Source organism: Phaenicophaeus curvirostris, chromosome 3, assembly GCF_032191515.1.
Source record: "Phaenicophaeus curvirostris isolate KB17595 chromosome 3, BPBGC_Pcur_1.0, whole genome shotgun sequence".
In the NCBI taxonomy this organism is placed as follows: domain Eukaryota; kingdom Metazoa; phylum Chordata; class Aves; order Cuculiformes; family Cuculidae; genus Phaenicophaeus; species Phaenicophaeus curvirostris.
In genome coordinates, this window is record NC_091394.1 from 17,989,293 (window position 1) to 18,238,506 (window position 249,214).

A 249,214-nucleotide genomic window follows, 5' to 3' on the forward strand; every position below is an offset into this window, starting at 1 on the left:
TGAAAAAAAACCCCCAAAGATAAAATGCTTGGTTTCTAAGGATTAGAAAAACCCAAACACATAAGCCTGAATAAGGATGGGAAACTGAGGAAAAAGTAACAAGAATAATGCTTGATGCTAACAAAGGAAAAAGCAGATACAGAAAAGAGCAAAAGGTATTACTGAAATCTGAGCCTGCCTGAACTGATTTGGATATTGAAAACTTAGACAAGAGGGAGAAAAAGCTTAGGTGGTGGAGAAATAAAGGATGACTGAAAAGAAATGCAGTGATTTATTCCAGTAAAATTTATTTTTAAAAAGAGAATGTTTTTTAATACTATAATCCAGAAAACTATGCCTGTTATTTTATTAAAATGTCCCTTAATGGAAAATTCTAGGTGTAGGCTCAGAATGTTTTAATGGTTTCTGGGAGAATAAGATGTAGTTAGTAAAGCAAATTAATTACTGCACTGTTTCCAAAAAGGGGTAAGGTTTTGAGTGAATTTCAAATTGTGTTAATTGATTCCTTGTGTGAACTACTTGCCCATTTTCTAATTGCTCCATTCCTTTTCTTCCCTGAGTTTGGCTTTTTTTCAGTCACAGCAACATGATGAAGTGTCTGTTTGTCTAGCTGAGAAAAATGTTTCCCTGCTTTTCTGAGGAACTCTCTGAGGTGGAGCGATGCCTGATTCCAGAAGTGGGTATAGTCTTTGGCTGTAAAGTAGTCTTTAACAAACACACCAAAGGCACAGTTTACTTGAGATGTTGCTCAGCTCCATTGTTTATCAAGTACATACAGAGAAATTTTGACCGGCAGATAGGGAAACTGGTGATAGCCGTCAAGCTCATGCTTGAGGCTGTGGAGGCTGGCAATAATTTCTTACCTTAGCCATCAAATGGAAACTGTTCAGGTGATACATCTGGTTCCTCTCCCTTGTATCCAGAGCCTGTGCAGGGCATGGGCTGCTTGCTGGATGCAGATGCTGAGTTATGGTGACTTGCAGAGGTCAAGTGTGCAGACCATTAATTCTAGAGTTAGTGCATATGGGGCTATTTGGCAGTGCAGGCTGGCAGTAAAACTATAGGTGCCTGTGGGCTCTTTGAAAATTCTGTCACACAGGTAGCCTGCTTTAACATATGTGCTTCAGAAAGTTTCATAATTTTATTACAGAATATAAGCTATAATTTTTTGAATAATTTTAATTAAACTGCCATAATATCACTGAGGGAGAAATATAGCAAAGCCCCATATTCTTAGGTCTTACATAAACCTAAGCTGAAGTATTGTTATTCTATTGCCTCCACCGAGGCAGAATAAAGCTTTTAATAACTAAGGAAAAGGAGGGGAGAGAAAAATACTAAGTTACATGCAGTGTTGTCTGACTCAGAGTAAAAATCTCCTATAGGAAAATGAAAAAAATAATGCTGTTTTAGCTGGTTAGTTCAGAAGCATTTCTATACCCTAATGAAGGCAAATCCAGAGTTACTTGTCACTTATCTTGTGTGGAAGAGGCAATAAATATAAACATATCTCACTGGTTATGGGCAGCTATTGTCTGGCGTAGTCTTTGAGAAACAATTTGGTCTGTCACTGAATCTGACATTTGAAAGCAGGTTGACATATACAGAAGGGGATAGTCACAATACATATGCTTCATGGCTGCATAACATACTAAGATGTAAACCATACTAAGATTTAAACATACTGAGATATAAAACATAGAATCAAGAAACATTTAACAATGGAACATTACCACATGAAATCCAGGAAATATTGTAAGTAACATTGCTGTCACAAGCATTAGGTCATACTGGTTACATCAGTATTTAATTGCTATTAGAATGAATGCGATCTTTATTATCACTATAAACATTATTTTATTACAATTATAATTTTATATTTTAACTGTAATATAATTATTATGACTTTTACTATTATATTACAGCTCTAATGTTCTTATATTATAAAGGAAAGTGATAATATTATTAACACAGGCTTACTTGTATTATGTCAATAATATTTCATCCATTGTTACTCTTTCAAATGTTTTTATTAAAGGTCTGAAATGCCACGCTGGGAGGCTGGGATGACTAGAAACTGCCAGTGGCAGAACATGAACAGCCTGAGCCAGAGTGGCATTAAAACTGCTAGGAGCACTTTAAAAGAAAACAGAGCCAAATTATAAGGTACAGAATGTATCTGCCTACAGTTATTTTAAACATTCCAAGCAAAACGGCCACTGAAGAAAAATTAGTGAATGATTAGACAGTGAAGCAGTTGAGAAGTCCTCTGGAAATATAAAAGTTTGCGGAAGACATGGACAACTTACTGCAAACTTTTTTGTGCATTTTCTATAGAGATAGGAATATTTCAGAGTGAGATCCAGACTGTTAAAAGACTGATGTGAAATGTAGGCTGTTTTTGCAAGAAAGAAGGGGCGCGAGTATTGGAAAGACAGCAAAATATAAGAAAAGGGCAGTTTAAAATATGGAAATATTTTATCACATCTCAGCACAAGAGAAACAAAAGCTAGATATATTTCTCTCAGAGCAGTTGTTCGAGCATTTGAAATATATAACAGAAAAATCCAGTCAGTAATGACCTTGTATGCACTTCATCAGCTGCTGTTGTACATTTCACAAAGAAAATTTGTCTCCCATGGGAGATGTAAGTTTTAGGTTGTGAAAATACTAGCTGTTTTATTTGCTAGCACTCTGTTTATGCATCTTTAACAAGAGTTGGTTGGCTAAGGAGACCCTGCTGGAGATTTTCCTGAGCTGGGAGTGCACTGGTCTTCTCCAAAGGAATTCCAGAGATGCCAGAGCTGGGACAGAGGCAACAAGGAGTTGGGCATTTGTAACTGTCTATCTCTAGATGAGATAGAAAGCAATACAAGAACTGAAGCTTTCAGAAAGAGGGAACAACACAGCTCATATTATTTCCTCTTCTGCTTCGTACAGTTTGCTAACTGTGTAATAAGGCTCATTAAGAATTAGACAATATTGTGTATATACAGAAGGGTTTATATGATGATGCATGTGATGTTAAGTATTTTTTACTAGAAATAGCAGAAATGTAAAAAAAAAATGTATAATAGTATTTGAAAACTCAGCCATATAACTACATCCCTGATATATTGAGTAAACAAACCCAGAACACTTACTCAGTGCCCCTTCTACACAAGCTGTAGGCACTACCAGGTTTAACTCGTAACTGAATACTTAATGTGTCAAGATCAGTCATCGTGCTTATCATGCCTCAAAACATGGAACTTCACAGCTTGTGAACTTGTGGCAGACAATGCCCTTTTAGAAACCTTTAATGGAAAGGAAAATTGGTTTTGATTTGAAACTTACCCAGGACATCTACCCAACCTTTTTTTCAGTATTAGTAAATTTATCAGTGGCTGAAAAAAAACTGATGATTTCTAATTCGTGTAAAATTATCTCTCTTTTATGACAATATTAAAGAGAAAGAAGTGATGTGCCACAAAGCTAGGAGATTAGGAAAAATCTTGAAGCCTGATGAGGTTCTTCGAATAAGAGTCCATGATAGACCACCCCAGAGAATGTAACGCAGTGACAGAGCTGTGAATAGTAAGAACACAGGTCTTTAGTCTGCAGGTAGTAAGAACCTCTCATTTAAAGGTTTTTACTCTGTGTGTTCCTTAAGTATCTTTTCTGATGTTTGAGAAAAAGTGTAGAACAGCCCTGTATAGTAATTTAGTATTTAATATTTGTAGCATTTCTGCAACTTTTAATTGACTCCTGCTCATGCACTTGTTGCAACTCAGTACAACATTTTTAGGGGCATATATTTTCCCTATTTATTCTTTATTCCTAACTGAATAAAGCAATAGTTTGTCTAAAGACATGGAAAATACATGTTCCAAAGTATGCTATCTCTTCTGAGTTCAAATAATCTTCATCATTCACTGGCCTAAACAAAAATTAATTTCCAAATCCATTAAGACAAATCCTTCGTGCTGCTGCATATGTTTCAGTCATTTATTATGCTGTTCCTATTTGTTCAACAGTATCTCAGCTATTTGTCTAAGGGGTGTCAACTGTTTAACTGTAGCCACTTCACTGCATTGATTTCACCTCTTGAATGTAAAGGCTTAAGATAATTTCTTTTCATAGTGGAACAAGTCTTTGCTGCTTCCAATATTTGATGCTTATTTTATCTAAAGCAGATGCTTGGAGCCTGGGAGTAATACTTTCTTTTACTTGAATATATTTAATTTTACACCCTTTCACAGTTGTTTAACTCATCCCAGCTAGTTAATGAACTACCAGCATAGGTATATTTTTCCTCTAAAAATCAATGAAATTAATGCATTAAAAATGGTTTCACCAACCCTTGCTTGTAAAATTCTTCAATGGAATTTGACAATTACTTTGGGAATGAGCATATATTCAGAAAAAATATAAAAAAAGGCAGTACTTTACAGCAAAACCTAGCAGCCAGTAAAATCTGAAACAAAAGGAGCAGCCTATAGACTAGAGGAACCTCTAAAGAATAGACAAATATTTTTTTCTACTGCTAAGTCAATGTGTGATAGTCTTGCTTATGTTCTTTTTCAACAAAATTTTGTGATTTTTTATCCACAGATCTTATTAATTGAGCATTGATGTATGCCATATTTTTTCCAGTAATACAGCACAGCTCAAATAAAGACTGATTTTACTGAATAATGGGTTAAGCAAACAGCTATTTCTGGGAAATATGCAAGGATGGGGATCTCTGGGATTCAAAGGATGGATGTTTTCCTTCAGGAACATCGGTGACACCAGCTTCCCACCTGGCAAGTACAGCTTCTGCTGGAAAATTCTTGCTGAATTTCAGAAAGAAGGATTTCTCAGCATCCAGATCTGTACAAGCATTACACCCTTCTGTAAGGAATACCCTACTATTATGCAGCTAATATCATCCTTCAGCCAAAGTACAGGAAGACAAACAAAGAAACGTTATTCAGAACCTCCAGAGCACTCTGATATCTGCATCCAGCAAAACAAACACCATAGCTGGAAATGTCACACATAATCGGTGGAGGAAAGGGAGATGAAAACAAAAGGAAGCTACTTACAGTGAAATTAGATAGGAGATTTTTTTCTTATTCTGTGCAGTTAGCTAGCTATTGGCTTTACTACCTTTCACACCTCAGGTATTTCCTGTCTGTCCTGTGCTCTGCTAGGAAGGTATTTTTTCTAATAAGCAGAACCCGTTAGCTTTTTATTGCCAATATCTGTTCTTCTATAGTATCCAGACACATTTAGTCTTTAAATTAAACAACTTGTTCTTCCTTGTCCATGACTGATACCCAATTGATACTTGTGCCTGGCAGTACTGTGTCTCAGGTGCAGAATCTGGCATTTGGATTTGTGAAATTTCATTCCAATGGTCCATTCGATCCAGATCCTTCCTCAAGGTATCTTGTTCCTGGAGTGTCAACAGCACCTCCCAGTTTGCAGATTTGCTAATGGTGCATTCAACTCCTACATCCAGATCATTGATAAATATATTGAGTTGCACTGGCCCTAGAATTGAGCCCAGGAATACCACTGGTGACAGGTCACCAGCTGCATGTAGCCCCATTCATTACAACATTTTAGGCTTTGCCTTTCAGCCACTTCTTCACCCAGTGCACCATGAACCTCTTCATCCCACAGCTGGAAAACTTCTTGAAAAGGATACTGTGAAGGACAGTATCAAAAATCTTACTAAAAGTCAAAAAAAACGTGTATCTACAACCTTCCCTTCATCCACTAGGCAGGTGACCTTATCCTAGAAGGATATCAATTTAGTTAAACAGGTTTTTCCTTTTGTGAACCCATGTTGACTTTGCCTGATTGCTGTTGGCTGGCTCAGTACTCCTTTTCTAAGCATCCTATAACATACTCTTCGGATTTAATGATCTGCTGAGCCTAGACTTGTGCTGGGTAATGTAAAATTGTGCTGCAAGTTGTGATTTTTCTGAAACTGGCAGCAAGAGCAAGATTGTAAGTTATTCAATTTTTTTTTGACCTCTTCGTTCATAATATTAAACTGTGATCTTTAACATATGCCTACCTATGATTGTTTTTAAAAAGGATGGGTGCATATGGCTCCTGTCTGTGTCGGCTAATCAAAAGAACTACACAGCTGAAAGCCTGTAAACATAATGGAATGCAAAAGATGCCCACAAGGACAAATGTAATGTTATGCATGCACTGCACTTTTAAAAGCTCAAAGTTACACATCCCACTCTACATTATGTTGGACCCAAAATGCTGCTCATTAAAAGGGAAACATTAGCTTTCTTGGTAGACCTAACATAGGGAATATACATTGAAGGAATGTGACTGGTTCACAGACAAGACCTTCTTCCTTTCTTATGTTTCTTTATCACTTTTACCTTGGGTTTTAGGTCTATTACCTTCCTTTGCTTCCTAAGAGCACATGTAGAGCTGATTGCTGTCATTTGGGGGCCACATTGCATGTAAATAGGGTGTATATAAGAGCATTTCAAGAGAACATTATTGTAACTGTGTTTGTTTGCGTACACTATACTGTTTATATCTCTAAAGAAGTTTCGTATTTAAAGCACAATATTGTTAGGAGGTTGTTAAGCAAGGCAAAACAATATTTATTCGCTGGAGTTTTAATTCCTTCTTTTACTGGATTAACATTTTCTAATAAAAACAAATATTCTATTATTTCAAGATAACTGAGCTTTTTATTTGAATTGTGTTCCTATGTGGTACATTTAATAATAGTTGTAACATGCCAGCTGTTAATCTCCTGATGTTGTGTAATGATGTAGATATTTGGAGGATTTAGAAGTTTTGTAAGAAGTTTTAATATCTGTGTTTGTCACTCAAGTCAGAAATTCAAGGTATTTCTTATGTCTGCTTTATTGCATCTCTTGTTCCTCCCAAACCTCTTTTACTCAGTACAGTCCTCTGCTGCAAAGTCATTTTACCTATTAACGTTTCCTTGACCATGTCTAATATGTCCTTTATTGTGCACCATTGCTCTCCTGTTAGATCTCATTCTGACGGTTTTATTTTCTTGTTTTTAGGTTAATCTCTTTCATGCAAAATAACAGCTGATCTGAGACTAACTCTGTGAGGATGTCTGACCCTGCAGCCGTTTCATAAGCAGAACATCGGTGGGGCGGGAAAAGGGAAAGAGGAGCATGATTTTCTTTCAGTTATTGTTACTAGTACAGAACCCTCTTTGTTCAGTTCAGCTTAACAGTGCTCCCTGAGACTTGTCTCAGCAGATCACATGCATGGCAGCACTTTATTTGATTGGGAAGAGTGACTTCTTTCGGCAAAACTTAAAAACACTGTCGGCAACAGGAAAAAACAGCGTTCACACTTGTTTAGAGTTTAGCTTCAGAACGAAAATAAGTGTTATTGAGTTGTATACAAAACTGGTCCTATAAATTTATTCCTATTTGTAATGGACATGAAGCAACAATGTTACGCTGTGATTAGGAAAATACAGCCAGGATAGTTGCGCTGAGGTCTCCGGTAACCTGAGGAGAGACTAATTTCAAAACTGTTGGGTTAATTTTAGAAGCTTGCATCCCTCTGTGTGTAAAACTATTTCCAGTCCAGTTTTACAGTCTTGCAGTTAGCTTTTCTGTAGCAATGCTGCACATAATTCTTCTAGCTGATCTCAATCATATGTCTGGAAATTCATTATTTTTAATCATAAGGAAACTACGTTTAAATCGAAAATTTAAGATGTAAAACGTCCAATTTTGTACTTAATATTTCATATTTGATAATTGCAATTTACTTTACTTACAGTAGTTGCTAGAGAAAGCTGCACTTTTTAAAATAAACATGCTTCCCCAAAGCATTATGAATTTGCATCAAATTGGTCAATGGTATACACTGCTTGCTCCATAAGGGAAAGAATTTCTGTATATGCGAGGTCACAGGAAAAAGAAGCAAATAACGCAGTTTATTTCTGCATAGATATTTATAATAATTTCAGTATGATTTTAGCTATTGTTATATCATGACCAAACTAGCTAAAACATAATATTTCTTTTACTCTACTTTGCAATTGTACATCTCATATTGTATCAGGAAGTAGCCCTGGAATAGGACTCTTTTTGCTAAAATAAGAGGAGGACTGTGGGAGAAATGAGTGATTGTGAAACAGAGATTGACTTCTTGACGCCTTGGGGGATCTTTGCTTGCATTAGTTTTGCAATTTCAATTTTCAAAAGCATGTGGCTATTTTGCAGAAACCAGAGAATAATAATGAAATCCAGCACTTTAAGAATTATCAACTGTGGAAGACAGACTGCTCTACCCCTCCACCCAGCATGCTGAATCTTACTCATATCTTAATTGTTGCATGGTAGCTACCATGTGAGGTGTTAGATTTATTTTATTCTTGTTTCACAGAGAATATCACCATGAAAACTTAGAATTGTATCAATGGCAAACATTTGAACATCAATTCAATGATTTTAAATATCTAATTAAAATTAGTCAACATCATGTCTTGTGGAAAAAAATAAACTTTAACGAAAAATCCTTTTTCATGCCTTGCTCTTGTAGAAAAAAATACTTTGAAGCAATTCAAACAATAGCTTCTCTCTACATGCAAGCACATTTCTAAACTTCTAACGCCTCAGATTCCTTGGAAATCCTTATTAGTTGATTTTGAATTCCCCATGTAGCCAAATATGATTAAAATGTATCTTTTGTTCTTTAATCAAGACTCCTTTCTCTTGCTCTGTGGTAAAATCACTCTGTAGCCTCATGCAGATGAAAACAATTCTTGGTTTCCTGTGTGCAGAGAATTATTGGAAAGATGCTCATCTATTCCATTACCAGAATAAAGTACTTGTGTGCTTGTGCTTATGTCACTCCTGACAGATGCCTGTCGATCCTGATCTGAAAGACCTTTAGCGATGATGATTTCACACCCACTCTATCCCACTCTTCTGCTGTTCTTAGCATTTGAAATCTTTCCTGAATACCTAATCAGAATCTCCCCTGCAGAAGTCCACTTTTTGCTCTATTTGGACAGAGGAAAAGCTACAAATTTTGCTTACTTTGAGCTTTTGAAAGGAAAAATAATACCAAATTACCTCGAGAAACACATGAAAGAAATTAAACTCAGCTGAAGAAGGTGAAAAATAATCCTATGCAGGAATAAGAAACAGCATGAAGATTAGGTGGGTTCGATGGAAGTGTTTTCAGAAGTTGTGCATAAAACCATATAAAAGACTGTGAAGGATGATGAGATGGATGTGACCCAACACTGTCAGGACACTGTGAAAAGAGATAAATATCATCCTAGGAAACATAAATTGACTTACTAAATAACTTTGTTATGTAGTACAAAGTAAGGTAAGGTTGGAGTTCTGTGTCCTATTACAGGTACAAGGAGAAAAATATATAATCATTTGAAGAGTTTGCAGTTGTTCTTTTAGATTTTTTTCAAGCATATTTTGCATTGGGCTGTAATAATAAAAGGGTTTTCCAGGAGCTGGTCACATATTAGGAGTATCAGGGCAGAGTCTGACTTATCATCCTCTAAGTGTGCTTTGACCTGCTTTATCAGCATCCTCAGCAGGCAAGATTTTGGTGAGTCTATGTTCTCTTGGGTACCCACAAACTTGGTTCCCTTGTGCCCCTGGGCATTTTTTGTGATCTACTCTGAATTCTGAAACCAGGATTCTTAAACAACTTGTTATCAGTGGCATTGTGTGGTTGACTGGATCATACTGACATGAATATTCCATTATTTGTTGACTGCTTGTGTGCACAGTTTCTTGCTCTCAGAAGCTGTGATTCTGGTCTTGCTAGGCTGAACAGCTTTTAATAGCATTTAAGACTAAATAATGCCACTGGAGCAAAGCTTCATCAGTTTCAACACAGACAAGCAGAATATGTGTGCATTCTTACTCCATTACTATGAAAATCAGTGTCCAGAATACAGGCTGATCATTACATCACTAGAATTAACTCCAAGATATATAAAGATAAATTAAAATAAACTTGTTTGGAATTAATATTGATAATTTTTTTCTACAATGTGAAATTTTGATGAAATTTGTGTCACCTGCATTGCACGCTTTCAGTAAAAGGGCTTATAATTGAGACCTGAGATGTGATATTCTTTCATTCTTTGGCTGTGGATGGCATTTAGGAGAAAAAGGCATTTTATATCAGTTAAAAATATAATCTTTTACTTACTATATTTTAATTAGTTACTTTGACTTGTTCTGTATATTATTATACCATTTCTAGAGCAGCTGCAACGGAAATAAGGAAAAAAGTTCAATTTTCTAGAAGAAACACCACGAAGATCCATTAATGATTAAATTTCGTACTTAAGACTTAATGATGGCTTCCTAAAGGTTTTGAAAATTGAGGGTTTACATTGTAGTAACAAAATGTCCATGTTGGCCTTTATTCATTTTAAAGTAATGATATAATTCTCAAGAAGTAAGATTTGTCTCCTTTATGTACTTTCCAGATGAATGAGGTGCTGAATGATGATATAAAAAGGGTCAGAGAAAGAAACCTTGGAAAAGAGAACCAGAAGGGATCTAGAGAGATCATAGTGTTTATCCTCATATGCATGTTTAATATCTTTGTTCTGATTAATCCTGATGAAGAGGCATAGCTCACATGAGTAAATAAAAGGATACATATCTGCAGGTCTGAGAACAAAATTTTTAATTATTAAACTGTAAATGTCAGTCTTTCTTAAGTACATTAAGTTGTTCATTGACCATTTAAAATCAAAGTTTCCACATATTTACCAGAAAAAAAGAATACTAGAAAATGAAAAGGAAGTATTTCAAACACTATGGCTATGCATTTAAATAATGAGTATTAAGATAACAACATGTGTAATGTGGGAGCACTAGATGCTGGCACTGTTGGTTTTTTGTTCTTTCATATTACAATTTTATTTGGTTTGTATCAATTAATTCATACTAATTTTGTTTCTGAAAGGAGTAAATATTATTACTTCTGAAAGGGAAGTGCAACTGTTTTAAAAGCATTGTTTTAGGCATTAAGAAAGCAACAGTTGTTAAACAGAGCTTTTGTAAAATCAGCAGATGCTAGGTAATTTCCAACTTCAGAAGAAATACTGTCTCAAGCATGGAAATGATCTCTTCCTCTTTCAGAAAGTGTACTTGGGACAGATAAAGTAATCAACAGAACAAATTCCAATTACAGTGTCCCCTCCCCAGGAAAGCATCATGCCTGCCTTGAACCAATCTGAAAGTGGAACCGAGCAGTATGATGACACTCTGTAGGGATCCCTGGAAGCTACAGTCATAGCTTGGACTAAGAGAGATCGAATAAGAAGAAAAAGGCAGTTGTCACAGCTTGATACTTTACTGGCTTTCACAAGCAACATGGTAATAAAAGCAGTCCAACAAATTAAGATAGTGTGTGTTTTAAGGCAAAATTCATCTGCCTGGAAGTTTGCAAATATTTCCCAATTGCTCATCTGGATGATTATTCTCACATGTTCATTGTTGGATCTAGCTCTAGTGGCAAAGTCAGCTCTAAACCAAGTGAGAATTGCCACCCTGGATTCCTTTGAAGTTACGGTTTCATCTGACAGCTCCACATTTAAGCTATCATTAACACAAGTCTCTTTGTAAACAGCTATATATTTTTAGAATGCTTTCAGCTGTGGACACGACATTTGCCTTACTCAAATACTTGAAATAGAGTAGATAGTTCACTTCTACCACTTCTGTTCTATGGCACGTTTAATTTCAGGGCTAGATTGAAAATTCCTCACTTATTCTACTTAATAATAACCTACAAAAGCAAGTCTACTAGAAGCTTTAACAGTTTTTTTGAAACTTTCTTATGGGACTTATAAACTATGTGCCAATCTGTGCAAAGAAGTTGTGGTACTGAATCTGCAGCACTCTTTCCATTGCCTTAACATTTGTCAGAACATCTGACAAATAATGCTTAAAAAACCCCCACCCCAAACAATTAACACTTCTATACCTCTCAAATTCTACTTGTACAAATCTCTTATGCAACCTGGAACTAAAGCCTTCTAGATAATTTCTCTTTCTACAGCTCTTACAACTATAGCAAAGGCTAAAAGTAATTCTGCCTCGACAAACACCTTTGCACAAACCACAGATGCTTTCTCAAGACTACCACGTGCTCAGGTGGTAGGGTAAGACTTGGAAGGGTATGTGTAACAGCATCACCTGGTGAAATATTTTTAAAGTCTAAATGAAACAGTACTAGTTGACAGGTTAGTAGTCTGTGAAAATCAAGATGATCTTGAACCACACTTTTCCCAAAATAGTTTTTCTAATTTATTACATATTTCACAGTTGCTTTGAAGATTTCAAGTATTAAAACCAGTCATTTAATATGGAATTTGCAATTATATTAATTTCACAGTCACATCATTGCAGCTGTCATCATAGGAAAGGAAGAGAAGCCTCAAGAGGTCATTTCATCAATCCCATGGTCCAGAACAGGATTAGGATTATTTACCATTATGTACATCCTGCCAGCTCCTATCCAACTTGTTCCAGTGATGTAAGAAACTTTCTAGACAAAAAAACCACTACAGACTCACTAAAATCTTCCCTATTAAACCTACAATCCCTCCCTGTTTATCATATGAATTAATTATTCCCTTTTTTTTTCCAGAGGTTTTTCATTCCCCTAACTGCACTGCATGTTTTGCAGTCTTTTATTGACTCTCACTTTTTCCATTATAGATTATATTTACCCTGGTCTAGGTCCTCCTTGAACTGTAATGCTGGACACTGAATGTAGGGCTCTAGCTTCTGCCTTACCAGTGCCAAGTGGAGCAGCAGAACCACTCCGTACAAATTATAGGCTATGTTTCTGCTTATAAGCTCCAGCTGGACATGTAACTTTTTGAGGGAACACAGAATGATTATTGTTCTGCAACAAACTTTGGATCCCTTTTTGCAGTTCTATACTAGATCAGCTGGTTTTTTCTTTCTGTATGAAGTAGATTTCTCCTGCCTACAGGTAGCACCATATGTTTCCATCTCTGCAACTGAATCCTACTTTTTTATACTACAACCCCAGTTTCTCAAGTTTTGTTTTCACTTTCAATACACTTGAATCATCTTCCAACTTAACCTCACTTGAAGTTTTAATAAACGTGTTCTTTTATATCATCCCCCAAGCTATGCATGAAAATATGATACAGAACCAGACTGAGGACAGACTTGTACAGAATCTTCCTAGATCACTCCGTTCATTCAGACAATGAGTCAGAAATATCTTCTTTCTTGGTACAGATTTTCTGATATCTAGCAACTCTGCATCCACTCTATAATAATTTAATCTGTGAATTGTTTCCCTGATTTGCATATGAGAATACCACCTGAGATGGTATTAAAAACCTTACCTAACCATCTTCTTTCTGCGAAGTCTGTTACCCTGTCATGGACAGAAACCAGATATCATTAACCAATGCCTAGGATAAAGTTAAATCAGGCATAGCGGATTGGACAGCATCAGTGTTATCCAGTTATTCCTTCTACAGTAGAAGGTGAGGTTTTTTTCAGTTAATCATGTTTATTTTGATAGCAATCTGATTGCAACAGACTCTGAAAAAAAAATTATACCTAACCATTAGGCCTCTCCACTGAATATCCTCCTATATTCAAAAGGTCTTTGGTTTTGATTTTACAACTCAAGTCATTAAAAAAAATCATTGCTCACTACAGGTCTTACTGTCACATCTCTTATAGCTCATTTCATGCCATAGTCTTTTTTATCTTGTTCCATCATATTAATGTTTTTCTATTAATCGTTTTGATCTAGCCCAGTTTTTTCTTCTGTGCATTTTATTTCCTTTTAAGAGGAAGGTACATTCACTCAGAATTCATCAAAGTTGTTCAACAGGAAAAATATAAAAAACTATTATTAATATTAGACTTCCTGGTCACTTCTTCTATGATCTTAAACATTTATTTTCTAACATGGATAGTATAGCCAGAACAACAAAAACCCCAACAAAAAAAAAGCCCAGGAAACAAAAATTAGTCAAACAAGAAAAGGGAAATTGAACAGAAAACAAGGAAAGAAAGAACATAGAAGGAGTCTTATGATTAGCTTGTTTACCTGCTCTTAAACCCATGAAAGAAGTACTGGAAAAAAATGCAGCACTTTTGAGGATTTTATTTGGGGCTTCTTATGCATCAGATACAGAGACTGATGTGAAAAGATAGTGGATCTTCTGCAAGACAGGCACAGTATTCAAACAAAATTATGGAATAAACAGAATTATACTAACCCAAGAATGAGAAATCATGACCATCCTTCCCAGTTCAGGTGACTAGGACTGACATTTGGCAATCTACTAACACTCCTAAATGCCTGTTCATATACTAACATCTAGCCTTCCACAACTGATCTTGTTTGGTCTGTGTGTCTTCCAGACCATAAAGGTGTGCATTACTTTTCCTGTGAATGCTTAAACTTTATAAATCTATTGCTTTCTAAATTTTTCTTAGCAATAAAGCCGTCAGTATACAAGAGGTACTCCAATATTATATTAATCTCCACATTTTTAGGACAATTCTGGAAAGCTGGGAAATTACTTCCCTGAAATGATGCAATTTTAGAATTCTGTAGCAAATCCAGAACTGCACCACTTTGTCTTGGGCTCCAACTAAAGCTGTTAACCACAAACATTATGATTATTTTTCCAAAAAATGTTGTATATCTTTTGTTGATTCTTTTTTCCACCGAGAGAGTTCTACTGATTGCAGGAATACTCAAATTTGCTGCCCTTTCCTCTAAGCAGTAGATGTATCTACACCAGGTAGACAGAAATTTTGGATTATCTGTGACCTGTGTAATACGCTTCTCAACATTTGCGAACCTACATTTGAGCAACCTCAACTAGTCTGGTCTTGAATATCTCCAGGTATGGGGCATCCACAACTTCTCTGGGCAACCTGTGCCAGTGCCCCACCACCCTCATGGTAAAAAAATTTCTTCCTAATATCTAATCTAAACCCGGATCTAGTGGAAGGTGCTACTGCCCATGGCAGGGGTGTGGAAGATCTCTTCCAACCCAAACCATTCTATGAATCCATGATTCTATTCCTCCCCTACTATGCTAATCTCCAATTTTTCTTAAACATGACATGCTTCACATCAATCTATCAGGCAAAGACATTGAGTAAGAATGTATGCTCCATATATAGTCCTGTTATGCAAGATAAGATATTTCACATTGTTTTATAGCACGCTATAGTTTCTTGGGGATACAAGACTGGTGGTTAAAGATTTCAGCCTTTGCTCTGGCATTTTCAGCACTTGATTTTTCATCTTCATGATTGCATTAATGTTATTGTCTTACTTATAATAACAGTAACAATGTTATTATAATGATATCCCCTGTTAAGCAAAGTGAAGCAATATTTTCTGTAATAAAACAAAGTAAAACAGTTATTTATAGATGTGGGAAGAAGAAAAGTCTACCTCTGGCAAATATGGCAGTGGATATTTTATATTAGGAATGACAGTCTTATCAGGAGAATATGTTTACCCAAATGGGATTTCAGTCAGGATAAATATTTGTTCTGAGCTAAACTCTCTGGCTTCAATCCTGTCATATCCTGGAAAATCGAAAACAATTTTATTCTCAGGCTGAAGACTTCACATACTTTATTTTTAATTTGTGTACATACAAAACCAAGACTCAGTGTCAACATTCAAGAGGTCGGAAGATCTTCAGACTTGTGTTTCTTTCCTTCCCATGCCAGATTTTCTCACCTCAAGCTGTGCCAGGGGAGGTTCAGACTGGATATCAGGAAAAAAAAATCACAGAAAGGGTCATCAGGCACTGGAACAGGCTGCCCGGGGAGGTGATTGAGTTAACATCCTGGAGGTATTTAAAAGACAGGTGGATGAGGTGTTCAGGTACATGGTTTAGTGGCAGATAGGAATGGTTGGACTCAATGATCTAAGAGGTCTTTTCCAACCTTGTGATTCTATGGTTCTCTGACAATAAGGAGGCCCTCTGTATTACAGGAAGCCCTTTATTCTTTATCCACTGGAACCATATGGTTAGAGGGATGGGATGCTGGTATGGGCCCTCCACCTGTTGGCCCAGGTCATGCTCAGGATGCTGCAGCAGAGTTGAAGTCTTACAGGGATGAGCTGGGGGTTCCTGAGGTAGTAGATGCCAGCAAGGAAACTTCTGTAGAACACCCGGTGGGAAATAAGGGGTGTTCCACTAAGAAGGTGATGAAGCCAACAGCCCGGCTGAAGGGCCTCTATACAAATGCACGCAGCTTGGGCAACAAAGAGGAGGAGTTGGAAGCTACCGTGCTACTAGAAAGCTATAATCTGGTTGCCATCACTGAAACTTAGTGGGATGAATCCCATGACTGGAGTGTGGCAATCAATGCTACAGGCTGTTCAGAAGGGACAGACTGGGAAGGAGGAGTGGAGGCATTACCCTCTATATCAAGAAATGAATAGAATGTGAAAAGCTGTCTTTGAAGAGTTGCCACGAACAGATTGAAAGCTTGTGGGTCAGAATAAAAGACTGAGGCAGCAAAAATAACCTTGTGGTTGGCCACCTAATTGAGGAGAAACTACTGATAAAGCCCTCTTCCTCCAGCTACAGAAGGCTTCACACTCGCAAGTTCTCTTCCTACTGGAGGACTTCAACCACCCTGACATACGCTGGAAAAGTAGCATAGCAAGTTGTAGGCAATCCAGGAGACTCCTGGAGTGCATTGAAGATGATTTCTTAACCCAGAAAATAGAGACCCCCACCCAAAGGGGTACAATACTGAGACAGATGATCTTTCCCCCTAGAAATTTTGTGCATTTTAAACTAATTTATTTGAAGAATTTTGCCATAAACAAAAACATGTATTTACTTACCTCTTCCACTTTCTTATCTTTGTTCCTCTTATTAATATGGCATTTGCATCTCACATATGTTCCTTTTTTTGTGATTCTTTCCTGAGCTACCATTCCACCTGTTGAAAAATTGACTATGCCCTTGCCACTGAAAATTCCAGAATTTCACTCTGTACTGAATGACTGTGATCACCAAGAGCGTATTCTCAGATATTCACCAGAACAGTCTTCTGCATCATCTGCACATGTAAATGTTCCAAAATTATGCGGGAATTAGAAAGAGTGATACGGTTTGCCAAGGACTGCTTTAAGGGTTTACAAATTGAGTGATAATATAGAAGTGACTGAAGTTCATTGTGTGCTCACAGTCTAGAAGGCCAACCATGTCCTGGGCTGCATCAAAAGAAGCATGGCCAGCAGATCGAGGGAGGTGATTCAGCCTCTCTCTTCATCTCTTGTGAGACCTCAGCTGGAGTATTGTGTCCAGTTCTGGAATACGCAACATGAAAAGGGTGTAGAACTGTTGGAACGGGTCCAGTGGAGGGCTACAAAGATGATTAGAAGGCTGGAGCACCTCCCATATGAGGACAGGCTGAGAGAGTTGAGCTTGTTCAGCCTGGAGAAGTCTCCGAGGAGATCGTGTAGCGACATTCCAGTACCTGAAAGGGGCCTACAAGAAATCTAGGGAGGGACTGTTCACAAAGGCTTGTAGAGATAGGTCTAGGGGCAATGGGTATAAAGTGGAGAGGGGCAGATTTAGACTAGACATAAGGAAGAATTTCTTCATCATGAGAGTGGTGAGGCCCTGGCACAGGTTGCCCAGGGAAGTTGTGGCTGCCCCATCCCTGGAGGATTTAAAGGACAGGTTGGATGGGGCCTTGGGCAGCCTGGTCTAGTGGAATGTCCCTGCCCATGGCAGGGGGGTTGGAACTAGATGATCTTTAAGGTCCCTTCCAACTCAAACTATTCTATGATTCTATGAATCCATTTGCAGTGCTCAAACAGAAGGCTTTTTAGGTTTTTTTTGGAAATAGATATGGCTGAAAAAGAACAGAAATCCAAAGCAGAGTCACTTCTCTTTTGATCAGAGGAATTCTATAAATCATACCCCTAGGAATGCTAGGCATTCCTGCTTAAATAGTTTGTATCAAGGTGTTGATATTTAGCAGTTTTGAGGACTGATAGACTTATTTTAATGGGATTTATCAGTATTTAGACAGCCTCGGGAACTGATCCAACAATAATAAAAGAATGACTTTATTTTAAAATTATGGTTTCTAGCATTAATTATGTAATTAAATTGTTTTGCCTTTAACTACATTTTCACATTTACAAGTGGCTGGCATATTGCTAAGACTAATATTTTTTGTCCTTTTTTGTCATTGTTATGGGTATCTGCCTTTTTTTTAGAGAAGAAAGACCATTCCTGTTGTGTTGTAATTGTGCTTATGCCATTTCTATACAGGACTCAGAGGAGAGCAATACCTCACCTAAGGCTTTCTTGGACAATAGAGTCCCTTCTTCACTGGCCAGAAGTCATCTGCTCTGTTTTGAAGTCTGATCTTTTTCAGCTTCTGGAGGTATTCACACCAGGCTGGATTTTTTTGATTCACCAGTTAATTTCTTGGTAATTCTACAGGAAAAGTAAATGAGAGAAAATGAATGGTTTTGTAGCTCACTTTTGAATTATGTTTACATAGTATTATATTTAACTACTGTTTTAATACAGTTGGGATTTTGGAGCATTGTGGGTGAGAACTTAAATTGCATTCTTTGATTTGTTTGTTGAAAAGATACATTTTCTATTACCTGTCTTAATGACTGCCCTCCAAGATTTCTGAAACACTCCGGAAACTCAAATTTTAATAGCAGAAGCATTTACAATGTGTGCAAATTGCTGTTGACCAAGATGAGAAAGCTGAAATCATTCTAAGGGAATAATTTGGGCATTTCATTGAGATAATTCTCGCAAAGCGTCTTCTTAGTAAAGGTGCTATGGGGTGGGATCAGAGGTCCATCCACCCTGGGAACCTGTTTCCAACAGTGGCCAGTAGTAGATGTTTAACGTTACGCATAGAAGTTCATGATGAGTAACAGATACCGTACCTTGCGTGAAGATCCATGACTGAACTTCACTGAACTTTATTGCTAGTCTAATGCTGTAACAGTCTAGCCAAACATAACAATCACTTAGTTTTAGTCTGGTTACAACTATACTACCACTTAGAATCCAAATATCTTAATTCTATTAAAGGTCATTAGTAATGTAATAAAATCAACAGACTCTGCCCTGTAAGTGCTCATCCTTCCAGTGGACTGTTCCAGCAATTTCCTTTTGCAAAGAGGAATAAAATGCTTAAAATTTGCTCAGAGTTATTCTTTTCACATTTCCTGATTTCACCAGTGTTAATTATATTATGGTAATTTATGTTTGGTACATTCTATTGCCATGTCTCCTTTAGAAGCAGAAGAACTACACAGCTGAACAAAGTTACAAATAAAAAAAAAATAAAACAAGTTAGGTAACATCATCTATAAGTAAGCTTGAAAGTACAGGACAGGCAGAACACACCTGGAAGCTGAGGAATTTTACTGCCACAGCTGTGACAACCTGGACAATAGTCATTTCAACACAGAGCAAAAGAAACTTTTCACATATTGTTTTTTTCTGTATCTACACTTAAAACCAACTTAAAATATCAGATCATCTGGGCCATAAGGCAACAGGAGGAAGGTGTATAAAATTGGAAAAACGTGTAGTAGTGCTTCCTCTGACTCCCCTTTCAGCTTTCAGTAATTTGTAGCTGTAAAAACCAATTGTTCAGGGACTTTCTGAAATGAAGGTTGTTTCTGAGCCTAACTGCCACCAGCAGATTCCCCACACTGGTCCACAACCTTCTCTAGTTGCTATTTGAAAGCTTAGAAAGATCTAGCATTCACAGCATCCTACCGCAAAGTATTCCACGCCTTGCCTATGCAAAATACAAGGAAACATCTAGTATAAATCAAGAAAATTTCTCCAGTCTATATTTAATATAGTTTCTACAGCTTTTGATTCAGATCCTAAAGCTGACATAAATGAAACACATGTGCTGGAAAGGTTTTTTCAGTTCTTTCTGCTAAATTCCATTAATCTAGGAAAATAAATGAGGTTAAAATCAAATAAGGTCTGTGGAAGAATATTATGTTTAAGTCCTGATTTCTGTTATACCTTATCTTTTTTCTGTAGCACCAGAATTCATTAGCCTTATAAAAGAAAATCTGGTGCAAGTAAAAACTAATGTACTTCTGTTTAAAATGTAAAAGTACTGTGCAATAGTAAAGCAGGGTTTCATAGACTGTGAGCTACTTTTCTTTTTTTAAAAAATTCAGCAAGTTATAATTCTATGTTCCTTTGGATATTTTCTAATTTTCAGACCAACACAATCAGTTTATGAATTAGACAAGATTGCATTAGATTTTTTCCTCTTGCTTTAGTATTTCAGCATGACAATTATGAGCACTTTATGCTTTCCTCCTGGGAATTCTGATTGCCTTTTGAAATTTGTACTTGTATTTAAACTTACGCTTTAAAATGTTACTCTTTTCTAAATGTCTCAGCTGACTAGAAAATGGCCAGGCTTTGGTTTTGATCTGCTTCACCATGAAGGATCTCTTTAAAGTATTCTCTCAAATGTTTTATAATTGGATATTTTTGTAACCAGAGTATTTTATCCTAATTATATTCTTTATTCAATTACCTCCTAATTCTTATTCTTTTCTCTGTATCTTGATAACTCTCCAAAATACTCCTACAACCCTGGCACAGCTGTCTTCCAGTATTCTCTACTAAGTCACGTAAACATTGTCTTGTATTTCTTCATCAGTCTGTTGCCCTCTTTGGAATTTATCTCTCACCATAAGACTGATGCTGGACTTTGGACAAATGTTCCAGGTTTTCTATTGATTTTTAACTGTTTTCCTGTGCCTGTCATCAAGCTGTTGCTTGTTCTTTACTCTATTTCTCTATTCTCTGACTCTTTCTATTCTGTTTCTAAAAGTGAAAGTAGTGACTTGCTCTACCCACTTTCCAAAGACACAACTTTGGTTTTAATTAGTATTTGATATAGTCCTACCTATATTTTACATCCTTAAAATATTTCTTTTTTTTGTTTGTTTTGCTACCTTTAGCTGCATATGAATTTTCAATGTTAGTCTGTTTTGAATCAATAAGCATATGGCCCATCTGACTATACACTACCCCACTAATGGATGATCACACGCTTATGAATGCACATATAAGAAAACATACTGCTAGTGAAAAATCAGGTCAATAGCTAAATCACTGGCATCACAAAGAATTTACTTTGATGATCATAAGAAAAGCTATTTATATGAAGTCAGAAACCGACATGGAAATTTAATTTAATTCCATAAAGCAGGTTTGGTGTTAGAAGCTTAAAATGAAATAAGACTTGATATTAAAATACAGGAATTAAATAATTTAGATGAGAACTATCTCAATTAATTATGACTAATTCTTACCTGTTTCCTGCAAGAATAAAAAACATTAGATTGTCCTTACTGCCTTGCACAAGTTCCTGCATATTGGTAGTGAATATTAGAGAAAGCACATTAGAGTAGGACATGTATAGGATAATACTGCCTCTGCTCTAACTACTTAGTTTCCATGGATCAATGTGTTTCAGTTTTTCCTAGCAAGTTCTCCTACCCTGGTTATAATTTTTTAATAGCCTTGATTAATTAATTCCTTGATATTTTCCTAGTCCATTATTAATGAATTTATACTCAGTGTCTGTAAAAGTGGTAAGTAATGAAGGTCCCAATTTAATTATGTTGTGGGATTTTTTTTGTTCTAAAAAGAAGTGCTTCTTTGCTTTAAGTCCGTTGTATGACAGTTTTACCAGGTGTGTGTTAGTTTTTGAATTACCCAAATTAATGAATGGCCCTTCTCTATTGACTGCTCTTACAGCTTTCATACCTCACAAGCTTCAATCAAACTGAGAGGCTACATCCTTTTTTGAACAGTCCTGTTCCATTAAGTTTCTCTTCTAACTGGGATCATCATCCTTTTCCATACTTTTTCATGTTCAATACTTTTTTTTGAGATGCGAGCTGTGCACAGTAATCAAGATGTGGGCATTGATAGATGAACATACACATTAACATAATTGCTAGGGTTTTTTTCCCCCTCTGTGTATTATTTTGAATTACCTTATACATAAAAACCTATAATTTCTAGGTTCAAGAATCACTGATTGTGCCTTAAAAGTGAAAACGAGGTATTTTAGAAGTATTCTATCGTACTAGTGTAGTGACAGTTATTATATATAATTTACTGTAGAAAGCATTACGTAATTACAATAGTCTAATGTTCATAGCATGGCTTCATGAGCAGTTCACTAAGAGGTTGTTTCAGACTAGCATGGTTGATTTCCCAGTAACAATATCAATAACTCATATGTCTAATAAACATGCATTTGAGAAGCACAGGACTAACATCATTAGTATAAAGAGCAGGATCAAGGTTATTCTGTTTTTAACCTAAGAATCTTGTTTACTGGATGCTTTCTGATGGCTGTAGATTGAGCACTATATTTAAACATAACGTAAAAAACAGTTCAGTCACAGAAGTTCTACATGGTTGACTATTAAAACAAGAATCTTTGATCATTAGAACTGAGACCTATGTTGAATAAAAATAGACTCAATGCCAAAATCAGTAACTAATTGATCAGCACATGCATGTTTTAAAAGAACTATTTATTGCTAGTCAGATGAACCTTGTGTCATTTGTGTACTATGTATTGGCGAGGAACAGGAAAGTACTATATTATACTAGTTGTTGGCTGAAAAACACTGTGGGAAATGTTTCAACCCATTATAAGTAGGAAAGAATGTATTTTTGTGCTAATATTCTTTCCTAGAGATCACAGAGTAATTTAGAAACTTGGGAATTTTTTCATAGCTATTTCAGGTAAAACGTGAAATTTTGTAAACATACCTAATGAAGGCTCAGGAACTAATTAAAAAAAAAACAAAACAAAAAAGTTGGAAGTATGGAAATATTTCGATTAGCAAACCAATTCTTTTTAATCCTACCATAATACTGACAATAAATAAGGATACATATAAGGGTGCAACAGGATTTATGAACATGTAGGTCTTTAACTGATGTATGATACTATGAGAAACCTGGAAAGAAGATTGGTAGAAAAGCACCAGTAGGTCCTGGTGGACAAGTCGAACGTAAGACGTCAATGTGCCCTTGTGGCAAAACAGACCAACTGCCCACTAGGTTGCAATGAGAAAGAGCATTTCCATCAGGTTGAGGGAGATGATTCTTCCCTTCTTCTCAGTGAGACATATTTGAGTGCTAGGTCCATTTCTGGACTTCTCAGTACAATAGAGACATGGACATACTGGAGTGAGTTCAATGTAGGGTCGTGAACTCGATTAAGCAATTAGAGGAGTTGTCTTGTGAGGAAAGGTCGAGACTGTTTAGCTTGGGAAAAAGGAGGAGAGCAATCTTACCAGTATAAGTACCTGATAGGGGCAGGAAGCAGAGAAGATAGAGACAGATTCTTCTGAGTGCTGCTCAGTGAAAGGACAAGGTCCAACAAGCACAAAATGTAAGACAACAGATTCTGTTTAGAAAAAGTTTTTTTTTACTGTAAGGGTGATCAAATATTAGAGCAGATTGCCCAGAATGTGGGATCAGTATCCTTGGAAGTATCTAAAACTCAAGTGAACATGGTCCTGAGCAATCTGCTTTAGTTGCCGCTGCTTTGAGTGCAGGGATTGGACCAGACAATCTTCAGAGGTCTCTTCCAGGCTGAACTCTTCTGTGAATCTGTGAGTTTTCCTTCAGCCCTAAGGAGACAGAAAGTCCCTGTGAAGTGGATGGGTCTCTGATACTGTGGCTTTTGAGATCTTGATCTTAAAACCCAGAAGAATTTACATAAAGACTCTTAGCGATAAGATGATGCTCAAATATCTGAGACATTGCTGTAACAGCCATTTATAAGCTTCTGTTCCAAATACACGTCACTACTACTCAGTTGTACATCAGTCAGCTGGTTTTAAGACTTCTGAAGTTGGAATATTTTGTTGATTAACATCTATACTTTTTCTCCAAAACAACAGGACCAGGGAATCCTCACATTCTCAGTAGGAGCTTTCCCAATGTGAAATAAGCCTCACTAGCAAGCTATGTTTGCCAACGACATTTTGTCTGCAGTTTTCCATTCCTTAGTGGTAGTTGCAGTAGGGTTAAGCTGTGTTTTCAACCCACAGTTGTTGCATTTAAGTTGTGATGCCATGCCAGGACCTGACTCAGCCCACAACCCCAAAGCCTCCCTTCAGAATATCACTCACCCCAGCACCCTATCTATCACTCACTCAATTCCACTGAATTTCATAGTGAGAGTGACCTCTTGTTCTCAGTATCAGTTCAGTCCCTCCTGTCTTGCTCCAGAAATAACACTTTCTCCAAAATCTTGGGTTACATTAGTCTTGGTAGAACTCCCCAACTTTGGGTCCTGGACATCATAGATTCTTACAGCTTTCTACAGTCTGCTGCGTGCTCTAATCAAATATTCAACTGAAACCACTACTGCAAACTTAACACAATTCTGGAATCCATCTGTGGTTAACACACTTTTGCTAAGGTCACTAAGTAGATCAGCAGAGGTCTGTTTGAAAGCAAGCATTGCCAGTTCCATCTCTGAAGGGATCATATGGCATGTGTCTATCAGAACACGCTGAAACTGTGGGGAAGGAGAGAAAGAAATACAGGACCTCTGCAGGAATGGGAGAGACAGTATAGCTCTGGCAGGTGGGAAAATTATGGACAAATTTACCTGAGATCCAAATCTAGAGCTGAAATCCAAATCTAGAGCTATTTGGATCTACAGCTCTTCTGTAGTTTTGTGCTTAAGTCCAACCCTATTTAAATATTAACTTGTTGATGACATTTCCTAGAATATTCCTTTCTTGATCTACCTAAAATAGTAGCTGATGGCCAATGTGTAAATTAGAGCACAATAACTGCAAAAACATGAGCCCAGACTGACTTTCCTTGAGCCAAGAAGACTATAAAATTCACAACAGGAAATGTTTAATTTTGGACAAATACTGGCCATTCTGTATTGCAAAAACTTATTTCACTGATTAATTCAGAGTTTTCAAAAAGCCTCAAAGAAGTCCTGGAGGTAGCATGTATAGACTTTCATTTTCTTTTAAGTATTTCCATAAGTGGGATCATATCTTGAATTTTGCAGGACTGGCCCATTAACCTGTACTGTCATTTTCAGCCCCTGTTAGGAGGGAGCTACCTTGAAAATAACTATGACAGCTACTGAAGGAAAAAAATGAAACAATCACAGAGATTTTGCAAATATGTCTTTTTAGATACATATGAATATGATCTTCTTTGATATGCATGTAGCTACTCGTTTTTATTTATTTTAGCTGCTATTTTTATATGTAGATTTATAGATTTCTTTTCTGTTCTGTATCTTACCTTCTATGGGTTAACATGAGATTGCCCAGTGAATTTGGAATCTTATAAAACTGCTTGAGTAGTTTTAAATTTCTGGAGAGCTTTATTCCTTTACTCCCACCTTCCCTAGATCTGAAAGTGGGTTATCTGGAAGAGAAGATGGTTTCCTAAGTAATACCATTAAGTTTGCAGGAATGTGAACTGTCCCAGTATGAAAGATTATGGGGTGTATAATTTGAGGCTAACCTCTTGAAATTGGAAAAGTACATTTTGGAAACTAAATCAGATTATAACAGTGAGTAAAGAATAGCACAATCAAAATAAGAAAGGGCAAGGTACAAGTAGAGAGAAAACTAATGCACTTACAGATAATTTTCTCTTCATCTCATGCCTTTTGAAAGAAGGAGACTGTGGAAATAATTGACTCACTATTTAGCTAATAAGAGATAAAACCAAAACGTCTAAAATACTGATCTATGTATGATCTATGCTTCAGTCTTTAATAAAATGCTAGATGACCTATGCAGTTACCATCTGTGATGAAAATTGGGAACGAGGGAGATTATTGAGGTATTTTCAGATCATCTGGATCTTGAGTAACTCCTTCAGCATCCTCAGTACTTCTTAGTAATTACTCATATAAGTTTATGGAAGCTAAGTGGGGCCCAAAGTTAGATACTGGCTTCAAACAGGGGGAGGAAGAAAAGTAAAAGAACACAAGGAGTTATAGACCAGTCAGACTGTAATTTAGCACCTTAAATAATAATGTTGAACACCTCCAACAAGTCTGTATCTAAATAAAAAGTGGATTTCACCAGGTTCTAGGTGTGAGAAATCAATTTTATTTCTGTAGAAAATACTGTCATCATTTTTTTGAAGAGGAAGAGTAACACATAGCTGCAGTTATAAAGCTTGAGAGAGCAAGTCCTGATAACTGTACTTGATAAAATGAATCCAGAAAAAATCAGTATATATTAGCAGTCTTCACTTTTAAACAAAAATAAAAAGTTGTGTATCTCTTGTAGAGAAGTAAATGGTTTTAAGCAATCGCCCACATAGATTTGCTGTTTCTCAGTCTATGGGTTTCAAGGTAACAGGGAGTGCAAGGCCCCTTGCACAAAATTTAATCCCCTTTTCTACAATTACGGACAGATCAGATGCATTGGTGCATTGCTTTTATGGCAGGGATGGCTTGTGGGTTGGTGTCCCTCAAGAGTAGCACTAAATAGGGCTCGTTGACTAGTCTTTGGCTGTGCTGCCACAGCCAGGCTCTGGAAGCACAGTTCAGCCAGTGGCCATGCGTAATCTTTACTGTCAGGGCAAGTCGCCCTGCAATTGCAGTTCAATGCGAGGTAGCCTGGTGGATGCGAGCAGTGGCAGTACGGTGTCAAAACTGTAGTGATGCTTTTGTTCTGGGCAGTGTTTGTGGTCAGCTGCTGAAGAGGGGAATCCAGCCACTAGTGGAGTTTTGGGCAGTGTACTATGCTCAGCCCAATTGTTATGAGTCTTTTGAGTGCTTGCTAAATTGCAGGTTGTGGGGTTCAGCATCTCTTTCTTGCAATTTATTTCCAGTGGCTGGAGATGTTCTAGAGCTAAGTAGAGTAACTTAAGAGTGAAGGATCTGCCTCTTTTCCCTCTGCTGAAAGCTAGTCTGCATCTCTGACCAGAAAATCCATGGAAGAGAAGACAACAAGGAAGGGAAAAAGAAGAAAAGGGGTAACAGAGATTGATCAAGCCTGAGTGGCAAAGAGAGCAATGTAGGGAACAGGGGCTTCTTCTGTGTCTCCTGCGTCTATTTTGCTCCCTCCCTAGGACCTATCACAGGTCCCCCAACACTGTTAATAAGCTGTGAGCTCACAGAATCATGAAATTGTTGAGGTTGGAAGGGACATCTGGAGATTGTCCAGACAGAAGTTCTTTAGGTTAATCACTCTGCTTCGAGAAAATGCAATGCCGCTGGCACACGATTGCTTTGACAAGGGGCTGTGGTTGTCAACTTTTTGTTCGGTGTTGGTTTCTTTCTCCGGAGAGGTACAGCAGAGGCTCAGATACCAGCTGCTCAAGGAACAAATTCTTTGATGTCGTTGGAGTCCCAGAGGTACACAGTGGATAATTTCTGACAATCTTAAGTGCTACCTTTCCCCCTCCACCCCCCCAAACTTTTAGATAAATAAGGCAGAATACATGGAGAGCTTTGGGGTTTTTTTTCTGTGAAATTCATTTGCATTTCAGCTCCAGATTATAATATTCACTGTAACTTCCTTTCCCTTGAGGCAGAGCAAACTTTCAGGTTGAGCCAAGTAAGGATGTATATTTTAGGCTACCTAGGGAAATTGGTCGTTAAAGACATATGGCATTTCAACTTAAGCAATGATATAATTGTCATTTAACTGTAATAATGCTCATTTAATTAAATGCATCCTGGGGGAAAAAAAAGAGTGTTAGCATGTAAGTTAAGAAGTAGAGCATTCAAACTAGAATGTCAAATTTGTATTTAGTTTCTGTGCAGTTTTAATTACCTTGTCCACAGATAGAGTGGTGCAGTCATTAGTTACATGACAGTATGGTGGTTGGTTTGTTTTTTGTTTTGTTTTTTTTTCCACTGGTCCTCCTTCTCCTATAACTGTAGATCTGCTCTAAGGACTGACAGCAGTTCTAGACATTAAGGTGTGGGATGTTCCTAGCTGAAGTTTAAAGAATTATTCAAAATATGCAGGTTTCTAGTTTGGAGAGGAAAGATGGGCAAGAAAACACAAAGTTGAATGGAAATGTAACTTGGTAGTTCATCTTTCTCAGCTGTTTAATCACCTTACACCTGCTCTTTCAGAGGAAGCAGTTATGCTGAACTCATCATTCTTGAAAGGCACGAGATACCACTGGGCAACCTTTGGGATAACTAAAATTTTTCTGTGGAATTGCAATTTTATCTCCTGAGAAATTTCATGAGACTAATATAATGAAGAATTAATTGTTACAGGCATAAGATCTTACTGAAACAGCAAACAAACGATGTTATCAACAAAGTAAACTCTTTGGAATTACCTTTTCTGTTCAAGCTTGGAGAGGTGGAAAGTAACGGAAAACCATTAAAGCAGAAACAACTGGGTGAAGAAGGTCGATCAGTACCGTCATCTGTATTAATATAATGTGTAAGCTTGAAGCAATTTTTTGGGCATGGTTTTTGTATATGTGGAGCAGAGGACATACTTAATTTTTCCTGTTCTGATCTTTTACACATTTTTTAGTCTGTACAGATTTGTGCCATTATTCTTGTATTGTAAACAAGTCCATACATAATACTGATCTTCCCATGCGTGAAACATCAAAACTCAGATGCTCACATGCCTTCAAATCCCATGCATTGTCACCTGCTTTTAAAAGAAGTTTTATATTGTAATTCTGGTTTGTCTCTTGACTTTTTTAAAACTCCCCTTGCTTACTCCACCATATACGTGTGTATGACAGTGAGGGTGGCAAAATCCACAATTTTTGAAGCAACCACAAGTAAAGCCTTTTCATGTTGCAAAAATCCTCACACCCACCTCTACTAACTTCTTCCCAGCAATTAATTCTGCCAGAATGTTCCTCCCCACATAGATTTATGTTTGTCCTTCAATGTTATCACTGCTGCTGCTCAGAGTTTTTCACACTCTCTCTCTCAGAACAGTGGGCGCAGTTGTAACTTTCCACTTCTTCCTCATCTGTTCCTTCTGCCCCAGCAATCGCTTCAGAGGAAGGAGGAGTGAAAACCAAGGAGCTTTTCTTCATTCCAGCCAGCTGAGAGGAACAGGATGCAGAGAAGCTTGGATGTCATCCTTACTTCAAATCTGAGGAGTTTAAGAAGTGCAAGTGTACAGACAGGTCTTCTAACCTTTCTACAACTGGTTTCTTTGCTGTGTTACACTGATGGTTGATTCACCTCTTCTTCTGGGTGAAATCATGGGCAGTGGCAGAGAAAGAAGGCAGCATTAGGTGTTAAAGGGGAAGTTTGAGTGCACATCATTCTAGCCTTCCCTTCCACCTGGCTAACAGATCTCTGCTCCAAGTATCTCACTTATGACCACTCACAGTAGCCCAAGTTTTTCACCTTTTGGAGTATTCTAGTACTCTCAAGTACTTCTTACCAAGAGCCACATTTGGGACATTTATGCTCAGTAGCATCCGTGTCACTTTGCTCTCTTCCACTCCATGGAGAGCATGGGCAGCCCTGCATCCCCCTGAGAGATAAAGGATGTGACAAATCAACAGTAAAGGCTGGAGAGTGGGTCAGAAAGAGAGTTGTCTGGCGAGGAAGGGCATTCGGTGAGGCAGTGGGCTGAGGAATAAGAATTGCATGTACCTACTGGTAAATGCTGTGCATGATGGATGAGTAACTTTAGTGAGTTACGTGCCCAGTTGTTTCAAGTACCTGCTTTGTGAACAAAAGTGACAAATATTCCTGGTTTTATCTCCTGGAATAACTAAGTCCTTCAGAGCAAGGAAAGTTGTGGATATTGCATGTTATGCTGTTTCCTAACTTGAATCTCCTGCTTTGGCACAAATTGAGGTATGAGGAGATTCAGAAAATCGAGGAGATGCAGCCTCCCCGGGGAAAGGTACCCAGTGAAACAGACCCGCGGCGGTAATTTCCGAAGAGATTTACCAGCGCATCTCCCTCTTGCGCCGGGGGCTGCTGCCGCGCCTTCCCCTCGGGGTTCCCCGCTGCCGGGAGAGGCACCCGAGGGGTGACCGTCCCTCGGGTGCCTCCCGGGGCTGGGGGATGCGCGGCAGGGGCCGCTTTCCCGGTCCCGTCGAGGGATGCCCTCCCGCTCCCCTCCGAGGGATGCTCTCCCGGTCCCCTCCGAGGGATGCTCTCCCGGTCCCCTCCGAGGGATGCTCTCCCGGTCCCCTCCGAGAGATGCGCTCCCGCTCCCCTCCGAGGGATGCTCTCCCGCTCCCCTCCGAGGGATGCTCTCCCGGTCCCCTCCGAGGGATGCCCTCCCGGTCCCCTCGGAGAGATGCCCTCCCGCTCCCCGCCGAGGGATGCTCTCCCGGTCCCCGCCGAGGGATGCCCTCCCGGTCCCCTCGGAGAGATGCCCTCCCGCTCCCCTCCGAGGGATGCCCTCCCGCTCCCCGCCGAGGGATGCCCTCCCGCTCCCCGCCGAGGGATGCCCTCCCGGTCCCCTCCGAGGGATGCTCTCCCGGTCCCCGCCTAGGGATGCTCTCCCGGTCCCCTCCGAGGCGCCTCCCGCTCCTGCCGCCGCCCTCGGAAGCTCTCTCTCCGCTGCCCTCCCCGGCGAGGAGGAGCGAACCCCCGCCCCCCGCAGCCCCCGGGGGAGCCGGGGCAAGGCATGTGCGTGCGGGGAGGCGCTTCCCGGCGGCGCCCCGAGCCCCGGGCCGGCTGCGCGGCGGCGGGCGCACGATGCCGCTGCCTGCGCCGCGGCTCCTCCTCTCCGCCTCCCCGCTCCACTCCCCGGCCGCCGCCTCCCGCCGCGGCGCCGAGCGCCTGGCTCCCCTGCCCGATGTGGCAAGAAGCGATCATGATGAGGAGGAGACGCCGCTACCTGCTGGAGCGAGCGGAGCAGCCGGGCGGCGGCTGCGGGGCGAGCGGGGAGCAGTCCCGCTCCCGGGACTGGCTCTACGAGTCCTACTACTGCATGAGCCAGCAGCACCCGCTCATCGTTTTCCTGCTCCTCATCGTGATGGGCGCCTGCCTGGCCTTGCTTGCCGTCTTCTTCGCCTCTGGGCTGGTAAGAGACTCCTTCCCGCTGTGGGACCCGCGCCGCTCGGCATCCCCGCTGCCCGGCAGCCCTTCTCTTGCCGCCCTGCATCCCCTCTCCTGCCTCCCTGCATCCCCTCTCCTGCCTCCCTGCATCCCCTCTCCCGCCACTCGGCATCCCCGCTGCCCGGCATCCCCTCTCCCTTCAGTCCGGCATCCCCTCTCCTGCCGCCCGGCGTCCCCTCTCCTGTCCGGCATCCCCGCCGCCTGCATTCCCGCTGCCTGGCATCCCCTCTCCTAAAGTCTCTCATCCCCTCTCCCTCTGCCCCGCATCCCCTTTCCCTCTTCCCCGCATCCCCTCTCTCTCTCTTCCCCGCATCCCCTTTCCATCTGCCCCGCATCCCCTTTCCCTCTGCCCCGCATCCCCTCTCTCTCTCTGTCCCGCATCCCCTTTCCCTCTTCCCTGCATCCCCTCTCCCCTTTCCCCGCATCCCCTCTCCCTCTGCCCCGCATCCCGTTTCCCTCTGCCCCGCATCCCCTCTCCCCTTTCCCCGCATCCCCTCTCCCTCTGCCCTGCATCCCGTTTCCCTCTGCCCCGCATCCCCTTTCCATCTGCCCCGCATCCCCTCTCCCTTTTCCCCGCATCTCCGCCCCGGGACGGGACGGGGCAGCCGAGGGCCGATGCTGCTTCGGCTCCTGCGGAGTAGAGTTGGTGTCGGGAGGCAGCGGGGGGCGGCGGCGGCACCCGGGGATACATCCCCCCCGACCAAACTTTGCTGCCCGATGTTTTGAGGCGACGCTGGAACGGAGGCAGCGAGGCTGACGGGGCGAAAAACTGAGTCAAGGAGCGCATCGAGTTTAATTCACTTAATTCATTGGCTCTGCTCCTTTCCAACTGGCAGCTCAGCCGTACTGGCCTCTCCGGTGGCCGGCCATACCCAAGTAACGTTTTTGTGGGAAGCAAGCAGGGGCCATTCCCTCCTTCCCCCACCCCCATATATCATTTTCTATCTTTCGACCCATTTTCTCAAGAAAGCTTTTGGGGCAGCGGAGCCTGGTTGGTCCGATACCTTTTCTGCATGTCCAGTGTGAGGCTTCCAGCCTTTGGGAGGAAAAATATGTCACAGGGGCCACATGACATTCGGTATCAGTTAAGCTCACTCAGAAATCTGTGGCGTTTTGCCCTTGCGTTGAACACAAAGGAAAAGAAAGCTGCAGAGGGCAGTAAAATTCTTGCTCCTTACAGAGTATTCCTGCCGTTAATGATTAGAAGCAGGCTGTTGGCGTTACTGTATGCTTCCAAAGTAAAGAGTGGGGATTTGAGGGGTCTCTGACTTTTATATATTTTTTCTTCTAAAAAAAAGAACAACCAAAACCAAATCACTTCTAATGGGCTTCTGGAAAGCTTAATGTTTATTGAATAGAGCTACTGATCTCTAAGACCAAGAATGAGTAGGTTAGTAAAATCTAATTGATTCTCTTCTAGAGGCACTACATATAACAATATTTGCTTAAGCAGTCAGAGAATCCTGTTTGTTTGCTTGTTATGACCAAACTTTTGTTACAGAAAAACTGTAGGAACTGCTTGCACGATTAGCTAAACTTAGAGTTAATTGCTGTTTTATTTCCTTTTTACTGTTTGTATTAATAATTTTTTGAGGTTTTTGTTTAAAGTGTCATTCCTACTAAATACAAAACAGTTTTAAAAGAGCTAATGTGAGGCCAGTAATGATGATGCCTCATCATTCAGGTATTTACTGTCTAAATGTTCCAATTTTGAAGCTCTGCATACAAAGCTCAGGCTCAACATCTTCCCTCATTCTAGTGTGTTAACTTTGGTGCTTGGCCATCAGGCTGAAGAGACCAGTGATGGAAATGGAAGTACATCAAGTGTCGAGGCTGAGGCATGATTAGGTGTGGAGACGTACATGATACTCGTCTACACTCAAGGTGGCAGGTCTTGTGCTAGACAGTGTTTAGCACTAGATTCCATACTCTTCAGCCATGGTTTACAGCTTTTTTACAAGCTGCATGTGCTTATTTTTGTAATTCCATTTCTTGAGCTAAATCATGATGACAATGGTACCATAACATTGGGTGCAGATCGAAGGACTGCTGAGAGTTATGGAAACAAAATTATTAGCTAACTGAATCTCGCCAGGCACTACTGCTTAAGAAAGAGGGAATTTTATAGTTGTCTGCATTTGGAATTCCAAACATACCGGAAGAGGAAAAAAGCTGCTTTTAAAACTTTTTTCCTGAGCCTTTATCTTCCTGTAGCTAGCAACTGGATGAGTGAGTGGAGAGAAAGGTGGGGTTTATCCTTATAGTTTCCAGTCAACGGATGAAAGTAACTTCAGGCAGGGAGAAAACTTGCCTATTTGGACTTCCAGCCACAGGATGTTGGCCTAAATTCTTTGGAGCCTTGCCCAAAGTTTCACCTAAAAGCATTTTATTACAGTCTAGTTCTGGTTGCATTTGTGATTAAAATATTCCTGAAGGTTTAGATCTGTTTCTCTTGCACCTGAATAAAGGTGCGGATTTTATATAGCCTTGGAATCTTAGTCAGTTTCCTTTCTGCCTGATAATATAAAAGGAGCAAGCAGTTATGAGTGTATGAGCCACAAGAACCAATATTAGCATCCTTGTCATTATTTTGCACATCTAACATGGAAGTGATTGTTTTGACAAAAAGTATAATTTTGTAAAGGAGGTGCAGTGGAGGTGAATTGGGATAGGTTTGTGTAGGTCTGTGCTCTGTGTTTGAAGCTAAAGGAAATCTTTCTTAACAGTTGTTTCCTTTAGCTTTAGTACTAAGCAATTAAGATTTTACTCAAAATTACTTAAGGCCTTTGTGGAAACAAAACTCCAAAATGACTCACCATAACACTTGGTACGTATTTCTCAGTTGTACTTCAAAGAACAGCTTAGAACATAGAATGTGGGATTGGACTTTGTTCAGAAAAAAACAGATATTTATGAAGCGTGAACCATTTTTATGTCCCAGTCTTTCCTAAAAAAGCCCTGAAACCAATGCAAGTGAAAGGCTTTTATTTATTTTTTTATTTGATTATTAAAATATACCACTGTGATGTCCAAGTTGCCTTTTTGGTTTTTTTTTCGGCAAGGTATTCTTAATTGTTCCCAAACACAGCCAACCATACAGAGATGTATTCCACTTACTAAGCTATTTGAACCTTTCAGAATATGAGACTTCATGAAAAATGAAGATGAAAAATTCATAAAAGCTGTTGCAAAAATACAGTGAACAAGATTACTTACAAAGTGTGACTAGAAACCTGATTGCTTTTCTTTCAGACAATAGACTGCTATTGATACTGAGGTTACTTGGGAGTTTTTCCTTTTGTTTGTTTCAGAAAAATATTGTGATTTTGACCTCTGGAATTAAGCACTCTGTCTCCTCAAAATCTAGATAGGAGATTCCCAGGGTCTACTTGAAAGATTACCATTCACAGTTTGGAGTTTTAAATAATGTAGTGATAGTATCAACCTTTGAATTTCCTGTGTCAAAGTATCCTTTGTGTTTCTCTGTACCTAGTGCAAACTGAGAACTGGCAAAATGAGGTCAGTGTCCATGTTTAACTGCTACTTTAATTGATAGAGAGTAAATTATTTTCCCAAACCTGTGAAAACCTGGAAGGCTTAGTGTGTAGAAATGCCAGAGGTCAGGTTCACTTTCTGTGTGGTTATTGTCTTGTTCTTTCAATATAATATATAGACCAAACTCATTATTCAGCCCCCTCTTCCTTTTTAGTACTAAAAACTTATGACAATTTTTAGTGGTATCTACAACAGTTTTGTCTCTGGCTAAAGTGTCTCTATTATAACTGCAATTTGTAGGAGAAAAATAAAATGTTAGTTTAAAATTCATAGTTTCCCAAAACTCAAAGTCCATCAATCTGCTGCCAGATATACACGTGGTGTCTTTTAGGCTAGCCATGCCCATTGCTCAAAGAGTACAAACCTACTATGTGGTGTTTAACACTAGTCTGTGGCCCTTATGTATCTCCAGAATTCTTGCTGCTACATATAAAGCTCTTAAGATACGGTTGTCCATGTTTTGATATGGAGCTGCATGCTTCTTGATGGTATTATTGACTAAGTGGAGCATGTGCTGTGTGAAGAGTGCTTCTACAATGTGACATTCTGATGCCTTCCCTCTTCTAAAGCACCACGAGATAGTTTTGCTTTAGCTGCGTAATGATTGTCTGTGATGATACCCCCCAACTGCTTCTTCAAAATTTCTGAAAAGTTCATGATCATTTTGTTACGCTCAGTTATGATTCCTGTATCTTTTTACTGATTCAGAAATCCAAGAGACAGGTTGGCTGCATGCCTACATCACTGACCTGCCCAAATGCCTTCTATAGCAAAAGCAGGTATAGGAAACTACTCTTAAAAGGGGAGTACAATTAACTAGGGAGGTGTCCCTGGAGGTGTTTAAAAGACGGGCGGATGAGGTGCTGAGGGACATGGTTTAGTGGTTGTTAGGAATGATTGGACTCGATGATTCTGTGGGTCTTTTCCAACCTAGGGATTCTGTGATTCTGTGTGTACCTGCAGCATGGCAGATGTAAAAACTGCAGGAACGTGCTCCTGCAGGAACACATTCCTGAACCGTGCAGAAACTGGTTTTCTGGCATTAGACTGAATTTACTGTCAGCTAATCCTGCAACAGAAGCCAAGGTAGCTGCTTCATTCTGAAGGAGCACATTAAAACTCTTTAGCTGCCAACGCGGCTGTGAGGGAACTGTCACTGCGCAAAAAGAAGAGAATCAGGAGAAGCCTGCTGGAGCTTGAACTGGTGAACACCATTTCTTTGGGCCCTTGATCAGAATGACAGCAAAACCTCCGTCCCTCTAACTGATCTTTCTCTGTCTTGCTGCTTCCAGTAAAAAACAGGACATTAGCCTAATCCTTCCAGATTTCTGTGAGCAGAATCTCATCCTGAAATGGAGAGTGAAAAGTCTTCAAGTCCATGTAGAAAAAGTAGCTTTGGAAGGAGTGTTTTGTCATTCTCATTGTAGTGCCTTGAGTGACTAGGTGTCTGCAGAAGGGTATCTGCTGCATGCCTGTGGTATCTCATCAGCACCCTGGATCTGAAAAATTCATCTGCACTAAAAGGTCACCACACTGACATTGTGGTGATGTTACATCCCTGTTCGTGAGATGCTCTGTTATAACCTAATTGCACAGAATAATCCAGCCATATAGTAAGGTCACAGCTATACTGTAAGTTCATTTGTGCTCCCACTTTTAGGACATCTTTTGAGACCAGCACAGTGTAATTTAAATCCTTTTTTTGGTTCAAGAACACTTGTCTTCTCGAAGTCCAAGATTACCCAAGGTCTGAAAGCATTCCTTGGAGTCCTTGCAGACTGAAACTAAGCCAAAGTGTCTGCTATACTGTTTTCAAACTTCAGTATATTAATTCCCCACAAAAGGAAAGCTAAGTAATGAACCAAGCAGAGACAGGGTTGTTTGCATGCTTGATGCTGTGGTGCTTGTGCCCAGGAGGTATTTTACCTCTTCTTAAACTCATTCTGCCAGATTATTGCTACTACCAAGATGAGGAAGAATTTAAAACAAACATTAGTGTATTTATGTCTTTGCATGATTCCAACTATAACTGAGCATACAGTTCTCATTTCAAGCCCCCTGTTAAAATGTTCCACGTGGAAATCCTCTCTCTCATTTTTTTTCTTGTGTCTAGGCACCATAATAGTACAATATATTCTTCCAGCTACAGTTGCTGGCTGTTTGGCAGCTATAGTTGCTGACTATTTGACACAGTCTTAGAATATTGTCCTTGCCAAATGTTCTTTCCAGTAGTATCTTTAGTTGTCAGAGCATGACTTCTGTAGTCAGTATTACCTCTTTAGCCAGGCCCATAAAGATTGTCTGAAACAGGAATTGCCTAGCTTTGTGTCTGGTTTCATTCCTTGGTACTACATTAGTCTGGGCCCTTTCTTGTTTCATTTGCTAATGACACTCCAAGTACATCTGTGGTTGACTTTAATGCTGCTAAGAGCCTGTCTCATTTGCCAGTCCCTAACAAGCCTGGAAACACAGAGCCATCCAGATAATGAGGTGCTGGTGGCACTCTGCATAACTCTGTTTCATCCTTCATCTTGAATAACCCGAACACAGAATAAGAACTGGATAAAACCATAGGTATGGCTATGTTGGACAAATACTTAGCCTTGAAATGTAATGTTAATAAATTAAAGTTTTGTGCATACCATAGCACTGAAAAGCTTATTTAATGTCACAAATTGTGATTCAAAACAGTGGACTGACAACTCTTAATCATTATTGAAGCTGACAAAAATGACAAATTACATACCGACCAGAGCTGTTGTTTACTGAGATGCAATGGGAGTAAGACAGATGATGGATTGGGCTACTACTGTCTGCTGTCTTTATCAGCATCAAGCCAGGTATGTGGATTCACAAATCAGGTATTGGCGACTTCATAGTGGATCTACCATGAACCTGTGGATACCTGATGGCTTATCTTGCTTAAAATTTTTTAAATTGGTTTTAATTTCCTTGTTGTGGATAAAAAAAAAAAAAGAAAAAAAGTGACACTTTTTTTTTTAAAGTGACCTTAAAACTCCCATAAAAATGGTGAATAGGTTTCTCTGACTGAGCTTCCAATAGGTCTCCCATATTAAGGACATTAACCAGACGTCACAGTCCCTACGTTGAATAAGAAATTTAATATGAAAATATGGAATAGGAGTATTCATGAATAAGAAAACTTCTATGAATGAAACACTATGAATAAGAGAACTTCTCCTTATTATAGTGGTAGCAGTCACTGGAATTTTCCAGACTGCACTCTGTGTGATGCCAAGATGAAGGTGGCACAGACATTTTACACAGACAGAAGTGATCTGCAAATCTCTTGGGTGGTTGGGTGTGCAAACATCATGGGAACAAAGTGCAGCTGAGCACCCATCATCCTGTGCTTACATTCCCAGTCATAGCCAAGCTGTGATTCCAAACAAGCTAAGTGCTGCCATAGTGGCTTCTTTGTATTTCAGAAAGAACTGAATCACCTCAAGTCTTATAATGATGTGGTGATAAAACTTCTGGTTTGGGGAATCTTGTCTCCAAAATAAGAGAATTAGCACAATTCTGCCCCTTTTCCCTGCTTTCTCTTTTTTCCTTTGAGCATCACTCCTGATCCTTTTGAAAAAAAAAAACCAACCAAACAAAAAAAACCCAGCTCCACACATTTTCTTCTCCAAATCCTTTATTTTTATATCTTGAATAAGCAACCTACGGACACAAAACCTTATTCAGATGGTGTTGAAAATTCAAGGGACCATCTGTGCAGAAGAGCGTGAGTCTGTCTCTACACCTAGCCACCCAGTTGTCTGTTTTTCTAACCTATATAGAAACATTTTCTTTATCTCTTTTCTCTAAACAAAGCTCTAGTTCTTAGTGATGCCTACATGATATAAAAGTCCCTTAGTGTTCCCGATGAGATAAGGCTCCAGGCTTGTGTCTGGGAGAAGCAGACAAAGTGGGACTTGTCACCACTGGCCTCTCAGCTTTACCCTCAGGTCTGTTGTCTCAGCATCCACTTCTTTCATCATTCATGGTTATAATTTTGAAGTTTCTCTAACCTGGCAGATGTGTTCCAGAGTGCAGGACCAGTGGCTTCTGGTTGCATGCTCAGATTGTGCTCCAGAGGGCAGCTGGGATATGATGTGCTGTGGTCTGGATGTGTTTCCCTTATAGCTTCAGGTGCAACCAGTCTGGTGTTTGATCACTAGATAGTCCCACGAGATCCAGTGCAGATTGACGGCTTTTCAGAGCCACTTGCTTTGGTTTGCAACAGCAGTTAGAACTTGCTTTTTCCACTTGACGCCTGAGGCAGCTGAACTGTGTGCTATGGGACCTCTTAAAGACGGTGCCATGGTATGCACAGTGGACCTGCCCTCTGACTGGATAAGTGGGGTTGCTGTCTTTCCATTCCAGGTAGAATTTCCCTATGTATGTCTCAAATTTACCACTACTTTGGTCATCTCTGCAGGAAAATCCTGGGAAGTCTAGATTCCCCCAGCTCCTTTTCCAGCAAAACTGAATTCAGGCTGAAAATTCAGACGCTTTATTTCTCCTGAGAGATGTGTTAGGAAAAGAGATGCTCTTTCAATTTGTCTAAGCACCTGCTTGCTAGTGGTCCCATTCTAGAAGAATAATAGAAGCATTTTCAGGTTGAAAAAGACCTTGAAGATCATTGAGTCCAACTGTTATCTGCCAAGTCCCTAAATCTTATCTACCCTACCACTCTCCACCATGTCCCTAAATGCCACAACTGCATGTTTAAATACCTCCAGGGATGGTGACTCCACCACTTCCCTGGGCAGCCTGTTACAGTGCTTGATAATCCTTTTGGTGAAGAAGTTTTTCCCAATATTCCGACTAATCCTCCCATGGCGCAACTGGAGGCCATTTCCAGTAGTCTGAGTACAGTCTACTGGTCAAGACCCAGGAGGTGTTAGGTTGTCCAGGCCAGTAGCTGGTCCTGTAATCCCTACTGGTACTCAGCTAGCTTGTGCCAGAAAGTGGCCATAGGCAGTCACTTTGGTCTGTTTTCTGCCCCAGGGAGCTCAGAAAATTTCCAAACCTGACTGGTAGGTGGGTAGGTGGTGCGATTTTAGACACTTTTTCAAGCGATGTGACATTTGTTTAACAGTAAAAGCAATTCAACAGATTGGTTTTGGCTTCTTCGATTTTCAATACTTTCTTACTTGTGCCCTAATGAAATGGGATAACACTACTGGTTAAATAAGCCCTCGGCTAACACTAAATAGAAATACCTGGATTTGCAGGATCTCTTTTGCTGTGTCTCCTACAAATGTGTCTGAAATTTTGCTCCTTTATAGAGCTGCTCTTTGACACAGTTGTATTTCAAACATAAGTTAACATGTTGGTTACCTTTATTTGAAGTCACTATAGAATCATTTATTTGATCATTATAGAAGTAATACTCATTGCACAACATGAGTCTGATCCCAGAGTCAAAAATGAAGTAAAAAAATCTCTTTGGTTTGAAGTCAGTTGAACTGAGAGACCTATGAGAGTGTGGAAAGTTTCCTTAGGGGAGTAAACTTTAAGAACCATTTCTGCAATAATAATAACAACTGTGTTTAGTAAGTAATTTCATAACTGTAGGATAAAATTGAAAAGTAATTACAGGATGGTGGCAGTGACTTTTCAATATTAAAACTATTTTTCACGTTACCTCATTATGCCTATATGTTAAATCTATTAAATATTATTGCAAAATGCATTTTTGAAGGACCCAGTAGAGAAAGAATGCTAAACTTACCTTAGAAAGCCTAGGCTTACCTTTTTCTTCATTAAAAAGACCTCTAAAACAAGCATTGTCTCCTCATTTGGTGAAACTCATATGCTTCCTGGTTCGAATTTTGTGATCCTTACTCTTAAGCAAGTTCCATCTTGACATTTTTTCTTGATTACAGTCAGATTCTCAAGTTACTATGTCAGGATTAAAGTGGTGAGGGAAAGCTACCTTTTAGCTTTGATTTCAAAGTGACAGCAAAAATATTTAACCGTCAGTATTAAATAGTTCAAAGAATTGAATGAGTACTTTGGTATTTCTGGCTTCCACAGGTTTATATGGATATAAGGAAGGCCGTAATTTCACTTTTAATATGTGTTACAGTGCTATTAATCTCAAAAACATATCTTGGAGTCCTATGAACTAATGTATTATCGATGATGTTTAGCTGATGGAGCTCTTTCAATAACGACATATTTTGAATATATTTAACTGCAGTGCATACATTTTTCATAAATGTTTTACTCAATCCATCTTCATATACCCACATTTTGGGCTGTTGTATTTATTGGAGAGTTTCTTTAAGATTATTTTGATAGTAAGATGAGGAAGGATTTTGAGAACATCTGCAAACCAAGGTAAACTTATTTATTAAGCCACATTTGGAGAGGAATTGAGAATCAATACATGTAGAATAAAGCTTGCAAGAAGGTTAAGTTAATCACTACATTTACAATAAACTAAATTAAATGAGAAGGTGCTAATTAGCTCTATAGCAAGGAATAGTTCATTTCATCAAAGTACAAACCTTTGCTCACTTTGCGGCATATTGTCTCAGTCTTCTTCTGAAGGGGACACTTCAGGGAGCAGAATGTAATTAACTGTCATTGCTCTCTGGGACATGGTTTATCTTCTGTGGCTGCCAGCTACTGTCATTGGGTAGGACAATGCTGTAAGTGCACCAGCTGAGTGTTGCAGCCACTAGTTTGACCATCTTGATTTTCATTGGCTGTTAAAATGTCTTACAGTAGAGGTACTTTTGGTAATTGCCAGCCTGAGAGAAGACTGAGATGATGCTGGATAACCAGCAGGCATGACAGTCCTGCTCATGTTCCTTGACCCCCTGTAGGCCTCTAAAGCCCAGCTTATTAAATAAATGGTTGTACGCTCTGGTAGATTTTATATGACGTGGTTAACAAGATGAGAGAATACAAATCGATGGAAAACAAATCAAGAGAGAGAAAACTGCCAATGTGGCAAGTGAGGATGTATAAAGAAACAGGAAAAGCTGCTCAACATTCAGATTGGGTGCATGGGGTTTGCACGGGGCATGTTTATCTAAATAAAATACACAAGCACACCCATCCTGGTTGTGCTATTTATGTTTTTGGCAGGGATAGGTGTCTGTGTCTATCCCATGGAATACGATACTGTAGGAATGATCACAGGCTCATGGGGTTCCCTGCCTATGCATTTGCATCTTGGCAGATTAAGTGGAGGTTGTTTCCTGTTGGTCTGAGATGGACATGAGCTTTAAAAATGAAAAGAGCTGTATCAAAGGACAGTTGTGCTCACTCCATGCCGAGATGAGAAAACTTAGAAACAAACATTACTCCACCAGTATCTAGCCACTGGGTTTCTAGTCCTTTTGTATTCATTTGGAAGTGCTGGTGGTGGTAGGACTAGAATTGTTTACAGTGTTCATCGTGCATTGAGCTGGCCTCACGATGTTCTCTCGTGTTCTTTCTTTTCCTATGTTCTGCATTTTCGCTTGTTTCTTGACTGATAGTGACCACCATAGTGATTTTTCCATGGGCCTACCCAAATATCTCAATTTCTAAGAGTTAATAGTCAACCAAGAGCCTATTGTCACATCTATTGAATTAGATTTTTTTTTTTTGTCTGAGCTGTGTCACTTCTCCACTAAAATTCATGTGGCATTTTCTTACTCAGTAGCGATTGTCATGAGATACTTTTGTAATTCTTCATAATTGGCCCTCGTCTTTGTCAAAATGCTATTCTCTCCATTTCCCAAGTTGTTTATGGATATGCTGAACAACACGTACCCCAGGATTCTTGAGGAGTTTGTGGGAACTTCGGAACTTATGTTTTTAACAATTTTTCCCAGGACAGGTATTAGACTTAATCTTTGAGAGAGGGTCCAGGGGGGACTGGCATCACATCATATTCCTGTCTTCAGATACTGGGGCACTTTTGGGCGGAGGTTATGTGCACCTATAGTTTTAGCTCTTTCTTCTTTGAGTCCCATCGACCCTTTCTGGTGAACCCTATCTGCTTGTGGTGATTCTTTTCACATTTTGACTTCCTGCTTTTGTCTGTAATGTTTTATACTGCTACTTCAATTAAGCCAGACCTTCTGATGTGTTCCCTCGGTACAGAATATTCTGGAATGACAAGTACCCCATGCTGAACACAAATACAAAAAATAACCCAACTCTTTTTGCTACAGTTTGCTTTTCTTTAACTATTCTTTTTAGGAACCACATGATCCATTTGCTTCTAAGTTCTTGAGCAGGCTATCTCCTGATTAAGTTTAAAAAAGAATTTATTCCTTTTTTTATACTCTTAGAAGTGATTCCTCAAACTGTTTTCTTGGCTTGCATTATTGAGTCTTTATACTAATTCTGATAAATTCTGTAATCTTTTTATTATCCTTTCAGTTTTGGGGTTTTTTTAGATAGTTTTTAGAAGCTTCTCTGCTTGGCTGTTCAGGCATTCTAGTCATGGTTTGGTCTTTCTGAAATAATTTTTTGGGAACTGATTAGCTTTTGGATTGTGCCTTTGATTTTATATTGTCTTCTGGCCACCTACAAAGATTTTTATCTGTAAGCTTCTAGCTCCCCCTTTCAATTTTAGTGTTTGGGTTATGTTTTTCATTTGTTAGCTTAACAAGCTCTGTCATTGTTATAAACCACCTCCTCAACTATAAGATGTTATAAACCATGCTCTTTTCATTTCTTGAGATCAGATTGTTTTCTCTTTCTTTATATTGGTGTTAGTTGAGAGGTTTTGTGGGGTTTTTTTGTTTTTTTGTTCTTGTTTGTATGGCTGGTTGGTTTTCCAGCTGTGCAGCAGATACAGACAGTGGTCTTAGCTTCTGTCTAATGTTGCCATCCTTAGCCAGTCTGGCTGGGAGTCACTGAAGTATCCTTTGACCTGTTGAGTATTCTTCTTTGACAGTCTTTCTTATCTCAGTGTTTCATAGTCTCAAATAATTTCTGTCCTAGTTGGATGAACAGTCCTCTAGGTAATTTATTTTGATAACCCTTTGCTCTTCAGTCTAGTTTTTTGATGTGTATGGATTTTATGCTATTTGTTGATTCTTCTGTCTTGTTAATACAAACCTTTCTTCAATCCCTGAGTTTCTGTCCTTTCTGATTTTGCATTATTCTTCTGGTGGTCTTTTTCCCACCATGCTTTCACTAAGATTGTTGTGTAAATAATGTTTTAACATCAGGCATTTTAGTTCTTCTACCTAGCTTCTTAGGCTTTTACTGTTTATATAGAACACTGTGTGCTTTCACGTGGGTGTTTTATTTCTCTGCAAAATTTTTTAAAAAAGACAGTCTGTCTGTTCTGGCTTTCTGTTTGCCACTTTCTTCCTGCTTGACTTTAATCAGCTTCTGTCCTTGCTCTTAGATGAGAATTACAGATCTCCATGACATTACTGCTTCTCTTAAACCACGTACTATGTTGCTATAACCTCTTCAGTTCTAATGTTTTCCTATGACTTTTGCAGTGCCAGCAAAATCATTCTTTCTTGTTTTAGATAAAACTCAGCTACCTTCTCGAAGTTTCCTCCCTGTTCCCAGAGTTTCCTTGTTTCTTTTAATTCCCTTTTTAATACATTTTCTTAGCTGCTCATTGAATCTTTGCTTGTCAACTGGTTTTGTTTGGAAGTGGTTTTGGGAATGCTACAATAGTTCTCTCCTTCACTAGCAACCAATGCTTTGCCTCCGGAAGTTTTCTCTTAAACTTCCTTATGTTACAGTTATTTGCACAGCAGCTATGGCCTTTGACTCTTCCTCAGCACCTCCAAGAATATTTTCCAAAACCTTTGTGATGTCTGATATTTTGGAATTAAGCAGAGAAGTCTGTGATCTCTGGTGATCTGTGATCTCAAAGTTTGTGATTTCAGACTTTGTGTTCTTGATAATCATTGCTACTGAGGCAGGTGAGGTTCACTCATAGCTATCAGGCAAACTTGAAAAAAAAATCTGTATGTGATTGTTTTCTACTAAGTAAGTGACAAGATGAACAACATCTATATGTATTTTGACTCACTACAAAGAATCTGCTTGCTAAAAGTGCTTGGTGCTGCGGTCAAGCGCATAGGTAGTCAGGAGGGTGTTCACAATGCCTACGTGTTTGGTCTGTGCATTATCATTATTAGTGCTTGTGTACTAACTAGGACAGAGCCTGAAAAGTCAAAGAGCAGTTCCTCTTAATTTCTGCAGTATTATTATACTGTTGGAAAATGCCATGTTTCTCATGTGGGGTGAGTTTGCAATGCGCATTGTTCCTGACTTTCAAGTTTGAGGAAATGCTCCAGATGACCAGAATGTCATCAAAAGAATTTGAATGAAGTCTTGCTGCTCCAATGATGTTCCCATGTACTAATAAATATAAAATGGTCTAGAATATGTTCATGAGTGCAGAAATGCTTCTCGTTATATATGACATTGCACAGCAGCTTGGCAGTTGTAATGCCAGTCAGAATTACCTGATCCATGTGACAATGAAATTGCTGGACTGACTGCGGATTAGTGAGAAGTCAAATACCAGTGTGTGCTAACAGCAAATAAAGACTGCACATCAGACTCATTAACAGAAAAAACTGAATTTCTCAAGAGCACAGACATCATGAAACAAACAAATTTGAGCCTGATGGTGTTATCATTGATCTACTAAGCCAAACAGAGAATGTTACATCAGAAAGAAAAAAATCTCAGGCATGCAATTTCATAGAGTCTTAGTGAAAATGAAAAGCTTTATTGACATAGACTTCAGGACAGGTTTATTAAAAGGTACAGTTCAATTAATTTTCTGCAAGTGTCCTTGAACATGTTGCAAAAAGCTCAATAGAAGATTAAGAATAAAAAAAGGACACACAAGAAACCTTCTAACCAGGCAGCTAAGCAAGAAAAACAAGGAAAGCTTTATGTTATGAAAGATAAGTGGTGGGCATGAAAGGCAGAGGAGTTGTGGATCCAGAAAACATCATGTATTTTGGAAATAGCAACTGATCTTAAAGGCACTGTATAATCTCTGAAGTGAAGATGGACTAATAGGGATGGTATTAATGGAAAAGAAATCTGAGAATGCCAGCCAAAACTTTTCAGTCATTGTCCTAAATGATGAAGTCTTATATGAAGCTGTACAGCTACTTGGCCAGGAGCAGGGCACAGCACCTCCTAATAAAATGGAGATTTTCCAGCTGTCTAGCAGATGGCACACAGTGCAGCCAGCCGTAGCAAATTCACTAAATTCACTCTTAACCATGGGATAAGAGTCACAAGAAACTGGAAGACTTTTGCAACTTTTTGGCTTCATAGAAACCTGTTTCTTGAGGTGTTAGAAGATTGAAACACTGTCCACTTTTATAAAGAGAAGGGTGATGACACATCTATTAAAAATAGCTGTAGTTGTAATTCTTTGAAGTCCTGGAAAAGGCTTTACAGGAAAAATGGGCAATTCTTGCTGCAGAGGTAACTAAACAAATTCTTTCAGTTAGCCTGGTTAAAGGAAGTTGTTGTCCTCTTTTGGTAGAGAGGTCGCTGAGCTAGTAATCCTTGAACTCTGTCTTTTTTTTTTTAGCACTCAACATTTTAACACTGAACATTTTTAACACTCAGAAAGATGCATGAAATCATACATAGTTTTAAATTCTGAAGAGCATTTGTCACTCATTTTTAGATTTACATTTAGAAAGTGTTTCTCTGATCTCAGCAAAAAGTGATTTTAGTGGGAATTTAATGTAGTAAATGGTTCAAGTTATTTGAAAACATGCAGTATTTCAGATCCCAGCATGAGTCCTGTGTCTGCAGACTGCTGTTAAATTCCAGAAGCTAAAAAGAATATGGGAAAAAGTACTAAAAGAATGGGAGACCATGGTAAAAGATTTTGTGCTAAAAATGGTATTTTAAATGCTTGTTTGTTCATTTTTATAGAGCATTTCATCAAGCTGTATGGATTTATATAAAACAGTGAAAGGCTCTACAGCAGCTTTGCTGTTTAATTTTAAATGGAGGGCATAGCATTAGCTGGAAAAGGAAAGAACAGGATATAGAGTGAGAGAAAGTTGTGAGTTTTGGGAAGAGGAGTGAAAGTGATTCTTCAGGTTTTAGTGGTGATAACAGGATTATCACACCCTTCTGAAGAATCTAAGGGGATTGAAAAAAATTCTAGCAGTCAACTTTCTAATTTCTTCAGTAATTAAGAGGCAGCAAGGTAGAAAACACTCAGGAAGGTAGAGTTGTCAGGCCAGAGCCATATATTGCAGGCTTAGCCATTAGGTTCAGAAGTATCATGCTGATATTTTAATTCCATTACCTCTGGAGTATTTTAAATTCTGAGACCAGCAACAACTCCGAGTTACAATTTCGCTTTTCAATTTGCTCAGTTTTGCAAGCCTGGTGCTGGTGCATTATTGGAAAGTGATCTACAGTTTTCTCATTCTGCTTCAATTCATCAATTTAGTAAAAGAAGTATCATGCAGTTGTGTCCTTAATAGTTGTTTATAAAGTTAAAACTCCAAATAAACAGTTTCTTACAGGGAAAAAAATAGTATTTTGATTCATCTCACTTTTGATATTCAGCCATGTCTTTCTGAGATTGCTGTGTGTGATAAGTTTAGAGTATTTTCTTGCTGTCTGACTTTTAAGTACATTAGTTTTTAATTTCCTTTTCATTTTCCTCTGTTTCCAGGAAATTGAAGAACATGTGGCTTTTTTAATAACTGTTCCAACGGCCCTAGCAATTTTTTTGGCCATATTTATCCTTGTCTGCATAGAACCTGTATTTAAGAAGCTGCTTCGTGTGTTTTCTCTGGTGGTCTGGGTATGTCTCGTTGCCATGGGATATCTCTTTATGTGTTTTGGAGGAATCATCTGTCCCTGGGACCAGGTAAGACTGTCATTAAAATTAAGTTTACTTCATTGGATAGATTTGCAAGAATCATTCTGTGTAAAAGTATTGACATTAATTTTTGTGGGACATCTCATAAACTGGTTTTGTGACTGTCTGGATGCTGACACTCCCTGCATATATTTTATAAATACCAAAGAGATGTCCATACTTAAGATATTTGAGGGATTTTGCTTTTATATTTTTAAGCCTCTTTGCATAATAAACATTTGGTTCCAGTCACCAGCTTCTTTTTACAGTGAATATTTGATTCTAGTGACCAATTAACATGACAGAAATGTTAGTTTTGTTGAAGACCTTTAATGCTGTTTTCTACAGCTTAAAATGTTAAAGCTCAGTGTAGGCTTTCTGTGGTCTTCAAGATGTTCTCTAGCAACGTGTGAGAAAAAAGGACTGGGAGTTTCCTTACATTAATAGGGAAATAAATTAGTAGGAAAACAGTGAAGAACCCCTCAAAGCTTTTGATTTTTTTAATAATGACAAAGCAAAAAAATAATTGCATTTTAATAGCACTACTTTTGAAATGTCAATAAGTGATGTGCAATATTCAGTGCTGCTCCTGATCAGTTCTTTTGTGTTCTGCCATATCCTTTTCCTTTTCCTGAACCTCTCTACATGGGAATACTCTTGATATAATAATTGCAAAAACCTTCAAAGGATGGAAAAGAGCTTTAAAATATATAAATATATCTTCTGAAAGTTTCATGCTGATTCCATGAGCTTGTTATAACCTTTAAATGATACTGCTGTATCTGGGGTGCCTTCTAGGTCTTTGAGATAAACTTGAAACAAATTCTCTGACTAGTTCTTCAGATCTTGCGAAGACTTATGCAAATAGTGAACTTTAAGTATGCAAGTAGTTCCTTTAAAATCCGTAATTCAAATGATTTAAATTACTACTGTGTGATAGTAATATTGGTGTTTGAGCCCTTACCTTGGTGGGACTTTTGTATTCTCATTTTCTTGGAAGGTTTAGGGATTAATTATGAAGCCACCTTCCTGCTTCTTTTTTTTTTAAGTATTTGAACCTACCGAACTAGGCCAGCTTGCATGTAATAAAAGGCGAGTGAGAACATGGAATATTTTCTTCTAGATACGGATTTCACCATGGGAGTCCCTATATCTTTGTGATATCAAGTCTAGATAATTCACATGGTTTTACTTTATTGATTTATTTATTTTCGTTGCCTGTTGTAGGATATCATGCTAGAATACTTAAGGCTTTCAAGCTTAGATGCAGATATTTAATTAGGGATATTATTTGTTCATTGCAAATTCAACTGAGTTTAATTTTATTTGAAAGACATGGTAATGATTTTCAAAAGCATGTGGCTAAAAGATCTAAGAGGGATGTTGATGTCTTGGTCCCAGGGTTGTATTTAGCTTGTGAAGCTGGTTTGTCCTGCCTTGCTTTCCTCTTCGGATGATGTAGGTCTTCCCACAGCACGCGATGGACAGTGCTGGCCGTGTGAGCCCGGAAAGGCTCCAGGGAAAGGGATTGTCTTCACAAAGGTTGCCAAGACACAAGTCCTCTGATGTTTCAGTCTGCTCCTTACTTTGTATGCAAGTGTTGCTTGGAGAAGAGGATATTTGGGAGCGAGCTGCATTGATTGCTGTGTCCGTAGCAGCCAGCTCCCGGCAGCTGCCTTACCTGGCACTGAGCAAGCTGCAGCCCAGAGCAGGCAGGGCTTTTCCAGAAAACTGTGCAGGCATTTTCAGCACCCAGAGGGAGAGGGGCTATGCCAGGGTGGCCCCTGGCCACTGTTAGGAGTCAGAGGTCATACGGCTTCCTCCAGTGGGACACTTTGCTTTCCCAAAATGTCATTTAATTTTTGCTGTTGAATAGCAGCACTGTTTTGGTGATCACTTTTGTAGGAATACTTCTGCCTACTGTTAGTTAAGAGTAAACTATGGAAATATGGGAGTTTTTCTGGGAATTCGACACATTGCACAATAGACTAATTGCAGGTTTGGTGTTTTTGAACATTTGTAAAGCCATGAGCTGTAAAAAAACTGCCATGAATTCCTGTGATGCTGGTGTTTTGATTGTTCTGCTTCAAGAATATGTAGGTCAATAATTGGTGTTCTCTCCTATAATTATACATGAAAGTATATCTGAAAAAATCCTTCCTCAGTGATCACTGACATTTTCTTTTCTGAAGCTTTATGTTTTGTGAATTTTAAAAACATTTTGCTTGGCCTGTGGGGGTGTTTTTGGTGTTCCTTTATCCTTTTTATGAAAGAAAAGAAATTATGATGTAAAATTTAAATTAGTTCCGTTTCAAATATGTCTTTCTCAACATAGCTAATTAGAAAGTTCTTAAAACACAAATAAACAAAAGCCAGTTCATATGCAGTTATTTTTAAGCAAGTCCTTTATTTTAAAACAAGTGCTTTATTTTAATTTCCTTCAAATTACAGCCTAACTTTTGTTCTGGTCCAGTAGGGTTTAAAAATAATCTTTTCATCATATCTTTCATGCCTTCTGAATCCTAAGGCTGTTAAAAATATGGCATTTCTTAATTGTACTAGCAACTACTGAATGATAAGTTTTCTGCCTACCATAGTTTATAGAAAGAACGTGTTATTCTCTCATTTGTGTACAAGCCTTCTTGCTTTAAAAGACAACTGCGCATCCTTTACATTTTGGCTTAATGATTTTAATGTTCCTTTTGGCTCTTTGCAACTGCTAAATGCAGGTTTTTTTCTGTTATCTGAAGTAACATTAGGTGTGAGCTTTTGCAGCATTTGTTTAGAATAAAAATGCCACTTACGAGAGACTATTCTGGTTATGAACTCAATATATATTTAATGCAGAACAGTTCCTCCTGGGCCTGCAGGCGCATAGCTCAAATAACTTTCACGAACAGTAGAAGGCTGGGAATGAAGTGGCTGGTCAGGGTCATTGTTTTGCTGTTAGAAACCTGTGGGCTGATGTGAAATAAGTGCAAATTGTAATTGGTTTCAGCTACCTTTTTACCATCCCTGCGGACTGCTTTTATCTATCTGCATTTCCTTGTCTCTTGCTCGGCTGCAACTACAGCTTTGGCGAGCAAGCTATTATCAGGGAGGTGTCTGGCCACTGTTTGAAGGTGGAAGGCAGCAGTTCTAGATGGTTACTCCGTTCCTTGGGCTGGTCTTCAAGCCCCATGCTGGCTCTGTAATTGCCTGCTGAGCCTGATCCAAAGACTGTAATTGGCTGCGTGGGCATAATCACAAACAATTCTGCAAGAGGAGCCAGGATATTTGCACTATCAACTCTACCAAATAACTTACATCTTAGGTTTGTCCAAGCACCCTTATCCCTCTATGTGGAGGATGAAGAGAAGCAAGTACGGTGAGATGGAGGGCATGGCGAGCGCATTAGTGAGACAGTGGGTGGCTTTACATGAAAAAAGTTAAGACAGCGATGGCAGATGTGTTGGATGCCTGACAAGCTTCTTTTAAGAGATGTGGCAACTCTCTCTTATTGGTGTCAGCCCAAGTTTCTATCAGTGCCAAATTTGGCAGTGGAGGCCCTGGTTTTCTGTGGTGGCCCAGGGAGCTTGGATGCTTTTGATAGGACCTACATGTATGACACCATGTAACAGCCCAAGCAGGAGGCTTGTGTTGGCAGGCTCTGAGAGGGCAGTTGCTTGCTAGCAGTTCTTTCCAAATCTAAGGTGTGAGCAATAATGCATGGAGATGGTTTCAATGAGGAAAGACTCAAGAATGATGCTTAGAAAGGTCTGTGTGGAAATTTGTGGGTGGATAATGTGTTTGGTGGAAGGCCAGTAATGCAGGGCAGGCAGGCTGAGGAAGTAGTGCTGGTGGAAAAAGATGATTTATTGATTTTGTCGTGTTAGGAATTTTCCCTACTACAGAAAGGAGCACTTTTCCTTATAAACGGTAAATCCAGTACTTATCTGTAGAGTTACATGTCAGGGAATAAATTTAAATTAGTTTCCTCTTGTTTCGCTGACAGTGTAGTTATTGTACAATAGTCACCTTTCCATGTCATCCTCTGACATGTCTAATACTTCCTCAGCCTTCTGTACAGGGTGTATGTAAATATGTCATAGTGCATTGATATCAATGGGTAAAATGAGCTCTTAAAGCATACAGTGCATGATATAAAAAAGAGAGTAATTATCCAGCATTATACTAGTCTAATGAATTCTATCATTACTGGATTTTGGTATTCAATTCTACTTAATTATAAATACGTTTGCGCAGCCCAGGCACCAGATGTGTTCCTCCTTTTCTATATTCACTTACAGCATAAAAATTATTTCAAGCAGGATTTGACACTTCTGGTTTCTGAAAAAGATTATACACAGAGTGATGTGTTTAGAATATCTGTTTGGCTATTTGAGCCTAAATGCTACTTTTTGAGCTGAATATAAAGCAATTTTTTGTGGTTTATTTTAATATGTTAGTATGGAATGGTTCAATTTGGGCCTTGGAGCAGTTGTAGTTTATGAAATGTGGGCAACATTTTCTGTATTAGTATTTTTAATTCTCATTTTTTAAATACTGTCTTGGCACCTGAGGATATCAGTATATTGTGTGCTGAGGGGTGAGGACCTGCACAGAGTTTCTACAGTTATGGTAATTAGCTGCTGTGTTAGGCAGTGGGGTGAACCAATGGGTTTGCAGAAAGGAAAGAATTCTCTTTGTACAGAATTATATCGGGTCCCATTTACACACCTGGCTTGCGACCTGCCTTATATAAAGTCGTACCTGATGAAAATTATTAATAACATGTTGTGTGGTTAAGCAGTGCAGAATAAAAGGGAGTTAACCATTTGGGAAGGAGAGCAGGGCAGGTGTCAGTCAAGTCCCTGCAGCACAGGAAAGCTACAATGAGTTGCTGTCAGCTGTACCACTGGCTCAGGATCTGGAATGCGGGGGAGACTTGGCATTTTTTGAAATTCAGGATTAATAGACTACCAAGCGTGAGTTTCCTAAGCAAGGAACTAAATCTTGTAGGAGCATGGATCAGTAACTTATAGGTGAATATTCACTTGAAAAAGGACATAAGGAAAACCAGGAAGCTTATATGAAAGAGGAAGATACTGCCCAGCAGATGATATTGTGCTTTACGAGCGGGTATGATGGAAAAGGAAAAAATCCACAAGTGTAAGCTACATTTGAAGTTATATACAAGGAAGGAGAAGAACAGATGATTTTTATCTTAATATTATTTTTTTTGTAGATATAGGAAGTCACAGGCTTAATAGCAAGACATTTAACTGTGTTTATCAAGTCTGGTGTGGCTATATCTATATAGAAGATATGAGAAAGCTGAGCTATTAGAGATTTGCCAGTTAGTCATTAAAATCAGTAATATAGCAGGTTAATAGAGTAAAATAGTGTGTGGAGCCTTGGAACACCCTTTTAGCACTAATGTGCTATTGTTAACCTTTGGTATGTCATGGCAGTGCATTGTGACAGCTGTTAATGAAAAGAAACATTTTTTTTTTAAACGGAGAAAGCAGTTTTGTAAATAAAATATCTGTTTTAGTGCCAAGTGAAGACTAGAAGCACTGCTAGAGGATGTAAGCATTATTAAAGTAACTGTACATATAGGTGAGGGGATGCGGAAGCTGGTGTGACTTCAGAGAGCATCAGAAGGGAGGAAGATTGCTGGCTGAATTTGTCAGGAACCTCTCTGGGCAATGTTTGCCTTTATTAGTGTTTTTTACTAATGATGGGGTGACAGAATGTCACCACTATAATGAAACTTGTTGATGACCCAGTTAAAAGATTCCTAATACAGCAAAAGATGAGAATATTATGGGGAATAAAATCTGACCTTGAAGACTGCAGTAACAGCAACTAAATGAGGTTTAATAATGTGAGGTGCCTGCATTTGGAAACTAACAGCAGAAATTTCAGCTATAGGCCAAGAGTTCATCAGCAGAAAATCAACAAGGATAAGCAGAATAAAGACAAGAAGCATTAGTTGGTCACTAGGTGATTAGCATCTGCACCAGAAAAGACTCAGTTAGGATGGCAAAGTATCTAGCTAAGAATGAAACCTCACTTGGATCATTATGTACATTTCTAGTAACCTGCATTCAAAAAGATAAAGTGGAACTGGAACAAATGCAGAGAGCACTAAGCAAGATCACCAGGAGAAAGGAAGGTTTTTTGGCAGGAATTGGGAAGAGTTTGATTTGGATGTAGATTAGTGGAGAACACTGAAGAGTGATGTGACTGCCATCTACAGATAATCTGTGGTTGCGAACATCAGATTTAAGGAGAAACTACAGAGGATAAGGGATTATTGACACACAAACAACAACAACAACAACAAAAAAGAAAAAAGAAGAATCAGCCAGCCATTAATGAAATTTACACTGGAAAGTAGAATAAATCCCTTAACCGCTAGAGCACTGGGTTTATGGAGTGGCTAATATCCTCAGGATAATAAGGATCAAAATAGTGACTTGATTTTACAGTGGAACGCTGACCTCAATTGAGGGTCATTCAGTCTCTTTGATAGCAAGGACATGGACTTCACTGATCCAGGAGCATCCTTTTGGTTCTTTATTGTTACGTACTACCTACATCTGGGGACTACTGAGCTAGTTTAAATGACAATTTACTTTGACATGTGCCTGACTGAACAGATGAATTTTCTGAGTTATAAAAGTTCACTGCATTTTGCTATTGAAATCATAGAATCATAGAATGTTTTGAGTCAGAAGGGACCTTAAAGATCATGTAGGTCCACCCCCACTGCCATGATCAGGGACACCTTCCACTAGACCAGGCTGCTCAAAGCCTCATCCCACCTGGTCTTGAACACCTCCAGGGATGGGACATCCTGTCTTTTATCCTTCCAGTGTTCTGGAGTAGTAGTCTCAAAAATCACATCAGGGAATAATAATCTTGCTATATTTCTGATCTCTCAGGCATTTGTTACAAGGCTTATGAGAGAAGTTTAATGTAATGTAAAGTAGAAGAGACTAAATGTGTCCTTCATCTTTATCAGAAGAACCTGATGTAACCTTTGTTTCCCCTGCTAATTTATTTTTCTTTATTCCATTCCCTGTTGTGATTTTTCCATCTTGGAGCATACAATTAAGTACAAAGGCTGGGCTGATTGTAGATTCATCAAGATTATTGCATAGTTTTTGTGCAATGTGATATTTGATGTGCAAGTTGTAAATGAATTTTGCTAGAGGAAGCATTAAGGTAAGTTTTTTTTCTCTGATAGGAAATAACACTTGTCGATAAGTATATTAATTTTTCTGAGAGCACTGAACCTAAGCAATACTTACTTAAAATATCATCATATTGTTTGCATGTTAGTAAGGTAAAAAGACCAGATGATAAATAAATTCATGAGGTTTCTTATGTGCTTAATAACTGATTTTACATAAGTAAATAAACATTTAAAAAATTTCATAGCACATATTAGTTAACAATTAATTGCATGATGGAGCTACCAGAGAACCACTAAAGAAGCTATCCAGAATTTCTTGTTAGCAAGTATAATTTAGGGTAGCCATGCAAGTCGTTAACTGTCATTGGAATTGTTTTCCACAAGGAAATGTGATGGCTTGTCTGACTTCCAGGAGTGAAGGTTTTGGCTTGATACTGCATAAGTTTGGTCTAGGCTCTATGACTTTGCTTAACCACCTGATATGAAAAAGCTTTCACCTATACACGGTCATTGGATATGCTATTCTACATTTTTATTTCTGTGATTAGATAACGAAGCAATGTATCACCATAGATCCTGACCTTTGTTTTTTTATCACCATCTGTTTCAGATCTGTTTCTGTTTGCAGGTTTGTAGTGATGCAATAATTCAGTTAGTGAGCTGCTACACAAATTAAAAATAAAATAGATGCTGAAAATCTTTCCTATAAGCTGCATAAGAAGACTTCAGTTTACTTGCTTGAGGATGTTTGCTCTTTCTGTAGCTATTATGAAGTTGTAGGCACAACTGTGGTGCTAAATGAATGAATCTTAATATCTGTATTGTCAGGAGATCATTTTGCTTTTAGTCTAGGGAGCAGGTAACAGGATTTCCCCCATGTGCTTGCAGTTTCTGATATGCTGGCTTTGAAATACCTTTCAGTTTCTCTTGCCAGTATACAAATGTATAAGGCTATGCAGATATTAGGAAACATTGCTTACACTGAATTAATATTTGAAAGAAAACAATATGGTCAGCTCATTACAAATTTGTTGACAAGCCAGGTACTAAGCATACTTTCCATCCTGGTAGCTCCTTGAATAAGGATGAGCAGGTTCAGTAATGAAATGGAAATAAAATATATGAGAGAAGTGTTATCTCCTAAATTAATTAGTCACAAATATTTGTATTATAGTGTTCTAGCATATCTGATTGTTAAAATTAAAAAACTTGATCTTAGACCAGAATTTAAATCAATTTTGTGACGTTAGCCTGTTTGAATTCTGATAGATGTCAGAAAAAGGTTTTGTAGGACAGGAGACATCTTAAATTTTTTGGTAGCATTTACAACTGATTCATCAGTGTGGTTGAACCTGTACTTTTCAGGGCATTATCTTTGCCTAAGTTGGAAAACCTGAATATCTTCTTAAATGTTATGATTTCTGAAACATTTGCCTGATTTGCAAATATCTTTGTTTTGCAAATATCTTTGTTTTGCAAGAATCATATATGAGATGGCAAGTGGACTGGTGACTTGGCAGTAACTACAGTCTCCCTGTCTCATGTCTTCATGTGGCATTGTGAAGTAAATTGCATTTTGTAATCTGCAGAGTCTCTTTCTACATTAGTGGTTTATAGATTTCTTTCTGGTTGTAATATCTCAGTTTGAGATTGCTTTTGTAATATTTTTTATTTGAATATTTCTGCTTATTTGGGGAGTTCCACTGTTCCTTTTTTGGCTCTTCCTTTCATACATTTCCTCCTAAGTTTGCATCACCTTATCATATTTACTATGACAGCTGTCTTCTTTCCCAGTTTTTAATGAAGGTAGCCTTTCTTCAGTCTAATACATTGTTATTTTTCATCACTCTGTGTTTATTGTCTTACGGTCAGCTGTAATCTTCATATTAATATTTTTCGCCTCATCAATACAGACGAGTTTATGTAAATATAATTTTTTAGATGTCAAGTAACGATGATAGCATTGCAAGTTCTGTCATATTCCTCTTGACTACCCTTGTGGTTCTACCCTCCTAAAAAATGAAAAAAAAAGCTGTGTGACAAGTTGTTTTATTTTCTTGTTGTTGGTAATGTAAGAAAGCAAAAGATTATGCCTTTATCTTACAGATTCTGTAATATTTGGATTTCTTAATTTGGGGTAGAGCTGAGCCCAGGTAAATAGGATTATACTTCTTATGTGACAGTGTTATATACATTTTTCTTCACCATACTATTGTTGGACTTGATCATTAAATTTTGTCCCAAATAATTCACAAGCATGAACAAAATGGACTAAAGTCCTTTGTGTAAAGAAGATGAATATCTAAATAAATCATATTAAACAAATATGTGCCTGAAAACTTCTGCTTTCCATAAAGAACTAAAAAAAAAAATCTTATTGCAGTTAAATGAGGCAGAGATTTGTGTTAGCCTTTTTTCTCGTGTCATGCTCTGATTACCCTTTATGACTACATATGTTATCTAATGACAGTTCCTGTCAAGTGTGTACATAGTACTTACCTACCTATATAAACAAGTATAATATGGTGTTTTAAATGACTTTTACATAGACGAGATTACAGTCTTACTTAGACATACATGAATGCTTTTTATTTTCTTCTTGCGATAACCTGAATTTATTCAGCATTTAGACTCTTACTTGAGAATATAAAATGTGATTTTGAGTTTTTGTCAGGTCCCGTGTGGGTAGTGTGGATAAACTGCCAGGTCTACTGGATGACCCATGATATTGACTAGGGAAGGAAAGTATGTTGTCTGCATCACATTATTTGTATATTAAGTTCCACTAAAAGGTCAGGTTGGTGCACAGGAAAAATTGTAAAGATCGTGTTTCTCTAGTCAGATGCAGACTGCATAGCAAAATCCTGACTGATTAGAAAGCCCTGAGTGCAGACAAGTGCAATAAAGGCATATTATAATGTGTGAATCATAATTTATTTCTATACTACCACATAATTTGCTCTAGATGAACACAGGAGTTTCATATTCATTGGTGATGTAAGCGGATGGTTACAGGATATGGTTCCAGAGGGGCTAGCAAAAGATTCTGTACTTTAATGCCTCTTAATTACTTTTCTTCTCACGTCTCCATATTTACCTTTAACTACCTTTCAGTAAGCACTACTTTCCTCAAGCCACGTGAACATTCTGCACATGGCATTTTACAGTATTGCAGGGACATGTAGTGGCCACTGAAGTCAGCTACAAATGGAAATCTTTCAGAATCTGAAGAATTTGCATTGTTTCTGTGATTAATTATCTAGCTAGCAGTAGTGATCACAGATGGGTGATTTCACATAATGTAGAAATGGAGAAGAAACCAACTTTGCCTTTTGTGGTGCTGTAGAGTTTCTCGTCTCCTTTTTTTTTGCCATGCTGAGCAACCACATGTTGTAGGGATTTATAAATAAAATGGGATTTTTTAAATAAAATATCAGTTTTCAGTTGTGAATTGTGTTGTGAATTTCTATGAGTTTTTTGGGGATTTGTTTGGGTTTTGTTAAAACAGTTTTATCAAAACAGAGTGAGATTGCCAGGTCAGATGTATTCCTTTGCTGAGGATGGCTGCAGTCTTGGTGACTGAAGGACTAAAGTCAGGATGCAAACTCACCACAGCCATGTCTGGCTTCTGTCTCTTGCTGTTTCCATGATATGAGACCTGTACCCTCGGGCAGATGTCTGCCATTTGGTGTGCACAGGCTGATCACCAGATGCTGGAGAAATGTCATAGTCGCTGTGTAAGGCTGTTACAGAGGATGGAGGAATCGAATTAAACTGACCACAGCCCTTGGGACTGATTCTAGGTCCTGGGGTTTCCATACTTGGAAGAAGCTGCCTAGAAATGTGATTAAAGCTGTGCACCTCCACTCCTGTAGTGTGGAGATCTCGGCATAAAGGCAAAGCAACGGCATATGTCAAAGTGGTGCCTATTGATTTTTAGCAGACAACTTTCCCTGCTACTCTTGTGTTTTCCTTCTTTCAGGAAGCTAGGAAAGTTGTTCACACAGTGCTGGACAAAGGAATGTTCCTGGGCAGCAACGTGGAGGGAGAATGGCTGAAGGGAAACGTGAAGAAGTAAGAAGAGGAGTAGAGTTAAAACTGTAAAACATATATAATCATTACTTTGGGATAACTTGGTGTAACCTGATGGTAAATAAAATCCCTGGTTGAGTAGGCAAGGAGCAGCGTGCATTTTGTGTGTCCAGGAAATAGACTTTCAACTCTTGTTATTTGTGTACTCAGTGGCAACGGATAGAAATGGGATAGCAAACAATAGAAAAATACTACAGGAGTTATAAAAACTGGAACAGTTCTGCAGTGCAAAAGGTCAATGATATCATGTATTTCAGGCTGCTGTGTCTTATTGTCATGAAGCTACAGTAAGGTTTCTTGCTGTTAAGGAAATGGCTTCTTAAGTATGCCACATCATCAAGTACTTTTTCTTTTATATTTATAAATACAATTTAACACTTGGCACACTAATTTTTCTCTCTCATTAATTCCTCCTATTCCTGCCATTCTTCCTTTTTAAGTTCTCCTAGCCAGAAACTTCATAGTCCAATTTTCCTGGTGCACCCACGGTCTGTGTCTCTCTCTCTCTCTTATTTCTTAGGCTTCCTGTCCTCAGTGTTTGCCACAGTTTGTCTGCTCAAGCATCAGTGCTACTGTAGTTTCTCACTCCACTGTGGTGTGGTATTCCACTGCTTGCCAGCAGATCAGCAGTCTGACTTGTTCTTTAAAAATAGCTGTGCCTGATTTACCAGGTGGGTATTCAAAGAAGCATAGCCACAACTTCTGCTCTGGTTTAAATATCTCACATGGGTGTAATTTATCAAATCATTTTGAACAAGACTGTTAAGAGCAGAAAAAGCAGTGGGACACAGCAGGTCTATTCATGATGCTGTTGAACTTGTTTCTAATTTCTGAAACATTTCAAATTATTAATTCTAATTTTCAAATTCCCATCTCATTAATTTTCACTTAAACTTGTAGGATAGTGCATACCTGAAATATTTAGGCAACTTTCAGAATTTGCTAGTTTATGTCTCTCAGGTTTTGTTAAAAAGTGGAGGTTTTTGCTATCAGAGAAAAATAATATTAAAAAATTTGGGCAATTAAAAAACCCTCAGTGACTGATGTATGTATTTTCTGTGAATGCCTAAAAACATCTGTAACAGAGCAGATCAGAAGTCCTTATGCAGTATTAAGACATAATCCTCACTGATTTGGTGCTTCTTCCCCACCCAACTGCCTAGTAATTTTATGGTTGCCACTTCTACTTGATTCCAAAGATTTTGGACCATGTCAATACAGTAAATTAACATCATTATTTTATTGTGCTTTGCACCCTGATGGAGCTTCTAGTAGTTGAGTTAATTCAGGTATTTTTACAAGGCATCACATTTTGTAGTGTAGATGTGACATTATGCATCATTATAGCTGAAGCAACTGTCTGTTTCTATATAGCTCTAAGTGTGCAAGACCCCCAGAATGGGACAAGTGTGATGTGGGACAGTGATTATTTCCACTGACATATTCAGAATGGAATCTTCCCCAGAATAGCATCTCTGATCCAAACTGTGCATTCGTCCTCCTAGTGAATGACTTTGTTCTGTCTCCAGTCCAGAAAACTGGTTTAAAAGCTACAAAGAAGCCTCATGTAAGATTTTTCCTGAGTTCTTCATTACAGTTTAAACCCCTTGCAGTGAGAAAACAATGTTATAAAGGTTGTAATTAGATTACTATGGTTAGAAATTCCCAGATGATGCATTACCATTGTCCACTTCGACATTTACATAGATTTAATGTTGACAAACTACCATAGAAGAGCTCAGCGGAGAGTAAATATGTTGCGATCATTAATCCATTGTGCTTGGGCAAGCATTTTATCTTGATTATCAGAATATATTTGCATGAATACAGTCAAAGGTGACATATGATCTATCTCTTCACACTCAGGGGGTAATGGCTTTTCAGCTTACTTTTCTGAGAAGGGAGAACAGCTGAGGAACCAGCTGGAACAGTTCCAATGTTTGGCAGGGTCTGAAGCCGAGCAGGAGGTTTTGCCTGGAGCAGCATCCAGGAATGGCAATAGTTCAAAGCCATTCTGTGCAGCATCTCACAAATCTTTTTTGTCCTTTTTTTTTAATTTCCTGAATCTTGGTATGATATTTGTAGATGTAGTGCAATACCTGGTCTTGCATTACGTGTGTTTATTTTTATTTTAAATATCTGACTTTCCTTGAATCTTGGAGGGTGCATCATGTCCATATTTGTTCAATAGGTCATCATGAAAATAATACTGAACAGGGATCATTAAAGGGGATATTGTGACGAGTGGAGTTATTTTTAACCACAAGACTGAATAGCAGTTTCTTCTATCCTAGTCCCCCCCAAAAGACAAGAATGACTCATTTACATTTCAGATGAGATACAGATACCGTCTGTTACTAACTTCATTCAGATTTGTGATGAAGCCTTCAATAGATTGCTTTCAGATGAAATAAACAAACAAAAAACAGGGTAACAAGCATATCAACAGTAATGTTTGTTTGGCTCTGATTGCACTGGATTTCCAAGAGATAGTGTATTTGGCCAATTTACATGCCATAGTGCAATTATTTTTTAAAATGCCTTTTTTTTTTTCTTATTTCAGTCCTTTAAAAACAGCAGGTGACACAGAAAAGCCTTGGTCTCAGAAGCCAAGAACTGTTGAATTCTCTACTTACTGTATCAGCTTCCCATTTGAGGTGTTTTCATGTGAGAAAGAATCATTTTAGCACGTGCAGAATATGAAGTTTAATAAAATGTCTTCTTTCTCCCCTGGAATAGTGTCCTTTTTTTAAGCTAATGTGGAATAATGAATTACTTTATCTGCCATCTTTTGTATGTTTCTGTAAAAGAAGCAGAACTTATGGCTAAAAACTACTGGTTTGTCTGTATTGACAGTAAAAAGTGAAGGGTTTACCTGTGGGGGAATAAATTCAGCTACTTGTAACAACTGCTATAATTTTGATGGAAGTACTGAAAATTACTCATTGAATCGTATTTGTGGAGTAGCAGCTGTTGCAAGCATTTAGTTCTCAGATTTTCCAGGGAGCTCTTGTGAAGCAGAATTGATCGCATGTCGCAGTGATATTTCAGCAACGTCCTACTTTATTGCAGCTCAATAGCAGTGTAAAACCTCAATGGACCGCTTTGAGATGGATTGAGGTAACGCTGTTGAGAGAGAGTATCCCTGTCAAGAGTTGATTTGGGAGAGCAGGCAAGGTGGCAAGTCTAGACAAAAGCAGAGGTAGCAAAAAGAGTGCAAGGCTTGTGCGGAGCGGGCTGAGGAAGAATCATGCAGTGCTGCTGTAGCTTGGACAGGGCTGATGAACTGGTAGAGATGTCACGCGACCAGTGCTGCTGCCACCATCTGCCTGCCAGTCCACTAATCGGGAGCTGGCTTTGGCAGCTCTTCCAGTTGGATCAGTTGTGGCTGCGCCAGAGATGTGTTTGTGGTGTTGGCTGAAATTATTGAATAGCGTAGGAAAACAGTCAAGTAAGAAATCGGAGCATTCCCATTTGGATCAGGTCCTCAAAGATGTGATTGCTCACCTGCAACACAGTTTTGCCAGTAGCAAGACATGTAAACTGACAAACCAGTGAATACATGGCTGTGAAGCTGATTATTCAGAGAAAGCCTATAATCCATACAAATGTGAGAGAATCATAGAATCAACAGGTTGGAAGAGACCCACCGTTATCATTGAATCATTGAGCACCAGAACGGGCTGCCCAGGGAGGTGGTTGTGTCACCATTCCTGGAGGTTTTTAAGAAATGGGTGGATGAGGTGCTGAGGTGCATGGTTTAGTGGCAGGTAGGAATGGTTGGACTCGATGATCCTGGAGGTCTTTTCCAACCTAGTGATTCTGTGATTCTGTGAAATGATCTGAAGGTGGGTATTAACGTGTGTAGCAACCCACAAAAGGTAGCTCTACTTAATTTTGATTGAATTGAAGGTTTCTTTCACAGGATCTGGTCTGTGACAGTGACACCTAAAAAATTGACACAAATTCATACTTCCAGTATAGTCTTGGTGAGTCTAAGGATCATATCCAATCATTATGCTGCATGACAACACTGAATTTGTTTGTTTAACTGCCTTCATATGATACTGGATAGTGCTAATGAAAAGCACACACGTTACCACATACATAAAATAACACATACAGATTTGCAGCACAATCTTCACCCATCACTCCTGTCAGACGCATCACAGCCTTAATTTGGAGCCTCCTTTGGGAATATAATCTTCATGTAGATACACTTTCTGTTTTCAGCTGCAACAGAAGCCTAAATGGATATGCACATTATTTTGTGTTATGCGATCCCCTGATCTTGGACATAGATATGTGATGTATATATATATAGCTATCTGCACTTGATTGGAGCTTCAGAACGGTGAATAGTAGCTAGACACCTCTTTCCTCTCTAGGATAGAGAAAGTATTCAGATGGAAGGAAAAGAATGAATTTCCAGTGAACATACAGTTTTTCTGTCAGTGCCATAAAAATAATAATTGTTTTGCTAGAGGTGACTTTTTTTTGTTAAGTAGAAAAGATAGAGGAAATTAATATGTGTTTTACATTTATTGTCAAAGATATATGATTACAAGGAACAAATTAAAGTAACACAGAGAAAAATGTCTTCCTTAAATGTGGAAAAACTGATTATGTAAATGGTATTTGGGTAATGCAGTTTCTTCCCCCATATCAGCACTTCAAAGAGATACACCAGCACTGCAGGATAAATGGGATGAAGCAAGCATGTATTCAGATCTCCTTCCACCCACTGTTCCCCGCTTTAGTGTTTCTAAATGTTCGTTTGAGAACTTCTGAATTCTCATTTTCATCACTGAACAAATCTAAATCCAGTCCAGTAATTATCAGCAAAACAACATTCCAGAAATCAATCTGGAAAGATCCTAATAGTTATACCACTGTGAAATCAATGTAATGGAGACTAGAATAATATTTTGCACATCTTTCAGTTATGTTTGTCTAGTTAATTTACCCGTGTGAGAAAACTAATACTTGGCAGAAACTCTTGCTGTTTGTGCTGCTTTACATAACACTGGCTGAATTGCTGCAGAAGGAATAGTGCCTGATGCAGGAGAAAAGTAGGTAATATTCCAGATGCTAGTTAGAGTGTATCTTAATAGTTTGTAGAACAATGTTTCTAAAGCTCTAGATCAGAGTTTTGAAAGCATTCCCATTTGAATGCTTCATCTCACAACAGCAGCAGCTCTAGGAATCTGAGAGTGTTTATGTGCCATCCAGTGTTTGGGTGGCCTTGTGGCCAATCGGTCAGTAGTTTATCAGATAAAAAAAATTAAGATTGAACAGTCATATTTTGATTTCATAGTCATATTCTCATTAGGGGAATACACCTGGCCTTTTTTCTGTATGACTTAAAAAATAAAGTATATGGCAACTGTTAAAAAAAAAAAAAGTTTAAGTATTATCAGGAAAGGAAACCTATCTGAGCTTTCCGTAATTCTGAAATAACTTACCTGAAACATTAAGTAGTTGTATTCTGTGTGACACAGAATTTTCCACCGTGTGCTCTTAAGTCCTGAGTCATTTAAAGTGTAGGACATTGCTTTTCCATATTTCCTAGTTGTGATTGCTGCTCCCTCTGCCACTGCAAACATGATAGCATCAAACTCTCCCATCTCCTTATCCTAGTTCATTATAGCCTTTGTCAGGTGCACCTGCCTATTTTAAAATTCAAAATATCTAAATATCTAGATAGACATATAATATCTAGATTGCTTCTAGGTATATGAATCTGAAGACCTGTTCAAAAAGTATCCTCTATCTTAAGCCAGGCGTCTTTAAAATTCCCAGGCTTCTGTCTCTGCCTTGATGGGAAATTCCATTCTGCATTCTTCTCTTAAGAAGCAGGAAAAAATATCTGGTTCCCCTTATCATAGCCTCTGTTGTTTGAAATAATGTCTAACACTGAGGCTTTGCAATTACACTTTACCTGCTGGAGGCTATTGGGAAGCCTCTGATGACTGAGCCCTTTTTGTTCTACATTTTTTAACTAAAGGCTGCATCCTGACATCATAGAGTTGATCAGAATTCCTAAGACGTACATAACTTCGAAAGAAATGAGAAATGAGCCATTAGATGCTAGCAAATCAACACCAATATGTCTTTGTTTTAGGAAAGCAACAAACAAAACCAGGCAGAAAGTATGACATTGAATGATGATTAGGTATGCTAGGTTTCTTCTTGCTCTGTTTCTAGGTTTCTCCTCTGTGGCTGTGCACTTATATAGCCCAGTTACTTTTGTGCGAGCAGCTTATACCCTTTATTATAAACTACCATAGGTATGGCAACTTTTATCTGCTTATCCATTTAATTATTTTATCTATTGATGAAAGACTGTAAATCTAACCATTCAAAAAAAATTTCTTTACATTATGTGATGTATTTGATCTATTTTAGCAGGACAGGTGGAATTTTCTTGCAGATGACTGGTCAGTAATGTAAAACAGGACTGCCAAGAAATAATTTCTTCAAGAGACACATTTTATCTTAAAAAATACACAAAGATAGCAAGTAAAAACTGCCAAGAAGTCTGAAGGTTCAACAATTATTCTGTCTGAAATTTCTGACTGATTTCAAACAGCAGCTTTCAGAGGAAAACAGGACTGCAGACGTCCCATTGAAGCCTGTAGAATGCGACACTTAAAATAGAGTTGTTCCTGGGCACTTCTCTAAGGATTTTGTGCATTCAGAAACTTGAATTTTTTAAAGAAATCATATGGGTCATTGCATTGCCTGAATTTATGTACACTCTTTCATAAAAATGAGAGACTAAATCTCTCCTGAGATGGCAGCCTCCCACTCTCTTAACCCCCAAACCACTATGGGCTGAATTCCTCTGTAACAGAAGACCAGTGCAAAATATCACTGACTTTGAAGCAGATATGTTATCTTGTATTTAAATTCATGTTTTGTAAGCACTGAAGGCCAAACACTAAGTCTGTTAAGACCGATACTCTGATGTAGCTTTATTGAGTGAATACCATACTGAAAGACGCTGTACTGGAAATGAAAGTCATTAGTCATGAAAACAGGGTCAGCAAAAGAAGTTACACCAACAGGAAACATTTGTGAGAGACAGGCATCTTTTCATTCACCATAGGCAGCTGCAATCCAGACAGCAAAATAAACAGAGAGAACTGTGTTAGTGCTCAGTATGTTCCTGAATAAGACTGACTTGGTTGCTAGTATATATTGATTTAAATCTAAAGGATGTTGAGGGAGGAAAAAACCAACCAGGACTGATGAGAAAAACATTTAAGATTTCATTATGAATAATTTTATTTCTTCCTGAGTGACTGATAATTGCTCATTCTCCCCTAAAATTCTTATACTATCACTAAGCAGACATATTATGCATATGCTCTTCTTCTGGACAAATATTACCATTTCTTAGCTTCTTCAAGCTTATGGGGAATCAGCATGGATTTTAATCTCTGTATGAACAGTGGAAGATGATTTGTGCATAGGTCTTTTCAAAAATCAGAAGTGGGCTGAGCAGAATTTAAAATTTTTAAATATGATCTCAATGTTATATTTCCCATATGTAAACAGCTCCTGAAGTTGCAAGGCGAATTTTCACAGTTGGGAATTAATTTGGTCTCTGCAATTGCCAATAGGTGACTAATGGCTTCGTGAGATATACCATCCCTATAAATATGTTGCCTTGTACTGTAAAGATGTCTGGTAGACTTCTGCAAAGCACTAGATCTTCGTGTTCTCCTAGGAAAGCCTGTAGAAGAGGTTACTCATTTAAAAACAATTATTATCTTGCAAAAGCTGGCTTCTAAAGAGAATTTCCTTATCAAATTTGATATATAAATTAATAGCTTACTGATTCATTTGCAGGGTAGCATAAGGGATAAGAGAATATCTGTTTTTCCCTTCTATAGAGGAAATAATCTCAAGGTTATATGGTTTGCTTAACAAAAAGCAATCCTTTTTACCTGATTGTGTAAATGTAAATCAGGTAAAGAACTGAGGTTTTTTTGGGGTTTTTTTTGGTTTTGGTTTTTTTTTTTTTACTTAGAAGTAGTTTCATAGAGAAGTTTCATCAGTGTTGGAAAATAAGTGCTGCATGGCATCAGTCCTACTGAGAAATCATGTGGTCATGTCACTACAGTATTGATTTTATGGCAGTCATCGATTGAATCGTGTTTAAAGTAGAGCTTTTAATATTTTCAGTGGATACAGAGTGAATTTTTTGCCAGATTTGGGTGGAATAAATTGGTACTTTCAATGGACAGCTGTCTTTCATATGTGAGGGGAGGACTGTTTTAAAACTGGTGCTTTCGCTGCTGATGAGAACTTAAGTAGGAGGTTTCATATGATTAAACCTAGGCATGTATGGTCTGCAGGGTACTTAAAAATAATGTGCTGCATAACACTCCCTGTTTTTTATAACTCTAATTGCTAGGTAAAAAATCCCCATTGCTTAAATGTTCAGTACATTTTAGGTGTTTCTGTTTCTGAAGCTTATTCTGGTATGTTTGGTGGTGGTTAAGAGGATTTGTTCCCTGTTTTGTACATCCCTGTTAGCTGATGGCCTGAAGTTGTTCCTGGCTAGCTGATATGGGATATCACCTGCCTCGGAGACAAGCTATCATCTCTCTCCCTGTGTTTCCTCAAACCATTTCCCTCCTGGGTGGCCTCCTGGGCCCCCCTGTGTTTGAATCATTTCACAGACTCTGAAGTATTATCTTTGAGAAGTCAGATACTCATTTTAACAACACGTTGAATCTACCAACAGGTTATCAGTATTGTTTAGTTCAGATTGTTCCAAGCATTTTTGAGGCTACTCTCCCTGTTTCCATCAAAGGACTGGCCCTTGTGACATTGCCTAACAGTTTCTTAAATAGTCTTTGTTGTTCCTGTGCTTGAGTGGATGGAAGTGTCGATCTGCTGGACTGGGTGGAAGTGTCGATCTGCTGGAGGGTCGGGAGGCTCTGCAAAGGGATCTGAACAGGCTGGACCACTGGGCAGAGTCCAATGGCATGAGGTTTAACAAGGCCAAATGCCGGGTCCTGCACTTGGGGCACAACAACCCTGTGCAGTGCTACAGACTGGGAGAAGTCTATCTAGAAAGCTGCCTGGAGGAGAGGGACCTGGGGGTGTTGGTTGACAGTGACTGAACATGAGCCAGCAGTGTGCCCAGGTGGCCAAGAAGGCCAATGGCATCTTGGCTTGTATCAGAAACGGCATGACCAGCAGGTCCAGGGAGGTTATTCTCCCTCTGTACTCGGCACTGGTGAGACTGCTCTTCGAATCCTGTGTTCAGTTCTGAGACCCTCACCACAAGAAGGATGTTGAGGCTCTGGAGCGAGTCCAGAGAAGAGCAACAAAGCTGGTGAAAGGGCTGGAGAACAGGCCTTACGAGGAGCGGCTGAGAGAGCTGGTGTTGTTTAGCCTGGAGAAGAGGAGGCTGAGGGGTGACCTCATTGCTCTCTACAACTACCTGAAAGGAGGTTGTAGAGAGGAGGGTGCTGGCCTCTTCTCCCAAGTGACAGGGGACAGGACAAGAGGGAATGGCCTCAAGCTCCTCCAGGGGAGGTTTAGGCTGGACATTAGGAAAAAATTCTTCACAGAAAGGGTCCTTGGGCACTGGAACAGGCTGCCCAGGGAGGTGGTTGAGTCACCTTCCCTGGAGGTGTTTAAGGCACGGGTGGACGAGGTGCTAAGGGGCATGGTTTAGTGTTTGATAGGAATGGTTGGACTCTATCATCCGGTGGGTCTCTTCCAACCTGGTTATTCTATGATTCTATGATTCTATGAGTAAGAAGAGAAAGATAGAGAAAGAGAGAGAGATAGAGAAAGAGAAAGCAAGCCATCCTTTCTATCATATAAGCCTGAGAGAATATATCTGATTTACTCTATGGCACACCTTGTAGACCTGATATCCGTGGTTGAATTGGGGCCATACAACATGTTTCGATGAGACTATATTATTCTTTCCACATTGCCATTTCCTTTGGAGGGAAATACAGACACATGGGGAATGAAGGAGCTGCAGTGTGCTCTACAAGGAGCAATGTGTTTATCTTCCTAGGCAGGATAAGAAGGCTCTGAGTGCACATCTTTTGCACTCAGCAAGGCAACTTTCACATGAGTGTGCATTGTGCATGACCAGCAGCTTTTTTTCCTGTTATGGTGCTTGAGTTCTGTCTTTGGAATTCGTATTGTAAACTGAGAACTCACTTTCAGAAGCAGGAAATACTGCTTTACTTCAGTAGGAGAGAGCACTGGAAGTGGGGGGGAAGGTGAAAGACAAGCAGAAAAAAGGCATTTTTTTTAAATTTTTTTAAAGGTGAATAAATAAATAAAAGAAGTTGAAGGCATATTTATAAAGAAAAGAGAATGTAAGTATTTTTTAATTTTGTGTCTTATTATTCTCAGTAAATCAGCCACAGACTCTAGCATCAGACAAAACTAGCTTTTACCTAAGAATAATAAATTTCTGGCCTTAATGACTGCAGACGGAAGAGCTAGGGCAAAACAGGATATAATCTGCATATGAGTAAACCAGAAATCAGGGGAAAAGTAGACTTTTTCTGCCAGAAGCAAAGCCAATCTGACAATTATATTTGGTCTTTTGTGGGTTTTATTGGTGGTGGGTTTGTGTGGGGCTTTTTTTTTTTTGTTTGTTTGGTTTCAGATGGGTTGGGTTTGTTTGTTTATTTTGGGTTTTTTTAACTGCTTGATAAAGTTTTTTTTTTTTTTGGTTTGGCAGCAGAAAGATTTGTGTGAACAGTGTTAAGCCGGAAGGTGCAAGGATACATCAATAACATGCTTGGGAAAGGACAGTCAGGAAATAATCAAGATGTGCAAAAAATGCCTGGTCTTTTGATAAGAAGAAAACACCCAACAACACTACCCCCTGCCCCCAAACAGTCGGGACCATTTTCAATTCTAAATCGAGTTTCATCCTCTTCCAGAGGTCTTTTTTCAAAGGACAGGTTTACTAAGCATACTAGCACAACTGTTCTGCCAATAAGGAAGATTGTTAGTTCAATGGAAGAAAGGCTCCATTTAATTCTCTACCCTGCAACAAGCAGCCATACTATGCCATTGTGTTGTCCATTCTTTCTCACCTTTCATAAAATGGTACAAAATATAAAGCATTGCATCAAAAATAGAAGATGGTGTCCTGCAGCATGTTTAATCAATCTCCACAGTCATTAGTGATTTGTCTTTACCTCACAAGCCAATCATAGAATTATAGAATTGTCTGGGTTGGAATGGACCTTAAAGATCATACTGTTCCAACCCCGCTGCCATGGGCAGGGACACCTCCCACTAGATCAGGCTGCCCAAGGCCCCATCCAACCTGGCCTTGAGCACCTCCGGGGAGGGGGCAGCCACAGCTTCTCTGGGCAACCTGGGAATCAACACACAATTTTTCTTGATTGCCGTAAGCTGTAGGTAAGACATTGTCTCAGGGGTGGAGTAAAAGGGAAGTCTGCATCAGAATAAATTTGTTCTTGGCAGAGATGAATGGGAAGCTTGCTTGCAGAATGAGTGACTGTATGTGCTGCATCTTATTTCCTTATTCTCGGAAGACATCTGTGGAAGACAGCAATCTGTAAATGAAGAATCAATAGAATTTTGCATCATATTAGCACTTTATTTTGATGAAAATAACAGTAACATTTCAATAAAGTGTACATTGACTTAAAATTGATGGTAGAGAAGAACATTTTGTACTGGAATAGTAAATGGAAACATATTTTAGTATAGGGCTACTGCAAAACCTTGATTTATGTTGAGAAAGCATTTCACCAGTCTTGCACAACTTCATTCTTCTCACATATCAGTGGTAGCAGGCAGCTGCTCTAGCTTCAATAATGCAAGCATTCACTGAGTTAGTGTAAATAATGAAAAGAATCAGATCATCCAGAGAATCTTTTTCACTCCAGTCAGCGCTATATCTTCTTTCAATTATATGGAGGCATTGTAGTATTCTTACTGTCCCCAGAAGAGGATTTCCCTGAAATGACCTAGTGGCCATGTCTGTGGTGTCGGCTATTAGCTTTGCTTGCATACATTAGCATAGGGACATACTATGGAAGAAGACCGAGGGCTCAGGGAGGTGAGTTTTACACTGCCACTGCCAAAGTATAAATAGACCACTGAACTGGCAGCATTTGGGAAGCTGCTGCTCTGATTTCCCCTGAGGAATGAAGACGATCTCATTCAAGGAGGCAGAGTAGTGACCCTCAAGACCTTCTTGCTCCTCTCTTCCTGGCTCCATCTCTGTTCACTCATCAAGGCTCTTTTTCTCTCCAGGCATCTAGTCTCACACGTTGTACAGAGGGGGTCTTTCTTCTGCACAACTCTAATCACAGGTTTTAACAATGCTTCTGTATTATTTAGACTTGCTAGTTTTTTTAAAGAGGGAAGTATGCCAGAAAGAAGGCAAAACAGACTAGAAATGCGATAGCAATGTCTTCTTGTTACTGCTCCTGTTTTTGTCTGGGAACAACTGGTAAATGGGGTCCTAGAGAAAGACAAGAAAGAGAAAAATATATTTCAGTTTTTTTAAGCAGTAAACCCCAGAAAATTCAAGGCCAAATTTTTTGGCAGCTAGGACACTATACCACCTGTCTTAAATAAGCCTTTGAAGAAGTAAATTACCGTGAAATGATTTAAATGAGAACAGGAAAGAAACCATATTGTGTGCTACTAGTAACTCATTTTACTTTAATGTGACATTTCACTGGCAGTTGTGCCAAATAACCTGGCATTCAGTACCTTTGTTTATCCTTGCTTTGAAAATCTAAAAATAAAGAAAGAATAAAATGAGAAAAGCAATGAAAAAGGTGTAAGGGAGAGAATGTTGTATCACTGTTCCCATAGAATTTTAGCTGCCTTTCTCACATTACTTCCTTACGTTAATTCTTCAGAGAAGAAAGTAAATTTATCTTTAAGATTTGAAGGGTTGGAGTATCAAGAGAAAATTCACCAATTAAACTGCAAATCCTATGTGGTTTCAAAGTTCTTCTAAAAAAGTTATAATTCATAGAGGAAAATTAAAAGAAGAATCCTTTTAATAAAACCAGAATCTATGTCTGAGGCTTTTGTTTGACATATAGGCTAGTATTTCAAGAGGATATTATTATTGAGCGGAGATGTGTTCCAGATTTAATGTTCACAGTTTAGATCAGAAAGCTATTTACTGTCCCCATTAAAAAATAGTGACAATTGATTTACACATTTAATAAAAGGAAAATAACTATCCCATCAATTGGTAGCTAAGGAAACAACCTTAAATCTGAGACTGTTTTCTGGCAGTACATTAATTATTATTTTTTCCATAGCCTCCCCAGAGGATGAAATCAATGACACATCAGGAGGTGTGAAGTGTTATATTTCTAAGGTCAGTGGACCTACTTATTTGTCTAAGAGAAGTGTTTAAAGCAACAGATTTTAATTTCCCTAAGGGAAGCCTTTATAGGCTTCAAAGAAAATCAACAAAAAATCAACAAAATTTTAAATATTTTTCTTAGTTTATTATTCATGTAGTCATACAAACTTAGTTTTGTAAACAATGGAATTTTTATTTGGAGTTTCATTTCCTTATTTATTATGATCAAAAGGAAAATTTGAAAGTTGGTTTGACTTTTGCTCATTTTAGTGGCACGTTTCAGAGTTTCTGGATGAACATGGTCACCTTGAAAATTCAAATAGGTTTCTTTTAGGTTTCTTTCTGCTATGTTAGTGGGCACTTGTCTTCATTACTGAGGTAATTAATGAGTCCTGTGGCTTTGGCTCTGTGGAATATATAGTCAGCTATGATTTACTTTACTTAGTCTTTTCTTAACATTTATGTGCTATTCCTGCTGTGCAAAAACTGTAGTTTGGGGTTTACAATATGGAATTACTCACCCAGGAGCAAGACTAGCTCACACAATCTAGCAGGAGGAGCTTTTTGTTATGAATGAGAAATAAATACATCAGGAGCCCAGGAACCTCAGTGAGCTCAGTTTGGGTGCAGATTTCTACCTGCACAGTAGTCATCTATTTTTAAGTTTCCTGCAGTACAAATCATTGAAAAGAGGGGAAGTGGAATGCTCCAAAATACTGAGTTTTTGTAATTTTTATTTAATTAAGTATTGCTATGAATAGTTGTATGAAGTGATATTTATTACCTTTTTCTAGTCTTGTAATTAGATTATTTTCACTCTTTGTTTTCCATTTCTGACCTTAATGGAAGTCTTTGTGTCCTTTTTAAATTTCTGTTCCACTCTGGTAGTGCATGCAGAGGTATCTCTTGTTGCAGCATAATTAAGAGTAGGCATTTTTTGTGTGATAAACGGTTCTTCTTCCTAGTACTGACATCTGTGTAAGTTTGATAGGTTTGTGTGGGAAAGTGCTTGAGAACTTTAAGCCAGCTTACTTGGAAACAATTTCAAGCATTAGCAGAGCTACGGAGTCTTGTAAGTTTGTATTTGCACATTTAATTATTTATAAATGAGAACAAGTATATATAAATGATATCAGAAAACTCTTTTTTTTTTCTTTGTTACAAACAGCAAACTAATAGTAACCGAAACTCTGAAGATACACCATGTAACAGAGCAACTTGGGGAAGTGTATGGGGTGTACGTGGCACTGGTCGGTAGCAAGGGCTCCACAATGTCCTATGCCAGTCACAGCAGGGTCCAGACAGCGGTTTGGCACGCACAGCAGCACACACATCCAGTGCCTCTGGATTGGCAGCTGCTGCAGGAGTAAGAGGCAGCTAGGGACATGCTCTTGGAGAGACATAGGAAGGGAGAGGCTGACAGTGAGACAAGGAGCTGGAGGTTCCTCCTGGAAGGAGGCACTCCACCGAAAATGAGCATCCTGAAGAGATCACACACTGGGGCAGGGACACCTCTGGGAGACCTTGGCTACAGGTGGCCCATGCTGGGGCAGTGCTTTGTCTTCTTTTTTTCACCCCGATACGCAAATCAGTGATCAGAAGTTGGCATTAACTGGCAAAGTAAAAATCCCACAAAATAAAGACCATTTTGCATGTTACAAAAAGTTGAAAGGAAAATCTTATAAACTGAGGTAGCTTAGGTGCAGCATGCTGTCATTAAAAGCACGTATGTTTCTCTTTGCATTTCCTGTGTCATAATCTAGTAACATTAGAGCTATTTCCTAAGTTATCAGCTTCCTTCTTCCCTTTTTCGCAAATTATTACACCTACTTGACTTGGTTCTATAGGTTTTCCTTTTCTTTTTAAGGCACAGATAACCGTTCCTGGTATTCACCTTTGTGTTGCTGCCAGTCAATCAAAATGCCCAATTCTCCTCCCAAACCCAAGCCAACCAGTTAGAGGCAAAGACTTGATATCATCACGAAGAAAGAGCAGCACCTGGGAGGAGGGATGTCTGGCTGCTTTGGAGCTTGGGATCCTGTCTGTCTCTGTTGTTATATTTTATCACATTAGCATGCATTTAGGAATAGAGGCTAGTGCATTTGGGAATAGTTTTTTACAGTGAACATCGTATTACTTCGTATTCTTACACTGAAAACGCAGAGCCATTGTCTTTATCCATATATTAACATACCCAGGATAAAAATAGCTATTTAATACCCTTTAAAAATGAATATTCTTGGTTTTTTATAACCACCATTATTATTCTTGTACACCCCACTTCAGGTACTGGAAGGTCGCTAGAAGGTCTCCCTGGAGCCTTCTCTTCTCCAGGATGAACAACCCTAATTCTCTCAGCCTGTTCTCATAGCAGAGGGGCTCCTGTCCTCTGATCATCTTCACAGTACTCCACGTGGGGTCTCATGAGAGCAGAGTAGAGGGGGAAAATTACCTCCCTTGACCTGCTGGTCACACTACTTTTGATGCAGCCCAGGACATGTTTGGCCTTCTGGGCTGCAAGCACAGAATGCCAGCTCAATCTGAAATGTTACTGATGCTTCTCAGTTTCTTGGCAGATTTTTAAAGATTCTTTTGGTTAGGTAAAACTTGAATGTTTGGTTCAGTAAACGTTTCAAAACTGAAATGTGAAGAACTGTGAAGGGGGAAGGGAGAGAGGATAAAGCATACTGAAAATGATCAGGTTTGTAGAAAGCGATGTACTTCTTAATTTATTCCAGTGCCTAATCCTAAGTATATGAATAAGTCTGTGGGCCTAAGGTTAAAATATAGAAGGAAGATAAATGGATTTAAGAAAAAAATACTATATTATATTGCAAAAGAAAAGTATTGTTGATAAAATCACGCTCTACCTAATGCATGCTGTGATTTTTCATCCATTTTAGGCACATAATATGACTTTCTCCCAACTGATAACTTCTTAAGTTAAACGTTTTGACCTCTTCTTATTTGCATTCTGAAGTTTTAGGGAGTGTGCGTCTCCTAGCTTCATTTTCACCTTATTTATTGTTCTGCCAAGATTTTCTTTAGCTATTGCCCAGCTACCAAAATGAATCAAATGAGCATACTAAAATATGTAGATCCTAAGGTATAAAAAGTTTGGAAATTTGAATTTGGCTGCCTGAATCCAAATATGTTTCTAACTTATCCAACTTAACTTTGGTCTCATACTATTGTCTATCAAAAATAAGTCCTCTACTACCAACTTAGTATAGTCAGGTAAATGAGAACAGAATAAAGTCTACTTTTTCCCTCCCCAAGATGATTTTCTCTTCTGCTGTTTGCATAAAAGTAAATTGTGGAATAAAAAGCATTGTCATTTCATGAGCAGTGGCAAGTATAGTATGTAAAATGTCCGATTATCATGTTGAGATAAGTCAAGCTTGTAAAACAGCTTGACTATAAGGTTTCAAAGGGCATGAGAGATTTGGCTTTTCATGCGTGAGGATGGAAAGGGACTTTGAACTCCTAGCATTCTTAGCGTTTTCTAGTCCTATTGAATCCCACATGCATTAAATTGTACCTTTTTCCCCATTATGTAGTATGGAAACATCTGTCAGATTGTGGCAGCAACAGAAGAATGGTGCTTTTTTTTTTTTACTTTTCGTGGGATGTGTGCTGTGATAAGAGTCAAATTACTCTGATTTCTTAGCATTTAATAAAGATACACTCACTCTAAAGGGCATAGGTTTTGTATGTCTATGAAAAAAAAATCTCTTGTGTTGATACCACTTAAAAATCAGAAGGCAATTACTGAGAAAAGAAGTAGATTGTTTCTGTTATATAATTTCACATGACAACAAGGGGAAGATTACATATTCTAGTAATGTTGATAGGAGTGAAAGGAATCAGCAAATTTAATCCTTGAGGCCATGAATCTCCAGGATACAATCTGAGGGAAAATCCTTGCACATATCTGTAGTAATATCACTGGACATTGTACTGTTAGGTTTCGGTGCCAGGACCAGGAGTGTATTCCTTACTTTAAGAATTTCTTTGTTGGGGTATAGTAGAGAACATATTCTCTCATATGAAGATGTAAATGAAAATGCACTGATCTGGAAAAGAAGCATTTGCATGGCTTTTATATACAGTAAAAATGTCTCAGGAATAAAAATTATAATGTCTGTGGTAAAAAGAAAATTATAATTGGGATAATGATAATTTCACCCAGAAATAGATAAGAGTATACATAAATTATCTTTTTATTCAACTTCAATAGAGTGATGACAAATATTGCCTGACTTGCAAATGTAGTTAGCTGTCTCTTGTGAGACCTGTTTTTAAGAGAAGCAGTGATTGCAAAAGGTGCCACTAAAAGCCCCACTTTTTACAGTGGTCTGTTTTTAAGTTTTAATCCTGTCATCTTTAATTCATATTTCTTTCCATTTATAGCTAAAGCTTTCACTAAACGATTCCTTTAGGAACAGGCTGCTTGCAGAGGTGGACTGGATGCAGAATGATGCTGAGATTTGTCCATTAGTAACTCAAAGTGTAGAAAATTGCATTTCAGAGCTGTGGAGTTCTGTTTCAGATTTCTCCTGTCATACTCGAGAAATAATTACAGTGTCTCCAAGATGTGTATAATTAGATGTTTTAAGGGGAGTTCAGAAGTACTTTCACAAGCATTTAGAAGTACTAGTATGGGAACACTGAAGTCTTGTTATACCTTATTTTCTCTCTGGTTCTTGTAAGAGAAGTTTAGAATTAAGAATTAGCAAATAAGACCTTACCAACTGCTAAATAATGTTCCTGATATAGTTGTGTTGCACCTTAAAACAGTCATCTGTCAAATTTTGAAATATGTAAATATTGGAGGATGTGAATATCCAATGTATTGGAATTAGTTGTTCTGTGTTACCCACTTGACATTTTGATGCAGCTACATTGTTTCATGGATGCCCTTAGCATGAATGGAAAATTAACTAGATGTGAATTACAATTTCTGATGCAAGGGAACAGATTAAGTTAACTGAATTATCTTCATAGGTGCTCTAGTCTTGTTGGAAGTTTCTTGGAGGTAACGCTGTTGCTCATGTGTTTCTAAAGTCATCAGTTCATGCTTATAATCAGAAGACATCTCTTCCATACAAACTCTTGCTGGCCCAGTTTCCAAGAATTTTGTATAGCTTGACACTTTTTTTTCATTCTCTGGAGTTATACTGGACACTGTGAGAGGGTGATTCAGTATCTCATTTTTAAAGATTACCACTTTGTCAAGGATAGTATTTGCCAGTTACCTAACAATCAACTATCATGCAATACAGGTTAAAATAACTGTCAAATAAGTAATTTTATGGGAATAAGGGATGGCATGATTGAGAGCTGCCCCGTGGAGAGGGACTTGGAGGTGCTGATTGATGAGACGCTCGACATGAGCTGGCAATGTGCACTTAAAGACCGGAAGGCCAATCATATCCTGGGCTGCATCAATAGAAGCGTGGCCAGCAGGTCGAGGGAGGTGATTCTGCCCCTCTAATGCTCTCTTGTGAGAGCTTATGTGGAATACTGTGTCCAGTTCTGGAATCCTCAACATAAGAAGGATATGGAACTGTTGGAACGGGTCCAGAGGAGGGCTACAAGGATGATCAGAGGGCTGGAGCACCTCCCATATGAGGACAGGCTGAGAGAGTTTGGGTTGCTCAGCCTGGAGAAGTTTCTGAGGAGATCTTATAGTGACTTTTCAGTACCTGAGAGGAGCCTTCAAGAAAGCTGGGGAGGGACTATTCACAAAGGCTTGGGGTGACAGGATGAGGGGCAACAGGTATAATATGGAGAGGGGCAGATTTAGATTAGACACAAGGAAGAATTCCTTCACTTTGAGAGTGGTGAGGCACTGGCAGAGGTTCCCAGGGAAGCTGTGGCTGTCCCATCCCTGGAGGTGTTCAAGGCCAGGTTGGATGGGGCCTCGGGCAGCCTGATCTAGTGGGAGATGTCCTTGCCCATGGCAGGGGTGTTGGTTCTGCATGATCTTTAAGGTCCCTTCCAACCCAAACTGTTCTATAATTCTATGATTCTAATTTATTTACAAATTAGAAAAATAGAAAGCTGCACAGTTGCAAATGTTTTTGAGATGGAATACAAAAGCAAGGAAATATCACAATTAGGTTTAGTTATCCTTAGATCATCTCCAAAGCTTCTCTCATTCTGTCTGGTTGTTTGCAGCATCCATCTAGTCATGTGGCTGGGCATCATGTTTTTATGCACAGGAAACCTATCCTTATACAAAATCTGCATTTTGTATTCATGGAATAGAAATGTGATCTGGAATTGTATGTTTTCTTGAAACTCAATCTGGCCTATGGTTCTGTTCAGGTTCACGTCATCCTCCTTTTCTCCTTTCTTGCTGGGATAAAGCTGTTCCTATCTGCTGGCAGAGATAGTTATTAAGTCTCTTCTCACTGGATTATTGCAAGACCCAGTGCTGCATTACAAATTGCCAGCCTAATCTGAGGTGAAACACCTTCCTTCACTGGTCAGGGCAGTTTCCACACTTAGCGTATAGTCTTTTCAGTCTTTAAATCTTAACTTGTGTGTTGCAGTTGTAGCTTGCCAGTCTTACATTATACAGTCATTTAAAAGGAATTAATTCCTGTGGCTTACTGTTTTATATTAAACACAGTGATAACCAGTCACTTTAATATGGTTGACTTTTAATCTGCCACTGCAATAGTAGGGGATAGTTGGCATGCTAATCTGTAGAAGCAAAACCATATCACATTGCTCCCAAGTAGTTCCCTTTTTTTTCCATATGAAAAGACACAAACAAAAACAAAGGTAACATCTTCCCCATACCGAAAAAAACTCTGTTCCTCTGTACCCCTGATGAGGCATCTTAATATATTTAGGGGAAAGAATTAGGCATTTTAATTTTTATAAGAATGGTAGCATGTTAGTCCTTTGAATAGGCTGTCTGGGAAAGAAACACAGCATGCAGAACTTGAATTTATTTCTCTGACTTATTTAAATGCTCAGGCTTCTGAACTGACTGCAAAAATAGATTTTTATTTTGCTTCAGCTGTCATGGAGGTGATGTGAAGTCCGGCCACTTCTAAAGTACACAACATATTTTTTTTCATTTTATTTTGTCAGCATTATATCAGGTCAGTAGTGACATTAATTTTGACATAGAGCACTCATCTGTAGTTGAACAGTCTCCTCAGAAATATATTGAGAATATCATCTTATGACTGTATTCTTCTACAAGTCATATATGGTTTCCACTGATTTCTATAGGAAGATCCACAAACATTTATGAGTTAGCATTTAGCCATATCTGTTAAGCTGAATGCCTGTGTGTCTCCGTCTGTTTCTGTGCATATGCACAGAGAACAGGAAAAGAAAGATCACTACTGTATTGTTGTAATAACTGCAAGGAGAACATTTGTATTTCATGGTTCTGTTGGATTGTACGTCATTGCACTCCCAACAGTATCTGGAAATTATTACCTTTATTTTCCAGCTATTTTTTAATCGGCAAAGTTTTGTGGTTCCATCAAGTGAGATTGTGGTATAATTTAGGTGGAACAAGATCATTTATTTTTTTAACAGTTTGTGGCTTTTCTAATTTTGACTGTTCTAATATTTTATTTTCTTCCAGTTATATCTACTAATATCACGAACTTGTCTGGGTCTGAGGGTCTGGCTTCAATAGTGATTCAGGATTGTGTATGTCAAAAAGAGATGAAAAGTATTCTCATTTTGGGGGAATTGCCTTGTTCTGTTCACTTGCAAAACTGAACTTCATTATTGATAATTTAAATGTTATTTTCTACTATAAGAAAAAAGTTTAAAAAGCAGTTCAAGTTTTTATGTTATACAACTCCTTTTAAGGCTTTTTTTAAAAAAAAAATGACTTATCACTATATAAAAACATATACAGTTTTGGTAGGCAAAAATAAAATAGTTCAAGATTTGTGCCCATCATACAAAGTGATTTGAACTTTACCTATCTTTGAAATTAGCCAGAAGACCTCCAGAGGTTCCTTCCAACCTAAATTATTCTATGATTCCATTAAGTTGAGAAATGTACCAAACATTTAAATGTTTAATTAAGATAAACTTTCCTGTGATATGTGTGGTATACACTGCCTAGACACATTTCATTGTAAAAAGGTGCTCTTCTGATTCCTAGAAAGTTGTAACATATTTTCTGTGATGTTGAGTATGCTGTTATTTCTTTTGGGGATTTAAACTTATGTACAAATTGTTCAACTGAAAACTTTTGGGAAAAAAAAAAACATTTGTGGGGTGAAAGGTGTGAAAAGGAAAGTGTGAAACAAAATAACACACACTTTTCAGCAATCACTGCCTGAAACCTTCTGCAAAAAACACGTAAATTAGTGGTTGATTAATTTTAATATTTGCAGGACAGTGATACATGAAACTCCATGCTTGTTAAGACAGTCTGGAATAATTTTTTCTCTATATTCATCCTGCTGGGATTAATTTAGTGTACCACATTTAACTAATCCTACAGTCACATAATGACTCTCTTTGTAATTAGAAGGTAGCCACAATGAAGAGTTGCACATGAAATCAGATCACTATTTCATGAGTATCATCTGGGCCCACACTATTCATTAAATCAATAAAAGCTTTATAAAAATAATTATAATATTTAGAATGTGAAGGACTGATTAATATCAGGATTATTAAGAGTATTAAGATCACCCAACCTAAGGCTATGCTCCACTGCTGCTCGCTATTGCAAAATTGCTTTAAAATTTATATAATATTGTTTTAAATACAGATTTAACATTAAAATAATGCCAGTTTACAACTATTTACTTATAACCTGAAATGACTATGATTATATTTTTCATTTCTGTAACTAAGTATGTGTGTGGAATTCATCTGAGAATTTCTCAGTAACAAAGACATCATCTGTACTATTATTTTTTGATTGATTTCCTTATCACTATACTTGCAATTCCCCCCCAAATCTACAAAAATCTCTGGAGAATAAACCCCAGTTGCAATACAGCGGCAAGATTTGGGTTTAGGAAGAAAAGCAGTTCATTGTGAAAAAGCTGGGCTGGGAGAAGCATTTGACCTTGAACAGTATACAGGCAGGTAATGAGAGAAGTTTGGGATGGCCACACTTGAGGGGATTAAGGCACTGACTTCAATCTGATGGATCAAAGACACTTTACTGAGGTAGCTGTTTCTTTATATACCCTTTTGGGTTACATAACAGGCTGTCCACAAAGGCTATCTACAGTGTATTATTGGCTAAAGGTAGCTGTCTATAAGGCTATTATGAACATATCGTTGGCTAAACAACTGCTCATGCTAAAAAACCAAGTTACACTAAAATTAACTATGTTGATATTTTCCTATTTTTGTTTTTCTCTCAGTTGGCACTTGTTCCCACTGAACTAGCTCTAGTTTTTGTCTTGGCTCTCTGTTTCAAGGTCTTGTCAGAGTAGGTCCATATCAACAAAGCCTACAGCATCGAGTCCTTCTTCCCTGCAAAATGTCTCCACACACGCTAATGGTGAATCTGCTTGACTGTCAGGTTAAATCAATCCTTAATATAAGTTCTGTGTAACTTCCTCCTGGTTTAATCTTCTTCTTTGAGTTTTTATCTAAAACAGGCCAAACCTCAGACAGTCCTCCTTCCCAAGTGAAGGCCTGTCTATGTTATCAAAACAGGTCAAATTTCTGTGAATTACCATGAAATTATATTATCCACATCTTTCTCTTGAATTGCAATTGAAATTAAATCCCTAAAAGGGACTGAACAGCTTTGCTCTGTATCTGTGAATTTAGTAGGCCTTAGTGGTCCAAAAAAAGACTGTTTGAAATAAATAGTTGGAAATAAATGTATGAATGCCCTCTCCCTCTTTCTGCTTTGTACTGGGGAGCGTTACATGCAAATTTTTTTTTATATGAAATTTTTGCATGTCAAAACTGGAAAAGAGGTGGTGATTTTGATGATGATGACTAGTGGAAGGTTTGGCGCACATGCCCATTCCTACACTAACGTTCAAATTTTGCATCTCACACCTGTGCCTTTTGCCCTGCCAAAAGGTTTGTCTGGATTGAAAGGGGAAAGGAAACTTGGCTTGCCTCTTTCACAGCAGCAGTAATTTCTTCATAAGGAAGCATGATGCGAGTTGCTAGCACTGTTGCTCCCTAGGGTTCACATAAAGGTTGTAGTCTTAGTGGCTGCCAAAACCCGACAACTTTCTGAAGTTGGAAATAATTTTTTGGTTTTCAGAAGTTGAGGGGAAAGACAAAGGATGTCTGCAACAACCAAAGTTGTAATCTCACTCTGTATTAAAATCCTGGGGAATGTGCTAGCAGATGATTTGAAAACCTTCGGGAAAGGCAGGTGTAACAGGGAAATAACACAGATTTTTGAGGAAGTGTTACAGAACCTGTCTTAGACTCAAAACAATTAAATGCCATGAATTTTTCCTGGTTCCCCCCCCCTATATTTTCTTAATGTCATGTCTGTTTTGCCCAAAAATATATGGTTAAGGAAAAACGTTATTTACAAAAAAACCCCAGGCATTCGGTTTATCAAATTCCTGTAAGTGGAGTAATGCTACTCAGTCATTCAAATTTATCACATCTTTCCTCTGCAAGAGATTTTGTCTTGAGCAGTTAAAGGATGCTATTGTCTATGCACTATTGATATGTGCAAAGGAAATCCAGGTCTCCTTTGTTTAAGCTCCTCACCATTTTATTTTTTTTCTACTAGGTGTACCCCAACCATGATCCTTTATCACCCTTTTGGTTATTTTCCCCTTGTTCTGACACAGCAAATGTCAGCTCACCAGAGGTGTTGCCCTTGCTGACCCTTACATGCCTCAAGGAAAAGAGGCTTTGTTCCCTCTAGAAAAAATGACTGCTCTTCTCTGCATTATGATCTCCATGCTCCTGCTTGGTACCTTCCCTGGGAAATGACTGGGTTACTTGGTGCCATACCCTGTATACTTTTTGTTCTCTGAAACCTCTTGTGCACCTCAGCACACAGAGCTGCAGCTACTTTGCTGAGCTGCACTGCAGTTTTGCTTGTCACCATGACCTTTCCTTTTTACTTCTTCTCTTTCAAGCTCTAGTCTTAATAGGTTCTCTGATAACCATGAACACAGATGATTTCCAGGGCTTCTCAATGTGTTTTTAAGGCTACTTGATGGTTGCAAAGTTCCTGTGGGTCAGTATGTCAGAAGCATACATCTGTCAGGGCTTAGATGTCCTCAGGGTTTTGGATGGTACTTTGCTGGACTAGGTCATGAGAACATATCCTGGGCTATATTAGGAAAAGCCTTGCCAGCAGGTCAAGGGAGGTGACCCTTCCCCACTACCCAGTGCTGGTGTTGCTAAACCTGGAGTGCTGGGTCCATTCCTGGGCTACCCTGTGTAAGAGAAATATGGATTTTCTGCAGTGAGTCCAGTGAAAAGCCACAAAGATGACTGAGAGACTGGAATATCTGTAATTTGAGGAAAGGCTGATAGACCTGGGGCTGCTCTGCCTGGAGAAAAGAAGGCAAAGTGGGAATGCTATCAATATGGGTTGGTTTTGGATTTTTTTAACAGATGGGTAGAAAAGAATTTAATGAGGTGTTCAAGAAATTTGCACCATGGATTCATACGATGTCATCATGATGCCTCGCTCTCTGTTCTTTTCCTAATAATTGCTGCCTTTTTATTTACCTTTTCAACCAGTGCTACCATTCAGTTTTTGAAAGAGCTATTCGCAGTGACTCTCGTGTCTTTTTCTGAGGTTGTAGTAGCTAAGGTGAGGCCCGCTTCTGCAAATGAGACCTGCTATTTTGCATTTATCAAAGTCGGAATTCAGCTGGTATTTTATGACCCAGTCACAGTAGTGTGAGGCACTTCTGCAACTTGTTGCATGTCTTACTGCTTTTGAATACTGTGAATAATATTAAAAACTCATCAAACATCGTCACATCACTGTTCCACTCCTTTTTGCAAATCATTTAGGAAGATGTCAAATAAATCCTCTGATTTATTCACACAATCCCTTCGGTGTAGAAATTGACCATTTATTTGCTATTTTTCATTCCCTGCTTTTACCTTTTATTAGTCCCATTTGCCTCCAGTGCTCTGGAACTGTCCTGGTATTTGGGAGATACTGAAAATCAACATATATAATTCACAGCTCTTATAAGATGCTTGAGCACAGTTTATCGTATCTGTGGTTTTAAAATATCTCATCAGTGTCTGTGCTTTTATACACTGCCGAGCTAATATTTTGGAACAGAAAACTGTACCACAATTATTCTTTACTGTAATATATAATGTAGCTTTTCCTTTAATAGACAACAGACATTTTTATTTGATGTTTCTGTCTTACAATAGAAGATCAAATTCACTGTTAGAGGTCTTTTTTGACTGACATGCAGATAAACCTCCTTGAACTGCCTGAAATTTAGTGTATCCTGCTTCTGCCTTTGCTAGCTTATTATAATTCTTATTTAAATTAATTTTTGTCATTGTTGTATATTTTAACATGGACTTTCACATCCCTTCTTGTCATATTATGTTTTTTATGCAGTCCGTGCTTTTTTCCCAGTTGTGTGTTTCTTCACGTCTAATGCAACTTTGAAAATATTTTCAATATATATTCTCATCAGATTATTTTTAAATTTTAGGCACAAGTACTTAAGTGTTGTAAAGTTAGCTCCCTAGTAATCTAAGCGAAACATTATTTTATTGCTTTGGACTTCAGCCTGTTTACTGCATAATCATTTGGATATGTTTTGATTTTCCATTTTAAAAACATAAATTTAATGGCAGTTTAATGTAGAATTGTGTGCTGCTATGCACTATTATTCTGAAGAGGATGCAGCAAGGGATTAACTCAAGTTAAATAGGTTTGCATTTACTTTTACTGTGGTGTGGAAGACAAGGCTTTGGTTTTAACAACATGCTCTAATGCCTTTCTCACTGGCTGTAGATAAAAAAAACATTTTAAGAAAAATTATTACAGTAGCATTGAAGAGGGTGTCCCTTTTAGAGGAAATTCTATTTGCAATGATCAGGAATTGTTAATGCTCTTGTAGGTTTCTTATTGTAATATTTATGGGTGAAACACAGAAGGGAGGAATAACAAAGATGAAAGATGTATTCTCTATCTCTGATGCTTTTCAGTTGTTGCATCACTAAAAAACCATGAAGATAAAGCTTATGGTCAGTCTCTCCCCACCGCACCCCTGCCCTCTCCCTCCGCCTGAAATATGTTTTGACTCGGGATAGAAACACAAGAAACTTTCCACAGGTCAGACCATGGTCCATCTAGCCGACTGTTCTGTCTTCAAGAATGTCAAGAGGTTCACCTATATAAGGGCAGCAGAGAAGCTTGGTCACTTTTTGTGGTCTGTTCCCTTCATCCCCTGCCAGCCTCCACAGTTGTCTTAGCAATGTCAGAGGGTTCATCCCTGCCCTGTCTTTTTACTATTACTTCAGGGACAAGATGTCCGTGAATTTGTTTCATTTCTTTTTGAACCTGCTGATACATTATGAGCTCCCATGGCAGCAAGTTCAAGAAGGTCACTATCATCTAGGCAAAGATGTACTTTCTTTTCATGTTTTAAATCAATGTTCTTCTGCTTTCATTGAGCGCCCTTTTGTTCTAGTTTTGCAGTATCTGATGAGCAATAGTTCCACCTTCACCTTATCCAATACTGTCATAATTTAACCCTTTTTATAGATGACTCAGAACAGAAATCTATTTTAGCACTCAGTGGGGTTTTTTATGTTTGTTTGTTTGTTTTATGTGGATAACATATTTTGTTCTTTGAACATGGCCCAGCTTTTAGAAGTCTGCGTCTGAAGATCTGAGCTGTGGAATTTAGAAGTAGTGGAAAGACAAAGACCCTTCTGACACCTTAATATATACATTTTATTAAATCATGAATATAGTATTTGTAACTATTTTGTAAGATGAGTATGTCTTGCCAGTTATTTTACGAAACCCAGTTATTTATTTAGAAAAACTGGAGTATCTTCTTTTGTGCTATTATGTATATAAACAACATTTGAAAACAGTATCTGTAATCCAAGTGTCTTTCCAACGGAAAATTCTTTAATTACCTGGGGAATTTTTGCTCCATTTAGACAGCAAGGAAGATGGTCATCTTGAAAAACCTCTGAAAATTATCTTGTAGTGGGTTGACCCACTTGGTGTGAATATTTGCAGTGTTAAGAGTTTAATTAAGGGACCAGGGTCTTTTCTGACTACACAGTGAAAAGCTAGCACTAATTTCCCAAGCATTTTGCTGAAAGTTGTCCCAAAGACCTACAGATATTTTATTAGCTGTTGCCTCATTACTGCTGTCTGTGTCCAAAGCAGTGCTTTCCCCTAACTCATACCAAAACAGCACATCTAGATTTGCATACATGCTTCAGTGCCAAGTTGTCATACTTCTCAAGGGGAAATTCTGCTCAGAGTGAGACTATGTTGAGTGATTTTTGCATGTGCAAAGCCAGTTATGATAAACCATTTAACACAATTTTAAAAAGGTCATCTAGCTGGGAAACTGTGAGTAATTTTTGGAACATAATTCATATAAAATGAATGTTAGTATCTTTGTACAGTTGTTCTCAGTGTCAAAGGCAACATCCCCTGTGGTACCCTGTTTGCAATGAAAGACAATTTTAACGTGTGAAGTACGTTAAACTTTCTGCTCCATATATCCTTCAGAGTCAGGGCAATTCTACTCAGAGTAGAAACCAGGGAGACAAGGTTTCTGAGGACAAGTTGGATCCACAGGCTCTAGATCCTCTGCAATTGCTGCCATCACTGTCCAAACCAATGGCCTTTCCAACAGCAATGTCTGTGAACCACCAAGTATTTTCCACTTTGTACCAGTTCTTGTAGATCACAGTAACCAGTACAGATCAGAGGCTGAAGTGGCCAGCTTACATCTGGAGATTCTGGGACAAAAAAATGTCATAATTAAAAATATTTGGAACTACCTTGATTTAAATAATTTAAAGAAGGTCCTGTGCAGCCAAAATGTTTCCATTTTGCAGGATGCGTAATGATGATCACCTGTAATTTTGTGTTGTGTTCTCTGACAAGAATGAGTGGTCATGATCATCAGTGATATCTTGTGCCATGCTGTCGTTATACCATGTAGTGTCCAAGTCTCTGTAATGCCATCAATACAGCAATCTATCAGAACTCTCATTACAGCTGCGCAAAATCTGCAGAAAAATAGTCGGTTACATACCATATAGACAGCCACAGTACTGCAGCTCATCATCCTTTAAATTTCTGTGGAAAAGAACTGCTTATGTAGTCAATGAAAACTGTGGCACTTCTGATGTGTGGGAGAAGAATACCCGTAGCAGCAAACGCTCTCAGAGTTTGGTAAGCTCTGGCAGTCAGGAATGATGGGCAAGAGTCCTGGATACTCTTCCTCCAAGCAGGAAAGTCATATACTTCTCTTTAAGATGTTACAGCACTGTTAAGAAAATGCAAATGCTATGAGCTATGATGCATACCATCAATGCCCAAATACTCCCCATTTCCAAGGTATGGATAACATAAGCTCATCACAACAGTCTCTGAGAATTAAATTTCTAAAGCAATCTAAGTTCAGATCAGGGCAAAAGGTGTGTTACGACTAGGTAGTCATATTGATGACTCACATCAAAGATTGCTCCCAACTCAGTTTCAAAACAGTGACAGGCTTTGTGTTTATGGCACACTTTGGTAGAACAGGCTGCTTTTAATGGTGTCAAAAATAGTATGTTGTAAGTTAATACTGTATTTACTGACAGGTACGCACACTAAGTGCAGACATGCAGTGATGTGTGTTAGCTGCTATTGCAATGGGATAACGGGATCCTTCAGAGCTTGTCATCACTGCTTTTTAAAATTTTTAATATCAGTGATATTCTGCTAGTTCTTACAAAAAGATTATGAAAAGTGTCAAGGGCCACTGCCCATTCTGCTGGCTGTGACTTAGTCCAGAAAGCCTGTCTCCTCATTCTATGTGAAGAAACACCCTACTCAGAAGCCTTTGAGTATTGATTTCTACAATATCAAACTTAAATACAGCTACATTTTTAAAATATGTCGAAAGGTCCCAAGCTTTGTGTACTATGTATGTCTGCTATCAAGATGAAGGGTAGAAGCATCTTATTTCAGGCTTCCAGGGAGAATATTATTGAGCCACAGTGAAATCAAAAAAGAATGCCTGTAATAAATGGAGCTCTCAACTTCTTTGGTCATTGGACCATTACTGGAAAAAAGAGAAAAGGGCTGTGACCAAGAATGAAGAACCATTGACAGGAGCTATGTACATGTGCATTTTGGATGAGAATTTCTGTTTTAGCAATCCCAAAACTGTTATCTTCCATGCTTTCCAACAGCATTCTCAGACCCAAATTTCAAGACTGCACCAGCTGCCTTATGATGGCCATTAAGCATCTGACATTTATCTGACATTTATGTATGCAAATACAAGAACTGACAGGTCAGCTCGTTACAAAGTGTTCTTTAATGTAGCTCCACTCCAGATCAGCCTATATGATGTTGAGAAGCTGAGAATTTGAGGTCTGAATATGTAGCATCAAGAGGGGTGAAACTTCTAAAAACTCTATTTGTAACTGTGGAATGTTGAAATTCTCCATTTATTTTGATCAAGGAAGGAAGTGAGATAACTTAATGAAAGGATACCTGTTTCGAGCAGCATAACAAATTTGGAGCTGGTACAGCTGCATACTACTAGAAGCGTTACAAAATACCATACAAATTTTTTTTTATATGCTTAGTAATCTGTTTTATTCCAAAGTTGAAAAGCAACAGCATCATATTATATCCACTGATGAGTTCTACTAAACACCTAGCAGATACCTCAGAAGTGGGACGAATCCTTTAGACTGGCTGTAAAGTCAAACCAGATTCATGGACTGAAAAAATTGAAGTTCTGGAGAAAATACAATTTGGGAAGTATAGCTTTTTATTTTCTAATCATAAAATTCTCACAAATATGTAAATGATGTTTTCCTCCTTGTCAATTAAAAGCTAAACTTAGAAATAACAAAACTTTATTTTCATGTAAAGTTTTTGGGACTAGAGGCATTTGAAATCCTCTTTCCAGGACTAGGGTCCAGTATTATTCTTCAAACCACTTTTGTCTTAGGTCAGTAAGGTATTTCACCTCTGGCATCCATTCATCATAAGCCTGTATTAGAGGACCTTTCACACCCTTTGTTTCTGCCTAATTCATTATTCAGGTTTTCCCCTTACCCTGATTGTGGCAGAAGAAGATGAAATTGCTTTAAGATGATATATTCTCAGCAAAATCACATTGGCTGTTATTTATATTTTTCTCAAGTTTTAGAACTCTTGATTATGAATTGTTTTAGTATTTTATCTTGGAATTTAAGCTAAACTGTCCAGTTCTTGATTTCCTAGCCTTTCAAAGACACATGCTATGTTTCCCAGAACTTTCTACAACTTTCTCAAGTTTTGAGACTATCAGTTAGATTTCTCAGTATCACAGTTGAGTTTTACCCGGCCAGGACATTTTGAAAATGTCAGATTTACAAACCCCTTCTCTTATCTAGACCAAGCTTGTACCCCCTTTTCTCTTCTTTTGGTTTTGCTAACATCTGATCACAGCTAAAACTTTTAGGGAGGACTGACACAAAACAGATATTAAACACTTATGCTTCCTTGTGCTATAAGGTAGTACGTCTGAAGAAAAGAGAAGCAAAGGTTTTCCTTTGTTTTTTTTCTGTTACTTTATTTTCTTATTATCTTTTACTTCCTTTGCAGTTCAGGTTCGTTTCACACCATTTTGACATTTTACTTTTTGACTTTGTGAGCATAAGGGATGGTTGCACGGCATCAAAAAGAGTACGAGTGATCAGGAAGGAGTTGGTTTAAACTTAATGGAGGAATTGGAAAAAGATGAGTGGAGAATTGGACTTCCTTCTCCATCCAATTTTTTCTCTGTGACGGAGAAGCAAGCCTCCGCTCTTTGTAGGTACACATACTTTAGGATTAAGTTTTTACTATGGAATCATCACAGACAGATATGAAGTAAACAAACTGATAAGATGAGTGAACGCCAAATTGTTGGTGCTGATACCTGCTTGGGAGCCTTCTGTGTTAAATACTGTGTGTATACAACTATTACATGATGAGTAGTCTTGCAGTTTTCCTAAAACTGATGGAAAGGCTTAGGTAGGGATATAATTATATGCAAGTTGGCCCTTTTCAGAATTGCTTGCTTATTTATGTGTGCAAAATCTGTGTCCCAAATTTAGTTACGTTTTCTCAAATAGGTGATGAAGATCAGAACATCTGTATGCCATCAAACATAGAAACTTTTGTATGTGTAGCAGAGCAATCCGTTATGCTGTTAGTTTGTGCTGTGCATTTGGAGAATTTGTTACATAAAATGTTAGTAATGTTTTATAAGAAGCTAACAGTAAATTTTCCTTATGAGCTGTGGTTTTTTTTGTGTTGTTTTCCATGTCCAAATAAATATATTAGCTTAAAATGGAATGCTTTAGTGGAATTTGAAATACATTTTGTAAATGCACATGAAGCATAATCTTAAACCAAAACGTTTGGCTGAACTCAGGCTTTTTTGCATAATGACATGTTATATTAAATAGTGAACTTTAAATGCATCAAGATGAACAAAATCTCTCTGAACCGAAATTCTTTTGACTCTGTGGAGGGGTTTAGCAAATTGTTTTGTAAGGCAATTCACAATCAGAAGCCAGCAGTCCCAGAAGAATTACAGTGTAACTGTAAACAGTGTTAATGAAATTAAAATTTGAATTTTAACTTGAAAAGTTAAATAAAATGGGATAATATGTAGTTGTTGAACCTTGAAGTAGTACCTTAATTCAAATATAATGTAAATTTTCCAACACTTTCTTAAAGTGAATCCTTAAATCAATCTTCTACAGTAGTTAGCAGTAACTTTCTTGTAAAGAACTGATGTGTAACTTTATGCTGAAGACAGTTAAAAATCAAATGCTGCTTTTTGAATGTTATTCCAAAGTGAATTTGACATGCTTCTTTTTTGTCTTACTGTCTTGCACAGGTATCATTTTTCTTGTTCATTATTTTTGTGGTGTATACCATGCTGCCCTTCAACATGAGGGACGCTATAGTTGCCAGCGTCTTGACCTCTGCATCTCATACGATTGTGCTGAGCGTCTGTCTGTCAGGTACAGCTGATGTAAAGGAACACTTGGTTTGGCAGGTAGGTGCTTTGTGGAATTAATGATTAATTGCATACTGAATAGCCTGGTAAATGAGCCAGAAGTGCCGCAGTTGGTTCTTGGGAGTATAAACTTAATTCTCATTTGATTTCTGTATAGCTAAAGAAAGACTTAATTCACAAGTAGTCACTTTATAATAATGAAGGTGCCAGTAATGTTATGTCTTTCTGAATTGCATGCCTAATTGGTAGACTCTGCAACCACGTAGTGCTTACCAATGTAAAAACTAACATTGCTTGAAGAATTACGTGATGCAGCCATACTCTGTAGATGCATTATCAATCTGGTATGTAAAACGCATTGCTCCTCTCCTCGTGTCGTTAAAGCCTAACTTCCAAGACCAAGGACTTTTTCCAGGTATCAGGGTTGTCTTTGACTTAAAAAAAACCCCATTATCCCTTGAAGTAACCTAAGGTCTGCTGGGTTAAGGAATTATTGTGCAGACATTGCCCTCTCCAAATCTGCTGTAATATTTGTCCTTCTTTTGTAATTCTCAGACATTTATAGGAATTTTACAGCCTCCTCCTTTTTGTGCCCCCTGATTGAAGGGGACCTGCTGGCTCCAAACTCTGTGATGTTTAGGGAACTCATCTGTGTTTGCAGCTGGGTGTTGGCTTGTAACTCTACTATAATACTTCACTACATGAAGTACTGCTGGTTAATAATTAGCAAAAATCCAAATATTAGGACTTGTTTTTCCTTACTGTTCTGCAGAAGATCTTTTAAATCGTGAAACACTACAGTTTTTGTTGTAGTACTGTGATGATGCCAGTTGTCATTGATAGCAATACCTATTTTTAAGGAAAAAATCAGATTTAAGCAAATATGTGTATTTTTTTAAGTATAGCTTTATATTAATATAGTTTTATAGTAAAAACTAGTTTATGATAAAAACTAGTTTATAATTTTATAGTATAGTTTTATATTTTATGTCATAAATATGGTTTTATATAGTAATTTTAGGAAACAATTATATATTTTAACATTTGCCTCAAAATGCCACTGAAAATGTGTGACACATTTTTATAAACATAACAGTAGAATGAGAAAGATAGGCACCATGCCATTTATTGTGAATAGCATAAAGAGTGAAGCAAATAGTTTTTTCTGACCTTTTATGTTACTTAAGCTTTGCTAACATTCTGAAACATTTAAAACATTCTGTCTCAAAAGATAACTTGAATATTGAGGTGATTTCACAAAAATTATGCCTTGTAAGTTGTTGTTTGGGAAAAGACATTTTATTTTCAGACATGGCAGATCTGTATTATCTGCAATATTGGAGTGGAAGTCCCATAAACAAAGTGTGTTCTAGGATGTATTAAGATGTCATTCTCCATACAAATTTTAAATGGTGAGATAAATGGTTTTGCTTTTCTCTTGCTGATTTGGGTTAGCTGTGTGTTTTTTTGCAGAGGTTGCCAAGTTGTGATGAATCAAGGTAGTATTTTAATAATTCAGTAATACAGTTATTGATAATTGTAGTGGAATAAAACAGAATGTTCTTGATTTTATGTCATCCTATGGCTTTTATTCTTGGTATGTATATGCTGCTAAAATGGTATTAATGCTTGCTACTCCTTCCCCAAAACCATTTTGGATTAAAATTGCTGTTTGCAGAATTTATTTCTTTCTCCTGCCTATCTTTCTAGTCCATTAAAATTTTGGTACACCTAGAACAGTACTTTCAGAAGATGTTATCTTTTCAGACATGTCATGTCTGCAGAATCAGTAGAAATAAATCATGGGCTGTAATGTACAATTAGTGCCTTTCTTCTGTTCTGTAAATTCCTCTTTAATTCAGAAAGACTGAAAGTCTTTGAGCAGTTTGTAAATTTGTTAAGAGTATTTCATTTCCAGGGAGTTATTAGTTTTCTATTTTCTGTTTGTAAAATGTATTAAATGTTCTCAATAGTTTGGCAGTTACAGAAAGTACTGAGTGCACTGCTTTCTTAGAAATGTGTGGAACAGACCATGTGCGACTATCAAAGTTCATTTGCCCTCTGTACACTTTTAGATTACTATTGTTTATACTTTGGAGTGTAAGCAAGAAAATGTTTGTTTGGTGTTTTTTGCTTTTGAAGATTGAGACCTCAAGTAAAGGATTAGATCAGAGATACCGATTACACTAAAAAGAGATGGGGTATAGCTATTTAAAAGGGCCATGCTGTTGGATCTCTTCTCTTTTCTAAAAAAAATAAATTTATATATCGGTGATGCCTTGACTGAGGCTGCTTTTGCACAGTTTGATCATTAAAGCCCAGAGATGAGAAACTCATAGCAGACTGAAATTCTAAAGCTTAGAGAAACACATTCAGGGCTCAGCAGGGTAGATTTGGCTTGTGGAATTACACTTAACTTTGGCAAAAATCTATTATTTCGATTTGTCTGAACAAAACAGAAAAGAATACATGACACTTAATAAAGACTAATGTATTTCTCATCTGATATGGATTTTTTTTGTAGAAGACAGATAGGAAATCTATGTACTTCGAAAGCAGAAAGACAATGGTATAACATATCTACCTAAATGTAATCATCAGATATTATAGCATATATACCATGTATGTGTAGCATGTACCCTTCTGTAGAGAGTACCTGCATCTCCTTTAAAATGACTTCCCACATACTGGAAGACTCTGATTGAATCTTCTCTGAGCTTTCTGTTCTTTTGACTGAACAAATCACATTGTTTCATTGTGTCTCCTTATTTCTAGTTCTGTTTCCTTATAAGGCTTCTGCAAGCCCTCTACTGGACCTTCTCTGATTTTTCAGCATCTTCCAGTGACTGGCTGGAATCCCATAACATTTGGCACTTAATCATACTTTCAGTCTATTGGTAGAGAAAAACTGATGTTCAGAAGCATGTATTTATTTTGAGATTGGGCAGAAGCCTGTCATGCTGGTTTTGTCTTTCGTTTAGTTGCCCTCTATAAAGTTTCACAGAAGTGGCTTCAATAAAGCTGAAAAGCTTAGCATGCTTTTGATTATCCAGTGTTGGATGCAGTCAGATGCTAAGATAAAACATCCTTTTGGAATAAAGAATCCACTCTCTGCTGGTTACATGAACTAGTTTCTCTTTGACCTGTGCATGTCTTTTAGGGGGAGGGGAACCGTCTTGGCTTAAAAATTGGGAATAGTGATCTTCCTCAAACCTTCATATTTTCTCCATGTTTGTTGACTGTTAGTTAAAATTTTGTTTCTCTTTCCTAATAGGAATTTGTCTAGCCTTGTCATCCAGTTTCTGGATCTTGGTTTTGTTTTTTTTTTGGCTAGTAGACTGACAGACCCAATAGTATCACATTTCTGTTTCTCCCATGAAAGTACATCTAAACTCTCATGAATTTTCATCATAACCTTTCTGTCAGTAAAATAAAGGAGCTGCCTGCTTTTGCTCTAGCTAAGCCTTTCATCAGTTTCACAGTTCTTCTTTGAGTCTGTCCTTGTGCTTCAACCTTTCTTGTAGCGTCGACGTTAACCTTAGGGAATATGCCAGGAGCAGCTGCAGCAGTGCCAAATGCTAATAGGGGGCTAGGTTTACAAAAGGGTTAGTGTCCTGCAGGGCTCAGCATGGATACACAAACTCTACAGTAAAATACCCAGTTTGTCTCCCCTTGCAGAAGGTGGGGAATTTAATGCAGAGCTACGGGATCTGTGACAGGGAGGAGGAAAGAAAGAGAGTCCTGTGTTCAAGTCTCAGTTTATAAAAAAAAGTAACTATGTAAGGTTTTTTTTTTCTTCCCTGTTGAAAATTTTAATCCTAACCTTTACAAGGCACATGGCCTGGAATCCAGGACTCTGCTCCCTCTTTCCAGGTAAGCATTCTACTGCCAAGCAGAAGATGTTGTTCTGTCTGCTCCTGCGAGCCTGGTGGTTAGGACTGCTGCATGAGAACATGAGTCTCATTATGGCATTAAGGAAAGGACTTCTGTGACTTAACATCTTTCAGTTATTGCTGGAATGGAAAGTATTCCACTGCTCTCCCTTGCTATAAACACATAACTTGTTTCTCCCCAAACCAGAACAGATTCTAATCAAATACTTGTGTTTTTTCCTGCTCTGTTATCAACTGCTCAACCATTCTGATCTCATAATGGGTTGATACTATCGTTAGAGGTCATTTTGTTCCTGATTTGTTAAAAAATAGCTAACAAAATAATCAAACATCCTATAATGTTCCATTTTTCATTTTCCATAATTTTTTATATGAGGGATGTGGGTTTTTTTATTTTGGTCTTTTTTAAAAGTATTGTTATTTTACTTATATTTACAAGCAATTTACAATTACAAGCAATTTTTTGCTTTTCCAAATCTTGAGTAAATCACTACAAACTGTCATTCATGTTTTTTTTTTCTTTTAAACTAGTATTCCTTAACTTTTTAGTTGTTTTTTTTTCTTTTGGCTGCTTCTTGTAGCATGGTAAAAGTGATCCTTTTTAAATACACAAAATTGTAACTGGGCAGTATACATGTGTACAAAAATATTTTTTGTTTGCTTGTTCAATAATGCATATAGCAAAAAGAAATTGTAAGCAACTTTTATGTAAGTAGCATTTGGTCTTTGTTTGTGTGGTCAGTTTCGTTCTGTTAGCCTAGATAAAACCTAAGATAATGTTTTGTCCTGGTGGACAAAAAAACACTCTAAATGAAAATTTTGTTATTTTCAAGAATGTCTGAATTGGGAAATTCCAAGGCTACATCTGCAAGATGTTGTGCATTTGCCATCAGCTAGGCTATATCAGCTATTATAATATGAATTTTATCCTGTGTGCTATGGATAGCTAAAGATGAAGCTACTACTTTATTTTTATGTGATCTGCTGGTGTATGTGCACTTATTAGTGTACATCCTGATTATGATTTCTGCTTCACTTCTGATTCATGAGCTTTTAGTATAATTTTTTTCAAGTTCTGTAGTGACTAAGTTTTTTATAAAGCCATATTCCCCCTTTCTAATCCACTATTGGGGTTTTTTTTGTGCTTTTTTTACCTGAATAGGGTGTAGCCATTGATATTTAACTTAGCAGTGAGGCTAGTCTTCTTGGCCATTTGAATCTCTAACTTTCTTGCTACTAGAACCTCTTCTTTCCTATGTAGAGGAGTTGGTGGTCCGGACACCTCCTTTTAGGGCCTGATTCTGCAGACGGGAATGAGACCCCACCTGTTCTTTGAAAATATTGACAAATTAAATGCTACGGATGCTCGTCGAAGTAAGGTAGATAATTCTGATAGCACGTAGGTGGCCTTTCTCTTTTTGTCTGCTCACAAGCCTGCTATTGGGATCCTAGTGTTTGGATCATTAAATGTTTCAACCCTCAGAGCACTTTCAGCAGGCACCCTGTGATGAACAAAAATCCCTCTGGTACGTCTGTCTTTGTTGTACTGGTTCTTCAAGAATGTCCCAGCCCCCCACTAGCAACACAAGCCTTCTGGCTTGTATTTTATACCTTCTTGCACAGCTGGCAGTTACGCTCCTCCTTATATTTTTTTTGAGTAACAAGTGTTTTTTCTACCATGTGGGTTTCTTTTTTTTATGGAGTTAAATATAAGATTTGCTCTGTGTCTTCTGTGTCTTGTAAAGGGAAAACTGTTAGTTTGATACAATCTGTATTTGGCAAAACTGTGCTGCATTTGTACACACACACGCGCGCGCGCGCACACACACACACACACATATATATATACACACACAGAGCTGGCCAAACAGACAGGCGCACTCAGCACACATGGAAACATGAACAGCACCAAGAGCCTTATCCTGTGTCGCTCTCTTCCTGACCAGTCTGAATGTCAGTCAGTGGAATATCTACAATGTACATGTACCACGTGGATACCTCCAGCAGTTGGGCTCAGGCACGCAGTCTGCCCAGTGGCAGCAAAATACAAATAAGAAGGATCAGTATTCACTGGCTAACAAAAGAAGCAAGCGTACAGCTGAAGGACTCAGAAAGAGAAGTTGGTTCATGCTGTTATCATGCAAGAAAAAAATAATATTTGTTTAAAAAAAGAGCCTGGAAAGAATGTCTTTAAGTGCATTCATTAGTGTATAAACCCTGAGGCTGCACAGCTATACAGTGAAAGCTTAAAGCACACAGGAATTTGAGCAGGCTGAATGGCTTAAAGCTGTTGCTGTGGGCTGAATTTATCTTTTTTTCCCTTGAACACCTTTTTCTGAAGGAAATGGGGAACAGTTATTCATGAAGGTAACACAGCTTAAACAACTCTGTCACCTGCACAGTTACATGCAATGAGTTGCTGTTATCCCTACTGAAAGAGTGGAGGGCAGTGAATGCTCTAGAAAGAAGGAGGGAGACTGTATTTGTTGCACTAGCAGCTGTTGCTGTCCCATCCCTCGCCCCTTTTCCCTTTCCTCTCCCCATCCCAGCAGCAGTCTGGCTCACCACATTGTGTGGCAGCTGCAACCCAGAGAGGAGAGAGAGAATTGCTGTGTCATCGTATCACAATCCAGGAAGCATATTTTTTATTGCACATTTCTTTACTCTTGATTTTATGCTTAAATCTCAGCAGGTATTGAAACATCAGCTGCTATGTATTTTTTTTTAACTAAGTTTTACAATCTGCTGGTACACTGAGTCTCACTCATTCTTCAAGACAATCTGCACAGTTGGGATATGCTTATGAAGATCCTGCTTGCCTATAAGAGTATAGACATGTAGGAGAATGCGTAAGTGCATTTCACAGTATTCAAGAATTAACATGGAGAATGTGAACATCTTCCAGAAAGTCCCAAAGACTGCAAAAAAAAGACCTATAATACTTAATATGATAGAAAATGCAGCAAAGGCTGAGAATTGCAATGCTATGGTGAAATGAATTCATATGTGCAGGTGGACATGCAGTTTTTCTAAAGCAGCATTTACCTACAGCCCAAAATTGGCATCCAAGAAATGCATAGAAAATCATTCTAGTGAAATGTGTATAAAATCACAGAAGGTAAATAATAAATACCTCCTTTTTTAAAAATCATGGAAATACCTCCACTTAGTGTGGATTCTTAAAGCTTTACTGAAAGGGTCAAGTTGCCTTTTGTGTCCACTCCATTTAAGTTAATATTATTATTAGCTACAAATTTCACCTGTATATTTATTTATCTATCAGTCTTATACTACTTTAGCTTATATTTATCATTCTAAAAATGACGATTTCATTTTAGCAATTTTAATTTTCAAAAATATAAATGCATTTGGTGAACATGTGCACAGTCCTTTAGTGTACTATTTAAATATCTATGTTAGAATGCTCATTCCTAGGGCTGTTACATCTCTGAAAGTGTAAAATGGTTAAACAGGTAACTGGAAATTCCAGTATTTCTAAACTGGAACAGAGAACAGTGTGTTTTACCTACTATACTTTCCTCTCCAATAACATTGGTGAAGCAGCACCAGCAGAAATTCTTACCATACACAATGCCTTTCGCAAAGGAGTTGTAGTCTATATCCTTTTAAGGATGACATTAACATAAATAACTCACCAGTGAAAGCCTAAATTTTGTAATATTGTCCTTGTAGGTAGTTTTTATAGCTTTAATTCTTTCAGTTGAGTGAGAGTTACTTTTTCACAGACATTGCCTAGCTGTTTCAGTTATATAGTACCTTTACAGCTTGGTATTATTTGTCAAATTTATTTTGAATTACTTCTGTTCTTATTGCAGCTGAAGCATGAAATTCTGGGTGAGATACTCACTCTAGATGTGATGCTTTGTTATTTTATGTACTCTTAGAGTTATCATCTATCCCTATACATTACTTTCGAGAATTCAGTAGAAGACAAATGCCTTTCACTATTAAGATGTGGATACATTTCCCCGTCCTGTCAGCCACTTTAATATAAAATAAGAGAGGTCAGAAGCACAAACACCCTTTGTTGTGTAGTGAAGCATTTGGCGAGTCATAATCCAGCTGAGATGCCACCCTCCCAAAATTACTGACTTCCTTAAAGTTGCAAGGTTTCAAGGCTCTGTCTATTCAGAGACACCTGCAATAGAATCATAGACTCCTAGAATAGTTTGGGTTGGAAGGGACCTTAAAGATCACCTAGTTCCAATGCCCCTGTGATGGGCAGGGACACGTCCCACTAGATGTGGCTGCCCAATAAGATGTGATCATTTCAGTTGTTCTTTCAGACCCTCCCACCCTCTGATGCTGTGCTGCTGAGTGGGCAGGAAAAATCATTCCTTTTCCAGTCAGTTATCCAAAATACACTCCTGTGTATTCCTGCCAGTGTTTGCTTACATGAGTCCTTGGATGGCCCTAGTTTCCATCAGCCCACTTCTAGCTTATATTGCTCCTTAGCACATTTCAATAAAGTACTGGCTGCAGGGCTGCCTGGCTTTTAGTTATTAACTGCAGCCTCCAAGTGCCAATGTTGTAGGCACTGTGGAAGTGCGTGATGGTATCAGTTAATGCTTCCAAAAAGGCAAGCAGACGCCAGAAGCAGATGAGGCAACATGAACTTCTGCCACATACTTTTTTATTAGCAGCTACAGCTGCTAGAAGGGGAGCATTTCGCTGGCCATGAAAGTAGGTGGCACAGCACAGTCCATGTTTACCTGCCTAAACTCAACCCCTTCTGTTCCTAAACAGGGTGTCAGCTTTCTCCAAATAATTCCTGTCATGTTCTGTCCCCTAAGATGTGTCAAGCTTCTGGGAAAATATTGGTTGGCTTAGAGCCAAACAGTGCTAGTGAGCAAGACAACAGCTCTACAGCAGTGAAGATCATGGGGCTCAAAACTGCCTTCCAGTCTTGTGTGGTTTATCAGCAGAGGCAAAGCTGGAAGACATAATCTGCAAATCCTGAAGTAATTCTTAATTCTTCTCAGGGACTGTACCTTTAGTTATTACACAGCATATTGTTTCCTTTTCCAACGTACATTTGTTACTGTGCACCCAGTGAATGGATCAGTATTTCTTCTGTGTGGAACTGAGAAGGAATTATGTCTCTCCCATGCCTCTCAATTATTATGTATAATAATAAATCATGTTCATTTGCTGTCAGTGTAGATAGGTTCTGGGAATACTAAAGATTATACACTGCATATTTGCTGCAAACATCACTTGCGTGGACTCTGCTTGCTCTATAGATTTCTGAGTGGGACAGTATTAGTTACAGCTGATGTTTGACTCCTCCACTGTTACTAGTTTTGTTCTGTGTGCTTTAACTTTGATAGCAGCGGTCTGAAGACAGCATAGTTTGTGGTTTATCAGACATGACATTATGTTCATGAATCTATTTGCAGTTTTATTTTCTTTGTTCCTTTGAGGGTGTATTTTATCGTAGATACATAGCAGTCTATCAGCTTAGAAGCCACAAGAACACAGGCTTGGAGTAGGCAAGCTGGCTTTGCACTTAACTAGCTGAAATCCATGGACTGTGGGAGTTCAGGCTGCGTGAATGCACTTATGCTCCTCTTGAAACACAAACATATGCTGAGGTATGTCTGAACCTGAACCTTAGGACAGCTTCCATGTCTTTGGATATACAATAGCACAGTTAATCCACAGCCTTCTACACTGTTTTAAAAAGTAGTTTAGACTTTTCAGTGCTGAGAGAGTGTAGGTCTCCAGAACATGAAACTGCTCATAGATATACAGAACTAAGACTGATAGGGCCTCAGCAAGGCAAGAAGCAAACACCTGAGCAAAATCACCTCAAATGATCCTAGCAGATGTTTGTTCTCAGTGCTGAAGAAGGAAGCTGGTGCCCTCCATGCTCTTATCAAGGAAGAATTTTCTCCTTGACACCTATGCAAGAATAATTGATTCTGCTGATTCTAGATGTAGGAAGACTTCCATGTTGTTCAATATCCTAGCGTCTCTCCTTCCTACAGTTGTCAATATCTGCTGCTTCAGAAGAAGATGAAAAGAAGAACTTAAAAGTTCATCTGACCAGTTTTAAACTGGGACAATTTATTTCTGCTAGTTTCTATGCAAATGGTAACACAACCCTGAAGCATGAGATTTTGAGTTCCTCAGCACAGATGCTCCCTTGCCTTTTAGAAGCCAAAACTGCGTTTAGTTTTGCTCTAAATAGATAAATTGAGATTTGCTCTGGAGAGATTTTCTCTGTCTGTTTCTAAGATTTCTAAAGGCCACCTTTGAATAATCTTCTTTGTCTTGAATACTGTCTCACACTGTATGGTCTTAGTTCAGCAATGGCTCTGTCACACGAACATTTTTCAGGCTAACCACAGAAGGATTCTGCTATTCTATTAGCTAGTATCATTTGCTGCACTCTGTCCCAAGACCTGTGGAGATAAGATCTTGCCGAAAATTTTTGCAGCCGGGAAGCGACTGTGTCCTGATGAGGATTTGCTCACGTACGTACTTCTAGTGATACTGTTTGGATTATTTGAGGAAGCCTGCAGCAGCTTGCGTTAGAGAGCTTCACAGCCTGAATACAAATATGAGGTGTGCAATAATCCTCTTTCCTCTTGTATGTGGGTGGTAAGAGGGAGTTTCAGCTCCTGCTGAAACTGTCTGTTGGGGTTTTGCTGATGGTCTCTGAATTCTGACTTTTGCATAAACACACATGTGCACTCTCTCTCTTTCTGAGAGTTGCTTACACACTGCTTGGTGTGTGGAAAAAATCATTAAAATTTGGCCTGCGGAAAAAGCAGCACATACTGACAACAAGAAATGTTCCAGGTTGCCTGCCTACTCCAGTCAGCTCGCACAGGCCCATGGGCACGAATGGGGGGATGACATTGTGTGCTCTCTGTGTAACACCTGGAGAGGCTGTTGCTGTAATGATGATGTCCTCTGAGCCTAACTGGGCAGTGAAATGATGGCATTTCAACTCTAGTTCGTTTATGCAAACATGCTGTTTAGGTCCACTCATTTATCATGTTTAATTAATAGCATATCAAATCCACTCATATTGGTTAAGAACCTTAGGGCTTGTCTTGGATTCTGCACCTTGCCCCCTTCTTTTTAGTAAAATAAGTATAGGATTACACTTTGAATATCTTAAAAGAGTAGAAATAGTCATGATGGAAAAAAAAAACATGCAGGAAAAAGCAAAAAGGACAAGCTGAACAAGAAGAAACAGATGGAAATTATCTATGTAAAACTGGTGACAAAAGTATAAATGCCAATAAGTAAGAGAAGTGGAATGCTGAAAAATTAAAAGGTGGAAAATAAGGCACCTTTGTTAATGCTTTAGATTATTTGCTCTAAGTTTTTGCTTCATGTGTTTCTCAGTCATCAGTGATGATACCTTTTTTTTTTTATTCTGCTACCCAGCACTTTAGACAGTGCATGTTTTCCTTGGTTTTTTTTGGCTAAATTTCTCACCTCAGTACAGTTATTGATACTGCACTGATGACCTCTGAATGCAGAGATGATTCCTTTTCTGCTGTTATTGGTATTGACCATATCACTTCAGAGTCTCTTGTACAACCTTCCTGGACCTACCTGTGTCAATAGCCCTGGGCTTTTTTCCAGTAACTTTTGAGATCCTACTCAGAGCAGAGTGAAAATAAATACTCCACTTCGCGACAACTTTGTCCTCAGCAGAGTCAGTGTTAAACCTTGCTCTGCATTTGAAATGCCTGATGCAGAACTTGGACACACATCTGATACTGATGGGTCCTGAGTGGCAAAGCTCTGCTGCTTTCCCTCCCGTGATGAGGGGAGACCACGGTTAGGCAGCAGAAGGTGTGCTGGAAAGCCATGTTCAGCCCTGCTGGAGCAGCCCCAGCAGTGACTCCAACCCTCCTTACACTGCTACTGAGCGAAGAAGTCATGGCAGCTGCACCAAGGCAGTCCTTTCTAGAAAAAGTTTGCACCTACTTTCACTGGAGTTCTACATACCTTCCTTGTTATAGTCTTCTGCTGATATCCATGTCTGTATTTTCCAAACTCCACTAACTCTTCTCAGATTGGATCAGCTGGATAGGCTGGTAGGTCTATGTTAGTTAAAAGCTAATCTACAAACATACAAAGGGGCCGGGAAACAATAACTGAGGAACCCCAATAACCAGTCAGAGCAAGCAGGGCACCCTGGCTCAGCTTCTGACTGGACTGTCACAGGACACGCCATTAACCCCAGTGTCCAGGTGTGACAAACATCAGCCCAGTGGTATATTGTTCCACAGGAAGAACTGGTCTGTCCTGGCAGTTGTTTTGTCTGATGGCTGTACCCATTATCAGGGTGGACCCTGCAAACCCATCCTGTTCAGTGCTGCAGTCCATGTGGCGATGTCTGGGAGATGAGATCTTCAGGTTAAGTGTAATGTTGAAACAGACCAGTTCTTTCTGTGTTGTACTCCAATGGGTCACTGGGAGTGACTCCCCAGCTCTTCCTGCAGATGAAGCAGGTCACTACTGATGGGCTACAGGTCTCAGAAATGAAAGGACACATGTATTCTATATGCGTGTGTATGTATCTGTGCATGGAGACAGAGACTATAGGTTCCAGGGTTCCAGGTGTCTGTGGCAGAGCAACTGGAGAGACTGGAGGGTGTATGTACAGGGCAAGGGGACATGGGTCAGAGGAGCCTGAAAGCAGGGGCAGCTGGAGAGACTGTATTGTGTTATGTATTTTATGGATGTGTATCTCAGCATGTGTGATGACAGCTCAGGCCAGACTACCCGGTGCATGGGAGATAAGGTCATAAGCCTAGACTGTATACTGGAGAAGCTAAAGGATATGTGACTTGGCTACTGGAGGAAATGGGGAGTGCAAGCTGGACCAGAGAGAGACTTGTTTGTGTTGGTGGGTGATCCAGGAATGAACTACTGAACAGACTGAGTGTCTAAGGCCAGGTACTGGAGGGATACATGATGTATATATGTATATATTTTGTGCTAAATTACGTTCACCCTGATCAGTGAGAGAGGGGAGTAAGATCAAAACATTGATGCAACTTGTGTTTGCCCGAGTGCTGCATTTTCAGTCTGTGTTGGTCTGTGTGGCTGGCTATGGAAATATGTATATATGCATTGTATGTGTATGTGTGCCCATATGCCTCACAAGTGGATGGATGTGAGGAGCTGTAGCAACTTTGCCTCTGTCAGGCTGACAAATTCAACAGCTGCCAAAATCCACCAAAGCCATCTATTTACAACAGCATTCCGTATGTATTTAAACAGCATTATGGCTTTTGTGTAGGAAGTGGTTTTCTTGCTGATCTTAATGAAGAGATAATAATATCTTTACAAATTAATCTCTTTTGTTCACTCTTAAGAAAACTAGGTCACAGAATTATTTTCTGCCTAAATAAATGAGTATTAGCATATATACTATGTTAATAAAACCACATACTTCTTGAAAATTGCATATAATTGTTTCTTTTATTAGTGTGGTACTGGTCTTTTTACATCTGCAGAAATCTTTGGAGAAGGGAGTCTTTAGCACTACTTGAAGTGACATAGACTGCCATGACATGGGGGCAGTTCCTTCCCTGGGCATCGCTTCCCTCCTCCATATTCGCACGCAGGATACCCTAAGCCCTGAATCCATAAGCCATGCTCATTGTGAGAAACATTAAACTTTCATATCTCTTTTTAAGAGCTGTAGGCATATGTATTACTGTGTGATGAGGCAATTTATTTTTTACTATACATTTGCTGGTGGGTGTCAGAGTTCCCAGCAACCACAGTGGTACCAGAGTTAAGAAGAATGAGAACAAGTGTGAAAATGCTGTTCCATAATTACTGGACTGACACTATACTGACAACGACGGACTGGGTCAAGCAGTTCTTGTGGGGGTACAAGAGCAAGGACTGTGTATGTGAGGCAAAGGCTTTCCTTATGCAAACTGCCAGAGCAGATAATGCTGACCCTAAAGAGATGTTGATCATCCATTCAAATGGTCCTATACATTTTTTTTTCCTTAATGGATACTGAAAGAAATGTAAGGATAAAGAGCAGAGGTGAGCCCAGGTTGTTAGAATCAAGCCACAAAGGTATTTATAGTTTTCTTGAGGAACAGATTGAACTAATAAAGTTTCTGAAAAGGGGTCTACAGTAATGAATGTTTTTTCCCTCCCTAAAATGTCTGACATCATAGTTTCTTCCATTCTCATTAGAATTTGGTATTACCTGTTAATTTGTGAAAACAGCACCAGGGAAGTAGTGATGTCCAGATTCACATTAACGCTAGGCACAGTTTGGATGATTTGATGTGAGGCATCATGGGTTATCATAGGGAACTGAGGAGCTAAGAGCTAAAAAAAGAGTTGTAAAATCCATGTTTTTTTGCTTTTCCTCTCAAATGCTTCAGGGCAATGATCCTCTGTATCTGTGATCTCTTTCACAGTTGAAGTGCTTGCAGTTAAATTGGCTTCTTTTGCAGTATGGAAAAATAAATCCTCCTTTCTTAAAACTGTGACTGCCCTTCTTGTTGGTAGCTCTGAAAATGTCAACCTTTATAGTTCATGCTGGCTATAAACTAGCAAAAGTCAGAATTCTACCATTTTACTTTAGCTTTCTGAATTTGATTGTTTCCTTGTAAATTGCTGAAAGTTTTCTCCCATGATATATTCTTCCTACTTCCCTCAAGCTCTGTTTTTTAGTCTATTTCTTATAATTTATTATTTCTTTTGAAACTGTTTCTTATTTCTTTTTCTTATCTGGCAGGACCTATTTCTAAATTCTAATTTAGGGACATATTTATTTATCCATTTATTTATTTATCCTTCAGTATGTTGATTTTGCTTAACAGCCTCTTGTGACAAAGAGTTCAGCAGCTTAACTACATTGTAGGAAGAGCCATCTTTTGCTTGCTTCAAACTTGTCATGTTTTTCTTTCATCTGAGATCCCCAAATTCTTACACTGGAAAAGACTGAACAGTTGATCTTGGTTCATTCTCTCCAACCTATTTATGATTTTATAAACCTATGTCACACCTCCTGTATCATCTCTTTCCCAGGGTGAAGAACTAGAAATTATTTCTCTTTCCTTATTTAGAAGTTACTCAATACCTTTGATCTTTCTTGTTGCCTTTCTCTGATCTGAAAGGAATTTGCCCTTACACAATATGAAAGCACAGTCTGTAAGATGGAAAATCCATTAATACTTTATAGAGTGCTTGTTTAGTAAGGAAGTAGGTAATTTTGAATTCTGATGACCCTGAATAAAGAGAGAGAAAAAAAATGATGAGCCTGATCCTCAAGGTAATTGCAAATTAGCTGAAATGTTGCTAGTGAGAGAAATCGAAAAACTGTGACCCGGCCCATGCAGTTTTGAGGTGAAGACAGAATATTTTGCTTAACCAAATGCACATGATTCTGTCTTTTGTGAAGGAGGTTCAAAAGAATTGTTATGCATTTATTAGAAAGAAGTAAGATAAACAAATATCTTCACTTTTCATGTCAGAAGTTAAAATGTGGAAGTCTGCTTGTATTAAAAATAATTTTAAAGGTGAAAAGTGTGACTGTGATTATACTGCATTATGCTAAAACCTGAGCAGTTAGTATTTCCACAGGGCTATTGCTTATTGGCTGTTTATTATTATTATTGTTGTTGTTGTTATTGTTGTATCCACCAAAAAAGTATACAAATGGGCTTAAATCCAAAAAAAGAAAAAATACAGTGTATCTGAATGATAATGCAATTACTATCTCATTAACTGGATGCCAAAAGAAGGCAATGATAATAGAGTGGCTGCTGGTAAGAGAATTTTCAAAATGCATAACGGATATTGTACCTCACCCTGACAAATTTAGTTCCTAGAAAAATAAGCAGTGTCTAAAAGAGGTGTTGCATTTCAGATATTAGGGTCTCACCTTAATAAGCATCCAAGACATGGATCAAAGTAGAACTGTAGCATGTATGGCTTGAACCTCATACGTATTTCCTTGAACTCAGCCTTGCAGATCTGTTCATACTATGGATGCCAGATAGTTCACAGTGTTTTTCAGGTAAAACTAATGGTATGTTCTGTGGAATTCAACATTTTATCAGTGATGAAATGTTTCCCATTATATGAGGTCTTGACAGTATTAGTGTATGTATATGTGTACATATGGAATATGCAAAATCATATACATAAAAATATATACAATATAGGTAAATGTGTATTTTTTCCCTATTCCTACACATGTAACTTTAGTAGCAAATCAAAGGCTTTGGACTATACTGTTTCATTTCAGCTGTGGTTAGCAAAGTTTTTGCTTAGACTTTTGTGTAAGTACCTTCCATTTTAGTTCAGTGAGTCCGGCTGTAATTAACCACATCTGAATATCACAGGGCCTTTCTAGAAATCTGAACTCAAGTACAGAAGTCTTGTTTCCATGCATTGTGTTTGTTCACCTACTTCATGCACTTTGCCGTGAGGTAAGTGACAAACCATCAGATTTATTTACTTATAGCATAAAATATAGATCACATGAGGAATGCAATGTTGCCTCTGAGAATCAGACTATCTGCAGGGGCGGGATAGGCTTGGATGAGCAAGTAGTGTATATATTGATGTTCAACACTACCAGCAGGTAGTGGGGCTGAATGGGCCTTTTCTGAAGACTGGCACAAAAAAAAAGGCTATTTGGGTTCTGATTAAGGCTTACATCAACATGATTGATAACGAGGGGAAAAAAGAAGAAGAAATAATCTGAGGCAGCAGCCTGTGGCTGTTGCTCAGATCAATATTATGTTCCTCACCTGACAATTCCCATAAAGGTTTCTGGCTCCCTTCCCCATGCAGTAAGTGTTGGTGGTGATTGCTTTTGACAACCTTTGAAGCAGCACAAGAGAAAAAAGGAAAAGCAAAACCCGTTTCTGCTTTTTCTGTCATGGAGCTTCCGAAGAGCCTTTCTGTATACACTTTGACACCGCTATACCTGTGCCTTAAAATTCAGATAGATTTGTTTCTCTTAACATAGAGGAAACTTGGTTCTATTTTGTGAATGGATTTTCCTGTCACATTTAAGGCTTGGAGATGTTGCTGCAATCTAGGTCACGCTGACCTTCACTAAAGACCTAACCACCATGTGTCAGGTAATGTCATCCATTATTTTCACAGTCCCCTGCTGCAGCAGTTCCCTAAAAAAAATAACAGAGCACAGCATAGGCAAGCTAAAAGACATGCAATTAATTTGTTTCCAAAACATCTTTATTCAAATGTGATTTAAATTTCCTCAGTTATGGAAATATTTCCCATGATATGATAGAAGTTTCTGTAACTACCATAAACACTAGATTGGAGACAAGTCTGGAGTATGCTATTTGTTTGGTTGTGTTTTTAACAGCAATAACAGGCACGTCTCATCTAAAATGCAGCACATGAAACTTAGTCATTGGCCACCTACTCTCCTTTTTGTGTGTTTTTTTTTTTTTTTCCTTACAGTTCCTATATTGCATGCTATTTTGTGCAGCATGAAATTTCTTCCTTGCCTGAGGTCACCCTGTGGCATGGGATCTGGGCAGGCTGCCTGGCAATCACAGGCAGAGGGGAAGTCACTGTACTATTACAGCAAAGGAAAGTGCCCTTCTTAGGCACCACCTTCTTCAGCTACGATACACTGCAAGCCAGCAGGCACCTCTACGCCCCATCATGTGATGCAGAGCAACATGTTTGACAGCTCTGTAGTTTGTCAATTTTATTTTACTTTTCCTGTTGTGGATATAATGTCATTATTACAGGCCTTATAAGGAATGGCTGAGAGAGCTGGGGTTGTTTAGCCTGGAGAAGAGGAGGCTGAGGGGGGACCTCATTGCTGTCTATAACTACCTGAAAGGAGGTTGTAGAGAGGAGGGTGCTGGCCTCTTCTCCCAAGTGACAGGGGACAGGACAAGAGGGAATGGCCTCAAGCTCCACCAGGGGAGATTTAGGCTGGACATTAGGAAGAAATTTTTCACAGAAAGGGCCATTGGGCACTGGAACAGGCTGCCCAGGGAGGTGGTTGAGTCACCTTCCCTGGAGGTGTTTAAGGCACGGGTGGACAAGGTGCTAAGGGGCATGGTTTAGTGTTTGATAGGAATGGTTGGACCTGATGATCCGGTGGGTCTCTTCCAACCTGGTTATTCTATGATTCTATGATCTTTTACTGTGAGACCAATGAACATCAATTCCTGTGCACTCTATGCTCTACCTACCGAGGAATATGTTGACAATTCTATGATTCTGTGATTTCTCTTTGAACAGAAAGACGTTTCTTTTGGAGAAAGAGTTTGTTCGATGAGGGATAGGATACAATATTTTACATATTTTGAATATCAAGCTATTAAAACAAGCAGATGATACAAAATATGGACAACATAAAATTTATTATAGGTGCACCAAAGTATTATTTTTGGAAGGTGTTTAGAATCCAGGATTCATCTTACAGCTATCCCTATAATTGTAAGGCATTTTCTTGAACATGTATGTGATAGCCTTGGTGGTTTTACAACCATCTCAGTCAGCTCCATGTTTCAGTTTGAGCACTGTCTTTAAGGCAGTTGATTTGCTTTCAATATTTCCCTCAAGTATTAGTAATATAGAAGCTGATATAATGGATTAAATAATTTCTGTATTTTAAAATTTCTTACATTTTCTTCTATCATGAGATAATTTCTCAATAATTCTAACAAAAATTTTCACTGTCTTTGTTCTGTAGATTTAGTTGCACTAATCTTCATATCCCCTTTGTGCTTTAGTCCTTAATTAGCTACCTTGTATTGGTGTCTAGTTGTGGTAGGAGATTAATCTTTTCTTTCATCCGTAACAGAAATTTTCAATGCACTTCCGGCTAATCTGCTATAGTTTGTTTATTTTTAGAGGTGCTTTTAACCACATGAAAAGATAAAGTGTTGGATTGTGAGGCGGATTTATTTATTTTAATATTTGTTTGAATTGGCTACTGGTTGTTGTTTGAATTTATCCATTAATTATTTTCAAACTGTCTATAAGCATGTTGTTTGTGATGAGCTCTTTATTGAATATTAATGTTGAAAGACCGGTAGAGGGTCATTGAAGTATCAGATTAATATTGCCTACAATATAAAATAGCAGGCATACAAAGAATTTATGAAAGAATAGACTGCTGAATGAAAGTTCATTAAACCCAGCTAGATCTTTTTTGAGATGCTTTTAAAATCAATTATAATTTGCTTTAATGCATACTCGTGAAAAATATTATTGAACTATTCTAACTCAGTTTTTATTTCTTACTAGTTTAATTCCTGCTGAGCTCTTTGTTTGAGTCTTCTTGGATTATTATAGCATTTGCTTTAAAAGAACACATCTTATTGTAAGCTCCATTCATTTAATCATTAATTGAACACATTTAGCAATTGTTCATTACCACGAAATGTTGAAAAAAGTGCTAGTGAAACACAGTGCTTTAATAGCATGAAGGAAGTTACTTTGTCTTTTTCAGCTAAGTTTCACTATTGATTTTTAAAATTTGAATAGACCAGTATTTGGCCCACTCTTTTCTGATATTTAATAGAAATGTGCCCATCATGAACACAAGACAGTGTCATTTCCCTGTCTGTAATCTATGGCTAAAACTGCTCTTGGAAACCAGCTACTGTAGTAGCTCCCTTTAAAACATACCTGACATCCCTTATTTTTGCCGTTTGAATGCCTGGATTGTCTGTAAAGCAAGGAAATATAAAGGTACCTCATTTAGTAGCAGAACAGCTTCAATACTGTATGGAAACAACGAGAATTTTATTTGAGGGGTAAATTCCAAAGTCTTATAGTTGTTTTTGTAGGGCAGGAAGTTAACACAAAGTTGAAGTGACCTGCATGGGAACAGTGACTGCTTAGTGTCTACATATATTTCAAACGCAGTTTTGGTACTTCAGTCCTACCTCCATTTAGAAGACAACAATTAGTATCTTTTACCTTCAAAAAGATTCTGGAGATAATAACTTTAAAGATTATGATCTTTCAGATATTACAATGAAAACAAGACAAAAGTCATTTTGTAGCATTTTGTATTGCTCTATAAAAGATCCCTTTAAGCTTTAAATGCAGGAAATTCCAAGAAAAATCATTTAACTTTGTAGTATTTGAGTTTGGTACACTCCTAACATGCTGACACAGAAACACTGACAGGTATTTTATCAGATTGCTGCTTTTGGCAGGTAAGAGGAGTAAAAACATAGAGGCCAGTTATGAATTTATCTCATTGCTAAGCATGGTTTTGCTATCCAGCAATGAGAGAGCAGTGTGTGGCACAAACCTGAAAGAGTGCCATTTACCCAGCTGTACTTCTGTAGAAAGTGGCTGATACGTTGGATCTGTAAGTTTTCATTAGCCTGGCATGGTGCATTATTGCATCCTCACTGTTACTGTGCTTACAGTTGAGTGTGAGGCTATTCTGGGGTCTAAGGTGCTGCAGGGCACCAGCTGAGTGTGACACCCTGCATGCTCATTGTGGAACAGATCGCTCCAGCTGAACAGCAGCCTGCTCACTAGCCACACTGTCTGAGGGAAGATAAAGAACAGGGAAAACAGCCTTACTAAGCCTGAGCAAAGCTCTGTCTAACTATCCTGCCACCAGCACAGCAGAGGAATAGCTAGGGAAAAATAAATATAAAACAATAATGCAAGAATATTATAATTGTTTCCAAGCCTACTCCTCCAGCTCCCTCCAATTCCCCAGTGAGAGGTCATAGAATCATAGAATCACCAGGTTGGAAGAGACCCACCGGATCATCGAGTCCAACCATTCCCACCAATCTCTAAAACATGCCCCTGAGTACCTCATCCCTCCGCGCCTTAAACACCTCCAGGGAAGGCGAGTCAATCACCTCCCTGGGCAGACCGTTCCATTGCCCAATGACCCTTTCAGTGAAGAATTTTTTCCTTATGTCGAGCCTGAACCTCCCCTGGCGGAGCTTGAGGCCATTCCCTCTCGTCCTGTCCCCTGTCACTTGGGAGAAGAGCCCAGCTCCCTCCTCTCCACAACCTCCTTTCAGGTAGTTGTAGAAAGCAATGAGGTCTCCCCTCAGCCTCCTCTTCTCCAGGCTAAACAACCCCAGTTCCCTCAGTTGCTCCTTGTAAGACTTGTTCTCCAGCCCCTTCACCAGCTTTGTCACTCTTATCTGGACTCGCTCCAGAGCCTCAACATCCTTCTTGTGGTGAGGGGCCCAGAAATGAACACAGGATTTGAGGAGCGGTCTCACCAGTGCCGAGTACAGAGGGAGAATAACCTCCCTGGACCTGCTGGTCACGCCGTTTCTGATCTAAGCCAAGATGCCATTGGCCTTCTTGGCCACCTGGGCACACTGCTGGCTCATGTTCAGTCACTGTCAACCAACACCCCCAGGTCTCTCCTCCAGGCAGCTTTCCAGCCAGGCTTCTCCCAGTCTGGGGTTGTTGTGCCCCAAGTGCAGGACCCGGCATCTGGCCTTGTTAAACCTCATGCCATTGGACTCTGCCCAGCGGTCCAGCCTGTTCAGATCCCTTTGCAGAGCCTCCCTACCCTCCAGCAGATCAACACTTCCACCCAGCTTAGTGTCATTGGCAAACTTGCTAAGGGTGCACTCGATGCCTTCATCCAGGTCATTGATAAAGACATTGAACAGGGCTGGACCCAGCACCGAGCCCTGGGGAACCCCACTTGTCACTGGCCTCCAGCTGGAGTAAACTCCATTTACCACCACTCTCTGGGCCCAGCCATCCAACTAGTTTTCCACCCAGGAGAGTGTGCGCCTGTCCAGTCCAGAGGCTGACAGTTTCCGAAGCAGAATACTATGAAAAACTGTATCAAAGGCTTCACTAAAGTCCAAGAAGACTACATCCACAGCCTTTCCCTCATCCAAGAGTCTAGTCACTTGGTCATAGAAGGAGATCAGGTTAGTTTGGCAAGACCTGCCTTTTGTGAACCCATGTTGACTGGACCTCATCAGCCGGCTCTCTTGCACGTGCTTCATGATAGCACTCAAGATCACCTGCTCCATGACTTTCCCTGGTACTGAGGTCAGACTGACCGGCCTGTAGTTCCCCGGATCCTCCTTGTGCCCCTTCTTATAGATGGGCACGACATCAGCCAGCCTCCAGTCCAGTGGTACCTCCCCAGTAATCCAGGACCGCTGGAAGATGATGGAAAAGGGTTTGGCAAGCACATCTGCCAGTTCCCTCAAAACTCTTGGGTGGACTCCATCCGGTCCCGTAGACTTGTAGACGTCTAGCCGGGCAAGCAAGTCTCTAACCACCTCCTCTTGGATCGTGGGAACCTTGTTCTGCTCCTCCAACCCCTGGGGTTGTGCGCAGGGGGAACAACTTTCCTTACTATTAAAGACTGAAGCAAAGTAGGCATTGAGTACTTCAGCCTTGTCTTCATCCCCTGTTACTGGTGTTCCCTCTGCAGCTAGTAGGGACTGGAGATTCTCCCTAGTCCTCTTTTTACTGTTGATATATTTGTAGAAAGATTTTTTTATTGTCTTTCACAGACTTGGCCAATCTGATTTCTAGTTGGGCCTTAGCCCTCCTGATTTTTTCCCTGCACGTTCTCGCTTGCTCCCTATAGTCCACCCAGGATGCCTGCCCCTTCCTCCAAAGCTCCTCTTCTTATTGATGTCTCTCAGGACCTCCCTACTCAACCATGCTGGTTTCTTACCCCACCGGTTACTTTTCCGGAACATGGGGACGGCTTTCTCCTGAGCTGCTAGGAGTTCCTTTTTGAAGAGTGCCCAGCCCTCATGGACTCCCTTGCCCTTAAGGAGTGCCTCCCATGGGACTTTTCCAACCAGCCTTCTGAACAGTCCAAAGTCTGCTCTCTGAAAGTTGAGTGCGACTGTACTGCTAACCTCCTTCTTCATCTCACCCTGCACTGAGAACTCTATCATCTCATGATCGCTTTGCCCCAGGCATCCTCCGACCCTCACATCCCCCACAAGGCCTTCTCTGTTCACGAATAGGAGGGCGCCGTCCCTTGTCGGTTCGCTCACCAGCTGTGCAAGGAAGTTGTCTTCCACGCACTCCAGGAACCTCTGGGACTGATTCCTTTCTGCTGTATTATACTCACAGCCGATATCCGGGAAATTGAAGTCTCCCACAAGGACTAGAGGTAACGATCTTGAGACTACTCTCAGTTGTTCATAGAAGAGCTCATCAGCTGCTTCTTCTTGACTGGGTGGTCTATAGCAGACTCCCATCACAATATCTGCCTGCCCGTGGGCTCCTCTGATTTTTACCCACAGGCACTCAGTCACTTCCTGACCGTAATCCAGCTCAAGGGTATCAAAGTCCTCTCTCACATAGAGGGCTTCTTCTGCCCTTCCTGAAGAGTTTATACCCCACCATGGGTACACTCCAGTTATATGAGTCATCCCACCATGACTCCACAATGGCAACAACATCATAGTCTCCTTGCTCTACCATAGCTTCCAACTCCACCTTCTTATTTCCCATGCTGCATGCATTGGTATAAATGCACTTCAGCTGGGCTGGTGAACCTACAGCCCTCATAATAGGGTTTCTTCCCAACTGAGTGGTCCTTGGGTTAACTAAGGCCACCGTGCCAGTTTCCTGCTTACCATTCCCAGGTGCACTCGCCCCCTCATGCTTAGTGGTGATATATTGGCAGTCCTCACCAGCACACCACCCCTTTGACACTGAAGTCCCACCTCCAGGCTCACTCCCATCTGGCCTGGCCTCCATCACCTCCCCCCTCACATCTAGTTTAAAGCTCAATTTATGAGCTTAACTAGATTTTTAGAAAGGGCTTTAGTCCCCCTAGGAGACAGGCATGTCCCGTCCCTAGTAAGAAAGCCTGGGGGTGCGTGGGCCTCCCCATGATCAAAGAACCCGAAGCTCCTCTTTTCACGCCAGTCCCTGAGCCAGTCATTAATCAATTTCTTCCTCACTTCTTGCTCCTTATTCCTTAGTATTGGAATGGAGCTAACTACTACCTGTGCCCCAGAGCCCTCGATCATTCTCCCTAGAGCCCTGAAGTCCCTCTTAACAGCTTTAGGCTTCCTATGCTCCGTGTCCTCATTGCCAACTTGAAATGCTAAGAGCGGATAGTAATCTGTGTCCTTGACCAGGGACGGAAGTTTTCTAGTAATGTCCCTTACTGATGCTCCTGGCAAGCAGCAGACCTCCCTTTGGAGCGGGTCCGGTCTGCAGATGGGACCCTCCGTTCCTTTAAGAAGGGAATCCCCCAAGACAATCACCCTCCTCTTCTTTTTTTACAGAGGGTGTTTTTATGACTGTCTCAGGATGGCAAAGCTTTAGAAATGTTTCCAGGCTGTGGGTGCAGTCCTGTTCATCCATAGGGATGGGGTGCACCTGCAGCACCTCATATTTGTTCCCCAGGGGCATCTGGGGGTTAGTTGTCTGGGTGGGGGGAGCAGGTTTCCTTCTCTGGACAGGAACCTGCTGCCATTCCCAATCTCTCTCTCTCCCAGCCTTGCAGCTTACCGGTGGGTGGTGCACAGCCTCACTAGCTCTGGCAGCCTGTGAGAGGGCCCTGCTCCACTGATCTATCTCCCTCTCACATTCCCTGATGGTCCTCAGCCTTTCCACTTCTTTCCTCAGCTCTTCCACCATATGAAGGAGTTCCCCCACCCGCGCACAGCTGCCACAGGTGGAGCCAGTGCCAAAGGCGTGAGCCGCTGTGGGAGGGGGCACTGTCTGCAGCCCAGGGTCTGGGTAGCTGCATGTGCCCGCTGGGGCTCCGCCTGGGTGGCAGCTTCCATCATGCTTGGTGCAGCCTTAACCTTTCGACGGGTAGCCACCATTGTCCTCAGTCCCTTCAGGCCGCCCTTCAGGCCGCGCTCCAGCCCCTCTCTGCGCCCTCCCTGCTCGAACTGCCCTGTTTCACACACCCCGCTCCTCTTCCCCTGTGCTCCCTAAGGGCCATTTAAATCCCCCGCGGTAGCTTCCGGGGCCGCCCTCTCCCGTCAGGCCCCGCGCGGGGCCGGCCGCTGCCCAGGAGCCCGGAGCCGAACCCCCGCTCGAGTTTTTTAGGCTTTTCCCCGCTCAGGGAAGCGCCCCCCCTGCCTTTAATGGCCTCCCCCACCACAGAGTTCGCCGTCCTGTCGCTGGATGCAGCTGTATCTTTATATTTAATAAAAATTGGTCAGTTATACTTTGACAGATTTTTCAGTTGACTTAAGGTTAATATAAAATTCAGCTTCCTCGGCATCTCATGCCCAGGATTTGCACAGTTCATCTGTCCTATATGCCTTTTTCCTTGATGTCCTCTACATCTTGGCCTCAGGCTCCGCCAGGGGAGATTTAGGCTGGACATTAGGAAAAAAATCTCCAAGCAGATATCTGCTTGGAGACAAGTTTTGTGCAGAGTGATAAACTGTTCTGTCCTGGGCCCCTCACCACAAGAAGGATGTTGAGGCTCTGGAGAGAGTCCAGAAAAGAGCAACAAAGCTGGTGAAGAGGCTGGAGAACAAGTCTTACGAGGAGCAACTGAGAGAGCTGGGGTTGTTTAGCCTGGAGAAGAGGAGGCTGAGGGGAGACCTCATTGCTCTCTACAACTACCTGAAAGGACGTTGTAGAGAGGAGGGTGCTGGCCTCTTCTCCCAAGTGACAGGGGACAGGACAAGGGGGAATGGCCTCAAGCTCTGTCAGGGTAGGCTCAGGCTGGACATCAGGGAAAAAATTTTCACAGAAAGGGCCATTGGACACTGGAACAGGCTGCCCAGGAGGTGGTTGAATCACCTTCCCTGGAGGTGTTTAAGGTGTGGAGGGATGAGGTGCTGAGGAACATGGTTTAGGGGTTGATAGGAATGGTTGGACTCGGTGATCCAGTGGGTCCTTTCCAACTTGGTTATTCTATGATTCTATGAAAAGGAAGCTAAACCTGGCATTGTAGCTGGTGCTGAGAACTGCTTCCCTGAAATAGCACATCGCTTTTCAACAGCATGATGTTCTTGCACCCTTCTCTGATTGAGAAGGGGATGTGTGTGAGAGGTACTGCTCCAGATCTTTTTTAGTGTAATATTACCTTATATCTTCATGATGTATTGTCACATCTTTCTACTGGCATGCAGTACTTTTAAAAGTTAGGTGGCAAGGTGAAACGTGCTTTACTGTAAAAGATAACTTGCTTCAGCAACTGAAACCAGTAGGGTTTTTTCTTGAAGTATATTTATTTGTCTGCAGAATTATTTTTCTGATAGATAATAAAAAATGTGGGCATTCCATGTAGTAAAACCCCCAAATATCAAATGCACTTTCTGCATTGTTCATCATGCTGTATTAGAAGCAACTATGATGTGATTTTTCTTATTAGCTTAGAACATGCTAGGTTAAAAACAGACATCTCTTATTAACAGAGGGGGGAAATGAAAAACAAGAGAGAAGGGAAATGCTTAATTTTTTGTTGCTACATGTACATCCAATTTTCTAAAGATTATATTTTCATGTGACTATTTCTACTTTATCCATAGAATTCCAATGCTGTTTCAGTCAAATATGGGATTGAAGTGAGAAATTAATAAATATAGTAATGGTATGGCTGCAGTCATCTGGAAATTGGAATAGTCTTTACTTCACATTACTGGTAACTTCTCTTTGTATGTAGGAAAGCCTGTCAGTTTTTGCAAAGCAATGTGATGTATTTCAGTGACATAGTCAAAGCTTGTCTTTTCTGAAATACGTAGAAATGTAGTATACAAACTGTAAATCAATTTGTAATGAATGTATTAAGTGCAAAATCTGCTAATAAGGCAGAGCTGTAGGTAATTATAAACAAGGTTATTATGGAAATGACATTATTGCCAGTTTATTGGACTTCGTCTTCTGGTTCACAACTTTAAACCCATTTGATTATTAAAATGTATTGTTTGGAAGGGAAGACTTTGTCATGTTCACTGCCAGAATTTAGTATTCCCTCTATGCATTCACGACATAAAAGCTGCTTCTGGTATGGTGCACAGAATTTGTAGGTTCATTTCTGAAGCAAAATGTCTACAGAGTATTTTGAACCAAGGAAGAATAAAATAAGAGCGATGAAGATATTTCAAAATCTGTCACAAAATTATAATATTGGTTTTTATTTTTTTACTTTAAATCTTGCATAATCTTGCAAAACATTTTAAAATTGTAATTCAGTTAGAATAACATTTGCCTCAGATGCACAGTAGTCTAAGTATAAGAAAGCTTATGGAGCTGTCTCAATTCAGTTTGTGTCTTGTGCCTGTTGTAGCTGCAATTTTTACTGCTATAAAAAGTCATTCTGCTAATTAGCAGTGATCTGGCAAGCTTTATCAGCAATTTTAGAATCTCTTAGCTTCACTGAAGTTAATCAGCTAAAGTGAAAACATTTCATCGGTACAAATGTTTTTTAAAGTGTTGCAAAATGCCTTTGTATGCAGTTACACAAATCAGATAGGTTTTTTGAAGTACATACATCTAAAAATTTATAATTTATATTAGATACCAGCTAGATCCATGGCAGTGAACCAAGTCGATCTCCTCTTTCTTGAATACTCAATCCGTCTTTCAGCAGCTGAGTAGCAAAAGGACTTTTAGAGAATCTCTAAGTCCATTTGACATCCAGGGAGGACAAAGCCATTGCAGAGAAACAGCTTCTGTATCCCTGTTCAGTGAGAGGAAATTGAGGAAATTCCCACGTTAAAATACTCCTCAGAGGACTGGGGACAGAGGGCATATGTAGATTGGTCAGAAATAGACCTTGGTTTCTGAAGACCATAAGAGAGCAAATGTGAAAATAAATTTTTATAAACAGTTCTGTTATAGAAAGAGTCAGGGAAATTGCAGGTCTGTAAACTCAGTGTCTGCATGAATCAGAACCTGAAACTGTATGAATAGAGAAAGGGATAACTTATCCTATTTTGAGATGAATAAAGAGGGATCGTACCCTGACTGATGAGTGAAAATTGTGACCTCATAGCAACAGATGAGGAGGAAGCTGAGGTAGTCAACAACTTTTTTGCTTCAATATTCACTGACAACCACTCTCCTCACCCGCTGGGTCAATGAACAACAAGATGGAGGCCACGGGGGTAAAGTCTCTCCCACTGTAGGGGAAGATCAGGTTCGTGACCACCTAAGGAACCTGAACATGTATAAGTCTATGGGACCTGATGAGATGCATCCTGGAGTCTAGAGGGAATTGATTGATGTGATGGCCAAGTCAATCCCCATGACATTTGAAAAGTTGTGGCAGTCAGGAGAAGTCCCTGGTGACTGGAAGAAGGGCAACATTGTCCCCATTTTTAAAAAGGTAGAAAAGATGACCCACGATACTCCTGAGCTGTCAGTCTCTGTGCCTGGGAAGGTCATGGAACAGATTCTCCTAGAAGCTATGCTAAAGCACATAGAGGACAGGGAGGTGATTCAAGACAGCCAGTACAGCTTCTCCAGTGGCAAGCCCTGCCTGACCAACCTAGTGGCATACTGTGGTGAGGTGACCACATCAGTGCACACGGGAGAAGCAATGGGTGTAATATATCTGGATTTCTGTAAAGCCTTTGACACAGTCCCCCACAACATCCTTCTCACTGAACTGGAGAGAGATGTGTTTGATGGGTGGACTGTGTGGTGGATAAGAAATTGGTTGGATGGTTGTATTCAGAGAGTACTGGTCAATGGCTCAGCATCCAGGTGGAGATCTGTGACAGGTGATATCCCTCAGGGTTCTGTACTGGAATCAGTTTAATATCTGTTTAATATCAATTACATAGACAGAAAGATCAAGTGGGCCATCAGCAAGTTTGCAGATGACGCCAAGCTGAGTGGTGCTTTTGTCACACCGAAAGGATGGGCTGTCATCCAGAGGGACCTGGACAATCTGGAGAAGAGGGCCTGTGTGAACCTCATGAGGTTCAACAAGGCCAAGTACAAGGTCCTACACCTCAGTCAGGATATTCCATAGTTTCAGTACAGGATGGGGGACAATATGATTTAGAGCAGCCCTGTGGAGAAGGACTTGGGGATGCTGACTGATGAAAAGCTCAACATGAGCATCATGGCACACATCATGGCAGCCAAGAAGGCCAACTGTATCCTGGGTTGCATGAAAAGAAATGTGGCCTGCAGGTCAAGGTAGCGATTCTGGCCCTCTGCTCTGCTTTCACGAGACCCCACCTGGAGTATTGTGTCCAGTTCTGGAATCCTCAACATAAGCATATGGAACTGCTGGAAAGGGTCCAGAGGAGGGATATAAAGATGATCAGTGGACTGGAGCACCTCCTATATGAGGACAGGCTGAGAGAGTTGGGGTTGTTAAGCCTGGAGGAGAGAAGGCTCCAGGGAGACCTTATAGCGGCCATCCAGTACCTGAAGGGGCTGCAGGAAAGCTGGAGAGGGACTTTTTACAAAGGCTTGTGGTGATAGGACAAGGAGGAATGTCTTTAAATTGGAGAGCGGAAGAGTTAAGACTAGACATTAGGAAGAAATTCTTCACGCTGAGGGTGGTGAGATACTGGCACAGGTTTCCCAGGGAAGCTGTGGATGCCCCATCCCTGGAATTGTTCAAGACCAGGTTGGATGGGGCTTTGAGCAGCCTCTTCTAGTGGGAGGTGTCCCTGCCTATGGTAGGGGGTTGAAACTGGATGATCTTTAAGGTTCCTTCCAGCCCAAACCACTCTATGATTCTATGAAATCTTCCCCTAAAAATGCCCTGAAGTTGCCTGAAAGCATCAGCAAACATGTGGCTGAGGCCTATTTAATTGATAGCTCAACTTGTATTTCTGAAAGGCCTTTGACAGAATGGATAAATAGTTCTTTAAAAGACACGGAACAGCAGGTAGGAGTGAGTGGTAGGTTCTTATATTCAGACTTGAAGTATAGAACAAGTGTGGAAGCATAGATAGTGTTCTGTCATGGATAAAGAGGAGGCTGCAGTTCCATGTTCATAACAGATGGAGACACAAAGTATTTTATCTTAGTGAATGACACAACTGAGAAGGGCAGAAGGAAGAACCACTGAATGTGACCTTTGAGTGGATGTTAATTTTTTTTATTACCAGATACTTTAAATTGCTTTAAATAGATTATAAAACCAGTTTGTTACCACACCTTTTGCAAGACAAATATTATTGCCAATTTCAATGGTGTCGGATAATGAGTCATCAGTCACTGCCCTTTATATGACATAAAACTCAGATTCACAAGGGACACAATACAGTTGTTCAACCTTTCATACATGGAGTTCATCTTTCAAAAACTTGCAATATTGCTAATAGTTCTTCACGTAATTGACAGAGTTCTTCACGTAACATTCCTGGAAGTCATCATCATCTGTTTCAATATGTGTGTGTGGAGGATTTCCTTCTAAAAATGAAGGAATGATGGCCCAGTGAAAAACTACCCAAAGATAATTTTGAAAACAATCCCAGTTCATATATACTCCATAGATATTACATGGAGTATAGTAGGTAAATTTTCTGCTTTTGTTCTAGGGATTGTACTTTAATCCTTCATGGGTCTTTATTCTGACTACACACTACATATTTTATACATGTTAAACAATGGAATGTGAACAAAATCTGATATGTAAGGTTAAAGCCTTGTCTCAATTGTTCTCAGGGATCTACCATCAGTTACACAAATGCAGATATGGTACTAATCACAAGGATGCTAACAGTGCTAATCATGCTAATGATCAAGGTAGATGTCAATATGATAGAATGACAATATTTTGATTGTTCTTTTAAGGATCTGGAAAATTACACCTGAGATTTACGGAAAATGAAAGCTTCAAAGACAAGCATCAAACCAAGAAATTCTCAACATGTCAGGGCCCTGTGTACACAAATAGACCCTAATTACCCTGACCGGCCTCACTTGGAAAATCTGTGTACGTGTACTCTGCCTCACTATTCATTTAAGTTCAGACCTGAGCCTTGTTTGTTTGTTTGCCTAAACTATGCTGTAAATGTACTTGTCTCAGTCCCCTCTTTGGCCTTGTTTCCTGATGGTCCTAGAACACACTTTGCAGGTAGCTTGTCTCCAGCCTTGTCTCCTACATAGATCTTGTTCCTATGTAATAGCCTTGCCTCCACTTCTGTCCCAGCCTTGCCTACTGCTGCCCATGTGGCCACCCTTGTTTACCAGCTCAGACTCACTCATGGAACAAACCTGTCCCTGAAACAAAATCTGAGATTCTCTGTGCCAAGTATGATCACACACAGTTTTTCACAGTAGTTTTGCTTTATTTGGATCACTTCATAGAACTTCTCTGAAGATTTATCTGAATTTAAATGTACTTTCTCATGCAGTCTATTTTCTTCTCTTTTTCTTCTTTTGTCCTGATTGCTTTCCCAGACAACTCCAAACCTAATCTGCTTCCACACACTCTTGGTCTCTTCCAAGACCCATATTCCAATCTCTTGGTATTTATGGAATAGTTGAGATTGTAAGGGGACTATGAAGGTGTCTAGTTCAGCCTTTCTTATTCTTTGACCTTGCGCAGTCATGTTTTGAGTATCTCCAACAATGGAGATTCCATCAACCCTCTGGCCAATCAGACTTTTGATTAGCTTGCCAGTAAAAAAAAATAATCTGAGGCCTAAAAGGAATTTTCTGTTTTTAAATTCTGCTCATTGTACTTTTAACTGGATCGGTTGAGAAGAGTCTGGTTCCATCTTCTTTCGTCTCTCCCATCAGGTACTCATACACATTAAAAAGATAGCCTGAGCCTTTGTTTCTTAGATCTTGATCTTTCTTGAAGTACCTGAGATTGTGGTCTTATAGATATAAAAATAATAGTTCTTCCTCCTATCTTGTTGTGTAACAATTTTCTTTCATTCTAAAATTTCCAAGGAAAAAATGACCTACAAAACATCCCAAAATGTTCTGTTATAGCCCTAATGATTCAAACTTGAAAAAGACCAGTGAACACACACTGACAATGGGAACAAAGACATATGGCCACTGCTTGAATATCATCTTGATATTACCTACAGAAGATGAAAATTTACTTCCTTTAGTAAACAAACATTTGCAATAAGACCTTCCAGGCCGCAGGCCCCACGGCACAGTCACAGTTACTGTGACAGCACAGTGACCTGGTGTCACCAGCCACCTGCTTGGGATCTAGAAAAGCAGGCTTGTACTCCTGCAGCTGTCCCAGAGCTCACTGAGCTTTGAGGCCTTCGTATGCGAAACATGTCTGGAAGGAGGAGCAGCCAGGCAAGTGTCTGCTCCCCTTTGTGTGGGGCAGCAAAGAGACACTTCTTGCAGCCACCAGAGATGAAGGCACCTCCCAGGAGACTGAAGCAGGACCGCCGCCATGGAAGAGGAGCAGTGTCTCCTCTCATGCCGTGAGGGAGATTGACCTTCCTTTTCTGAGCGATGGTGTGTTGCACATGACTGTAGAGCCAGCAGGGAGCAGCCAGGCGAGTAGCCACTCACCTTTGAACCGGAAGGCATTGGCTTTAGGTTCAAAAGGGAAAAGCGTGGAGTCCAAGCCTGTGTCCATGCCAGGGAGCAGCCAGGCACGTGGCCGCTCGTCTTCGAAGTGCACAGCGTTAGCTACAAGTGCAGAAGGGAACGATGTGGATCCCAAGCATAATTCCCTGCCAAGGAACCGCCAGAGCAGCCAGATGAATAGTTGCTCCCCTTTGAAGTGGAAAGCATTGGCTTTAGGTCGAGAAGGGAAGAGCGTGGAGTCCAAGCATGTCTCTGTGCCAGGAAGCCGCCAGAGCAGCCAGGCAAGTGGCCGCTTCCCTTTGCATGGGACAGCACAGGGAGTCTTCCCGCAGCCACCAAAGATGAAGGCACCTCCCAGGAGCCTGAAGCAGGGCTGTTGGCCATGGAAGAGCGATGGTGTGCTGCACATGACTGTAGAGCCAGCAGAGAGGAGTGTGGAGCCCAGGCGTGTTTGTCTGCCAGGGAACAGCTGGGCACATGGCTGCACACCTTTGAAGCGGACAGCATTGGCTTTAGGTTGAGAAGGGAACAGTGTGGAGTCCTAGCTTGTGTTCATGCTGGGGAGCACCCAGGAGAGTGTCTGCTCGCCTTTAAAATGGAGAGCGTTAGCTAGAAGTGCAGAAGGGAACAACGTGGATCTCAAGCGTAGTTCCCTGCCAAGGAACAACCAGAGCAGTCAGGGGAGTGGCTGCTCACCTTTGCAGCAGAAAGCATTGGTGTTCAGTCCAGAAGAGAAGAGTGTGGAGTCCACCCCTGTCTCTGTGCCAGGGAGCAGCCAGGCAAGTTGCTGCTCACCTTTGAAGTGGACAACATTGGCTTTAGGTCCAGAAGGTAACAGCATGGATCCCCAGCCAGAGCAGCCAGGTGGATGGCTGCTCAACTTTGAAGCGGAAAGTATCCGCTTTAGGTGGAGAAGAGGAGAATGTGGAGTCGGGGTTTGTGTCCATGACAGGGAGCAGCCAGGAGAGCGGCTGCTCGCCTTTGAAACGGAGAGCCTTAGCTGGAAGTGCAGACAGGAAGAGCATGGATCCCAAGTGTAGTCCCATGCCAAAGAACAGCCAGAGCAGCCAGGGGAGTGGTTGCTCAGCCTTGAAGCGGAAAGCATCAGCTTTAGGTCGGGAAGAGAAGAGCGTGGAGTCCAACGGTGTGTCCGTGCCAGGGAGCAGCCAGGGGAGTGGCTGCTCAGCCTTGAAGCGGAAAGCGTCTGCTTTAGGTTGAGAAGGGAAGAGCGTGGAGTCCAAGCATATCTCCATGCTAAGGAACCACCAGAGAAGATGAGCAAGATGTGTTGCCCGTGCTCGTGCCTTTCTGTTGAGGCGTGGTGTGAGGCCCAGGCATGACCGCGCACCAAAGGACAACGTGGAGCCCATGGAGGTGGATCCACCTGACGACACCGTAGAACCAATGGAAGTGGACCCACTGGACAACAGTGAGGAGCCAATGGAAGTGGATCCACCTCAATAAGAATCATCCACAGCGTTGGGTCCACTGCCACAGCGATCACCCGGCAGTGCTCCAGCCGTGCAGACTCCTCTGCCTGCGATGATGCCCACAGTGGTGCAGGAGCAGATCCCTCCCAAGCACTCAGCCTTCGCAACCTTTGGTTCAGGCTTGAGGAGGGAGATTGTCCATCCCACCTGAACCATTATGTGATTCTGTGGAAGAAGGAAAGCTTCCTTTCTTCATTTTTTTTTGATAGAGCTACAGTCGTTCTGAACTGTATTGTGTTAGAAGATACTTGAAAAGGTGTTGCATACCAAAAATAAAACAGATTTGTTTGAAACCTATTAGGCGTCAAGAGCCTGGAAGGTTATGTCTTCGTTAGATTACAATGCAAAAGAAAATATGAACTGTTTACAAACTACATTTTTTAGAACACAATAGGCATCAAAAACGGGGAAATTTAGACAGAAAAACCAAAGAGCTAATAAGTGAGACATTAAATATAACCATAGTCTACCTCTTTCATCTTATGCCATAAAAGCATTGTGATATTTGTACAGTCCTGCTTTTCAGGGTTGCTTGTTTTGAGTCAGTACTTATGGGTGAATTGCCCATTTCCACCTTTTTTTCTGTGACTGTCTAGAAGAGCTCTGATCTGTAATATCTCAAGATTTCTCTCCATTATTTAAAATTCAATTCTTGATCTGCTATCTCTTTAATTAGAAGGTCTGCTCCTTTCTTGTGTCTCTTAGGTGTGACTTTAGCAACAGCTTGCCTGCTAGTTGTATTTTTGATCGTTTTTCTTCCAGTGATGAAGAGAGCACGCTTGGTCACTTCAGAAGGAGGCTTGCCATGTGGCAATTAAAACAAAAATACACTGGAAATCATGAGGACTTTGGCTGCATTTTGGAAGTCTGTATAATGTTGACCTTTTAAGCCCTACTTTTTAAGAATATAATTTAGAATTGTTTCCGATTTTAAACTTGTCCTATTTATATGAAGGAATTCAAACAAGAGGACTTGCTTTACTAAAGGTGCCACAGAGAGTTATTGGAATGTCGCTGAAAAGTTTGCAGTTAAAAGATTTATTTCTTATTATATTAGTTCAGTTAGCATTTCATTAATTAGCTAAAGACTGCATAAAGATGTAATTGTTGTTCAGTTAAAAATAAACCAGTGTTTTGTTTAAGAAATACCGTCCAAGAGGAATCTTCACATGAAGAGCATGTGAATTGAATAGGTTGATGCTCCTGATGCAGTGAAAAGAACTTAATTATTTATCTTAATTAAAATCCATCCTAATATTTGATTTATTTTTCTGTTGACGGGTATGTTAGATTTCAACTTGTAAATGGCTCTCTCCACTCTACTTGAGTATGCCCATGCTGTTTCAGGACCTTTTTGTAGCATGTCTTTTGATGAGAATCTTTATACCATAGATTGAATATGTTCCCTCATCTGCGTTTTACTGATTAAGACCAACTCCTGACTGGATCTGGAATAATTTTTAGTGTGGAGCGTTCTTGTCTCTGTGGGCAGAAGTAGCTGTGTTCAGTGTGGAACGCAAAATTGCATCTGTTCTCTAATAGATATTTTGCTAAGACTGTTCTGTACACCTAGATGGAAAGATAAAGGTTTCACGGTCTTGGTTTATTAAGATAATGAAGTGATTGCTGCTACATAAGTGCATCTTGGAAACAATGGATTCATTGGCTCTTCTGAGAGAAGTTGCGTCAGGTTTCAGGCCTTATGAAGAATGGCTGAGAGAGCTGGGGTTGTTCAGCCTGGAGAAGAGGAGGCTGAGGGGAGACCTCATTGCTCTCTACAGCTACCTAAAAGGAAGTTGTGGAGAGGAGGGTGATGGCCTCTTGTCTCAAGTGACAGGGGCCAGGACAAGAGGGAATGGCCTCAAGCTCTGCCAGGGGAGGTTCAGGCTGAACATTAGGAAAGAAATTTTCACAGAAAGGGTCATTGGACACTGGAACAGGCTGTCCAGAGAGGTGATTGAGTCACCTTCCCTGGAGGTGCTTAAAAGACGGGTGGATGAGGTGCTGAGGGACATAGTTTAGTGATTGGTAGGAATGGTTGGACTCGATGATCCAGTGGGTCCTTTCCAACTTAGTGATTCTGTGATTCTATGATTCTATAATCTCTTCCCTAGACAACTACCTCCACTTGTTAAATTATTGCTCTGCACTAGTTGAAGAATAGTAGGCTATCCTAATAACGTTATGTAGTATTTTAGGTGTCTATAATATATAATCACATTCTGCTATATAAAGGTTTTCACTAATACTAGTATGAATGTGAGGTACTGTACTGACTTCTGAGGAGTTAGTCAGAATATATCTGCACAAACCATGTGATTTAGAAAAAAATGGCTCAGCAAGTCAAAAGTGTTTCACTCTAAGGCTTTGGAATAGAAAGACTGACCTGACTAATGACATCCTGGCAGTTTTGAGGCATGAAGGAGAGAAAATAGCATATTTTGTGTAAAGATGGAATGAGTTGGCAGCAGCAGCATGAAAAGGTTTTAGTATTGACTTCATTCCTTTCTGAATGTAAACCAAATTACTACTTTCTTTGTCCCAGCTTGCTGACTCTTAATATCGTTTACCTGCAATCAGAAAATTGCACTTCAATGTTTCCTAAGTCTAAATTTTCCTGTTAGATATTTTCCCATTAAGAATTAACCCAAAAGCTGATTGGAGATCTCATTAAAGTTCAAAACATTATCAAAGGTCTTAAAAACTATTATAAACACCTATAAGAGTGTCATCATTAAAAAAATTTGGCTCTGAGGACATTCTGGAATTATTTTAATCCACTTATGTAGGTCATTGCTTTCCTTGGTTATACTCCACTATCATTATTCTCTCTTCCACTCCATATCATTCTTTGCAAAGTACATATCCAAAGATCACTGTTTCCTAGAGCAGCCTGCCAAATTATGAAAAATTATCTTAATAGAAGTTTGTTGTAGTCATCAGACAAGCAGAACAAATTCTTGAGGAATATTTTCTATTAAAAAGTTTATCCAGTCCATTATGAATACTGATAGAAAATATTACATTAAAAATCTCATATAAATCATAATTTCATTATGTTAGAGATCATAAACAATGTTACTTCAAAATGCCTAATTACTGTTGTCTATCAGTTTGATTAAAATGCAATAATTGCTAACAGTTTGCAATGCAATAGAAGAAGTATATTGAGTATATATTCTTATTGTAATTTATGCAATTATTTGTTTGTCTTGCCTTCTTGTGGAGGCTTTTGAACTTGTTGATTAATTTCCGTAAAACTTGGCAGAAGCACAGCTGTTTAGAGGTGTATAATGTATAAAGAAATTTCATGAAGGCTGGTAGATAATAATATGAAATAAAATTCATGAAGACTGGTAGATCATAAAGGAGGGTAATAATCTTGTTGAGGTAAAGGAAGGAGAAATCTACTGTTACACATTTAACTTGGCAGCATATTGCCAATCCTGCAAGTAAATATATTTCTAACACAATTTGTATTTGTAAATATATTTACTTGCAGAATCAGCAGTTAGTTTGCTGTTTTGTTTTGTTTAGTTTTGATTTTTTTTTTAAGTGTGAAGCAAATTAACTTCTTGGGAAAGGTGGAGTGTACCTCAAAAATTGGACAAAGGATTACTTCTGCAGCATATCAAAGATTCATGTTTAACCCCTCTGACTGTTTTTTTTAAGTAAACTTTTTAAATGTTACGGTATCAAATGCCCTTTTTTTTTTTTCTAAGTAAGGAAATAGTACTTATTCCTGGATAAGATCCAGGGTCTAAAAATTCATCTCAGTCTTTTTGGAGTAACGCTTTAATTTTTAAGAGGGTTGGGAGTTGCTTACAGATTGTGCTTCCAACATTCAAGCGATTTGAATTTTTGGTTTTTTATGGTTTTTTTTGTTTTTTTCTTTGTTTATTTCAATTAATTGTATATTCAAATATGTTTCAGCAGTTTCAGTAATGAAGAAATAAAATGATCCCAGAGGTACATGTAAACACTGAAAATCCTCTCTACAGGAAGAAAGGGGGGTGCAGTGGCTGGTTGGTGCCTTGTGGATGAAGAGAGTATGAGATCCCCGCTAGCAAAAAAATTGTTTTGGATTCAAACTACGAAAAATCATTAATTAGAGTCAATGATATTGTTTATGTGTATTACACGGAAGTGACCTAAAGGGACCATAACACATGATTTTTTTTTTTTCTGGTGTATTTTTCCTGGTTTGGATTAAAGAGCGTACAGTTTATGATTTGTTTTCATCTACACTGGCATATAGATAGGCTCTGTGTATACACAGAGCTGAATAAAATAAATCCAGTCATTCCACAAACAGCCTGGAGCTATGAAAAATGTCAATCTGAAAATAATGATAAAAAGAATCACATCAAATAACATAGATACTACAGAAAAGGAAAATCCTGCTGGTGCCCACAATGCTCTGTTTGCAAAAGCTACAAAGAGAATTGCACATACAAATTAGAAGACAGTGTCACAACTTCCTGGCTTTTAAAATGGCATCAATTCCCCTTCCACAAAGATTTTTTACCAAGTTTATTTTAGCTCTGAATATATGGAGCAGTTTGCTGATGTCTGGAATAATGAGTAATTAAATTCTTAAATTTTTGTTGATTCACAGTTGTTTTGAGAAGTCATACGTTGGTTTTCTTCTGATGTTTTCTTTTTTTGAATTGAGTTGTTTCTTGCAAAATTGCAATTTGTTTTTCTTTTTACCCTTCTGAAAAACATTTGAGATTCTCCCTGATATAGACAAAGGGTCTGAGGATAGCAGAGCTTCCTGTTTCTTCTGTTCATCTGTAATGAATAATTAATGATTTAAATACCTTTTTACCTTTCAGAGTATTACATGTAATGTTGCAGTCATTGAGGAACCTGATTTTTAGTCTTAAGTCCTGAGGAAGTAAGTCTGCAGTTGCCCATATTCTATCTGTCCTTCAACCTGTCATGTTCTGTACCCAAATAACTTTAATTCATGAACTTTTATCATCAGCTGTGAAACAGAACTAGAAATGCGAAAGATTACTACATTCCTTTACAAAAGACTGGAGCTCTCACAGAGACCCCAGCCTAGTGATCTCAGACAAATACAGGAAAGAGCCAGTTGGTTACACTGTGTAACAGCAGGTGGTGGTTCAGGCACCACTTGCTCACTGGTTTTAGGACAGCTATAAGAATCTCTGGCCTGTTTGAGGAGTTGAAAGTATTGTATAAGCAAGGGGATAAATGTCCAAATGAATACAAATCCATAGGAATCCAGATGTCATTAATTTTGCCACTTCCCTGTTTTCAATTCTGTCATCCTTCTTGTAAGCTGTCACACAGCTATAGATATTACTGACATTGAAATGCATTAAGATCTTGGAACTCCTGACTTTGGAACTCTGTAGATCTGGAAATGTGAAAGAAAATAAATGAACGTCATATGACTGACCAGAGGTCTGTGAGCAAGAGTTTTGCATGGAATAGCTGAAGAACCTCCTGAACACATGTAATTAAATATTGGTATTTGGCTTAGATCCTGGTGACTAGTTTACATGGTAGTTAAGCATTTACTTTTTAAATGCTGCTTTTCAGTTTCTAGACAGTGTTTTAATTTGTAGCTGAATCTTGTCTGAGTCTAAAACTGTATAGGTTCTAAAGAAGTATAGACTTATTCCCTAGCTTGGCTAGTCATACCACAAGCCATCAAATGAAAGCTCAGATAGGAGGAGAGACAATTCTTCTTTGCAGAGCTAAAGAATTTGTGCCTTGTCAGTGACACAAGAATTCTTTTTTCTCCCATTAATTTCCATGCAGACATAAATTATAGTCGTTCTTGCCCACCCCTCAACTTCCATTTCCTCAGCTTTCTTACCCAGAAGAAAAGTGGAATTAAAAAAGTTATTGTTTGAGTTGGTTTGGTTTTCTTTCTGGTAAAAATTCTGTTCATGTAAGAATTGCAGGAAGGATCTGTATAATATCCAAGAAGAAAGAATGCAACAAAATACCTCATAAACTGGAGGCTTTCCACATACGGAAACTCTGTAGAGAACTTGGATTTTTATATTCAGTATTGGAGCAAAAATAATTAAGATATTTAACAAATGATTTATACTTCAGTTCAGAATCAGCAGCCTATATTATAATTCTTTTATTTTTTATAGCACAGTACTTCCTTGTGTACATATCTTTCTAGGCAACTTTCATCATTTGAACTTCTGTAGAATGCACTACATTTTCATAAGCAGCTCAGTGAGCTTTAGTAGTCTCTTGAGAAATTAGTCATAGCTACTTAACGTCTTCATTTGCTTTTAAATACAGTCTATTTTGATAGTTAAGCTCTAGACATCAGATTACTTTATATTCACTGATACTGAAAAATACATGCTCTTGAATGTAAAAATACTATTTAGAAAATGCCCCATTGCCTGGAAATGCATATAGTTTTTTGTAGGTAAAAATAGATGGATCAGGCATGATAATGTTCTTTAAGTGATTAGAGGTACAAGCTAGTACTTTAGCTAACACCTAATGATACTTCCCAGTGGTATCCTGGTGTTCTGTGCACTAATTTTTGACTCATATTTAGATAACCTTCTGTAGACGTTGAAAATATTCATTGATTAAGGAGAAACTTGACCACAGTGTACACCCAACAGATACATCTAAAGGGGTGCAGACAGCCCAGGGGATGGACTTGCTTCTCGACTGACTACACAGAGAGATTAGAACTTTTGCTGTGTGACTAATGTTTCCATATGGTGAACTGAGTGGGAGCTTACTAGACTTTGCTTATATTGTGGATTTTTTTTTCCATACAATTTGTAAAGGTTCATGAAACAACGTCTTTGAGGCAACCCTCGTCTTTTTCTGCTGTTGGTTTGCTATTATTAGTTGTACCCTTTGCCACAGCTCAGGCTTTTCTTCCTTGACAGAAGCCCTAACCATATTCTGTAGTCTGTTCAAGGTGCCCTTTAATGCCCCTTTAAAGGTTCTTGGGTGCAGTTTTATCTGCACAGTTGATCAGAGCTCTTTGAGCAAGATGCAGAATTACTTATGAGAAGATCCACTACACCTTCTCTTATTATTTAACATTCTTCTAGCGAGGGAGGGATGCAGGGGATGAGGAAAGAAAGAAAATAAGGAAAAATGAAAGAGCCGCAGAGTCCTAGCCTAGAGAAATGATGAGATAGAAGTCTGATCTGACTTAAGATTTCATTCCAAGTGCTTTGGTCCAGATAGGACTCACAGCATGGGGTCTTCTCAGAGCAGGTGCCTGAACAGGAGGAGCTTTCTGGATGCTTGCGTACTGAGTAGAATGCTCACTTGGGAAGTGGGAAGATCATTTAATATTTTTGGATTGAGCGGAACAATGAACCTGTTCCTTCTGGGAAGACACCTATGAGACTTCAGAGCAAATCTGGGACGGAGCTCATCTCCAGCTCATGTGTTGAAACTGGACAGAAGTTCAGAAGACTTAGGAGAAGAGACATCCTCAGCAAGAAGTTTATAAGTTGTTTATTTTGTTTAGCAACTTTAATTGCATTTTCAATTGAACAGGCTATTAACAATATGCATTTCACGTACTAACTCCTCAGTCATAAATAAATAAATATTAACCTAAGACAGACTATATACCGACAGAAAATCTGTTGGTCTGACTTAGGAACCAATTCATCCATTTCCTGGAATTTTTTTCTAAGTAAATACCCTAGTGACATGTTTCTGAAGTAACTCCATGTTAGCCAAAGAATTAACAATGTTTTGAACAGTTTCTATTGACTTGTTCAGTTATGCACTTCTGTGTTACATCTCTACTATGGCAATGGCTGAGATATCCGAGTTGTCTTTGAACAGCCTAATTCAGGTAGTGGAAGCCAGCATAGAACTTCGTGTGGGCTGAACTACCCCACTGACAATCTGAAAATCCTGGTTAATTAGCTTCCTTGCTTGTCAGGCACTTAGTTTCATCTATAATATTTTCCCACTTTAGCTAGTTCAGTCATAAAACTGAAATCTGTTTTTCTATCACTGTGAAGTTGATGCTCATAATTTACACCTCCATCTACCCATAACCATATTTTTTAAATTTTAATTAGTTATAATTCTGAAATTTTGCTTTAAATAGTTTGTAAATTCATGAGCTGGACAACACAGTTGAGTTTGTGTGCAGCTTTTCAACAGTGATTCATATGTAGACATTATGACAGCACAAAGTTGATTTCAGTTCAGCCTAGTGTTCATTTTGTTACTAAACCTTCCTGCTGAATATCTGAGAATTTTCTATGCCCAGAAATCTTTATTTTCAGGCATTTGTTCTCATTTAATAATTTAATTTCGAAAATGAGTTGTGATTGCCAGCTGGAACACCATGCCCCTACACTGTAATCTGTCATACAAGATCTTTGTTCACTAGTCCATGTCCACTAAGAGCTACAGGATGTTGCTGACATCAAAGCAGAATCAAGCAGTTGTGATTTACAAAGAAATATAAAAGCATAATGATTTCACATATTTGACTGTGCACCATCATCTCTTATGTTTTTTGAAATTATTGACTGCGGTGAAATGTTTCATGTAAACCATCTCTTATCCCACTACTTCGTAAGAGTGATGCTTTGAAGAAAGTGAGACATGTAGATTCTTTTCTCCTTGGCTTTGGAATTATGTATTTTAGCAAATTTTAAGACTCAGATGTTTCTTCTAGAAACATTATACTGTCATGATGTTAAAGTTTTAGGGATCTAGAAGATCTTATGAAATTGATCCATTTTGTGGCAAAGGTGTATAGTTCCTGCTTTTATCTTTGTGGAACTGTGAGAGACGAGATGTCAGATGTGTCACAGATGGAAGAGCAGGTATTGCCTGTAATGACGTTATAATTTGTGAGGAAAATAAAAGCATTTATTTAAAACTTTAATTTTAAAGTGTGCATTTATAGAAGAAACATTAAAACTGCATGTATTTTTTGTGAATAAAATGTATTTCTCAAAGGGATGGATTTCTGTTAACAGGAAAATTTATCTCTTTTCTCTGAACCACTGTATAATGCTGTTGGACTATTTTTCTGACATCTCTGACTCTTTCACTGCTGGCAATTTATGAAAGATACCAAAACCAAGCAGTGAATGATCACTGGGGAAATCTGTCATAAACTTAATGATTAGATTAACTGTGGTGAATTAATGAAATTTCTGGCTCCTTTCTTTCTCCTTCCCATCCAGACCATGAGTACTATAACATTATGTAGTATGTACAATCCGGGCTATGTGACACACTAGGGCCTTACGAGAGAGACCCATTCTGACAAAATTGCAGCTGTATCTCAACTTCAATTCCCTTTTAATATTATCTTTTTAATTGAATTAAGAGTCGGTTTCAAGACTGTGTTTCTTCTGCTCTGAGTAAGCTAGGATGGGTAAATGAGTCTCGTCTTGCAGCGATAAGTTGGGAACAGTTGAAAGTGCCATGCAGTATTCTGTAATCTTTGAAGTTCAAGCACAGTAAAAGCCTGCCTATCTCCTCTTTCTTTCCTTTGGAAATGTTCCAGACAATAAATAAAAAGCATCCCTAAGTTTGACTATAATGTTATAGATTAAGTTTTGTCTTTTAAGTAAATGTGCAGGGTTTGGTAGTATATTCTACTAGAGAGGTGTCAGATCTCGCTACTTAGTCGTTGCTTGTCGTCACTAAGGTTAATATTTATAGCTGACTGACAGATAGTTGTGGGTCACACTGAGGTAAAATGCAGGTCAGGGTGTTTATCTAGGTGAAATTTTGACCCTTAATGCAGAAGAAAATATCTTGCCAAAAAAGCATGGCAACAACATGCTTTTCAATGTGGTTATTATGACTCATAGCTATCATTTTACATCAGTAAATCGTGATCCCACCTAATTAATACTTAGCAATGGATATAGAACATGAGCTGAATTTCCTTTTCAGAAAGTATATACCCCATTGAATAGGCAAACTTGTTGTTCATTATCATTCTTATTTAATACTAAATTAAAATGGTGTTATTCCTTAGGATTTTGCCACTGACTGTGAAGGCATTTTGAAAGGTGAACCTTTGCTAGAAATCAAACAAAATAAAAATATGTAACTGGAGCAATCTTCCATTGCAGGTTAGAATTATGTACTGTTAATTTATTTATATGGATTCCCTGACACTTTTTTTTTTTTTTTTAAACTCTAGATATTGGCAAATGTAATAATTTTTATCTGCGGAAACTTGGCAGGAGCGTACCACAAACACCTCATGGAACTTGCACTGCAGCAGACATATCAGGACACGTGTAACTGCATCAAATCTCGTATCAAGTTAGAGTTTGAGAAAAGGCAACAGGTAAAGTCTGGGGCAGTTTTGCTGTTTTCATACTATCACTCGATTTGTCATTATATAATCCAATTTGCTAATGCAAGAACACAATGAATCAGTTAAAGTTACTTAACGAAACATGCAAAGTCTTTTGAACAAGGTTGTGCACAATTTCCACCTGAATATAAGAAAGTATTGTAATTATTTTTTTCATATACATGTTTACTTTCATTTGTTCTATGACAATGTTTTGTCATCAAGAAAGTTGAAAATGCTATCTAAATTCTGTTTGCGCACCGTCTCTTTTGTTGTCCTCATTGAATGAGCTGTGTGATGTGAGCTTTGGGAATATTCAGTTCTTCATGGTCTAGACCAATACTGCAAAATCACCATAAGAAGACATTACTGCACTGTTTTTGAAAAATATTTGAAAATACAATCCTGAAGAATCATGTGATAGAGTTCTAGGGGTCAGGTGTGTTAAGAGGAGCTTGGGGAATTGCATAATGAAACTATCTGTCATTTATTATAGCAGCTGAATAAAAGACTTCTCTGATCGCTTTATACAGTTATTTTTCTCTTTGCAAGTTCTGTACAGTGCCTATCATCCTGACAGATAGGTGTTTCATTTAAAAGAATTTGAAATACAAATTAGTTCATCAAGTAATAGAGAAGATAGGCGTATTTTGCTTTGAAGGTCACCAGACTCAAACTTCTATAAACTGTTAAGGGTCAGAGAATAGAGACTTCACTGGCATATTTCTGTCATCACAAAAAGTGGAGATGTACACCTCATCCCGGTTGACCTTAATTCTCAAGTCTGTCTCACAAATACTGTAGCCATTTTAAATTAAGGTTTTCAAGATCCACCACCAATGCATTTTTTTACAGAAGAAGAAAATGCAGAGTTCATACCAGGATTTTAACAGGTGATGAGTTCTGAGAGTTAGCCTTATTCTCCTTGGCATTTGGGTTTCATACTGGCTGAAGAAGCTGCAAAACATTTAAAGTAGTCTTAAGTTCAACATTTTAAAGGAAATTCATAAGTTTCCACCTCTGCCTCTATCAGCTGGGTGCAGTGTATCAGTAGGCATTACAACTGATAAGACACACCACACATTTTACTAACTGTTGAGAATATATGGAGAGTATCTCCAAATTAGTTCTGGCGAGACAGCTTGTGAGTGCAGAGCAATCAGTGACAGGTATCTGGAAGGAATACTACTCCAGGCTGGGCAGTGTCCAGGCTGATAAAATGACTTCAAAGCTCATAGTGACCACTCTTCCCTGTGCTTAGGCCTCAGCTGCCAGAACCATGCAGAGCATAATCAAACAGCATAATTCATAGTGGGCATCAAAGTCTTCTTGTTCAGGAGACACGTGAGCTCTTAGCTTCCTGAAAACAGTTGTAAAGGCCCAGGTTTCTACTATTGGTTGGTTTTCCCTCCAGGAAATACATCGATGTACCTGCAGGAAGCAGGAGTTTCTTTTATCGGGCACTTAAAGAGGTAAGGATGCTGCTTGTAGAAGCCAGTGGTGTGAACAGACAAGTGGTTTCTGTAAATGTGTATTATTTGCTAAACCCTACTAATTTCTATGGAAAGATATAAATAAGTAGTTTTGGTTTCATAGAATCATAGAACCATAGAATGGTTTGGGTTGGAAGGAACCTTAAAGATCATCCAGTTCCACCCACCCTGCCATGGGCAGGGACACCTCCCACATGGAGGGCCAAGGTCCCATCCAACCTGGTCTTGAACACTTCCAGGGATGGGGCATCCACAGCTTCCTTGGGAAACCTGTGCCAGTAACTCACCACCTTCATCATGAAGAATTTCTTCCTAATATCTAGTCTAAATTTTCCCCTCTCCAATTTAACACCATTCCTCCTTGTCCTATCACTGCATGCCTTTGTAAAAAGTCCCTCTCCAGCTTTCCTGTAGCCCCTTCAGGTACTGGAAGCCCACTACTGGAAGGTCTCCCTGGAGCCTTCTCTCCTCCAGGCTGAACAACCCCAACTCCCTCAGCCTGTCCTCACAGCAGAGGTGCTCCAGTCCTCTGATCATCTTTGTAGTCCTCCTCTGGATCCATTCCAACAGCTCTATACCCTTATTGTGAGGATTCCAGAATGGGACACAGTACTTCAGGTGGCATCTTGCGAGAGTGGAGTAGAGAGCCAGAATCACCTCCCTCGATCTGCTGGCCATGCTTCTTTTGATGCAGCCCAGGATATAGTTGGTCTTCCCGGCTGCGAGCGTGCATTGCCAGCTGATTTTGAGCTTCTCATCAGTGAGAATGCCCAAGTCTTTCTCTGCACAGCTGTTCTCAATCACATCATTCCCCATCTTGTATTGAAACCACAGAATGCCCCTATGGTGGTGTAGGACCTTGCACTTGGCCTTGTTGAACCTCATGAGGTTCACACAGGCCCTCTTCTCCAGCTTGTCCATGTCCCTTTGGATGACATCCTGTCCTTCTGTGTTTCCTGGCACTTCTGAAGGTCTTGCAAAAATGGTTGAGAACTGGCAATGGGGAGAAGCCAGAATATCTTGAATTCTATGCCAGATGCTTCCTTTTTGTTTTCCTTCCTGTTGTGTTTCGAATATGCTTGTACCCAGCAAGATGAAAGGATAAACATCCATTTTTCATTGATAAATTGTGTTATAGTCACAGAACAACGAAGGGCATTGTATGCAATTTCTTATATATATAGAAGTATGTGTTGTTATATTTGTGTTTATATAGAAAAAATATATCAAATTACTTAAGACATCTACACAACTCTAAGTAGTGTATTGCAGGTCTGGATTAATAACAGATGGAATTACTAGATGGAAGTAAGTGAAATATTCTATGAATGTTAATGACCTCTTTGGCTGCTGTTGAACTATTAGTTCATCAGATCATCTTATATAGTTTTCTTTAGCCTTTAGCCTTTAGCCTTTATGTCTTTTATCTCACGTCACAGTTTTTCCAACAGAAAAGACAAGGATGTGCACATCGTTATTATCATCTTTAGGAATGCTAGATATTTAGATGTGAAAAGGTAAATGAGGATTAATTTTATCAGTTACATTGTTGGGTTTTTTTCCCCCAGAGTTAACATACTTCTTTGTTTGCAAACTATATTTCGGAAGTGGATGTACTTTATTCTACCTTTTAATACTACTTGTTTTGCCAAGAAGATACAGATCTGAATTTTTAATATTCAGGGAGCAAGTCAATGATATTGCTATTTTAAAAGGATTGGGAGACTTTGGAACAGTAGAAGCAGTTGCATTTAAAAAAAAAATCAGGTTTGATCAAAGCCTTTATTAGGCTGTGAAAGGTTGCAGCATGACCCTTGATTCTACATCTCTTTAACTGGAAAAAAATAATTTATTTGAATAAGAAGTAATACAAGCTGCTTTTATACAAGTACAGAGCGTAGGTTGTGCTTCTGAATGCTTAGGGCTCCAGATCAAAATTGCAGCTTTGTCGAGATCATGGACATCCTGTCTTTTATAACTGTTTTTGAAAGATGTACAGTTTATGTTCTAAATTATTCCCTGAATTTCCTCTTATTTTGTTTGGGTGTAGGCTCATACAAGTGTAACCAACTATTGTTTTTTGGTAGCAGGGATTTTGTATGTCTTTGAATAGCCTTTTTGAGCATACCATTTTGAATGTGTCAATAGATAAGCGTGTTGAATTACCACTCACTAATTATGGCAAAGAACTCAAGAGAAGCAGTAAATTCATTGTTTCAAGTGAGAGCATCTTACATTAGTATCTGATGAAATAGAGATGTGCATGTATATACTGAAGTACAAATTAGACTTATTGTACCCAGGCCAATGTGTATTTCTGTAAGGGCACAGCAAAGGCCGACTGCTGCCAAAGGGACGGGAATCCATGAGTGATAATACCTCCCAGCAGGACAGATGCCTCACCAACCACAGCCCTATCCCAAAGCACAAGGTGAACTGGCCAAGCCTGGTTGCTGGCAGCCAGGGTTGAGCAAGAGTCCACAGGTTTGTGGTGATGAGGCAGGTCTGAGGCCAAGCCCGAAGGTCAGTACCTTGGGGTCAAGCCCAGCAATTGCTAGGCAAGTCCAAGGTGAAGCAGGAAAGTCACACCAGTGGCCAGGAATCAACAGGGTCCATACAGCTCCTACAGCACAGCTCAGGCAGGAACTGAGCTGAAATGAGTTTCCTGGGCTATGGGCAGAGGCTAGAGATGGAGGCCCATGTGAAGTTCGCCAGGGCCAGTAAGACTAGTCAGTGTCCCAAGGGCCCTTACAATTCCATACAATTGGCTTGGGTTTGTACTATATAATCACAGAATCATAGAATAGTTTGAGTTGGAAAGGAACTTAAAGATCATCTGGTTCCAACCACCTTGCCATGGGCAGGGACACCTCCCACTACATCAGGCTGCTAAAGGCCCCATCCAACCTGGCCCTGAGCACCTCCAGGGATGGGGCATCCACAGCTTCTCTGGGCAACCTTTTCCAGTGCCTCGCCACTCTCATAGTGAAGAATTTCTTCCTTATGTCTAATCTAAATCTGCCCCTCTCCAGTTTATACCCATTGTCCCTTGACCTATCACTACAAGCCTTTGTAAACAGACCCTCCCCAGCTTTCTTGTAGGCCCCCTTCAGGTATTGGAAGATTGCTGTAAGATCTTCTTAGAACCTTCTCTTCTCCAGACTGAACAACCTTAACTCTCTCAGCCTCTCCTTGTCTGGGAGGTGCTCCAGCCCTCTGATCATCTTCGTAGCCCTCCTCTGGACCCGTTCCAACAGTTCCAAATCCCTCTTATGTCGAAGATTCCAGAACTGGACACAGTACTCCAGGTGGGGTCTCACAAGAGAAAAGGGGCAGAATCCCCCTCCTTGCCTTGCTGGCCAAGCTTCTTTTGATGCTGCCCAGGACACATTTGGCCTTCTGGGCTGCGAGCACACATTGCCGACTCTTGTTGAGCTTCTCATCAACTGGCACCCCTAAGTCCTTCTCCGCAGGGCTGCTCTCAATCACACTATCCCCCTTCCTGCATTGAAATCGGGGACTGCCCCGACCCAGGTGTAGGACCTTGCACCTCATGAGGTTCTCACAGCCCCACTTCTCCAGCCTGTCCAGGTCCCTCTGGGCTGATGTGTTGTCGCCTGGAGATGTGTAGATGTTTATGCATATTATGAATCACATCTTTATGAACAGTTTTGTAGGGCTGTGTTTGATAACACTGAACTCTCTGGATTTTATTTCTATTAGTTACTTTGCTGTGAGAATAAATTTAAAACTCCCGTAGTAAAAGGTAGTATTTTGAATGCCCACTTTGGATTTTCTTACACAGCTTTTCTATCTTTTCAGCGTATATAAAAAAGAAACATGAAACTATTCTGACCTCTATTAATTTGCAGCCTCATTTCAAGATACAAGTACATATTTAAAATAGTCTCTCATAACAGAATTTGTCTCACTGATACAGCCTGGCTGACAGTTTTTAGGGGTAATGACTCACTAATACTCAGTGCAAGATCTTAATACTGACAAGCAGTTAGCATAATTGCTCTTCTCCCTCTCTTCTGCTGCTTTGCATTATGAGACATAGGAATGTACACTGAGAAATTCTTACAACGTTGCAGGGAGGTGTTTGTAAGGTGTTGGTGTTCAATGATTTCTATAAAATGCTGTCTTTTAAAAGGAGGCTCTATAATGACAGTTTTAGAAACAACACTCCATGAGCAGATGAAAATGAATGAGGTTTCAAATCATTGAGTGGGATTTTAATTTTTTCACCAAAAAATGATGAAGCAATACCATTCATTAGAGGAACTGAAATGTTTCAGAATTCTTTTTAAATTAATCTGAAACAGAGAAACCTCGTACTTTTCTGAGACTTGAGACTGTTAGTAAAGAACAGAAACATTTTTTTTCCACATAGCTTCAATGCTAGTAAGCAGGAAAAACAGAAACTAGGTTTGGTCTTTTAAATTTTAGAGTCTGTTTCCTGCTGCAGACATGTTTATACAAATACGCATGGATGAACTGCCAATACTCTCTATTGACCTACATGTCATTACCAAAATTAAAGCCTGTTCTGTAGAAGATCTTAAGTGCCAAGTTCTGCATGGTAGACCATGTACAAGATGGATAGAGTATGCAAATAGCAACTTGAGGGAGTCCACTGAACAGCTACAGAGATATTTAGGGGACTGGAGTTCACTCGGGGACCTTGGGATATTTAGCCTGCAGAAGGCTTGAGGGTGACATCTAGAAGCTGCCTTCTGCCCAAAGGAACTTACAGAGTAAATGTGGTCAGATTTTTCTCAAAGGAACACAGTGAAAGGACCAGAGGTAATAAGCATGAATTGTGGCAGGGCAAATCCTGGCTGGAAGGAGGTAAACAAGGGAAGGGTTAAGTGCAGGGAAAGGCTGCCCAGAGATGTTGGTGGAATCTGCGTACAAGGAGATTTTCAAGACTAAATTGGACAAGTTGTTGCACTTCAACTCCTGTTGTGGGCAAAAGAGGACATGCTATAAAGACAAAGCTCAGGATCTAGTGTTAGTATAATTAAACTCTTAACAATCTAATGAAAATGCAAAAAGCAATTATTAGTAGTATTTCAATTGCAATAATAATAAGTTTTAGTCCACATTATCTCATTAACACAGGAAAGTGTCAATAGAGCTAAAACTGTCATGCATAAAATTTTCTAGTACCTCCCTTTTTCCCTGATATTATCCTCAGTCTTCTGAACCACATAGCCCCGCAATACGGTTCTGCCATTGCCACATGCTTTATACTGAGTTTGCAAGGTCTCAAGTTTGAGGTTATCTTATTCTTTTGACCTTGCTGGAGCTTTTTTTTTTTTTACTTGATTTAACTACAACACCAAATTTTCTATAGACAAGGTAGCAATTGCTAATTAATTTTACTTTTATTACATTAAGGTGCAACCATAGTTACTATATAGATAACAGTAATGAACAACTATTCTGTGAAGAATTAGATAGTTACAACTGTAACATAATATGGAAAAATACAGACCTGGCAACGTTGCAGATACCTTAAAAAGTGGAGACATAGAACACACTGCAGAGGAATACAGGCTCTCAATGATTTGAGATGGGGCAGAGGCTTGGCATTTGAGGTTCCCGGTCTATAGGTAGTTCTCCACTGGTCAGTTAAAGAAATGCAGCCCTGGGCCTGGACAAAATGTTTTATAGGGGGAACAAAGAACAAGTTCTAAAACTTTTAAAGCAACATATATATTAAATTTTGATATAGCATGCACATGCAGTCAAAAAAAAAGATGGAGCAAGGTATAAATGGGTGTTACCATATATATATAAAAATTATGCCAAGGAGATTCTTTATTAAGGAAGAAGTAACCATCAGCATCAACATCACCATCGTATTTGTCATAGAATCATAGAATAACCAGGTTGGAAGAGACCCACTGGATCATCGAAGGACTCCAAATGCTGGTGACTTGCAGAAAGTCATCTCTCGCCACCACTGCCAGGCTGAAGCCATCAACCTGTGGACCCACAGGAACAGTTAAAACATGAGCCTTTTACCAGGAAAAGGGTTAAAGATTAGGAAGTGTATGTATAACAATTTAAACTGTATTATATTATATTGGGATTTCACTTTTTGTAACATAGAAGTATTTCTTTATTTAGTTATCTCCTTTTTTTTCTTTTTCTCTAATGATTAGAACAGGAATAATCATTCGTAAATTAGACTATTAAGATTTCATTTATAATAACAATAAATTAACAATAAATTCCTGATTTTATATGTGTGTGTGTGTGTGTGTGATTGTGTGTGTTATCAGGTTTGTTTCCTTTCTTGTCCATAGACAAGATTTTAAGTGTTATACTTCTTATGTTCCTTTGGGTCGTAGGGTGGATGAGGCTGATATTACTTGAGCAGAAAACAAGGAGGTTACAGCAAGTTGTCAGTGTCACAATTTCTTCACCGGGAGGAGTTAAATAGTGGTTCTTTGGACCCCATTTCTCCTCAATTTTATTCCTCTTGGAGCTATATTGATAGGTTTTCCTGTCACAGCCTGCCTCTTTCTCCCTCCTTCTTAGGCAAAGTCCAGGAGTCACATGCTGTCCTCCCCAGTCCCATTACTGCAGAGGTGCTGTTTGTCCTGCAGTGATGGTGTAGGAGTGCAAGACCCTGTTCTGGGTTCTCTCAGAGCAAAGCCAGCCCAGAGAGGCTAGAGGTATGTGGCCAGCAGGCAGTTGCTGCCACAATTAAAAATCAAGCCAAGGCAAGCTCAGGGATGTCTGGAGATCCTGTGCTGAATACAGAGCTTATGGTGTTATGGTAAAAATCATATTTTCTGGGCTACAGAGGCCCTGAATGACTTCATTTCTTTTTTAATTTAGCCATGTTTGGAACAAGATATTGGACTATAGATCTCCTGAGATCTCTTCCAACCTGAATCTTTCAGTGAGTCTGTAGGGGTTTTTTTAATGTCTTTCCTATATGAGAGGGCTGTGAAATACAGGAATACTGTGATTTCAGATAGAGAGGAAAGAAAAGGTATCTGTCCCCTTGAATTATATACTATAATAGCAAATTAATGTTTTGTACACTAACAAAAAATCCAGTCAGGTACTACTGGAATTGTTCCAGATTTATAATACTTACTCTTTGTTAACAGAAATGTAGTCCAGGAATTAACTTAGCTATTTTTTATGCCTGCTTATTGATGACAATAATAATAACTTTGCAAGAGGAGTGTATGTTCATTCTCAAAAGTTGAGTGATTTGAAAATCCCATGGATATCCATTGTCACTTCATTATGTTCAGGTTGCCCAGTCATTGAAGAAGCTGAAATGGATTACATGAGCATGATGATATCAAAATAAGAAGAATATTTTCTGAGATCTGTTTAAAAGTCTGCAATTGATTTTCCCCCAAGATACAGTATGTCAATAAAAACCTGAAACTTTTATTTCAAGAAAGAGCTAAAAGGTTCCTTGTTCCTATCTGGAGGCTTGGAAGTACTTGTGTTGATTCTACCTTTAAGAATTGCTTCTTTATTATTTTCATGCTGAGTTATTTCACATAAGTGGTATTTTTAAATAGCAAATTGGTACATATTGGCAGATTTTAAATTGACAGTATTGTTCAAAAAACTTCTCAATATAGAAACATTTAGCGCAGACTGTTGAAAAAAAGTAAGTCACTTGTTAAGGGTCTAAAATGTGAATTTCAGAACCTGCTTTGAACACTGTTTCATAGTTCAGCTGTCTTAGTTTATGTTTTGAGCTATGTCGTGTTATACTGTGTATTTCACTGTTGAATTTCATATGGCTAATAATATAATTTTACATTGTATGTCATTCCTTGAATGGTAAAAATAGATTGTAATATTTATGATAACTTTCTGCTTTTTCAGTCTGTGTTATCCTTCTCATCATACAGTAGCTGTTTAGTACTGCTATTTCTATTTATTACTCTCTATAATATTTTTAATGAACTTTAGTGGTGATTATGGTGTAATGCTGTATTGGGCTTGTGTGGCAAGGTTTTGGTAGTGTGGCAGGCTACAGGAATGGCTTCTGTGAGAAGTTGCTAGAAGTTTCCCCTGTGTCTGGTAGAGCCAATGCCAGCCAGCTTCAAGACGATCCTGCCACTGGCAAATGCCAAGCCCATAAGTGATGGTGATAGCACCTCTGTGATAACATAGTTAAGAAACGGGAAAAAAAACTGAACAAGATCAATAGCAGCTGGGAGGAGTGAGGAATGACCCTGCAAACACTAAGGTCAGTGAAGAAGGAAGGGGAGGATGTGCTGCAGTTGCTGGAGCAGAGATTCCTCTGCAGCCTGTGGTGAAGACTATGGTGAGGGAGGCTGTCCCCTTGCAGCCCATGGAGGTTAACAGTGGAGCTGATATTCCCCTGCAGTCTGTGGACAAACCTATGCTGGAGCAAGTGGATGCTCCTGAAAAAGGCTGTGACCCTGTGCTTAGGAGCTTCTGCCCTGTAAAAGTGGAGTCTTGAAGAGGGATAGTTCATTACTCCTGTTTGTATGCAGCTTTTCAGTTTACCTCCTTGGAAAACTCCAGAGGTCCATCAAGTGTGGGATACTGCTCTTTAGGTGCTTTCTTGGGGATCTCAGAAGTTACCTTGAAATTTGTGGAGAAAGGCTGTTGACAGGAGACTACTTTTCTTGAGCTATTTTCTGATTTTCAGTCTGTTAAATTGTTTCTAGGAGCTATGAGAGATCCCTTTTGTAGGAATAAGGCTCAATATTTTGAAATGTTATAAACTGCCTTTCACCCCAGGCAATGTATATTTCTTTGCTAGGGAAAGACGTATCATTATTGGAAGTGTATTTATCTTCATGAAGACATTCATATTGTCCCCTGTTTTGAAATGAATGGCTTAGCAAATACCTTGTGCAAGTATCTGCTGCACAGGTCAATAGAGACACTGCGGTTGTCGCATGTAATGTTTTTTCCTGCCTCAGGACTTCATGGAGAGAAAAGGTCATTCACCATTTTTGCAGCAAAGTAGATGAGATCTCAGCTGCTTCACTGTGCGTCAATCTATGGCAATTTATTACATCAAATATCCTCAGATAAATTGATGGGTCATGCTGCTTTGTTGTAAGAATAAAATATTTAGTTTAAGCAGATATTAATTGCCATGTTTTCATAGATATCCTGATAGTTCTGATTAAATATACAGCCGGCAGGCAAATGTTAATTTTTGTCATGCCGTCTGCAATTTTGTCAGTCAATCACAAAAACTAATAGCTAAAATGTAGTTCTTTTTAGAAAGAGAATGTCTTTTGACAGTGAGTCTGAAATTTTCAATTGTTAATTATTCCTATAATAAATTACCTCATTTTTAAATGGCCATTTTATTCCATTTTAAAAATATTTAAGTGCAACTAGATCCCTTTGTCCTTACTATCCTTGCTTTGTCTTTTTCAGCTCTCTACATTGAAAATTATTCTCTATAAGTATGGACTAAAGGGTATTGTGCCTACAGAAAATACTCATAGGTTTTGATAACACGGGGCTCTTCCAATGATAGTGTTTTTTATATACAGCATTGCTCAGTCATGTCATAAACATCCTTATGATATTGTAAATAGCTTGAACATCTTTAGGGGTTCATCTGTCATGAAAATTTTGCAGACATCTAACCACTCTTGTGCCCTTTTACTGAACTAATTCATGATTTCTTATGTCATTTTTATAGCAATCATATCTAACACACTTTCATCAATAATAGTCTCAGTGAATACCCTATAAAGGGGTAAAAATCCATAAAGAAGTCTTTTTACGAGCCTTTTCACATTGGCCTGTTAGCAGCAGCACCATGCTGGGAGATCCTGCTCACTGGGTTAAATACCATGAACCTTATATTCTTCGCAGAATTACTGTTTTCCAACATACAGGCTTCCATAATGTAAATAGTAGGTTTGATTCTGAATTAATTTCCTTTGTGTATTTTAAATACATTCTGTATTGCAGCTTACAACTCATTCTGTATTTTTCTAGCATTCTTAGTAATCCTGTTATTCTTTATGTAATATCTAAATATTTTTGTTCTTTGAGTGACTGTCAGTACAAACATTCATATTGGCAGTGCACATGAAGCTGGTGATGTTTTAACCCTATGTGCCCCTGTATTCTTCCTTCTTGCTCTATTGCACGCATTTTATAAGAGGAGAGGTGTGCTCACTGTCTTAGGGTCTTCTCAGCAATCTGGCTAAATTGGGACATTTTTCTGGAAGCTCATGTCCTTGTTAGTGGCCTAGTTAGAAATTATTTCTAACTCTTTTCAATTTGACAATCAATTTTCTTTCTGGTTTTGTAATACTCTCTTTCTTTCCTCTTCCCTTCAAACCCTTGGCCTTGCCAAATTCCAGCCACAGAAGGATCCCCCCCAGCTTTGGTGAGTCTACCCCAACTTCGAGAGGTCACAGGTCATTCAAGGTCAGCAAAGACAGAAGGAGACAGGAGAATAACTTCTTATCTATCACATAGTGGCAACTGTGCTGCTACAGGATAATGTTGTCATACTGGAAACAACTCTCTCATCTCCTGGTTCTTTGCTCCAAAGCCATTCCTAATGGACTATCTGATGTCTACTTTTTTACTCATCCTCTCACCCCAAGAGTATTGTGCAAAACACATCTAAGATAATTTTAATTGTCCCAGCAGAGTAATGTGCAGCTGATTTCAAGATTTTAACTGTTTCTGCATGTTGTTGTAAAACTTGACATTGGGCTAGTTTTCCTTATGAAGGAGCTGGAAGGAACTCTGCATCTTAGGACCTAGCAGTTGAGATTTTGAGGGTTTTATATGGTGAAATTGAAGAGGAGACTCATGGCTAGAAGAATAAGAGTCCATGAAGTTTCTATAGGTGACAATGTACTTTTTTTGGATTGATGTGTTAACTCTTCAGTAATTCTTGGGGAAGCCCCTCTGCACTTGATTCCAAAATATCTTTAAGAATTAAGATACCCATTCTTTATCTAATCAGGAAAGCTTTGTGTACTGTTATTTTTGGCTTGCTCTTGTGAGAAAGGTGGAGTTCAGATTTTTCTCATCTACCTGTAGGATGTTTTCTTAGCAGACTCATTTGGGTTTTTCCACTGGACAAAAATCTGCTGTTTGTGGTTGCATGGTTAGAATCATGTGTGTGTGGGCTTACTGAAATGAGAAAGAAAACCTACTTAATAGTAAGTAGAGGTTCTGTGAGCTGTGTTGCCCTGAAGATTCTTACAGCCTGTGTGCCTTGCTGATTTTCAGAGCTATTTTATTTGTTATATTTTGGGTTTCTTTTAAATAGTCTTTCAGATTGAGCGGAATGTACTCAATATATATGGGGAGGAAGGGAATGTGTTATGGTCATGCTGAAACTGTGTCCAATCTCAGATTCTTGGGGATATACATACCTACAGCATGGTTATGTGCAACAGCTCTCAAAGACTGTACATTGAGGCAAGTAGCTTTTTGTTAAAAGAATTAAATGTATGAATTCTTCCAGATTATCACATAGCTTTAGTGAAAGCTGTCATGTCTCAGACATACTACTCAAAATACTCAACATAAAAATATGTTTCTCTGTAAATTGCATTTTAAAATCTGCCAGGAAGTTGCATTGTAAGCCATTCAATTTGTGCTACTATGCTGTCTTTTTAAACCAGAATGTTGAATAACACTAAATCGTATGTTTGTATAAATCTAAATCGTCATGTGAGCAGTTGTTCTTTTTGTCAACAAATGTCCTCTCACTTAAAAAAAAAGTGAAATAAGTAGTAAAGGAAACAAAGTGAAAAATTACAGCTGCTTTAGTTCTTGAGGCAGCTCTGTTTGAAACAAAGCTTTTTTTATGATCATAGCTGAAAGTAAATTTGACATCTTGATAAAAATCTGCTTAACCTTTCCAAAATGCTGCAGCAGTGAAGGTAAACACCACAGCTTAGTTTACTCTCTATATATTTCCTTTTTTAACTGAAATATGACACTTTCCTTCTAAACCCTTACCAGAGATACTAATGAATTCTTTCTGGCCTCCTGCAGTTTTAATGTATTTTTGATGAAAGAGATCCAAAACAGAATAAAGAGGAAAAAGAAAAGTCACAGGCAAAGTAGAAGGCCACAGATTTAACTACTTACCACTTCCACATTCACCTCTTACATATCTACTGAAACTCATTTTGTGAACTTAATTTTTTCCTTTTAAAAAGAGGGGTTTGTGTATAACTGAAAGGTTCAACTGATTTTCATGAGCAGAACTGGAATTGCAGAATTGACCCTACTAGGTCTGTTTTCAAACTAAAATTTACAGAATGTCTTATTCCTACTTCAGAATGGTTTTTTTTAAATGTTGAAAAAGAAGTTTCACAAGTAAAGAAATTATTTAATTTTTCTTGCTTGGAGGCGAGAACAAGTATACTTGAAACATCCTCAGTAGATGTCTGTCTAATCAGCTCTTCAAAATCTGGAGCTTCTACATCTTCCCTAGATGATCTGTTCCCCTCAGTTTTTATATTTGGTGAGTATTTTCCCTGTTGCCCAACTTAGATATCTACAATGTGATCTATGCCTGTGAATGCAGTTCACAGTGGATGTGATTAGGTTTGATTCCTTTCCTCCTTATTACAGCCTTCTATGCACTTGAAGGCTATTGCTCTCTCTCCCCTCAGTTATCCCTTTAAAAGTGCAAACAAGCCCATTTTCTTCCATTGTGGCTTGTAGGCTGTGTTTTTGAGACCTCTGATATTTTGTTTTGTCATACTTAGTCTAGTGGGTCTAGGTGATTTTCTATAATGTTATAACACTTCAGCAGCGCTGTTTCTCGTTAAGTTCATTTTGACATTTCAGAGGGCCTTGGAATCTAATGTTCTATTGTCCTTTTACCTTTGCATTTCTGAAAGATGGTTTAAAAATGAAATTACTGGAGGGCAGATAGAATCGGCAATTAAATCTGTTCTGTTGTTTACTACTGCTGAACTGGAACTCTCTTTACTGTTTAATTGATCTCTTACTGCTCCATTCTGCACAGTAATTCACCTGCTTTCACATTGTAGCTAAATAAGCCACTGTGCACTTAATTAAAATACAGAAGATCTTCATTAAGGGACAAGTTATATTTGCTTATTTGCTGTGACCAAAATCTAATAGAAATACGTAGTATTTGTCTTTTTCTTCCTAAAGTGAGAAAAAGAAAATTGCCTCAGGCACTTTAGACTGCTGTAATTTAAAATGCTTTCATGTTTTAAATTTTTTTAATGCAATTCAGCTGCCTCTGTAGGATATTATCCGGATCTAAGGAAAAATATAATGGCTGCAGTGCTGTTGCCCTTTAGTAAATTACTGGAAACTCTGCAAGATTCCTGAAATCTTGTACCCTGGAATTGCAAGAATGTAAGTTGTCTCAGTCTTTCTATAACTTTAGGTACCTCTCTCTTAACACCAGTTAGGGCTTTTGTTGCAACTGCTTGTATCTGAAGGCTCTTTCAGGGTCTTAACCTTTTGACTTCCAGCTAACGTGCATTTGTGGTTGCTCTGACTTTAATAAGCTAACTGTTGCCTTTCTCCCACACTGTTATTTATATCCAATGCTCTGGATTTCCTTTTTACTAATGAAATAATGAAATCTGATGGAGCAAAGAATTGCATCTGGCTTATCCCAGACTCATCACATTGAATACCCCAAACCATCCTGTAAATAATTTCATCAAGAAGCATTCCTTTTCTTCTGTCATTTGCATTTGTGGCATCATTAGCCTTAGTCAGATACTCTTGCTAAGAGGATCTTAAAATGCATTTTATTCTCTTAAATAAAACTCTTTTTCCTTCTCTCATGTCTCTCTCTGCCAATAAACTGATGTCTTCTACCATGCCTCTTTTCATCTCCAGGGACACCTCCTACATTCCTCATATATATTTTTCTTCTTTTAAAGTACACTTTTTTTCTGCACAATCTTTCGGTGAGATCTTCCACCCTTTAAAGACCAAGACCAGTATACTCTTTGAGAATGTATCAGTTTCACTCCTATTACTGTATTCTTTTTGTGTGATTAGTCAAATTAGTGCTTGTAGATATTTGTGAGTGGCTGATATGCTGGTCCTACTCAAACTTTATTCACCTTTAACCCCGCTTCCCACTTCTTTCAGAGGGCCTTTAGTGGCCATTCAATAAAAAAACCTACCTATTACTCCCCTTTAGATAGTCTGTGCAAAGAAAGATGAAATCTTTTGAAAAAACTAAAAGGAAAAAAACCTTAAGTCAAATCCCAGCTACCCTATACTCCCATCCTCGCACTGAAGCCAAGGAACTGCTCGGGTAGATGAGAGTGTCTTTGCCTGTGGCAAATGCAAAAGCAGCAGGAGGCTTCAGTCACATCTGTTTGGGTTGGGTAAATGTTGTGGGCTGTGAGGTATTATGGACTATGATGCAGCATGAATAGGTGTGCAGACATAAGCTTACTAAGCTAAGTTCCTTCTCAGTTCTTTAACTAAGTTAATCAGGAAAATGCCATAAAGAAAGTAAGCGTCCACTTAGTACTAAACTTTGTGTGTGAGCATCCCTGCATGGTTAAAAGGGGTAAAAAACCAACACAAAAGTAATGTCACTTTTAAAAAGGCAAACTACATAAAAATCCTGAAACTTATTGAAAATATCATTTAGGAGATAACTTGAAATCTGAAAAGGCAGGAAAGAGACATGAAGACTACTTAAACTACTACATGGGATGCTCAGAGCTCTCTCAGAATTTAGAATCCTTATTTAAACTATTCCAAATTTATTTACTATATTCTAAGTAAACCAAAGTGAAAAGTTGTTGACAAACGGTGTAAGAGAGATTGCTAGGAATAAAAAGGATTCGAACAGGCACTCTGATACAAAGGTAATGGCCACCTAGTTCAGTATTTTGTTGCTAGCCAGTAGCTTATGCCTATGAAAAAGTGCCTATGCATATAGTGATACTTCCCAGTAATCTGTCTGAGCACAAGAAAATCTGTGGCTCAGTTAGTTAATGAACCAGAACTGATGTCGTTGCATTTAAAACTACTTGGCAAATTTTCCACCTGTGAATTTATCTGCTCTTTTTTTAATTTAAATTTTTGACATCTGCAAGGCCTGTAGCACACTTTTTCAGCTCAGCTGCAGATGGTGTGAAAAATTGTTTCTTTTTGTTTCTTTTAGTCATTGCCTGCATAGATTTATTTCATGCCCACTTAGGTCACTCTCAAATAGTCTAAAGCCCACATTACTATGTGCTGATTTTAAAGTTTCTTCTTCCTTATTACTGCCGTAGGGTTTTCAAATTCAGTAGTTATCAGCTTTTTTTTCTCAAGCGGTAAGACAGTAGCAAATTTGTGTAGCATTTGTTAATTTTCTGCTTTTAGCAGATAGTGGAAAATCAATGTATGGATGACTTTACACAGGATAAAGAATTTTCAGTCTTGAATGATGGCTGACAAGCCCAAACATTCTTGGTGCATTGAATACAAAGGTTCCTGTAGTATTTAGAAAACAGTGTAGTATTGTGGTGCATTAGCCATGGCCCACAGTCAGGCTCCCATCCAGCTACTTACCCAGTCCCTCTGCAATCCCAACAAGAAAAGGGGAGAAAATTTGAAAAAAAACAAGGATAAGAAAGCTCCTATGTTAAGATAAAGACAGAGAAGTCACTTGCCAGTTACCACTGTGGGCAAAACAGACTCAACTTGGGAAAATTAACTTAATTTCTATATAGCTTTAGCTACTGGATAGCAAAAAGACAGATATTAAAGCCACACCTTTCCTTTACCTTCCCAGACTCAACTTCACTCCTTCATTCACAACTTCTCTACTTCCCCTCAAGCAGCATGACAAGGTATAAAGGAATGGTCAGTACACAGCAGTTCCTCATTTCTACTCCTTCTCCCTCCTCATGGTTTTCCTTTGTTCCATTGTGGGGTTTCTACAGGCTGCAGTTCCTTTGGTCATACCCATCTGCTCTGGTACTATTCTCCATAGGCTGCACGGATATCTGCTTCAGCTTCTCTTCCACCTCTGAACTTGGTGTTCCCTTTGCTGTTTCTCATTCTTTTTGTTCCCTCCTCCTCTCCTTGCTTGGCATTTCCTTTGCTTCCTTACACATATTTTCCCAGGCACACCACCGGCTTTGTTGCGGGGCTCCACTGTGTTCTGCAGAGAGTTCATTGTAGAGCTACTGACCTCTTCCCACAGAGGCAACCCTTGCAGCTCCTCTGCTGTCAAAACACTCATGCCCAATGCCAACATATGTATCACAGAAGATAGGTAGGAACTATAATGGCTGATAGTGATGGAGGAGGCTGTGTAGGTCTTTGTGGTCTTTCTTTCTCCTACTTATTCATAATAACTTTGTATCATCTGAAAAATATTGGCCCTGACAATTGTTTCTGTTCATGTTATCATTTTGCTCTAAAACCTGTTCTAATGCAACCTTAATTTGTATCAAGATCTTTGATTAGATGCATTAATAGTTTTATACCTTCCGAGTGTCCTCTTATTGGTAGACATGGAAGAAGTTACCTAGTTTTTCCAGGGGTCTTTCTGCAGTGCATCTTAATCTTCCTTTGGCCCCACCAACTCTGGTTAAACAAAAATCCTTTATTTCCATTGTTCAGCAAAAGTTGTTTCTCCAGAATGTTTTTGGATGATTTAATGATTTTATGCTCTTCTCTATTTCCTGTAATTGGAAAGAATATCAGTTTTGGAAAACTGCCTTTCTCCAGTTGCGTATGTGATCCTTTAGAAATACTCTACCCAGAGTAGATCTGACATCTGCCTTCCAGTTCCAAGGTCTACAGTCTACTGTGATCTTTCAGTAGTGACAGGACTGAGTGAAAATAAGGATCTAATTGAACTTTTTAAAATTCTCTTTGCTTTATAGGTGACATCTGGTTTTGTGCTTGAGTCAGTCTGTCGCAGATACCTTTAATAATGCCCTTTACAGCATTGGAGGGAACCTTCAGGCAGACCAGGGCTGATATGCTGCAAAAACTGGGGCTACATTTCATTTCCCAATTAACTCAAAAAGAAAGGTCTGGGGCTTATAGGGATTATGTGCAGCCGTAATACAATCCACACTGAAAAAACTCTTAAAAAAGCACAATTAAAGTAAAGAGGTTTACTCCAGATGAGTAACTCCTCAGCTCTTATTTTGCAATGTTGAGATTGCTAGACATAATCTGTCTGTAAAGACAGGATTTTTAAATTAATAGCAACTCAATTTGCTCTCCGTATTTAAAAAATAATTTGTACCAGTAGTCTTCCTTCATTTTATGGTATTCTTCAAGGTTATTTTAAAATACATCCTTGCATGGTCACCATACATTAAGAATGAACATTTTTTTTCTGTTACCATAGGGAAAAAAATATGTTCAGGTTGTTATAAAAATCGAAGATGGAAATTTTAGTGTGCTTGGCACTGTTGTGACATGCAAATTCTCTGCAAATATTCCCAAGGATGTCTGGACTTTTTTATTGCTCCAGCAAGATCATTTAAACAAAAATCACAAGCTTTTCTTCTTTTTTTTATACGTCTTTTATGTTAAATATTTATTTTATATATAATCTTTTGATGATCTGTAAACATATGGGTCTTTAATAAGACTTTGTTGCTTATTCTGTGCATGTCCTGTGATAAACTTTGTCTCCATTTTCCTCATCTTGTGTAAACTGCAGAGCTAATTTTTCTGCCTCATATGCATTTTCTAGAGGTTTTGTAAATTAATGCATGCAATTTCAATGAGTTTGAGGAACAAACAATATGTCACAACCCAATTTAGAATCAGTAGCATATGAAATCTCATTAATTTTTGCATATAAAATGCAATTAAATATTATTGTTATTTGTTAGTGGTTTTGTCCAAGCTTTGTGCAAGAATTCTCTATTATGCCAACAGGCTGTCATTAAAAGGCTGTGTAATGCTATAAATAGTTGTACTCTAACTTGCAGAAATCATTGTACCATGGTTTCTTCCTAAACCTTTTCATTCAGTTAAAATTATTATCCAGTCTGCAAAAGACATAAGTACATTGTTGCACAGCATATATTAACATTTTAAAATATGAGTAGCTGAAGTTGAATTCATTGACAGGTGTGAACAGTATGAATGAAGACACACCTAAGAGAAAAGGAAGTGGCAGTGCTGTAGTTGAATATGTCTGGAATGCAACATGGATGCAGTAGGTGAATCACAGCAAACTGATGACAGCTAAGCAGAACTGCAACATTTGGGGTGCCTTAAAATGCGTGTGTTTGTAAGATCTGCAAAATCTATAACACACTGTTAAGGACATACTTAAAAAAAGAATCAAATCAATTTGATGCGTGTTGAAATTTTTGTAAAAATAAAAAGTGTAAGTTATGAATATGTGTAGGAAAATAGCCATTTGTTTTGAGGAAATGAGTGACTTTTCTAGATTATGATAAAAACATAAAATCCTTATGATAAGCATATCTAAGTCATGGTGAGGATTTACAGCGATTTCAAAGCAAAAATGCATGCTATTGTTTTCCATACCAGTAGGAGTAAAATAAGTAATCAGTCTCAGTGACAAGATATAAAAAAGTCCAACACTATGGAAATGGATAAGGTCTTCATCACTTTGAGGATCTTACATAAGCGATGAGGCAGGACAACCAGACAATTCCATGGTCCAGCCTGTGGACTACGGAGAACCATGAGAGATGAGGTGAGCTTGTAAGAGATGGTGGGAGCTGAAGGAGTGGCTGCAATGTGTGCCACTATTGAAAGTAGGTTAAAAGTTTGCGAAAGAGATTCAATATCCTTTTAGCCTCCCAAATCACACTAAACTGTCGTTCACTGACATCACTGTTAAAATCAAGAAAGCCATAACAGCATACACCAAAGTTTTTTTATGCTCCATAGATATCACCAGATGCCCTGAAGATTACTCTGATCCTGATAGAGCATGATAGGGGATGCTTCGAATCTCGTTTCAGAAATCTTGGATTTGATCATGAATTAATCTAGTTCACTGTACTTCTCAGATTCAAACACTTGTTAACACATGCAATCCTCATTTACAATGATTGTAAGACTTTTGGAAAACTCTTTCAATCGTAATGAACAGCTGTGGTGCAGGGGCAAAGTGGAAAAAGACACGAGCAGGAATTTCTTCACTATGAGAGTGATGAGCCACTGGAACAGGTTGCCCAGGGAAGCTGTGGATGCCCCACCCCTGGAGTTGGGGCATCCCCAAGGCCAGGTTGGATGGGGCCTTGGGCAGCCTGATCTAGTGGGAGGTGTCTTTGCCTATGGCAGGGGGGTTGGAATTAGATGATCTTTCAGGTCCCTTCCAATCCAAACTATTCTGTGATTCTATGATTCTATGATAATGCACACACACAGCAGACTTCAAAACCACCTTACTCAGGCTATGGTTTCAGATGTGGAATGGCTGTTACTGCTGTAGTCTGGGTACCTATACTGTGTGTAGGAAGGGCCAAGCGTTTAGTCCATGACAGTACTTGACCAAAGTTCTCCCAGCTAGCTAATGGTACTCATTTCTGCATCCCTCCCATATCAGTTTATATAGCCTCTTTGTCCTCATGTTCTCACTTCAAAGGGTGTTCTTTGACCTCCTCTACTAGGAGCTGAATTAAGCTGAATTGAGAGATTTACCATGGAATAGTATTTTTTAAGCAAGTTTAGTTTCTTTAATATTCATTAAAAATTAGTAGAGTTCAGTCACTGTCTTTGTCTAATATATCACATTTCTTAAAGTTAGAGAAGAGCTGCATTGCTACTGGCTTCAAAGACGTGACAATTGCTAAAACTCTTCTGTCTCTTCTTGAGCATAAGCATAAACTCTACGCACCATTGTCGTCTTTAAAGTGACTCACTGTCATCCTTCCTTTCCAGTCGTAATAGCTGAAACTTTCTTTCATATATTAAACTCTTACCCCTAAAAATATCACCACTAGTCATTCACCTGAAACGAGACACATTACCACTGAGAGGAAGAAACAGTGGGTAACGTAATTGAAAAATCTATCATGATTTGACAAGTCGACTTTATTATTTCTGAAAGTTATCCAGTACAGTGCCTTCTCTTATGTGATACTGAAATTGCAACCTGTTGATATGGGTAGGTAATAAGATATATTTTTAAGGGGTAGGAAAGAAAATAAAATTACTGGTATAATAGGATGCAAGGTTTTCATTCCATGGGATTGTTTGCTTAGAGTTGGTCAGGTGCTTAACCTAGCCTTAATGAATGAATCAGTTTCTTAATCTGAAAAGCCCACATATTAAAAATAAAATTAAATTGCCCTCTAATGAGATTTTTATTTTGTGAGGTAGATTTGGCATTGGGAACATTCTGGCGTCAGCTGCAGGATGAGTGCAGTGACAGCTACTTCTGAGTCACTGCTTGTGATAACATGGATGCCAAGTTGTTTACCTCTCAGTGAAAGATGCTGTGTTGAGCAAATTAGCTAACAGAACTTCAAAGGCTGCTGTAACCCCACTGTACCCATCACTTTGTGGTACTTATAACTGGTACAATATTGCCATTCTGTCCCCCTTGCCACAAGTTCCCATCTCTCTTGTGTCTGATACCTCTATGCAGGGCAATAATTATGCAGGAGAATATGCGAATAAGTTTTCTTCATTCAGAAAAGGAAGATTTTACCCCTTCAACCAGAGAGCTGTGGTGTTTTTGTTAATTGCTTTTTTCAGAGGGACTAGACATGAGGTAGGATAACATATTTCAGTGTTACATAGCATCTGTTGAGGAATACACTGTAGTACCGAAATGAAAGTATTTGTATATATACATGCATATGCATAAAAGAATATTGTAATGAATTACAGAAGAATAAGGAAGTGAATGGCAAGGTTTTGTTAATTTGTGTTTTGATATCTTTTTAATTTCATGATGCTAGTTGCAACTTAAAGAAGTTTGAAAAATATTAATTTAAGACAATCTGTCATATCTATTCCCTTTGAACTGGAAAGTTGGTATACAGTAATTAGTTTTACAAGCCACAAACAGAATGAAGGTAGTCACTTGTTCAGAAAGGTATCACTACTCATGCTTTAAACACATTAAATTACTCACTCTTGTAAATTATGTTGGGTGGATTCAAGTGCCTGTTGCTACAGAATGTAAGTGTATAAAAAAGAAATCGTAGAAGTTTTAAGGGGCTAGGCAACCTGTTGTGCAGCTTATTTGTTTTTTTCTTCTTGGAAGTTTAGTAAAATGTTAAAAAATCAACTATGAGAAAGCTACTTTCCCTTCACTGTTGAAAGCAAAGTATTAATTTAGTTGATTCTAGACTAGCTAGATGTTGTCGATCACAAGAAAAAAAAAGACATAGAAATGCATTCAAAATAATCCATTCTTAATAGTTAATATTTTGTAATCATGAATGCAAATTGGTAATAAAGTGATTTTAAATGTCTGCAAGAGCATCTGAAATTTTGTTTAGATGAAAGGGGATACTGAAAAATTTGAAAATTTTTTTTTTTTTTTATTTTTGGCAAATGAAATTAGCATTGAAAAGTGAAACGTTATTGTAGGTTTAACAATGATTAGAAGGAATCATGAAGGAGTTTTTGGACTATACAGAAATTAATTGATTTTTTTTTCAGAATAAGTTCATATTCAGGAACTACATCATATGATTCCCCCCAGTAAATATTTTTTTTATGCTTCTGCATTCATTGTGGAAGAAAGGAGTTTCCCACATTTATGGAAGAGTCACTACAGCATTTATTGTTGAGGTGTGAGGGGAAAAGGCTGAGGATTAGATAGACTAAATTGAATAAGTAATAATAAGTCCGAATATCTGTGTGTTCAGCAGAGAGATCTAAAGAAACACAGGAATGAAACAACTGAAATGCTGCTACTACTTCTCATGTGGAGTGTCTCACCAAGAGTCGTGCTGATACTGCAGGGCAGGAAGGAGGCTACTGCGATGCCAATTTTGGCAGAGCCCCAGGGGGGACCAGAGGACTACCAGCTCAAAAACCCAGTGTCTGCCTTGGGCATGTTACTGCAAGTAGAATATAAGATCAGTGCATATTTGGGTGTGGGTGAGTAATTGAACAAAAGTCAAAAAGACTTTTGTAGAGAAAAAAAATAAAGAATTCTCTGAAGGTTTCACCAATCCTGCAAGTGAGAATGAGCCACTTGATATGGGCTGCCTGGATTTCTAGAAGAAAAGATCCATCACAAAAAGGTCCTGAAGACAGCAAGCAGTCATGGGACAAGACAAATGTCTTTATGTGAACAAATATTTTAATATGATTAGTTCTCCCCATTGAGAAGTTTTTGAAAAATGTTTTTCTTTTTAAATCCCGTGTACCTCCAATAGGCACAGTGTTATTTACAGAAGTGCTTTAGTGTTGCATAATACAGCATAACATGGAGATCTGTCAGCTTTTCCAGTGAGATTTATGCTACCAAAAGTAAATCTGCAAATAAGTTTGATTTGTTATGTGAGATATTTATAGATCTCTATTCAAATGTAAAATAAAGCCTGAGTAGGCAAGTATACAGAGGGTAGTTTATGTACATTTCTAAAACATTAAAAGAATACCGAAAGAGTAGTTTTACTGGAATTCATAAGGTGCAGATTTTCTGTATTTTTCTCACTTTACTGTAGCCAGATATATATTTTTTATGAAATAACATGAATATTGAGGGTAGGTCCAAGTGTTATGGTAAGATTTTGGTGTAGCCTCAAGCTTTCCTGTTGACCATTTGAAGAAACAAAAAGCAAACCTATCAGATTTAGGTAATTGAAGGTATTTTAAATCTGGCCAGTTATCACAGCCACTTTTCATTTCTGTCTCCCATGCTACACTGAAGAAACATGATTTATTGCTGATATTTCAGTTCCTCCTGGGGTCACAATTTATTCCTTTCTGTTTACTCTTTTCTTCTGCACTGGAAGCAGAAACATGAAAATACTGTATTGCTGTTGGATTTCTGTACCAGCTAAATGGAAAAAGTACATCTGGGGAGTCATCCTTTCAATGTGCTGCTGTTAGATACTAGAAACAAGCATCTGAAGAATGCAAGTGTGAACCTATAGATGAGGAAATTTAGCTGGAAACCAGCAGAGGAATTTGTTATCAAAAAACGTCGCCTTCCCCTTAGTGTTGAGAGAAAAATAAACTTTGAAGAAGTTCTGCTGGAAGACACAATGTGGTTGGCTATTACTGTCCTGAATCCAATTAATTTTGCCCTACTGGAAGAGCTGTAGGTTTGACAAAGAAAGATGGACTGCTTACACTGAAACAGTTGTCAGTGTTTCAGCAGACAGTCTCAGATCAAAACTCCAGGCTTCTTGGAGACTACACAAGGAAGGAGATACTGTTGAATAGCAGAAGAACTGATAGCACACCTGACAGATAAGATGCAGACCTTTATCTGTCAAGCACTAAAAAACAATTGCCTTGTGTATGCGCAGTGTCATTCTTTGAACAGCAGTTGTTACATTCCAGAGGATGAGCTTTTGCAGTGAAATGACCTTTTGCTCCCAATAATTTATACAATTTTCTTACTGCATGGGCTGCAGTCTCTACAGGAGTAGATGTAGCTGCAAATGCTTAACCTTTCTGGATCACTGACAGAGTTTATTCAAACTTTAAACCACACTTGGTGTGAAGGAGCATGACTCATGGGTCCTTGGATGGAATAACTGCCAGTCCCAAAAAAACCCTGGGTTTTACTTACACTGCAGTTAACTTATTTAGAACAAGTTAACTTTTCAAACTGAGGAAAGTTCAGAATTGCTGATGAAAAAGAGGAAATAGAAGCCTTGAAAATAAGTCTGTCATTGAGTCCTTGCAGGGAAGTTTCCACCAGCCTTCTTCTAGAAAGCCCTTCTAGTTCAACAGCTTCCAGTGGCCTCCAGCATGGAAACAACCTCAGCAAGTCCCTTCTGGGTCTCTAGGAAATATTCCTGTCACCTTCACGCTTTACTGACAGTCTACTCTGCAGAAGCCAGCTGCACTATCGCAGAGTAATGTCACATTTCTTCATGCTCGCTCCCTGCTTGCTTCATCCTGTCTTCTGAAAGGTTCCTTCTGCTGCAACTCTCGGTGACTCTCATTTAGATAGATCCACTTGACTTGGAGTGCTGCATTTAGAGAATAACATTTGGTTTTCTTTTCTCCCCTTCCAGTCACACCTCTTGGAAAATAGCAATTATTTTTTAATACTGAGATTGTAAACTGCAAACAAGCAAGTTCTGCAATTACCCAAACCAAACATATAGGGCTCTTTTCTGTAGGAAGGCCCTGATTCATCAGAGCATGCCAGTGTATTTAGCATATGTTATGTGGATTCTTGGCAGGACTTCACATTTGCATGTTGATAAGCTGTGCTGGATGCTAGTGCTACTGAATACAGCAATGAGGCAGTCATGGGGAGGACAGCTATTTTAAGGTGTGCCTTGGAGGCATTACCAAATCAGGATTGAAAAGAAAATTGGCTCCCCTTGGCTCATTGATGACCACAGTGTGCTAATAAAAGTAAAAAAGTATATTCTATAACATGTCTTACTACCACTGTCTGAAAAAATACAGAAATTTTATTTTTTTCTGCCATTTTCAAAGAAGTACATATTTTGTAACCTTTGTTGATATCATGCAGAAAGAGTTTTTAAGCAGTAAAGAATTTAATCAAGAGGACTGGAACAGGGTCCAAATATGAAAACAAGCAGCTTGTTACACTAAAGATGCAAATTTTAAGTTCTGCCTGCCTTTCCAGGATTTATGGTTCCCTTATGCTAAATAGTCGGCATTATGTGCCTCCATTGCAGAGGTTTCAATGATAAATAAAAAAAATATGATCTTGTGCATTACATAGTAAAATTTTATCTGTTATTATATATACTCAGAAATGGGTTTGTCTTGAAAATTACCTTTGGGTTTAATTTTATCTCTTTAAACAGTAACATACTAGTGTCAACAAGTTTTTCTGATGGAGAGATATGTTAGTCCTTATTTAAAATGTGGAGGTTCAAATTCTTCAGGTTAAATAAAGGCATGGAATATATTAATGGTATCTTCTGGAAATTATCAAAAAGGATTTTAGGCCTAATCATAAGTTTTCAGGAACAGCTTATCAAGTGTCTGCCATACAGTAAGTTGGGGTTTTTTTTCTTTATCAAGTTCCTCAGAATAGAGATTTGTTTTCAAAACTTTGTTTTTCTTGTTTATCTTCCAGTAGGAGCAAAGTTTTTCATTTAAAAATTTATATTTTTAGTAGTTAGTGAATATAATCATTACAGAACAATAGGGAGATTTCTGCAACATATATATTCTGTGAATAAACAAAACAGAAACTTGTATTCCCAAGATAGAGGTGTAATGCAAATCATTCTTGTTCCCTTTTATTTAGACCATTGTAAGGAAACAAAACGTCTGCTTATGAATGCAGTAATAGTGTATACCCTCCAGACATCTGCTTGTTCTTTGATTTCTACCTAGGGTGAGTCAGCTTCCTCTGTCTTCAAGGCTAGGAAGTGAGCTGCTGAATGAATGGTGACGCTTACTGCTGCTCAGAGAAACGATGCTGAAATATACAGCTTCCATCATTAAAATTTGTCATCATTGTTTCAGAAGAAGTAGGACAGATCCTTACTGTAGGTTTACTTTTTGTTTATATACGGATGAAATAAATTCCTTGAATTAACTTCCTCTTGAATAAACTTCTCCTGTTTAAACAGGCGGTTGGATGGGCCAAACCTATGGTTGTCTACCTCTGCTTTTGACTAATTTGATGCAAAGATTAAGAGTTTTGTGTCGGTTTTATTGCTGTCTTGCCCTGCTTCTGACCACTCTATCTGGTCCTCTTTGAAGTGTTAATGAGCTCCTGACAGGTATAGTTGAGTGACTGATCTTTGGTTTTGATCCTTCTTCTACGTTATGAGTAACATTTTTTTCACAGAAATTTGTGGTATCTACATGGTGTCTAAGAAAATATTGGAAAATTACTGGTGAAATAGAGAAAGAAATCCTTTCTTGCCTACTCAGTTGGTATTCTGTAAGCAGATGGCTAAAATGTCAGCAAGCAAAGTCTAAGCTAAAACAAATGAGCCTCATGCTAGCTAGAAAAGCATGGAGGAGCTACACTGTCAATGTGCTTCAGACATGATTCTTTTAACCTAAGTGCAATGCTGTGCCTTGGAAATGCTTTTGGTTTTGCCTTGGATTTGATGCTTTTAACCACAAGGCTGGTCTCTAAACTGGGCAGCTGAACAGGAAACCTCTGTCTTTAGGGAAAGGGCTGTGTATATATATCTTTTAAGCAGTACTATTGAGTAACTTCCCTAACATGTCCCATGTACGGTTTCAAAGAAGAAAATGGAATGGTGAGAGCTGTATGTGGTTTTGTTCATTTCTAGTGAAAAAAAAAATAACATAAAACTCTTTTAATCAAAATGTGACATAAGATGTACTGGAGTTGAAGGGTTTATTGTTTGAAAGAATTGTATTGAGCAAATGCCAACATACTTGATCATTATTAAAGATTTATATAGTAATAACCATGTTAATGTCATCAAATACATTCTTTGCAAAATGCTGCTTCTATTTATTCAGGAGTGGGTTTGAGATGTATAATACATAAAGCAAGAATTAACAGGATCAAACTGAAGCAAACTTTGAAATTGTGTCAATTAATTAAGTAGCTCTGGCTATGCATGTCATTATGTTCTGTATTTACTCTCTTGTTTTGCTGTTTGATGACTCAGCTCTTGAACAGCCGCAAGAGAGGCACCTATTCTGATGGTGTAGTGAACCTTATTTGCAAAATTAGTCATAGACAGCCTTCGTTTGCAAACTATAATCTATGCATAAACATTAAACATCCCCTAAGTTCCTTGAAGGAATTTATCTTTGCCAAATATGTGGTGAGCCTGTGCATTTAAATGAGGTTTCAGAACCATACGCTGAAACTGCTGCAGCAAAATGGGGCTTTCAGGTGGCTTCAATGTTATTTGGAGATGAAGGTGATCAGCTGGATGTTAATTGTATACATGCAGAGTTATTCAGCAGCAAATGAGCTGGTTACACTGTGGGTGCAGAAGGGTGTGTACTTACTGAAAATCAATACTCCTAACAAAATCCTTGGGTCACTTGGGCTGAATCTTGTTCTTGCTAAGTGAGCAAGTCATGCCACTGCCCCTTCCTGCAGGCTCAGCTGAGAGCTCTGGGCTGGTGTGGGGCCAGCATTGGGAGGGCAGCCCCTGGCAGAGGCTCCCTGGCTGTGAGGTGGGGAGGCCCCACTGGGGGCATCTCTGGAGGGAGATGCTTTTCAGCTGGAGTTCTGCTGCTTGGCCTGGTCTCAGCTACAGCTTCCATGAAACCACCACCATGCCTCTGCCTTGTCATGGGTTCCTTGAACTGACCTCAGCCCCAGCCTCTGACCTACAGTTAACTTCCTCACCCTCACCCTGGTCCAGTCCTGGCTCCCCCAAGGACGTGTCTTATCACCGTAGACTGGGCTGGTGACCTGGGACCTTGGTGGCAATGCTGGGCTTGTCCCACTTGCCTGATTTTGGGACTAAGCTCTGCCTGTCTGGTTGCCCAGACTCAAGGCTCCCTTTCTCACTGCAGCAGCGCCCCGAGACCCACAGCTTATCTTCTGCAAAACGTGCGTGAGGGAGTTTGTGTCTTACAGCTGGTGAAGCAGTAAGGATTGAGAGAACGGTGCTCACATTCTGCTTGTGGGTTTTGATTTTCTGTTTTTCATATCAGCCTCTGGCATTGCCAAGACTTGAAATTTCACCTACAGGAACATAAAGATAAAAAGTCTTCCTGTGCTGTGCTTGGAGGTTTGATAAAACTTGTTTTCCACAGTGGGGAGGCCTAGATGAATGTTACTAGCAATGAGGAGCACTTTAGGAGGCCATTACTGAACAGAGGAGAGTTCATAATTCTGTCATCAGAAAAGATGCCAGCTGTGGCTTAAGCCTATACTAAACACAAGTGAAAGCAAGAGCAGCAGTTAGATATGTAAAAAAAATAGTTCAATATGACAAAAGTCGTGATAAGTAGGAGACTTCCTGTTGTCAGGAGGAAACTTTCCCTGTTTTTATCAAGGGCTATGATAGTGTTTCAGAAGTATTATAGGAAAAATTTTATCCTAAAAAGGGAAGGGACTGCCACTAGATTGGAAGTATATAAACAATCAGTATGAAATAAAAGACGTTGCTATCATGGGTTTGTATTTGGGAAGAGAGTGATGTCCTCAACAACTTTGTAGGAAAACTTGTTAAATGTCTTTAAGTCTTTAATAACTTTGGGTTAAATAACTTTTCAAAAACCCTAGACTTCAGTAAGTTGTTTGATGCAAAGGTGCTGGACATCCTGATTAAAACGCTGACACTATTCTCCATCAAAAGAGTACAGTCTAATGGATTTTGAATAGGGTAACTGGAAATCAATGAGAGATGGCAACAGATATGGTAAGTGCTGCAGCCAGGCACTAGACTGAGGCAGAAAATGTGCTCTGTGGAATAAGGGAATCCCCCCAGCAGGGAGCGAGGGATGCGCAGCTCTTGACTATTGGTCCCAGCAGCTGCCACGTGGTGGCTGATGTGGAGGGTGGTCCTGGAAGCAGCCACAGGAGAGTCAAATGGCTCCCTAGGAGCACAGCGACCAGGAGTGCACAAATTGGAGTGGGTGTTGTCAGAAAAGCAGGCTCAACAGTTTGAGAGAGCAGTTTGCACAGGCAGGGACCCAGGGAGGGTGAGGTCTCCATGCTAAGGAGGTGAGTTCAGTCAGTGAGAGGAAGCCCAGCCATGGTGTCCACCCAGTGGGATGTTGAATCCTCTTCAGCTGCCAGAATTCAGCCCAGACTGAGCTCCCAGGAAAACACGCAGCAGTCCAGGTCTCCGGCTGTAGGAAGTGCCACCAACTTGCACTGGAAACAGAGGGCAGCAGAGGCAAAAGCTGTGTAAGATGCGAGCTAGTGGAAGATCTCCTTTGCAGGTGGCAGAGCTGCACGAGGAGGTAGAGAAGCTAAGGAGCATCAAGGAGTCTGAGCAAGAGATGGACTGGTGGGACTACACTCTGAGCTCCCTGATACAGGTGCAGAGACAGCCACCAGAAAAAGCCCCTGATCAAAGGGATCTGGTATCCTCCCCATACCAGGATGCAGGCAGGGGCTTAAACAGATATAGTGAGTGGAAGCAAATCCACCAGTGGGGCAGAAAATGACCTCCCTCCTCCTTGCCCATGCCTCCTGAGGTGCCTCTGCAGTAATATGGAATGCTTTATAAGCTGTATTCATCAAGGCAAGGTACACCTGTATAATAACTGTCTGGAATGTCATAATTCTAAAAGCAAAGAATAAGGGTCATAGATAAAAAATCAGAAAGCTAAAATTTTGAAAAAAATTTTGGAGGAATAGCAGACAGTACTCCAGAGACATTAAAGTAAAAAATTATGTATTGGGTGTCATGGATGTATTGAGGGAAATAGGGCAAGAGGATGTGTGTGTCTTTGTGCACTGGAGCCGTGTCGAGATTTATGTCAAATGAACTTTCAAAAAACGTTTGAAGGTTGTGAAGATTTAGAGAAAAGAGTGTGGAAAATACTTAACAGCAGGAGATTTATGGAGGTAAACATTTACTTGATCAAAATTAAAATTATCTGATCAGTATTTAACTTTACAGGGAAAAGAGTGGAGACATTGATCTTGAGCTGAGAGAGGTGTAATAGGACCAAGGCTTCCAAGTAAGAAATACAGAACATATTAATAACAGATTTCAACAGTTCAGCTGATTAACCACTAGAACAGACAGCTAAAGGATTGATCAATTCTCCATTTCTTGATGTCTCTGTAATCAAGTTTAATACCTTTCTTGATGTATACGAGTAAAATGTAATTTACTGGTCTCAGTACAAGTAATCGGATTGGTGGAGTCTACTAACAGGCTAAATTTAAAGGGATAAGAGTGCCTAATTATAAAAATCATCTCTCCACCCATTCAGGAGTTCGAGTCAGCTTTAAAAAGTACAGTCTACAGCTGGTTTTCGTAGCAGGTGTACTTAAGACTATGTGCATGACATCTGGATAAACAATACCATAATCTGCCAGACAAGTACCCTGCTGATCACCACCTCTCTCTGATATGTCTGATTCATCATTACGTGATTAGGAATCACAAGATTTCTTTCTTGTAGGTTATTTCTTCGTACATTGCAAGGGCAGCTGAAAATTTTATTTTTTGCATGTTTATTTTTAAAATCTGTTGTGATGCTAGTTGTGTGTATAGACTAATTGCTTCTAGAGCTCTTACTGCTGACTTATTGACCTGGTTTGTCAAACTTGCTAAATAGTTGAATAGATACAGGCCACAGCAATCTGAAAACAAAACCGGCCACAGAAAAGTAGAATTAAATATTCAGTGCCTTAATTTATATTATAAGGGACAAAATTATCCCTGTATTGGATTATAAGGACAAAAATATCACTTTGTTAATCCCTATATATATAGTTTTTCTGCAGGGTTCTTCAATAACAGAAGATCGTCCAGTAAGATAAAAAATTTGACCTGCAATTTCCTCCGTAGGTGATGGGACTGGGGGAGGGGGGGAAAGGGAGAGAAGGAGAGACTTGTTCTCTGTAGGAATTCCATCTTAGAATCAAGGAATTGCCTCAAAGGTCAAGTATTTTTTTCCATTGAAAGTAAGGGAACAAGCTACTTTTAATGTAGTTAGCCCTGTCAGAATATCTTTGTTTCTTCTTGTTGACATTCTGTCATTCTATATTATTCAAATGATCAGACTAAATGTGAGAATATTTTGCCTTTAAATCCACAGATTCTTAGAATTATTTATGCTTTGGCAAAGAAAAGAGTTGATAGTCATGTAGTCTTGTACAAATGAGTGAATCAGAATTGGTAGATAACATAACAAAACAGGAACGACCAAATAAATAAAGCATTATTGCCTCAGGCCAAGAAAATTTTGATTTGTGAAATGCTCACTTAAGAAAATGTACAAGGCCAAGTACTTGAGGACATTATGCTTGCTTACTGCATAACAGCATGACCTCCATTGTGCAAGGTACTGCAGATGCAACAGCCACCTTGCAAAAACTGAGCAGTGCACTAATCTTTAACTGAGATATACTCATACAGTCTAGCAAAACAAATGACTAGAGTTTATCAAGCTTTAGAAGACTGATGAGTAACTAGGAATGACTGCTGAAGTAATTCAGGGAAAATTCTGATGAGGAAATCAATCTGAATTTGAGAGTTTGAGTGATCAGGAACTGAACCTAACAGGTTGACAGATAGATCCTCAGTTAGAGAATTCAGGGAGGATGACTACTTGCTAGCCATTTGCTGGGATCCAAATGGACATGTTTGGAGAAGGAGTATTTAATCCTACAGTTTCAAAAGACATTACAATGTTGTATTCAGTGTGGATTGCAGGCTCTGTCTTTTAGCCCTAGGATATAAAGATCTCATTCACAAAAGATCTGAGTGGTGGGGAGAAAGAATAGCCCCAGAGAGAAGTCAGGACAGTCAGGAAATAGTCTTGTATTGCAAGAATCACATGTATTGGCTGTGAGGTCATGTTGGTAATATCAGGGAAAGACATATGTGAGGCAATTTTCATTATTGCTACAGCACAGCAGTTTCTTTTTCACCAGAAGCAAGCACTGTTATTTTTAGTCTGAAGACTTTTAAATGCTGCATCTTGACCTGCATTCAGAATTACTTTGACTTTTTTGTTACAGACTGGAGATCTGAGAGTGTCTTCTATGTCTACTACAAACATTTTGTCTCAATGTCAATGTCTTGTACATCAATTCAACTAGGTTTTAATGATACTGTGCAAATTTTCTATCTTTTTGAGAGATTACTACAGAATGTTTTATAAAATAAAACCCCACCATAAGCAGCAGTCTTGATTTTCTATGCTCCTCACACTGTTCCTATCCACAGCAGTTTCAGTGCACAACATGAGGTACTACAGTATGATTAGTAATTGGTTTTGATCCTTCCACTCTGTTCTTTTTAGCCACGAGAGATGACAAAACATGAAGGAAGAGGTGTTCTTAAATGCTTTGCATTTCTTAGGATCTTTTAGCTGAAAGAGAGGGAATAATGTATTCATTACCATTTTGTATTTGGCTAGCTGACCAGCCCAGATGAAGTCTTCATAAATAGTTGAGATTCACCTTCTTTCACAGTTGTGTTTTAGGGAAAGAAACCAATATTAACAATCTGCATGAAATGTAATATGTGACTTTACTACTGCACGAGTGATATCTTCAAGATTGAAGCACTCACACCCTGCATGATGGAGAGGGTGACTGAAGCGTTTTGGTGTAGCTGGGCATGACATGATATTTTGCAGTGTATTTTGCCAATTGCAGCTTTCTAAAGTTACCTTGTGTTGTAAAATTCTCTTTTGCATAGTGGAAATGAAGCAAGGAAGGAAAGCATTCTTCTGGGGGGAAGTTCTGGTACAGTGAACAGCTTCACCAAGTTTAAGCAAAATAGGATAGTGGTCTGGCCTGGAAAGAAAAAGGAGGGGAAATATCCCATGTCTCCTGTTGTCTCCTACAAAACGATTCCCTACAAAATGATGCCCCCTACATCTTATGATTCATTAGCTTGTCATTGACTTTTGCTGCTCCTTACAAAAAATTTCTGTATTGCTTTTTTTCTATTGCTTTCTGAAAAAAATTGTTGCTTTTTGACCATTTTCAAACCTCTCTGGGTTTCAAAGACAAAAAAGATAACCTGGGCGATGAATGTCTGCCTCACTGCGTGTCTGGAATCATAACAGAGTCATAGGAAGGCAGTGAGCTAGTTGGCCGTAGTACAACAGGAGCACAGTGATGTAAAACTGGAGCTAAGAGGACTAACCTCTTTTTAACTGTTTCATGATAATTATTAAGTGCTGACCTGTCCTGTGCATCACAAAACAGCAACTTTCTGTCAGAAAATCAGCAGCTTGCGAGCATAAGCTTTCATAATGAAATAAAAATCCATTGGTTTTGCAGGCATTCTTTATGCGTTAGCAGAATACCTCCAGCAAGGACAAGTGGACGACATTAGAAATGAAAATACATTGGCCTCTTGGATATGTACTTGTTAAAATGCTTCAACATACTAAATTATCTTGCATTTAAGAAATAAAGCCACATTAACTTCTTGAGGAAAAGTCAATTGCATATATTCCCATTTGGTATAAAGTGTCAAATATGATATCCTAGAAGTAGGAAAATAGTGCATCTTTTATTTTATTCTTCCCTCCTTTAGCCAGCTAGAGACTGGTGCACTTTACCTTGACTATGTGCTTCATGACTTGTCTTACAATTTACGTATATGTCTTCATATACAAAATAAAGAGCAGTCTCCATATGTAAGTGAATCAAAATTATTTTTAGATCTCACCAAAATGAAAAAAAAAACCCAAAGAAATTTTTTAGTTTCATATTACTTAGTAACAAAGCAAGATTCTGTCTTGGTTCATAGAAAAAGATGTTTTTTATGAAGTGTGTGAAGGATTAGTTTCATAGGGTCTCATGTAAGTTAATGATGTGATTGATTATGGGTTCCAAAACTGTTGGGAATGGGAAGTCTTCATTATGTGTTACAGAGTTAAAAAGCTGAGGTAGCTGCAAATATCAAAGGGTCTGTGTCCATGTTATTGCCATGGTCTACTCTAGGTCATTAGACCTGAACAGAAATAATTATTCCAGGCAGATGATTGGATTAGTGATTCTGGTACCATCATGACTAGAACTACAAACTCCGCAAAGTACGTGTAGTGAACCAAAGAGAACTCATCACTCTGAGTAAAACACGCAGAATGCATTCATTTTGAGGTCATCATGTTTTCCCTCATAGCTGTTTCTCTCTCTGACTCCATTATGGGATTCTACAGCTGTCTTTCCCCTCCTCACTGGTTCAGGGTTCTGGTTTTTGTGGTCAGCCAGACCTAGCCTCTCCCCTCTGCCCACAAGGAAATGAGCAATTCCTATTGTGGAGTATGATCAAAGCAAGAAGATTTGTTTGGGTTTTTTTTCATAGTTCTAGCTATTCCCTTGTTGATTCAGTTTTCCAGAGAAGTAGGAACTCAATGAAAAGCTGTCATAGGTAAAATGGGCAAAATTAAAATGTACTGAATAAGAGAGCTTCACAAGGAGAAGACCATGAGCATAATTCCAACTAAAGAAAAAATTCATAGTGTTTGGGGATTTTTAAATATACAATTGCCTTTTAGATTTTTTAAGAAAAACTTTAGTTTGTCAAATTCTATATTAAAGTAAGAGAGGAGTATCAAAAACATCTGCAAAAGTCTAGTATTTTCAATAGTTTTGTGTCCTGATATTTTCATTTTCAGACTAGCAGTTGCTAAAACTATGATTAAACATTTAAAATACATTAAAAAAATTATTAATACTACTTGTGCCTGAATTGGACTGCATTTCCCTGAAGTCCTCTGAACAGCCCTTGCAGCTTTTGCTTTATTAACTAATTTGTATTTCCCTCATCCTACTCAGATATTGAATTTACTGTACATAACTTCTTCAGACATTAAGCTTGACTTAAACTTCTTCTGATATACATAAAACTTTGAAGAAGTTAGGTATTACTTGGAAATATGTGCATATCTCTGTCAAGTTCTTCAAGGAACTGATTCATTTTGGAGGCCATACCAAGCAAGTGCCTGAGTGCAAGCCTCATCAAAATGTTGTAGGATTGTGACAGTTGTGTAAGCCTTTGTGCAGTACTGTTTCCATGCAAATTTTGTTCTTAAGGCAATAGTGAACATTTTATTTTATATTTTAGGAGCGTCTTCTACTTTCTTTGCTGCCTGCTCACATTGCCATGGAAATGAAAGCAGAGATCATTCAGAGGTTGCAAGGTCCCAAGGCAGGACAGCTGGAAAACACCAACAACTTCCACAATTTATATGTTAAAAGGCACACCAATGTAAGGTAATAAAATGTATCAAAAACATTCAGGAAAAAAAAAAGAAAATACTAAGAAAGCAATTAAGAAAACAATTGTTTTAATATGTTTTTCCACAACTTAACGTTTAGTTTCCATTAGTTGATCAAATGCTAACAATTCCATGTTCCAGGAGAGCAACAAAAGTGATAATACAAAGGGGTTGTTTAGAAAAAGCCACACATTAAGAGGCTTTCTTCCTAATGTCTTAATTTTTCAGGTTAAAGTACCAAATCCTGCTTTCATATATACTAGTCAAAATTGTAAATCATGTCAGCTATATTGTTCTGAATTTGTAATTTTCTTAGCTGGAGCAATTTCTCAGGTTTTATATAATGTAAATAGAGGCGGTTATATCACATATGCATTTTACACAGTACCTGAGATAAAACATCCTGCTAACAAATCTGCTTATTTGTTAATTACGAGTTTCTAAAAGTTAGAAAAATAATTAACTGTTTATTCCAAATATTCTTTTATTTTTACAAGTTGCTTTGCCTGTTTTTTTGATTGGACAAGTTAATTTGAATAAAATTCCTGGAAATTGCATTTTCAAATCAAGTATTGCAGGATTTTTGAGGAAGTTATTTTTCACTTGCAAGCACAAATACTTTTTCCTAAGCCTGATTCTATGAATTTGTCAAGTTTTCTTGGTGAATAGAAGCATATACGGTTTGAATATCTTAACAACGAAGCTTGAATTTGACAGTCTGAGTAACAAGTGAACAAAGACTTCCAAGCTGCATATCATTAACAGGTAAATCTAGACAGAAATTATCTCCAATGACAACTAATTATTAAACAATCTCCAATAACAAACTTGTTATTTTGTTATATTTCCAATTTGTGACCATGAAAACGCTTTCCTTTTTTTGAAGACACAGTAACAAATATAGAATGCCTAGAAATACCTATAGGTATAGATATATCTATAAAGGCAATACCTGTGAAGGTAATACCTATAAAAGTAAATGCAGGTATATATTACCTATGAACGTAGGGCCTATAAAGGTAAATATAGGTTTACCTGTAAGTATAGTTATACTTATTGTTCTGCATTTAGCCGTGGCTGGTTTCAGGTTTTGCTGTGGAATGATAAATGTGAGTTCTGTGGAAGGAAACTGGGACAAAGTTTCTGTTCATTTCTATTCTAGCATCTTGTATGCAGATATTGTGGGATTCACTCGCTTGGCCAGCGACTGCTCACCAGGGGAATTGGTGCATATGCTAAACGAGCTGTTTGGCAAGTTTGATCAGATTGCAAAGGTGGGTTTCTACTGGGCTTCTACTGTTAGTTTGAATAAGTAAGTCATTGTTGAAATACCTTTTCTTCTTGGGGACTCTTCTACCTTCAAGCAGCATTTCTGAGGCTTTGGCAGGGAGATTAGACTCAAAATGTGTGAAGAAAAAAATCTGGCTCTGGCCTGAGTGTAACAATATGTTTCTGCCAGTATGACAGTCTCTGAAACCCAAGATATCTCTCTCTGATAGGACCAATAGAGACAGCTTATGAAGCCCTACAAAGCTTAATAGAAGGTGAACAGCTCTTTAAATAGATATTTTACAATAACAGAGATTAAGAAACTTGAGACAGAAATCTGATACAGTCAGTTTTCTGATCTCTGGAAGAGCATTAAAGAGAGTGGAAGACAAGGAGGAGACTATTGATTGAAACAATTTTGATTACTGACCACAGCCTCTTGATTACTCAAGAAAAGATTCAAATCTAATCAGAAGATTTTCTTCTCTTTATTTAGATGTCATTTTTATAAAAATTACATCAAATTTTGTGCTGCATGTGAAGGTGAAATCCGAACCACTAAAACAGCTAAAGGTTTCTTTGGTTTTTATTAGTTCAAAAACTATTGCATTTTATTGGGAAAAAAAACCCCAACTTTATAAAGCCTTAGAGTGCAAAAGATAGCAATAAGATTATGATTGCTAGTTTCAGGAAGCATTGCATAGTATATCTTCAAAGATATAAATGTGAAAGTCTAGGTCATTTGATTTCATATTTCAAACTAAAAGACTTTATTTCAATTGAGTACATGATACTTTGGCTCAGTTTTTTACTATAAGATGTGGACAACACTGCAAGTGTATGTTTTGAAGTGAACTTCCTTCCTCATTTTGCCTATTAAGGAGGATAACAGGTGGAAAAATTATCTGTACAAAAATATGTCAGCACTTCCTCTTTAGCGAGCCAAATCCTTCTCTACTGAAACAAACCTAAATAGTTATTTTAATAATAACATTTAAGTCAGTCTTTGTAACATTAATGCTTCATTTATATAATTCATCTAGAAAGTGATCATCTGATCTTACTTTTTCCTCCAGGAAAATGAATGCATGAGAATTAAAATCTTAGGTGACTGCTATTACTGTGTTTCTGGACTGCCGATATCTCTTCAAAATCATGCTAAGAATTGTGTGAAAATGGGACTGGACATGTGTGAAGCCATTAAGTAAGTGCTGAAATTTTGTTAAATATTCAACAGCAAAAATTCTGTCTTCTGTTTGTGGCTGTGCTGCTGTTTGAAACATCCAGACCTGCAGTAGTTGGTGTGTCTCACTACAGGGTCTAGCATGATAACCTTGATTTTAGCATCAGCAAGGAAATGTTTTAAGACGTGGGGTTGTGCCAGGCTATCTCATCACTACACCATAAAGATGATTAAGGCTCATATGAAGAAAGGCTGAGAAAGTTGGGTCTGTTCATCCTGGAGAAAAGAAAGCAGAGGAGAGAAATCTTATCACTGCATTTAAGTACCTGAAGGAAGGGTGCAAAAAAAGATGGAACCAGACTCTTCTGAGTAGGGACTTATGACAGGACAAGATATGATGGGCACAGATGGAAACATAAGAGGTTCCCTCTGATCATCAGGAAACACAATCTCCAGAGGTCCATTCTGACCTCAACTATTTTTTGTTTCTGTGATTATGAGATGGAAAATACCCCAATAGGCATCACTGGACTTGGGAAGCTTTACTTTTTGCAGAATCATGATGCTGCCACACACCCATTAGTCCAACAGCTCTGTGAGAGGCCAGAGCTTCCAACTCTGGTGGTCAGAAACAATTGACCCTCCACAATTAAAATGCCTTAAGCCCTGAGCCTGTGGAGTGAAACTGAGTATGTCCACCAAAGACATTTGATGGGTTAACACTTTTAAGGCATTTGAGGATAAAACTCAAGACATACTAGAGGAATCCTCTAGCTTATTGCTTAATAGTAGATAGGGAGTGGATTATAGGCAACTGTAGCAGTTCTGAAGATGATGGGACTGCAAAGAAGTCTTGTGAAAGAGCAGCTTTACTCCCATCATCTGACTTCAATCTGAACTCTTGATGCAGAGTAGACTCGATGATCCGGTGGGTCTCTTCCAACCTGGTTATTCTATGATTCTATGAACCTGCCCTGGACAAGTTGTGGACGTATTTCAGCATGAATGTATTCAAACTTAGTTTGGATGTCTGCACATCCTGTCAAACTTCCTAATACAGAAATTTCAGCTCAGTATTGTGTTTTATTCAGTAAGCAAAGGTCTGAATCTGCTAGCTTATTTAGAAAATATTTTGTGAGGAAAGAACAATTTAAAATCTTTCCACTTCATTTTTTTTAAACCAAAGTCAGATGATTCATTGTCTGTAATTCATATCTGAAGTTCATTTTAGCTTTTCAGAGTTAAAATACTGTACCCATAGCAATTATTGTTAGTGGTGGTATTTGACCCATTTGCAATTCACAAGAGCCTCTTCTGGAAAGATTATTTTCTGAAAATCCCTATCTTATGTGTAGAGGTCTTCTGAGATTTGGGTTGGGAGGAACAGATACTTCAACTCTGTCCAACATCACTAGAAAGGTCAAAGGATTAGATGTGATCTGAACAGTGAGGGGGTGTCTCATTCTTTGTATAATGATCTAGCGGGTGCAGTCTTCAGCAAGCACAGGAAAGGCTGTTGAGCCTATGTTATCCACAGCCTGAATGGCGCTGAGCCCACATCCCCAAAAAGCGTACAAGCCACCAGCCGGTAAAATATCATGAGATGCTGCATTTTTCGTCCTTCCTCTCCAATTAGAAGTATCCGCAGGCAGACATACACGAGTGATAGGACCTGGCAGAAGACATATAAGAAGGTCTCGAACACAAATATTAGGTTCTTCAGATAGAAGGGTGCATAAAAGTAGTTCCAGGTCTCCAAAATACATTTGTTGGACTGTCACTGTATTAAAAGCCATACCGAAGGATGCCTGTAGAACAAGAATGGATCCTTGGTTCTACCATGAGACTGAATGTTTCCACTACTTACTTCAGCCCTCCCAAGTAATTTCAGATGAGTATTAAAGAAGGGACTTCAGACATGGACTTCAAAATTAATATTTACTACAAATAGTTGCAATCATAGATAGAATATAGTAAAGGTAATATATAGAACTAATCCTAGCATAAAAAGAATGGAGGCAATGTTAAAATAAATAAATGCTGTCACTGTTGTTACTGCTACTTTGACTGATAAAATAAGAAAAAATAAGGCCCTATTGTGTATTAACACAGTTTTTCTTCTTCTCAACTACAGGAAAGTGAGAGATGCAACTGGAGTTGATATTAATATGCGTGTAGGAGTGCACTCTGGGAATGTGCTTTGTGGTGTTATTGGGCTACAGAAATGGCAGTACGATGTGTGGTCACACGATGTTACTCTTGCAAATCACATGGAAGCTGGAGGAGTTCCAGGGTAAGAGGCTTCTCTATTATCTTTGAACACATTGATTTTTGTACTATGAAGAAATACATAGGTGCCATGTTTACAGCTGTCGGTCTTTCATTGAGAAACCTGAACTAATTCATAGTGCTGTATTTAAAAAAAATAAATGAAGGCAGTATTTCCCTTGATGAAAAGTGTATATTTATGTGGATGGAAACCTTTAGATTTATGTTCATTAGAACTTCTAAAAATGAGAATACATGGACTGTAAATGATGTAAGCAGCATGTAAAAAATATATCCAAAAGGCAGTAAAAAAACGTTGTTCACATTCTAATTATGCTTTTGATCGGTATTTGTGATTCTGTCATTCTTTTAAAATATCATTTCAGCCGTGTTCACATTACATCAGTCACCTTGGCACATTTGAATGGAGCTTACAAAGTGGAAGATGGGGATGGAGATGTGAGGGACCCATATCTGAAAGAGCATAATGTTAAGACTTACTTTGTAATCAATCCTAAGGTTAGTAGTACTTACATTTTGTGGCCAGTCATAGTTATTTTTGAGCAGGACCACTAATCTCTTTATTGAATAATTCACTACCACAAAATTATTGATCAGAGCTATTACTAATGCCTACAAAAACGTAGTTTTTGCATTACATATCTTTCCTGCTCTTCAGAAATAAGTCTCTGATATTTCCCAGCAATATCATTAAGAATTACAGGTTCTTAGCATCTTTTCATTTTTAAGTTCTTAAGCATGCAGATATGTCATTCCAGCTGATGCATTACTGCTTCAAAAGGTATTGAACACCACAGTTGATATCACCTTTTGTTCTCTGTCAACCAGGGAGAGAAGCGAAGCCCTCAGCACCACATTAGACCTCGACATACTCTTGATGGAGCCAAAATGAGAGCCTCTGTCCGCATGACCCGGTACCTGGAATCTTGGGGAGCAGCCAAGCCGTTCGCACACTTGCACCACAGGGACAGCATGACTACTGAAAACGGCAAGATTAGCACAACAGTAGGGGCCTACTTATGTCATTTCATACAAATTAGCAATATTTAAAAGGAAAAAGGTGCTCACTGCTAAATACTTGGTTATTTCTGATAGAAGAAAATGCATGCATAGGTACAGGGCATAAACCCAGTGAAATTTCTGGGAGCTTTCCCATTGACACGTAAACTTTGGATTAGACTCCAGAGTGCCATGTCTTGCTATAAGTACCTCTCTGAATTATAAGGAGTCCAGTGTACTTATTGAAATACACAGTTTGACCCTCTGAACTTGTGCTGCAGTCACAGCATGTAGCCAGTGTTCATCTTGTGGAAAGACATTTTGAACATAAAGCCAGAGTGCAACACCCTTGGAAGGGAAACTTTTGATACAGAGACATGCCCTGAGATTTCTTGGCCATTTAACCACATTCTCCGTTTGGAACATAACCAAACCTGAAGCGAAGGCCGTGAAGGTAGAATATTGCTGTAGTACCTGGCATAGACTTTATTAGAAGAATTCTCTGGTTACCAAATCCACACTCATTGTAGCATCTACATTTTGAAGGTGCTTTCACCACTTATCAGCTATGGCTGCTGGCCCGAGTTTCACAGTGTTATACTGCAATGTTATATCTCTTATACTGAACAAAAAAGACTTCTTTTTAATTTTGCTAACAGTATTTTACTGCTGTCAGTAAGACATTCTGAGGCCACAGCTTGTACATTCCATTGTCTTCTACTTCTAACAAGTGGAAAAAACGTAATTTCTAATAGTTTTCAACATTGGCCTTCAGTTTTGTCCTATCACATATACGAACATGGGATTGAGCCACCTAATCCATCTTGTTCAATAAATGCGGTGCATCAGAATGTGGATGATGGTGTGTTCATTACAGAAAGTGTCAAGTCATCACTATTAATCACAAAATAAATGTGGTTGTGATGGCTGCTGTTGCTTATCAATAAAAATAATAATCAGCATTGCCTGTATTTGGCCATTCAGGTCTGGTTTTTTTCAAGAACATTTAACATTGTTTTTTGCTGAAGCTTGCAGGAGTTTGGGCTACACTAAAACAATGTTGACTTTGAAGCAGTGACTTTCAAGTAAAGTCTTTTTGGGTCCAAACTGTTATATTAGTTATTTAGTATTTATAATGACAGAGCAGTTTGTCTCTAGGTCACTCTATCTTCACTCTTGGATGGATTTTTCTTTTAAACCATTTTAATCTAATGGTAAAAATATTTGTATTGGAAACTTTTGTCCTTACTTGACCCTGTTTTCAACAGTGTTTCTAAACTCTGTTAATGTTGTTAAAGTCCATTATAGTTCTTAGGTATTTTCTTCTGTTTTTTAGGATGTTCCTATGGGACAATATCATTTTCAGCGTTGCAGAGAGAGGTAAATTATTTTTTTTCAAATAACATATTCGTATTAAGCCTTATAAATGCATATACATTCATATGCCTTCATATATATAAAACATCCTTTCAAACATTGAAGGCCATTTCTCACCCGAACTATTTTTTCAGCTGATACTTCTTGCATAAAGAAAGGCTGTGGAAGCAGATTTAGCAGACATGTTACTTATGAATTCTGAATACACTTAGCATTATTCTTAGTATTAGAATTAGTATAAGTATGTTGATGGGCTACTATTAATTTCTCCTAACAATTCAATTACTGTCTCAGTGGGGAGAAAATTATATACATGAAAATTGAGAAGAGCCACAAAGGGGTAAGGAAAGGGAAAATGGAAAGGGGTGTTGATATGTACTAAAAGAGACATTTTACATACTTTGTTAATTGCTTTACATTTGCATTGTGCTTGATTATATCAAATTCTGTAATATGTTTGCAGTAGTAAACATTCCAAAGTTATTTTTTGGTCTTCCTGTAGTATTCCTGCTTTGCAATGTTTGCAAAATCATAATAGATTTAAGTTTTCATTCTCCTACTTGGTACTTCAGTTACTGTGGCAAGATGGTGAGAAATAGAAACAGGACCGAACTGGTCACTTCTTTAAAAACACATAGTATTCCTAAATAAAGAAAATCAAGAAAAGAATGACATTTATTTAAAAAAACAAGCTTAGCATTCAGAAATCTGGAATGATGAATTTTTATTTTATACTACTGTAACATTTCAGATAACGTCTTTCTTACAAAATTATAAGAACCATCGCAAATAACATGAAGCAGTTTGAAAGAACCCTTTAAAGATTTATATTTTTATTGTCTTTGGTTATGGAAACCAGTCATTCTACATCTTCCTTCCCCATATCTCTGCTTGGTAAATGTCTCCTTGACAAGTCACAGGTTAATGGAGACCTATGCAATTACCTGAAACATTGCTAAATTCCGGAAAGAAGAACATGTTTTGAATAAATAAGTATGATATTAATAAAGAAAATCTCTGGTTTTAAAACTGAGCATTACTTTAAAACAGTATGTCAAAAGGACTTCTGTCAGTCTTATGGTAAAATTGTTAGACTGTGCAAATAATGCATTGTTTTAAGATTCTGAGATATTCTTGCTTTTGTAAAAATTTCTGAATTCCACTTGAAAATAAATCCCAAAGATGTAAATGCTGCCATGTGTCTTGATACCATATTATAGAAGTAGTTTCTGGAAACCATTACTGGAGTCCAGTGTCCATAGTGAGGCACGTAACTAGGATTCTAGGTAGGCTAGTTAATCATTCCCACAGGAGAAAGCTGAAATGATAATAAGCACATTGGAAAACAGAATTTCATTAGAATATGAAACTGTGGGTTTTGAAGCCTGACTGTAGGCTTCTGTTTGTGGCAGTCTTAGCTCTTATCTAGTTACATGATAGTATTATGTTGTTAGGGATCTGCCAAAAAGATTAAGTGTGATTAGATAATGTCTCCTTCATCTGTCTAGTAATTTCTCCTAGGCAGATGTGAAATATAAGCTGTAAACACTTTCTTATCGAAAATTTATAGCATTAAATATACATGAAATTAGCTGTGTTATTTAAAGTTACTTTAAGTACACTAATATAATTTTTGTATGAATTTGAATCCTGCAGCACTCTATCAGTTTTGGGAAAATAATCAAAAAACTTGTAGTTGAAGACAATTCATGCTACATTTGAAAGGGCTGAATTTGTAGATTAAGAAAATTTTGGTTAGCAAAGAGTCAAATTTCAGATTTGACTGTTGACTTCTTATGGAACACTGTTATTAAGTTAACATTGGATTTAAGTTTTCAGGAGGCAGAAACATAATTTGGACATCTTTGAAATATTTAATTTTTAAGGTGAACACAACTGCTGAAAGGATGGATGATGTTTGCAGAAACGTATGGTAGCAAAGACAAACCCATTTTGATCATCCTCTGTTTGTGTTGTGGTTTAAACCCAGACAGCACCTAAGCCACACACAGCAGCTCTCTCGCTCTCCCCACGGCAGGATAGGGGAAAGAATCAAAAGGGTAAAAGTGAGAAAACTCATGGGTTGAGATAAAGTCAGTTTAATAGGCAAAGCAAAAGCTGTATATGCTAGCAAAGCAAAATCAGGAATTCATTGGCAACCTCCCATTGGCAGGCGAGTGTTCAGACATCTCCAGTAAGGTGGGGCTCCACCGCAGGTAATGGTTGCTTGGGAAGACAAAACGCTGTAACTCTGAACATGCCCCCTCCTTCCTTCTTCTTCGGCTTTATTTTGCTGAACGTTGTGTTATATGGTACGGAATATCCCTTTGGTCAGATGGGGTCAGCTGTCCCAGAGGTGTCCCCTCCCAACTTCTTGCACACCCCCAGCCCACTCACTGGTGGGGCAGTGTAAGAGGCAAAAAAGATCTTGACTCTCTATAAGCACTGCTCAGCAGTTACTAACACACCCCTGTATTATCAACACTGTTTTCAGCACAAATCTCAAATGTAGCCCCATGACAGCTGCTGTGAAGAAAATTTAACTCTCTCCCAGCCAGAACCAGCACGGTTGGGTTCATGCTGATTCCAGTGAAAATACAAAATTCTTATTTTCATTGCAGTTGTGTTATAAGTTATAAAAAGAGAAACATGACATATTTTTGAACTAATTTCAGACTTTGTGCTACGTTTTCTTATTAAAAATAGTAAAATATTTCCAAGAAAAGAAGAGTTAGCTGTCTTTCTGTAAATAATACTTACTATGCCTAGCACATTGTTGCTCATCATACAATTCTGACCAGGATTTTTAAAAATAACTACAATATACTTGAATTTTTAATGAATTTTAGCGTATTCCCATTCCTTTTCATGAATTCATAGCATGATGGAAGACTTTCCTTCAATCAGAATTTCTTGAACTCTCATGGTTGGGGTTTTTTTACAAAATGTTTTCTTCTGTTTGTTTTTTAAGTGCTACCTAATAGCTAAACTCTAGGTATATGTGTGTGTGTGTTTGAGAGAGAGGCTCTTTAGCTTATACTGTTTTCATTTAGAGCTTGTTGTGAGGCTTACTGTGGCTTAAGCCTAAAGTTGCTATTGCAGTATAAATGTTAAAAACTTGTTATTACCCATTTCAGTTTATGCCGGCTATCACCTTCATTGTTTAAAGTTAATGTTTATCAACAACATAAAGATTTTCCAAAATAAAAAAGATTTCACATTTTTATTTCAGGACAAAATCACAGAAAAGAAGGTTTGAGGAGGAGCTGAATGAGAGGATGATCCAGGCCATTGATGGAATCAATGCTCAAAAGTATGTTTTTTCTTCTGTTGTCTCCTTCCTTCAACTCTGACATAAATCTGCAACAGAGGGTTTGTTATATCTCACTCCTGCATGCATGCAAAAGCTGGAAAAGAGTCAAGATGTCACTAACACTGGCATAGGAAGCTCTGCACATTGTGAAGATAGGCTGTATAGTTACATTTTCTATTATATTGGGTAAGACAGAGCCTGTGAATCATGGTGTGACAGAAGTTCTGGCTTGTCTTGATCTTCATGGCTGAGGAATTTTTGCTCTGTAACCATTCATATATGTACACTTATAGCTGTAACTCTACAGAATTACTTCATCTCAGAGCAGAGAAGTATGGTACAAGAAATAGCTGGCTTGGGAATCAGAATGATGCAAACATTGATGTTTCAAATTGTCACAGAAACATCTCAGAATTAGAAAACTCCCTAAAAGTTTAATTTAATATCTCTTTTTTCAACTGGTTGGTTGAGGTTGATTCCTTAGAAAAGGCAAAGCTTGATGGTATATTGAGACTGCTGAAGGAAGCAATGTGGCATGTATTGTTTCTGTGTCCTAGGAAGAGCTGGAGGCAGTATCGATGTTTTCTGTTTGCTGGTGAATAGATAAGACTGAGTGAAAAATCAATACTACCAAAATAAGTGTTCAGGTTTCTATTTATCTGATGAAATAAGGCAATTGCCCTTCAAAAATGTGGACAATAACTGTGATGAATTACATGTTTAACCACCTAATTCTGTTACTCAGAATCTTAATTAGCTGAGTATTACACCTAATTATTAAATGCTTAAATGTCACATTTTTTTTTACATCTGATAGTCCTATTAAAAGTTACTTGTCTTTAAGAAAATACTTTAAAGTTATTATTTATAGAAAAGAGTGTTGGTAGTTCCAGGTCATACAAAGAATACAGTGAAAGAGGGTAGGTCATGTGATAGTCAAAGCCTTTTTATTAAACTAGACTTGCCTAAAGCAAGTTTTTGGGCAGTTTTTAATGTGCCTTAGGTACAGTTGGTCTGATAAGTGGATTCTAAAAATGATAGCTTGACGTCAAAAATAAGGCATCTGTATAAATGCATTAAAATAAAGTATTGGTATAATCATATTGTGTGTTGGTTTATCTCATAGAATCCCTGTCTTATCTATTCTATGCACAATCAGAGAAACTTGGGGTTAAAAGAGGTTTGTGTGTTAAAAAAGGTTACTGAAAAAGTTTCAGTGCATTTTGTGAGTTACACAGGGAAATGCAGAAAAATAAGGAATGATCTTATATATCAGAAAGGCTGAATACCACCTTGCAAAATGAGATTGTCTACCTATCCCAGTATTGATTTCCTGAATGAATCACCTAAGTGGTATTCGTCAATTGGGTTCTTGAGAATAAGCTGTCAGAATTGCCAGTTCCCCAAACAGCAAGTCAATTCAATAATATTTTAGCTGTGAGCACTAAGCACTTAGAAAAATTATATAAAAGATTTCCTACACTTAGTGCAAAAACTAATAATGGGCTTTTTCTTTATAATTGTGGGCTGGTTTGTGCCTCCATTTTTTATATGTAAAATAAAAATAACACTATGAACTAATCTAATGGAATGGCTGTGAAGGTAAAATTAAAAGGCACTAAAAATGCAGACTTAAAAGAGCAAGTGAGGAACAAAGAGTATCTTTCTCGCTGCTGAGTGCCTTAGTCATTAGGGTGCACCATCATACTTTCTCCACATTTCTTTTTTTCTGTGCCTTGAACAAAGTATTTCTGTGAGCAAAGTGCCTGCGCTGCACAAGAGGGGGATGAGTAGCCCTAGCTGTGCCACCCTGAACCCTGGTGGTTTAGAGAGCTTCTGCAGGAGTGCTGTGGATGGATAGCAATCTGCTCGGGGAATCTACATCATCTACAGGGGAAGCTAAGCTATTTGCTCTTTGATAAGTAGGTTAACTATATTAAAGAGACACACTTATTTTCCTCCCCTTTTAGCCATGCTGACTGCTGTGTTCTGTGTATAATTCCTTGTTGTATGTTGCCAATCAGTACAAACCCTGTGCCTTTGTGGATAAAGGCAGAATTTAGCTATCTGTGTTTTTCCTTGGATTGCGACAGAGCTTAAACAGAATTTAAACAGAAATTTGGTACCTGGCTTCCTAGGAGGCATATCACCACATACTTCCAGGTACTTGAGTAACTTCTAGGCTCATCAGGGAGTCAGGCTGTAGGCAGAATTTTTCAGCCCTTATCTCTGTGCCAAAAGTATGCGACTTGGCATTCCCTCTTCTGTACTTATTCTCCACTTCTGATTGTCCGTGTTACACTGTTTCCCTCACTTCAGACCTATCAGCACCTGCTCCCTAAACACAGTATTGGTTCTTCTGAGCTTCAAAGTAGAACTAAAAGCTTCTGAAAATGTGAGCTTGTAATGTGAAGTAAGAGGTGGCATTTGCTCTAAATGGCATTACTTCACATGCAATCAAATGTGTACAGACCAAATGAGGCCTTTGGGAATAGATCTGCAGACAGAACTTGTTAGCAGTGGGGTAATGGTAATTAAATCAATCTTCCTGTCAGATACCATAAGAAAAAAGGGGAATAAGTTAAAAATTTGGAGAAGAAGGGAAAAAAGACTTAATTTTTACAGTTCATCAAAATTATTCCACAAACTGAATGTTTTCACCAGTAGGTTCTGCTGCGCCTAAACAAAATCATGCTATGTATACAACAATCATATCTGTTTCTTTTCAGAATTCTGTGATCAGATGTAGATGTGAGCCATTGCAGAGCAAACTGGAAAATATATTTTTGAATTAAGTGTACCTAGAACTGAATATGTTTTCAGCCCCTTTTTATAATGAAACCAGTTGCACAGGAACAAGGAGAGTCTCCCAGTCGAGGAAACAAATATTTTATATTTTGTAAATCAAAGCTAATAGCTTACACTCCACTCTGTCCACTCCTGTTCTCCTGGGACCATACTTTAGGATATATTCTACTGTAGTTCATTTTTGATAGTTATTTGCATTGCAGCCTGTCAGTTGAGACATTCCCTTTTTTGTTTCGAAGGCATTAGCTACACTGCTAGCTTAGAGTCTTATTTAAAGTTATTGGTGGAAAGGCTGCAAAAAAATCTTAAGTCCTGTTTTTAGTGTTCAAGCTCAAATTTGCCTCTTCACAGAAAGAGTCTACTTAAATATTTTTTTTTCAAATTTGTCTAGTCCTCATGAGGTACAAGCAACCTAACCCTCTTGAAATTTAAATATTCTGTTTCTTTTCAGGTGGCTGTTAAAATAAATGCAGACTTTCATATTAGAACATTTAATTTTTTTAAAAGTGATGTGAAGCTTTTGTCAACATTCACTTCTTTTAAAAAAGATTTGTCATTTTAATGCAAGTACTTACTCTATTTTGTATTTCTCATATTTAAGCAGAGAAGGAGTTTTAGTAATCAGTAAAAAGATCAAAATCTACCTCTAGAGTGTATTCGTGGTCAAAAGACTAATATAGCTCAAAGAGAAATCATTCCACTGTTTTATAGTAGTTTTTAAAATTTTCATTTGGAATAGGAGTTCATAAAGTGTGCTTCACCTGCCACTCTTGCATATTGCAACGATGGGCTTTGTAAAGGTACCTTATGAAGGACTGTTTTCATCCTGAGTTCTCTTCTGTTCACTGGTTATACTACAGTATTTTGGACATGAGTGGAATGTTAGTGTCAGAATTACTTCATGTAAATTTCTCCCTTGATTTTCCTAAGGATCATTCACAAAAAAATTACTTATATGTGCTTTTTCATGTGAATGTTAGCAATAGAAGTCAAAAGGCAGAGGGGATTTTCCACTTTTGCTGTCACTGAAATTCACCATATGTATTGTAAAACACCAAAACTTGCTTAATTCGAAGTTATTTTCTTATCTCACTGCATTTCAGTATTGTAAAAAGACAAGACTACTTTATTCTTGTATCAGTTATAATGTTCCTTTTCTTTTCTAGGCAGTGGCTTAAGTCTGAAGACATTCAAAGAATATCACTTCTTTTCTATAATAAGACTCTGGAAAAAGAAGTAAGTTATTTTCATTGCAAATCCACTGTTGATTCCTTCTTTTCCTCATCCTAAGCGAGGCTTGTATCCCTTGCTTTTGTAACTCACAGTCATGGATGCAGCACCTCTCCTGCAGGGAGAAATGCTCAGACCTTACAATAAAGTTTTCCTTATTTATGGAAGAGTTTTTATGAATGTGATGTCTGAGATTGCTTTCCTGTTTGTAAGACTCTGCAGTTCTCTTGAATTTCTTGAAATTTTCATGGTCTTGCAGAAGTGGGAGGAGGTTTGGCAGTCCAAATTTGGTGCAACTGTAGCAAAGTATTTCTAAGTTCCATCACCTACATCCTGAAAGAGCATTTATCACACTCTACTGTTTGAATTTTGTTTTCTTTTACTACGTCTCAAAGACTCCATCTGTAGTAATGATAGTCTTGTAATGATATCAGTTGCTCATTAGTTTTCTTTGTATGCACAGTCATTCTGGAGAAACAAAACTATATAATTTTTTTAATAATAATGCCTTGGAAGCAACACACTAAATGTTCATCTGGCTAATATGTGTGATAAAACATTTAAGACATGTATGTACAGATGAAGAAAGTTCTGTTGTTTCTAGCATCTGGAGTAATGATCAGAATGAAAGAGTCTTCTTTTTTAGGTGGCTCCCATGACCACTAGCCTAAAAAGTCAGGCCTTTTCTTTGTTTTATGGCCTTATAGAGCTTGAACGTGTTTCTACATAACTGAGACAGCTTCAGCAGGAAGGCTGGAGAGTTGCCTCTGTCTGCTTTCTCATAAGCATTGAGTAGCTGATAGCTTAACAGTTATGTTGTCCTTCAGGGAAGTAAGAGGTAGGTTTCACCACAACTGACCGTATAAATAAGTGAACCTGATGCGAACAAAGTAGAGGAACTATTACTATACTATGTTCATCCTGTGTAGCACAGGTGAATGTGATCCTATGTGATGGTCAAATACATATTTATTTATTTTTGTAAATACATCTTTAAGTATTTTTGTCTTTCAGTTCAAAGCATCTGAACTAATTTTCAGATTCTTTCACAGCTCAACAGAATAGTTTTCTTATGGCCTCAAGCTCTGCCAGGGTAGGTTTAGGCTGAACATTAGGAAAAAATTTTTCACAGAAAGGGTCATTGGGCACTGGAACAGGCTGCCCAGGGAGGTGACTGAGTCACCTTCCCTGGAGGTGTTTAAGGAACAGGTGGACGAGGTGCTGAGGGACATGGTTTAGTGTTTGATAGGAATGGTTGGACTCGATGATCCGGTGGGTCTCTTCCAACCTGGTGATTCTATGATTCAAAGGCACGTGTGGTATGCCCTTGCCAATGCATTCAGGTGACAAAAGTTTCAAGGCTTGTTGAGACTGTTTAGAGATGGTGTAAGAAAGAAGCCAGACCTGGTATTGTCTTGTGCATAGGGTTAGAGGTTACACTGAGTGAATCAAAAGTGTGCACATTGAGATTTAAAAATGGGTGGTACTAACTGATAATTTCTGAAAGAGAAATTCAGAGAAAATAATCACATGTGCACTTCAGACAATCAGGGAGCAAACCAGGGAGCCAAGTTACTTGGCTGTGTAGATGATCTCTGTAGGAATCTAATCTATTTTAGGCTGTAGAATGCTATGGAATGGCAAAGAACTGATTGCTCTTTTCAGACACAGCTTTTTAATATCTTTCTTTAATGCCTTTTAATGTCCAGCCTTGACTTTCAAGAGCCCAGTAAGAAGCCTGCCCTTGATTTAAACAGGAGGTTTTCAGGCTCTGTAGGACCTGAATGTACAGGATAGCAGTAAACCAAAAAAGGTATTTAACCTAAGGGGTTAGTTGCTTGGCTTCATTCGGAAATGTCTGGAGAACTGTGAAACAGTGACATGAATTTAGAAGTGGGTTAGAATTTTTTGAGATTTTAACAGTAGCTCAAGGTCTAGAATTATTGGACAAGACCATTAAGATACAAAAAACATACCCAAAAAGTGGAGGAACAAAACTTCCTGCAAAGCCATTGAGCAAAGTTGTATTAGTGCCTTGAAATTTAGCTAGGTATGTATGTGGTAAGAATTGCTTTTAATTTGTCACACAATTCAAAACTGAAAAAAAGCTGTTGGGATGCTAAACTCAATTTCTACATGTTTGTGTAAAGTTTGGTGCACTAGTTTCAAGGGTAGAACTTGACACTAGGCACAAAGATGCAGCTGTGTGCTTGGAGTCAAAAAGCACATCTCATGCACTTTCCGTTTTATGAGGTTTGCATTTTGAGCACTTTGTGAAATTCATCTTTGGTACATTTTCTTTTAACAGTCAGAAACTCTTAACCCTTTGAAAAAACTTTCATAGGGTAAGTAAGTTTAATAGGCCCAATACTTAGATAACTAACTTTCGAGTACTTAATTGGTTTCAATCTAGACATATCTTTCCCAAATAGCAGAACAATTCTGATAAATATTTAATTGTTTAATTCGTATGTCTCTAGACAGGCTAATTAGACATTCATAAATAGATTTCTTTCATGACAAAACAAATCAAATTGACTGTCTCCCAAGAATATCAGGTGTTTAGTAGTATTAGTGGATATACAAGGCTTTTTAAAATAAACAAAATATTTTAATTGAAGTAATAATAGAGCCCCAGTAAACGTCATTATGATTGCTAGCCTTGCTGTTGAAAATAGAGCATTTATAGACAATTGTAGCACAGTTTACTGCTTTGTGTGCTCAGAAGATCTCTGTCTAAATGACTGTCATGCTTTTTTATGGAAGTTTCAGCCCATTCAGTATTTATTAATAACTGAAAATCTGTTTGGGGATTTAATGACGCAGAAACTTGGAACTGGTTAAAAGTGATCGGCCATTCCTAAAAGTATTTTTTAAAAAATTCTTTCACCTTTTTTTTTTAAATTAAAATTTTAATGATAAATTCAGGGCTGTCCTGTTCTGTGGAGGAACAAGACAAAGCCAGGAGACATGACTACACAATCTGTTTTTCAAGAAGTAAAAGGTTTTAATACTATGCCTGATATTCCCTAGCCCTTTGTGAATGGAAGTGGAAGCCACTAAACACCAGAAGTTTGCTGTTATTAAGCATTGCCTTCTGCATCTTTAAGCTGGAATTTCATTTGGTTTATAATTTATCTGCTTTGGATATTGTGTTTTTAACATTTGCTTTTTTTCCTTCTAGTATCGAGCAACTACTCTGCCTGCATTTAAATATTACGTGACTTGTGCCTGTCTCATATTCTTCTGCATTTTTGTTGTGCAGATTCTAGTATTGCCAAAGTAAGTGGTATCTAACATGTACTCATTCCTACGTATATTTGGCCATTAACATAAAAGCTAAAAATGTACAAGTTAAAAATTTTGGAATTGTCGGATTACAGAGCTCAATTCATGGAAATTAAACTGAACAGAGAATGATGAGGATTTCAACCCATTTTAAAGGTTATGCTTGTTTCTAATTTTAAACACTGTCACTAACATGGTGCCAAGCATTACTGTCAATTCTTTATTAATTTTAGTTTTTCTCCTTGCATTTAAAAACATGTAATGATGACAGGGATGAAACTCGTATGCGTAAAAAGTAATACAAGCTATAAATGTGTGCAACTAAAATTACATGTAAATGTGACAATTGGACATTGAAGTGGGACAAAATGGATTGCAAAATTGGGATTGTGATTAAATAAATGTATTTAAATTATCACTGTGATAATAATGCTTTATTCAGCATGCAAACAGAGCATTACTATTCATAAAATGTCTCTTCTTAAAACTAATTTTTAAATATTATAATAAATCACTGGAATAATTACTTTTATCCAAATTTATGTATTATGAGCATATTTATATTTGTGCATATAAATCAGCTATCTTTTTATCTGTGCATATTCTAGAAAGGCTGAGAAAAATGGAAGACTATTCCAATAGAGTTTATTCTATTAAACTTCTTATAATGGATTTTTTCTGTTGATTGTTTACATAGTGGAAAGTTGAGATTTGTTCTATAGCAATTGTTTCCAAAGCCAATACTGTATATTCCCTGTGATACACTATTTCTTCACTCATAGTCTTTTCTACTGTGCAGTGCTTTCAGAAGTAGTATTTATAAACTGAGTTGATCGATTGGTTTTGTGCTGTAGTACTTACTCACATCTTCATTCAAAGCCAGAAGGAACTGTTAGGTCATTATAAATTGACTTATCATACTGCAGACTTGTTTTATGATGTATAAAGTTTTATGGACTTCTCTTCATACATTAAATAATTTTCTTTGTAAAGGCTTTCCCAGCTAGTTTCTGTCATGGAGACACAATCCTCAAAGGGATAATTTTCCAAAGGTTCAGCAGTATCCTGCACATGGTTCATTTTACTTCAGGCATTACTATTGAAAAAAATGAAATTAAGACTCATGACTAATTCTACTTGTCGTTTTGCATAATGAGTATATTTTTACAGGCTCATACTATATTTTGATTACTATAGGAATTAATTCTGGGAAATTTGTGGTTCCAGACTTGGACCCAACTAGTCCCTTCCAGCAGTATGATTTAGGAATTTATTCTTATGTTTTGATTTCAGTTGTGAAAATGAATCTGCATTTATCAACTATCATACATGTAGTAAGATGCTCATTTTGCTATATCATTATATGTCTTAAATCAATTGTGCAGCTCTTTAAAATATATCAGATACATGAAAACAGTGAAATCTAGGGACCTGTATTCAACTAACGAAAGTGTCCTCCAACTTGTAAAAGTAAATATTTATAGTACGTGATCTCTTTCTAACATCAGAGCAAAAGACACATCTGGTTTAACATTTTCATTACCCAAATGTAAATTCTTTTGTCATTTTATAGTGCTGTATTTTAAATTGTAACAACAAGTGTGTAAAATCAGATATTGCCAACATGAAAGGTATTCAGCCCCAAGGGGTTTGTGGATTAATTTAAGAGACACCAAAATGGAAGACAGAAAGACAGGGTATTACACAGGCATCTGCATCTTTTCTAGAAAACTGAGAGCATTGCAAATGTAAAAAAAAAAGTTGAAAAATCACCAGTGTATGTAGTCATCACAAATGTAGCACGAATTGAACATACACCAGTGCTGGAGTGTGCAAATATTATTTCTTCCCAGCAAGAGAAAGAAAGAAATATAGAAATCACAGTTTAGTCTAAAATTCTATCTAGCCTTTTTGTTTTCTTCCAAAAATTTTACAGGGTTTTTAAATGGTGGTCTAATGAAGACAGGGAGATAAACTGTGTCTGTCACTGGGTTTTATAGATTCACTATTCCATTAATCTGCTTTTGCAGCAGTGTAATATCATTGATTTCCATGAAGGCACACCACCTGCTGCTTTAAAGTAGATTTGGAGATATCCGATGATGAATAACATCCAGCAAGTTCCAAGTAATATCTCCAAAATCATGAACCATCGATTTCAAGGCTGAAATAATTTATTAACCTTTTTTTTAATTGATGTGGTGTTTTCATAATAAACTTTACATAAAGTGGTAAATATAAATTTAATCAAGTAAAGAATATCTTAGGGTATCACGAGGGGTAGGTTTTATTGTGACTTTAAAAACGCAGCAAACCTTGATTATTACATTACCTCGGAACAGGCCTTCAGTGGTCCCGTAGCATTTGCGGTTTACCAGATGACAGAAATATCTCTAGTAATTCACAACAATCCTTTATTCTTTATTAAGGATACCAGTGAACTGACATGGAATTGACTGTGAGTTTTCTGAAATGCAAACTGATGAACTGCTGAAAGTATGTTCTATTGAAAGGACGATACTTCTTCTAGCATTCGATTAAGGGATTTATTTGGGGATACAATTAAGATTTTTCCCAAGTGTTCACTCTCTGAGGCACCTATGTTCAAGATATTGTGTCCTTTTGTCCTGAGTCATGCCAACTTAACAACCATCTTGTTCTACCCATCAAAGGTGGCTAGGAGCCCTTACCATGGTATTTCCAATCAGGGATAGCTGAATTTCTTCACAGAAAAAAAGTAGTACTTAAAAGCTTTGCCTGAAAGCAGGTACATAAAATATAAGAAACATTAAAAGAATGAAAGCTACCATTACTACCTATTTTTCTGCTCTACCTGATGTAAAAAAAAAATATATATATATATAAGTAGAGTTATAATAATATAAGTATTTTTCTTAACACTGAAATTGCCGTAAAGTTAGCCATTGAATCCATCAATGGCTTAGGGAAAGCATCAGTCAAATTAAGAAAGAAATAACTACAATTAGGTGCCAAAAAAGTATGAATTCAATATTGCCTTGTATAGTTCTCATTTATAATTGCTTCATTATAATTTTGTCACCTCAAGAGATTTGCAATCAAATAGTTCAAAACATGAATGTTAATTACCTGGCAAGCTAAGGAAATTTTCTACATCCTCTTAAGGGACATGCGCTGCAAGTCACATATTTTCCTAAAAGTTACAAAATCGTTGAAAAAATACATTATTTTCTCAATTTTTCAGTATCTGTATCTTTGTAACATTTTTTTATTTTTCATTTAAAATTTTACTAATAAGACATAAAAGTTATAATTTTTTTTTCTAATCTTATACCACCTGATAACAAATGAATTATTTAAACCAGGAAAATATGAGAAGGATAGTCAAGATCATAAATTATTTAGACTTGGAACTTTCTGAAGCCTAGGAAGTTCCTGTATTGTTTCCTTAATTTTAAGCACTGCCCCTCTGTTAATTATTGACAAGGCTTGTCCTGTCAGGGATCCTAGTGCAGCCCTGCAGAAGAAAGCAGACCTTTCAGAAATAAGGTCACTCCTTGAAGCATAGGAAGAGGCAGGTAAAAAGTTAGCTGGCTTTCGGGATGCCAGGTGCTCTTTTGACAAAATGCTTTGCTGGAATCCATCAATACAATGCATTTGGTGACTTGTCACAGTAAAGACAAGACTAATTTACTATAAAGACTTGTACTGCTTTGTAATGATCCAGTCACCAAAAAAAAAAAAAAAAGTTATGGCTTTCATATGATTGTTACTTCAAATGAGGCTTGTTTATGGTGGCACTTAACGTTTAGTATTTTACCTTCCCATTATACCATTTACAGCCCACTTCTTTCTGCCTAGGAGCAGCATGAGACTATTTCAGCTTAGCTTAACTGAAACAAAAGTCCCACTGTTCCCAGAAAAGAAGGGATTGTGTGGAGCAAAAAGATTACAAGCTTTTTCTCTGTATCCACCACTCAAATCTGGATTCTAAGATACCCCTTTTCCTTATCCTCAGTCATTTTCTCTTTCCCTTGTTAATCAGAATATTTTTCACTTTGCTATGTAATTATTTGTCTTGTACCACCCCCATAACATCATCGATCATGTAAAACAGCCACAAAGACCTTTTATTCTTGCCTGCAGCCCACATGATTAAATACTCTTTGCATAAGCTTTCCTTATGCCCTGTTAATTTTATTTCTCTTGCTCTGCAGTTTCTCTTACAAATATCTTCACTTTGTCTTACATTTCAAACTTTAGTCATAAGGCTATTAACTTCTTAAGTTGTGAAGGCTGCTTTTTTGTTTCCTTCATATTTTAGAAAGAATAGCAATAGTTTGAAATGCAGGAATGATTTCTTGAATCTTATTGAAGGACATGCATCATTGGAAATGTTTATGCATATATAAAAACAAGCCTGTTAAGTATATTCTTTTTCTTTCATCTCTTCTGTTGCTTACTAGATTTTCAATTCCTAAGAGTAGCAAATACAGGTTTACATATGCTGATGTACAATTTACTGTCTCAGCCTTGAGAAGAAATCTTTGGAAAGCATAAGCAATAATTATTTTCAAATTATTTCTAAAAGAAACATTACTTCAAGATTAATATATGTAGTGAATTGTCAGTTGTTTGTTTTTCATCAACTGTTCACATCAATCTGAAATCTGATGAATAGTTCGCATATAAGAGGTTCTCTGAATGATTGGCAGGGAAGCTCGTAAATTACTCTCCAAAATGCTTCTAATGGCAGCAATATGGCATCAAATTGGTTTCTGAAATTAATGCTTTTTTTGTTCTTTCCTGAAAATAGCTTCTAGAACACTGTTGTTAAAACAGATCAAAATGTTTTCCAGTATTTGTAGGTAATTTAAGGAAATTTATCCATAGAGTTCTACTCTTAAATCTTTAGTCTTGTAGTTTCTAAGATGTATGTATTTGAATGAAGGAGGCATCTCTAAAGAACAGAGATGTATGCTATTATTAATAATGTATTTTAATTCTGAATCATAAATTTATGGAGGAGTTAAAATGTAATATTTACTATGGTTTTGTAAGAAAAAGAAGAGTTCTAAAACTTATTCTAAAATGTCATACCAGCATTTCTAGCATAGAAGGTTTGATAAAATAAGGTATTTGCTGATGCTTAAAGGAATTGAGAGATTCTTTTTAATTCGGTAAAAATGTTAAATCTGGGGTTAAAACTGAAAGCAGATGCTTAGGTGAGGGACTTCCGGATGTCCTCCAGTTCCCTTACTTAAACAACTCAGTCGATCCAGAGCTCCTGAACTCCTCTTGGCAATCATTAAATATAATCCTACTGCATTTTTCCCTAGGCAGCTGTACTAAGTAGCTCTTGTATGGTGCCTGATGGAGCAATTATATTCTACTGTGGTATTCATATAGAGAGATTTCCACATGTGCAGACTGAATGCATGCTCGGATTGTTTCTGCATCCTTGTTTCTGTTTACCGAGTATCCAGTGATGCTGTTTTGGCTAGACTTTCCTATTTACAACACACAAGAACAAGATAAGCTAGAATGCTGAGCAAGGATGATTTCAGGAAGAGTGTAGATTATTCGATTTTTTTTTTCATTTAAAACCTATTGTAGATTTTTCTTTTCTTCACAGTGTTTAGTTTTTCTTCCCATCCTGTCTTCTCATGTTTCAGAATCTACTGGCCAGCCTCTCAAATTTGATACAAAATGGAGTTTTCAAAGGTGTGGAATCCCTATCCATTCATGACATAGCAGTCACCATATTAAGGCCCATTCTGACTAAGAGGCTGAAGTATCACAGATATCACAGTTTCTAGCCACAAGACACTGAAAACCAGACATAATTGTCCCATGCTATTGCTTTCTTTACCTTAAGGAGGAATGTAGTCTGCCAACAATTTTATTTTGTGTATCCACTAGGCTCTGAAATTATTATAAGATCAACAGCATAAAAATGAAGCAATAAGGACCTTCTTTAGTACAGGAGCTTCTTCTTGCTTTCTAAACTGAAAGCAAAACAAAGTTAATGCACTCTGTCATTTAAATTATTTCTGTGGAAATTATTATTTTCTCATGGTAATAGTTTTGGAAAGTCAGAGCTAAAGCAATTTCAAGCATTCCTGAGTGGAGAAAATGGCAGGGAAAATACTTATCATTCTGGTAGGATCAGGACTGTTTTTCAATAGCACTGATGTTTGGAAGTTGCACGATGCACATGGTAGTTTTTGGTATCACCAGTGTTATACACTAAGAAGAGTCATGCTACAGGTGTGTGACAGAGGTATTAATACATACTTTCTTATTTCTTGTAGAACATCTATTCTTGGAATTTCATTTGGGACTGCATTTCTCTTGCTATCCTTCATTTTGTTCATCTGCTTTGCTGGACAGCTTTTGGTAGGTATTCAAGGAAATGTAACCCAGTAGTTAATGATTTCTTTTAAATAACATGTTCTGATTTTGCCAACTCACTCTGCCTTTGTAGAGTACCAGTTAAGTGAGAAAGGCTTGCACGCTCAGGCTTCTGAGAACATTGTTTTTTCTATATTAGCTTACCATAAAACGTCCTCATTTGTCTGAAAAACAGAAAATACCACTGCAAATGACTATCTGTATCCACACTGATATTCTTTTTCCCACATGAAGCTGGATCCTGTGAGAGGTTTGCATTATTGATTGAATTTTTTTCAAAATGTTTGCAATTGTGCTTATAGGAGGTAACTCATCCTATGAATGAATTTGTGGGCCTGTGTATTTGGTTAAGTATTGTGTAAGACCATTTTCTGAGTTTGGAGACTATTTCATGACAACAATTTAATTTATATATAAAAATTTTACAGTAACATTCTAATTTTGCCATTGAGTGGTCCAAGTTTTATTGTAATGCCTATTAGTGAATCTAGTAATATGCTGAATTTGAGAATTTCATTTCATTCAAGATTTTGGCAAAATTTTAAGCATTTCACAATATAATGTACAAGTAGTGTTGTCCGCTGTTATTCTCAAATAGATTCAACATATACCTCCATCTAGAACAAATTATTTCACTTTTTGGTAGAAAGTGAATGCAATTTGAATTTGACATATTATCTAGAATAAAACTATTTGTATAGATGCCCCTTAGTCCCCATTTCTCCTTATCTGTATTTGCATTTTTCCACAAGCTCCCATGGAGAAGGCTGAGAGAAAAAAATTGATAAAAAATGAAAACATGCACATGGGAATGGCAGTTACATCATTACGCAGTAGATCAGTAAGGAAAGATGACAAGGCAGTTGAAGCAAGAAACAGAGAAAGCGGGATTTTATAATTTCTCCCTCTCCCCTTATGAGGCTTGTGATTAACTAGGACGTGTTTTTAAGAAATCATAGCCTACATTTCAATGGTCTTTCCAGTAAAACAGGAATGCTGCCACTGCTCAGGTGTTAATCTGAGATGTAATGCAACTGCATTTTTAAATATTTTAAATCCTTAAAATGAGGTCCTAGAGGTATTGCTATTACTTTACATAACAGCAAACATTAATTCTCCTGTAATATCATGCTTGATTGGTGTTTGTTATTGACATAACACTAAAATGATGGAGTCAGAGTACTACTGTTGAATAAACAAATTAACAAAAAAAAAATCATTCAAGAAAAAGCCAGCCATTGTCCTGTAGGAGAAAGAGGTGCCAATGAAATGGTATTGAGAAGTTCTGGGACTCTCCTGACACTCTCCTGTTTTTTTTTTTTTATTTATAGTATGTCTTAAAAGGAATACAAGCATACTTTTCTGCATTTAAAGGGATGGCTAAGCAAATATCCCAAGTCAGAGTTAAGGAGTCACTTGAAAAATATCTAACACCTACTTTCAGTGCTGGTTTTCCTATGTCTTGTGTGTACTATAAATACTTCCCCAAAATGGAGACCTATTATTGCATTTCTGTTGACTTACTTACGAGGTGATGTGTTCTAACCTAAATAGCTTGAAAAGGACCTATTTATGTCTATATCTCTATGAGTTCAGCTGCTCTAATGCTGAAGCTATGTTGCTAAGAAGCCTTTCAGCAAGTAAGTTGCAACCATAGTTGATGAAATGCTGTCTTTCCTTCACAAGCATGGATGTAGCTCTGTAAGGTGATGGATGAAAGGCAGCTAGCAAGAGACAGTAGATTTATCTTTCCCGTCCTCTCCCTGAGCGTTCTTCCTTCATGCCAAAATCCAAGTATTGTTTTGTAGCTTTAACCACAGTGACCATTCTATGTTAAGTTTTGATAACATTTCTGTTGTAGTATGTGACCCATAATTATAAATGCTCTCTTTCTAGAAGAAAAAGCCTGAAATTCTCAAGCAAACGAGTATCAATATATATGTTTGAACATTATAGTGTCAGTATTAACCAAAGTCAAACTTTATCATCCTAATCCCATTTGGGTTTAGTTGGGGTGGGGAAGTTGCCAGTATGAGGTTTTCCCCCGTCTTTTTCTGAAGGGACACATTTTAGATTCCCTTGCAGAATGCACGTAGTAAATGTGGATGTGCTTGCGTGTATACATACCTGCACATAATTAAAGTTTCAAATAAAAAAAAATCTCTCTTCTAAAAATCCACAAAAATGATAATTTGTTGGGCCTGATTGACCCTGATACATGAAATGTGGAAGGTTAGCCTTGGCTATGAGCCAGATACCTGCTCACTCATTCTATGCCCTCAGCAAGATGGGGGAGGAAGATACGATGAGGATGCTCATCTCTTGAGATAAAGGCAGGGAGAACACTTACCAAATGCTATCATAGAAAAAGTGGACTAAATTTGGGGGAAATTAATTTAATTTATTGCCAATTAAAAAAAAATTGGGTAGTAAGAATCAAAGGCAAACATGAAAGCCACACCATTCCTACCTCCTTTTCCAAATACAGCTTCACTCCTTCGTTCCAGTCTCTTCTGCCTCCCCTGAAGCAACACAAGGTGAGGTAAAGGGTAGTCAGCACACAGATGTTTCTCTCTGCTTCTTCCCTCACATTTCCCCCCTGCTCCAGCATGGGGTTCCCACAGGCAACAGTTCCTTCAGGAACATCCACCTGCTCTGGCATGAGTCCTCCATGGACTGCAGCGTGGACATCTGCTCCAGCATGGAGCATCTCCTCCTCATTTTCCTTGCAACCTTGGTGTTCCCTCTGCTGTTTCTCACCTCTTTTTTTCCTTCTTTGTCTCTTTATCCAACACTTTCTGCCCTTCCTGACACAGGCTTTCCCCAAGGTGCCCACTCATGGCTGAGGGCCTCAGCTGTGCCCTGCAGTGGGGCTGTTGGAACTGGCTAAAACCATCTGTGTCTGGCATGGGGCAGCCCTGGCCCCTGTAGGCACCACCACTAACCTGGACACCTGCACCTGGTACATAAACTTGGAGTAGCAGTCAAATATTTACATGACACTTACCAAATTTATAGAGTGGGACCTGTAGTGCTGACAAAGACACCAAAATAAGTTCAAGTTAGGACACCTGGCTGCCACTGCATTGCGCACTATTCCAAATGCTTCAACACTTAGACACTTGGTCTCCACCAAATATAAATGGATGCCCCCACTGCAAAGTACATCACGCAAAAAACAACATTGAACAAGCTTCTCTGTTCTCATTTCGTTGGTAAATGAAAAGAAAATCCAGACTGCAATGCTAAAATTACTAGCACTAATGGAATTTAATTACAATATGGTAAGAAGTGACTTATGCTCACTCTTGCACTCTGATTTTATTATTAGTTGATTTTACTGTTCAACAGTGTTGCAGCCCCATCCAACACAATCTGTTCTGCAGTGATAACGTCAGCCATTGAATGAGAATAGGAATGTTTCCATCAAATGGTGTGGCACAGTAGTAGCACAAATAGAAAGGCTGCAGACTCCCAGAGCCTGCCTGTATGGCATTCCGTGCCAGTCTTGGGCAAACAGGCTGAGGGCAGGGAGGGTTGACAGTTCTCACAGAGAAAGTAATTTGCCCATGGGCATTAAACCTTTATCAATCCTAGCCAAAATTGGCATACAATGTGAAACTTGAAATAGATCTGTATCTTTTATAGTCTAATCACTTCTTCGTTCCTATGCATATTTTTTTTAACTTTTTTTAGATAATCACCGTATTCAGAATTAAATCTCAAGATTATGAGTATTCTTGTTCTTAAAGATCCTTTTTTGCTTATATTTTCATATTCAAAATGTAGGTTATTCTTTTTTTATTAATTTAGAAAATTGTCTTTCATATTCCGTTGATAGGTTTCCTCCCCAAATTTCATGCAGGCAGATATTGTTCATTAGAGCGTATATTTTCTGTGTGTCTTTATCTTCTTGAAGTGTGGATGAGTCCTTCTGTTAAGGACTAGTGCCACTTGCCTTAGAGTGAAATAGAAATCCCTGCAAACAAAGCTAAAGATTGTGTATCACTGTGTATATAGTGGTGTGGCATAACTAGTAAATGCTCTTTTATAGCAAGGACAGAAAAGCTCACATATTGGCTGCACTTTTTTAGATGCATTTTTCTCAGCTGTGGAAGCAATTATTTTCTGGTGTTTGTTTTGTCACTATTCTGTTTTGCTAATTCTGTGGTTCAATTGAATATTGAAAAGAGACTATAAACCTGTTAAGATGAGGGAATAAATGTTTTTACTTCTAATCTTCCTTCTTATCTGATGTAGATAAATGGGTTCATAAGGGATAAATATATGGAACACAAAGTCATTTCCCATTAATGGAAAGTAGCTGGCACATAGAGTATGTGGTGTCAATTAAGTGCTTACATGTCCTAGGTAATGCAAAGAAACTTTTGAGACAGTATTTGAATCAGTTCACAAAGAACATCTGCTTGAGACTAATAGTGCTTCGGCCGGCTACCTCAGTTATGACAGATTTTCTTCTTCAAGTGCTTCCAGTTTGGTTTATTTCTACTTTTTGCATTACACATTTCATGCAAAACAGAAAACTTTGACTGGAGGGACTAAGAATGTCTTCTCTTAAAATAGCGTGTAACACAGGAACTGTATGTTGCTTCAAAAGAGGAAAGCAGCAAGGAAGTGCCAGGACTGAACTCAGAGTGCCTAAGAGTATGTTTTTATAGCTCATTGCTGTGTTCTTCCCTTTGAATGAGATAGTTAAAGTGAATTATAGAATCATAGAATCATTATGGTTGGAAAAGACCTCAAAGATCCTCAAGTCCAACCGTCAGCCCAACACCACTGTGCCTACTAAAGAGAGTCCTGGAGTGTCACATCTGCATGGGTTTTTTAACATCTCCAGGGATAGTGACTCCACCACTTCCCTAGGCAGTCTGTTCTAATACTTAACCACTCTTTCAGTAAAGATTTTTTTTCCAAATAGCCAATCTAGACCTCCTCTGATGCAGCTTGAGGTCATTTCCTCTCATTCTTTTGCTCCTTACCTGGGAGAAGGGACCAGTACTCACCTTGCTACAACCTCCTTTCAGATAGTTGTAGACAGTGATAAGGTCTCCCCTCAGCCTCCTCTTCTCCAGACTAAACAATCCCAGTTCCCTCAGCCACTCCTCATAACACTCATTCTCCTGCCCGTTCACAAAGAAGAGCTTTGTTGCTCTTCTCTAGATGCGCTCCAGCAACTCAATGTCCTTCTTGTACTGAGGAGCCCAAAACTAAACACAGTATCTGAGGTGTGTCCTCACCCATGCAGAGTGCAGAGGGATGACCACTTCCCTACTTCTGCTGGTCATATTATTTCTGATACAAGCCAGGATGCTATTGTCCCTGGCCACCTGTGCACACTGCTGGCTCCGTTTCAGCCAGAAGCACATGGCCATTTTAGTATGATTCTTTGTGGAGGATAGTGTGGTGAACTAAAACATGTGATACTGACTTTATTTTTTCCTATTGTTTCTTTATTTGGGATTCTAGCTTTTGTCAGACCAATTATATCATAGACTCTTCACCCTGATGCATTTTGTATGATTCCAAATCCCTGGCTTAGATTTACACGTGCCACCATGGAGTTAAAAAACTTGGTGTCATAGGACTCACTTAGAAGTACTTTTGTCCCTTTTTATCAGCAATAGGACCATTAGAAAGTATGTAAAGTGTAAGCCTGTGTTGCTATACAAAAATCACCCTTCTCCAAGCTTAGGTCAGTGTAATCACTGTCAGCCAGTCTTGATATCTTCTTCAAGCCTGAGTGAAAATGAGCATTTGAAAAAAAAATCAAACCTGAATTGACGGGCATTTTGTTTCTCTTGATTCTATTTTTTGTAACATCAGCATTAGCAAAATATTAAGTTGTGTTTTAGTGCAAAATGGAAAGAACTATAGAAAACATGATTCACTGACTTTCTGTAAGTAAGAGGTCTTCAGGGAAGGTGTTCCAACTTCTCCTAGTATGTGAAGAAGCGTGACAGCTCTTGTGACACTGTCTTTCATCTACGACACAGCTGTCACAATTAATTCTCAGACCAGTTCCTTGATCTCACTCAGAATGACAGCATTCATTTTGTTAAATGCTGAAGTAGTTTTTTTATGTTAGGAAAAACAACACAGGTTACATTTTAATGACCTGAATATTCAAAATAAGTTATTACTCACTATCATGCTGAGTTTCTAGTTTGTAAATGATAAATACTGAACCATATTCTGCCAGCTCCACTTAGAATAAACGCAGAAGCTAATGCTACTGAGATCTGATGTCTTACCCTTCTTGCATACCTTCTAGAAATTATTGTTTTCTTCTTTTCATCTCATTCTCCATTTTCTTAAGAACATTGCAAATAATACGTAACATTTACATGAAAAAGTGTTTGACTTAAGCCAACGAATCAGCAAAATAAACCTGCATAGTACTTCCATTTATATTAAGAGTCTGAATATGATGATCATCCCACCACTCCAGTTCTGCTTCCAGGAGTCTGCTAAATTTTCAGCAGTGCTGCGGTTGTACTATGTATGGACTGAATTTAGACTGCACAAACATGAAACAAATTTCAGCAAATTGGCTAATTCACATAAAGGATTACTGATTAACAGTGTATTCTTTCACATTTTCCAAGGAATTTTTACTCAATGATTTAAAATGTGAATCATGGTTTTGTCAAAAATTTTCCTTTCAGAAGTCTTGTTGGCTTATCCTATGTAGGCTGCTCTCTCTGATATTAGTGACCTGTCATCTATTTAACAAACAAGGTGGTCAGGACAGATGTAGCAAATAAACAAAGATCCTTACTCTCCAGAACTGAGGGCTGTGAATTAAACAACCTGTCAAGAAATACACCACTGAGCTCTGGTGTGCTTCTGTTTTACAAGTGGAAAGAACTATCTACAACTTCATTTTTGAAGCTGCAGTCTAACAACACTCATATTTTTCTCCAGATCACAGCCTGCGAAATCTGTAATTTTAGCAATAGCAGCTGGAAGTATTGAATGGATTAATCACACTGGCTGAATGATATATTGTTTCCTGACATTTATATTATTCTTTAGAACTTTTATTAGTGATAAAGCTGCCCAGAGAACATATTTTTTTAAAAACGGAAGCAGAAGAAAATAGCTTTTTAATGAAATTTATAAAATCATATATACATAGAATCATAGAGTGGAAGGGACCTTAAAGATCATCTAGTTCCAAATCTCCCTGCCATGGGCAGGGACGCCTCCCACTAGATCAGGTTGCTCAAAGCCCCACGCAACCTGGCCTTGAACACTTCCAGGGATGGGGCAACCACAGCTCCTCTGGGCAACCTGTTCCAAAGCCTTACCACCCAGATAGTCAACTATTTCTTCCTTATATCTATTCTAAATCTATACTCTTCCAGTTTAAAGCCATTCCCCCTTGTCCTATCACTGCATGCCCTTGTAAAAAGTCCCTCCCCAGCTTTCCTACAGGCCCCTTTTAGGTACTGAAAGGTTGCAATAGGGTCTCCCCAGAGTCTTCTCGTCTCCAGGCTGAACAAACCCAATCTCTCAACCTGTCTTTATTGGAGAAGCATTTCATGCTTCTGATCATCTTCATGGCCCTACTCTGGACTTGCTCCAAGAGATCTACGTCCTTCTTATGATGAGGAATCCAGAGCTGGACACAATATTCCAGGTGGGGTCTCATCAGAGCAGAGGGGCAGAATCACCTCCCTTGACCTGCTGGTAACACTTTTGACACAGTTGGCTTTCTGGGCTGAAGGTGGATATTACCAGGTTGTGTTTAGCTTCTCATCAACCAGCGTACCCTAAGTTCTTTGCTCCAGCACTGCTTTCAATCTATTCTTCACCTGGCCTGTATTTGTGATTGGGGTTGCCTTGACTCATGTGCAGGATCTTGCCGTTGGCTTCATTGGACCTCATGAGGTTCACATGGGCCCACTTCTCAAGTCTGTTCTGGTCCCTCTAGACGACATCTCATCCCTCGTGTCATTGATGAAGATATTACATGGTACAGAACCCTGAGGGACACCACTTTTCTTTTATGTCCATCTGGACATTAAGCCATTGACCATAACTGTTTGAGTTTGACTATCCACACAATTCCTTATCTACCAAGTGGTCCATTCATCTAGTCCATGTCTCTCCTTTGTTAAAATCTAGAATTATTGCAAGGAATTTTGGTACTGAAGCCACATAGGTTAGCTCAAATGTGTACAGGTACCTGGAAAGCAAAAAAGCAGCCCTCAGCAATAATTGTAGTTCTCAGAATGGACATGGCTAAGTAATCTCAGGAATTCTGTAGTGCAATTTTTTCAATGATTATTTTAAAATTATAAAGAAAATTCAAAATCAACAGTGGGAAGCAATGATGTTAATGTAGAAAAGTCTGAGAAGATTTGACAGTAACATTCATGAATTTAGGTACTGGGATTCAACAGAGATTTTTCTGTGTGAAATTTTATTTTATCTTGAGAATCAACTTATCATAAGTTGTCTGTTTGTGCAAAGAAAACCATCAGCATTTTTTTACTTAGTATTAGAGAAATCTGAAAACATTTTCACAGAATCACAGAACAACCAGGTTGGAAGAGACCCACCGGATCATCGAGTCCAACTGTTCCCATCAAACACTAACATTTTTTATTACTTTGTTTTGCATCTGTTACCAAACCATGTTTTTTAAAGTTCTGGAACTGAAAATGGGATCTACTAGAGCTTGTTGAACCCAGTGGAGTTTTAAGAGCTGGGGTGAGGGTGCTCCTTCCTGATCCACTGGAGCCCGTTTTGATGGAATTAAAGACCCGGATGGTACTCCTGTCACATTCCCATCAATGGGAGATAGTGAGTACCTTGTCCCCGATACAACCAGTAGTGAGGCTGAGCATGAATTCCTAGTGGGCATATGGGCATTCATACAGACAGGACCAATACGAATACACAGAGAGAGCAGCTCTTCTACTAGCAGCCACCTGAAAGAAAGCACTAGTCATGTAAATATGAACAACGCTGATTATCTAGTTCCTCCTTTCTGGCTAATCAGGACTGAAATTTGCTAGTGGAGCATATGCACACCCTGATTGTCATCATCCACAGGCACACTTGTGGTTTTGGGTCACTCGGTGCAGGCTTTGAGTTGATACCCAGCTCAGCTTGAGTCCATGCCCAGCCTCTGCCTCCTTTATGCAATGACTGGCTCAAACCTTGGGTCCCTCTAAATGTAGGTCTCCTACTTGCCAGCTAATCCAGCTTGAAGTTTCCTAATGATTACACACATGCTCTCCCACACACCCTATGGGTCTCTCCAAGGACTAGCCTAAGACGCTTCAGTTGTTGGCACTCAGGCCCTCAGTTGCCTCACATATGCAATATCTCCCTCTGCAGTGGCTAGCGTCCATCCTGGGCTGTTTGCTATCTAGTCCAGCATGAAGCTTGCTAGCATTTGTACACATGCAGGCTCAAAATAAGAACTGCACTTACACATAAGATGCATTTACACATGGGATTTAATAAGAATATTAAATTTAGACTAGTGTTTACATGTAGCCATTTCTTTTTATCCCTTCTCTTCTCTGTTTACCTGTGCTCATTCCTCCCTTAGTCACATTTATGCCTCCCTTTTCCTCTCTGTGTAGCATACCCTATACATCCTGTATGTTTTGCACATACCCATACTGTCATTAAAACATGCCGTAATGTTTTACACAGTCCCAAGTTTCTCTCTGCTCCATTGCAAAATTATCTGCCTCATGCCAACGTACTATCCTTTCAGGCAGTATTAACCCTTAGTCTTCAGGGTATCCTGAAAAGAGAGTTTCTTTCATTGAGGCTTCTTGGTAGCTTTCCCATCAGAAACCATGACTGAAGCATTCTCCTTCATTGGCCTTAGGAGCAAAGGATTTCGTGTCTTCTGGTTTCCACCTATTAGTCTACTTTTGTTCCACCAAGTATCGTTGTTGTTTCAGTCATTACCAGGTGTTTGTGTTTAGTTTGATTAGCCTTTAGCTAGATAACCTCAAACCAGTAAAAGTCATAATAAAATGTATCTGGTTCAGGCCAGATAATTTATGTTCATCTTTAGCTTCTTTTCTTGGAATTTCTTCTCCCTCAAACAGTACAGCTCCCTGTAACTTAATTCAGAAAGGAAGACACTATGTACAGCTTTATTTATATGATTTCTTATCTACTTTATATTTCACGCACTTTCTCATTGTTCCCACCTAGTTTTGTCCCTAATCCAACTTAAATTATTCCATCTACTTATAAACTTCAAAGAAAATCATAGAACAATGTAAAGTTGTAGTAAAGCTCCAAGTACACTATAACTAAGGCAAAGAGTAATTTAAGGCATAATTTCATTACTGTTTTAATTTGCCATAAATCCATGCTGACTCGCTAGGTTTTAGGCAGAGTAGACAGATAACTAAATGATTCCTTTCCACACAGGTCCATTCCCTACATCCAGTTGAACATTCCCCTTCTGTAGCAAAGGCAGCAATCTAGGCTTTGTGCTTTTTATTTCATTAGAGTGGCAAGGAACACAAAACTTTCCTGAATTCTACACTTGAATTCAAATTATATTGAAATTTGCTATGTACTTAGTGATGGAGAACAAGGTCTGGAAATTCAAAAAGGCATTTGGGCAGAAGTTTCTTGCTCAAAAATGCATGTCCCTTGATTTTATGTATTGTTTTGTTTGGTTGTTTTTTTTTTAATATAGGGGAGGAGTAATGTGTATATAAAGCTTCCTGCTTTTTCCCTTGTCTTTGCCCTTCCTTGAAATTCCAGTTATTGTTTTGACTTCTCTGAAACTGACTTCATTCTCTCAGAATCTGTCCAATCCAGTATACAAAACTGTCTGTCATGAAAGGAAACAATATGTAAAAAAAGTTCTAGGTAGGCAGTGGACGTGTCCAAATAGTGTGTAATTAGTTGAATAGTTACGTGCAATATGACAAAGACCTTAATGTAAACTACGTCACATGTGTTGGGTATTAGTGTAATTTAGCATGATGTACCATAGCTACTGTACCTGAATAGTAGTAGTTTTTAGTACTTGAGTTCTCATTTCAGAGACTTCCTGTGCTTGTATCTCTGCTGATTGCTGTGGCTGGAGTGAAAACAACACGTAGAGTGTTTTCTGATAACGTTAAGGAAACAGAGAAAATGAGTTGATAAGTGAATACTTTTGTGGGACTACCATTTTCCTTAACTTTTCATTACTTTTTTAAACAGAGTTTTCAGTACAGTTGAATTTGACATTTGGAAAGGGCACAAGATGTTTCAAGGCAACCTTATCGCATCATTGCTAAAGTGCCTCTAGGCACTATGCTTTTACAAATGGAGGCTATTGCATTGTATTCTTAGAAGGAGGTTGAATGAGTCAGAGTTTTTATCGTTGATTTTTGGCACTATGGAAGAAAAATTTTCTGTTCATTAAACAGTGTGGATTTGCTTTTCTCTGCTACCTTTTACTTGAATTGTCAAACAAGTCTTCAAACAAATTAAAGAAAAACCTAGAAACCCTGCTATTTTGTAGACTGCCAGAGATATGGCTGTGTATACAGCCTTTATCCTACATGAGGATACCTCTGTGTCTCTGTTGAAGACTGTGCAGTCATTTTTTACATTTTGAAGTTTTCTGAGTGTACTAAACATTGCTCTTTCAATTGAGGTGGGGGAGATCAGTTTGTTTGATTGTTTTTTACTGATATTAGAGATAATGACACTGTTGCAAACTCTCTGTTTGCTATTATTAATTATATATATAGAACGTTAATAAGTTACTTGCAATTTATAATTATTGAACAGATTTTCTATTATAGCAGATATTTTAACTGTATTTGCGTTTATTTTCATGTTTAATCATGATCTGTAACTCTTATGAGAACATAATATTGTATATTTCTGTACAATGTTTCAAGATTAATGCTGCCCTCAATCTCGATCCTTTTAAATTCGGCCTTTGTTTATAGTAATTAAATATACTAAAATAACTAATTTTGGGTTTTTTTCTTTTTTAAACTCTTTGCACTCAGCAATGTAGCAAGAAAGCATCAGCTTCATTGTTGTGGATCCTGAAATCATCTGGAATAATTGCGAACCGTCCTTGGCCAAGGATCACTCTGACATTGACAACTACTGCTATAATACTAACTATGGCTGTATTCAACATGGTAAGGGAAAAAGGGGTATTTTTTTCTTGGCCTTTTTGTTTTTATAAGGTCTTTTTCTTGGTTCAGTTGTTGTTCAGGTGTCAAATTTATGGCCCATGGCTATGCCAGGATCATAATGATTACCAGAGACAGAAACCTAAAGCAGAGGAACAGAGAACATAATGGGGACCTCTCCAAACAGGATGCTCAGCAAGAGCTTGGATCTTGACTGAGTTTGTTAAAGAAAAACGTAATTCATAAGAAATAAAACATAGTTAAATCCCGGGTCTGAATTATGAAATCCCTTGCTCATCTGTGCATTGCTTAGAAAAACAGAATATTGCTCAAAGAATTAAGCATCTCTTTACAGGGTGTGTGGAAGACTTTTGTGCAAAACAAAGTAAGATTTATTCACATTTTTGATGCTCCTCTGCTGATTACAAAATGATCATAGTGTGTGCATTATTGAATTGCACGTGCTTGTCTTTGATTTTTGAAAAAGAAAAAAAAAATCAGTTACATTGCAACTTTGAAAGTATTGAACCACAGGTTTGTTAGGGCTTACCTCTACTTTAGACATTTCACCCTGTTCTTTCTTTTTCTCTAAAATAGGGAAAATCCGTGTAACTCTATTATTCTTCTGTAGCTACATCAAATACAGAGGAGTTCCATTATTAGTCTGCATAAAGCCTGAATCTTAATGTCTCTTTATTCTGAAAGATGTGTTATCTCATGGGGTGAGCAGTATATGGGATAAATGGTCAGAATGATGCAATGTGGGCTTTTAAATGCGAACACTTGAAAAAAACAATTCAATGCTCAAGAAAACTCAAAGAAGCAGTGGCTAGAAAATGAGAAATTAATCTCACTTTTTAGTAGTGAAGGCAGTTAGCAATGGGATCAAACTATTTGTGAACAGTTGTTGATTCTCCACCACTTCTCATCTCAGCTGAAGCCTTTATGAATGATAACCTTTACACAAGCAAAAAAAAATAATATTTGGCATACTACAGGACAAACACTAAAGTTGGAGTAGCTTTTAAAATGTCAGTCAGATTAGACTTTCTTTTCTTTTTAACTCTATAAATGCTTAAGAAGAAACAAAATAACCTACTTGAGTTTAAAGTATACTTTAAATTAGAGTTCATGCAGCCATATGGTTATTTATTAAGTTAAAAAGTAGGAAAGGAGATATGATCATCAACTGTTTTTTCCCTAGAATGAAGTTCTGTTATTGTATGTAGCCTATTTCACATTTGGCTGTCAAGCAGTAAAAGACATTTTAGCAAAAAAGGAGCTGTTCAGTACACTATTTTTTGGGAAAAAAAAATAAATTATTGGTTCAAGTCTGTGGACCTAAGGTTACAGTAAAACTTAATAGTCTGTATACTAATGTCTTTGTACCTTACCAGTAATGACTGCAGTATTACAAATAATCATGTTCCATGATATTCATGAGATGATAATTTTAAGTACAATTCCCACCTTTAAACTAAACCTTAATAGTTTGACTAGCAAAAATGACTTTAAATGTGATTGTGAAATTTGCATTTCCTTAATATTAATAGCAAATTGTGGGAGAAACTCTGAAGTATCATTATTATATCTCCAAGCAACATGTACTTAATAGCAGAGTCCATTAACTACATTTATTTCCATGAACTCTTTCAAAAAAAAAGGAAAAATGTAGCCATTAAGATTTAATGGAGATGAAAAGCGTCTAACCATCCCACACCCAATAAATCATAATTAAGACCAAAATGTCAAATAAAACTCAGTCTTTATGGTCAAGGGACACTAGAAAAGAGTGGGGGTGCGATTTTATTTCTAATTATCTGCTTCAGCAGACATCTGAATCTAGTGTTCATGTTTAGGAGGTGTGTAGTCATGATCAGCAGAGGGAAGTTAAAAAACGGCTAATGTGACATAAGTTTCAAATACGTCTTGGCTGAAAGGAGAGGATGACTAATGCTGCTGCCATTGAGCAGTAGAACTGGTGCCATACAGAGAGGGCAAAAATCAGCAGGTGAGGAAGACCATTTTGGTAAAGCTGACCTACATTAAGCAGAACATGAGAAAGCATACTGCAGAGAACAATCCAGACATCTCAGAGAGACAGTAGGGCTGCATGACTGCAAATGATCAACTCTGGAAGCTAAATGAATGACTGTATACGATATTTCAAATGATCGTGCCTCACCATCCTCTGGGATTCATGTGATCTCAGTGATAGTGGCATGACAAAAGACCCCTGGAAGAGCTCTTTGTTTCAGTGACTACTGCAATAAATGCGTGAATGTTTCTTGGCACAGCAATAGAATCTCAGGGCTATAGTGTCCCAGGAATACGCCTTGGCTACTGGCTTTCAGACTCAGGATGTTAACATGCTTTCCTGTCTTCTGCCCACTGAATTTTGAACAACTGGACTATTTTCTCTGGAAGAACATGTCTTTAGTAACATGAAGACTGACAGAGGTTTAAATACTTCTGTTCAATTGTTTAATGTATGTTTGTGAGCATGACTTGCCTTAAATTATGCAAGTATTTGACATCGTGCAATTGTACACTACCACAGCTTGGTGACTACAGTTCAACTGTCTGTGGCACTTGAATCAATTAATTTTGCCTTTTACTCTATGATTCAGTAGTTCAATGAAGGGGTATTTCCCAGCTCTTTGCCTCCTGCCCACCAGATACGGGGTCAAACCATTCACACAGTAGCTATTACAACTTTGCACATTTTATTGTTTATTCTGTAACTATTTCATTTGGTGTGCATTTGATTAGTGCATTTAATATTACATTCTACCACCTTTCCTTCTTATCGGTAGGATGCTATTTCAAGCATATTAAAATGGAAATCATCTAGCCCACTTGCTTAATAAGGTGAGATACAACCCATTCAGCTTGGCCATGCTTACATGCTGTCAGACCACGTTCATTGTGAAGCCTTACTTCTGGTTTCTTATGGATTGTAAAGAAATGTTGAACATACCTTGGTGAGAAAGTTGGCTCTGTTTTTAGCACAATCTAAACTAGTGAATGATGTAGTTTGGGGCAGATTCTTGGTCAGATAATGAGAGATGCACAAACCTGCTTATCCCATGTTCTGAGGGGAGGATCTGTCACTGCTTGGTTCCTCTTGAAAGAAATAGCAGCACAGAAGATATTTTCATCATGTGAGGCAAGAAACTTGCAACTGAATATTGCAGATTATATGAACACAGGAAAAGAAATAGCTGTTAGAATCTGAAGTTAAAATGAGAATTTAATGGTAGTGCGATCAGATGTTCCCTGGCAAACATTGGTATTCATAAAAAATATTGCTTTCATTTGAGTCATTTGAGTAGGTGTGACTGCTTAGTAGGACTGAGCTGTCTCTTACAAAAAAATACTACGTTGGAGAACAATATACATCTCCAAAGCGTGATAGGAGATGTAGATAACTGATGAGAGACAAGAAAGACAAGTACAAACACATCATTCAGATATAAATGCTGTTTGCCTCATGGGGGATGACAACATTTCCATATCCTTTTTCTTTCCTTTTTATGTTTATTTATGTATTCATAGATATGTCACTTTTCATATAGCATTCTGTGTATACAGGTCACTTTCATAGGTTAGAAATGCCCCGTACAAACCTCAAAACCAAAATTAAAATGCTTTAGAAGATATGAATGTATATGTATGTATATACATACATATGTATACATATTATAATTGAGTTCTTCGTGGTATATAATCTTTTCCTCTGTGGACGTGCATGGGATGGGATTCTGAAAGAGTAAATGCACTGTTGGTGGGATGTGGTGACTCTCTTTGCCAGCCCTTGGCAAATGATCTGTTTAATAACACTTATTAGGATAAGAATGTCAGTGTTGAGGGCCAGAAGGGGGATTAAATACTTAAAGTCATCTGAAGGGCATTTGCCCAAAACCTTTCCTGTTAAAGAGAAAGTCCAACTGGGTTAAACAGGAACCAAGGCACTTCAGAGGGAATTTGAAGCAGAGAAGGAAATAGTGTGGAAAAAAAAGTATAAAAGCAGCATGGGAATTCATAACAGGAGGCAAAGATTTTGGAGTGGAAACAGCTGACTGTCAAAACCTGGTTTGATACTGTCATAAGTCACCCCTCAGGCATCACACCTCTGCCTCAGCCAGCAAGAGCAGCCTCCCCATCAGACACTGAGCTGCCTGTGCTTCGGTTGTGAGGTGACAGTGTGAACCATGACAAGCAGAGAACCACAGCTTGGGTTTGTTGGAGCACTTGAACTTGTGGGGTGCTTTCTCACCACTGTGTGCATTATCAATACAAATAAAGGCAAATAAAGTTAAAGCACCCACACCTCCTTGAAGAAGGGGTGCATGTGCAGGGTAACCCATACTCCCAGAAGAGGGAGTGCGTGCATTTAACCAACACATCCCTTGAGACAGTGCAGATGGGCACATAACTTTGTGTTTGTGCATGATTGTTGCTCTTTGAGATCAGTTACAGAAGGATGTTTTAAAATTTGTAGGTGTTTATTAACATTTTGTATGGTGTGATTTAGGTATTGTGATTTATCTGTTGGGTTACTGATACTGACCCCAAATGTATAGTTAACTGATTGCAGGTAAATTATGTGTAGTTGCACAAAAAACAGTCAGAGAAGCATATTTAAAAAGGAAGATGACCTGAAAGTGCAACTGTACAGACAAAGGTGAACCCATTCTGCGTGTTAGGTTAGGTCATGCCAACTTCTTGTAAAGCAATCTTGGTAACAGAAGACACATCGATCACCTTCATGAGCACGTAACTGATCCTGCTTCTGTTGAAGGGGTGTTACAGTTTGGTTTCAAACTCTTCTCAGCAGCGCCACAGAACATATCAAGGCGTTGACCATGGGTGGTGGCTTGGCAGGCTGGATAGACTTTTTTTTTAAAAAAAAGTCACTGTGGAGGTAGTATAATGCTGGGACACATGGCCAAAGGTGGGTGTTGGGTTTCCCTCCTTGGATGCTTTCAGAACTTGGCTACACAGAGCTACAGCAGACCAGATCTAGTGTTAGTAAATCAATAAATTATTTGCATCCAGATTTGGTTATTCTGAGTGAACTGATCAGTTTTGGTCTAGGGAATAGGTAAAAATGGGGATAGGGAAAGGATTTAGAGGTGGTTTACAAACTGGTTGTGTGCAGAGCACAATGGGTGAGAGGGAGGTATGAGAGGGACTGTGAAATTTCCTGATGAAATTAAGGTGATAGGCAATGTCTGTGAGGGAAGGCATGAGATTTTAGAACAGAAGTCAGCTGAGGATTTGAGTGAAGGAACTGGGATGAAATTTAGTACAGAGTGAAAGATTATTGTTAGTCTGACAGACCAGTGACAGACAAATTCTGATACGAGACAGAAGCTCATCAGGCAGAGATGCAGTGAGTTCAGGATTTTGATTAATTATGTGGGTTTAATGCAACTCATCTGAATCACAATAACCATCCATGTAACTGGTCTTGCTCATGGTAAGTATAAACTATATTTAGCTAACTGAGCCCCAGTGAAGGAAAACTACCTAACACTTGCTGAGGATTTTGTCAATGTGCAGCAATGTGTTAAGCTGCCGTAAGTTCATGATCTGTTTGAACCAGACACAATGCTTGCATGAGGTAAGATGAGCCATTAAGGTTTTATAGCTTCAAGCAAGAGAGCTGTCATCCTAGGATGTATGGAAACATATTTTCTGCAGAATTAGTGTTCATGCTTATTGCACAACTCACTGATCAAACCTGGGAAATGTGTTTGCAGTTTTGCTCACCCAGAAGGTTCAATTGAAAGATGTATGTACAGAGGGTGACTACTAGAATGATTAGGGGAATAAAGAGCTTGTTTGCTGGGATGGAACTACAAAACCAGACATTATTGAGCATAGTGAAGGCTGAGATGGCATTAAATATTGGCAATGTAAATACTAGGGAGAGAAAGGAGGTATCTGAAAGCTAAAGGATGAGATTAGCACAAGGGAAAAAACATGGGAACTGGCCGTACATACTGGTTAAACTTAGAAACAGTTGAGTGGTGAAATTCAAAGCAGTGGAATCAATGTAGTAAAATCTAACTCCTTAAGAAAGCACTGGATCTCTACATCAAAGGGTCGATGGTGTTACCTGTGATATCATTTGGCTGAATTTGATGACCCAAGAGATACTGGTTCCACTCTTCTATTTCAAGACATATGTACCAATATAAATACCATCATTGTTATTATAAGAAGGATTACATTTATGTAAATCAACTTTGGTAAAGACTTCTTATTATTTCTTTTAATTCCTCCTGTGTTTAGATAGGAGGTTCAGTTGAGGTAAACCCAGAAATTATTCACGTTGAATTTATTTCATCATTCTTTCTAGTGTGTGAGCTTGTGATATATTAAAATAACATAACAAAGAACCTTTCATTTTTTATTTAGATGGAAAGTGTCAGATGGAGGCTAACAAAGTTGTTTTAGTCTGAGCGTGCAGGAAGAAATATTCAAGTGATGTCATTTTCCCTTTTCTATTTCAATTTGCAGTGAAGTACAAAAGTTGAATGATTACTGGCAAAACTTTCTCTGCTTCTGCATTTCTCCTCTCTATTTTGACCTTAAACAGCTGACAAGCTAATGGATTATATGTTGTTTTTTCTCTAGTTTTTCCTGGATAATGCTGTGAAAGCTTTTCCCTCAGTTCTTAATTCATCAAATGCAAGTTTTCTTAATTCGAGTAATCAGACACAGTGGTGTATACAAAACAACTGTTTTTTCCTACCGGTAAGTTAATTTTACATTTTATTTTTTTTTTGTTTACAATGATTACACCAAATTGCTTGTTGCCAGGTCTGCTCAAAGTTAAACACCCACCAGTTTTTAACATTACAGGAAAAGCTTAATTTTCTTTCAGTCACCTGCAACTGCATTTGAAGGAAATGGGAAGTTAAAGGAGGTTAGTGCTCTGAAACTAGAAGTTTCAATTAATGTAAGATTAAAAAAAACAGTAAACAGTCCCATAACTAAGTGTAACTCACCCATGCCAACAAATGAGCATTATGAGATATCAGAACACACAGCAACTGCAAAGCAGACCGTGCGCTGAAAGCTCCACATCACTGTCAGTGAGAAAACCAGGTCGATCTGCAAACAAGTTTCACAAGAACTAATGGTAGGCCTGAAAATATTCACTACTATCATCATTGACCTGATATCTGTCATCATCACACTTCTGTCTTTGCATATTTGATTAAGATGTAGGGTGTAGGGAGGGAGAAACACAACACTCGAGTACCACTGTACAAGCTGTTTAAAAGGTCTGGACTGATTTGAAGAAGATATCTTAGTGTGAACAAAAGCACAGAGGCAAATGCAAGAAGAGTGGGAAGGGTGTTCCTGCAAAAAGTGGGATTGGTATCCTAGAGAGCAATGATTCCTAAAGGGATTACAAAAGACCTACAGTTGAACATAATAAGCTGTGTATTATGCCAAATAGGTCAATAGTCTTTGGATGAACAAGCAGGAGGCAGTAAGAGGAGAAAAGAGATTGTTTTATCTCTGTGCAGAACTGGCGAGACCATTAGGAGAATGGTGTGTGCTGATTTCCACACAATATATTTTACATGAACCAGCTATTCCCTGTGTCAAACTAAACAATCCTAGACAAACACAAAAGCAAGATGTTTATTATGTATAGAACTCTTCTGGAAAAAAACAGCTACAGTAACTGCAGCACTTCGAACTGTCAGCATTTCTCTGATAAAGCAAAAGCAGAGCGTGACTTTCTTCAAACCTAGCTAACTAAATGCCACCAGGTATGGGTAGGTGCCTATCCTATGTTTTGTTTTGGCCTTGACATCAAGTTATCCTTTTTATCAAAAACAATGATGCAGTCATTCTCTCAGCCTCTGCACTCAAAAGAACATAGAAATAAATTGTTGCAATGCTTATTTGTATTTGGTTTTTATATATATTTATTTGCTCTTTAATAAGCAGATTTTCTGGTCATCTTTTTTATATCACTTGTTATAGTTTTGAACACCTTGGAAGGTATATTGTTCTCTCTTCTACCAATAAGTACTTCAACAAGAATCTGTGGGAAACAGTTTTCACAAATAACGCCTCTCATTAAGATTCAGTCTGCTGTTCTTCAAAAAAAAAAAATTAAAAAAAAAATCTTCCTGTGCCTTTTTCCTTTGTTTTCCCTTGTATAACTAAGGTGTTAGTCAGCTCTTCACATGTTTTGCACATTTCTAAAAATTAGTGGTTTGTAGAACACTAACAGGCTCTCTATTCCACTTGGAAGTTTTTCAATCATTGTCAGTTTTGGGTTCAACACTCCTTTTGTTCGCTTGTTTCTTTTTCAAAAACTAGTAGAACACAAGTAGAATGACTCACAGAGTGAAGAATGGATGCTGCTAATTTTGCATAACAGCATAACACTGAATTTGGAGTGTGACCTCCTGTGGAATGCAGCCACCAGAGAAGTTCTATTTTTGGTGATTCTGAACAGCAGTTCTTTCTATTTCTTATTTGAAGCAGATCTGCAAGCAAATTACAGTAACAGCAAAGATTCAGATGGCAGATCAGTCCTGTCTGATGGGTGCCATGAAAATTGTTCTTCTTAGTGATCCTCCAAAATCAATGTACAACAATTCAGGTTCTGTCAAAAGTATTGGCATCAACAAGTCAACAGTAATCTGAAATTAGTATATCTGGAAATACAATGCTTTGTAGTTTCAGAAAAGACAGCTTCCTTACAAAACACAGGACTGTAATTTCAGGAAGTGTCTTTGGCAAAGGTGCTCTATATTAAGGACTAAGATAATGATTCTAGTGAGACTGTATTATTCCCCTTTCAGCATTAATTCTGATGCCCAAATCCATTTCCAGGAAGTATCCAGAGAAAATAGCTTTACAGAAATTTCACTTCAACAATACATATTTTTGTTGATGCATGTGAAATAGGAAAGAAATATCTTTTTTAACATTTGGATATGTTCTTATGTAGTCATAACTCAGAAGGATTTGACAAAAGGATTTTTTGATTTTGATATTATACATAGGTCACGTTAATTTATATTCTTCGTATCTTAGCTTTGCTTCTAGAGTTTGTAAAATTGTGTATCTGTGAGGTTCATGACTATGTATTTCATCAATTTACAAATACTGCAGTGAAATAGGCAGTGAAATTGTTGGTTTCAGATCTTTAGACATTTTACCTTGACCCTTATACTAGTAATATATAGAGGGCAGTTATTGAACTCAAGCATGAGTGAAAACTCTGCAGTGGAACAGAATAAATCTTCTGTCAGTCTCTCGGCAATAGGCTCTTACATTAGACTTAAACATCAGCAGTGCTGTCCTACAAACAGGCACTCCTGACTACTACAGATGAGTAAATCAAAAGAGACAAAGGGTGAAAATTAGGGACCATGAATGAGGAGCAAATTCTGGATTCTATTGAGTTTTGGGTTAATTGGAACCTAGTAAGAAAAAGGGTCTATTTTAAGAAATACCAATATCTGGTTGTTATTGACTGTCCTTAAATCATAATGTTCCAGGTTGCAATAGATTCCACGCTTAAGTGGTCTGTTAATAATCAGATTTTTAAACTAGGCTGAGCATTTTATCATGTGTAATTTCCTATTCAAGGCCAAATTCTAAATATTTTCTGTCTGATTTTTCTTTGCCAGTATTTTATATACAGCTGCATCTTAGGACTCATTTCCTGTTCTGTTTTTCTGAGGATAAATTATGAATTGAAAATGGTGATAATGCTGATTGCATTGGTGGGCTACAATGTTATCCTTCTGCACACTCATGGGCCCATGCTGGATGACTACAGCAAATTTATGTATGCAATGGCACCTCTCAGAAGGTAGGTAGATAACTCCACTCCTTCTGAAACATGTGGAAATTAAATATTTCCAATTAGAGTTCTTAAGTCATGGAACAGATTTTTTTTTTCCCACATGATTGTCTATATAATCTGCAAATCACAATTTAAAATCATTGAAATGCTGCAGTTAATACATGATTTAATGTCACACTTAAAAGTATTAGAATAAAATAAACAAGTCTGAGCAAGATATTAAAATCACATACAATAGGAAATAGAGTATGGCTTAATTTGCATTTTTGTAATAAAAGACACTAGGAAGAATTCATCATTAAGGTTAAGGCCTAAGACTGAACATAATTAAGGCTGTTAGAGCACATTTGCTGCAAGTCAACAAAAATCATGCTCAGAACTAATACATTGTCTTAAAACTTTACAAATGCAGTCTTAGCTGTTGAAAAACTTACTAGACTGACAGTTTGGACTTTATTGGCTGTGCTTGCGAATTGTCTGAATTTTTAGAAAAGTGTGTAGTTTTTTTCTCTTAAATCTAAAGATTAAATTAAAAAGATAGAAGTCTCTATGCTTTCATTGCACTAGTGGAAAGGATATCTCTGTGATTGGCTGGAGAACCACAGGACAAGCATATGTTTCTGGCAGCCTTGATTTTTGCCAGTCAAGCTATGCATCTATTGGTGTTTTAATTTGTGAATCTCTCATCAATGTTCTTCTTTCAGTGGCAACAGTAGGAAAGTTCTAGTATCTTTTTCCCAAAGCAGAGGTTTTACTAAATTCTGTACAAGATCTAGTTTGTGCCACCTGTGATTCTGAGGTGAAAAGGCATCTTGAGTTAGATGCTTTAGTTACTGTTTCTTCACATTCATTGGATACAGTCAAGCTCTCCATTATGGAAGCAGTGTTATTGCATTAAAAATCTCTTTTTGATCTGCCTCCATATATTTAACATCAAATACTCTCTATTTGTAAGCAAACAAGGATACCATTTTTGCTAAATCCTCATCTTATTACTGGATTTCAAAAAGTAGGCACATGTGCATATAATGCAGTAGAAGTAATTAAAGCTACATAATAGAAATACAAATATTTCATCGAATAATAAAGTATGTAATGTTCAAATGGCTTTGTTTAAATACCAGAAAGTAGAATAAATTGTGGCCTTATTCTTGTGCTGAAGTATTTTTGTTTAAACTTTTGAGCAGATAGCTTTACTTATGTTTTTCTTTTATAGGCCAGGGATACTGAAAGACCTGAAGACAATGGGCTCAATTTCTTTGTTTATATTCTTCATCACATTACTGGTTTTGGGTAGACAGGTAAGGTGCACGCTTCTCTTCATCTCTATCAGTGGACACAATGCCAGCCTCAACATGCAGCCTCTCACCTTGTCAAACATTTTTTAGATTTTCTGAAAAACACCTTTATTCTGTTCTGCCCCATACCCTTGCAAAGGAGTGTCCAAAAGCCTCTAAAAATGTATTTTCTTTATTACCTTCCAATATCCCCTTAAAACTCACCAATGACCATTGTTGAGATACTATGCTGATGGTGTGCTGGGACTATTGTTTGTCATGCTGACCAATATTGTCTCACAGCTTCCTAGTGTGCTCCCAATCTGTCTGCATCCATCTGCTGTCTCCCTGGTTGCTTAATTACAAGCTATTTTCTTCACAGTTATTACCATCTGATGCAGATACAGAAACAATGTAGCATGCACACAGCAGTGTACCACATGCTGAGGCCACAGTTGCACTAAAACTATGACCCAACAGGAAACTACTCTTTTTATTACCCAGTTGTGCTTTTTTAGTACAAATGTGATGTCAATAGTCTTATCCTCTACGAAGCTGAGGGCAGGTACAAGGGTAGTTCTCTCTAAATCCTGAGGTCTGTACATGCTTCATGACTAAAAGCTATGATTCCACCTGTTGTGCAGGAAAGATGTAGTGTGCAAGACAGGGCTCTGAGATGGAAGAGGCAATCCGTGTGAAATCTCATGAACAGCCTGTACCACATAGCCTACAGCCTTGGGAAGGATCTTATCACATACCGTCTTTCAATCAGTCATTTACATTGCAATAAGCCAAAACTTAATGACTGTCATTTGAATTGCCAAGCAGGCCCTGCAGGTTACTAGCCAAAAATATCATATCTGGCAGCTTCTCCAGTATTTGCTGTAGTGTGGAACGTACTTAGATATAACAGGTCCAGGATTCTTGTCATGATACCACTTGTTTGTGGCTCTTCAGTCTGTTGCCTTTGATTTTTGGACAACAAAGTCTGTTGTCCTTTAAAGAAGATGAAGAAAAAAACCTCTGTGCTTTCAAGCATTCTCAAAGTCTAAATTATAACTAGAAAAAGTTATGAACTAATTTTAATACATACCTGGCATAAGATCTGCCAATGTAAGTTACTGTTAGTGATACTGACTGGTAGCAAATTCTTGGGAAGAAAATAGGGGAGGAAATGAACCTGCATAGAGTGATCCCTTCAGGGACAGCTTCCCACCTCCTCCTGGTCGTCATTTCTGTGCCAGCATTTAACAGCTATTGGTTGCTTTGCTTTCTGTTACACTGTCTGACACTTGTTAAACTCATTTTATGTTGCTAGTCTTCTCAACATTGTGTTATAATAAAATTCATGGTTTGATAAGAGGTCATGTGACAATGTCCAGCTTCTTGTATGTTTTTAAACTTTATGCTTGCTGTTTTCATTGAGTGGCACTTGCACAACACTGTTCAGCCATCTTAGGAATGTGAGCAAAGTAAAATTCATCCTTACCTTTCTTCCATAGATGTCAACGTATAAGTAATTTACTAAAGTCCAGGGAGGCTGTATCCACAGCCTTTCTCTCATCCATTAAGTGGGTCATCTTGTCATAAGAAGGTGATCAGGTTAGTTTGGCAGGACCTCCCTTTCATAAACCCATTTTGACTGACCCTGATCACTTGGTTAAGTCGAAGTGCTTTATTTATTTTTTTTTTTGTGATGGTCATGCTAGAATAGGCTACAGACAATCCCTTGCATTAAGTGACACATTTCATTCTGCAGGCATACTGATAGACTTACTTGAAAACAGGCTAGCAGCAGGCATATGATACGTTGAGAATGGTGATTCTTGGATCCTGCTCAGGCTGCTGAGAATTCACTCTGGTATGGTCTAGGCTGTGTAAAGATTATACTCATATTTAAACACTGCTGAGCATTTTATCTCTCTTATGGTTCAGTTTGAATTACCAGTATTGCCATAGCCTGTGAATATCTTTCTCATCTGTACCTAAAATTACACATATTCCATTACTCTGATGAATATTTTGTTTTTCCCATGATTGGTCGTATTGTGTTTATCAACACTGAACTTCATTGGCTATTTTACTGTCCAGATGTTTACAGCAACTTCCCTCAGCCATGAAAGCTGTTTATTTGTAGTCTGTGTTCTGTTTTTTTAGTGAGCTTTTATTCACTGAGAGGATCCTTCTCTTCTTAGATAATGTAGTCTTTTCAAGAGCCTCTTCTGAGAGAATTTAATGATAACTTCTTTCAAACTTCACTCCTATTCACATGCCCATTGATTTCTTTGTAGTAGTAGATGAAGGCATGTGTACAGAAGAGGTGTCAACCATTCACCATTGTATCTGCTTAAGTTAATGTGTTTAAATAGCTCTTTTCCTTGGCACAGTTTTTTCCCCAGAAGTACCTCCTGTATTGTTCCCAGGGTCACCCTATTTCTTTTCCAAAGATTTGTATTATACCCTTACCATTTCTCAGTTCGCTGAAACTGTGGCTGTTCTGAATGATCAGGCTATTCACCATATGGTTTAGGCCAGCAGCTTTTCATTTTGGTTACTTTAGAGCTGATGACTTCTCGATGATCATCTTACTCATGTGCTCTAAGATATCTTCTGCTGACGTTCCACGTTGAGACAGTTTCTCAGACTTGCTGTCTGTAAGTAATGGCTCTGAGGTGGAATCTCCTTAGCTCCCTCATCTGAATGAAAACCCAGGTTTAATTTCTAATGGTCTTACCTGCTTTAATGCTGCCCTTGCTGCCTCTTAGCTGAATGCCACCTATGGCACAAGCAGCTACCCGAGAGGTGTTTATCTTAACTTTCTATGTAACATTCTTTTAGTGAGGAGAATTAATTAATTGCCTCATTCAGGCAAATATTAAAAAGCCACCCAGGTGACTGTCCCATTAGAATGTAAAAATATAGATAAACCCGTCTCTGTGCAATCAATGAGACATAAATCAGTTTTTGTTGCACTTAACTCCTTTTACCCAAGAAGTTACCACCGATTTGAACCTCTGGGGTTGCAGTGCATTGCCTTGCACAATTGCATGGTAGTTCTTGTCTTGGAGAAAGCCAGTTGCTCTCTGATGTGCGGAGGGAGGAATGCCATGTCCTTTATTCCTCCCTGGGCATTCTACTATGTTCAACTGCTGAGAAGTGCTGTCAAATAAAGCAGGTGAAAAAGGAAAATTTAGTATCTCAAGGCCATTGTGCTTGCAGATGTATAGGGGCCATTCAAAGACATTTTCATTCTTATGTGTTGTAAAGGTTTGGGGGATAATGTGTGAAGCAAGAAGCAATCTTGGTTTTCATGACTACAAGGCTACAGAGATTGAACGGGATCTTTAATGACATATATACCAAACTGGCTGGATCATACAATTGAAAAAAACCCACAATGTAAAGTAAGCTTTAATAAGGCTGGGTTTTTTTGCTTTTAATGTCTGAATGGGCATTTTGAAATGTGATACATTAACTTTTTAACTGCAATTTCAAAGCAATTAATAGAATACATTCTGCTTTATTCTTTTTGATTTCTGAGTTCTCTGACATTTTTTGTGGCAGCCTAAATTTCATTCAATAAATAAAAAAGCAGTAAATAAATTATCTGTTTAATATTAGCTCTTAAAGAAGACATCTATCTTTTTGAAGACTTCATCTTATCTAACATCTTTTCTTTTCAATAAAAAGTTGGTACAATGTATGGATACATAATTTCAGTTTTATGCCAGACATCCAGTTTACTTTTGTCATTTTATGCAAATAATTTTGGCATCCTAGGTTTTTATTGGATTTTTTCTGCATGAATACAGTTGGTGGCATTTGAATTTATATCATCTATGTGGGGAACTTAGATGTATAAATATATAATACACATATTTAAAATCTTGCCAAATCATTTTAATGCCACCTCATTTTAACTTTCTATTCTAGCTTTGGCTGTGAACTCAAAAAAAAATCTATACATCATTTTGAGCTGTGACAGCCACTGTTCAATAGAAGGACCACTCCCCTTTTGATGTGAATGCTTACTGACTGCTAATAGTATTATTTAACATTTTTAGATTTTTCTTTAAAAAGATTGGCATCATAACTTTGTTCTCCTAGTTAATAACATAGTCTTCAGTCAGGCTGCATGATAGGGTTCAACTGTTGTACTACATTGGAATAGCTCTTAATTTATATCAGCTCAAGTGAGATAGGCCAGTTGAGGCTTTACTATAGAAATAATGCTATAGAATTTATGACAAAACATTGACAGTATTGAAAAGAAGCAGAAAGAGATCCACAAAAAATGCATTTTTATTCATTTTTCAACATCTTTTTAATGAAATTGCATCTTGATAAATACTGATATTCCAAGAATGTTATACATTTCCATATAATTCCAGTTATTGCTACTGTTGGGGATGTTAAAAAACTATTATGAAAACTCTGGGACAAAAAGAAAAGAAGGATAAAGCATTATAAAAGCAGTGTAAATAATAAAATTAAGGAAAATAATCCCAACAAAAGTAAAGCTGATTTGTCTAAACTGTCTGGGCCATTCTGACAATGATTTGATAAACTGAAGACATATTTTATCTATAAGTTGTTTTATTCTTGTACTGTCCACTTTTACCAGGTTGATTGCATGATGTAATTTCAAGGTCATAAAAGTTTGTGTTTTCCTGAAATGCCCACTATTTTCAAGTGAAATTCTACACTTCAGATAGATGAGACATCAAATTAAGTTGTGAAACTGTAAATTGTTTCCATAATAGTGTTTGATTTCTGAAACTAATTTCTACTAAAGCCTGAAAGTAAATAAATAAATCTTCCGTTATTTAAGGCACCTTGTAACTTATTTTTTTTCCTGGGCTTTTTTGTTGTGGTGGGCTATAAGTTTGATGAAACATATGTCACAGTGCATGCTTGGGGTCTGATTTCTGTAGGACCTGGAATTGTATTTGGATGACCAAATAATAGCCTTGTCTGGGGTGTATGCTGTGCTTATTTTGTCTCTTAAACCTGTATTCCAGCAGGACAAGATGCCTATTGTTTCTTTACTTCTGTGTCCTCTTGTAACAGAATGAATATTACTGTAGGTTAGACTTCCTGTGGAAGAACAAGTTCAAAAAAGAACGGGAAGAGATTGAAACCATGGAGAACCTAAATCGGGTGCTTCTGGAGAATGTGCTTCCAGCCCATGTAGCTGAACACTTCTTGGCAAGAAACCTGAAGAATGAGGTCAGACATCTCTGTATATCCTCTACACTGTAAGAAAGCATCGTATTCTGGAAATAGCACTTAGAATAGAATCATAGAATCACCAGGTTGGAAAAGACCTACCGGATCATCGAGTCCAACCTTAATGCTGATTTGAACAGTAGGTCCATACAGTGAGATTATAGATTCAGTGTGACTTCCATTTCCCCTTACCTATATGAAAGGCTTGGTTTATAGTACTGAATGCGCCTTAGTACCTTGAAGTATTAATAAAAAGTGTGGAATTCTCTTAAGTGGCAATGCACTGTGCCTTTTGAAGAAGGGGAGAAAAGAGTGAGGAGAAAGGGGATGGTTGAATCAATGTGGATTTAAATTTAAATCATATGCATTCAGATTCTTTCTTCTTTGTCACCAGAGTGGAATTTCATCCAGGTTCTGAATTTTCTTCTGGTGATGGGAGACCTTGCTTACTGCAGTGAAAATTAGTCTTTTCCCTTAAACAGTGACTATGTTAATGCTGGAAGGAGATTCTGAACACTGAATTACCTGTTTACTTACTACACATAGACTAATCCAAGCACCAGAAAAGTCAACCAAAACATCCCTGTTGACTTTGGTGGAAATTAGATCTGCTCCTAGTATTGCTTTACAACTTTAATAAAGAAAAAAAGATGAAAAAATAAAAGCATTTGAAGAGAGTAGTAGTGCTAGACATCTAAAATGCAGCAGTTTGAATTACTTGTGCATACCAAACAATTGTTCCAAAACTGACAAAAGAGAGAACAGGGCAGCTTTAGGGATTGTTTTCTGATCTCCTGAGTCAAAAAGGACAATGTCTTCCCTTTCACTGCGGTTTGTATTAAGTGGTACTACTCAGTACTTTATATCAGTATTTTAATTATACCTGCAAATATTCATTTGGTAGCTAACGTCAAATGAAAACTGTGGTGGGGTTTCTTTGAATTCAGTGAAGACCTTGGATGGGAGCCAGGCTGGCTCAGCTCCAGTTCTCAGTTCAGGCATTAAACACAGCAAACCACCAGGAGATTGTTTTCTCATTTACGTACTATTCCATCTCAGGTCCCCAGCAGAGCAACACCATCTGCTCACCTTTGTATTGGCAAATGGATTTATATTGTCACCCCTCAAGATTCTTAGGTTGGAATCAACTTTAGCAAATTTAGTGGACATCAGTAATTATAATGTGCTGAGCTCTCTAATCACGTCAGATGAAGTAATGATGATTTGACATAATTTAGTGGCATCCCTTTGAAAAATAAATATTCTTGAGTTGTTTCTTGGGTTTTTTTATCTTTAAACATAGTTTTCAAAGAAGGAGGAAACTTTTTTGTTCAGGAATATTCATGTTCAGGAATATAAGCATCTGTCATGTCCAGATTTTTTTCAGTGTCAGAAAGGATGTGTTGAACCTTAAAGAAACATTCTGTACATGTGTATGTGTATGAGCGTAAGAATGTGTTAGGACAGATCAAGCCTTCATTGTCTTTGTTGGGACATTTAGGGAAACTGATACTGAATTGAAAAAATGTCTACATTTTCCTTTGTTGCAAACATTCATTATAATATGGTTTTATGCTTAAAAGATATTTTGAGATGAGAATTAATCTAATGTATGAATAGCCTTTTTCAGAGAGTACTTCTCTTAGAATTTTATGCATGCAGCTGTATGGAGAAAAGGGATGACAAAGTATGCTGCTGAAGAACAGGCAGCAGGAATGAAAGAGTTAAAAAAAAAGTGGCTAAATACTAACCAGGAGCAGCAGGGCTATAGTTTTAAGTGACCAGCAGAGATCTTTTCATAACAGGATACACATTGACTAATACTGATATTGTAAAAGCAAAGTTACTTCAGAACAAATAGTAAGAAAGGTTTGTTTGCTTTACCAGAACCTCTGGAACTGGATTTCTGGTTATAGTCTGAATGCTAGGTACAAAACAGGGTACTTTCCAGTTGAGAAAGAAAAAGAGAGGAACAAATATAAAATGAAAAGCAGGATTCCATATATCTTCACCTGGCATGTGCAGCTTTTTACTTCATGCTATTCAGCATCCGGGTCCCGTATTAGTGAAAAGTGTCCAGAACCTTTTGTGTAAGCCACCTGGCAAGTACATTACTAAGGAAGAGGAATCCTTGTCTCATTAGCTGCAAGATGGAGCCAGAGTGCTACTTAGAGCAGAAATTCTTCCCCAGAGAAGCTGGATGCCACACCCTCCCAAGAGGTAGAATGGAACTACTTTGCCTCTTCCATTCCAAGAAGGTCTCCAGCCACTTGAGACAACCAGCAGAAATTCAGATGATGTCAAAAGATAAAAAAAAGTCAAAAATGGGATTGACTGCAGAAGACAGAATGGTTTTAATTTTGTTGAAAGAAGCAAAGCCATTCCTTCCTAATATGCTGTCACATTTAATTTTCCTGATTACACAGTTTGGACAGTAGTGTTTCAAGAGAAGTACTTATAGGAAAATTAAGACAACCAATTGCCATAGCCTTTATTATTATGAACGATTGAAATAAACTAGCTGGGAATGCCTCCTTAAAATTCTGTGACATTTATTGTGACAATCACAATTACTACTCATCTGGTTATAAACAGTGCCATTTGTTGTTGTTTCCATGCTGGTACTTTGCTATAGAGCGTTAGTAAGGAAGGATATTGCCCCAGCACTAGAGAAGAAAAAGAGAAATCACAGAATCACAGAATTACTAGGTTGGAAAAGACCCACTGGATCATCGAGTCCAACCATTCCTGTCACTTGGGAGAAGAGGCCAGCTCCCTCCTCTCCACAACCTCCATTCAGGTAGTTGTAGAGAGCAATAAGGTCTCCCCTCAGTCTCCTCTTCTCCAGGCTAAACAACCCCAGTTCCCTCAGCCGCTCCTCGTAAGACTTGTTCTCCAGCCCCCTCACCAGCTTCGCTGCTCTTCTCTGGACGCGCTCCAGAGCCTCAACATCCTTCTTGTGGAAGAAAAGTTTGTTATCTTTCACCAACTTGGGCAATCCAATTTCTAGTTGGGCTTTAGCCCTCCTGATTTTTTCTCTGCACAATCTCTCTTCCTCCCTGTAGTCCACCCAAGATTTCTGTCCCTTCTTCCAAAGCTCATAGACATTCCTCTTCTTTTTGATGTCTCTCAAGATCTCCCTGCTCAACCAAGCTGGTTTTTTCCCCCACCAGCTCCTTTCCGGAACATGGGGACAGCTCACCCCTGAGCTGCTAGGATTTCCATTTTGAAGAGCATTCAGCCCTTGTGTGCTCCCTTGCCCTTAAGGACTGTCTCCCATGGGACTTTATCAACCAGCCTTCTGAACGGTCCAAAGTCTGTTCTCTGGAAGTTTAATGTGACTGTTCTGCTAATCCCTCTCTTCACCTCACCTAGAACTGAAAATCCTACCATCTTGTGATCGCTTTGTCCCAGGTGTCCTCCAACCGTCACATCCCCCACAAGGCCTTCTCTGTTCATGAATAGCAGGTCCAGGAGGGCACCTTCCCTTGTCAGCTCACTCACCAGCTGTGTGAGGGGGTTGTCTTCCATGCACTCCAGGAACCTCCTAGACTGCTTCCTTTCTGCTGTGTTGTACTTCCAGCAGACTTCCAGAAGACTGAAGTCTCCCACAAGGACAAGAAGTAGCGATCTTGAGACTACTCCCAATTGTTTATAGAAAAGCTCATCAGCTTCTTCTTCTTGGCTGAGTGGTCTATAACAGACTCCCATCACAATATCTGCCTTCTTGTGGGCTCTTCTGATTTTAACCCACAGGCCCTCGATCCCGTCATCACCACATACAATGTGTTCATTTATTTTTGAGGTGGAGGGGAAGAAGGAGTGATAACTTTGGTTATAAAAAAGATTTGTGTTTGTAATTGTAACAGTCAGGCCTGCAACCCTTTCTTACAGGCTATTTGTCCCCGTATGGGGTGGACAGCCAACAGCATAAAGCACACTGATCTTCCTTGTGTCACAAGAGCACTTTTATTTGAATGTCTACCCCTGCCTCTTGCTCAGTCATATTTCTCTCCTTGATGACTATGAATTGTTCAAGTTGCCATGATTTATTTTGGGCACACATCTGCTTTCAGAGAAGATAGCAAAGTCACTTCCTAGTAGCTAATTGGGGCTTCATGTTTAATATCTGTAATACAGACTCTTTTTCAGTCACAATCATAATAAGGCAGGAGTCCAGTCAACTGCAGGGCCCAGGCAGTATCCAGTGTTAGATACTTCGGCAAAAGTTCAAAGAACAGATGAAAAACAATGTGATATTCAATGTTCTGCTTTCACATGTAAATGTAAGGGCATATTTTGCTTCTGCAAATGCATAGGTATGCATTTTTCTAGTATTCACATAAACAGTCGTGTTTTTAACCCTCTAAGCTCATCTTTTGTGTAGTTGAATAGCAACAAAATATACATTAGAAGAGCAATGAAGCTGGTGAAGGGGCTGGAGAACAAGTCTTATGAGAAGCAGCTGAGGGAACTGGGGTTGTTTAGCCTTGAGAAGAGGAGGCTGAGGGGAGACCTTATTGCTCTCTACAACTGTGTAAAAGGGGGTGTAGAGAGGTGGGTGTTAGTCTCTTCTCCAAAGTGAAAGGTGACAGGAAAAGAAGGAATGGCCTTAAGGTGCATCAGGGGAAGTTTAGATTGGACATTAGGAAAAATTTCTTCACTGAAGGCATTATGAAGCACTGGCAGAGGCTGCCTAGGGACGTGGTTGACTCACCATCCCTGGAAGTGTTTAAAAGGCAGCTAGATGTGGTGCTTAGGGATATGATTTAGTAGTGGATAGGTGCAATTGGAGTTGATGATCTCAAAGGTCTTTTCCAACCTAATGATTCTATGGTTCTGTATCTCTTATGTAAAATATTTTCCCTTATTCTAATTTTAAATGTTTTATTTGTCTTCTGGTTCCTGTATTATGATGTGGTAAAATGAATCCATCCTCTACCACCTCTGCTTCATATTATTCAGTAATATCTTATGCCTGCAGCACTGCATGGTTGATCTCCTTTTCCAGTAGAGGTTCAGGTGTAACTCTTAACAGACCTTTATTCTTATTACTTGAAGTTATGTTCACAAATAAACCTTTACATAGAGTTAGTTTCCATGTACTATTTTGGACACGGCACTGCCCAGTATCTCCTCTGTGCCTAGATTTTTTCTGTTTCACAAACTTTACAACCAATTTCTAATCAGTAGTGTAATTCTGGAACATTTTACATTTTTAAGATGCAAAATCATCAGGATTTAATAAAGAAAATAAAACAGCTGTTATCTAATGTTTATCTCATTAACTAAAAAAATGATTTTTTAAACTAATTAACAGAATCCCTAGGACAGCACAATTTTGTGTTAATAATAATTATAACTTTACTATTAATTTAGGTAGAATTAACTTACTGGGTTTTTCTAGCTAAAAGAAATATAAACAATATTAAAAAAACAATCACAAATGTATACAACTTAGTTTATTTTGTTAGGTCAAATTTCAAAAATATGTGTAATAATCCATGTTTTGAATATTAATGATCTACATTCTGCTATAAATACTCTTGTATCTCCCTCCAGTCTTTCATACAGCACTGTGAATTTCCCCCTCTGTATTAGCAAGGCCTTATATTTGTGATGCCTTCTGCTTTAGATAATGATCACCATGTGTGCAGCTTGAATTCCTTCATCCATAATTGGAGTCAAGTTACAGGAAAGGTGACTTGAGGAAAATAGAAAGAAAGCTGAGTAAACTCAGAATGTAATCTCTGCACCTATTCGGATAATTGAGAAGAGCACTCAGCATATCAATCTTAACTTTTTAATATATTGCAATGCAAATGTTGTGTAGCTTTAATATAGGCGTGCCTGAGGTAAATTTGAAGGAGATAGTGTGAACCAAAGTGCAGACTGCAAGAGCTAAATATTTGATGAGTGAGCCTGTTAATCTTCTAAGGCTCTACTTAACACACTTCAAGTTAGGCTGAGTATGTCTGCACCTAGCCTAGATTCATACATGCTCAAGACACCTGCTAGTAGAGGCCAATGTGGGATCACAGAGTGGACTTGGTTTTAAACATGAGAGACTGGAGCAAAGTGAGGTCATTTTGAGCCTGGGCTTCTGAGTTTCTCGAAGTCAGAGTCATCCTGTATAGTTTCAGGCACTTCTCTTGAGTGCCTACAGGAGGAAAAAATACTTCTTTAGCCTTTTTCTCATAACTGACTGAGAGAGAAACACTATCTGAGGTGATTCTACCCATCTGTCATTAAAATGACCTTCCAAATCAGCATTTCTTCTGTACTGAAAATACAGGACGCATAGGCTGACTGTGCCCTCAGATTAAATACCTCAGTCAGGTGCTTAAATTGCCTAAATTCAGTTGATGTCATCCAGTCAAAGGGGTGCCCTTTCCCCACCATTTGATTTCTTTATTACATGGATTGAATTTATTAAACAGTTGTTTGTAGAGGAGGACAAAGCAAATGGCAGAGAAATATTATCACAATATTGGTTCTTCTGTCTCAGGAAGAGGGCAATGGTAATCCAGAACTCCTTTAAAGTTTAGTAGTGATCTGACAGTGAACTCATTGGCTTAGATGTTTTAGAATCATAGAATAACCAGGTTGGAAGAGACCCACTGGATCATCGAGTCCAACCATTCCTATCAAACACTAAACCATGGCCCTCAGCACCTCATCCACCCGTGCCTTAAACACCTCCAGGGAAGGTGACTCAACCACCTCCCTGGGCAGCCTGTTCCAGTGCCCAATGACCCTTTCTGTGAAAAATATTTTCCTAATGTTCAGCCTAAATCTCCCCTGGCAGAGCTTGAGGCCATTCCCTCTTGTCCTGTCCCCTGTCACTTGGGAGAAGAGGCCAGCACCCTCCTCTCTACAACCTCCTTTCAGGTAGTTGTAGAGAGCAATGAGGTCTCCCCTCAGCCTCCTCTTCTCCAGGCTAAACCCCAGCTCTCCCAGCCACTCCTCATAAGACTTGTTCTCCAGCCCCTTCACCAGCTTTGTTGCTCTTCTCTGGACTCGCTCCAGAGCCTCAACATCCTTCTTGTGGTGAGGGGCCCAGAACTGAACACAGGATTCGAGGAGCGCTCTCACCAGGGCCGAGTACAGAGGGAGAATAACCTCCCTGGACCTGCTGGTCACGCCGTTTCTGATACAAGCCAAGGTGCCATTGGCCTTCTTGGCCACCTGGGCACACTGCTGGCTCATGTTTAGTCGGCTGTCAACCAACACCCCCAGGTCCCTCTCCTCCAGGCAGCTTTCTAGACAGACTTCTTCTAGTCTGTAGCACTGCATAGGGTTGTTGTGCCCCAACACAACCCTTTTGTTTAGTTGCTTTACATTTACACAATCATGTCCCTTGAAAGTGATACTGATTTTGTTTATATGGCTGTGAGCTGTAAGTCAGGTGCAGATGGGCAATTTGAAGTGGCTCAGCATTAAGATTATAAATAAAAATTGTAAACTGCAACAATATATTCCATCTCCATTGGATGGAATACATCCATCCCCGGTGGCATGGTGGAGCTTCAGTGATGCTGTGGTAATGGGATCCTTAGAAAATAAAGGGGCTGAAAATTCTACTAATACATCATCTGCCTTACAAGATGAGGCTGAGAGAGTTGGGGTTGTTCATCCTGGAGAAGAGGCTTCGAGGAGACCTTATAGCAACCTTACAGTACCTGAAGGGGGCTACAAGAAAGCGGGGGGGGGGGCAGATTTTTTATAAAGGCAGGTAGTGATAGGACGAGGGGGAATGGTTTTAAATTGGAGAGGGGCAGATTTGGAGTAGTCATAAGGAGGGTAGTCTTCAGAATGAGAGTGGTGAGGCACTGGCACAGGTTGCCCAGGGAAGCTGTGGCTGCCCCATCCTTGGAGGTGCTCAAGGCCAGGTTGGACGGGGCCTTGAGCAGCCTGGTCTCGTGGGATGTCCCTGCTCATGGCAGGGGGTTTGGAATTGGGTGATCTTTAAGGTCCCTTCCAACTCAAACCACTCTATGTTTCTATGATCTGTCTAGAAATACACCACATTCTTTCAAAAAGAAACATAAGGTAAGTGAAATTAAAAAAAAAAGCTTTGATAAGTAAAAGGGAAATAATATCTGATGATTCTTGAAATTGGAGAATAAATTCTGTTCACCTCACTCACATGAGCATTGAAATCCTTTGTTCACTCACATAATAACTTGAACAGAATTTGACTTTATAGCAGCTTACAGCATCTTCTATTGCTATGTCTACCTTTGTGTATAGATATTAATTTTTTTAAGTATAGTTTAACAGATATTCCTTCTTACCTTTTTTCCATAATGTGAATTTATCCTGAGAGTAGAGACATTCTGATGTTTAAGAACACTAGGGAGGAAACTGAAGTGGGGGTAGGGGGAGGGCTGCAGCTTGTTTGCGGTCCTTTTCAGCACCAGAATCTTCCTGTGGAGCAGAGGTGCTCTCATTTCAGTAGTCACAGAAGGCAGAGGAGGGTCTTTCATTAATAAGTTTTAGTTCAGGTGACTTATTTCTTTTTGCCTCAGGTCCTTGTTATGGGAAAAAAAATTACAATTATTTTGTCCTAGTAGGCATCTTGTCATTTTTGGTTAGGAACTATCAGGATTATGTTGCATTATGCATTTGTAGTGCATTGGGTTTGTGATTTTGTTCAGTTGTCTAGTTAGTAAAATAATAAAAAGAGCTAATAATGAATTAGAGATTATTCTGCAAATTCTTCAGCTGTACAAGCCAGATGAAATTTTGTACATGAGAAGCCTCAGAAATGGGTCCTGTCTAATAAATTAGTGAACATTTTATGTTCATGGAGTTCATAATCAGGAAGAAAAAAACGTAGTTTTAAATCACTAAAATATTGTCACCTGTATATGTTGAGTCTCTTTAACAAACAGCTTTATACAAGATTTAAAATTAATAGTTGTAAAATATACCCAACCGCCATCTTGCATTCCAGCCACTGCAATTCCTCCCTTTTCAGAATCAGGGCACTGCATATTAATAAGGAAATGTTTATTTAGAGCTGGGTATGCCAAATAATATTTTTCTCTGTTCTATTTTCTTTTGGACAGGATCTATATCATCAGTCATATGACTGTGTCTGTGTCATGTTTGCCTCTGTCCCGGATTTCAAGGAATTTTACACAGAATCTGATGTAAATAAGGAAGGCTTGGAGTGTCTCAGGCTGCTAAATGAGATCATCGCTGACTTTGATGATGTATGTACTTCTAACAACAATCAATATATGGTTTCAATCTTAATAACTCAGAATACACATCAGTAAGCAAACATACTTGAAAGGGAGAGTTGAAGAGTTGTCAGAAAAGACATTTGTCTCACATGGAAATTACTTACAGGTAGTATCAAAGGAAGAATAAATTTATTTGGGATAAATCAGCTATCTGACGTCATGCTCAGTTGCTTTTGATTAGCTATAATGAGAATCCTACGTGTATATCTGATGGAGAAATTTTTGCTGTTTAGCTGCAGTTTATGAGGTAGTCTTAACACATGCCATATATTAATTACAGTTTCTAAATACTAGTGTCTGAAGTCAGGTACATAAATCTATGTCCCCTAAAATGCAGCTTTGTGTTGTACCTGATCTGTGTTGGTGTCATTATACAGAGCATTTATTAGTTGATACATAAGTGACTCAAAGGATTGTGTAAGTTTTAATATTCCATTCTCTGAAGTTACATGCAAGTACAGAGTTTGATTGCAGATGAACTGGGAAAAGGCAGCTGTGAAGGTCTGACTGAGAAAAATATTTGTCTTAAAGGAAGTTATTAATGCTGCAGATATTGGAAAAAGGTGTTAAAATCACATCATGACTCGGAGAACTCAGTCTAAATTTGTGGGCCTGTAGCTATAGGGGGTATTTTAAGAGGAAACTCATTTGGAGAACATTGGAACGTTCAAAACAATCTAAGATATTAACTAAACCCCTTAGATTTTAATCTCATTGGTATGGAAGAGATGCTTACTTTCAGAAAGCTGCTTTAGGCTTGACTGTTGGCTCTCATGGTGACTCAGTTCCAACATCAAAGCCTACTGATGTTTAAGAGCTGTATTTACAATAAGGTGGAATTTTCTCATTACTATAGATAACTATATTTACAGTCCCTGTATAATAAAAAAGTATTTTAGCAGACAGAAATTCCCTTTCTTTGGAGGCTGTAACCATTGTTTTATCCATCCTGAAGTCCTTCAACTTGTATATGTTTATGAAGCTACTTGGTGTCGATTAAGAGACTATTCTAAGAATTGATGCTCTGAATGCTGTTAGAGTAACAGGACTGCTGACCTGAGTAACGAATAACCATCCTTGTTTTACAGTTATTGTCAAAGCCAAAGTTCAGTGGAGTTGAAAAGATAAAGACAATTGGAAGCACTTACATGGCAGCAACAGGACTGAGTGCTACATCCAACCAAGAGCAGTGTCAGGTACAGGAAAATGTTCCTGCTTAATAAAAAACATGTTCAAATGAAGGCTAAATTTCTGTTCATTAAACTGTACACATAACATTGTGTCCTAGTTTTTTTCTTATTAACATAGATAGTATTGTTCTGGACAAGTGTATACTTTTGTTTAGTAGTCGCTGTGAATTATTGTTCTTTACATTGTGGCTTGAAAATGCCATCTCTGTATTTGCTAAGTGTAAAACAAGCCTCCTACTCTAAATTCAATACAGCATTTTATTGCTACATGCTGCAGCAGAACTGCATTTATAAAGTATACAAAAGACCTCAAGAATGAGTGTTTTCCATTGTAAGCTGGAAAGGCTGAGTAGCTGTATTAACCATACACTTACAGAACAGTCCGACTTAGCACTGGGAACATGTTCCTTTGTTTCAGGTTTACTGTATAGGGTAGGACTGGGAACTGCAGTCAGTAGAAATGAAGTTCAGAGAAGCAGTTCATAACTTTGAAGCAAAAACCTTTGCTTTTGCCATGATCTTTAAGAGTACTACAGGTTAGCAACAGAGAGAGCGCAATTATGAACCAATGCATTCTCTGGTAAGGATTAATGTGTTCTTGCCAAACTCACATTCTTTCTAGACAGAAGCAATTAACACATGAACTGTAGACCTTAAGTATCTTGAGGGAGAAAAAAAAAAAAACCAACCCATTTTAAATTAACTCTGACACTTAATACAGGGAGGTGAAGAGGATGAAGGAAATGCAGAACTGTAGGCTGGAGATGAGAAGACATAGAGGATCTCTCAATAACAACTAAAACTAGTGCATGCACTGGAAGAAATCTATTGTCTAATTTATTTCTACAAACTGTTAATCAAAAGATTCAAGTTTTAGTGTTCCTTTGGTGATTTAGTACACATTTTCAAAGGAAATAAACCAAAAGTCATCAACTTTCAGTCCAGACACCCAGAGATCCACAGATACTGCGGTGCCTAGTGTTGCAATGATTGACTGCTAGGCATACTGCTGGGAACAGCCCCCAGCTTAAAACAAGCACCCAAAGAAGACTAAGAGCCCAAGGAGGGGGGACTGAATACATCAACTGAACAGAAAACCATCTGTCTTAGCTGGGAGTGAAGTCCAAACAAAAAAGACTTTATTCATCTGAACAGCTGCTCTGGCAAGCACCAATACTGCCCCACCTAGGCTGATGCATCTACTCTATGAATCATCTCCTGAAGCTGTCATTTATCCATCTCTTCTGTCATTTTGTATCAAGAAATGAGGAAGATTCAGTAATTTCTGATAGAAATCAGCTAGCCCATCTCATTTGAAATCATTTTTTGTCAGGGTCTCACCCTGGGCTCTGGGAGCCTGAAAATTGATTTTCTTCTCAGGCTGTGAGGACTCAAACTAGTACTTTAGAAATCAGGCTACAGTGTTAATATATGAGGAAACATTAAGTCTATAGACTTTAGAAGTGGTACAAGCTCTAAACTAGGAAATTTGGGGCCATAGGATAGGTTGTCTTCTTCCTCTCTTTCTCTTGTACTTTATTTATTTTTGGGTCTATTAGGTGTTCTCAGAGGTGCTTGCTTTTCTACTACATAAGGTTAGTGGAGGAACTCTTAAAATTCTGAATTTCACTGGATCTTAAGCATTAACTCAAGTGCTGAGCTGTGCAAGAGTGAGAGGGAGTAGTCCCTGTGGAGGTGTCCACAAGCACTATTTATTATTAAAGGACATGAAACTGAAGCAAACACATAGAGAAAATTAATTAACAAATTCTAGGCACACACAGATATTGAAAGACTGTGATTTTAGCACCTAATCAGTTATTTGACAATCAAAACATTAGATTAAACATAGGTCTATTGGCCATTGTTTGATCTCATCCTAGTCTATTGGCCATTGTTTGATCTAACTGATGCTGGGTGGGGCACCATCTACTACATTATTTTTTTACTGCTTTTTGCTGTCATTAGAACATACCTAAGGTTTTAAGTGCTTTGAAGGGATCAGCATATTTTGGTTGCACTCCCACAGCAACTAAGGCTAAGGAAAATGCCTTGATTCTTTTTGTTTGTCTGTTCAAATTCAGGAACCTGAACGACAGTATATGCACATAGGAACCATGGTGGAGTTTGCTTTTGCCTTGGTGGCAAAATTGGACGTCATAAACAAGCATTCGTTCAATGACTTCAAGTTACGAGTAGGTATGTATCATGAGATTTTTATGGCAATATCATGGAAGAGGGGGAGAATTTTGTGTGAAGTACGAGCTGATTAAAGTGTCCATAGGCCTGACCAAAAAGGCCATGAAAGTAAGCAGCACCATCTTTACACTGTTTAAAGGCAGTCTCTGTGGTATCGCCCATTAACCATCCCTGCTGTAGGAATGTTTCAAGACAGGACTCAGAAAAGAGCAGCATTCCTAAGAATGGTCGAAAACCACATTCCCATGGCTCTGAATTGTTTTATGGTAACTTCATAATAATTATTCTACAGGTTTTTAACCACATAGATTTTTTTAAGCTTATCAGTACCAAAGGACACACGAGCACACTAGACAGGGCTTTATAAAACCATGTAAATGGTTTTGGGGAACAAGAACTATAATGGGCCGGTGAGGCTGGAGTTTGGAATATTTTAGCTATACTAAACTCAAGCAAGCACAAAAAAAAAAAAAAAGAAAAAAGCATCCTTTCCTTCCCAATGCTAGACAAAAGAGGATATTTCTCTTCTTTGTTATTCTGTCATTACTGACAAATAAGAGCAAAGATGACTAGTTGTTTATGTTTGAAAGGGGTATCTTTTATATTTCAGCTTCTAATTGCTTCTACTTGCGCATTATGGTATTTAAAAAAGAAACAGGCAGCTGCAGTGAGCTATGGAAAGGATGATGAAATAAATGAATTCAGAGCTGATCAAGAGCCATATGTTCTAAGATGTTTATTTCCTGATAGCAGTACACAGCAGTTTTACAGTGCAATATGTAATTTGGGAAGTGTGAAATGAAAGCAGTAAATAAATATTTGAAACCCATAAATCCTGTAAATATATCAGAGGTATTTGATTTCCAACAGTTATTCTCCTGTCTTGCCTTTTTCTTGTTGTGCTGCTTGCTTTTCCTTTCTGTGTCTTCTCGCATCTTTATTGCACAGTGCCATCCACTGGTAAAACTCTGTCTTCTGACTTCAAATATTCATGTGCTCCTGAGAGCACTACTTAGCAAGTGTGTTTTGTATTCCTTGCTAGAGTTAAAAACTGACAAAGCAAATCTAAAGTATGCTTCCTTCTCAGAGTATTACAGAACTTGATAGGCTTAAAAGAAATGTATAGGGATATCTTATTTCTCTGCGGAATAAAACCTCTCTTCTTGCCATAGATGGATGACACATGCCACATATTTGCAAACATACTTATATCAGCAATGTAAAGATAAAGAGCAGTTGAGTGTCAGGGCTAGAACCAAAAACTGATTAAAGAAATTCTGACTCCCTTAAAGTGAGGATCATAAAGCAAACTTTCTAGGGGGAAAAAATATACTTACTTGTGCCCTCCCAGTGCATCCCAGTGGCTCCCAGTGCATCCCAGTACATCCCAGTGCCCTTGCAGTCCTCTCCAGAATCCTTGCAGTTAATTCCAGTGCCTTCCTGGTGTGTCCCAGTGACTCCCAGTGTTTCTCAGTGACACCCAGTGCATCCCAATGCATCCCAGTGCCCTCTCTGTGCCTTCTCAATGTGTCCCAGTGACTCCCAGTGCATCCCAGTGACTCCCAGTGCCCTCCCAGTGACTCCCAGAGGTCTACCAGCGCGTTACAGTGATTTACTTACTTGTGATTTTTAAAGTGTTTGCTATGGGCTCCAGAGAAGTCAAACTTCTTTGCTTCATGAAATGAGGAATGATTAAATCTACAAAGGGTCACAGGCCCCAGTCTAGCAGTTTTAATCCAATACAGTCACCACTGAGATCTTCACTTCCCATCTTCACTTTACTTCTCCACTTCCCACCACCACCTGTCCATGAAAGCATCTGATATCTGTAACAATTGCACTGAGACATCTGAGCATCACCCTCCAACATAATCCCCGCTATAAGGATTTAAACCCAAACTGCCATTTGTAAAAACCTTTCTCAGCCAGCATCTAACCCCAGAACTGTTGCAATTCACTAGAGGTCTCAGCTTTTAACCGTCATTTTTCGTGAATGCCTGAAATGTTAGTTGTGCCTTAGGAAGTACACAGCCTACCCTGATATTGCCAGGCAAAGGAGGGGAGCACCTACGTTATATTTCAGGCATTCCTCCCCTTCTGTTAGGTTAGGTGCTTGATTTATTAGACAAGCTCAGATATGCTTTTATAGCAAGTTTGCACAGTTACTGCTTTTTTTTCAGAACAAAACAGAGGATGACATGTTGTTTTCCATATGCTTCATTGTTAGAACATTTGTCTGTGTTGTGGATGAACTCAATTTGGTTCCTGCTTTTAGCTGAGGCTGGTCAAGCATGAGGATCCCTTTTCCCTGGGGAATGCTTTGAGCCTAGACTGTAGAATATTTGGAATGAGATATTCTCTATCTGTACTGCTGAACAGTATTTGCCTTTTCATGGAATAATTAAATGATGCTTTGGATACAAGAGAAAGAGTACTGCTCTTCCAGCTTTGCCCCAACAAACATTCACATGTGTTATCTAAAGGAGAACCACACTGGCAGGAATGACATAGTGCAGCACATCCCAGAACGCTTGGGGGGCCAAGAGATTTCCAAGCGATATGGGTAGGAGTCTCCTCGAAGCAGGAGGTATCTGAAGCTGTCTCTCCAGCCCCTGACATATTCAAACCAACAGCAGTGGTGGTTCAGGTGGTTCCAGCATTAGCTTATTCTACATTTAAGAAGCAAAGAATACTGTAGAAGTAATTTGATTTGGCCATCAACTATTGCAGAGAGAAAAAGTCTTTTTCACTACCAGTAGAACTTAAAAGAAATTATGTGTATCCATTTTCCCAGAAGATGCTGCTTCCCCACAGTGTGTTCTTCATGCTATCTAGCAGGTTATGAGGATACTAATGGTTGAAAATATCAAGTTTACTCAGTATGGGACAGAGCTGTGAAGCTAAAATTAGATTAACTAAATTTTGGGATTTTTATAACTTCTACTGTAAATAGTTGATAAAACAGTTGTGAACAGACCATTTCTTGCTGCGCTGACTATTCAGCATGGGCCAAATACCATGGTCACTGACTTGATATGTCATTAGATGCACTGTGGGTTCTTGTTTTGTGGATCTTCTTTTCAATGTTAAGATCTGATGTTTTCCAGGTATCAACCACGGGCCTGTAATAGCTGGAGTAATTGGAGCTCAAAAACCACAATATGATATCTGGGGCAATACAGTAAATGTGGCCAGCAGGATGGACAGCACTGGTGTCTTAGATAAAATACAGGTAAGTCTTGGTTTTGTGCTAGCATTTATCACAATCCTTTCAGTCTCGTGCTTAAAAATATTTCACATATTTGTACACTAAACAGGTCTGTGTTTTGGAGCCAAGGATTCACACAGAAAGCTAATTACCTACCAGTTCCATCCATACCTTTCAAAAGAATTAGACCTTATGCAGGAAAATTAATAATTAAAATAAGATTATATGGAAAATGGGAGGAGAATCAAAACTTTGTCTTAAACCTATAGAAGAATACAGTGGAGGTAGTCATGGGCTGCCTGGAAATGCATCCCTAGATTAAAAGACGATTTGAGGGAAATCACTTTTCTATTCTTTGAATTTCTAAACTCATAAAATACTAGTTACCTTATGTCAGAAAGGCATTCCTGATGTTAATTATTTCTACATAAAGGAAATTTCCATAACTGCTGTACATAAAGCTAAATTTATAAAGCTGTCATAAAACTTCCCCTTTAATGAATCATGCTGGTTAATAATCTTTCTAGATTATTATCCGTATTGATTATAGATAAACCTGTATAGAAAAGGCCTTCAATTTGGTAACTTTCCAGTGATTCTGTAGTCAGGGATCACATTTTATGTATCTGCCTAGTGTGCTGCCTAGCACTTTGAGTTCCCAGCATGAGATTGAAAGCACTCCAGATCTATCATTGAGACCATTCAGAATGAAATAATGGAAAAGTAAAGTTACTAGCTGTAGGTCAAAACTGAAAACAGATGGATATCAATGCAATGATATCTACAAACAGTTGTCTGCTTCACAAGGAAAAACAGTCAGTCTGAGTCTGTTGAACAACTTCTGATATTGTGGGCTTTTACCTAAAATGGCAGAACTGCCTAAAGTCTGGTTCACTGCCAGTTATGTAAGAAAATGGCAACAGCAGCTCTGACAGATGTTGCTAATGTCTTACTATCACTTCATTCACACAGCCTTCGAATTTGCAAAAGGTTGGGCAAGCCTGGGTCTACTGAAATGAAAAGCAGCTCCCGAAGTTGAAAAAACTGCTGTATAAGGAAGAGTGGTGTTGTCCCTCTGTTTGGAATTCTAGATATAGAAGTAGTTATATACCTGATTTGATACTTGATGTAAATGATTAGAATCGGCATCCAGCAACAAACTATTTGAGAGGTCACCTGGTCAAACCTCACTTGAGATCCTTAAAGGCTGTATAAGCATTACAGCAAACGCCTTATCATTTCTCAGAACATCTTCATGCTCTGGAAGAAGATTCTGCTCCACTCTGTTGTCAATAATGATTGTATTACTATATCGTTACAGGTTACAGAGGAGACAAACAATGTCCTGCAAACACTGGGGTACATGAGCACTTGCAGAGGAATAATAAATGTAAAAGGAAAAGGAGAACTGAAGACATACTTTGTACATACTGAAATGACAAGATCCCTTTCACAAGGAAATGTGGCATCTTGAAGAATGCTTGTACGTGTCATCCATACCATATTTTCAGGAAAGTATCACGCACTTTTAAACTACATTTTGGCCCTTAACATGCGTGCTATTTTCTGGTATGTGGCACTTATTTTAATATGGCTGCAGAATAGTCCCATGAGCCATCATTTTGCACCTTGATTTCCTATGTTCAAGGACAGTTGCGATGTACGCTATAGGACTGGAAGATTGTACTACTACTTGCACTGTTATTCAAAGAAGGAAAGAAGGAACGGGAATTAAAAGGAGATAACTCATCCTGAAAGGACTAAAAAGAGATGTTAGTGACAAATGCAGTGAAAAAAAGGCAATAAAGCTAGGGGTGCATTCTATTTTCTGATGCATGGTGGTTTTTTTGAAAATACAGTCGCTCCCCAATAGCATCCACTAATCTGGTATTAAAGTATACAGTATTTGTAAATAAGTTTACTCTGTCCACTTGATTTGGATGTGATCACCAGTTGCATCTCATTGCCACGGACACGTTAGGTGGCTTGCTGGCATTCTTTCTGAAGAGAGAACTAACAAAGCTGGAATAGTTTTGTACAAACGTGTCAAATGTTTTGAAGCTATTGTCTTTTGTAAGGTTAATTCATTAAAAGTTTATATGTACTTTGTCTTACTGTTGCTGTCTCTTAGTTTTGCTTCCTTCCATGGCTTCTGTCGCTTTAAACCTGCGCGTTCTTTGTTGCTGCCCGCTGCTGCTTTTTATTCAGCACTTAGATGTTGAAGGCAGGTTCTGGCCAGCCATTTCAATAGCCTGAGTCAATAATATCTGCTAGGCTTGCTATTGACTTTCAGAAACTGAATCACTCTATTGTCTTCAGTCTTGGGTGGCATCCTAGGCACTTTGCAGTCATTTACTCCCTAGGTGATACAGAAGACTTACCTCAAGTCCACAAACACAAGCAAAGTGAGGGATGCTGGAGACAGTAGTAGTGCTACTTTGCAACTGGCCTGCAATGCTCTAACAATAACTAGGAGAAGCTGTACAAGAGAAATGTTTTGTTTGTTTTGCACATTGACAACCTGTTTTGCCTTTGCATGCTTCTCACTTAACCTTTACAATGCCACATTTCATGGGATATTTTAAAATACTCCAATTTATCGGGACATCAGTATGAGCGGAAGATACAAAAAATGCTACTTTGTGGATATTTGAGATTAATGTAAATCTTGCCAAATCAAAAAGTATCACATTTGTGGAGTTTCATAGACTAGCCAAGTGAAAGACTGAAAAAGCAGGTAATTACTATCTATGCTTCTTTGAATTTTGAAGCATAGATAGAAAAGATTAATTTTTGCTTTGCTATAATTAGTACTTGAAATTTACATATTCTTTTAGTCATAACATCCTAAGAAGATTAAAATTAGTAAAATCCTCCTATTTACAAAAGAGCATATGAGTACAATAATTTTTTTCTGACTGCTATCATGAACATAGAAATCAATTTATGCACTATTAGCTCTAGCATGTAAAAAGTATTCAGTTTTCTCATTCCTGAAACATATACTTATATTTGTATTGCATTAGTGTCCTTTCAAAAGGAGTTCTTAAAACTGTAGGTCACAAATAAATGGTGTCAGACCACAGTCTCATTGAGTGCAAAATGGTTTACTCAGAGCAGTGATCTGCCCGCTAGCAAATTGGAATGGCAGTATATTTCAAAATGCCTACATCTGCAGTAAAATAGACAGTCTGAATTTTAATCTCTTTAAGTTAGTCTAAAATGCAAGTTATTTATGCAAGTTATTTATGTCCAAAATAACACACTGGACATCTCACCCAGAGCTGGAAACTTTTGATCAGTAACTCTCAAGATGGGTGCCTAGTCTAATAAGATTTCTTCCTTTTATTAATAAGTTAAGATAAATATTTTCCAGTGGAGTGAAAGGCTTTCCAGTAGCTCACATGGCAGCAGAAACAATGTTTCCGTCATTGGCTAAAAGAAGCTATCATTTTATAGTTATGCTTAAGACTTCTAAATCCTCCCTCTCCACTTAATATAAATTTGTCCAAAGAACACTTAAAGCAGTTTTTAGTCTCTTAGATTTTTAATATACTCTGGCCCCTTAAAATCATTCTGGTATTATGATGGGTCAAAGCAATCATTTCATACTTCGGTTGAAAAGCTTTTATGTAAAGTTGATTATAGTGTATTGTCATGCCTATGTGCAGCTTTCAGGTATAACCTATACATTCAGGATTTTACTTTTCATTTGTATTCTTGTGCATCAGTAGCTAACCTTGTACCTAACTTGATAGCCTTGTTTCTATGATTTTGATAAAAATTAAACAATATTATATTTCTGCAAGCCATGTAAAAGGCTAAAACATTTAAACGGTCATGAGCTGACTGGTCCAATGAAATATAAAGAAAGATATATACGTGCCCTCCAAGAGCATGTTGGTAAGGCCCTTGTTCTGATCACTCATGTTTCATTGGTATTTTCATTCTGTCATTTTGTAGTTGCATTCAGATTCCTGCAGCCAAATCCTGCTAAATAACAAGAAAATGGGCAAAAGATGATTATATACACACTATGATGCCCAGAAAAAGAAAGGTTCATACCATCCCCTCTCTGGCCTTCAGTTGCTGAGTATGATTATTATCTTTCTAGTACTGAGAAGCAATTTGTATCGAATAAACACTTTTTGTCTTCCAATACATTTTACATCTACTGTTTATATTGTTTTATTTTTCCCTGTTGACTCAGAGTTCTTATCTATCTTCCTCTCCTGTTGAAATCTCATTTTCCTCAATGACTGCATGTGACACTGCTCATGTACCTGTGTACAACCTGAAAAGCTTTATGAAAATCAAACAAATCATTATTCAACATTCCATACAGTCTACATCACAGTAAGGCTCAAGTTCTGTGACTTCTGTGTTGGTGCCATGGTTCATAGGTTACTACTGAACCACGAAGAGTATGACTTCCGAGAGTACAATGTAAATGTATTTCACACCTAGAGGCAGCAGCCAAAAGATCAATATAGGAGTGTTTCACTGTGGTCTGGGAAAATGAAATCCAAATATGAACACCTGAGGAGCCTTCTGGACTTCTTTTTTAAAGTCAATGCTTTGCTCCTATTTATGAAGAGCTACAAAAGTAGTTGGAATTTCCTATAATTAATGTTTATAAAGAGGGACATTAGCATTTTACTTATGCTGCCTGAAAAGCAATTCTCATTCTCTTTATATTCCTTTATGATTCCTCTATTTTGAAAAATTTCTACAGGCTTTCCCTTTTCCACTGAGGCACAGATAGGAGTTCAACCTGCTTGTTTCTAAGTGCACAACTGTGCACACTTGAAGGTAGAGCTATCCTGTTTTGTTTTCAGAACCTCACATTAGGACAAATAATTAGCTATGTTGTCAGGATGCTTTATATAGCAGCAGATTTACTGTTAAAAACAATGACTACCTTGTCCATTAATATGTGGTTTTCCTTTTAGTTGTAGTTCTATGTGAAAATCTTCTAATTTTTTCATTTTCAGATAGCACATTCTCCTTCATTTTTTTTTTTTTACAAATGGAACCCAAACAAGTTTAAGACTAGGGCTTTTTAGTTTTATTTTTCCTTTCTTGTCTAAAACAGTGCAGTGACTGGAGAGTAAACAAATGTAGAATGAGATACCTGTGCCTTAAATAAAATGTGTATTTAAGACAGTGGTTTTGTACTTCAAATCTGTGTGTATTTGTCAAAAGTGGAATATAAGTCAATTGTAGCTGGTTCACCCTAAAGGTGAACATATTAATTTTTAAAAATTTCAAATTTAGTTGCAGGTTTTTTTCAGGCCAATATAGTTTTGAATATGTCAAAATGCAAGATAAAGACATTCTCATCCTGTTTGCAACTGTGAAGATACAAAACACTTTATGTTGTAGGACGCCACTGTTCAAAACAAAAATTCTGCCAAGAATTATTGGAAATTTTTTTATTTAGTATTTTTCAAATGTATTTGTAGTAGCCATTGAGATGCCCTTCATGAAAATCTTGATTTTGACAGCTTAAAATGCATGTGAAGTATTTTGAAAGATTGACATTCATGGGATTTAAATTTTCATGTTTACATTCCAAAGCATTGTTACAAATAACAATTGTTACAAAAGTAATGTCCACCTCATGTATAAAATTGTGTGTTATTCTACTTACCAAGAGAGTTTCTGAAGAGAATAATTATCTGACCTAGTGAACTGGAATATCCAGTCAGCAGATACCAGTCAGCATACAACAAATAATTGAAATTATATCAATCAAGCAGTTATAATTTTTATAGTTTTTAAATTATTAATATTGAAACTATTATAATTATTTGAAAAGCCTAATTCTCTAGTCAAGAAGTTGAAAATCTAGTCACAAGCCAACCAGGAAATGCTTACAATCTGCAGATCAAGGCTCAGTCATAGTAATTGTGTAGAGAATTATTTGAATTATTTGAAACAACAGATATACTCCAAGAAAATTTTAAAATTTTCAAGTAGCTCATGAACAACAAAAAAGAAACCCTGAAGACTGCTAGAGGTGTGCTGACTTCTGCAGGTGACGTACAGCTGTCTTCATCTCCTTCTGAAAACCTTCCCCATTGAGACGAGCAGTCCACCGCTAAATTAGAGTCTAAAAGAAACAAGCACTTGTGTGAAATGACTGGCTTGGACCAAAGCTATGGTAGTGGAAAGTGGACAGAGGTTTTGAGCCATTTTTATTCCAGCCTCTTTTTCAAGGGCCATCAGATGCAGCACTTGGCTGTCTCTCCTTTGAGGATCATCTGAGGTTCAGGAGCACATGGCAACCTGATACATGTCGAGGTAAAACAGCAAGGACAGAAGATGAATTGCTAAGCTTTAATTTGACAGCAGGCTAGACACCTCAGCTCTGAGTGACATGAGTTTGAAACAGGTATGTCAGCCTCCAGTAACAAAACAGCTACTGTGGTTTTGTCTGCGTGTGTCTGTCCCTTCCTTGTTCCCCATCATCATCTTCATGTCCTGTCCCATCCCATTCCGTCCCCAACCTTCATTACTATTTGCTTCATAAATTCCTTTTAGGAATTTTCTTGCGAAGTTACTCCATAAGTCAGTTGGACATTTCAGAACAGTCACCCTGCCCCTGAGATACCTTTATGACTATAAAAGTACATATCAACATACTTAAAATTCAGGAACCTTAGCAGTGGAACCTGAAAGGAATATTGAAATTACCTAAAAAGGCAGGCAATTGAACTTGCCCTCCTTAAGACACTGAATAAGAGAAACTTTTAACACTTTAATCTCTGAACTCACCTGTATTTGAATGCTTACTTTTGACGGTATAGGTTAAAATTGCTCCATTGCCCTTTCACATTTGTTTACATATTCACATTTGAGTTACTAAAGAAACAGATCGACCTCCAATGCTACTCTGTAACAGGGGCAGACACATAACTAGCAGAGTAGCAGGCTGTGATTTAAGGATGGATGTAATTGGAAAAAAAATGCCTGGGCATTCATATCCTGCTTCTGGAGAGTGTGCAAAAGGTGACCTGGAAGAAAAAGCCTTTGTAAGATTCAAGTAATTCTAAAGAGATTTGATGAACCCAAAACCATCATTTCAAATTATTTCAAATGAGTGGTTTAGGAAAAATCTGTAACAAGCATCCAGCAGTATTTTTGACAATCTGAATCGCATCCAGACAGCACATGTCAATTAATGCCATCTTAAATGTTAATCAAAATGAGCTACATGTGAACAGGAGAAGAAAACTGGAGAGAAACATTTCCAACCTAACTTCAGAGCTCTTGCCTAGCTTAGCTGAGATTTCTAGCGAACAGTTTCTTTCAGCTCTATTTATAGCTGCAGCTTCAGCTGAGCTGCTTATTATAAATGGGATTGCTATCTCTTGGTGCTCGGATTAAACTACAAAAAAGCACTTGCACAGTGGCAAACGTACTTCTGTGTAGGAAGCTGATGTAAGGCAGATGTTAGATTTTCAATTCCACTGGTTGCTTACGCTGCGCTAATTTGGCCCGTGCTGCAAAAAGAAGAGGACTCTAATTGGTAGAGGGATGTAATTAGCTAAGCAGATGGGAATTCTCACAAATTATTAAAAATACCACCCACCCAAGACTGCAGAGTATAAATACCTCCACATTGCACTTGAAAAGAAGCAAGAGGCTATATTTCCCAGTGTGCTAATGATAGGAGAGTACCAGCTATATAGTAGAAATGGGACTTTTTACATCAGTAGACCTGAAGTATTGAATAGGTCAATGACGCCCAAAAGAACTTGCTGCAAAGATCTTCGGTAGACTGAAGCTGGGGGGCGATGGGGGTGGTGTGTGTATCAAATTAACCTTGTATGTTTAGTAAAAATAAGATGTCTAGAAGAATGCTATTGTGAAAGTGGCTGTCAAAAGATACTAGTAGCAATAACAATAGAAATGTTGTGCCTATGACATATCAACAGAACAAACAGAACAGAACAAAAAGGTAAACCAAACCAAGCTAGTTACAGGTTTCCTAAATGTTAATTGAGCTACATGTGAAGCTACAAGCAGCAGGGTAAGCATAGTTATGAACATGTATTAAAGCAGGACAACCATGAGCTAGAGACTAGGCTAGGAGCTAGATGTTACCAGAGTAGATCAGTTTTAGAGTCAATCTGTTTAGAGATTTGCACCCAAGAGATGCTTTCAGTGCCTCCTACACAAGAGTTTGTGTGCGTGAGAGATTTCCAACTGCATTGCCTGGAATGGCTGAACCGTAAAAGCCAGTGCCTAAGCAGGAGAGGAGGTGCAGGGTGAAGAGACCCCAAGTTCTCTGAGACCGGGATCCTCATACTGGTGGAAGCTCCGTGCTTTGCTGTGGTTTTATTCAGCTTCTACACTTAAAACGGGGTTTCTGGATTAGTGCAAAAAGCCACTGGAAAAAGGTCAGACCCTTCTGGCCAGGCTTTGCTCTGATCTTGCTCCCCAGCTCCCAAGGGCAGCAACGGATCAGGAAACCAGCCGTGAAGGGGGACAGTGTGGGTCAGGCAGCCCATGTGCCTGTGAATCCACGCTTCTTCCAGAACAAGTTTAGGGGCTGGAGAACAAGTCTTAGGAGCGGCTGAGGGAACTGGGGTTGTTTAGCCTTGAGGAGGCTGAGGGGAGACCTCATTGCTCTCTACAACTACCTGAAAGGAGGTTGTGGAGAGGAGGGAGCTGGCCTCTTCTCCCAAGTGACAGGGCACAGG

At 38.4% G+C, this 249,214-nt stretch overlaps 1 protein-coding gene across 1 annotated transcript; it reads left to right on the forward strand.

Moving 5' to 3' along the window:
• The first annotated feature begins 30,688 nt into the window (after nt 1–30,688).
• ADCY2 (adenylate cyclase 2) lies at nt 30,689–242,216 on the forward strand. The gene is made up of 25 exons (XM_069853468.1): nt 30,689–31,101; nt 47,359–47,556; nt 91,268–91,429; nt 135,376–135,525; nt 171,827–171,975; nt 173,143–173,254; nt 174,326–174,453; nt 176,567–176,725; nt 177,087–177,219; nt 177,550–177,726; nt 179,057–179,100; nt 182,330–182,410; nt 186,385–186,454; nt 189,633–189,730; nt 196,030–196,114; nt 208,156–208,293; nt 214,936–215,055; nt 217,968–218,152; nt 219,363–219,447; nt 224,494–224,652; nt 233,727–233,873; nt 234,995–235,102; nt 237,181–237,295; nt 240,403–240,527; nt 241,825–242,216. The coding sequence occupies exons 1-25, from the start codon at nt 30,703–30,705 to the stop codon at nt 241,975–241,977; spliced, it is 3,480 nt and encodes a 1,159-aa protein (XP_069709569.1). The 5' UTR covers nt 30,689–30,702; the 3' UTR covers nt 241,978–242,216.
• The last annotated feature ends 6,998 nt before the right edge of the window (nt 242,217–249,214 follow it).

Excerpts from the sequence above, each read along its gene's own strand:
- ADCY2 (XM_069853468.1), top strand. The coding sequence starts at position 30,703 with ATGTGCGTGCGGGGAGGCGCTTCCCGGCGGCGCCCCGAGCCCCGGGCC. Across the intron at positions 47,557-91,267 it reads TCATCTGTCCCTGGGACCAG|GTATCATTTTTCTTGTTCAT; the intron begins GTAAGACTGTCA and ends TGTCTTGCACAG. Across the intron at positions 135,526-171,826 it reads AGTTTGAGAAAAGGCAACAG|GAGCGTCTTCTACTTTCTTT; the intron begins GTAAAGTCTGGG and ends TTTATATTTTAG.